The sequence below is a fragment of the Neodiprion pinetum genome, chromosome 4 (assembly GCF_021155775.2).
Source record: "Neodiprion pinetum isolate iyNeoPine1 chromosome 4, iyNeoPine1.2, whole genome shotgun sequence".
Taxonomy (NCBI): Eukaryota; Metazoa; Arthropoda; class Insecta; order Hymenoptera; family Diprionidae; genus Neodiprion; species Neodiprion pinetum.
Window position 1 is genome coordinate 8,001,096 of NC_060235.2, and position 288,358 is coordinate 8,289,453.

Consider the following 288,358-nt stretch of genomic DNA (forward strand, 5'->3'; position numbering starts at 1 on the left):
CTTTGATTATAGATACTACATAATTTTTAATCATTCGCAACTCTCACCATTAAAGAAACGAATAATTTTGCGTAGAAAATGAAAATGAGCTTAGTAGCTCAGAAGAGAAAAATTAGTATTGTACTTTCTTGTAACTGTTCGGTTAATGTGATGTTGGTGTAGCAATAAATTGATGTTAAGCCCCTATTAAACCGACAGAATGCCGTAAACTAAACAAACAAATTCGATGTTGTTACAACCAAGAAATACAGTATTGACAATTATAATCACTAAATAGTTGTACGGTTAACATTTCTTTGCACAATAATTTCAGTGATATTTGAATCGTTTTCATAACTATATATACGTTTAATTAAAACGTTCTGGTAATTATAATAAATAAAAAATTTCTCTCAGTATGGCCGCGATCGAGGCAATTTTTAATAGTTTACACCCTGTGTGCATATAAAGCTACTCGCATCTGCGTGTTCAGCAGATTTGGTCTGTGTTATCCATACAACAGACATGGGTATCGGGTGATTGGGTTTCGCTTGGCGAGAAAACAAAAATAGCCATAAAAATCGCTTGGACGAGTGACGAGGAGAGTTTGCGAGAGACGAAGCGAGAGAGAGGGAGAGAGAGAGCGAGAGAGAGGGAGAGGAGGATATGAAAGTTCAGTCAAATTTATTAAACATCACGATTCACCGTTATTGAAAAGCACTGCTACTGCCGTTGCATGGGTTTGCACATAATGTTATGGAACACCATCGTTAAAAATAGTATTTTTACGTTCCTATTCACCACTACACAAACTAATTCAATTACCGCACATACCATCAAGTATAATCATAAAAATCTTCTATCGTTAAGAACTCTGCTGTTTTTTTTTTCAACTTCCTAAAATGGGTAATTTATTTTCCATAAAATGGTTTTTTTATTGCAATATTTTCTCCGTTTTATTGGGATTTCTGTAAAGTTTTCTGTAACTGTCGTACGAATTGTATCGGAGTCATTTAGGTTTAAGGGATTTTCCTTGATGAAAATATACGGTAAAAGAAAACGAGATATGGCGATTATTTGAATTTTAATCCGAAGAATAATTGGAATTAAAGAAACTTTTTTCCGATCGAAACTTTTACTTTTCACGTATCACCGTAACTGATGAGAAGTGAAAAAAGAAAATTTATTAATTAACGAATCTGACGTCTAGATCTCGTGTCCGGTGAAAACCACAGGAAGTCTTTTATCATCATTATTCTACGCGGAGGTTTCCTTGAAAGTATTGCAAACTCGACGGGAAATTGTGAAGAATTTTATTGTTTTTTTATACCGAGTAGTTTCCCTGTTTATCGTATGTTATACCAGATTTTGACATTTATCTAGAATCTTTCGGAAATATGAACACGAGCGGGATACGAGCAACAGAAATCTTGGCGACAATTTACTTTGAGCAATACATTTGTGACAATGAATTGAATTGAATGTTGATGTAAACGAGAACAGCAGCGAGATTGCTGCTAAACAGCTTTCCAATGATTCGCGTTGTTGGAAAAAATTTTGAAAGCAAAAAAGAGACGTTAGTTAAAATACGATTGATTGTAATAAATCTTTCATAATATTATAATAAAATATTCGTATGCAATATTAGTTTTGATTTTGAGTACTTACAGAATTTTTGGGTAAGATATTTTTTGTAGCCATGTTAACGATTCGATTAGAATATGTAGTTGTTATAGATTGTGGATAATATCGCAGATGATGTAGTAAAGAAAACTACGCTTATGCGAAATAGGAATGATCGTTATTGTAAAGAAGACCAAATGCAATTCTGATATCACTTCGTGGAATTTTCAAAAATAATTCCAACTAAACCGTGTCATTATTGTGATTACGAAACTCAGTATAATAGAGTCAAGCTTTAATATTGTCGAGAATTGATTATGCTTATAATTCCTTCGTACATTCAGCAACATTTAGCCAAATCATATTATTAATGGATAAAAAAAGGATTGTGGAATGCAGAAACAAGCCGAAAAAAATTTTTGTTTACCGAAAAACGAAAAAAATTATACATTTTTTTTTTTAAATAAACATAATCGTTTAATTAGAAAAAGTAGGAAGGAGGATGAAGTATACATATGTTTGTCGGTAAAATATTGAAAATCGATTTATTTCGTGTAGTGCGTTTTCAAGTTTCAAAGGAAGTTCAAATTGAACGGGACACGGAAACTTTTCATGACCATGATTTGATTGCGAAATTCTGTAAGTTTCAAATATTTTCACCCAGCCATTTCCGCACTGAGAGAAATTTTTAGTTCCGGTTACCGTTCGGTCCTTAACTATTTTAATTTTTTACCGCAATCGAAAAATACAGTTCTAGGTAGAAAATGAAAATTAGATTTGTAGGTGTTACCAGAAAGTCTAGTATCCGTTACTATTCTTTCTCATTACAATCACTGTTACCATATTTTCTTGCAACTGTAGCGAAAATTTAATGCTTGTGCAACGATAAATTGATTTTAAAGCCTTGTTTAACTAAAAAAGTAGAGTAAACCTCACAAACTGATTTTGCGTTGCAATTACCAAAAAAGGATCGACAATAGCGCAAAATGATTAAGCGTACCTCGTTTTTCGAAATTCCAACAATATTCAAACAGTTTTTACTAACGATACCTGTTTTACTCAATTCTTCTAGTTACTATAACAAATGATACATTTTTCAATGCGAGATCATCGCGGGATTTTATCGTACAAACCGACAGACCGACATTTTTCTAAAAACCTGTGTTTCGGATTCTCAATCTTCGAAAACGTAAAAACTTCGACGATTGAAATTAGAAAAATTGACTTTCGACCAAAACCAATATTTTTCTCAAATCACCGTAGGTGATGAAAAGTAAAAATATATGAAATGTGTCTGATCAAAAATCCGCAGAAGTCAAGGAAAGAAAAAAAAAAAAACAATAATACAATTATAGAAGAAGAGCAAGGAAGCTGAATCGTTGACGCTGATAGATATAAGTATACTGGACATAAACATTATTAAATATATTCTTCTACCGTTCAGGTATGTAATCTAGAATACTGTGATTTTTATTCCTTGATCGGCGAATGAATCCATTCCAGAACCGTTGATTTTGCTATCCGCATGACGGATGCTCATTCATGTAACATACATACATATTCGTGTCATATATATATTATACATATATATATATATATCCTTTGGCGCCCGAGGCACGTCTCGGAATTTTTCACCCCATCTCGATACGGCGAAGCGCACAGAGCGTGCGAAGTGCAAAAGATTTTCTACGAAGCGCTCTCTGCACTGGGTTGGATTTTCTTGCAGCGCTGGGGTAGGCATGTATAACCCAGGCACATGTATAAACGTACATATGTGTAAGTACATACCACCTAACCGAGGCGAGCGCCAACTGCAGCCGAGTTTCGTACATAAGATTCGCTAGCTAGACGGTACAATAGCATCGTTAACACGAAGTCTAAGGGTAGCGAGGGCTGCGAGCAGCAGTGATGAACGATTCTTGAAATAGGAATATATCTCTTAGGTTCCTTTTCTTTTTCATTTTCATTTTCTTTTCTTTTTTTTTTTTTTATACCATCTTTCACCTTCTCTGCTCGAAAATCTTTCCACTGCATCTTGAGTGGATATTAATATTATACTTCCCGATGGCTTCAGTCTGTACGTCGGCTGAATTGATCGCGAGGTTGCAGGTTGATCGGTAATCGATACGTCTCGTTAACTCGACCCTAGAACGGCAAGGTTATTTTTTTATATTTATTCCGGAAACGCCGGGTGAAAAAACGCTCCAATTTTGTAAATTCCGTGTCTCGGGTACCTTCATCGCGTCGTTAAGGGTCGTATAGGGTCTAATTTTCTTCGTTTTTAATAAAGAATCACGTGGATAAGAAAAATGTTTGCGTAATTACCGAAAAAGTGGTCAAAAATTAGTAAAAGAAACACGAAAACGCAAGCTGTTCTCTTGCGGCGGGAAACTTAAATTCGTGAGGGATATTTTTTCACCCCCACCACCCGTTGCCGTTCCAGGGTTAATTACGAGATATATTAAGTTGTACACTAAGTATTCTTACTCCCGACTCAACCGTAAAGTTAACTTTTCTGACCTCAAAAGCGGAACGAAAGTGGCGTATTTTTCCCTAAAACGCATTTGCAGGAAATATGACCCGAATTTAAAAGTCCCAATTTTCAATTAAATATTGCGGCCAGAGTTTAGTCGGAAATAAAGTTCTATGTATAACACAGGAATAAAAGTTGACTATTTCCTGGTGTAAAACCCACCCGCGGGAATAATCTTCCACTTTATTCCCTTGGTACATAATGTAAGTACTATTCCAATTATTATATTCGCTAGCTACGAAAATGTGTATCTATTGAAAAATCCAAATATAGTAAATACTGAATTTACAATGAACATTTACAATCAGATATTGATATTTCATTTTGAATCGCTTTAAAAACGATTTAAAATCTAAATAGATTCGTTAGATTTCGCTCTACGATAGTTCATTTCGTTCAGAAGCTTATGCTTTGTAAAATTTTCAACTGAAGTCAATTCAATATTACAATTTATTGATCATAATCGGTATCGGTGCAGTTTTGTACAATATAATATTTGTCGACGACGAGATGGTAAAAATAAGTTTTACCTTTACTAGGTTTCGTTATAATTCAACGTGACGATGAAAATTTAAGGCCACTTTCGTTGGGTCAATAAATGGCGGACGTTTTATCACAAATTTCAATCGATATTTTCTAATTATTAGCAATTTTTTTTACTTTTACCTTCAATGTACACTGCTTGAATAATTTTCATTAATTAAAGCTCATTAGGTTGGCGAATTTATTCTGTGCACATCGTCTCTCAACATTCTTCCTAAGCTCGCATACAAAGGGTCGTTAAGTTATAAAAATTCGACAAACGATATTCTTTTGCCGTTAAATAACTATTCAGTAATTTAATATATTCAAAAATGTTTGAAAATTGCGGTTAACAGCCAAACGTACTCTTTTCTTTTTTGCAATACACGCACGCAAGCTGGATTTTAATTTTCTGGGACTAAATTTGGGGCGACGAAAAGGTACAATTAAGCAAATAATTAATACAAAAATAATATTATTTCTTAAAAAAAAAAAAAAAAAATTATATCATTAAATAACCATCGTCAATTCACACATTGTTGATAACGAGGGAGAAAACAATATTCTTCGCGATATTCGTACCTAAAACGAATTCGAACTTTTGTAGAAAATCAACAAGGCCGATGTTAGCCGCACTTGTGATTTTATTTCGGTTTTGCATTGACTTTAGTAAATTCGTTACATATAAAATGTTGTTTCACGTTAACTAAATATCCTAATAGTCGAGATTGTATTAGCCTGTGCAAATTACTCACACGTTCTCATCGAATTATTTCAAAGAGAAACCACTGTTGTCGGCTTTAAATAAATTGAATAAATTGAAATCAGCGTTTTCGGACTTACGACGATTTTAACCGAGCTAAGCTCGTCAAACTTCACTCAAAACATTCTCCCACAGGATATGCAAAGGGATATATTTGCTCGGTTTCGATACTCGTTTCTATTCGTTCCTAGAAGCAGCAGCTCTTAGCGAGTGCCGCGAACCGCGCGCTTCTCTCGAATGCCTTTGTCTACCAGAAGCAGTAGCTGAAAGCGTGCAAAGTAGACCGAAAGAATTGGTGTAGAGTTATGAGCGTAGAGGGTGAAGAAGAAGAAGGGGTGGAAGAAGAAAAGCAGTGCAAAAAAAGAAAAAAAAAGAAAAAAAAAAAAACTACCACGTTGTAGGCGTGTATACACGCAGGCGTATTACAACCGTGCACCCTTCATACACAGACGCGCAAGCTCTCGAGAGGAAACGAAGGGCTTCGCGTTAACGCTTTGAAGGTTCGGGGCGGAATTTTATTGTCGAGGTAATTGGAAGACAGCGGTGTGCATCCGGCTGTCAAAGTTCGCTTTCTTAGTCGACGTATCGACTATTTTGAAGGGTCCCGTAACAGTTTCGAGTCAACACCGCGTAGCCCACATTTAAAATTATTCTATCACGATCTGTCGATGCATCGAATTTTACGACATGCATTTTCTTTTTACTAAACAAAGTCTGGTCACATTTTTTTTTTTACAACTATGAATCAAAATTTAACATGTTCGGCAAGTTTATAATAATGAAAAGTGGAAGGCCATCTACGGGAACGAGATCTGTGTGAGGAAAATTGCGGAATCGTCTTCGACAACAATAGGGAAAAGTAAAGGCTGGGTAAATAAGAAATACAAAAATACTTATTGTTTGAAGAAAAGACTAGACACGGAAGAATTATAACACAAAATCATTTGACAATGCAATGAGCATCATATATATTATAAAAGGCGTATTTTAATCTTGTGACTGAATGGATGGACGAATGAATGATTAAAAATGATTAGTATTTACAATTTTACCTGAACCATACTACATTATGTTGAACAAAAAAAAAAAAGGCAACCCTATACAGTTTTCATAAAAAGAGGATAATTCACTTGAAATTTCTATAATAAAACAATATTGATTAATTTTACATCTACGAATACTGGTTCGAACGATTTTCTTTTTAGTTCACATCTTTTGTCTTAATTAATAAATATTTTGCCTTTTTTTTTTTTTGGTGTGTTTGTTTTCTTTCATTAACGAAACATATTTCTTCAAATCAACAATAACCGTCAAAGTTCTTTGATCCTTTTTGTCTACGGTATCTCAACCGCTTCGGCTCATCGTCACTTCCAAAGATATCCATACACTGGATACTTTCACCCCTGAGAATCGCCCGAATTATTTTACGTACCGTGCTAAAGAATCGATTTTACAAGCTCACTTTTACCCTGAAGGTTTATAGGCGTACCGGTGGATGGGGGGATTATCTGCACCCTTGAAAATTGTTGGGAATATTTCTTTCGGTGGGTCGCTTAGTCGCACCCCTCAAAAGGAAGAAGAGAAGGTTGTTACCGGTTGTTTTCGGTAAAGTTTGATTATCCGTCGGTACTCGACGGACTAATTGAGGGGTTGTAAGAAAAAGAGGGCTCTAGATCATCTTATCTGCACTTTTGGGTAGATCTATTTTTAAGTTGCCGTGTACTTCGATCAGTTTTTATCCAATTTGAGTCGTATTGTGCGGGGTTGCGAAGCTTGTAAAAACGCACTCGTCACTCTGCTTCCCCGTAAAAAAAAACCGTAATTTTCAAATAACCGTAATTTCCAACTCGTGGCTTGGTGTATACACTGTGCAGATGATATTTAACCGAATTACACGAAATGGCAAAAACGTGCTTTGAGGAGAAAGCAGTTGCCACAATTGAAATTTAAAAACCCTTGGAATGAAGAGGGAATCGCAAGATGTACAAGGAAAGAAAACTCGCTTACTCTGCTTCAGCTTTTGAATTTCATTGTACCTTTCAAGAAGATGAATAATATGAAAAAATTGATGGGAAACAAACGAGATGGAAGTGGAATACAATCCTAACGAGACTCAGGATTATCATGGATATGTGAAAAACCTAGTTAAAAAAAAAAGAGTTCAACGTTTCAATACCTCAACGAGTAAGGCTTCCTAGGTAAAAAAAACCTGCGGTAGGAATCTATTCTGAAAACGAATCAGAACTGTCACTACACATGTACAATCCTACGTGTGCTGCAGTACAACTATTAACTACTCCAGGTGAATAATCTGTGAATTACATTAAACGTATATACGTTACGCTCTGGCAGCGGTGCAAATGACGCAACAACGTTTCGCGCAATTAAACTCGACCCAAATCGAATCCGGATTTTCAGTCACTCTTCGCTGCTTTTTTTTTTTTTTTGTTTCGTTTTGGCATCACTGCTGCAGGTCCACACGTGCCCACATGTACGCATATACGGGGTGGTAAAAACATAACCTGCCAATTACTCGCCTGGTGTAGATAATCTCGTTATATTCTTCAGTGTGTGCCCGATGAACGCTTGAGGAAGTGTCATTATTCAAAATGATTGGAATTATTAACCCTTTGAGTAATAGTGGTAAGTATTTTTACCACCTATTATTATACCCATTTTTTTTTGTACACATAGAAAACTTTTCGACATATTTCATTTCGGTTTCTTGCTATTTCTGATAGTGTAATGATAGGTTTTTAATACTCGAGAGTAATTATTGCGATATAATGTAAGTTATTATTGTTGGAAATAAGTTGAAGGAATAATTCATATACGAGAAACTTATCCCTTTATACGTATTCATCTTTCACATGAATCATAAGCTTTTGGAGTCACTTTGTACAAATTTGAAATCGGATTAAAATAACTCAAGATGGCGGATCCAATATGGCCGACAAAAATTTCAAATTCGATCGAACGAGGACGAAAAACTCTGTCCAGGGGTTTTAGGGGTCACCGATTATGAATCTGATATTAAATTTTGAAAATTCAGTCCAGCAAATTCGATTTTCATCCACCATATTGCATCCAGCATCTTGTATTTTCAAAATCTGGTTTCAGATTCGTAATCTCCAAAATCACAGAATACTATCTAATACTTGTAAAAGTCAACTCGGATACAACATCGCGTGACTCAAGGGATTCCGTACGTCGAATTTATTAGTACAATTTCATGGTACAAATGGAATTACACAAGTTTGAAATAACTGGGAGACCCGACTATAGAGGAAAATCGAATGCAAACTTATTTTTACTCGTTATCACGGAGTCTACGTTATATTTGGGATTAATTAACACCATTGCTGATTCTACGAAGAGTTACGTGCAGCGTAGAATCCGAGGGAGCACCATCTCCCATGAGAAATTTTCGTTAGCCGTCATTTCGCACCTCATCATCGAGGAGAACCAGCTCGGCTCGTTCTCTAAGGGTCGTCAGGTTGCGAATCTTTTGAGGACGTGTATAATAAGGTTGGTAGGTGGTTACCGAATAATCCGAATTAAAATAACGAGCGAACGACTTTCATTCGGATTTACGCTACCGAGTTTCCCAGATAATTAAGTCTGCAAATGAGAAATCGATCTTCCGCAACCTCATTTCTGTTCCATGCGAGCGATAATGAGGCGACGGATTCCTTCTTCTATTATTTTTTTTCTTAAGGGTATTTTTCTCGACCTTGTAGGGTGTATTTAGAAATTTTCATCGGTGTCATCAGGTCAAAAAGAAGATAAACTAAATGTGAATTGACCTCCTCAGAAATTCGGATATGTAAAACCGGCATCGGTGGTGAAAATTAAGAAAAATTACATCAAAGAACAGAGAAAGGTCAAAATAAGCGCGTCAATTTTATTTGTTCTGTTCTTTAGGTACCATTTTATTTGAGTGTAATTAGTCAAAAATATTAATAATCAAGACGGAAAAATCCGTTGGTGACCTGTTGCAAATCAAAATGGTGATAAAAGAAAAATAATCAATATTTTTTTTCGCCACTTTGATTTACAACAGGTCGCCAATCGTTTTTTTCCACTTGATTATTCCAATGTTTGATTAATTACGCTTGAATAAAATGGCACCTAAAGAACCAGACAAATGAAAATTTTCTCGCTCAACAACCTGAAAAATTTCTACTTCTTCTATTATCGTTACATTTTGAAGATAACTGTGGATAATAAGCCAAAAACCGCAATCAAAATATTAACAATTTTTTTCGATAATCGACATCTGGCGTATTTATATTTTGTTTTTCTTAGAAATTTCTCACCAAGAACTTAATTTCCAATTCACGAATTACTTACTGCAATTTTAGCATGCATAAATTTTATTATCCTCAACTTCTGCTGTAATGTACTCCAGGCCTTACGAATAAAGTATGTTGACCACGTGCAACGACTTCTTCAACCATTCCATTCTTCCTCAATAATTCGACTTCAACGAATGCCAATGGTTCCAAGAGTTTGGAGACCTTAGCCTCGATCAGTATCAAATCGCCGACGGAAGCTCGTTGACTTAGTCTGCAAATTATAATTAATTTGAAAATATCATAACCCATTTACTGTACGGGAGGCAAAATTGCATTTGAATGTAACATAATTTACGAGACATGAATGTTCGTCGATACTCCCGAAAATCCGTCTCCATGAACCAACAGTGCGTGGCTGGATAAAACGTCGATTAACGTTGTCGTCAGCCCTGGATGTAAGTGTCCTTCAGTATTGATGTGATCTTCGGTTACGGTGAATTTTACTTTGGCCTGTCCGTTTTCCAAAGAAAGATAATTCAGCTGGACGAAAAAGCAGATCTTATTGTCGATGAATCATCTTTGTTTCATAATACCAGTTTATAATATATAACTCACCATTTTGACATTGCGATCGAATTTTTTCGTCTTACTTATATATTCCGCTATTAGTTTGAGGAATTCTGCACCGCGAGTCATGGTTACCGACTATACAAGTCTCGGAGATGACGACTTGTGGCAATCGATTTCTAAATCATCACCGATGAAGTCGTATGGCTGTACAAATCTACGCATATACGAGTACATGAATATTTACGTACGTAGACATACAACACACTTTGCGTTATCTTATCCTCGTTCACAATCATATCAATGGAATATAACATTGGCTACACCAACCGTCATTAGGCAAGTAGTCAGAAGTCATTCGTAATACAAACTCTGTCTACTTGTTCATTCCTCTTTACACTAAGGTGGGTCAGTCGAAACAAAGTATTTCAAGAGCTCTGAGGATTAGAAGAGCTTCTAAGTTATACGAGTATAACATGGAAGTGGAAACTCTCAATGGTTCAATTCTATATGACTATTATAGTCACGGTATTAGAAATCTGTTCAAGGTCAACTTCAAGCCTGGTTTGAGTGAACCAATACTATTAATGCAGCTCGCCAGTATCTTTGCTGATAAGGGGAAGAAACCACGTGACATAGCGGTTGAGTCGTGAGACAAGATAAAAAATTTGATTTGAGGACAAGGTGAAATAGTAATACAAGATCTTGAACTGAAGATACGATGCAGAAGGCTTGTTGTTTTAGCTAGTCGCAAGTGGAGTACCTACGTTGGGTAGGGAGGCATAATTGTTTTTCGAAAAGTGTTTGTATGGAGAAAAATTCAGAGTAACTGTAATACATCACGGATGCGCTAATTTTGATCGAGATGAAATGAATGTTCCGTGTATAAGACAGTATTTAACGCAGTGTCCTGATTTAAAGACCTAAAAAGGTCATTGATGGCGTTTGTTTTTTTTTTTTTTTTTTTTTTAAAGGAAGAGATAGAACGAAGCTTCTTATGACTTCGATTGTATTTTAACACACATTCAAAGGTACGAGTAAAGATTTATATCATCCAACAGTCGCTGAACGGCAGCGTTAGTAGCTGACCCGTTAACTGAATAACATATATTTAGTCAACGGCTAACCATCGAAGGGCCGAGCTGCTTAAGACTGGATCCGACAGGAAAGATAAAGTGCCTATTTCTTGTCCCCAATGTGAAAACTGAAATCATTGTAAATCATATATCATCATACATCATACATCATACATAGTATTAAAGTTAAGAACCAAAGTTACATAAATTTAAAGGTACGAGTGAAGATTTGTATCATCCAACTGTCGCAGAACGGCAGCTTTATTAGCTGACCCGTTAACTGGAAATATATCTTTAGTCAACGGCTAACCATCGAAGGGCCTAACCGCTTGAGTCTGGAATCGGCAGGAAAGATGATGTGCGTATTTCTTGTCTGAAATGAAATAACTGAAATTATTATTCATCTTATGATCATACATCATAGATCATAGATCATACATGGTATTTCAGTTGAAAACCAAAGTTTGGATGGTCATATGATCGGATGTTCAGAAAGTGATGTCACCCAAATTTTTTTTTCTCTTGACGTCATCGATCTACAGTGATCGTCGAAAATCGGTTAGCCGAATTCCTCAGTTTGGAAACAACTGCGTAGTAGAGAGGACGTAAGAGAATCGCGATCTGCAGATTTCGAGTACTTGGTTCTCTACCTCCTGGATCCTGTGCTCCGGGTCCGCTACCTGGTGAAACTCGACATCCAGGACAAGCGCTCCGTGGTATCTGCGCTTCAGGTTCACTATCTAGTGAAACTCGACTTCCAGGAGTAGCGCTCCATGGTTCCTGCGCTCGAGGTCCACTAACTGGTGAAACTCGACTTCCAGGAGTAGCGCTCCATAGTGTCTGCGCTCAAGGTCCATTGCCTGGTAAAACTTCACTTCCAGGACTAGTTAGAACTAAAATTGCTGTGCGTCGTGTTTCAAATCTGTAAGCACTTGTCTGATTGTACTGTGGTATTTTTTGACGAAATTTGTTGTCATTGAATCACAATACGTTATACTTACATGCATGTGTAAAGTTCTAACTGAACGAGATTATTGTCTTGGATTCCTAGGTATACTATGCGAACTACTTACCAATTGCAATTTGTTGATCCTGGTAGTTTGGTTTTTTGTTCGGATTCAAAGTGTTATCTGAATCATGCATATTGGTTTGATAGTACGAAACATGATGTGAATCAAACTCGTAAACTTGAAAATTAGTCCTGAAAGTCAAACGTCACCAGGTCAAGGAACTGGGCAGCCAGCATAACGGAGCGCTGGTCCTGGAAGTGAAGTTTTACCAGGCAGTGGACCTTGAGCGCAGAAAATATGGAGTGCTACTCCTGGAAGTCGAGTTTCACCAGGTAGTGGACCTCGAGCGCAGGAACCTACGTAACGCTGGTCCCTGATGTTGAGTTTCACCAGGTAGTGGACCTGGAGCGCAGATACCACGGAGCGCTTGTCGTGGAAGTCGAGTTTCACCAGGTAGTGGAACTGAAGCGCAGGAACCATGGAACGCTACTCCTGGAAGTCGAGTTTCACCAGGTAGTGGAACTGAAGCGCAGGAACCATGGAACGCTACTCCTGGAAGTCGAGTTTCACCAGGTAGCGGATATGGAGCGTAGGAACTATGGAGCGCTTGTCCTGGAAGTCAAGTTTCACCAAATAGTGGACCTGAAGCGCAGGAACCACGGAGCGCTTGTTCTGGAAGTCGAGTTTCACCAGGAAATGGACCCGGAGCGCAGGATCCAGGTGGTAGAGAACTCGGTCCTCGAAATCTGCGGAGCGCGGTTCTCACACGTCTTCTCTACCACGCGGTTGTTTCCAGACTGAGTAATTCGGCTCGCTGATTTTCGTAGTCGATGATTACTGTCGATCGATGACGTCAAGAGAAAAAAAATTTTCGACCACGTCACTTTCTGAAGATCCAAACATCCGAACATTCAAACTTTGGTTCCTAACTTCAATACTATGTATGATGTATGATGTATGATGTATGATGTATGATGATATATGATTAATAATGATTTCAGTTTTCACATTGGGGACAAGAAATACGCGCTTTATCTTTCCTGTCGGATCCAGTCTTAAGCAGCTAGGCCCTTCGATGGTCAGCCGTTGACTGAAGATATATTTTCCAGTTAACGGGTCAGCTAATAAAGCTGCCGTTCTGCGACAGTTGGATGATACAAATCTTCACTCGTACCTTTAAATGTGTGTCAAAATACACCTGAAGTTATGAGAAGCTTCGTTCTATCTCTCCCTTTCAAAAAAAAAAAAAAATCGCCGTCAATGACCTTTTGAGGTCTTTAAATCAGGATACTGCGTTAAATACTGTCTCACATACGGAGCATCCATTTCCTCCCGGTCAAAATTAGCGCATCCGTGACGTATTATAATTACTCTGAATTTCATTCCATACGAACACTTTCTGAAAAAGAATTCTGCTTATCCTTCCAACGTAGATATTTTACTTGCGACTAGGTTAAACAGCGTTTAAATTCTATGCCCAGAAAAATTCAAGATCGCGAGAGCAAATGAAAAGTTTTTGGAATAGTCATAAATGTTAATGTTATGAGATTTCGAATAATTGAGATAGTGACTCAGAAAGGTTTGGAAATCATTTGTTATTGAGTCGGAAAGTTAATTCTTCAAAGAACGGTGGGAATTTGATGCTTATGCCGTTGAATGAAGAACATGAAGACGGATACCCGTGGGTAAATTTTTGTTGACCAGTTTTCGGCGGGCAAGTGGGCCCAGCTGGGCCTGGGAGCGTAGAAGGGTTCTGCTCTATCGACTCGATCTAACGAGCTCACACCGACATTCGTAGCGGCCAAAGTAGTGTCGGTATGAAATCTTGAGATTGAGTCGCCACAAAGTGAATACATAAGACTACTTGTCGAATGCGACTTAGAAATGTCGATCTACTCGATCAATCCCGTGAGAGAAAGCGTAACCGCGTTCACCGCCAACACCCCCAACTACCTTCAAGCACCTCTTGTCAACTACATCGCCACCAGAAATAGTTTGACAGCTGAAACTTGGGATGGCCAGCCTGCGCGAATAGCCGATAAAACTTGCGCATGCGCAGTTGATTTTCAAGAGATTGTCCCGTTATGTGGAACCACTTACAGCCTGGATACAGACTGGGTAAATTGTGTTGTCATTGGGTACATGAGCTGTGTAATGATACAGAATATGGTTGTTTCGTACGAGCCAATTGTAAAATGTAAGGTTATCTTATACATTTCATTTTTCCCGTAGGTTGAGAGCAAGATGAAATTTTTCATGTTTTTGCTTCATGAATCGTAACACATTTTACACTCAATATTAATTACTATTCATTATATTACTATATAGGCGTGTAACATCTCTGTCAAGACTGATTCAAATAAAAGATAAATATTATATTGTTTTATTTTTATTTTTTCATATCATAAGTTGAAACTCACTTCAAGAAAAGGTGCTTACGATTAGCGTTTCACAGATCTGCCCGTCTCCAGATGAGATTGGTCGAATATTCTGACTTCTGGTGTCTCTGTAAATGAGGTGCAAATTTTGAATAGATGCAATCTTCCTGTTTAATCGAATTATCCAAATGTTCAATCAAACTCTACCTACTTTCAAAATCAAACGTGATGACAAAATAACGTATAAAGAATGAAATTTTTCTAGCGTGTATATTTATCTGTGGGTTGTATTAAATCGGGTTGCCAACTTCTTGTTCAGTAATGATAGACGCCGAGTTGACGTGAAGATTATCTGCACTAATCCGTGTATAAGAATGAAACCGACAGTGACGTAAATAATTGTTTTTCCGTCAAACTTTCCATGGCGTGATTGAAAACTTCAAACTCCCGTCAGTACGGATGAATTTTTTGCCGTGAGAACGTTCCTCAATTTTTTGCAATTATTCTTTCCGACTGCATTAACGGACGAAAGTCTCGAAGCGATCCTCGAAATTCATTCCCGTCCCATCACATCTCCAAAAGTTAGGACAGGCAAGAGGATTAATCTGATTTAAGGGGATATGATCTTCTCAGGCTTTTGACCGCTGCTAAATGGCTACAAACTTATAGGAAAGACAGTTCCAAGATGGATTGGAGCTTTACGACCGGATACTTCCGAAACTAGGGATCGTAAAGCTCGGTAATTATGGGAGATCAGTTCACGCAGTTCCATACGAACGACAAATTATCCGAATCATAGTGAAACTCATCACCCGTTAGGCGGTGGAATTAGATGAACCAAAAATTCTTAGTCACTGGTCAAGAACAATTAGAAATCATTGTCGGATGAATCGACCTGCACTGAGAAAATTTTTATTTGTTACAGTAACTAGAAAAATTCAGTAAAACAGGTATCGTTGAAGAAACTGTTTGAATATTGTTGGAATTACAGAGAACGAGGTACCTACGAGTAACCATTTTGCTCTAATGTTGATCCTTTTTTGGTAATTGCAACGCAAAATCAGTTTGTTCGGTTTAATTTACTTTTTTAGTTAAATAAAGCTTTAACATCAATTTATTGTTGCACAAGCGTTAAATTTTCGCAACAGTTACAAGAAAATATAGTAACGGATATTAGACTTTCTGGTAACGGCTACAAAACTGATTTTCACTTTGTACCTAGAACTATGTTTTTCGATTGTGGTAAAAAATTGAAATAGTCAAGCACTGAGCGGTAACCGGAACTAAAAATTTCTCTCAGTGTGTTTTCTTCGCTTGGCTTTCACGCCATGACAAAAATTGAGGCGAGATATGAAAAAAATTAGGTGCAAAAATGCAGCCGAGGGCATTTTTTTTTTCTACAATCACTATTTCGGTGGACAATTGTCCTCGTCCCCCATGCCCAGCCAGAATCGGTCCCATCAAACATTTCCTTTGAAGGCACGAGGATCAAACGAATACATCGACGGTGGAGGAGACGAAGCATTCTGAGGGGGAGGCGTCCGCTCCTCGAACGCAAACGCTAACGAGTTAATGGGTTTCCCTGCGTATTTCCCCATTCCCATTTCCCGTTCCCCCATAAGCCTTGGCTAAATTGCATCGGCGTGAATCTTTGAGGAACTTGGGAGAAATTTTGAGAGAAATTTCAAACGAGCTGACTCCCGTATAACCAGTCAACGGCATGTTTTGTGCAACAAAAGTTAACTGCGTCAGGCGTAACGCGCGAATTTTGATAACCAATGATACACGAAATCACTACAGGCGATATCTCTGCCAAAAATAATCATGTGTCAAATTATAAAACGTTATGAATGAAATTCACGCGTAACTTATTGCATTATTTATTTTGGAAATTCGATAAAATATATAAAAAATTACAAGAGCACAAATCATCACATATATTAGATCAATAATCATATAATCAACTATATAGTGAACTGTACGAATTTCGATTCGAGTTTTCGGAAGGCGAATCAGCACGCTCTGCCGGAAAATGTCTCAATTTCTGGACTCTTGGCGAGGTTATCGGATCAGATGAAATGCAGAGTAAAATCAATTTCCCAGATTTTCTGAAAAATATTTATTTGCTGGCAAAACTTTCAGTGTCCTTGCTCAGTATGATTCCTTTTTTTCATTCCGAAGTCTATATTTCAGCTGAAACTTCGACTCAGCATTACTGGGTTCTATAATTTATAATTTTTTTTGTGAACTTCGAAGAATCTACTAATAATAAATGCAATGAATTAATAAATTATGAAGCGTGTAAATATTTAAAGTTATTACAAGTTTTGATAACAAGATGAAATCGCAGAGCCTTTTTACCTATTTCTGTGCTGTAATGGATTACAAGTGAAAAAATGACCACTAAACCGGGTGAATTTGGAGAATTTGGAGAAAAAAATGTGTTCATGAACAGACTCGCGGGTTATTTCCGCATAAAATAAAGCGACGTCCCATATTGTGAATATCGATAAATAAATCTTATACTTACGGTGGAAATGTAAACCGCAGCGAATAGGTCGTGGGCTTAGGCTGTAGCATATGTAACGTATCTTCGAGTAAATATTGCGCTCATTCTTTACGTTTTACATATGTCTACTATATACAACGCGATTCGTATATCGGGGTGTTGCAGGAAAAAATAATTTGCGGATTTCCATCGTGGCAGCATCTGAAAAGTTTGTTAAGGTTCAAAAAAAAAAATAAATAAATAAATAAATAAAAATTCACTGAAAAAACGATCGTTGTATGTTACGTCTAAGATGGGCGTTCATTAAATCTTTTACTTTTTTTCTGTTGCTGAGAGAAAGCTGAGATTTTTTCAGCGGGGAATTCGAATTTTCAGAGTGGGACATCGGTTATTTATCAAATTGTTATAATCGTATATTACTAAGATCTTTCTATAAATACAATACTATAAAATACTATAAATACAAACACAATCAGTTAACAAGCCTTCGTAGACGTATTCATAGTTCTTCTCACCAATTTTTATGCTTCGATAAATTTACGTAAGTGCCGACGTCGTACTTAGTGGACTAACGACGTCACTCCGTCTTCCAGGAGTCATATAAACACCAAGAATTTCCGAGCTCAGCGTGGGTAATTGTCTCAACTCCCATAAGGAATAAAAGAAAAGCAGAGAGACCGAAAGAGTCAGATAGCGAAAAGGAAATAAAGATCCGCCTGAAAGGTAAGATACTTTCCTAGGAAAGAAGCAACGTTTGCTCAACGAGGTGTCAGATTCAAAACCAGAATTCCTCGTGTTTTTGTCCAATACGAATAATGGACGGCGAACCTTCTGGGGGAAGAAATATTCAGTCGGAAAATTTTGAAGAATGATGGAAAGGTCACGCATAAGTTAAAATGCACACACCTTTTATTTGAACGAAAAGAACTTTCCACTAAAGTGTTTTCAACAATTCTGTAAATTGCTAAAATTTTACGCGACACTTTACAAACTCTCACGACCGTTTTGTCTCTCACCAGTAATCAATATACAATGAGCTCAATGTTTTTCCACTTTACAAAAGCACGCGAAACAGTTCAAGCGATATTGTTATGTACAGAATCGGATTGCCGATAAGTACACAGAGAAGTGTAATATTCAATGAGATCGAATATTTACTCGAATATAAACTTTGATTGATTCATTGAACAGAGTTTGTTCAGCAGATATTGTAATAATACGCGTTGAGCTCCGAATCGAAATCGAATTGCCAATCGGTTGATTACGCTTGTCGAACGTGGGTCCGAGTTGTCTACTGCAGGGTGTGCATCGTAAAATGTGTGGAAAAGAAAAAGATGGAAGAAGCTGCGGAAAGTGAGAGTGAAATTGTTAAAAACCCCCGCCATCGGTTCGAACTTATCTCACGGTCGAAAAATCAGATCCAGTCGTTGAACCTCGTTATCGAATACTGATTCCGCCCTCGCGAATACATTTCAGGGACCGCTCGTGGAGGCGGTTAGATATCCTCCAGGAGTTGGAATAAATATGCAAGTGAACCATCTGGCGCGAGTCCAATTTGAAGGTGAGCCAGGCGCGAAGGGACGAGAAGAGTAGGTGAGCGAAGGGAAGAGAAGGGAAGGGCTGTGGAAGTGGATGGAAACCAGGAGAGTGGTCAGTGGGATGGGGCGGCGGATCGACGAGGAGAGGAAAAGGAAGAGGAAAAGGAAAAGGAAAAGGAAAAGGGAGGAGGGTCACGTTCCACTGAGGGTCACACAGCATCAATAACGCAGGAGGCCTGAAGCTGGTGCGATTCGAGGGCCGAACTCCTCGAGCCAATCTCACCTATAGGAGAGAGCTTGGCGCCTATCTTCTCGCCCATGGACGAGGGCCTTTTACCTATCACCTGCGTATCCCTTAGAGTGCTTTATTTATACTTATGTATAAATCCTCCATTAGAGGTATACATCGGCTATTCTCTGCTCTGATTTCGAAAGTGGGCGGGGTTGAGGTTTGTAACGATTTTAATTTCTTCTAAAATTTACGCAATAGAAATGCAGAAAAAGATACAAACACGTGAAATCAGACACCAAGAGAAATTGAGTCTTTGGGATGATTTTTGGAACTTTGATTTTTTTCTTTTATCTCTACACCCTTTTTTACTTTCGTTATTTTATGGTCACAGTATAAAAGGGACACTACTTGTCGCTGGTCTAACAAACTTAGCTTCGTAGTTTGAAAAAAATACACACACGTAATCAATAACAAATAACACACATATGTATAAATGAAAAGATAAAACGATGGGTGAGGAGAAAATTGTCCGTAAAATAAAATTGAGACGAGAGAGGTTTTTCGAGTCAGATGTAGAGATACGTGTATAAAAGACGGCGACGGTGTTAAAAATTAATAAAAAATATTGAAATTGAAGTCTTTGTAATCCTCGGTCCCGTAGTCAGTTAAAATTTTTACCTGGCCAGAATTAACGCTTCAACTCACTCTTATGACACGTCTTGTATTCTTGAACTACGTAGATCTATTAATTCCCTCTCTCTTTCTCTCTCTGTCACTTCTCCTATTTCCACTACGAATCGTCACAAGTTCCGCATTTGAAAAGTTCCGAAAGCATTTATTTCCGAATTATTTCGTGGCGAAACTTGAAGTGAAGAAATCAAACTCTGAAGAAATCATAAAGTTTCGAATGATCGAAAACCCGACGGCTCGAAATTTTGATGTAACGGAATCCCCGTTTTCTGTTACAATGATTTCTATTAAATATTGAATAATTTCGTCGATCAAATTTTCTTCGTCACCATTTTAATATGACAGACGACAAGGTATAAGAATATTATCAAATCTTTTAAATTATTTTGTGTATAAATATGCGCGTTATGTGTATAAATAAAATATACATATGGATAAAAAATTGATCATGAGCATACAACTTACGATTAGAATTTCGCCTCGTTTCTTCATTCGGTTTTCATGTATCACCTTTCGCAATTTTGACAAATTAGTTTATACGTTTTCATAGCTTTGATCTTGTTTGATTGTACACTACTTGCTGTTTTAACAATTAAAACGAACATTTAGATTTTATTATAAAGCGTATATTTCATAAACTTTTAGTTGAGTTTAAAAATATGAATATGAAATTTAGTTTCAAGTACCTACTGCGGATGTTGGAGGGAAAGGAAACGAATCGTTACTATTATATGAAAATAATAAACTTGATGCTCGTTTGGTTTTTTGTCGATTTTCTCTGTAACACGTTTTCAATTAATTGTAGTACATTCTTTTCTCTTTGAACGAAAACTTCTATGTGTACGTTTGTTTAGTTATTTAATTGTGTTTCACGTCTCTTCCTTCAGATCAACTAATTGTAAGTAGATATTTAAAGCTTGTTACGGCACCGACGCTGCAGCAGTTCAAACAATTAGTAGGTACAAAATTTATGAAGTGGAAGCGAGTAGCGTTCATGTAACGAAATACCGTGACTATTAAAACCATTAGCTTGCAATTTTAGGCGCGCTTTGAAGGAGTAGAGTTTGTTACATTCGCGTTACAAACTTCAACCTCGTCAAACAATAATTTGATTGCCTCTTTATCTGTGCAGTCCTTATACGCGTTTGAAACGAAATTTATTCTCTTTTCGACATGAAATATGCAACAAGAAACAGTTATTAAAAACACTGTTTTTAACAACAACATTTTACAAACGGTCATATTGCTCCGAAAATTGCAATAATTATGGAAATATACGATTAAAAAAATAGATTAATAATTTCTACTAGCATTGTGGTGAAAATTGTTACGGAAAAAATACGAAACCTCACTGTTTCCATGAAAATTTTCCGTATTACTTTATTGAAAAAAGATATGCTGTTCTTAAGTTAAAGGAGAAATGTCGAGCTAGATGTGCAATTCGGAGTGTGAAGGAAGGCAGAAGCAAGAATACAAGATTATAGTTCCGAGACTATTTATATTTCTTGTAAAATCAGAAATGGATTGGTTAGTTCTTTCACCCTGGGCCATTCGCATTTTGCCACTCCATTGTAAAAGGAGATAATTGTCAATTGGTAAATTTTGCGATATTTCATTAATTACAAATTTTTGGAAAAAAAAAAAAATGTTGCCATAAACACAAATTGTCTGATTTGACTTTACTTATGGATAATTTCCTTCAGAATAGTAATCCTTATCATGTCGATACGAGGTATTCGAAAAAAGAATCGTCCAAAATTATTTCCAAATGGGTGATTTTTTTTAGATTGAAAATTTGGAAACACGATCATAACTACCCGCAAAACTTTTATTATTTTATCTGTGAAAGGTGAGAAAAGATTCACCGAAAGATTCGTCGAAAGGACGAATAGGACCAGGACTAACTCTGTGTAAAGTTTTTGATAGCTAAAGAAATTTTTGTCTAATAATTTTTTCATTTCAATTGAACTTCAATTAAGAAATGAATCGATCTTTGAATACGTTAATTTTTTGAAGGTCGTTGGTCCTTTTAAGAAATCCGCACCGTGTTTTTCTCACAGTGATGAATGAAACGCGATTCAACCTGTTGGATAGAACTCTGAACACATTTAACAAAGGTCTTTAAAAACAGTACTCAGGATGTGAACATCACGTGCTTGATTTGTGCAATCGGTAATATTTTGTCAAAGATTGTCATACCGTTGTTAATGATAATACACTCGTAACTTGACTGGCCGGGTTTTAACGTGTCGTAAATACGAATTTGTATATCACAAAAGGTGTCAGCGAGAAGCGGAATCGTATTCGGTTTTAGATACCGTGAAAGCTGTGCTTTTACACTTTCTCGAGGTCTTCCACGGCGCTTTACGAGTGAAAAGCTGTCCGAAGGTAGCTGCGTGAATGAATACAAGGCTTAACCGGTGGGTGCCCATAAAAAACCTGCAGAGAATTCAATAAAAACTGTTCACTTTTATAGCCAGTTTCTTCACGCGGTGACGAGTGTAGGTACGCGCATGTGTGTATCACGTCACTAAAGCACATGCGTGTGCATGTGTGCGTGGAGGGACCGACGGGTCGACGGATCCAAGTGAAAAGCGGGAGGATTCGTAGTGGCTGATAATTTTAGAAAGAGGGAAAAAGAAATTTTAAAAAGGTGCCCTTTTCTCTCGCCTTTTCTTCATCCCCCTTTTTTTTCCCCCCCTAAGTATGCTTTCTATCCGCAGTAATACCTATACACGGAATTCGATCGAGGATTTATTGCATCAGTGAAACGCGTGAGATAGAGTAAAGTGAACATTGTTTTTTTTTTTTTTTTTTTTACTTTTTTACTTCATTTTTTTTCCTTCTCTTTCGACGACGTGCAAAATTCAGGGAAATAGAGAACGTTTCTCACCCATACTGACGGTAATTCTAGATGATTTCGAAATTTTTTCCGACATCTCATTTGTACTTCAGGGGCTTGAACGTGCGCGAAAGATGTGAATTTTTTTTTTGGAAAACTCGCGAATACGCGTAAGCTGTATTTTGGCAACTCGCGAAATTTCAAGTCAGTTTTACTCTTCGTTCTATAAAACATGGGGATAAAGAATTACGTTATTTTCATTGCACGCTTTATGTTGGAATCTAGTGAAATTTTCAGAAAGTTATAATATTAATCAGTCGACACATCGATCGCAGCTTGAAAATTGTGGCTATTGATCCTTTTGCCGCAAATGTGTCCTCTAACAATCGATTTAAATGTCTTGACTAGTAATACGGAAAATCGAAAAAACATAATTTAATCAGTATTACTCGTACAGTGTTGTTATTAAACATTACTTATGTTGGTCGAAAATATATTACGAAGACTTCAAACCATTAGATACAATTTTTCACCTTTATTTTTGTAGGCGTTTACAGAGAAAAGTTAAAAAAAGAAAAAAAAGAAAGAAAAGAAAACGGAAAGACGGCAAAGTAATTAATTGCTTTTTCAAACTTTTTTCAAATCCAAACAAAGTTTATTTTCACAGCTTCGTCATTTCCGCAGTTGCGGTTAGGCTGAAATAAGAAAACGGTTCGACACGGAAGTTGTTAAAAACTTAGTAAACGCATGCGCACGTCTAACATTCAGCGTTAAACGAATAACGGAGTCAAATTTTATTTAATACGAAAATTATTATAGGAATCCTGCAGGTTCAACGAAGGGTCGTCCAACCATGACCGGAAGGAACGAACTTTCCTTCAGTTTGCGGAAGCTTCTTCTCGCGTTAAAAAGGGTCGGCGAGCACCGGCGAGTCAGGAATTCTCAGCTGCGTATCTAGGTGCAGCCTGTAGGAGAAGGAGGAGGAGGAGGCGGGGGAGGGGCGTGGTGGGGTGAACGTGAAGAGGTGGTCCTCGAGGATAAGGTCCTGCATGTTTTGCCCAGCGGACATCGCCTGGGAACGATTTGTCTTTGTAATCTGTGACGCGGCCGCAGGAGAAACTGCACTGCGGATGAAAGGGGCTGCAGGCGCCGCACGGACCTCCGGAGGAAATGCGAAGGCGGATCAGGAGAAGAAGAAAGAGAAGGAGAAGCAGAAGGAGACGGAACGATCAGCAGTACAGCCGTCACACCGTATCCCAGAAAATATCCGATCCTGGAAAATATCAAGTCCGATCAATCGCCGTCATTGAACGCCGAGTTATCACGGGAAGTTTGAAATGTACTTGACAACAAAACACTTCATGTTTCTAGCGTAAATGCAAAAACTGAGAGAAAAAAATAAATACTCAAATTAAAACAAAATGTACTAACTTTTATTTTTCACACCTGCCGAAGTAGCATACCTGTACCATTGGTGAAAGTAATTTTTTTTTTCATTCCATGTATAAGGATGATGAGCATTTCTCTACGGGATTGTGTGATCGATTTGAAAGTTTTCGTAAGATAATTAAAACGATTTTTTATTTAGTTTTATTGTAAGAGATCGATTTAACTTGAATTTTTTTTTCTAGTATTATCGTTCCGATGTTAGAAAGTAAGGTTTCGTCAGCCAGAACCGATGAATTATTACACGAATTAATAACAGAATAATTTGCAGAACATAACCTAAAAGCTCATCTCGCAGCGAAATAAATTGATGTAAGATCTGTACGATATTTATTAGGTCCTAACTGTCCAGAACGCATTGCCTGACAATAGCACGATTCTTTTACGAAAAGTTTCAAATCGATTCAAAGTTGGAATAAAAAGTTATCCCGATTATTTCAAGTACTCTTGAATCGGTCACACGACAACGCGCAGTCCGCTTCTCAATTTCAACTTTTTCGAACGTAATTTCATACATTTCACGGATAAAGAAGGACGAAAATTTGTTCGACCTTTCATAATTCCTTGTACGTGCTGGAAGATCGTATATCGGCGTGTACGAGTCCTTATACCACTCTAGACACACGGTCTGTGTTAGTCTGCGCCCGGCGTGGGTTGGTACATAAGAGCTGACCTGCGGAGACCTTATTAATGACTGAAACGAGCCGCGTTTATAGCAACCGTGTCTTGAATTTCGAACAAGCGAATTCTGCCGACTTTTCGCTCTGTAGACTGTAGTAATTCGCGTGTGTCATGTGTAAGTACCGTTTAATGGCATGTCTGCACAGCGGGAGTCATTGTATAATCCCGGGTGAACCGAAGGAGCTGAGTTGCTTTACGGCGGCTTGTTCGTTGCTAACTGATGAATTAGTCCTACGGTTGATACTTGATGGCGAAGCCTTTAATTTACTTGACGTTCTTGTGAATCATTTGTGATGTTTGAAGAAAGTGGAACTGGATGATTGTATTTTTATATCTGTGCAAATATTTCAGACCGATTCGTTGACTGAATAATAATGAAGAGCAAAATCACCGGTTTGGACCGTCTTTCCGATCTAGTATTCGTCATAGATAAAACACGGCGTAAAAGCTTTTATGTGTTAAAAGAAGAGTGGGGCATCTGCGTCGACCAACATTGTTGTGATAACAGTCCAATTTTTAACTGCAATATAGCAACGCGTATTAATAATAAAACGTTTTATACCCCATATTTCATTCCGTAATGCAAGATCGTTACAATACGAAAAAAGAATTTTGAAATTGAAATTTCAACGCAGGACCCAATGCAGTGAATAGACGAACAAGTCTTGGTTGAATTATGTCGAATAACGGGAAAGATTTTTGACAATAGGTATCGCCAAAAACAAGGTTCACATTGTGTGTTTTACAAGGATTCCAAATTTTTTAGAAAACCATCAGAGCGTGGTTGGTACAAAAAGATATTTAATTTCCACGCTAAAAAGTGAGATCAAGTTGCGTGATTTGTGTAAAAATCGTATGGTTTGAGTTTCAAACGAGTTTTCTTTATAGAAAAAGCGAGTAACTAAATTATTAAGTACCTACTATTCAACTTTCTTCGACGTTTAAATCGGTTCAAATGATACTTCAGTTCCACTGTGATGCTCGCAGAATTCGCCCCTTCGTGATGGTTCCGCCTTAATTTAAGTAGCTTTAAGTCACTAGAGGTCTCAAAGTCAAAATGACTCAAAGTCACTTCATTGTCAGACTAGCTAAAGCGAGCTAAAGTCATGTTGATTTCCCGGAGGTCACTTGAAGCACACGCAAGGTCAGTTGAGGTCGTATGAATTGATTTCAAGGGAGACGAGATGACTTGAAGTAACCCAAAATTTTTTGGATTCGTGCGCACTCTGTCGACAATCGATTGGACAAGACCTTGCTTCTATAAACTGACATAATGAAAGAGAAAATAATTTTTCTACACCTCGACTACAATGTCAAATTAGGCTTGGTTTAAAAAAAAATGGTATCCTTCGATTTTGATTTGTATCACAGATGTGTTTATATAATATGTCATTTACTAAAAAGTTAAATTTTGATTGATGAATAGTTCAAAATAATGTTTAAATCTCCAGAGAAAACCTTGCAGATCGCATAAAATTTCACGAAAGCTTTGAAATGTGACAAAATTATTGTTCGAGGAGCTTGAAATATTTAGAAATTTTTCGAAGTCTTACGAAGACCTCGAATTTTGGAGGAAAACTCGAGAATCCATACTTTTAGAGGAGTAAACTTCACTCAGAATGAGAGTATCAGACTTCCGGATCAAGGATTCTGCTGAAAATTTTAGGAGTGTTTCATTGCCCCAAAATATAAAGATTTTACTGTGTAGTTTCATGCTTCAAGCCAGTTTTCATCGTAATTGAAATCAATTGTATTGTAGTTTATTGAGTGAAATGCCCTACTAAACAAAACCTCTTGTGTATTTTTGCCTGAGTTATTAATTTTCTTTGTTGTCTATTTAGTAATGAAACTCTCTGTCTTAAAAAGACTGTCAACAAATACATTATTATTTCAGACTCATAGTAAAGTGTAAACTGCAAATTTTCTACAATCTGATTGTATTTTAAATTGATTGTTAAAAGGTCAAATTGAAGGACATCAACATCAGAAGCTCCGCACTCATAAAACTTTCAGTAGGATCCTTACTCCGGAAGTCTGACCGTTTCCTTGCAAGTTTCAATTGTGGTATTTCGATATGATTACAATTTACTAAATGTCCAGTTTAATAGCTAACTTTTTGATACAAGCAAGAGTCATCGATTGTAAAAATGCTATCTCTGTGCCCATTTTCGATTGTATAGAAGAAACTGCCAGTGGGAATGGATCTTCAACCGCCGAAGATCTAACTGACAATTAGAATCCTCACTATGTACGTTGCTGCAAACAAAACCTGAGATGTTAAGTTTGGCTTCTGACAATTAGTCGGTGCAGAAGACACAACAATCCTTAAATGGCTTACTCCGTACTAAAGTAGGACTCTAACTGGTATACATATGTACAGTAAACTGGAGTCGCTCAGGGAGAATGTGACACTACAAACTACGTGCCACATGTACCTTAATTACACGCGGTTACCCGTAAAGCAAATGGATAATAATTATTCTTGAATATTCGGGGCTTGCTTTATTGTCCCGGTAGCAGAGAAGCCACAATCCTTGGAGCCGTCCACAAGCCCCGAGCAGTCGTAGTGATTCATAGGTGAAAATGAATTAAAAAAAACCTGCACTGTGCTTTTGTTAAATCTCACTTTGCTCGGCTGGATCTCCGTATCGACCTACCAAATTAATATGGCTGCTGTGTGACGCTAAGGGATATATCATGGAGACTTGAGTAAAAGAGTCCAACCTCTGTCAGGGAGCAGATGGAAAATTCGTCCTCGAAAATTTATCATTTATGAGTTTTGGATTTCATCCAAAGCAGCGCTGTGATCGTAAAGTTCCAAAGTAAAGTTGGTAAGAATGGTATAATTCTTTTGTGCATCTGTTAGTTACCGAGTAACTTTTGCGGGACTTAGCCGATTGAGGTTGTGTTATAAATATATAAAATATAACACTTTTGAATTGCGGATCCTTATTAAAAAAATATATTCAGGTTGAAAATTAACATAACCTCACAAGCCTGTTATAAATTTTCCACGAATCCTGACAAGAATGCGCATATCCGTCTCTCTCTAGTTTCCCCACCACTCGTTGGATCTTTGCGATATCAGCGCCGTTCAGCGTCAACCAGGGCAAGTCTTATTGTAACGGATTTTTTATGTCGGATCAAAAGTACCAAAATTGTACTCCTGAATTCTAGTCTCCATGGGATATATGCCCCAGTCTCTGTAACGACTAAAATAAACGACTTTCATTGGATCTTCCACCAGTTTCCGAGTTGTTTTATTTACATAACTCGACAGTTTTGATCTCGCTTAGCACTCACCGAAAGCTAATAAAATTACTGCCAGATAGGCGGATGTGGGCGGGTTTATACCGCCGCGAACGAGCTGTGGATCCAAATCGGCCCGAATTGGATGTAACTTTAGTGCAAACGAAAACAGCTCCCGAAGTTTCCGATCGGCGATAGCGGAAGTGTCTCTTCTCGTCTGGCTTTGGCAATCTCGGTAAACAGAAATCGGAAACAAACGCGTGGCTCGAGGTTCATTCGATTCGCTCGACGACCCGCAGACTACTCAATTTTCCCGAGGATCCTTCAGATAAGGGAGTAGATTGCTCTGACCAGTCGCGTCCGGTTTTCTGTCGTTCGTTGGCGCCGTCCGCGCCCCCAGCCCACTTCCACAACTTTTAAAACTTCATTTTAGGGGGGTTTATATTGTTAATCCTCAAGCCTTCGAGGCACCATCACCTGGGCTATAACGATCCTTCCACGAGTTGTGCAGCTCGCGGTGATTGCCGAAGGAACTTATAAATTGTAACGAATTTTTGTAGAATCGGAGGCGGTGTTAAAAGTTGGAGTTTAGATAGGGCTCAGAAATTGAGGGGGTAATTAGACAGGCGTTGGAAACAGGTATATATAGTATGAACTTTGCGATGCCCACTTTCACAGACTGTAATTTGGTGTCAATCTAACACTTTTCTCCAATCCAAAATTGTTCTACGATAGTTCGCACTGTTCAATTTTAGTCAATTTTGACACCAAGACCTTTAACTTCTCGTTTCTCTGTTTTCAGAGAATAAAGGTAGTTTTTGTAATCACCCCGATAATGAGAAGTTGAGTTTTTCGTAGAACTTCACGTTTTAAAGTTTAGAGAATCACCTCCAAACATTTTCAGATGTACCCCTGTGTGTATGTATTTGACCAATTTTTCGTCCGAAGATATCTCGAGAACGACTTACCGGATTTTAATGATTTTGGTCTCAATCAACGCGGGTTTCCCAAGCTTAGAATAGATTAGATTTTGTCTTTAATCGTTTCAGTACTTTTTGAATTATGTGAATGACAACGTCCAAAAAATAAAATACAAATGATATCTTAAGAATGAATGGATGGATTCGAATGAAAATTGGTACCGTTCGGTTTTTTGCGTCACTGATAACGAATCCAATGTCTGACTTCCAAAATTTGTAATTATGGATCCATTATAGTGGTTCAAAATAAAAAAAATAAAATATGGAAATATTTAATGCATTATGCTTCTTGAGGGTTTTTAAATCGTCAATCGCTAATCTGAGTTTATAATTTGAAAATCGAATTGGATATTGATATTTTTTCCTGTGAACTTGGAATCTGTAGTGTGAAAATGGGAAGTTCTAGGACTTTTTCACGGCCAGCCTAAAGCAGCTGGTTTAAAGTCTACTCACATCAAATGATACAGTCGAAGTCGCACACTTATACACTTTACGGGGACATGTTGATGAATCTTCAAATTTATGCAAACAATTGGCACCAGAGTATATGAACATAGATTTGTGTAAGTATGGTCGAACAGATGTTTGGTATCAATCATATTTTGGATCAAATGCGTCCAAAGCATTAGAATCGATTAAAAATATAACAGATTTTTCGCATCTTGAACGTTATAATTATAAAATCGTTTCTCAGATCGTTGATATTTTGACTTGTGTTAGGCAAATTTATTCAGATTCATTTCTACTATACATCAGAAATATTGTTTTATTTATGTTCACTATTAGTAGAGATTGTTCAAACACTTCTGTCATTTTTCCAAATTTTTCATTCAGAGAGTCCGATCGATTTAACTCAGATCGAATTGATAATAACGTTTCACAAGTTTCTAAGAATACAAGCTATAGGTTCAAATAATGTTGAACGACGGTATTCTTCAGAAACCCCCTTAGGTCGCAATTTTTCTCATCAAAACTTTTAAATGATTCTGTAGCTCCCTTTGAAGAACAAAGAGCAGCAATTTGAAGTTTGACCATTAATTATATCGCCGAATACGACACATATTCGTTTACAAACATGGCTTGAAAAATAGTTTCGATAGTGAGGTTCAAAATACTACTATTATTCATCATTACTGTTATATTTTCACGAAGGCTTCTTTTATGGCATTTCCAAAATTTAGTAGTGCAAAAATTCACTGTGAAATTGAGGCTTCGCAAAAATACAAAACTGAATAACTCCGTTCTCGAGAACTATGCCACGCAGAGTTTTTATATTTGGTAATATATAATTCCCAGTCTTCCACACCCTGCAACATGTTATTACGTCGCAGACGAATGAAAATTTGTAGCCTCCGGAAAATCTGACGTAGTCCTTTAGACAGTCAACTGACCGATATCCATCCTTCTATCCTTCCATCCGTCGCGTCGCCGCGATACAAGGGAACTTCTAGGAAAGGGATGTAGGGACACACAGGATTTGAAGGACTCTGTCCTTACCACTCCTGCGTTTTATCGCCGATTCACTCGAGAGTTATGCCATTCGCAGTGGCTCCTGTCTCCTCGTTTCTAATATTGAGCCAGCCCTCATGTCAGCCAAAGACAATATTTTCCACTATACCGTGCGGAGAAGAAAAGTAATCTGGTTCTGTCGTTTAACGACCCGTATAACCTGTATAGCTATGCACATACACAGATATACGTAGGTGTATACACCAAGCCGCTGTCCCTTGGTCGTTTCGTTAAGACGTGAAATCATCCCCCCGCGGATAATGGCGCCTACCTTCAACGCATACCGATTTCACCCCAACAACGGGATGAATTTCGACCCATTCTCATCCCCCAGGGTATTCTATACTTACACTTTTTGGTACGCACGCCGTGTGGAATGGTGAAAGTTTTTTTGTTATTTCTTGTTATTGTTTTCAAACGCGTTACTTGAGCTCAATTTTCGAGTTAAAAAACAGAGGGATCCTATTCCGGTCACGTTATTGAAATCGTCTGAATTTTCCTGACAAACGGAAAGTTGCTGAGGTTTATTCGATGTCGCAGCAATTGATGTGAAATTAAAATCGTGGACGGGAATCTAAATAAAATTTTGAAATATATTTGACGATACAAAGATTTGAAACAGACTAATCGCAATGGTTACAGCAAAGCTTGGATGATAGAAGACTAATTTGCTTCCGGAGAAAGAGACGATGACAACTTGGAAGCCGTATAATCGATGATGAAAAGCCTGCATTGCAGTTGTATGTATACAAAAGAGCGATGGTCGTTTATGTGATTTCTTTTGGTTAGTTCAATTAATTATCCTCAGTTCTGAGAACAAGGAAGAAATTCCTTGTTCGTGGGAAGTCGTTGATAAAAAGAACGAATCGGCCAAGATAAGGTAAGGGAGCGAGGGAAGGGAGGAGAGCGGTTGAGAAATAAGAAAAAAAGAGAAAGAGAAAGAAAGATAAAGAGAGAGAAGCCTTGGCGAGAGAGTCGCGAGGGGTGAGGGGTGCTGGTAGAAAAGTGAGGCGGGAGAACGAAGGTAATAACCGTCAATGGCTAATAGAAAAAGGAAAATATTTGGCAACATTTGTAGTATGGGTCTAGAAAATGGGGTAGTCCGGTGCTTCCGAACGTATAAGCTAGGGAGTAGCAGATTTCTTCCTCTTTCTTCCCTCTCCTTTCTTTTATTTTACGAAAATCGAGGCGTACGCGTGTTATCAGAGACGTAAAAAACTACGCAGGGTAAGAAATAAAGAAAAAGATAAAAAAAAAAAAAACAGAAAGAAGAATTCGCCGGAGAATTTTCACTCACGGAAAATCGTTGCGCTGTAGCGGATTAGTATTCGGAACGTTTCCGTCTCCGTCGTATGGGATTCGATGGGATGGGGGGTATAATTTTTGTTTTTTTTTTTACATTTATTTCGGCAATCGTCGTACATTTCCTGTTAACGGTATGCCACATTTTTTCTACAAGAAATAAGAATTCTTCTCCGAATTACGGATCAGCGGAACGATATTCGTTCAAATTTTTATACTGCATCATAATTTTCTTGTTTTTCCAAGTTCGTCAAGATAATCAATTAGTGAATATAACTTGAAGTAGATTTATGACATTTATTTTTTAATTTTTGCTCTTAGACATTCGAAATGTTTTCTTTGTATATCTATACATTAGGCTTACTCGCAAATGGTCAGATATCAGTTTTTAAAATAATTTTGAAAGCATATTGATGCTGTAAAAATTTTTGTAAACGTGAAAACACGATCTTTGATTATTTATGAAAATTATCTCAAGTCAATATTCTTGTCTACGATCCAATTAACTGTAGTTTTACGTCCACGAAAATAAATCTCTGATAACATTCCCTCGTTAAGTTTTAATATTTTCATTTAGAGGGAAGGCTTGAAAAGTGTGAAAGTACGTACCAGAAATTTTTGTGTAAGTATTCGGTGAAGAATTTGATCTACATTTACTTCCGACGAAAAGTTTCATTCTTTTTATTTCTAATTATAGAGATTCTCTTCGAAATTCAAAACAGGTCAATGTTCCCTGCAAGCGTTTTATTCACATGTCGAAAAATACGTGTTGTTTAACTACTGTGTAACAAGTCGATTCCCGGAAGAAAGGGGCTCAATTACTACATTGTGTAGGAGGAAGCGTTTGCGCTCTGAAATTGTTCGACATGCCGTATCCAATGAAACCGATACTTGTAGCGATTTGATGCATTCAGCTGTACATCATTCCATTTATCGCAACTACAATCGTGCGGGCGGCGCTATTTATCGCTCTGTTAAATCCCAGATATTTGAATGATACGCTTCGTTAGATTATCGCGTTTGCTGCTTGCAGCTCCCTCTATAACTATGCAGTATACACCTTAATTGGTTTTACCAAGAAATCTCATAATTACTACCATTCTACTTTACCGGAACTCAACCTCTCATGATTATGTTTGCTCTTGTAATTCAGTGAATTGCAATCTAGTAAGACGAACACTTGTTTCTTGAAAACACGCGAATATATTATGGCTAACGAAAAATATAAATAATTAGGCATCCGTAAGAAGGTATTCAATTGTTGAAATATCGAACCATCACAGAAAGCTGTCATTTTAAAATCGCTTGAAAGCACTAGAAATCGCCTGAAATCCCTTAAAATCGCGTGAAATCGCACATATATTCATTTGGTGGAGTCACAAACCACTTCGGAAAGCAGTCACTTTGAAATCGCTGAAAATCAGTCGAAATCCCTTATAATCGCACGAAATCCAACGAGATCCCTTGAAATCGCACGTGGATTCACTTGTTGAAATCACAAACGACATTGAAATGCAGTCACTTTAATATCGCTTGTAATCACTAGAAATCAGTTGAAATCCCTCAAAATTACTTGAAATCCCGTGAAATCGCAAACCACTTTAAAATGCAGTCACTTAAAAATCACTTGTAATCAATAGAAATCAGTTGAAATCACTAAAAATTACTTGAAATCCCGTGAAACCGCAAACCACTTTAAAATGCAGTCACTTTAAAATCACCTGTAATCAATAGAAATCAGTTGAAATCACTAAAAATTACTTGAAATCCCGTGAAATCGCAAACCACTTTGAAATGCAGTCACTTTAAAATCGCTTGTAATTACTATAAATCACTATAAATTATTTGAAATCGCTTGTAAACACTAATGTCCGCTGAAATTATGCTAGTGCGTCTCGTAAAACAACGGAACTAGATCTCCTCAAAAATCCAATTTCAATAATTCCACAGAATATCGTTGCGTTGGGAACTCCGAGAATCCCGTCCAGGACTAATTTGTCGGTTCAAACCTTCGGAGAGCTTTACGGTCGAATAATTTCACGACTTGTCCTGCACCGCTTTTTCACACTTTTATGCTCAACAAAAAGCCGCGACATTCTTACTTCGAACACTCTAACTGAATTCATGAACACCGCAAAGTGCAGCAATTCTCCGAGATATTCGACGCTCCATCACAGACACATCATGAATCTTTCAAAGCTGCATACGATAATACTTGCACAGTTTAAAGACGGTTTCGCGATGCAAATTCTTTGAAGATGTAGCGATGCAAAAACTCGCTTTGTACCTCTTTAAAACAGTGAAAGAAGGCGATGAATTTTGACGTTTATCAAATTTCGTGCCTTTCTAGATTTTAAGAGCTTTTATTCAAGCTCTATACCGATACGATCGATGCACGGAGAGCAGAAATATACCAGCTGTAATATTTCCAACATAGTCGAAATCGTCTTGATCGCGCGGCAAATTTTGTCAATAAAAACGACAATTTCACCGTATCCGTAACACACGAAGTGAAAGCGAGCAGGCGAGCAATTTTTTATATCATTTATACATTTTAGTACATCATGTTGGTGTAAATTTTTGAGATTTGGTCAAAAAGTCGTGGCTTCTCTCTTATCTGATCTCTTTTAGAATCCCTCAGACTCATTCCAAGAAATACTCTAGGCCAGGTAACAAAGGTTACCACAAGGTCAGTGCCTTGTATGGCAATTAATTTCCTTTTGCCCGGTTATAATAGATCCGACAAGAAATATGGGACATTAGACTGTACCTTTCGAGTCATGAGTTCTCGGGGTTCTCATTCATACGAAATAATTATAATAACGTGAATGATGGTATACATCATAATGGTGTTAACAGAGACAGCTTTTCTCGAAAGCGAATCAATGTTGGACTATCAAATGTTGAAAATAATAGTATAAATTTAATTTATTCAGAAGTAAATCTCGCATACAATTCAAAGATGATATTGAATAACGAAAATTTGAGAAAAGAAGCTCATTCTACTTAAAATATTAGTTTCCACGTATTTTGTCTGAGAACTAGCATTAAATTGTGTAGCGAGTTGGTTCTTTCTAAAACGAGAAATATAAAAAGCCAAATCGTCAGAATAAATAAACGAAGAAATAACTCAGATATTAGATGGTGTGCCATTTTAATTGAAATAAACAAATATTTCGGGAAAATGAGACTATACACAAAAATGATTGCTGTAAAAGTTTCATAGTATTGAAGGGGGATACTTCACGGTAATGCTACGAAATTTTTCTACCAATTGCTCTGGCGAGATTTCGTACGAATAACTTGTGATAGTTTGAATACAAACGTACCGCTTTTACCTCGTACAAAGATAGCTGATTTTGAGTGGAATTTAACTCAGCCAAGAACAGCGCTGTTATGCATATTATAACGTGACGAGCATTTAGAGTATGCGCGCGAATCTGTTGAGGCTGGAAAAAGAGGATCGAGACTGATCAGCGGTGTTACTCACAAGCAGAGATGCGGGAAATCGGACGAGACTAAACACGCTTACTGTTAGCGAGAAGACGTTTTGACGTATCAGTGATTCAATTTCATTTATAAAGGAATCTGCTGTAACGGAATTCCTATTCTTATTACAAGGATTAAAATTGAATATTGAATAATTTCATCGATGAAAAAGTTTCTTTTATAACCCTTTCCCCTTCATTATTTGATTGACGTTTATAGTTTATAGTTTTTCGAAAGGCACACTCCATATTTGCTCTGGTCAGATACGTGTTTACGGTTCGTTCCCCGTCAAAGGAGTGAAAGTGAGAAATTGTGAAGTCGGAAATCGTCAAAGTAACCACAAAGGCCAAGGTTTCACCTACGGGCTTACCTACTAAATTAGTCAAGTTGTACTTTGAGTTAGGCGGGCGTATTCAAGTTGTTACACTATGTGTCTCAGTAAACTAACCCACGTTGATAATACCATATGTTAAAAAGAAAAATATGTGAATCTTTTGTTAATTTATTCACAGTTAATATTCCTTAAATAATACAACGGTATTAAACGGTAGATTTGAAGCTAAGTATTTTGAGCTTGCGTGCTCTTGCCATAAAAAAAGGGGATGGTGTACTTGCAATATTTAAAAAATTTCGAAGTGCCATGACTTTCGTGTACTTTCAAGGTGGACAGATTTTCTTCTTTTTCGATGGATTCTTTTGAGAATCAGATATCTTTACATAAGATAAAAACGGTAAGTTTGTACTCATGTACAATATCATAATAATGAATATTGAAAAGTAGATATCCATCCAAAATTAAAATTCATCTAGCTTGATAAAATATTTTGATTTTGCATACGGGTCTTAGACTTTGATGAGCAACATCTTTCAAATCGTTGATTAAAAAAATATCAGTGCAGCGGAATTCTGACGCTCTGTTTACTCTTCGACGTGTCGAAATTTTTGCAGTAACGATGCATGTTCGGAAAAAATGGTTATCTCGCAAGTTTAGAAACGTCTGAAATTCGGTGAACCGCAACAAAAACTCCTTCAAAGTCATTAAAAAAATGAAAAATAGTCGGTTTTCCCCATGTTTTGATATGATAACGTTAACAACTTCAACTTCTATTATATTCTCTTAACGGATCTGAAATTGTAAGTGCAAACGTTCGTCGATACTGCACCAGAATGAATACAAACAATTCATTTTCCCGTATTATTAAGTGCTGCAATTAATCTACTCAAAATTATCTCCGCTGCGTGCTGTTTTACCGACGCAATGCGCAAAACACAACGCAGATATTTCTTACCGAAGAACGCAACGTTGAGTAAGATTCATCGTCTGCTGATTGTCAAAGTAGGAAAGAAACGGAGTCGCAGAGACGTTAAGTTTCATTTCATTCAAATATTTTAAGTTACTGTGAGACCGGTAGATTTTGGAGTATTGTGACTAATATTTTGATCCCTGGATAGCGAGAGTTGGCAAATAATTAAAATAATTTCAAAAAATAATTGTTACTTTGAATTTTATCTACACTATCGAATGTGCGCCATTCCTCGTACCGAGAATTAAATATTATAGCGTTGGATAATGTATCAATAAATATTAATCATGATATCTCCATTGTTTTATACTTCGAATGTTACAACAGAGTGACATCCGTTCCTTGAAAAAAAAGAAACCTAGTTGTTAGACATACATTATCATTAAACTCGCGTTTCGTTAGTTGCGAATTCTATTGAATCGTGTCCACTGCGCAATTTATAAATCCACCAAGTTTTTTTACAATTCTTTTTCTCGATCCTCCTGTGTACTAAAATGTTTAATGCATTATCACCTTCATGCGGAAAATTAGGTTTCTTTTTGTTCTAGTTTTATACGTTACAAAGGACCTGAACAGCCAAAACTACGGAGCACTTGTCCTGGAGGTCGAGATCCACCAGGTGGACGACCTGGAGCGCAGAAACTACGGAGCGCTTGTCCTGGAGGTCGAGTTTCACCAGGTAGTGGACCTGGAGCGCAAGATCCAGAAGGTAGGAGAACCTGGCACTCAAAATTCGCGGAGCGCGATTCTCTTACGTCCGCTCTACTGCGCGGTTGTTTCCAGACTGAGGAATTCGGCTAGCTGATTACGATAGATCGATGACGTCAAGAGAAAAAAAAATTTGTGTGACGTCACTTTCTGAACATCCGAACATCCAAACTTTGGTTTCGAACTTCAATACTATGTATGATGTACGATGATATCATTTAGCATTGAAGACACGATTGTAAAGGTAATTCAATGAAACCAATTATAAGGATCAGACTCAAACCTTCTGAACATTTTTCTTATTACAATGAATTTGCTTTTTTCACAAATTGTTTAACCTATTTAGTCTCTTATGTGGATTTTATCATTCCAGAAGATTACAATTCTTGAATTGTTGGCTGTGAAATAATAGTTTGAATCAACATGATTAGTAAAATTAAGAACTGGCCAAGCGATTGTTCGACTGGATTAAGGAATATTCAACGAAAGATCAGAAATTCAAATAGAGTTAAACTTGATTCCGTCATTAATTCGTAGTTATGGAATAGCTTTATTATTTCCTCCAGTTTCTCATGCGTACGATTGATAAATATCTATAAATGGACAGAAAATCCAGAACAATTTTTTCGAAATTTGCAAATAAATTACGTTCAGAGAACATGTTTAAGAAATTCAATGAACAGTTTTGTTTTCTGCGGAAAAAGTTTCGTAACATTCTGAGTTAGTTATCAAATTCGCCCAAAATTATTTCCACTTTGCTGTACAGAATTCAACTCTTGCTTCACTTTTGTGTAAAAAATTTCTAGGGTATTGACAAACATTTTGAAAAATATACGTGTAGTAGTAGTTATAACTAACGCTAACCTGTAATACTTGTAACGCAAATTCTTTAACTCAAACCCCCCACAGAAAATCGGATTAATCGGATTATTCGCATAATTTGAATAGCCGAATAAATCAAGTGCTCCATCTTTTCGAATAGTTCGGATAGTTTGGATACCCAGGTAATCGAGTACTCGAACTATTCCAATAGTCCAGATACCCGAATTTGAAGCATTGGATCCGAGCTGTTCGGATAATCTGGATTTGGGAAAAACTGATAGTTCTAATAAAAAACTACGAAATAGATTAACACAGTTTGATGAATTGCATACTGAATTTTTGTATCCTACCGCCGAAAACAAACGAACTATTACGAATGACTTCATATATGAATAAAATTGAGTTAATCATGATCATCATTGAAAGGGATAAATTAATTTATTTAAAGTATATATTTACAATTACTGTCAGTGCTATAACGCTTGAAATAAAACAATATTACAGAATTTGAATTGTTACGTAATCTTTAAGTATTCTGATTCAACCTTCGGCTTCGGCCAAAAACTGACCCTGGATCGGACACTAATTGCGACACTAGTCACCACCAGCTAACGTCAAGTCTCTTTAAGAATTGAAACAGAAAAAACTGTCGCTGGTTTCTCATCATCCTAAGAATAATATAAAATCCAGTGAACATTCGACTGAAAGGAGTACTTATTAAGATCCACTTATCGCTAGAGACGACGCTTTGCATTGGTTAAGTCAGCTCAAGCTTGATATTAGCATGGCCGCTGTCTTCTCGTACGAAGTGTGTTTTGATTTGGAACGTGAGGTTTTGGAGATCTTATCGGTGGTTGATTCAATACGTCTAGTTCTAGCACTGGGATTCAATATGTACCATAACAAAGAAGACCACTTTACCATTTTCTTATGTAGCACAGAGATCATGAGAGGCTTTGGTATGATACCGTCTTCCACCGCCTATCGTAACGAAGGAAACCGCCTTTATGTTCAATATGAACGAATCTCACCTATCTCGTTAATCTACGTCGAAAGAAAATGAGTAACAGGCCGATGTTTGATAAACTGATAATAAACGCGTATGGTACATTCCACGCGGAAAGAAATTACATGGCCACGATAACAGTTGGCTGGTTCCATTTCAAACCGCCCAGCAAGGTAAGGACGAAAAATTCAAACGACTTGTAAATAAGTTATATGATTCTTTGGGTAATTTAAGGGGACTCATATTTGGTCATCTTGCACTAAAAAAATTTCATCTCTCTGCACGGCTAATACCATTATTTGTCAAAAACTCGTTTTTACAGATTCCGTAAATTTACTGTTTTTTTTTTAAGTGCTATAACTTTTGAAAAAATTAACGGATCTGAGTGACTTTTTTTCCAAAATGTGCGTATTTTTATCTTCCTTCAGAAAATTCTAAGTTCAGGAAGATCAACACAAAATCGCCGGAGTTATTCAACGTAATGTAAAATAATTCGAAAAAATTCAACCCCGATTTTCGGGAATTACATATTTTTTTTTTCTCTCACAAATTTTTTCTCGAATAGTTCTTTGAAGGTACTAACTCTTCGCATAAGTTTTGTTAACGGGTTAGTTCCGTAAAAAGAGTTATGAATTTTTCAATATCACGAATTTTTGATGTTTTCAGGTAGCTTGTATTTTGTATTGTAAATTGATTTCTTTATGTCGCTACATTGTTTCTTTCTGTTTAATACATATATGCTCCATTTCCTATCTATGCGCCAGTCTAGTGTTTCGAACCCACAAAGATGGATGGTAATTTTGGTTAATGTGATTGCAATAGTTGGAAAGTTTTAGCTATAGGATAAATGAATGATCGAAAACACTGTAAATAGTGTTAAGTGTAGTAAAAAATGTCGGTAAATTTTGAACAAAATTCCATCCACACTTCACCCACATTAAGCACGTTGATTATCTTCATTTGGTTCCTGATTCTATTGCCTTTGGTGTTAATTTATTATTTTTGCGAAGAAGTTGCGTATTTGGTAGTAAGAATTTTGATTTCAATACATTCCATTTTTTTTTTTTTGTGGGAAGAGTATTGTTGCTGATACTCATGTGAACGTGCATTGTTATTTTGGTGGTTTCCAATTTGGAAAGTGAATTTTTGTCGGTAGTTTCCACTTTAATCTACTTGTCGCAAGGTTCTTGCATCAGAGGTGCTTTTGGGAGATTCTAAGCGACTGCTGCTAAACCAAATTTGAGAATCCTTCACGATATTATCATTCAACCAGCAGCCTCGTGTTCTTTGCCATTCCTAAGTCGGTTTCCGAATCAGCCTAAATTGTTTGCCACCCGTTCCGTTATCCGTTATCTCAACTTGAACGTTTTCAAATTCAAGGCTCGCTTGTAAACGTTTACACTGGGCGTCCCTTCGGCGCGTAATCAGCTCAAGACACTCGCCAGGATTCTCAACCTTGTATGAGGCATCCCATACAAAGATGACCGAAGGGGTTATAAACACGATGTTCCATTTAGGGATTCTGTATACACAATGGATCCTTCGACCGTGACGACAACGATATTCCTGTACACACGTTCGCATGGATCGTTTATTGTGCTGATGCTTGTGCACCACGAAATGGACCTTCACTGGCGTTATTCTACCGCTAAGCATGCCGCAGTGAATTTTCATAATCGCGTAAAGCCGCTCCAAGTAAAATCACTTCCGGTAATAAGTCGAACCACCGACTCTATTTTTCCGAGAAAATTATAACTTTCCGTTGAAATTTTGAAGGTAACAAGCTGCTCATTTCTAGATTCGTTAAACTGAAAGTTGTGTCTTAAGACGAATCAACTAATGCGGCTAAGAAGTCCTCGAGAACTTGAACAGCAGTTGATACTGATTCACGAGGAGAATCGATCAGCCTTTGACCGTTGGAAATTCCGCTAGAGCTTTTTACAAAGTTAACCGCAATCGTAACGAGTCATTACAAATTACGTCCCGATGTGCACGAACTTGGTTAAACTCACGATGCGTTTAGGCGGTGAGAAAAAGCTCGATGGTCGAGGAAAGATGCAGTGTGTAAATAAGATTTCCGGGTCTTCCAATGTTTCTTAAATTCTGGCTCGAAGCCCGAGACTCCGAGTTTCTTGGGAAAAAGCGTTAGATGCGCGGGTGCAGATTAAGCCAACGAGGACGCGCGGCGATATCGCAAACTTCCGTTTATTAGACGTTTTTCCATTCCGCAGATACCTCGCCAATTTTTATAGATCCGCATGGCAACCGAGAAAACTCCATCCGCGGTTTTAAAAGATATTCCGGAGCCTCTCTGCGGCGACAAATCCGTTCCGACGTTCTCTGCGAATATCAAATATTCGTTTTGTTGCCAAAGCTTTTTTCGCGAATTTGTATATGTAATAAGACGCGCAAAGTGTATTATACCACTTTTATATATATCACTTTTCAGATTTTTATCAAACAGGCATTCACGCGTCAAATATCCCGTGCTTATTTATCGCTGAAAAAATGTTTCGCAGGTGAATAAAGAGAGCGAATGCAAACCGAGCAAACACGCGAATATTGCATATGAATAATATTGCACTCCGCTCCGTTCTCGACAATTCTGGTCTACGTACCATGCAGTCGTTATCGATTTGTATGAATTATTAAACGGCGTTATAGTGCAATCTTGGCTCTAAATTTTGGCCCATCGAGTTTCGTAATGAAATTTCGTTTTCGCATTGCCGTCAATAATAACCCGAGCTCCCTGCAGCGACCCGGTTACAGGTGTTAGCTTAATTGCAAAATATCACTAGATATTTTGTCTCGTTCAACGGGGCTGTTTCACGATAATAACGACTGCACACTGTAGACGATTGTTATTCCGTCAATCGTCGAGAGTACCCTCAAAATTGCCGGAAAGTTTCAAAAATATTATTCAATATTCAATATTATTATAGATATACTGCTTTATGTATGGGTGATTCCCGCACGCAATCATTATCGAAATATTAATCGGGTCACAGATATTTCGTTTCATTGAACGGTTTATCTAATTCCCAGAAATTTGATGAGTCATTTGGGGATGAAAGCGAAGAATACTCGAGTGTATCAAAATCAATTATATGATAGTCCCAAATTTGCGTACCACGTGGTAGCTCGAAAAAATGCTGATAATGGAAAATATCGTTTTACAGAAAAATCGAATTTGCCGAGGCGAACGGATTTAGGTAATTTTTCCTCGTGTGGAATATTCCATTGGTATTATAATATGGATAAATCTACACAATCGTTGTACTGGCCGTCACTCTTTTTAATCCAATTTGTTTATTATTATTTTTCCGCCCTTTGTTTCTAGGCATTTCATTATACTTTGAATGCGGAACTCTGCTGAATGAATGTGATATCAAATTCTATTCATTGTCCCCGGTTATAATTGAAATTTTTTTTAATGCGGCTCAAGAACTCGCTGCTGACGTTATTTATGGAAAGTTTTACTTTATCTTGCTATGCAGGTATGAATGCGCCAAAGTTTTCAGTGCAAATCTACCAGTCCCGTATTTCATTATTTTGAGTTTCTAGCTGTTGTAAGTGAAGAAAAGTGTATTTGTTTAAATTTATGAAAAAGCATTGATTTTCTGTAAGGCAATATCAACTGCTACGAAAAACACGTTATTTCTCTTCAAAATCAGATAACAATTATGCTATTCCCTTCGGTTCAGTTCAAACAAATTCAAAATGCCGACGGAAGAATGCAAATTCACATAATTTCGCATCTTACTGAAAATGATACTGGCCTTTGCAAATTTTTTCAGAGTACTTACGCCTTTGCCGTTTTCTGCACCTGACGAACGATCCGAGTTTGTTCGAACATCTAAGATAATCTCGCTGATCCCGCAGGACCGAAAACTTTTACCAATCAGGCCTTGACGCTCCCCGCATCCAATTTAGGCCTGCAAGTCCTTTTAGAATTAACAAAGCCCGAAATATCGCGTGGAAGTGCTTTAAAGCGGTTTAGCACGCAAACTCGAATCCCCCAAAATTGTTGGACGGCTTCGGTTCAGAACCGAACTAATCCCCCGTGTTACATTTTACGGCTTAAGCCCAACTAAAACAAATTCAAGGGTTCGAAGCGAGGCCGATACGCCGTCAACCTTTTATTTTCAATCTGGAAATTACTTCCAATTACGCCGCCCATCGTCTCTTAACGATATCATTCTGGCATTTCAGTCACGAAATATAATCCATACCTTTCAATTTTCTCGGAGAGTGTTTGTCTGTTCAAATGAAAATAAAATATGGCTGACTTTTGGGACAATTTGATGCTTCTGCAAAATGCTTGCGGATTTTAAGGGTGTTTGTGACTACAAAAATTTTTGAGAAAATCGTTCTCTTTTCTTGCACAATCAATTTAATCTTCTGAAAATATTTTAAACTCACGACAGTTTCAAGTTCGTCCAGTTTTTATGAGTACAATAATAGCTAATTATATTCGTGATTATGTGCTTCATCAATCAGGATTCTGATACGAACAATGTTTTTTGTTTTTTACCAATAACATACAATTTTCATTGATTGATTAAATATTTTTCAACTCTCAGCCGAGGACTTTGTTCGGACAAAATTCACCCCAATTAATTTTGACTGCATCTTCGAGTCTTTGTTATCCATTTTTTCACGTTGAAACTTTTTTTTGTTTAGACTTATATTTTTTAGGTCACAGTGCTTATCGCCTCATCGATGAGTTTTTTTTTCGTTATTTTTGAAACTTGTTACGAGTCTTGTTCGCATTTGTTTTCGATTCTTTTTTTTTTTTTTTTTGTAGAAATACAATCATGGCTTCCGTGTTATCGATCAAAGAGAACAATGCAGCCTCGAGTTGTGCGAGCATTATATATATATACATATATATATATGTATATATATAAGCTTGGTCGTAACAATGACGGAATGTTTCAGCTCTTTTTAAATCCGTTCTCCAGATCTCACAAATGCGGGGCTTCTTCCATGGGTTCAGAGTCGATTTCTGCCTCGATATTTTTAATTCTGATCCCGGAATACGGCTACAATACCCTTTAAGAGAAATTATTCACGCGGATTTTTCAATTTGCATTATTATTACATTCTTGCAAATCATCTACAACTTTCTATACAAATCCGAGATTTTCCCTGACGGAAAAACTTGCAATACATCGATGATGAAATGATGCGGTGTCTGTTAAATTCACTAGATCGACACCAAATTATTTTAAAGAATTTACTGTATTTGTAGATTGAGTTCCTTGATTTGTTGGTGGGCAGAATCGTGGGAGATTGATAATGGTCAAACTTTTAAAATATTTAAAAAACATCGATTTCATAACTTTGAAATGGCGTCAAGTTTAAATAATAGTAATATGTTTGTCTTTACGTTATAATAACGAATTTCAGCCTCCTAGAATGGTAAAGTTTTAAAGTGAGAGCGCTGAAATTGTGTTGAATGAATAAATCGCAGACGTTAGCAAAAAATAATTAATTTTAATGTCATTTTCACGACAGGCACGACAAACTGATTAGGGAGCTATTTTTTGTCTCTGACGAGGGTCGCAAAAAGTACGACAGCAACAATTTTTTTGCTATTTTCCACCTCAATTAAACCATTTTGCGATATCATAACTGCGGGAAAAATGAAAACACAGAAATCCTTGTCATCCCGTAACTTTTTTGGGGAAATATTTGCATGGTAGAATATTGAGAAATATTGCTTAATGCTGGAAATTTGATATCGGTCAGGCGTGGTTAAGCAGCATGGGAAAACTTGAAAATTTTGCTTTGTCCCCGGTGTTTGGTGTAGGTACATTAAGCCTGTTAAAAGTTACAACAACGAACCAGTAAAGCAGCTCTCTCTAAAGAATAATAACAGCCATCCTGTTTTGTGCACAATTTTTAGCGGTAATTGATTGTATAATTAACCTGGACATGAAAAAATAATTAATCGATGAACACCCTCTGTAAAAACACGAATTTCCACTGTGCAGTAATAAAAAAATATAACGGATCACGATTAATAATCAATACTTACCGTCATTGAAAAATAACGTGACATGAATTCAGTCGTGAATCATTGGAGCTTTGGCCCCATTTTTATAATATTTTAAAATATTCGTAGTAACAGAATTAGATCACTGTCATTATCAGGTGGTCGGTTATTAAGTATTTATGAGATTTTCGAAATTACAGAAGGATTAACGGGGTTCAGAAAAAAATTTGAGCTCCCTAAACGCACCTTTGGAACTTCATTCTACCGTCACTGTAATTCTTCATCTGCACTTGAAACAAAGTTTCCATTTTCCCAAGCTCGTCCTTGAAATATAGGTATTTTTGATTACGCACATAAAAAGCTTCTCAACTATTCTAACGACTGTAAAACAGTTGAATAGTCTAAAAACTATAAAAAGTTTCATAAACTTTGATTATAAGTGAAACTGTTCTGAAATGATTCTTGAAATTCGAACGAATTATGAGCATCGTTATCTAGAAATTGTTTGAAAAATGTTCACCTGTTTCGAAAGCTTTATACTGAGATTCAGAAGAAAACGTTTATTTTCAGATTCTTAGAAGTTTGGCAATTTTGTAGAGAAGAATAATGAAAATTATGGAACAAATTTTGATCAAAATTGTTCCAATGTATCTAACAATAAATTCCTGGCGTTGAGTCGTTTGAAAAAATAGCCATAAAATTTTCAAACAAAACTCTTAAACAGTGAATAGAATTGTTCTTTGCAATTTCATATAAAAAGTTTACACAAATCATTTGAATTTCGATAATGTTTTAGAACAGGCTTGGATATAATCAGTGTCTTGGGACTTTAAATAGGCTTTTCACAGTCCTTTACTGCAGCTGTAAAAATCGTTAAAAAAAACGATGGTAAATTACGTTCGTAATTCCATCCAGGGTATATGATTAAAACTAAAACTTGGACAATTATCGCGTGCCTAGATGCAAAGCTTGGAAGTTTTCTTACCGAAGTACATTCGCTCTCTCTCTCTCTCTCTCTCTCTCTCACACTCTCTCTTTATTTCTGTCTTGGTTTGCCATCCAACAGCACGTAGGTGCTGGGATAATGTCTTCCTTGTTGGACCCGAGCAGGTAAACGATGTCTGCCCGTAATAAGCGAAGCGTTAAACCAAGTTAAGCCGCGTTGCGAAGCGACACCTCGCATAGCATGCAAATTGAATATGTCCTACGATGTTTGGGATCACCGTGCGCTGCATTCTCCAAAGTATGCGTGAATACACGCGCGCACTTACGACATACGTGTGCATTTATATAGGTATATACAAGTAGTCGTAATCGGGTGGAAGTAGGAAGTGCTGATCCCTCCAACGTCGCAGATATACTTTGTACAATATACATATACCTGCACCTATCCTGGATGGGAAAACAACTGTGCTTCGGTGGAGATAGTTGGCCTTAGAACCAACTCGCTAACTAACCAACTTCTCAGCCGTTAACTAACTGTCCCCAAGAACTACTTATATACAAACCTGAATTGCGCGTACCTGCACCTATAGACGGGAAGGCCACGTACCTTTGGATTCGTGAGTTAATTGGACTGCTGCAGGCCCTACTGATTTTCTTTTTATCCATTCCTCAGATTTCGTTGCGTGGTTCAATCAAGAGATACTTACTTCGTCATTTCTTATTGCTAGCTTCCCCCTTACCGACACTCTGTATGATTCGGTGAAAATAGAAGTTGTTGTAATAATTTCCAAAGAGGAAAAGTTGAGCTTTTTACTTGGTACTGTAAAAAAAAAAAAAATTCCTTTCCAATAGTTGTTAGAAAATTTTTATAAAATGGGTATCGTTACAACAACAGGTTACATACCGATAGATTCACAAAAAATTATAATGGGCCAGGGTACACATTTTCTGGACATTGCAACGTTAAATATGTTGCTTTAGATTTTACTACATTTTCGAAGTTGTATTAGACTTGAACTTCTAATTACCGTAACGATTTCAAGTAAATATAGGAAGTATAACATCTTCCCGCATGAATTTACTTCGCGTATGGTGAGAAAACAAATTGTGGTCAAAACCGTTTACTCTTGCTCCTAAAATAAGAGAAAAAAGTCTGATCCAGGTCCGTCAACTTTTTCTCCTAATTTAGTTTCAAGAAAAAACGTTTCGAGGTCTGGAAAATCACCTTTGACTATTTTCATATTGACGTATGGGTTTGTGACCAATTTTTGTGGGACAAATTTTTGTGATTTTCATTTTAATACATGCAATCCCTCCTATAAGCTTAGAACTGATTACATTTTTTTAGGACTTTGTCTAGCATTTTCTTTCATTGCTAAAGAATTTTTATATCCCGGTTATTGATTTGTTGCTTGTACATTTCTACTGCTATTTTGAGCCAGAATTACAGAGTAATTTTTTTTCTGCTTGACCGGTTCTTTAAATCTTACTTTTTACCATGAATTTTAATCTAGACATTGGCAATTGCAGATATTGTAGACTTATTGTCAGTCAAGAATTAACAAACCATCATGAATTTTCAACGATTCCATTTATCAGTTGGAGTTGAACCTGTCGTTCTTGTCATTTCTTTGGGCAGATTTAAAAGTTAAACGCGGAACGGTCTTTTTGGTTTCTGAACTATTTTTTCTAAATTGATTCCATCAGGATTCGGATTACATTTGTTCATTGTTGTTGTTGTTAATTGATAGAGTCCAGATTGGAAACGGCAATTCAAAGTTAATTGAGTTCGATTTAATTGAAACTATCTCTCGATTCTGATATGGAAAACAAGTTAGAAATCACACATGTAAGTAATAGGAGGAGAGTTCCGTTTTTAATAACTGTAGATAATGTTATTGGAAAATAGTGATGCAAAGCACGAATTCGAGTCATACGATTCATTGTTGTTTCTGCGACAAATTGCGTTCGACTGACTTCATCCTTCCACCTATTGTCATCCTATTTTGTTCACACATTCCTTCGTGTACTACCAATAAACGGAATTATACTCTTCCATTATTACCGAGGGAGCAGAGTTCCTGATACAACAAAAGTTCGTAATAATCGTTTTATTGTTGCACGCTGGTAGGATCAGAAACATTTTACTTGTCAGATTTCAATGTATCCGAGCTAATTTTGTTTCTAAATGGATTCTCATCAAGGAATTTGTTTCGTAATTTTTACACGGTCTCTAATAAAGTACATAAATAATTTACAATCCACACTATCTGTAATAACTTGTCGTCACAAATGTTGTCTGGTTAATTGACCGTGAATAACGAAAAAGAAAATAAAGGGAACTTTATTAAGATTCAACGTCCTTAGACGTTTTATGAATCAAAGAAGAGCTTATACGGTATCTAAAACGATCGGGCTTTTCTATTTGTAATTCATAAACTTAAATACATTTCCCATCTATTACCGAGGTGTATAAATAATTTCATCCGTATTCAAGCTAAATGAGTTATATTCAGAGCAGTTGACTCGTCTGATATAATTTTTTTGAATCCGATACAATTTGACCACAATTTCTAATTTCAATGCTTTTTCGCCCGGTACCTATACGCCAGGTAAATAGACACGGAAGCCAGTCTGCAAGTGAAATGTTCTAATCAGTTTGATGCAGACCGCGTAACGTGTACGTGGTTGGCTCTTCACTTACGGTTGACTAATCGCCGATAGGTGGATGCCCGAGGGCCGACAATAGCGATGTATAAACGCAGGCGTGCGCGATTTCAGGTAAGCAAATTGACGCTGCAATCCTTTGATGCTGCAAGGATGCAAGGATATTAGCTGGAAGGCTTTGTGCCGTCATGGCGTACCGCGTTGCGGATGAATTTCATTCAATTCAACGACACACCGTCGTATTGTATCGACCAGCGGGGTTCAACTCGTGTTTGATTTGATCGTGCGTAGACGCCCCTCAATATTTCGTTGGCAGGCATAACGCCTAATCGCACCATAGTCAGCCTTTACCGACGGAGTAAAACATCACTTATTTTCGATATTACCTAATCGCGTAATTGCGGTGTCAGTCTACTACATAATATAGTCTATACTATAGATTATAGTAGAAGCCTATATAGTCCAATACTATAGACTATAGTGTAGTATAGTATGGTATAGTAGGTTATATAGTTTACTACTATAGACTGCAGTCGGTCTTTACCGACGGAGTGAAATATCACTTATTTTCACTATTACCTAATCACTAATCGTACTATAGTCAGTCTTTACCGATGGAGTAAAACATCACTTATTTTCACTATTACCTAATCGCCTAATCGCACTAGTCAGTCTATACTATAGATTATGGTAGAAGTCTATATAGTCCTATACTATAGACTACAGTCTAGTATAGTATGGTATAGTAGGTTATATAGTTTACTACTATATACTACAGTCAGTCTTTACCGACGGAGTGAAATATCACCTATTTTCACTATTATCTAATCACTAATCGTGCTAGTCGGTCTACTACTATAGTTTATACTATAGACAGTAGTAGTGGTCTATATAGTCGACTAATGTAGACTATAGTCTAGTATTGTATAGTCCAGTATAGTCTTGTATAATATTGTATAGTATACTATACAATTTACTACTATGAACTGTGGTCTGTCTTTACCGACGGAGTGAAACATCACTTATTTTTAGCGTTACCTACGCTTGCGCATCACTAATGCAAAAAAGTTACTTTTAGCACCATTCTACATACAATACCGAAAACGAATATCTGAGGAAAGTTTTGCTTTACGCAGTAATAATGCCAGAAAATGTATAACTCAATTATCACTTGTTGCAGGTATGCATTTCGTGGCGTTATTCTCACTTGAAACAAAAATGTTTTCGGATGTTCCTGTTCGGAACTGCATGTAGAATGGCGCTATTGGTAGCTTTTATGCAATGTGATGCGTAAGTGTAGGTAATAGTCGAAATAGGCGATATTTCACTCGGTCGGTAAAGACTGACTATAACATCATCTTAAGACTCGGGAGAATCACCTGACCAACGGAGTGTGCAGAAGAATTGATTGGATCCATGCTGACCAAATACTTTCCGGGGCTCGCTGATGTTGTGGAAACAGAAAGTAACAAAGAAAATGTTGAAGGAAATCGCAGGAGGAATTAGTCTCAATTTTTATCCTGTCTTTTTCAATTTCGATAAGGGAAACGACGCACTCTTCAGATTTACGGAAAGGGTTTCGGGTATTTCTAGCATCAATCTTTTTAAGCATGTATAACACTTTGTATTCATATGCGATATGAGTTAATATTTGTTTGTCGGAGTTTTTTGGAAATTCTTGAAAATAAAAATGATCGATCAAATATTCACCAATTTCTGTGCAAGATTTAAATCCTTTTTGTAGTTTTTTTTACTGCAAACTACATTTTTCCTTTGGACTTCAAGAATTTCTGAAAAATAAACCCGGAAAGCAATATCTTCATACAAATATCTGACAACTATTCCTACATCTTATTTCACGAATTTAAAATTTCAATAAGTCAACTTGATTTGAAGTAATCGTTCCGAAAATCTTGAAGAATGATGCGTAAAAATACGGATGTTTTCTCATATTTGTGATTCAAAATTAGCTACCCTACTTAATTACGTGTATTAATGGTAGTGTTGATATTTAAATATTCATCTATCCTCACTAGTCGTTGTTTATGGTGATTTGAAGCATATTTAGAGGTGCGTAAGTAAAACAGAAACTCAATTGAACAGGAGTTTTAAAAAAAGTAGAAAAAGACATCGTAAGTCTTTTTTTTTAGAACTAAACGTTTACTTTTATATTCTTTATATTTTGTTTTTTTCGCAAAAATTGTTCCAAAACCTGTAAATATGCATATCTCGAATAAAAATAAATCTTGATGTGCTGTAAAAAACACTAGTGTTACATTTTAATTCAACATACCTAAATACCTAATAGAATCATTATTATTTTAAGGGGAAATTAAAAATTACATTTCGCTGTCCTGTGTAATTTTTTTCATTCATTTTGTCAATTTTACCTTCTAGACACCGGATCAATTATAAAAAATACTAAAATCTGCAAGGCGCGTGTCTTGCTGATGGTAGCCAAGTCGATCTAGTTTTGAATACGTCATACACTGATTTTCCAAAGTGGTACTTACGACTTCAAATTCGATAAGATAATCCGTCTTTACAGGAATTGGCAGTTAACTAGGGTCCAATTACCTGAATTTAACTAAGTCTGCTAATCATCAAGGAACATTGTCCATTGAAGGTGGTAGCTAGCTACGAGCTCACCCTTGGATTGATTCTGACACATTCAAGGGCACTGGTGTAGTCTGCTACCAGTCGACCAACCTGTTAGCAGACGACGCGGGTGATGCTAAACGTATCAGAATCAATCTAATTTTAAGGGATCGTACGGAGACCCTCCAGGATTCTCAAAGACATCTGCCGAACAGGCCACAAGCGTTTCTCCGTGGAAGATGTTGAGGTCGAAAATTGGCTCACAACACAAGAAATCTTTGAAACGTGTTTTCTAAGACTTTCGGTTTTGTCTCTTATCGGTAAACGTTCATCCTTGTCAGAACTCGCTTGCCTCGAAATATTAATCATCTGAAAATGCGAAAGACAGGATTGGTAAATAAAAAGTAATTTCGGAAGGTCTCGAACATGGCTGGGAGGTGGTTTCAGTCGCAGAATGGCGACCGCTGATCACCCGCAAGGTTCACATTCGGTAATCATGGTCCATTGTTCGTCGACTGCGTTGGTTGTGACGTGTTTCCAGCATCGATCGGAAGCCTGCGGTTTACGGCTTCTGTTTTTTTTTTTTTTTTTCGCTTTCTCTTATTTCCGCCTCACCTCCAACGTGTCGCTACATCGTCACGTCCGGTGAAAATCATACCGCGGTAAAAGAATCTAACACTTGTAACGTTACGCCAGTTGTTCCAACGTCGAAGTACAAAGAGGTCCGACTCTTGGTGAAAATGATTTGACTGAAAAATTGACCGTTACATGGACACTGACATCCAATGAGCTGCGACATCCAGTCAAGTTTGGGGAAAAACCTGCAAGAACCTGCCTCGTTCAATGGATCGTAACTCGGAAAAAGCTCTACGTGGCGTTATGTGAAGACTTTGCTCGTTGGCTAGGTCAAACAACTCGCATGCACGGTACGATGTACTGAAAGTACTGGTGCACAAATGTGCTGTTCAAGATTAACTTAGAAAATGTTAAGAGGTGGTTGATTGTACCATTGACATGAATAATTCCGATACTTGAAACGACGAGGACTCGTTACGTGACATTCGGAGCCTCGAGCAGAATTCCACTTTTCAAAATTTCATTTTTCGTAACACCGATAGTATCGTCACAACCTGGCTAGTATCCTAGCGTCTACTCATCATTCTGCGGTAATGTTGCAGCCACACAGCCACGCCATAGAAGAGATTCTGTTTCCGCCGAGGGATAATTAGACCGAGTTGGTTGCTGTCGGCGGTGAAGAGGACCTTTGTGTGTCTTTGTAGAGCGGAGTTTCGCGTATAGCTCAGAGAATTAATTGAAACCCCACCACTTCGGGCGAATGAAAATCAAGGGATTATCTAACCCTCGGGCATGGCTGGAAGCACCACTGTACTTTCCAAATACCATTCGCCTTCTTTTTATAATCTTGGCGAGACCGTTTGCGTTTTGAAATTGGAAAATACTCGACCGAATTACGTCATTTGAATACGCGAAACTAATTATCGCGTCTTCGTCAATTGATCAAAGACACTTTAGATTGTACCGAGGTAATTCGACTTGAGATGTTTCTCAAATTTCTATTTTCGATATTCAGTTTTCAAGTATACGCTTCTTCGTCCGTTCATTTACGAATCTTAAACTCTAAGTGAAATTAGTAATAAAAACGAGTTCAGAGGAACGAATTTATTTTGATATTCAATTAACTCGCTCGTCGATATATATATATACATCGCTTGGCGACGAGCGAGTTAATTGAATATCAAAATAAATAAATATATAATATATATATATATATATATATATATATATATATATATATATATATATATATATATATATATATATATATATATATTGTGCTATATATATATATATATATAGCACATCACACCACTCAGAAGTTTTCCGAGTTTACTTTCCTTGGAAAACTCTGGGAGAGCAATCAACGATTTTATATTAATTTTGGTAATTTTGTTGCACGAATTTAACGAGCTATGTATAAATATATTCATACATCGGAGATTAAAATTAATTTATCCCAGGTTAGAAATGAATCGAATGTTATATCTATACCTAAATACCTACCGCGAACCGTGATGTGATCGCCAGAACCGTGCTGGGAATAATCCTGCAGGCTTATATCGTTCACGTTTCCGAGTTTCTGTCAGGATGAGCAGGAGGAGAACCGAGTTCGAGGATCCGAGCAAGGGGATAAATGGGACCAGAGATATTTTATCCTGACTGTTTTACAGGATGAAATTGTTTCGTGTTGCAGCTTCTTCACGCTCGCGGTAATCTGAAAGTAATCCAGATGAAGTTCTTCGTTTTTTGAATTTTTTTTTTTGTTGCGCAGAAGAGGGCTACAGTTTTATTTCACCAATAAAATCAGATCAAAAACACCGGAGTTTAATCATTTTGCACATTTTGATTATAAAACCTTCTTTTAGATTTTTCATATTTTAGCTTATGTCAGCCGAATTTACTGAGATTCATTTCTATCACACAGCAGAGATATTGTTTCATTCATTTTCGGTATATCGTTGGTGTAAATAAAAACTTGCAGTTTTACAAACTTCTGTTACAGACGGTGAGGCCCATTTATCCTCCATGACGTGAAATCGGGCGTATTCACCAAAAATCTTTCGGTGACATCGAAGGTAAAAAATTCGCAGATCTTTACTAACCATTGAAAATCAATAAATCCCTCTGGGTTCCTATGTGGCCAGCTGATGCAAGTTCCGTATCTTCCTCGATGAAATTAGTTTCCGAAATTCCGAAAGTGCAAAAATGAGAAAATTTAAAAATCTGCAACAACGAAATTCGGAATGATTTAAGATTTTCAGTTCCGTGAATTTCTTGCTTGATAAGATTTCATCACTTTGAACTTTCTTTGTTTTGGATTTTCGATATTCTTACGTTCGGAATCCTGGTCACAATGATTTTCCGTCTTTCTGATTCTTTACACCCACTCGTTGAGTAAACTACGCTGTGCGAGTATATTTTAATTTTCGGAATATCACTCTATCGAAACTTTATTTTCCGATATTTTTCTCCACGGGAACTTTACTTTTCGGAACATTGCTCTACAGAAACTTGAATGTCCGGAATCCAGCATTTCGGAACTTTGAGCCGTCGGCTGTCCAACCATTCGAAACTTTGTTGTTTCTTCAAATTTCGATATCTTTACCTCAAGTTTCACCACCAAATAATTCGGAAACAGGCGCTTTCGTAAATTTTAGAATTTGGAACTTCAATCCAGCCCCGTGCATTTGTTCACACGCCGCTTGCGGAATCACGTTGAACGTGTGCACACATGACGAACGATGTACCGTGTTGTGCAGGTTTGTCGATGCAGCATAAAGTGTTCCGCACGTGCAAACAAGACCCTCGGGGGATGCAGAGCCGATCGTTGATTGTATGCTGTAAACCGGTTAAATTTAACGTTCTAAATTCCATATATTGTAATACGAAAATTTCTATCGCTATCGCGCCTGTACGACATTTACGTTCGAGGTACGAATTGGCACGAAATTCGTTAATCGGTCAAATTTCCCAACAGACATATTTGGGTTCGAATCAGGTCACACGTCGCGTTCTGCGTGCGAAACGAATTGTAAAAAAGAAGAAATCAAATTTCAAACCGAGCGGAGTCTATGTTCCTGTGAGACTCTTCGTAGGAGTGAATGCCAAAAAAAAAAAAAGAAAAAAAAAAAGAAAGAAAGAAAAAAAAGGGAAACGAAACAAAACGAAACTTTTTTTTACCCTCGGTCGCTAACGAATCCGGCAATGCGCAGAGCCGCGAGAAACACGATTATGCAAAGATTAAATTTCCAAGTCAAATTTCGAAGTAAGTTTAATTGTCAAGCATATACCTATCCTCGGGCGAATGCTTTATTAGTGCCGCCCCGGATTCTCTCCACCTACCCATACACACACATAATATACTGTCTGCGCGTATATAGGTGTATAAATTTTAATTCATATAGAATCTTGGGAAATTCATGAAGGGCATTCAAGTGACCTCTAAGTATTCCAGACCGTCTCATGCGATATGTACATAATATTCTGCAGCATCTCGCTTTTCACTTATTAATTAAACCTAAGCTGCTGTCTCAGCTGCTTTTGTCCAAGATTCATGAATTAATCACTATTAATTTCAAATCCAGTTATTCCAGGCGTTAGAGTTAACGTGGTGGAATTTTTTTAACACCCGCGGATAAGCATCGTGATCGAAGTAACGGTCGTTTGTTTTCGGAAGGTTGTGTCAATGTGCAAGCGGCGATACGGTCGACTCGGATTCGTTGTTTTTATAAATAATGAAGCCGTAAACGTTAAACAATCAGCTATGTACGAAGGTAAGGGTGGGAAACAACATTTGCAGCTACGATAATTTCAACGATCCGAATAAACACCTATACCTACCGATTTTATTTGCATATATCAACGGATGAAAGATCTCTGTCGTAAAACCGTTTTCCCGCAGTATAATTAGAAGAGCTTTCATTATACTTCGCACCCGGTGTAGCGAGGCGAAAATTGCTTCAAATATTCTCGCTTTGACGAGACGATAACAACTTGTATAATTGTTTCTCGTAATTCAGTCAAATCTCTTCGATTTTTGACTAATTGACGAGTTACGACAATTAACGTCTGGATAACTAGGCGTTGTGGACGGAAAATTGAAATGGTTTCTTTTTTTTTTTTCCATGAATAAATTAACGACTAGACGAATTTTACAGGCATGTCGAATGCCGAACAGTTGGTCATTTCGTTATCAACGGAACGAGATAAACGGTGTCTCAACAGATCGCGACATAAGACTGAAAATCAGAAATAATAATTACCTACGTCGATGAAAAATTATAAAATCGACAAATGTGTGTTTGCGACGGTGACTCAGGCAACAATTGTAAAACGTGAAGTTTTGGGAAAGCGTAGATACTCGAAAATCTCAGGCACAAACTACATTCGTTAACTTCATTTTTTTACATTGGTATAAATGAGCAATAGTAAAAAGAATCCGGTAATGAAAAAGATGAATTAACGTAAAAGACATGAAGAACAATATTATTTCAATCGGAACGCTGCACGCTTATTATGAATAGCAAAAATTTTGAATGATACAGCCTGGAAATCTGAATGTTAAAAAATTGTTTATAAATTTGACTTCCCAGAACTGATGAAAATATGACCACAAGTCTTGAGAAGTTCGAGAATATTACTATAGACTCGCGGAAAAATTTTTGCTTTAGAAATAAAAAAAACAATTAGTCGATGCATTTTGTGAAACATTTTATCGTGTGAACATAATATTTTGTTTTATGTATAAAAATTGATGAAATAATTATTCAAAATTGCGTACAAATACAGTTGAATAAAATATATTCAAAAATATGAAATCTTCATTTTAATTTAGTCAATTTAACAAAACAATACTTCTTTCATGGTATTATTGGAATATTGAAAACCCGCTGATATATTAAACTAAATCGCTTCGTATTGTTAGCCAAATCTATTGGTGAATAAAGATTGGTGGAATTTACGAAATCATAAAAGCCACTAATTGATTACCGCTGTCAAGTGATACGTTACATCGTAAGTCTACAAAATTGTTTGTTGAAGTGATAAAAACTGTCTGTGACGCGTCAAAAATCCTCTCTCGCAAGAGAAGTAAGATGAGCAGTTATTAGAACGAGCTCGAGGTATCATTCTAGTGTAACCACCAAAATTAAATCATTCACTACAAAAATCAATTAAACTTTTGGTTTGCGTGGGTATTGTAACAGTAAAGCTCGCGAGTGTTTGTTCGGATTATCTGAAAAGTTTGATCCCTTTCACCGAGAAATTTCTCGAAATTTTCCGAGCATAACGACCAGACTTTTTGTGGATCAGACTATTTCGGAGTTTACGAAGTCCAGGACATCAATCCAGCAATGTTATTATTATTATAATTGCTATCGGTACTTTCATCACAAATTCGGTTCTGATTGCGATATGAAATAGTCGCTGTTGCTTCGTAGTATATTCTCTGCGATGGGAATAACGGGCAAGAAATATTTGGGTATGATATTGATCTACAAGATCCACCAAATACTGGCCGAAATCATAATTACCTTCGACAAATACCGACATTATCGAAAAATTTGAAAATAATCCTGTAGACTATTTGGATGTTCGTTCTGGTAAAGTCAGATTCAGAAACTTTTAATCGAATCTATGAATTTATTAACGCCGAACGGTCTTTCACCGCATAAAGTAAAGTTGACAATAGAAAGTCTTCAGATATTCCGCTTTGTAAATTAAATTTATCCGGATGATTATGCAATGGTAAAAAATTGAAAATTGCACCGAAAGAAGAGTATCTTATCAATTTTATGTAGAATCATTCAGAGTAAATTCGAAACAAAATTTGAAGGTATCGTTGCCGGGAAAATCTGTCTGCACAAACGATGAAAATTGAAGTCATAAAGAGTGTGCAACAAATAGGCTATACACACAAGAAAGACCAAGGTGTCTCTATTCATAATTGAAATCGTGTCAATATGCAGGTTCCAGGGAAAATATGCTTAATTCATGTTGTGGAATTCACTGCTGTATAAAGCTTGCCTCGTATAACTTTGATAAAATGTGTGGAGTCAGCTAAAATAACTCGGGTGTGCTGCACATTTTCGCATAAAAAAAATAAAGTCGAATTTGCTAAAAGTAGGCTGAATAAGAGTACTTTCCACATTTTTACCTGCAGATAATCCGTTGAGAAATAAAAAACTTCTCGATCAAGAATTTCAATGAATACTTACTACGATTATAAAGCAAATAAAAGTATTGTACTTCTGAGTTTTAAGCAAGTCGATAAGTCGAATGAAAAAGAAAATGTTTGTACTCTCATAATTTCCTTTACCAAATTGGATAACGCGAATGGCCAAATTACTTTTTCCTCTTTCAAACCATTTTACATTTTCCGCGTTTTCTTTATACTTCCCCTCTCTCTCAATTTATTTCCTCTGGTTCCTCTCCTCTTTAAATATATTTTTTCCAGCCCGTGCACATTGTTGGCGCTACAATATCTCTCTTTCTCTCTCTCTTTCTCTCTCACCCTCACTCTCTTTCTTTGCTTATCGCACCTTTATATCCGGTCGTCGGTTTTTCCATCGACTTTTTTTTTTTTTGTAACTCGAATTAGCACGTGCCTAACGTACATACATACATACATACATAAATACACCCTCTTGTATACGTCTTATATTTGCATGTAGTAGATATATGGGATATACCGATCCATAATACATGTAGAATGCGTGTGTTTATATATATACACACACATATCCAGACGTGTAGAGGAAACTAAGAAGAGATATCGTTCTAATTCGTCTGATCGCCAATTAGCCAATTAAGGGTCTGAAAGCATAAAAATTATCAATTTTAAATTCAATCGGCACTTGCCCATTATTGACAAATTATACCCAGAAAAACGCAGGAAAGATATGAAAAAAACGTGGGACCGACTGCGCAGAAATGATAAAAAGAAGTCTTTCATTTTTTGACCGTAACTCTTGATCCGTTGCACGCAATCGATACCTCTTGCAAAATTAGGTCGATTAGGATCTTCTAACACGGTCGAAGCCTTCGCCAAAAATTGAACGGGGCTAGCGTCGTTGGTTCTTTGACAACAAATCTTTAGTCTCCGAATCGATTTGTATGAACCTTTCTAAATCAATTGAACCCTCAGGAATATGAAGAAGACATCCATCGCGGCAAAAGACCGACAGCTGAAGAAATATAAAAAAAAAAAAAATACAGAGAAAATTAATTTTTAATTCATTTTAATCCAAGTTACATGAAATATTGATAATACAATATCATGCATCGTATAACGCAGGGATGAGTAGCTTGATCAGAGCTGAGATCTACTGTTTACTGTCCAGAGTGTCTGCGATCTACCAATTTCAAACATTTACCGTAGAAATGAATGAAATATTTTCCGACACAATCATGTATTTTTTTTTTTTTTTGCCCCGAAGCTATTAACTATATAGGCCTATATAATAATCGTGATCGACCGATTGGCCATCCCTGATATATAGATCTTCTTAAATTGATTCCCAGCAACAATAGTCCTTTTCTGAAAAAAAGGGACGGCTATGTGCAAGAAATTCTGAACATCAAAGATAGCTCCGTTTCTTTATTAATGGTGTCTGGTAGTTATTTATCAACATATATGTTATGCAGAGAGTGAATTCCCAACGATTGCCTGCTTCGTCGTCTGCTAAAATTCGATGCGCACGCGGTACAATTAAAGATAGCTATTTGCCAGGGTGACCAACTGTCTCTAACCTCAAACATTTTGCCAGTTGATAATCGAGCACAACTGCTAACGAAAAATGTCAAAATTTTCTTGAGGTTATCTTTACGACGACTTGTCACCCTGGCAAAGAGCTGCTCTCGGATTCTAGCGCATGCGCATTAAAATTTATCAGACGACGGATTATGCAGTCGTTAGAAATTCACTCTGTATATACCTACGAGAGAATCGGAGACTGGGCAGATTCGATTCGAGTAAGTCAAGCTCAGCATGTAGAAGAAAAATTGACATCATAAAGAAGGAGGATGCGAAGAAGATCCGCCGGAAATATAAGCCAGACAAAATACACTCTGGGAATAAAAGCGAGGATCCTTATCCTGCGCGGAAATACACACGAAGGAGAAAACGTCCTCCGGCATCTGGGTATCATCGCCTCCAAGGCCTGTCAGCACTGACGACTAGGTGAAAAGTTTTTGACTGATTGTTCTCCTCGAACCGAAGACCAGAACTAACCTTTCTTTCGCCCTCCAAGTTGTCCGTCCATTAGACAAACTGCACTAAAAATCGCATCCGCCGCAACAGCGTTTATTCCCTCCTCGATTTCTCTTCTCCTTTCTCTCTCTCTCTCTCTCTCTCTCTCTGCCTTTCGTTTATTGCTTCGCCAAAGCAGAAAATTATCCGTATATAGAAGATATTTGCCCGAGCCATCTCACACGTCGGTCCCTGAGGAGGATGTAAGAGACGGTGACCGGGGAGTAGCCAGGAAATGGTCTCCAGGATGCAGTGTCTCGCCTCTTACGGGTTCCCAGACTTCTTCGAACCATTTTATCGGACTCGGTAGAATATAGCACGAGAGTAGAACCACCCCGTTATTTCTTTCTCCGTTTCGACTCTCGTCGTGGTCGCGGTTTTGTTCTTTCAGGATTTCTGGTGTCCCAGAAAGTATATATCTATACATATTGCTTTTTGTTCATTAGCTGTTAAGGGGGCTTCGAATGTTTGCTTGTTTGAAAATAAGCTGCAGCTTTGTTATTCTGGAAAATATTCCCATTGTTGCAACGCTTCCAAAGCGTGAATAACTAATGCAAAGTAAAATTTCCCTGGACTTCTCATCGTTTAGCCAACGGGGAATTATTTGTCGCAGTCAGAGAATTACTTCCGTCGTGTACAAATTCTTAGGCTTCAACCTTGCCTAGTAACCGAATATGCCTTGTGAATTTGAAGTTTATACCTGTCATATACGATCGTTCCACAGATAATCAAGTCTGATTTAAAAAACAGTGCGTCAAACCGACAGACGGACATTTTATGGAAACCCGATTTTCTTGTTTCCAGAGGTTACAAACAACATGATTTCGTTAAAATTAGTAGAAGTTATTTCTCGACCGAACCCATTTATACTTTTTCTTTGCACTAAAGTGATCGGAAAAAAAAAAAAAAAAAAAAAAACGTCGAACGTCGAAAAAAAGTATTTTGACAAAGATAGTAATTGAGTTAATTATATGCAAGAATAAACTACAAAAATCAATAATATTATTTGTTGAAACAAATTCGATGTTCTACATAATTGTTAAAAATTAACTCTCGATCACTCGAAAATAAAGTTAAAATAAAGAAAAGTAAGAAAAACGATTGGTTTTGTTACATCTTCTTTTATTCAACTTCAATTGGCAGAAAACTTATGTTGACGAAACCGATGAATCGTGCGATCAAATATTTATCAGGATGCTTCGCGATTGTTTCATCAAGCTGAATTGTTCAATTTTGGTTGTTTCACCCAAAGTTGTTTTATAACGGCTGAAGAATGTTGTTGTTAATTAGTTTGAAACGAAAACCTTACTCTCAGTGTTACTTGAGTACACCGTGTGATAGAGTTGATTTTTTACAACTTCTCGTCGTCGAGAAGGTATTGGAATAATTTGCATTTTACTGTAGAAGCCGGTAAACAACGAACAATGCCTTCGTTTTTTTTTTTTTTTGTATCGTTAGGAAAAATAAAAGTATGTTAAAATACTGCGTAAAATGAGAATCTTGGTGCATGTTACGCCTTCCAAGCATATATACATATCAGTTTTATTTTGATTCGCAAATAAAATTTGAAATGGTCTACAGATGACACGTTAGCTTTTTTTTTTTCTTCTAATTTCACTTCCACTTTGTAGCTGACACACCGTGTGATAAAAGTATTCACATTTCGGCAACATAATAGCGTTATTACAGACCAGAAACGACAGATTTGTCTCTTTTTCGATGTATGTTTTTTTTTTCTTCAATTTTTTGACGTCATTTATCTCTTCAACGAAAATTGCACAACCCTTTCTATTTGGTCTTTTTAAGTAGGTTAAAGTGAATTTCGTATAATTGGACAGAGTGCTTTTAAGAGTAGACTAAATTTGGAAAAATGTATGAACAGGTAACTGCTGATGGTTCCGTCGTTAGCAGGTTTATGTAATTATTCCACAGCTCTCGTTGTCGGATTTCAAAACGTTCGGTAAAATGTGTTGTGCGAAAACACGAGGAGAGTGGATCGTAACCTCGCGTCGTCGTTAAATTCCATAAGTAATGCGAGTCGGAGCTTCGTGGGACGCACAACGCTTGCCAACTTACATGTTTGTTTGTTAAATAACCTCCGAGCCTCAAGCGATCATGAACCAAGCGCCATGTTTGCACATTACATTTCGCGTTACGTGAACTTGGAAATTTGAAAAGTGAGGCAACGGAAAACGGAATGAAAGAAAGAAACAAGTCAATGAAGTTAAGAAATGTGGTCAAAATTTCTACTGCTACGAATTTTTCACAGAAATTTGACCGCTTCGTGTCATATCGTACAAAATTGTAAATATATATTGCTTTTCATGAACATTTGTTTATTCATTGTTTTTAAATCGTTGCGTCTTGTATACTTTCTACTAAAACAACATAAATTTTTATTAAAATCTACACGTTTGTACGAAAACGATTTTTTTTTTTTTTTGTACAAAATTGTACGAAATGTTCCCATTTCTCTAAAAATTAGTAGAAAATCTTAGATATTATTTTCAACACGGTAAAGTCGTACAATTTTCTTGAAGGAAACGGCAAAAGAAAAAGAAAAAAAATCAGAAATAGTAGATCGGTATCGTAAATTATTATTTTTTTCTATTTCTAGGTTTCTTTTTCTCCAAACTTACAAATCACCGTATAATTTTGCAAATGAAACGAATTTCGTCAATGATTTTCGTTTCTATAATTCTCTGCAATTGTTCTACATGATTGAATAATTAATTTGCTGCGTAGACGATCCGTATACTAGCTGTACCTTCCACCTAGATCAGTTTCAAGCCCTATATCTTTCTTAGGCTTAGAGTTGCTAAGTGTATTACACGGGTTCTGTGATCAAAATCATAGTCCACGATGCCGGTAACAGAGGGCGAGAATGAACATTGCATTACATGGTATATTCCCGTGATTATCAGCACGAATTTTGGGCATAAACAAATTCATTTTGCCATTTTTATGGTTGTTTTTGCGTGGCCAGTTCGTAATGGTTGGTGAATGGCTTAGCCGTTGGTCAAGTTTTGCAAATTCACTCTAAAAACTCCGTTCGATTAACTGGTTTGAAAGAACTACAATAAGTGTAAGAAGGATAAACGCAGAAACATTTGTTGATCGTACCTTTACTCGTATTTAGAGTGTTTGATCATTTATACAGGAGGGATGAATGCTAACGTGAAATTTAGATAGCTAAGACAGATACGATCGATCGTATAGACAAGCTTCTCGAAAGTCAAAAATTTATCTTGTCAATGAAACTTGACAAGGTGATAGATTCTGATAAATCCACAAGGAAGCTTGTCGGGGAACCCGGACAAGGTGATAAACAATGCCAGCCTTGGGATGTTGATTGCCTCTCATGTAAAACGTGTAAAAGTTGATTTTCTCAAGGTGATAAAGTTCCAGAAAATCCACAAGGAAGCTTGCCGGGTGACCCGGACAAGGTGATGGATAAAACGAGCCTTGTGGAAGTTAATTTTCTCAAAGCAGATGCGCTCACTTCGAAAATTCAGAGAATTTACTTCCAACGATAACGTCAACAAAAATGCAGCACTTTATTTGATAGAAATACAGATTTTGAATTATTTGATAACTCTGATGAGTGTGACTCGATTTGTTTGCAAACCTCGATCAATGACAACTCGACGCAACGCTACTAATAATCGCACTTGATCGCTCGTCAGATGTGGTCTCGTCGGGAGACAATTTTGAATTGAACTCTAGCGTAGATATCTGGCTTTTATATGGCAAGGCAGCGTTCCGGAACTGGACTGCGTAGTTAGAAATTTCGAGCAAACGTAAGTAGATAGTTTTGTTCTCGTGGCTCCGATCGATCCGGTCCTCGTGGTCCAAACCCCCACCACTTACTGTTCCCCCAAACGCTTCCATTAATATTTAACAAACTCTAAAAAGATTCCTCAAAATATCAGTCACCGCAGAGTCATAAATAATTGTTGGAATTTCTGAAATCGAGGAGCTTGAAAACTTGATGAATAGACAAAGCATTCACTGACCACCGTAAGTTGTTAAAACATGTGAGTTTACTAGCCTGTGCAGCCAATGATTTTGAAGGCATCAACTCGTCTAGTTCTCCTTTAGTTCTTCGAATTGATTTCTCTAGTTGAATTTTTTGCAACGTTTTTATTAGCGGAAGGTTTTCAGAAATAAAACATTCTGTCATAATAAAAGTTTCACTCTACCCGATGAGAATTCAACTTTTTTATTTCAGATAAATGAAAATCCTGGGATATAAGTTAAGTAAACATTCACCTTGTCGATGTTCCGTAGTAAGATTTTTTTACCGAACATCATTATTCAGACCGATGAGATCAGATTTTGAATTATCCCTGCAGTTAAAAATAACTGAACGGACTTTAATTGTTGCGGTAGTATATGCATAGGTACAGATTTGTGTCTTCACCCAAGATGAGAGAAATCAAAGCCAATATTGATGGTATTAGTTATCTGATTATTAGTTCGTGTTTAATAAGTTCAATGCTCGATTCAGAATTTAATCTACTACAACGGTGAAAAAGACACATTATTCATCTACGCAGCTAAGTAACGATAGTTTGAGAACCAAGAGATAAATCCACTCTCTCTAATTCTATACTCTTGATACAGAAAACATTACGATTTATTGACAAATAATGTATCTTCGAAAACAAATTTTCCAGCTTACTTACTTGCCCCAAATCATCAATTTTTATTCAAAAGTTCAGAGCTCTTTTTCCAAGATTCCTCTCCTATTATCAAGTCTCGCGAAAAATATGATTTGACGAGTAATTTGGAGGTATGAAAAAAATTTGTGGCCAGCAAAATATGGGGTGAAAATTTTAACCGGAAATGGTTCGATGATTTCACTAATCGTATAAATTGACGGGGGATTTTTCATCTCCTGTTGTTTTCCTATCGAAAACTTGCTCGCAAATTTTCTTGGAAACTGTTAAACAAAATTTGGAAACATCAAAGATTCATCTATATATATATAGACAGTATTCAGAAGAAGACAAAATCGAACTATGGTACGAAAAAATTGCCTCATCACCCGGACGAGCTCCGATGATGAATGGAAAACCCTGACAAGGTTATCTGAAACTCTTTTCTAGGGCCACCCTTCTCACGGTTTCGAAAATGGAGGAAAAATTATAAACGACCCGCAGAAAATTATACAGTCTGTACATGATACTTTTCGGTCAAGTCATACTTACAGATTTAACTACGCTTTTCATTCATTTTACATCAAATTTGAACAGCGAAGCCGAGATATTAAAACGAATGTGTCAATATATTCTACTTCCAATATATTGCGATCATAAAATCAAGTTACGATTATATTTGGATTCATTTTTCCGATGTGAACTTGGATTGTCGTGTAGCTTCGCATGGATTTATACACTTCAAATCGTTGTAATGAGTGATTGTCCATTGAAAAGTCTTAACAAAGTCAAAAGATGATATAAAATAAGATTGTAATCAAAATGATATTTGTTAAAAATGTCGCGTATCTAATTCTGCTTATGCAAAGTGCAAAATCTTTGTTAACTAGGAACAAGGGTATCGATACGTGTGAATCATTTGACATCATCTCATATTCATGAAAATCTGTTTCTAATTCCAGTCTAATTTTCACACTTTAAAGTAAGCAGACGATAACACAAGTATAGCTATAAATATAACGAGCTTCGCGGATTTGACTCACAATCAATTGAACAGAATTAACCCGTATTAAACGTAATCTACACACCAGTCCAAATTTGCATCACCTAAAATTTTCAGTTTGTGGTTCTTTTTAACGGCTTTATGTAATCGTCTTCTCCCATCACGAAAAATATGTCATCACCCTAGATTACGATTTACGCAATGTTAAAAAAAAATCAGGCTTTTAATATTTTTTTAAAAACAAATATGTTTTGTCATCATAAATCAACCATGCACTGATATTTTTCCCGAGAGCAAAACATTTCAACTTTGATAAATGTTTATATAAAATGTATTTCCCTTGAATTGGAAAAATGGCGATTTTTGAAAACCTTTGTTCTGATTTCAACGTATTTTGACCATTACAGTATCATTTTTTGCAATCGAGATTATTACTGATCGATTCTTGTAAAACTTTATCCCAAGAAACATTGGCCATAAATACTTTTTGGTTGGTTATACAAGAGTTATGGTATTTGGAAAATGCAAAATTCCAAATCACCATAGTGTAGTTAGTATATGTGCTTAACAGGGGGGAGGGGGTGTGGTTACTATGGGAGTGTAACAGATGTATATTTGCACGAGATTTTAGAGAACGTGTAGCTTTCGGTTTTAGAAATAGCATTGGTCGGTATAACCGCGACAAGCTTATAATATAGGAAGCTTGCGATACCACAGACAATGTAGACTTATGATACTGACCCTGAGGGACTGTAATCAGACCGTGTCGAAATCCCACAGATATCTACAGTTGGACCGCAGGAAATATAATTGTTGTCGACAGACCGTATAATGCACGAAAACGTATTCAAGTGTACATGGGGGGTTCCATGGGGTTTCAGCCAAAGTCTGACGGTCATCGTTTATAATTTTATTGTAGCCTCGGTATGCGATAGTGCTCTCAAATACAACGGCTTCTATTTCTCTCTTTCTCAGCAATGCACTCGCCGTTCCGAAGTTTCTAGAAATCATCAAACTTCGAATATTCCGGCCAATATCGAGGATCTGAACGAAACTGCGAAAATCTGCTCTGCGGAATTACGAAAATTTTAAGATCTTCCAGAGAGCGACGTCATTATTCATTTCGATGTTGTGAATTATTTCCTACCGTTATAACTCCATTTGTTATTTCTGATTTTTCGGCATACTCTGAAAATCTGAAAAGAGTTACAGGAAATTTTAGACGAACAAGTGTCATCAGCGTATCAAATGATTTAGACAAACAACCGAAAAATTTTATCGCATTCCGTTTATCGGTTAGTCCTATCTGTGATTTGGTTGTGTTACTTGAGACCTTGGGTCTTGTGAACCGTAAAACGATTCTGAGGAATAAGTTTTAAGACAAAGAGAATCTGGTTTTTGAAAATCTCAAAAATTTTCTCCTTTTAAATCTCGTAATTCACGGCACGTTATTTATCTAAAAAATGCGCATCGAGCTATTAAAGGTGCCAAAAGCTTCTCAGAGATTTGTTTCAAGTTCACACTTGAGCTTTCCGATCGATAAAAACTTGAACAAATTTGCATGGGACTGTAATACCTTTTTCGCTGATTCTAGTTTTTTAGTCCAACATTGTGCAAATATTACGCTAATATGAGCCGCTGAAAAATTGAGAGAACGTGCAAAATTGGGGAATTGTAACTGGGCCCTTATTATGCTTTAAAGGTATGTGGTACGCCTACTCTTATCGACCGAGTAAACTCACTATTTTTATTCTTACATTAAATGAACAAACGAACCGAAACGGTTGAAATTCCGATGGCGGATCGCTTTTTACTAACGCACACAAGAATCGTCAAAAAATGTGTTGTTTTTTGACACATCTTACTATTCCTACATTTTCCGCATTTCAGGAGCCAAAAACGTGCATAATTGAGATACTTTGCGCAATTCCGGAAAGTACGAGGAGTAAAATGAGCCATCGTAAGCCTGTTCCAACGCAATATTGAAGTCGTTAGACGAGAACTTTGCAGAGAACCTTAAAAATACAGACAGTAAGTAATGCCTGAAATGTAATTCGAGGCCCGTTCTGTGGCGAGGCTTTTCCTGCTGAATAATAATTCCTAAACGTGGTACCAGATAAAAAAAAAAAAAAAAAATACAAAAACACAACAAGAAAAAAAACCCGACAAGAAAGAAAAAAGAAAACGATGAAAATTAAAGCGAAGGGTAGAAGTTTAACGAGTTCCTAACGGACAGTCCATAAAATATTAAAAGCGTGAACCCCGCAGCAATTCAGGCTCGCAATAAAAGGGTAAAACAGGTAAACACCTCGAGCGAGTTGACGGTTTCAATTTACAACATGGAATGTGTGTTGCTGGCTGTTTATTTTTTAACTTGCATATACATGGGACATGACATTGAAGTTAGGTCGTGCCAACACACACGCGAACTTGTATGTGTGTGCGTGTGTGTGTGTGTGTGTGTGGGGGGGGGGGGGGGACCTTAGCGTAAGACATAGGAACAACCGCGCGCGACAATTTGCGAAGTAATTAAACCCTGCCTACGGACAAGAAAACTTGGAGCGTAATTTTAAAACAATTATAAGTCGTAATTAATTCGTGGAATTCGTGTTACTAATTAGAGAATTTCCAAGGAGTGAGGGGGGAGGGGGGGAGTGATACCAGAATCGAGACCTCTGCACAGCGTCTCGCGTCTCCCCCCCCCCACCTCACCCTTCCCCTCCCTTGCCTTTGGTGCAGTTTCCGCGGAGCAACACCGAGGCTTTGGAGTACCCTGTTATTTAGTAATTAAACAGTTGACTTTGTTAATTAAAGTTAGCGGTTAAGAACCGAATTGAATGTCTCGCGACCATCAACTCAGGCCGGGGCAGAGTGAACAAGAACGTCACCGTGAAACGTTGTTTACTATACATTTTACATCCAAGTTTTGTTCGTTGATGAAAAGTTAACAATGTTGCTGTATGCGGATTAAACTGAAGAAAAATACATCCGGAAATGTTGCTGAACGCGTTTTTTTTTTTTATTGGTTCAAGCGAGTTATTCGGCGTTCGCGACGTTAGCAGTTAATGATATCTGGAACTCACGGACTTTTTTTTATACACTTTTTATACATGGAACACAAATTCTTTTACTCAGTATTTGAGAAAAAAAAAAAATTATCAACATGTTAATGTGAGATTCGAATTGAGAATTTCAATTTTCGATATTACTGATCAGTTTCTTTTTTCCATAACTCTCAACGTGCCCTATGATATTATGTTAATTTTACATACCCTCTGCAGAGTTATCATGTAGATGGCTGTACCTTTATTTATGTTCTGCTAATTTGCGCCAGGCATAAACTCGAACTAACTTTCCTTACATTTCCCTAACTACTCACACGAAATGTCCCCTGACACTTCCAAGCTTTATACAATTATGGTTTCCGGATGCCGGATTTCACTCTGAATTATTTTCAAAAAATTTCAGACAATTTGGTTAATTCAAATGAAAATACAAGGCTACTGTTTTCTATAGCGTATTGAAAAACATTTTTTTAATTCATTTGTTGTTCGAATTTTTTGTAGTAAATTGAACAAATTTCCAATTGATTCAAAGTAGAGATTAGTCAATTGTTTTGCATCCTCACCACAACACGAGACATAAATTTTTAGTGATACAATTCGGTTTTGACTTTCGAATTGTTGACTGCGATTTTAAAAATGCCTACCGACACAGACGCGTGTCTTTGGAAATCACCTGATCTGGAAAAACTGAGTTTTTATCAAAAATTGTTATTCATAGTGAAAGTATTGCGAAAAAAATGTGAGGATAAGTCGTGAAAAATTTTGTTAAAAAAATTCTAAAATTCTACAGTCACGCGATGAATGAAAAAAAATTAGACGGTACACGGAATTCACCTCCGGCCTGTTTAGAATTGATTGTCTTTTTACAGAAGTACGAAGTGATGCTTGCGACTAATTATAAGGTGAAAATTTTCTCGAGTGCTGGTGAATATTCGAACAAATTCGCACGTATAAAGATGAAAATAATTTTTCCGTGTAAGAATTAACGATACACACATGCAACAAGGGTAAGTGTTTTTGAAAGTTCAACAACGCGACGGAGCGCATGCATGCCACATCCGTTCAGGGGGCAGGTTTAACTAATTAATTAATTATAACGGGAGCCACGAAGGGCGGACGGATTTGCCAGCTTAAAGCGGGCTTCGCGGCTGACGGTGGTTACGTAATTAGTCAAGGGTCGCTAAAGTCGAGCTAAGGACGTCAATCACTATGGATATAGTGCAGCGAAAACTTCTTCGGTAATACCCATATATTGGCAGGGCGCGATTCACAGCTGTGGAATATCCGTTATAATCTAACCCGAAGGGGGTTCCGAGATTTGATCGAATGATGAACAAATCGCATCATAATTACTGTTTTCACAAGCATCGTCATCACGAGCACCGTCTTGCCAAAGACTTGCAACTCTTGTTACATTTAACTAGGAAAACATTGTATCTTGCAATATAAATTGACACTCGAAAAAGAGCTCTTACCTTTGCGTCGTCCAAAAAAATCCACGATGTAGATTCTTGCTCAATTCAGGTTTCCCTGTCAGTTTGGATATTCAATAGTTCAAAAGATTGAAAAAGGAATTATTGCGATTTATAAAACTTTCGAGGATTTCACACGATTTATTTAAGATAGGTTTGTAGATTTCAATGAAATATAGTAGATTTTTGATGAATTCGTACGTTCCACGTGATGGCAAATATTTTTACGTGATTTCCAAAAAGTCCAGCTAATGTCAGGGATTTGCTTCAATGAGATTCTGTAAATGGTTAGATTTTTATTTTCAAGATTAATAATTTTGATAACTCCATTTCTCTGGCACTCGTTTATCTCCACTTATTGTTACATAGATAAGATCTTATCTTTGCTGAACAATGTAACGTATGCAAATGGTCCAATATCCAATGAGTCATTTGACTTGTGTCAAATTGACCTGCATCATAAATCTATCACTAAGTTGACTAAATCAGCTTTACTTGATTCCAAAGTAAACTCTTTTCCAGCATAAGGCTCAAATTATGCAATGAAATCGTTATATCGTCAATTGTTGTACCGTCAGATCAGGAATAATTTTACGGGGTGGAAAAAGCGAATGAAAATGGTACGAAATGAGAAAAGCACTGTCATTTCACCATAGATTTTATTATCCGAAAACCTATACTGTGATATAGAACGCTATTAAGTATCACCTATCTATATACATAATTAATAATTTGATTCTTGTTTTTCGTTCGTTCAAATTTTCTTCGCTTCAAATCTATGTTTAAAATAATTGATAATATCTGTTACAATATTACGCTTGGCAATTCGAAGTTTTACATTTTGGCAGGAATCACACGTGGTTTTTTTTAATTTAATTGTTTTATTATTCGTAAGTCCTTAATTTAACAAATCGCGAATCAGCGATTTGTTTTGCCATGTCCTCCGTCCGTGAGCTCTCATCAGATCAAGGACACCCCAGGCTTCTGGGCTGCCGGTAATTATCTTGGGATTAGGGGTCGTTGAGGGGTGCGTTTACCGAAACCATTGTCGTTGTACCTACAGTAATTTACCGCCGAGGGGAGGAATCGCTTCGGATTGGTCTCGTTCCGGGACTGTTATAAGTTCGGGATGGAATTAGTCGGCCTAGGGAGCCGGTGATGGCCGATCACGACCTCCTTCTTGGTCGAGCGTCTTTGCTGGACTCTATTAACCGTAACTAGCTGAATGTCGGAAATGTAAGCAAGTCTCCCAACTACCCGAATCCCGATTTCTGTAAGCCTTGAGAATCCGGGGTAATCTGATAGTCTTGTTTAAAGGGTTAGCCACGCATGTTTCAAGGGAAGATTTCGCCGGCTGAGATCTTAGTTTTCAAGCTCCAGCTGAACCTTAAATCACTAGCAAGCTGTATTCTTGCCACAATTTCACATCGCCTGAAGCACAGATAAATAACAAGTGAATATTGGAAACGATTCTGTGACCAAAATAAAACTTCAGGTGAGACGTTGGCGGCCATGTTAGTTTGGTGACAAGATGGCTTTCGCGTTTTTGAGTTTCCGTTGAGTTGTAGTTCAATGGTTGAACCTTGAGCGTCGCAAACGGAGGACAAAACTAGATGTCGGTATACTTTGTTACTGGACTGCTAAATGTTACGTATGTATAATACATATATATTTAAATATACATATATTCATATTCATATACCTATATTTATATTTATTTCTTCTATGTGTGTGTATAACATAATACGTATGTACGATTATTGAGTTTCTTTTTCATCCTCTGGCTACAGCACTTTAGATGCGTTTGGTATGTTTGAACTAGGTATTCTTCGTGAAATCTGACAACTTGTTGCTTGTCTTTACACTATAATTTATGTACAAACATTCCCTATTACACACCGACATGTCAAATTCGACTACGTCCAAAAAAAATTTTAAAAATCAGTCTTCGTATGAAAGTCAAAAATTAAAGTGTTTCATTATATATCATCATTACACATGCATAATTTCAACGTCATAAATACACTCCGAATCAATATGAACATGGAATTTACTAAATTCATTTTTTGCCTTTTTGGCATACTCGTAACACTTGTTCAAATTGATGGTAATTTTAAATTTGTTTCCTTCTTTACTCACAATTTATTACTATTCATAATATATTAAATTGAAAGTTTGATGCACTTTTTTTTACGTTGAATTTGACTTTCGCAAATCAATTTTGGATTTTTAAAGTCCTCGATGATTACGCTTTTTTGAAAACAATTTGCACTTATATTTTAGAAAATGTTTATATCTGACGATTCCTGTAGTTAAATACGTAATTTAACCTACTTTACATTTATTGTTTTTAATGTTACTCAATTTAACACAAAATTGTCACTTCACGTGATAAGCGTCGTAATATCGACGTATATTTAAACAGTCTCAGAACTTTTAGGTTTTCACCGAACTGAGTCACGACTTTGTGACCCATGGTGGGGTAATTAAAGCATGGAAACGTTCTTGCAATATCATCACAGTTCACGTTACAGTATGACGATTATCGATAAGTATTTTGAAAAGGAGCCTCCAATCTCACAGACCAATTACCAAGGTTGTATCACCTACACGAGCACGATTATCTACTAATTCCTTTCCAGACATCAGTCAACGGAATATCTGACTGCAGTTAGAGATGTTGCTCATCTCTATCTCGTGCTCACTTGGGCTTCGGTGAGACTTGGAGGCCTTTGGCTACGAGTTCAGGGGCGTGGTACCAATGTTGCTGATGAAACTTGGGCAGGAGTTTTCACTGCGATCAGCACCTTGGAGAGAGAAGTGCCGATAGGACATATACTCTGGTGGATTGGTCGGGAGAGGCTGCTCTCGCTTTATGGCGGCTCTTTGCTTTTTCATTTTCATATAACCCAGCACTGATACCAGTACGACAAATACGACGAAGCCCATGCAGCTGCCGACTATCAGGCCCAGTCTCCGGGTCAGAATACTGGCCAGTCCCCCACGGTCCCCGACTGCCCCATCTCCGACGATCGAGTCCGGAGCATCCAGGGTCCTTACCTCGGTGCAACGGCTCATAGGAGAGTCGACCATAACCGGAAGCGCAGAACCCTCGATGACGTCGTCGTGAGAGGCGTTCAACTGCCAGGATGACATTCCTTCCGGTATCGGGTTCCCCCAGCTTCCAAGACCAAGGACGCAAATGAGGTACCTGGTGTCCGAAGCGAGTTTCGATAGTTTCACCGAGCGCGCCTTCGGATCGAGTAGCTTGCCCCGAACCTGTGGATGAAGAGGTCACCTTGGTTAATTCGTCTCCGATTTAACAGAGCGATCGCTGGCTGTGTTACCTCGTCGACGTTGTCCAGGGCGTGATAAGCCACTTGGTATCCGTGGAGACCCGAGTGGTTGCGGCTCTGCCAGGAGACGAGGACCGAGAAAGGCTGGATGTCCTGGATCGCCAGCTTGAGCACCAAAGGCGCCGAGCAGAAAGCGTGCGGGTCAAGGTCGAGGAAGACCAAACCACGGAGCTCCGGGGGCTGCTCGCATCGCAGTAATCCTCCTTCGACGTCACCGACTCCAACTCCACCCCTGCCTCGACCTCTCCCTCGACCCACACCACCAACCAGCTTCTGATGATCCCGCAACCACTCCCACAACTCCTGGGACTCGCAGCCACAGTGAAGAGGGTTTTCTGCAAAACCAGAAGTCGTTCGAGCGGAGAAATTTTTTACAAACACCTCTTTCGGCACGCTCGTTACATGGCGTCAGATTCCAACGATACCTTATTTAGGAAAGGTCGCAGGTTTTTTGAAGGTCCGTACGGATCTTAAATGCTTCGTAAATTAACCAAAGTACAAAATCGCTTAGAGAGAAAGAAAATAAGTCATAAAAACTGCAAAGAATCCAAACGTTGATGCATGTCGATAGTGTGGGAAATTGTTGAGGAAGTTTGTGCGCGGTCAAGCTTGACCTGGCTTGGGATGGAAAAGGAAGGGTCAAATGGATCTTGGGGCTAAGGAGAGCGGAGATTGAACCCAATTCTAGTGAGCGAGGCAGGGCATCTAGGTTTGCGAGTTTGACAGGGAGAGAGCAAATATTATGGGGTAGAAAATCTACTTGCCTTCGGCTCTTAGGCTTCGTATCTGCGTCTCTAGGGGCCTGAAGGCGTTCAACGGCAAATTTTCCAAGTAATTTCTACTCAAGTCCAGCAACCGAAGCTTCTTCAAAGGTCTGAACGCCTCGCTGGCGATTGCGTTTATCCAGTTTCCGTACAAGTGTAACTCTACAAGGCTGATTAAATTCTTGAATGTCACTTTTCCGACGTTTCCAATCTGATTGTAAGAGAGATCGAGCACTTGGAGCGACTTAAGATCGGATGGAAATTCCTCTAGTTCTTTTAATCTGTTGTGCGTTAGATTGAGTATCCGGAGATGCTCGAGACCCTGCAGTCTTTCTTGGGGTACGATTTCCATGCTATTCATTCCCATGTGCAGTGTGAGCAGATTTGGTAAGCTTCGAAAGGCTCCGGGCGAAATTCTCGATATGCAATTCTGACTTAGATAGAGGTGCTGTAGAGCGGGAAAGGCTTCAAAGTCCTGGGACGTGACAATGCTTAAGTTAGTCCCAGATATGTGGATCTCTTGAAGAAGCGGATACATCGCCTCCGAGGGTAAATCGTGAATTCTGTTCAGTGGATTCCTGGTCAGATTTAGCCAAACCAGACTGGGCAGATTCTGACCAGACAGCGCGACCGCTGGAATTTGTCGGAACTTGTTCTCAGCGAGATCGACCCGTCGCAGCATCAACGAGTGAACGAAAAAGTTTGCCGGAAGAGCATTCAGGTGGTTGTGGCTCAGGTCTACCGACAAAAGTCGGGATAGATTTGCAGTCGCGAATCCGGACATCGTTACGATACGATTTTTGCTCAGGTCCAATTCTCTCAGATATTTCAGCCCGGCGAAACTTGCCACATCAACAGTTACCAGGAGGTTCTGTGAAAGTGAAAGTATCTCGAGGTTCAGAGCGCTGGAGAGTGCGGAGTATGGGATTTCAAGGAATCGATTATCGTCGAGCCTTATCTCCCTGAGCGACAAAAGTCCGTCGAATATTCCCGGCGGTAGTAATCTCAGCAAATTTTTGCAAGCGTGTAGCCTCGCCAGGTTTCGATTTATTGCAAAAATGTTCTCCGGCAATTGGACCAGCTGCGCGTCGTCCATAAATAGATTTTGAAGAGCGGGCAGGCCGTTGAAACTGTGCTCTGTGAGCTCGGTGAAATTATTCCCAGAGATGGCGAGTATGCGAAGGCCAGGAATATCGAGTCGACGAAGCGCAGTTGCCGTCAAGGCGTTGTTCTCCATGTTGAGATCGGTCAGGTTGCCCAAACCCCGAAATGCGCCGTGTTCCACGTTAATAATCGAGCAATTTTTCAGATTCAGAATCTTGATTGGAAGCCCTTCCTGAAAAATTGCGTCGTGCAGGATCGACAAGTGGTTGTCGGACAGATCGAGAATGCTAAGCTTCTTCAGAGCCGTCAACGCGTACGGGTCCAGTCGTCTGAGCCCGTTGTCTCGTAGGTACAACTCTTCGAGCTCGTGAAGTTCCGAAAACGTTCTTGCTGTCACGTGGCTTAGGCGGTTCATGCTCAGTTCTAGAAATTTGAGAGCTTGCATTGGCTGAAAGGCTGCGTCTTCGATACGAGATATGGAATTGTTGGTCAGGTACAGGCGTTCGACGAGGAGGAGATCTCGAAAAAGAGGTGCCTGAAGGTGGGTTAATTTATTATGTCCAAGCCACATTATGCGGACCGAAGCTTGTCCGCGCAGTGAGTCGTTATGCAAAACACCGAGACCATTACTGTCCAGCTGGATAGATACCAAGGAACTTCCACCGGCTCCGTTGGTAGTGGAATCTCCGGAGGAAAGCTGGAAGACATCACCCAGAACGGTAAGAAGATTTCCTTGCAAATTGACGTGTTGAAGACTGTGCAAGGTTCGAAGAGCACCAGTTTCTATATCCGTTATGGCATTGCTTTGCAAGTGTAGTTCGAGAAGGACCGGAAGTGGTGAAAATACCCCCCTCTTAACCTCTTTTATTTGGTTATCCTGAAGTCGGAGTTCACGCAGTTGTCGCAGCTTTGAAAAGGTGCCAACGTCCAGCTCGCGGATTTTATTACCGTCCAACGACAACGAGGACAAATTTTCCGAGTGTTCTAAAAATTCTTTGGGAACTTTCTCGATGTAATTATTACTCAGATGTAGTTGGGCCAGCTGGCTCAAAGTCACTAACCCTCTAGGGTCTATCCTCCGAATTGCATTCTGCTGCAAGTAAACAACAGCCAAACTGATACTTCCTGCAAATGCATCGCTTGGTATATCCAGAATGTTATTTTCTGCCAGATACAACTCCCGGAGTTCTGGGAGGTTGGCAAATACTCCACCGATGTAATGAACATGGTTGTGGCTCAACTCTATAGTGCGCAGGCGGTCGTTTGCTTTGAAGGTCGCTACGTCAAGGAAGACGATTTTGTTGTGGCTAAGGTCAATGGACTCCAAGTCCTTCAGGGAGACAAAGGCATCCTTGTGTATCGTCTCGATGGAATTATAGTAGAGGGAAAGCGTGTGGAGTATCGGGCACGGCCGAAAGCAGTCCTCGGAAAGCTTATCAAAATTATTACTGCTCAGATCCAGCATGAGCAGCGAACTGAGGGTCGAATACCCATCGTTAGGCAGCTCGGATATTTCGTTCCATGCCAATCTGAGGGAGGCAAGATTCTCAAGTCTCCTTAGTGGTGCCATGGGAAAAATCTTAAGCTTGTTTTCCGCCAAGTCAAGGTTGCTCAGGTTTTCCTCCAAACCGGCAAACGCGTACTCCGATATCTTTGATATTTGGTTACCCTTCACGCTGAGCTTCATCAACTTTAGACCGTAGAAGCAAAAGGAGGGCAGGTCGTGTATCAGGTTTGCCTCGAGATCCAGTGCCGCTAGCTTATGGAGATCAGTCAAAGCTTTTTGGGGGACTTGCGGCAGTCGTCCGGACACCAAAGCCAAAGATTCCAGGCTCTGTCTCAGATTTTTGAAAGCTGTTTCACTCACTTCCCGTATTGCTGAGTGGGATATCTGTAAATACCGGATTTGTGAACCTGGCGGAAACGCGATTTCCTTCAGCTCCTCGACCGTCCTGTCAAGCTCATAGACGCTCAGCGACTGCACCAGCGTATCCGTTCCTAGAAAGAGTTCACCCCTGCCATTACACAGTGGATCAAGTTAAAAATACATCTTGTCAATGGTTGATAATCACTTGAATTGCGCAAAAATCGGCGTTTGTTTTCCAGGCTGCCATGATAACTTTGAACCTTAAAAGATATATGGAAATGGAATTTCATGAGCAGAGGATCGTTGTTATACGTGGCTAGCGATTTGTAAGTATAAATGTTATTTTGGAAATTAACAAACTGGAAAAATTTTAATGAAAATCGAGGCACATTCTGCATCTCTTACGCCAGTGACAACGGCACTCACCATTACCAGCTTTCGAGTACTTGTGATTATGAGAAACAGTGAATGATAAATTCACAAGTTTTCGAACTTGATCATTACGTTCGCTTTTCTAATCATTGTAAATTTTCTCAGTTTTCACTCGCTCTTAGCAATTAAATCTTTTTACACTTCTATATAAACACTAAATAATGCAAGTGCAAGTGCCAATATGAAATCTGTAATGCTTTTAGAACAACCTTCTTTCCTATTGGAAGTGGGTACATTGTAAGTGAGAGTATGATGATACAGTGGCTGTCTGCATGTACTGAAATTTCTGTTTCAATGCAGAGTTGCGTTTTTGTAGTAAAGTGTAATGAAAATGGGGTAGCATCCGTATTCTTAGGATTACCGTAACTACGACAAGAATCCACTCAGTGAAGAGACTGACAAATATTGACTTTGGATTGTTGCGAGGACAAGTGTTCTAGCATGTAGGAAAAAGAACTAGGTAGGTTTTAAGATACTCGCAGTGCTTCTGAAGTGACTGATATCGGTGAATATGTTGTACAGCTTACCTCCAGCGTTGAGAACACCTTGTAGCGTGGAACTCAGCATCTCTTCGGTAGCGCCAGCGCACTCTAGGAACAAACCATCCTCGAAATTGTAGCACGGGCATCCGGGGATCGTTTCCGTTGGCGGACATTCTACGGCTTGAGCCTGAACCTGTAGGACTATTGCCAGGGCGACCAGCGCCAAGCAATGACCACGCCTAGCCGAGTTCAACCAACTGCACATCCACGGATGAAAGCTTTGCATCATCGTAACATCACTTCTGGTTCTCAATGAGGACCGATATGTCAGTTGATGGTGATCTGAAATGTAATTAAATACGTCGAGATTATTTTTCGGTACACCGGAGTTTCATTGTCTGGATCATCAATATCAAAATTCCCTTAAGATTGTGTGCTTACTTCTGAAAACTTATCAGGTTCATCCTGAGAACTCCAAATTCTATCATTTTTATACATGGGTTTAAGTTGGACTGAGGTTAATCTAAAAATTTTTGAAATTTGCGACAGATTGTGGGAAAGTTAAACTACATGGAATTATATTCGAAACCTTCAAGACTGCATTAGTAGATTTAGAAGCATTAGATTTGAAAGTACTCTTTTGATTTTCAGAATTCAAGATTGACCATTTAAATTCGGTCCATTCTGCTTTATTTTCCAATTAATAGCATAATTGCTTTTTCCTCTAATCACTTTCCTACGATGACTTCCGAGAGATGTATTTTAAATTATTATAGGTCTTGAGTTTAGATATCTCATTATTTAAATTAATCCGATTCATTTTCTGTGAGAAATTACACGTGTTTCTCGAATTCGAAAAATCTGTAACTGAAAAAATGTAGCTTTTTGAAAAGTTCTTGTTGAGCCTATAAGCTTCTAAGAAATGTTAAACTTCATGGAGTGGGTTAGTGAAAAGGTTAAACAGAAATGAAATCTCTTTTGCGAGCGAGTCTCGTATTGTAAGTAATATTTACTGTCATTTATTATTTTCAATACATATTTTGATATTTATATTATCAGCTACAAATTTTACTCTCTTCCGCTCGACATATGGTATTAACCGCGTTTAAATTCCAACCGTGATGCGTATGGCGTATTACTGTAACACCGAGGATGAACGTGAAACGAAACAATGTTTAACACGCAGATGTGGAAATAATTGTTCGAAATTGTTTCTCACCGAGTGTATGGAATACGGAATGGGAGATGAAATAGTTGTGCGACTGTTTTAAAATTCAGCACTTCCCGTCAGCGCAATGAAATTATGATTCAGACGTCAAATGGTTGGAATCCAGGTTCGTATTATCGCTGATTAAATTCCAGCTTGAATTCTCCGTACTGACTTCACTGACGTCGAAAGAGAAAAGTCCGCGATCATGAGGATCGTGGTAAATTCGGAACGTCCAACTTTACCACATCCAATCAATTTTCGTTTATCTAAATAGATCGCTCGGGCATCGTGTAAGGTGGAACGGGACATGATCGAACGACCCTTCTCTGTTGCTCATTCGTTGTCAACGAGTAATTAATTACTATCAAGAAGTAGAACGATGTCAAACTTCCGCATTACTTTTCCGCGTCAATTTTTTGTGTTATCAGCCACAGGTGTCGACTGTGCAGAAGGTTATTGACTGGATCATAGCTACACGATGTTCCCTGAAAGCTCGGTTAAGTCTTCAGCAACGCTTGTTTGTCGATTAAAATATGCACAAATAACCGGGCTTTTAAGAGCGTGGTGAAAAATCGTACGAAACAATAAAGAGATTTAATATCCGACTATTAGAGGCGAAATCCCCGTTTCACCGGGCTGTCGAGTACTTCGATTGCAGCAATGCCGCAGCTGCACCACGAGCGGAATCCATTGATTAATCTGACGGTGATATCGCCGGCGGGCAAAACGGTAACTCAATATTGAACCGACCATCACCCGTTGCGCATCGTACGAGGCCAATTGTTGCCGTTAACAGGTTCCCCGCTGCCGTCTGTTCAACGTCCGGTTCCGATAACGCAGGAAACGGGCGAATCGTGGCAGATTTTTCCCGCCCATGTAACTTCCCCTTCGCCAAGGGAAAATAATTTCCACGCTTTCACCTGCCGCAGCCGCCTATAAATTACCTCGTATAAGTTATCTACCTACACGTGGCCTCAAGTGGTCCTGGAACATCCGGGAAGCGAGGGGATGATCGGGAATTTCGTCGTGTAAGGATGCCTACTGTTCCCGCTCGTAAATTATCGTGACGAATCGAAAATCTTTCAGATAAATTTATGAGCGATGTTTTGGGAAAGTTTTGATGGATATCCTCCTCCAGCTTTCTCTACCCCCAACATCGCAGCGACTTCTTCTTCTTTGCAGGCGACGGAAAGGGGCCGACGATTTATATCCTCCATGACGCTTTTTAAAATGGTTTGGGTCGCGTTAAATCCTACATTTCGTTTGCCGCCTAGAGTCACGGGGTTATTCCCTCCCGAAGACGTGACAACGTGGCGATAGTAACACTCCGATCGTTCGTGTTTAACGATAAGAGACTCCGCCGGCCTGCCCTCGTTCGAACGTGATAAAACGGTCGGTAGGCACCACGTAAGTCGAAAAGGGGTGATATTCTTCCCCTCTCGCGTCGCCTCTGCATTCCGCGGAGTGAGTATAATGGAGAAGATTAATCTCCCTGACCGCTAAAACCTCTAAACCACATACCGTTCACTTTGAGTTTTTTTTTTTTTTTTGTATTCGTCGAAAGGGGTGAGGAGGGTAAAGTCCAATATTTTTCTTCTTTTTCGGCTTTAACCATTTTTTTTTTTTATCCACTACCTCGTAACAGTCCCGGGTTTTTGTCTTCCTATCGCGATCCCAGGAAACTCGAGAAAGCTCCACCCACTCTAAAACGGAAGCGAATCGATCACTACAATTCCGGTGTGGGAAATATGTGTGCACGTTATTCGCAATCCTGGATCACCCGGGGAGTGTGGCTCCCATTTATAAGTGTGGGTACAGACCTGTGATGGTATGTATAAACACCGTGAGCGTGTATAAGTTTTTTTCTTCTCTTCGCCAAAAGACAGGAAATTGGAAGATAACATGAATCGCATCCATTTGCACGTTTTAAGCACCTCGCGAACAGTTATTTATTTCTGAGAATCACAAAAAATTGAGAAATAAAATTAACTTCGTATCATCACACAAGTTTCGGACTTTGATCTACAATTATGACCATGTGCAGGGATATGTTGGAACCTATTTACTTATTTTGAATTACTTTTTTTTTCACTCGCCACAGGTTTTAAATTCTGTTATTCGAACAATTTTATAGATCCACCTGCTTCAAAGTTCTGTAAAAATTAGCGCAAATCTCTGTTTTTTATCCGACCGTTATAAGATCGGTTCCATCCTAATTTTTCCATTTTTTACAGCACTTTGAACGTTTTCAATTACAAAAGTTAATATTTGATCGTTTCAAGAAGTTTGAATAAGTCCAGAACAGTTTTCCACTTCATGATATGCATCTTACAATAACGAAGTTGATAAAATCGATATTGATAAAAAATTTTCCAAACCACCATGAAAAATGATGACAATATCATTTCGTTCTCGTCATTTTATTATCAAGGCTCGCATTCTCCGGCAGATGCGAGACTCCCTGCAGTCTTTCGATCAGTTTCGAGCGATCAGAGTCGTTTGCGAAGGCATGTTACATGAATGCGGAGAAGGGTTAGTAGGCAAGGTAGCAATCTGGGGCCGAGACATTTGCATCTCTCTCTTATCCGATAATCCCGATCTCGCATCTGAGGATTCCCGTCTGCCGGCTTTATTTCATCGTCAATTTCAATCTCTGCCGACATTCGTTGATACATGTCGCACGACTATTACCTCCAATTTCCTCCATTCCTAGACTTGATCGTAACGTATCCCATCTCGGAATACATCAAACCGTCTAACGAATGCACGCGTAAAATGTACGCGATACAGCCGTCAGTCTGGTTCGTAAGTTCCAATCGATTCACGCTTCGCCATTTATCCCCTATACAGGGTGTCTCCCAGTGAGCGGTGTAGTATGTTAGTTGCCTACTACCGAGGGGAACAAATATCGGTAAAACAGACCTAATCACTTTGGTCAAGTCAAGTCATATGATCACTTCAACGTGTCTCCGGAATGCGACCAGTGAACGTTTCGGCATAGGTGACAAAAAACGGAATAACTTTTTGGACAAATGAACACAACATGGAAATCGGAGCAGTTCCAGCTTACTTGCAAAGACTTTAAACGCGCTAACTACCGATGACTCGGTAGGTCTGTATTGCCGATATTTGTTCCCTTCAATGGTAGGCAATCCAACATACCGTGGTGTTTACTCGAAAACACCCTATATACACGAAGGGGGTTGCGAATAATATTATCTGCAGCGAAGATTTGGACTGCAAAGCTCGCATCAAACATTTGCATACGGGAGAAATGAATCTTATGCATTGGTTGGGGTTCACTTCATAGTTTTTAATCATAAGTGCGTGGAAAATGTCAATTTGTCTGAAGGCGGAAACGAGGATGTCCATTCCTTGAGGTAGAAGCGTAACGAATAAGAAATACAAATCGAAAAAAAAAATGTCTTAAGATGTCATAGTCGTGAGTTTTAAAGCGGATCAGAGAGGCTCGTAATCTGGAAAGGGCGTGGCTGAGGTCCTTCCGTTTTTACCGTCCGGTCATTGAACAACCGTCGACTCCGCTATCTTAGGTGCCATTAGAGATAGTGACCTTGGTGTTAAATAGATTATTGGCCGGAGAAAAAGACGAAGGAAAAACCAGAATTCCTCGTGTAAAAAGTGTCTCAATCCATTTTTTCGGCTACTTTGCCACTTTCTTTCCTCTTAACCTCGAGGATATCGTGGCGAAACAAGATCGCGCGAATGTGAATAATTTGATCAGAACAAAGTTTTTTCTTCTCACGTGTGCCAGCTTTTCCTAACTTCTGTATATTTGCGTAATACGTCATTATCATACCATAGCTTAGAGAATTTAATATCGGTAACAAATAATATACCTGACAAGTAAAAGTCATGATATTCCGGTTTTGACGGTGCTACAATCATGGCAAACTGCATTAACTGGTACCACTTACTGTATACATATGACATAGTTATAAGAATAGTGCTAATTATTGATTTTCTACTAGTAACATTGTCCTCATAAAATCGAAATATAAGAACCTTCAGTGCGTACCCAAAGAGACATATGAGGTGCTGTTTCACAGACCCTTTCCGGCATTTTATGGGCACATATTTTCCTCCATTTCACTGGTCAACGATCCATCTGCATTCCGTGGACATTCTCATTCCAAATTTCAATTCCTGAACGATGCATACGCGTCTTGTTCGTAGGCCCTAAACTCCAGTTATCTACCGAAGACTGGCTTTCCCTCTTCATCTCTTGCCGTGTCGTCTTTCTCTCTCAGCGAAAGGGTCTTCGAACGAAATCCGTAGCACGACCGTCATAAATGCGTTACGCTCGTCATTAATAACCCCATTTCCGACTCCGCACTCCGTCCTTCGACTACCGATAGGGACGTCTCTTCGTCTTGTCGAGGGTCATTCACGCATCGTACTGCTGTAGTGTAGCCAAATGCAACCTGCAGTAGTGCAAGTACTGCATGCGTTCACACCTGGGGTGCTCCCAGCAGATAACGCGGTTCGCCTCCCTCAGCTCCTCATGTATAAAGATGAATGTGTCCCCAAAGCGCGCATCCATCTTCCCGGCTTCGGGTCCTTTCACGGCCTCCGTTCTCCTCCTCTCCAACTCTATCGGCAAAACCTACATTGGGATGTTATGCAAGTGTAACGATATGTATCCTGCCCACCCCTCCTGGCTGCTTTCGAGAATGCAACATGCGGCTTATCCTTGAATGGTATATTTGTTGGGGATTTGCATCGGTAAAATTCCCGTTTACGTCGGCTTGTCCTTTTTATCTAGGAACGGGCTGATCGCTACCGTCCCCTCGACATCCTCAGCATCCAACCCCTCTAGATGAGATCCCCCTCTTTCAAGTGACGCTGCACATCGTTCAGTTTCGGGGAAAAAATTTTTAATCAGGTCAGTCGTGTATTCCGCGTACTTGAGGTCTCCTGTTTTTTATTTTTTTTTTTTATCTCGGTAATATTGTTAAATTGTCAGTGTGACTTTTCTTATTTTTTTACCCTCCTTTGTTATCTTCAAATTCTGAAATTAAATTTGCATAACAGTATTATTAAGGTACGTTCGCTTGGGGCTTTTACTTTGGGTCGCAGTCTTTTTCTGCATTGCAATTTTCATTGTTGCTCACTTTTTACTGCCCAGTCATTTGAATGCGTTCCTCGTGTGTCGGAAATGAAGCGCACACTATAATCCCGTTGAGAGCCTTCGGAAAGATATTATTATTCATACCATTTTTCAAATGATAAAGATTTTTTCTCTATGTTTTGACTCTTATTTCTATGAAAATGATCGTGATTTTATTAAAAAGTGAACTGTTTCATACAAAAGCGTCCTTTTTTCTATTTAGGGTGACTTTACGTGACAGGACCGTTGAATATATTTAAATACAGGGCATTTTCGAGGGTAAAACAAGTCCCCTAATAACGTACCTACAGTAAATTTCAATACCCAAGCTAATTACACAGATTAATTACGCGTGGTATTTTTCAGGCCCTCATCCTCATTGATTAGCTTGTTTTACCTGTGCACTGTACCTGAATTAAAAATATGAGTATTTCGATAGCAATACGAATGCTGGTGAGAGATGAATATGTTCAGCTATCTTGTCAATGGTAAAATTATTGTCGTTATGATGGTATTCGTAATTTCCTCAGCGCTCCGTTTGTTCTTGGATGAAGAAACGAGAATTCAACCTCTTTAACGTCCATCTTCGGCATAAATTCTCTTTCCGAGTCAAATTAAGTCCCGTAAAATTCATCTACGGATATTAAAAATTCTGCCCACGTTTGCCTCGTTTCTTGACCCCCAAAATTGTGGTTACATTAATTTCCTGTAACAAGAAAAAACGAGAACTTGGAGGTACGGAGCGTAATAGGCGAATCGTCTTGTAATTTATTCTCCTTCCGAGAATCGCGTCATCTAAGTATCAAAATTGATAGGTTGCCCGAACATTTGTCCTACCGAAACTCGATTTGCTAACTATCAGAAATTCCCTACAAGCATCGGGCAGAAATCGAACGATTGGCTTCGGCTCAAGGCGATCCTTTTCTTGAGCCGATTCGCTAAACTGTATCGAATTCGAAGCGACGCGAGGAGACTTGAAATCTCACCAGACGGGAGCTAAGTGTGCGCACTGCGATCACTGACAAGGGTATCTTCGGCTTTTCCGACCCGTTGCGGATAGTAATTCTAGTCGTTATACAAGACACCGCCCGGACCAATTAAGGAAGCACAGAGACCCAGAATTTCCGAGGACAGGTAAGGAAGAAGATACACCAACGGAAGACGGTAAGATGTCTACATTGGCTACGAAACCTACCATCGCTGTCGCGAATAAGAATGGCAATGTTCTTAATCTAGTAATCGTTGCGATCGTATGTCAAACTTCATCCATCTATTTACTTCCGACTGAATATCCATTCGATTGTACGTTGCATGAATTTTGAAGGAACAATTTGATATCGTGTAGGTATGAATGGAATTAAAAATTGATGTCCAATTGTATATTGAACGAGAATGGTAACAATAAGCGTAAATAATTATCGTTTTAGTATTTTATTGCACGTTTCAATTAAGTGAGTTGCGCCTTGACGTAATATAAAAAAATAGTGACAGCGGTGGGATCAGCTATGAAAAAAATATTTTTATTCAAAAAACTAAAGATTCGAAGAGAAAAAATTTACAGATTTACTTCGGACTAGCTGACATACTCTGTAAGATGACATGAAAAAGATGATTCATTTGTTTATTCATGTCGTATGCTACTGCAAAGTTCTTTCACCTACTTGTTTAGTTATACCTCTCTGGGATGATTCAAATCCTCGGGATGAAACAAAGTCACCTTTGGCCTGGATTTATTCATGAGTTCCATTTACTTCAGAATTTTGCCCGGGGTCTGATGAAAAATGACGAGAAGATCAAAGAAAATTCCATCTTTTGCTCGGAACGGACAAATTTCTCGTTTTAATGGCTTGAATCTCTAGTTAAAAGAGAATTACTCTGCACGTCCAATGTTCTCCTGTCATAAAGCAAAACATTAAGAACCATTGAGAGGTATTTCTTTGCTTGTTACATAGATTAAGAATGAATAAAAAAAAATTTTTACAAGTTTCTTATAATGGTTGGAAGTATTTCAAAACCTCAGACTACAATGGATGTAAAAAATCAATACCAAGAGTTCTTTTGCAACCTACACTGACACCTACACTAAAATGTGATAAGAACTTCTCATCCTCTTTTCGATCCGTTATAAAATCAAAAGCCCAATTTCTCTCTCCTGACCTCTTTTAGCGAGAAAGTTATATCGCCACTCTTGGCATATAAATATGAGCATTCAATAACCGGGAGTAATGTTCGGTCTAGACTAAAATTTCGACTTGTCTACTCTGCAAAGTGAGAAAGCGACAAATCAGTTATTGCAAGTAACGCGTGATCGCGATCCGCAGGTCACCGCAGACTCCCTTAGAATTTTCCCCTCAAGTTTCCTCTAGAACTTCTTGATTCCGTTTCGAGGAAAATCGGCAAGCAAGTCACGAGCGTCGTAAAGCTTTCACCCGCCGCTATAGCGCTTATAATCTTATAAGATTACTCTTACCTCGCTGCAGTAACATGACGTTAAACAAGAAGATCGTATTTCTAGTTCTGAATTTTTTCCAATATTGGAAATTGGTCCAATTCCTTATGAAAAATGACACTGATGAGGGATCTGAAAGATTTGCAATCGCCTCCTAATTACGAAGCTCAATTAAAAGCTATCGAGTTTCTTGTTTGAGAGAGTGGAGTTTTTGGTTAAAGGACGTTGAATTCGGAATCGAATATCAGGAAACTTTTTATGTTCAATCCTTCGGTTCCATACGTACCCATTGCGGTGCAAACTTTTTGAAATGCCTTTCGGAGCTGCGGTCTAGACTGTAAAAGGTCACTGTAGCTGCGTCATGAACGGTTATGCAGTACTTGTATAAAGTAGTTAATCCTTTTAGCTGCTACATTTTATAGTTGAAATATGGGAGTTCTGACAGTACGAAGTTATTCCGCTCGGTGTACGTGCGCAACCTGACCCGGTGAACCTTTATAATCCGATCCGAAACTTTGTTTCCAGTGTTTTGCAAGAGGCCGTTCCGGCGCGTCCGTTCGACTGCTTACGTAACAGTGGAAAAAGCGATCGGTGGATATATCTGGAGGGTTAGAAGGGCTTCTGGTCCTTGCATCCTCCCCTTGGAGTTCATAACGCGTTGAATATTCCGAGAAGGGTACCGGTGAGGATTTCATACGCGTAGAAAATATATTGCCACTTTGCGTCGAACGCACTGCAGATTTTCTCTCTTTCTCTCCGCCACTTTCGCCGTTCTTCTCGCCTTCTCTCTCCGTCCATACTTCTCTTTTCTACTCCCAATAACGACTGATGTATACATACATGTGTGTCGCACGCTGCATGAATTTCGCATTTCGCTGACGAGGAGTTTTTGAATCTTTCAACGACTGGGCGACTCCCAGGGGACTGGAAGGAATGGGGAGCAAGCACGCGCGAAGAGAGAAGAGCAAAGAAAAAAAAGACCGTGCATCTTTACGGTTCTCTAGCACGAGGCCCGGAAACGAAAAATGATTACCTTTTCGAAATCTATGCGGGATTATTAGGGGATCGGAATATGTGCGAGCGGCAGGTGGAGGCCGAACTGAACTCGTAGAGACAAGTTTCGACGCTGCGATAACTGGGCTCCATGTGTCGGTCATAGTCAGGCGACCCCACCTTCGGTATAAATTTTCCCTATGCTGGTCCTAATTCAGGACAACGCGGACAAATCCTATGTGTTTGGATGAACCGCGCGTGACCGAAATACCCGATGGAATAACCCGAGGAATTCTTGGTGGGCGGTAGGAAGACGCCGTAGGGAGGATTACCGATCCTCACGGCATTTTGTATCGCTTTATTGAGCTCAAGAAGTTCCCTCCACGAAACGTGACGTGACGTGCCACTGAGCTTCACATAATTTTCACCCTGGATAACAGAATACTTTTCCGAGACATTTCGGCTCGACGTCTTACCCATGGCAGATGCAGACCGTACTTCCACAGAATTTTTATCAATGGGGTGCTCGGCGGAAAGGTATGCGTAGGTAGTCACGTTCATTTCCATTGATTCATTAAAAAGCGTCCGTAAGCTTCGATTTAAGCTGAGTCTCAATTGGGATTGAGTGCTTAATCACTCCTTACAAAATTGATGTCTTAATAATAATTGAATGTCGGTATTAAACTGAACAACCTCCTGCGTCCGTTTAAAATCGTTATGGAATGACGTTAAACCCCATTTTTCAATCTTTAAATTGGCTCGAAAACAGGGTACCAGTGATTGATCAGTCAAATAGAATAAACAATTTAATTTGAACCGTCAAGGCAAGAATTTAATGGCATAAACTCTGAGGTAATTTATATTTCATGGACAATATCTGCCAGTTTTAAATGACCAAATTTCACAAATTAAATAAATTACAATCAATTATGAAAATTCGTACTTTCATGTGTAATCATCATGATTATTACAAATATCAATCGACAATACTTGAAAATTATATGACTGTTTCGACGACGTTGCACACACTGAATATCAGCATAAAATACTTGAACTACTACCAAGACTGAAGTTCCTTATGGCAATTGTTGTAAAGGTTGTTACATGTCACTCTACTAATTGAAATTCTAACTAATAAATATACGGTTGCACGTACGAAATCGTAACTTAAGATTAAGACATTGAAATGTCTAATGATGGCAAGTACTTGCGCAGTAAGATATTCAGGTCTTGAGTTGTTAGTCTCTGGAATTAAATACGAGGCGTAAGGCGAGGCTTATGCGGTGGTATCTCGACTTGAGACTTTTTTAGGTGGATTTTCTCTCGTTTCGCCTTGCTCGGATGTATGTCGGGCGGTGTAGGGATTAGTATTTCAACTCAAACTTAGGACGCAGCAGCCTTCCAAGTGTTCGTTACTCGGAAAAGGTCTGCCTGTCTCTAGGAAATTTCATTAATTAACACTAATGGTACCCCATCTGCCTCCAACAAACTTAACGCTCCTCAGCCGTATGTTGAATCATCACGTGATAATTTTAACGCTGACAGGAGTGCGATCTAAACAAAATCCGTTTTGGTTTTTATCGTCAAGTCCAGCGTTTGCTGGCTTTGCGTAAACCTGAAAACGCGTCTTAAAAGTTTCAACGACATCTTAGTTGCATCCACTACTTGTCGCAATCAGGATTCGGGCAGAAGCCACTCCTCGCAATTCAACTTCACTCAGAAACAATAAGTAAGACAAATTGTTTTTCAAGTGTCTGGAGCGTTTCGAAGTGGACGTTTGATTAGATCTTGAATCGGCCGAGGACAAACGTCCGATGCCAAGGTGAAGATGCGCCTCTGCGATCACGTCTCGAAGCCAATTGGCCGTTTCGAGAGATAAATGCCGGTGCATCGGAATCGAGGAGTATATGGAGGTTTTCAATCACCGTAAGGACTGGCTGGATCTAGGAGTTTCATTTCCACTGCCAACCAGGAAATGACCGTGCGGGTTTCTCGAATATTGGCACCGAGACTGGAAGCAGCGGGTGTTGCTGCCCGAGTTCGAAGCCCCGTGAAAATGGAGAATCACTCGGATCTCGGGGAGAAACCTGATCCAAGATAAACATCGGGGATGGAGTTCAGCTGGCGCAGGGCAAGGCCTGTCTGCAGGATTTCGTCAACATCGCATTTAGACATCGACATACATAATTCAGTAATCCAATTCCTCGACGAATAGATTCTGGCGAGATTGGCACGACACACAGCTGTTACCATGGATCTGGTATACCTGCCGGCGCATATTACTTCTCTTGACAATATTGAATCCCAATCCTGGATTCTCATCCGGCCTCAAAGGCCGCAATGGATGTGAATATTATTACGAGTGTTTGGCACCTGTAAAGTTACTTTGGAGAGTCGCGAATCTCATTCGTTCAGGACTCATCCACTGACGAAAATTCTTGTGACTAATCCAAAAAGAATGCGTCCTCTTCAGAACCACTGTCATCACCACTGGCGCCTCGTGCGGCTGGATCACGATCATCCAATTTGCATCGAGTTTCTTATATTCTCTGATTGAATAGCTTTGCGGAACAAGCTTGGAATTCGAAAAATTCACGGCAAGTTCTCGCCGTCGGGGAATGAAATCCGGTTAAGGATCTACAGTTAGTCTCTTGGATTAGACCCAGGATTCAATTAACCGAGTTCAATTAGTTACGGTGGACAAAGAACGCACTCAATCAGCGCGACAACAAACCTTGTTTGCAAAAGATCCTTTCTACCGTAAAATCCAGACGGTGTTGTTTCCTCGATGCAACTATGTAGACATCGCAATGGGAATTGTTTTTCCGTTTCAGTCACGTCGCTCTTCGCATTTTCAGCGGTGATGATGCATTTTTCCTCTTTTCGTTTACCGGGAATTAACAATTTATCAATAGCTCCATAATATGTTATTATATAAAGAAAGACATTCTGTAGGAATTATTTGAAAAATTGTAAAAACTGTGTAAGTAAGTCCTCTGAAATGAATTATAATTATCATTACTTAGAAGTTTTATCGGCAAATTGCGCAAACAAATTTTGTACGTATATGCATTTAATAAACGCGTACCATGCAAAAAGATGCAATGCAATTAATGGAATTTTAAAAATCAAACTCAACTATATCTGAATAAGCTTGGATCGTTCTCAGAATCAAACTTTTGCTTATAATTCCGGATTAAAGTGGAGAAATCCGTGTGAAAACTAAAGTAAAGGAAAGATTTCCATTTCGAAAGAACAGCGCTATCCACAATTGGATAGATTACAATGATACATAATTCAACAAATTCCGCTACAAAAATTCGCGAAGAAAATCGAAAGATCTGAAAAGTTTCATGAGAATACGAAAAGAATTTGACTTGAAAAAAACTGACGTTGTGCGATGTTTAAAACTGGACCATATTGATGCATAATTTACTTGTAATTCATACAGTTAGAAATGATCTCCAAAAAGTCTATTTTGCTTGAAAATCACGATCACGGATGCATTTGAATATGAACATTTCTACTAAATGCATGTTTTAGATCACTTTTTAACGCTCTTAAATTACACGTATCCAAGAGTAAATAAATACAAATTTAACGTAAATTTCTTGGTCATATATGCGAAACGAATTTTCATTTTGTACCCAGAACAATATTTTTCCATTGTGATAAAAATTGAAAATATTGAAAGACAATAACGCCAACCATGCAACAAAAAACTTCTCTCGTGAGTGAACTTCTTACGAATCTCTCGAAAAAAAATCTTAAAAGTATATGCATTAGCTTCGATATGAGTTTTTCATTCCAAAGTGTTTTACAATTAAGAAAAATCGATCAGATTCGATCGATTCCACTCAACCTTGGTCTATTTTGTTTAGCTAACTACTTTATACAATTTCAACGTAACAATTAATTTTTTTTTCCAACGCCAATTGAATACAGTTACTTCCTGATGCAAGCTAATGTCGGTGTAATCTTAAAAAATTGAATATTATACAGTAAAACATTATAAAAAAAAATTGTGTCCCGGAGAAGTTGTGTAAAATAATTGACTGCACAATATGACTTTTCTCAATTTTAAAACACTTTCAAATCAAAATTGCATATTTAAACTATTACTTATAAATTTGAGATTTTTTGTCGGGATCTTTAAAGGAGTATTCTAATTATCTTAGGACTGTGGGTTTTCTAATCGTCAAGAGCTTTGTCGGTTTTTGCAGAATTTTAGGAAGGCGTGAAGTTCAGTCATCGTTCGATATTTCGAAGGATTTAAGACTTCGCGGACAATGTCATTGAGTAATGTACCTCATACTTTGCCGAGAGTCTTATCGACTCCGTTCCTCCTCCTCCCCCCTGCGAAATAGTGTGGTTTAAAATACATCAATCGCGAGTTACTGGCTCGTTTACGGTGAACGTCTCTCATTTATCCAGAAATATGACGCGATCAATTTTAACCGCTCCACTCTCCTTGGCTTCGAGCGCACTCCGAACCTCCTGATCTTGAGGTATTCAAAATCTCCGAGGATCCTGCGAGGAGTCCCGACTCGCACAATGAACCGAACGATATTTCTCCGCATTGGCTCAATTTAGCATTTTTAAGCGGATCTTGGATCGCTCCGCGTGTTCCCATCGCGTACTCGTATATGGGTCATTCTATGTCAAATTAGCAGCCCATGTACCTCACCTTCTTCGTTTCTGATCATTTATTAGTATTATGATCTTACCGACCCAAAAGGATCTCGGAAATTATTTCAGATTTTTTTCAGCACACTGTTCAGATTTAAACCAATTACGAGAGCTCTATTTTTAAAAATCTTGAAAAATTCACCCTTATTTTATAATTCTAAATTTAATTTCTGAACAACACGTGATAATGGGATTTCAATATTTACTATTTGTTTCGCAAGGTTTTAGTTTGTTCATCTCGGAATTGTTTTCGCTATTTAATTTTTTATATGCCTTGATGTAAACAGGTTGTAGAATCACATTGTTTTCATAATTCCGTCATATATTTAGATCGAAGAATAGAGAAAGAAACGAAAAAGTCTGAACCCCGACATAGATGAACTAAAAACTTACGAAAAAAATAGTAAATGCAGAGATCCCATTATCATGTCTCGCTTATAAATCACATTTGAAATCATAGAATATGTGTGAATTTTGTCAGATTTTGAAAAATGGCATTTGCATAATTGTTTTTCCGTTTTTTTTTCAAATTTCACTGGTGGCTAAAATAATCTGAAAAAAATTCCGAGACCTTTTTGGGTCAGTATAAACATTATACTCAAAAATTATTAAAATCGAAGAGGGTCAGATACATGGCCTGCTGATTCGACGTGGAATACCCTATATGCATTCAAGCTCGATGTACGTAGGAAATTGGAGCGGCGTTAAGCTTCGCGTTTTACTAAATTCATGCTTCACTGCTGCCGAATTTCAGGACCCCCTGCAGTCATTCCGACCTGGTTGAGCATCATGCTCACGCATTTTCATCCCCCACCTACCGCCACGCATTTCAAAATTAGGTAAATAAGGGATGAATATCCGTATACTCTAAACGGAGCTTCGGCCCATTTTTCACGTTCGAGAATCAATCTCTCCGGCAAAATATTGAATCTATATCTACTGCAAATTCAATGTTTGAACACGGAATCGATCGATGTTGAAAATGTGAAGCGGAAGCTACGACGTTTATTTCCAAATGTAAATACATATACATACGTTCGTGTTACACGCTAGGAAATTGCTCAATGAAATGTCAGGATTTCAGAATTTGTTCACCGATCCGCAGTTTTCGATTTAAAAATATCTCGATACCTTATCATATTTTTAATGTCAGGCCGTAATTACTGTTTCGCCAATTTCAATTACAACTCATTTAATTTAGACTCATATGTTTAGTTTTGTATGAAACGTCCAGTGTAACTGGATCCTGAATTTCAGTCTCTCGAAAAGTGCTGATATTTGCGTATCGGAATTTCGCCATTTTTTTCGAGAAAAAAAACATTTATTATTACAAAGTCGAAAGCACTTATTGAACATAAGTTGTATAATTGAAAAGTGACAGAGACCTTGCTTTCCTTTTACCGAAACGACTTTGCTGATCGAAGCAACGAAACAGCGAAAGCATTGTTCGAGCATTGTTAAAGTAAACATGTAGCACAATTTTCAACGAACAATCAATCATGCGTAATACGATCAAGGCCAGGAAATTGTAACGTCGAATCCAATTCTTACGCAGCCATTGAGCCTACTTGGCGCGTGGCGATAGCCACAAATAATACGCATAATTTTCATATGACAAATTTGGCTCCCGCTGATCCTAAAAAGCCAATTTACTAACGTCTTCCACCGTGAAATATAATTCATGGAGCTACTGGGAGGTTCGATAATCGGCGGAAAGATTCATTCGCTTTTCCTTTTCGCTTGGTAAATTCTTCTTTATCACGTCACATTATATTTACAGATGCTAATGTATTACACAAATTACTCGGATAGTGTTGTTATGACGATAACAGCCGCAAGAAATTTTGGGGGTTCATATTTTCATGAGATTCCAACGAAAAAAAATTCTCAGAGAGAATGATTACCGTAAAAAAATAATTCACTTTTGATGTAATACGCTGCGTGTCTGTAAAACATCGAACACTCGTTGTCAAATCAATAAACTTCTGACCTTAGCCACCCGTAATTTTTTCGCTGACACTTCGATACGGTTCTATTTGCAGGGATCGAATTTACAACCATCACTATTCTCTTCATATTTTTATTGTAAATAATTTTCGTGACATCATTTTTTCGAGTCTAGTTTCAATTGGTTTTAATCTCCGATCACCGAATCCCACTATAAAATGAATACTAAAATTGGTAACCCAGAGTGTACTTACGGAAATAAAAAAAAGGGTTCGTTTGCATGGCTTCATAAAATTCAAATACGAAGCTTTTCGAAAAAATGTACTGCAACACAGTGAAAAATAAAAAGAAATGTCTTCAACGGAATTTGGCTAATTAACGTTGAAGGGTTGAGTTATTGGAAAAATGTTTGAAAAATTCTCCGCATGGAAACGATTTATTTTAAGCCAATCACTGAAGCATTTATGTAATTTTGTCTATTTCTTCACGAAGTATGATTTTTCTGACCAGGGTGGTCACAAATTTCTGGGAAAAAAATTCCATGACATTTCTAGGTCTTCTAGGACCTAAATTCTAGTTTTCCTTGACGATTTCCCACTTCTGGTGAATTACAAAAACCCAAATCGTTCAGCTTATTAACTCTATATTCGGTTCAAATTTAATTCGAATTTTAGAAAAACGCAATGTACAAAAATGTCAATTTAAACCTTAAACATGTTACTTCAAAAAATTATTTCTAACTTCTATGACAGAAAATTGATATTTTCAGTCTTTTTCATGATGAAATTCAAAATTCCCCGATAATTCGAGTTTGTCCAGATGTGTGGCCACCCTGTCTTACATTTCCTTTGACTCATCGCTTTTCGATTTAGAAATTCTACCACAGCAGCTCAAATATACTGTAACGATTCAACCATGCTCGCCTGAAATTAAAACAATACTGAGATGAAATTTAACTCTCAGTGTCAATCTTCTGGACTGTTTCAGTCCGTCTTAGCATAATTCGACCAGTTTCTCTCTCTCGACCAAACTATCTACGGAGCACGACGGGCCAATTTTCTTTTATCAATAATGCATTTCTAAGAAATTTAATAATAATTGTATCGATCTCATGTAAACTCGAAAATAATACGTCTTCACCAAGATTCTATGAGTAAATTGATTAGTGTAAAGAAAGAACATCAAATTACTGCGAAAATCCATTGATCTATCTACGAGACTGAAGCAACGTGTATCCTCACTTCGAAGTGAACAAGTCGCTATCATTTTAACGCCATCAGCCAAAGATCTTCACAAAGTAATTTGTTGGAAGTTACGGTATTATGAAGAAAACTTTAGTTCAAAAGGAAAATCAAGAAGGGCAGTTTTGCAATTAATGTAATATAAAAGAAACACAGAGCGATAATGTAAAGTGGTAAAAAAAAAAAATGATAAGAAAGGCAATTCACACTTTACAATTTAAACGTTGTATACTTTTAAAAACAGTTAATAAATTATAGGTATGAATAATCGAATGGACGAATGAATGATTTCTTTTTTCAAGTATACAGTTTTAAGTACCATTTTTATGTTTACAACGAAAAGAAAAAGGGAGAATCTACGAAACAAAAATAAAATATAGTCACTAGTTCTTTATTTAATACTGATGAAAGAAAACTGTTTCTTGATGTTATTTCTGTGCGAGAAAACCTGTCCTTAAATTGAAGTGTTCTTTTTTTGAAAGTATTAGGATAGTTTTCATCTGCTCGTATTTTAAATAAATATTTGCCATTACATTACCGGGTTTAAAAAATTATAGCATAATAAATGAAATAAAATGGGTTTAAGCGCCAAAGGTGGGTCGTTTTTGGTTGGAATGCCGACTGGTGTGCGCGCCTGTGTATATTTCCGTCCCTCCGGAGGAAAACTTGTTTGAAATGTTAGTTTTGTATTTGAAACGAGGCGACTACTATGTACCCTCGGAGGTGTATCGCTGGGCAGAAGTAAAGTCGCCGAGTTAACGAGCTTAACTTTGAATAATTAGAAAAGTCGCAATAACCTCATTACCCGCGGAGCAGCTACGCCTCCTGGAGAGCCTCTCGCCTCTTCGTTTGAAATCGCAAGAGAACCGAGGAATTACGTGCGCTTACAATTAGCGCGGAGAGTGAACGAAAGGCGTCTATTCATTCGCACGAACCTACAACCGCGACTCCCTTCACCCAACGAACACAAACATGCACCTTGCGAGTGGTTGCAGGTGATTGAAAGAATATTCTTCATATAAACCTCTCGCCTTTGCCAATTGCACAGCTCACCGAGAAACTTTCATTTTTTTTAAGAAAATCGATTTTCAGACTCATTTTATAACAAACTTTACCGATGAGACACTATTTTTACTCCCGAAAATACAAAAATGAATTAAAAATTACTTGGAAATGGAAAAATGAGACGTAATAGTAACAATCGATCCAATAAAATAAACTTTTTAATATGAAGTAGTGATTGTCGTTTGATAATTTTTGTGAAATAACACTGATTTCTTCATCGTATTATTGAAATGAAACAGATTCTAGTGGATTCAAGAAAATTGTTTCATACAGTTTGCTGAATCTCTTTGGTGGATAAAATATAGTGAAATTTACTAAATCATGAGAGTCAGGTACTTACTAATTGGTTACCGTAAACAAATAATATCTTGAATCCGCAATGCCACATTATGTAACAAGGGAATAAAGTCGATGACCTCATATTTCCCGCAAATGCGTTAAGAGGGAATAATATGCTACTGTCGTCCCGCTTTTCAAATCAAGAAAGTTAACATTATGGTCGAGTTGCGAATAGAATACCATTTTGAAGTGGCAACATATTTTCTGCGAGGCGCCAAAAATCCTTTCTTGCAAGAGAATTAGGATGAGTTTCTATACATTTATCTAGAAGAATTAGCACAACTCAATCAATCGCGATGAAACACCATCAAATGAGCCGATCGTCAACAACGGTATCTTTCTTTTTTGTTGTCTGATGCCGCAACTGATTTGTGTGGCACGCATTAATTATGCCGAAATGATAAATTTTTGAATTACCATAATTAATCAATCATTTAGTAATCTTGGAAAAATAATTTTACCTTAGAGACCTGATATTGGAATTAAATTTCCGTTACAGGCTGAAATAACTAATCGATAATTAATCCAGCTTAAAACAACGAGGGTTAATTTAATTTCGTCTGCAATATTTTCTTCGTATAACGAATAAAATATAATCAACGTTTTATCCCAAGCAAGCAAATTCACCGTGAAACAATTATTTTTATTTTTTTTTTCACCATCGAACTTTCATTAGCAAAAATACGTTCCACTTTTGCATTCTTCCTTCTCTATTTTTTAATAAATTTGGAGACACAGAATTCATTTCCAGGAATTTTTGTTTCATCCAGTCTAGAAACTGTCTACACGACCTGTGCACAGAGTTGAAAATCAAACGTGTCTGTTGGTTAATACATTTTGAGCTTTCTATGGAGTTCACAGCATCTTCATTTCTCAATTTGTGGTCTATTAATTCAGGATGCTAAAAAAAATTGCGTTTTCGTTATTACGTTTGAAAATAATTAACAAACATATTCCGTTCACTTGTAGCAGTTTTTGAGAGACTACAATTCGGGCATAGAGTTCGGAACCAAATTTGAAGTTCAGTAAATCGAGTCTCCTGTGCATGCCCCGAATTACGCTCTGTCAAAAAAATTTCTGCAATCCGTTTTTGTACTTCGTATTCAAGATTCAACGTACAAGACAACGGAGCAATTTAATTGTTTTATTTGTATAAGCCGAGTGTCAGAATCATGCAGTAAAAAGGTTTCTGTGCGTAACTTCAGACACTCGAGGCGAGTGTTTAATAATAGTTCGGAGGCGCATCGCAAAACTTCAAGTTGGCGTTTTTTAATGACTTCTTATTATGTCCCAAGAGGTTAATCGACGAGAGTTATGGTTCGCGCCATTTACGAGTGCCAGGCTCTAAGGCCACTTTGGGTATCTGAAGTGGTTGGGTGTCGTGACTCCACTTACATCAGTCCTCCACTTACAGCGTAGCCGCAGCTTCTGATGGATTATAAGTCAACAACTAACTACTTCAAATCAATATCAGATAAACTCTCCGAACCAGGCTTGACGATTCCCATCACAAACGTATCGCAGCAAAGTGAATGTAAACTTTGTTTTGTCCTGCCAAATGTAAATTTCCCCTTTCCGGGAAAATAATGGCGACGATTTGACAAGCTTGCGCATCCTAAATTGTAATTCACAAAGCGATTAGAAGTGGAATTGTTTCGTTTCAAATTTATCGAGTACATAGAATCTTATCCAAAACTTATTTGCAGATTTCAATATTCTTCCTAAGGCCAAACGTATCTCGACTCTATATACCTAGTTATGAAAGAAATCCTTCATATAATCGACTTGTGGAAATTTTTGAAAAGTACCAGATACTAAACAAGTGGTATAAATATAATTGGTATCAGAACTAATGGTAAAGAGGTGAAAGTTACACATATTCAATGATAATATTTAGCAGAAATATTATATTTAATGTTGTTTCATTGTTTTCAGTTTCTTCATTTCCATATAATATATTAAGCAAAGTACTTGATCGCAATTCCCGACTTTCTGCTTCGTAGTTACAATAAAATCCAAAGAAATTGAACTCCGTGTTTCGTGTTTACTTTATTTTCATGCATTGATTAAAGTTTATGAGTAATTAACCTCCAACTATCAAGATTATTTTACTTTATTATGCGTCGAGTGAAATTGGAAAATATAATTAAATTTCTCTTGCGTTTAGTCGAACTGAAATCGTTCAATTTTTTACGTATCGACTCACAATCATACTTGTTCGTAATTTTTTTCAATCATTCGAAATGAATCCCATGTAGAAATTGAACATTTTTTTTTGTCCATTCGGAATGACAGAGTAAAAATTTTCAATTACATTCAAGATTGTATTGGGGTATCTAATTCACTCAATAGCGAATTTTCTTAGCAAGAAAAACGTTATTTTCACTTTTTTTTTTTTCTCGTATCGACACGTGGAGTGATCAACGCATGCGTATAAGTTACAACCCTCCGGTATTTCTTGAAAATAATTTGAAGCGTCGGGGTAAAGTGGATGTTGATTCTCTCGGAAGGGCATTGTTTATTATTAATTTGATCTCGAGGATCCCATTCGAGCTCTGTCAGAGGCGGTCTATTTTCGAATACACACGGGGTGGTCGGACAGGGTGGATAAGTGCCTTCGCTGAGGTTATCCAGAGTCAACAAAACACTCGACGCGCTGGATTAAGTCTAGTAAACACCTTCGGGCGAGGGCAGAAGTGATATAGGTCGACCCCAACGTGCCGCTGATTCTCGTCCCTTCCGCGAGCAAGCAGAACCTGTTTACGCCTAGGATCTGGGTGGCATGCCAGTTTCGAAAACCTGAGTGATACGCCGATCGAATCTCGCCCCCACGACGCTATTTTATTTATCAATCGGAGGAGAAGAAAAAACGGAGGAAACATACCCCGGATGTCTACTCCGAACACGTAACTTGACCTCCCTGCCTTTCGCGAAATGTTTCAGAGGCTGTTACAACGACTCGCCAACTCAAGAATCAATTTACGGGACGTGAAGTGAGATGATAGAAGTGTTGAAATGAAAACGTGATGAAACATAGATTCAAAACGTTAAAATGTCAGACTGACGATGAAGCTAATCTAGTTAGACTTAATTGACAGATGAGGTGATCTGCACGATAATGAAACGTAGAGAGAACAAAAAATTACATCGATAGACATTTGACAGTCCTTAAGTATTTTTAGTTCCTACTATAATCGAAAAATGTAGTTCTGGTTATAAAATGAAAATGAGTTTTCTGACCATAACGATAACGTTTAGTTAGCGTTTAATACTATTTTGACCGATTATGGTGATTGATGCTATATTTTCTTGTAACTGTCGCAAAAGTTTGACGTTGGTGCCAAAAAATGATTGATATTAAGACCTTATTCAACCGACAAATGTAGAAAATTGAGTGGATGGATTTAATCTTGTAATAACCAGAAAGTGTAGTATTAATAACACAGTAAGATATTGTACGAAATAGTTAGTAATTGTACCGTACATTCTCTTATAATTCCAAAAACAACTGCGTGCAAACCGTTTTGGAGCGACATTCATTCTACTACAATTTTGTAGTGAATTTAGAAAATTAAATTTTGTCAGTCAGTCGTCATCGTATAAAAATATGGAACTACATAGGAAGCGTTAGTTATGGAAAAGAAGTTTAAAAAAACCCAAATTTAGAATAAGCTCTAAGAGTCTATATTTTAAACACTCGCGAATGAATAAAAATTAAAACAATCCCCAAATTTCCTTAATTTTGCAATGTATTGAGCCTCTGGTGTACACAGGTTAATGTATTCTTTGTAATCTTGTGTATTCCGTGTTATTATTGTGTTATCTCTATGTAATCTGCTGTAATCTTTGTGATCTTTTTAATTTCTGTATGCTTCTCGTCATCCCGTCATTTTTGAAATTTTCGTATCACTTGTAATCTTGCTGTAATATTTTTAATCTCCCTGCAATTCCTGCAATCTATTGTAATCGTCACAATTTTTGTAATTTCTCGTAATCATTTGTAATCTTTTTTAATCCTGTTATAACCTTTGTAATACCGCTGCAGTTTTTGCAATATTTCTGTAATCCTTGTAATCGTTGTAATCAATTTATGATCTTTGTAATTGTAATCAGTGTATGCCTTTTCGCATAGCGAAATTACTCGTATCAAATAGTCAGTAAAATTTGCACGACTGTGAAAACGATCGATTCACGAGATGTCCACAGAGTTAGAAGAGCGAATAGAGAGAGAATATTTCACTCGTTGATCGTTTATTTTTCCTGCACGACCATTCAAACCGTTTGACCAAAGTGCCGCAATAAAAATGAACAAATAAATATAGACTCTAAAAAGCTTGTTAGCATAAACTAAACGTCAGGATTAATTTCCCATAAATGAGCTCAACTTTCGTCGCATATACCAACGTACAAACAGTTCGAAACCACCTAGATCAGAGTTTTCTGCACACAGCTGAAATGCCTATAACTATGGGTATTAAAATTCGTTCATAAACAATTTAGTCGTTATCCTCGTAACGCTCGAATCGTCATACGGTCTAAACTTTTTAACGTGCAGTTCTCCCAACTGAAATGATATTGCGAGTAATTACCCGGTGCACGCTGATCGTTAATGATGAGACATAAAATCTAGGTATAAAGAGAAGCTCTCGAAATCGGTATACCACATCAGTTTTTATTCATTTCTTTCTCTCTAGAAATAAAACGGACGAAACAAACGAGGCCGTCGAAATCAGTTTCAGAATGCTTGAACCCCTTCGGCTCGATCCTCACGTGCAACGGCGAGCAAAATTTTTTCAAATACCTTTTTGAACTCGCGTAGCATTACCATCATGCATGCATCGAACGGGTGTTCGGTGAATCAAAGGTAACGTGTATATATACGTGCTGTACCTACTCTATAATTGCCTATTTGCAGGATTGGAGTGAAATTTCACGTACCTATGTAGGGACAGATATACGGGATCTGAAGCATAATTTAAGAAGTGGTAACGAAAGTCGGCGAAGATGCGTGAATATTTAATAACGTCGTCTTGTAGCACATATTGCGCTATGAAATTTGCTGACGAAGTTGACTCAATGAGAATTCAGGATGGAATCTAACTCGTGTATGATAAACAATAGTACAGAAAGTCAATTCGCGATAAAATCTCACTATCGACTCCGTGTCCTGAAAAAGAGGTCCTTCTATCTTATTTTAGGTAGACATGTGCAAGTATTCTGAAATTGTTAATAAACTTGAATAGTAGAAAGTAAAAAATATGTAATACCGGCTGCTTTCACAGTTATATTTGATTCAGTTAAGTAGGTACAGTTTATTGTTAGTTGATTCTATTAACGTGTCTGGTTAGATGTAACTGAATTCTTTTCTTAACCCATACCGTAAAACAGTTAATGGATCATTCTGAGAATAAACGGTACATATTAAAATGTAGTCTATTATTTTTCTGTCGGCATTAAAATCAACTAAATTTTGGACAATATGGATAAATACTGGACTGTATTCACATTTTGGTTGTAGAGAAAACCGGGGCTGGTTGAGACACATTTCAGAAACGAAATTCTGACTGAGTTAAAATAATAGATAACTTTAAACCGTGCATTTTGCCACAAAGTATAATCTTTCAGAAGTATTGCTGAATTTTTTCTGAATTTTCAAAATTATTCTTTTTATTTAAAACTAAGCATATTTGCAGGTACTGTTAATGTGCAAACTTACTTATCCTAATCATTGGACAACTTGGCACTGGTTTTAAAAATTATTTTTTCCATCACATTGATTTATTCATTTATTGTTATTCATTTAGTCATTGGAGATACTATCAGAAATAAAATTCATAGATTTTTCAGGTAAATGATGTTATAAATTCTGCTCACCCCATTGTTGGTTCAAGAAAAAATCTCATCGATTCTGTAACTAATTACAAATTTGACTAATTTCGATTAATACACGAAGAAAAATTACCGTGACATTAACTATTTTAGAGACTAGCACGTTTTTATTCTTGTCGTTCGTAAAATTTTTTTCCATTCCAAATTGGATTGTCGTTCAAGTAACTAACGGAAATCATCAGTGTACTTTATTCTTCGTGAAAAAATATCTTTATCGAATTAAAAACATTATAAATTCGATTATTTAAACAAAACACATCGTCCAAATTCCGGCCTGTTATTTTCCGGGTCGGGAAATCTTCCTTTATTTTTAGTTCAGGTGCCTTGAAGCCAGCTGGAATTGTCAAGCTGACGAAGTAGCAGCCCTTCTGGATGTTGGAGTCGAGCCCAGAGACTTGGTAACTGGTATACAACAAAGCGGTGGAGGAAACGATAATTACGCCAACCCGTCGGGATAATTTTGAGGCCTGTAGTCTGAGGGAGGGCAGACGGACAGACAGATGCACGTATACGTACACCCAGCTCAACCGTAAATTCCTGTTATGGGACAACGTTGAAGCTCCGTGGCAGATGTGCGAAGGAAGAAAGGAAGGGAGGGAGAACAAGCCGGAAGAAAAAACGAAAAGTATGCATTCGGGGTGGAACGGAAGATAACCAGCAGTAAGATACACAGCTAGAGAGGAAGACTCTACGGTGGTGATAACTAATCGCCGTAACTCACTGCAACTCCGCAACCGCGTGTCGCGGTTTACGACGCTGATGTTGCAGCGTCGTTGTATCTAACGATAGAAATTGTACCCATGGGTCGAATTTCCGGATACAGGTATTCCTGCCCGCGTTATATTATATAGAAGTACCTTACGTCTTCCGGCTGCAGTTTAATGCACAAACAACGCGACAGTTGCTAGCTGTATACAAGCGTACCGAGGTACCTTAACAGAAACAGTCCTGGCGGTATTTTGTGGCCGATTCAACGTACTCTCGGGGATAATTCAGGATTGTTTACTACTCTCTAATGTATCGGAACGCATTCGTCGGCTATGATATCGTAGAAAATAAAGGAAATAAGGAAAAGGATGAGAAAAAAGAAAAAAAACAGGAACGAGCTCTGTTCAAGTAAGGCAATCTCGTTGAATCGTAATCTGTCTTATCGACAGGGCGTTATAGGTGGCGCTCGTTAGGCGCGCTCTTTGAATCATCTTTTAAGATGATTTAATGTAAAACCCACCGCATGAAATATGCCGGTATTGTATTGAATGAAACTGTTCTTTATATATTACTAATGAATATATAATACGAAGATCTATGCTTCACATGAACGCGAACTGAAATTACCGTCACTTTGGATTGAAATATTGAATAACTCGTACTATTTTCATATACGTTACGAGTATTAGAAGTAAGAGATTATCGCACTCCTAATAACGGACCAAGTTGAACATGCAAGCATATTTCATGTTGTACGTTCAAGCTTATGCCGATTGGTTAGCATTGTTTAGCCATCAGAGACCGCTATTAGTTGTCGGCTGCATAACGCTTATCGAAGAGAGTCTAGTTCAATATTCACGACTAGCCACTTTAAGTAGTTTTCAGGTTCACGTTCTCTTTCGCCGTCTACTTTCGTTTCGCTTTCTGTGTAATGTTCCTTGTGTGCAAAAAATTTGCACTTTGTAAATAAAATTTTTTTGTATACCTCAAGCTCGACTCAACTTCGTTTAACAAATTCGATTCAACTTTTTTTTTTGATTGTCAGAAAGCCCACAGAGCAGAAAAAAATTATTTACCCAGCTTTGCCTTCAGTTTTCGGAAGAGTGTGCAAAGAAATTTCCATTATTGTGACCTGTATCCCATATCGTATAAGTAATGATATCGACCACCCCGTAAGTATTAACGTTTTGCAGTCGCTTACACAATGCCGTTTCACTGTCTTTTTGAAGTTTTGTGTCAAGTTTCATATCGCTCTACCAGAAGACTGAGGAACACAAAGGAAAAAGTTAGTCTGATTATTTACTGAATTCTTTAGGAAATTGAAATACCTTTGGAGATTCTCGTACGAAAAGTTTTAAAGGATTTGATTAAGCGTGGTTGAAAAAAAATTCAGTGTACAAAAAAGCTTGATTGTAGCTATAAAATATTAGTTTTTTTCTGTTGGAAAATTTTCACGTCACACGTTTTCACGAAATATCACCAAACTTTCCGGATAGGTGTTTGTAATTTTTGCCATAGATGATGCCATAGGTGATAGAACCGAACGACATTGGCGGGTCGAGAAATCCCTAGATAAGTGCGATATTGAAGTGCGCTTATTGAAGGAATAGCTTCGACTAGATTTCGCCGGGGTCCCTGAGCTTCGCTCGAAGTTACTGTTCGGTTTGGATGTGGGATAAATTTCGATCGGCTGCAAGTGGGATAGGTGGGTATAGCCTAGCTGCAAGTCCAACTCCCAAGGCTTTCCCATACAGTTTACGAAATCCCACAGACTACGTTCTAGGCTTGGCTCGATTACCATCGTATTAGTTTTTCGATTAGGTTTCTCTCCATTCGCCCGTCCTTCCACTCACCGAGAACGGATCGGGGGAGGAGAAACTCACCGGAAAATCCACCAGCCAACTGCCGCTGAGCTTGCGGATACCGCGGATCTGTCTCCGTGCTTCTCTCTCCTTTCTTTTCTTCCTCCAAATTTCTCTCTCTCACTCTCTCTCTCTCTCTCTCTCTCTCTTTGGGTTCTGAGAGTGAAAATATCGCATACACAGGCACCCATCTTACTCGGTATGTTTTTATATGATCCAACCTTTCCTGCGCGCTTCGAAATTGCAATCCTCCCTGCAGAGTGTATCGATCTTAACGGATGGTTAGAGAGGATTTGGTAACGCGGCACGATATTTCTTCACCGCATTACCTACTTACTCGGTACGCTGTAGTTTGAGCTTCTTACCGTACACTTCCGAGATCAGGCGATGAAAAAAAAATGTACAACTTATCGCGAATGATGTAATGCGATAAACTGTAGTTACGCATCAAGTGTTCGGTAGAGACGTCGTGTTACGAAGCTTTTAAACTCTACAGCTTCACAGATCTTACACTACTTCCGGTTATGTATATTTCGAATCCCCCCACCCAAAAAAAAAGAAAAAAACAGCTGGATCGATTGGATTGAAATTTTTTTGAATTTTGTACGTGACCTTTTGTTTATAATGTATTACAACTCGCTGTTACTTATTTGGATTCAAGTAATTCCAAAACGTTCAACTTGATTGTTGAAATCGTTTTCTTTTATGCGTTATTGCTTGAACGTGAAACGTTAGACACCTAACTTTTGCATGTGATTATAACTGTAGATGAAAAATCCTACAGTAATTGAAATATTCTGTAATATTATCTCGGTGTTGTACTTAAACCGTTCAATTAATTCTCAAGTTCATTACTACCTTGAGTGCAGTAGAGAGATATATATAGAGAGAGAGAGAGAGAGAGAGAGAGAGAGAGAGAGAGAGAGAGAGAGAGAGAGAGAGTGGAAATACAAGTAGGTCGCTTGAAAAGTTTCCATCCCTTTATAATCATGAATATCCAGTCATCCGTGCATATTTCTTGCAGGGTGAAAATATTTCCTGAATATCTTGTGTATTCAAGAAGCGTGAGGAGTCTGTCGGATTTCTAGGGGCGCAAGGAAAATAGGTCCCACACGTCTTCAGTCTCCCAATATTCAATCACCCATCGGAAGAGAGAAGCTAGGCGATAAAGTTGTCGCGGGAAAAGCACGTGTTGCAAGAAGCGGGGCGATGTTTTCCAGCAGCACCCCTGGCAAGAACACCTACGTATTTTCTTGGCTCTATCCCGATATTATTCCCTCCCTCAGAGACGCTCAGCCCTTGGATAAATATGAAATGCGAAAAGAAAACATCCCGAATCCAGAATTATTCCGCGTCGAAGTGTACAAGCAATCCCTGGCTTCTTTTGATGCAAATCCTCGGATTCCTTCTCGCGAAATAACATGAACCGCTTCTACTAGCTTCGTCATTTTTGATCAAAAGACCTTCTCGTCGCTTAGCGCTCCACCCATACACGAGTGGCTTTTCGAAAAAAAGCACCATATCTCAAGTTATCGTGGAAGACTGTAGAAAATATAATTCGATACTAAAGTTTCAGATTCACTGCAAAGTTGAAGATTTTCGACTACTTTATGTACATGCCGAAAATGCACTCTTCCTAAGGGAATTAATGAAGAACATACGGATACCACTAAAAAAAATTCATTCTGCACAATGTTTATTAATGGTTTGAACGGTATGAAATAAGTTGTTTCAATCGCATAAAATTAATAATATCGACGGGATGTGGGGTCAAAAGTAGGATAATTTTTTTTACATACGCTTAATTTTGCAGCGATGTTTCGAGTTCTACTGGAACGATTTCGGTCAAGTATTACGAGAGTGCTCCGAAGATTTACAGTTTTCGGCCCATACTGGGATAAAAAAATAAATAAAATTCGACCATTTTCCTGAAAATATCGATTCTCTACCACAGTTCGAAGCTTCGTTAATTAATAATTAAGAAACTAAAGTTTTCTCGACAACTTCCGAGCATAGCCTGAAAATGACGCACGTAATGAACCTTCTGTTTAAATTTCAAATCGATCCAAAGCTCCGTTCTCGATAAATCGTGCAAAAATACTAAAAAAAAAAAAAAAAAAATTAAATGGGAGAAAAACGCTCTTAAACTTTTGGTACCTTTTCGTAACGATTAACAGCGCTGATGACGATCAAAGGTTCCCTGCTTTGTAAAACGAAGTTTTTATTGCAGCATCCTCTTCAATCCTCTGTTGCTCTATGATTTTTTATTTTTTTTTTGACCAATTCGGCTCTCTTTTTATTGTTTTTCCATATCAATGCAATGATTCACGTTTTCAGTTGGCGAATCTACAATTTTCCAATTTTTTCAAAAATTGAAAAGCCAAACTACTCTGAAAGGATGTCACTTTCGAAAAAAAAAAAAAAAAAATGAAAGATTTTCCGACGTTCTAGTCCCCTTGAAAGACTTACACGAATCTTCGCATAGAGTTAACAGAAATTTTCTCATTCCAATGAAAATTTGTTTGCATGTAAATTTTGACGAGCTCAGAAGCTTGCGTCCGTGAAATACACGGACTGTGGGTTTTGTCGATATTAACAAAAAAATGTTCAACTGTCTGGAAGCTTTGGTAACTCCCCAACCTTGGCCACCTGCGACGTAGATAAAAATGATGAGACCTCGTGAAGCGGCACGCTGCACCGATAGCTTTTATACGCGGTAAACCTTGAAGATAAGCTCATACATCGATGTATAGGATCGGCTAAGTGAACTGTTCAATTTGAACCCAAAAGCCGGAGAAGCGTGTCCAACGTGCGGGTTTGTGTATTCTGGGATGGTGCTCAAGCTCTACCGGTAGGTAAAGAACATAAACAAATAAAAAGAAAAAGGGGGAAGAAACAACAGGAAATAAAAAAAAAAAAAATAGAAATAAAAAATAAAAAATGGTCCAACAAATATTGGGAGACGAATATATAGCGGAGAGGTTTTCTATGCCGATCGATGTACTTGTTGGGTATAAAGGGAACGACTGTGTATAAGCTGAGAGGAAAGTTCCAGCTCCCTCGTTCCAGAGGCGAAGGGAATTGATATGAAAAAATAATCCGGCAGCTCGGTGTTCGCGTTTTTTGATACGCACCTATCTACACACGTATACATATATGTATATATACCTGTATAAGTCATTGAACGAACTGCAAGTAATTTCAAAATATTTTTATTTACGAGCAAGCTTCATTGGATGGTGCTGCGATTTTTTATAGTTAGGACCTGCGAGGTTGTGTGGGTATCAGCTCGTCCTGCAGCTGCCATAAAGGCTGCGAGTATCGTAAAGTACATGGAGAAAAACGCTACGATACTAGGTGAAAAATTGCCATGCGGTATCTCGTTATGTACCTACTTCACGGAATGCACTTATTTTCTGCATAGGATTATACATATATTTATACAGGTATGAAATTTCAACAGATTAATAGACCCTCGCAATATCCCGGCTTATATTCTCCTGCCGACCGTAAAATTTCCTATCGAGTTAATTTCCTCGGCCGATGTCCAACCTAATTCCATAACGTTGTATATAATATAGCCGTAAAAGTTTGCGCAAGTGAATTTCTGAACCGTGATACACACGGTCGCATGACCGATTGTAAGTTGAATAAATTTTTACTCCATCGCCTTTGAAAAATTTCAGTAACAATTTCATCGTGTTAATCTGTCGTACTTCGATACTACTCAACGACTTGATTAAATTTCACAGAGACTTCGTGATAATTTACTGGATTTTACAGTAATATTCTATTTCACTCGATAATTCAATTAATTCATGGGATCTTATCGGGTATCATATGGTTACAAAAGTTGAAATTTGTTAGTATACCTATTTGGATGTAGAAAGAAGTCAGGACTTGATCGAAATTGATAAAACATCCTGGGAGTTCAAGGATTCCAATAGGATACGCGAGAATTTACAGTATATACGGTGCATAATTCCTAGATGCAGCATCAGGTGAGAATAGGAATTTCGACATTGCAATGTCAACCTGATGCATTGAGATGCATTTGGCTCAGAATGCAGTTAAATGTTTTCACCAAAAACGATGGTCGCCAGCCTCCTGGCGCGCTTCTGGATAAGGTCTAGGCATGAATCTCTGCAAAATAAGACGCTCAGGTGTTGCAGAAAGATAAGCGCTGCAGAACTGACGAACATCTTGGCGCAAAACTTTGACTTTTAGTAACGTAACGTCGATCCTAAGGCTAGTGTCAACGTCAACAATCTACCATACCTGAGCCAGGCTCACCTGCTTTCAGACCTCTGTTACACACATTACTTTATCTTAAAACGTTTCTGACATTTACTGAAATCATATATAACACGTTTTCCTTGTATGCGTGTGCGTGTTCATGTGTCGTACACGTACACGAGCTTGACGCAGGTCATAACTGAACATGACGTGAACAGTGTCTTTGTTACGATCCGTCGTCATGCCGGCACTCAGCAATGATAGTGACGTTAGACATGCCCGTTGCTTGAGGCAGCAAATATGAACGTCTGATGTGTTCTCTGCATGCTGTAAATGATTCAACGATGCTTTCGAATGTCATTTTGTTTCGAAAGATTAAAATTAGCCATAAAAAAAAAGAATAAAAAAAAAAAAAAATTTGGAAATTCAACTTTTCTTTGTTTAAAGTTACTTTTACGCTAATGATTAGAATTTGTCCTCTTCTTCCACTGGCAAGGGGCAGAGCTTTTTTACTGCTCTCTTGAACAGACCGGTTGACGTTCGAACCGTAGCTACTCGGACGATGTTGTCTGCTCCCACATGTACTTCGACGACTCGACCAAGAAGCCATTGGAGTGGTGGAAGGTTCTCTTCTTTGAGCAGAACCAGAGTTCCCACCTTTAAGTTGCTGTGGTTGAAATGCCATTTCTGGCGTTTTTGCAATTCCGAAAGATACTCCTGGTACCATCGGTTCCAAAAGTGCTGCCTCACTTTTTGCAAGTGTTGCCAACGAGACAATCTATTATCGGGTCAATGCTGTTGTGTCGTTAGGATTGCTCGAAAGAGGTGTGAGTGGACGGGAATTGAGGATTGATTCGATTTCAACAAGAAGTGTGTAATACTCCTCAAACGTAAAGACTAGACCTTTCGTGACCGTATTTAAGTGTTTTTTGGTGCACTTCACGGCCGCCTCCCATAATCCGCCGAAGTGTGGAGATCGGGCTGGAATGAATTTCCAGTCGATACGTTGCTGAGCTAGGTGATCCGATATAGTTTGCTTTTCGCTCTCCAAGAATGCGTATAATTCTTTCAACTCCCTTGCTGCTCCCACGAAGTTTGTTCCATTATCGGATATCATAGTCGAACAAATTCCTCTTCGGGCCACGAATCTACGTAGTGTTGATAGGAATGCTTCTGTTGTCATCTCCGTCACGAGTTCTAAGTGCACAGCCCTTGTTGCGAGACATGTGAAAACCGCGATCCAAGCTTTTGTTGTAGGGACTCTACCTCGTCTCCGACTTTCTCGAACTTGCAACGGTCCCGCGTAATCCACGCCTGCATTAGTGAATGGCTTCAGAGAACCTCGAACACGTTCAGTCGGCAGATCGCCCATCATAACATCCGGTACCTTCGGTCTACTTCGATAACACTGGATACAATTGCTTGTGACCTTTCGAGCTTCTCGCCGTCCAGATAGAGCCCAGTATCTTTGTCGAATAGAATGTAATAGTTGCTCCGGTCCGCAATGGTGTAAACGTAGATGCTCCTTTCTCATGATTACCTTTGTTACGTGATGACGATCTGGTAAAATAATCGGATATTTTTGTGTTTCGGGAATGTTAGCGCTTGACAGTCTGCCTCCCACTCGAATAATTCCCTCTTGTCTAAGAAAGGGCTGAGAACGGCAAGTTTACTGCCCTTTGGGACTTGCTCACCCTGCTTCAATGCATTGTATTCCGGAAAGAATGATTCTCTCTGAGTCATTTTCACTATCGCCTTTTCGGCGCGCTCGAGCTCCTCCACTGTCAAAGATCCACTCTGTTTTGGGCCCAAGGCGTTGAATCTGAATCTAATGCAGTAAACTAACACTCTCTCAAGCTTTCCGTATGTTGAAAATTTCCTCAGCACGTCACTCGTGCTTTTTGATGAGATGAGTACAACCGATGGTTTCATCTCGGATGTATCGATGTTGATGGTTTTTTGTTCGGGCCACTCTCCGGTTTTTAGCCAAGGAGACCCGTGCCACCACAAGTCTCTTGTCTCCCAATCTTCGACCGTCATGCCTCTCGATATTAAGTCTGCGGGATTATGCTCCGACGGGACATGAAGCCATACCGCATTGCGTGTTAAATTTTGAATTTTTGTCACTCTGTTAGCCACGTATATTTTCCGAAGATTCGGTGATGAAGCTATCCAACTTAGTGTGACCGTCGAGTCGCTCCACAGATAAATGCCTTGTATTTTTTGTGAGACTGCTTGCGTCGCTGCATGACACAGTTTTGCAAGTACGAGCGCTGCGTTAAGTTCGAGTTTCGGTAGCGAAATTATCTTCAACGGGGCTACTCTACCTTTTGAGCATATCAAATGTGAATTCGTTTCACCCTTTGAATTCCTTGACACTGCATAGAGGCAAGCTCCATACGCCTTTTCAGAAGCGTCTCCGAATCCAATCAGATCGAATTTTCCGCTGTCGTTTCCCGGATTTATATTTCTCGGTATGCGTATCTCGTTTATTTTAGGTAACGAGTTGTAGTATTCATCCCGGGTGTTTTGAAGCTGCGGCGGTAAATTCTCATCCCAACCGGTTTGCAATTGCCAGATCTGCTGCATTATACACTTAGCGTTAATTAGTATAGGACCCAATAAACCCAAAGGGTCAAATATTTGAGCAATCTTGGACAGCACGAGTCTCTTTGATATTTTTGTCGATTCATCAATTGTCACGCTATATTGCATGATGTCCGTTTTCGCGTCCCACAGAAGGCCCAAAGTTTTTAGAGCTCCTTCCTTGTCGAGTTTGAACAGACTGTCTGCCTCAGAATCGTGTGATAAATTTACTAACGCTCGATCGTCGTTCGAGCGCCATTTTCGGAGCTGGAACTGTCCTCGTTGAAGGATTGTGGAGACTTGTTGCTGCAAAGAGACCGCTTTTTCGATTGTTTCCGCACCGGTCAACACATCATCCATGTAAAAGTCTTCCTCGATCGTTTTTGCTGCTTGAGGATATTTAGAGTCCTCCGCTGCGAGCTGCCGCAAGCATCGCATCGCTAGAAAGGGTGCTGGAGCTGTGCCGTACGTTACGGTGTTCAACTGATACGTTTGAATTGGTTGTGATACGTCCGATCTCCACAAGATTGTTTGTAATCCGCGATCTTCCTCTCGAACGCGAATCTGTCGAAACATGGCTGTTATGTCTGCTGTTAGCACGACTTTATGCGATCTAAACCGCAGAATAATTTCGAACAAATCCTTTTGAAGATTCGGTCCTATTAAAAGCTTGTCATTCAGCGATTTTCCGAGGGAGGTTTTCGCTGACGCATCAAAAACGACACGTAGTTTCGTCGTGATACTTTCCGGGCGTATCACTGGCTGATGCGGCAAGACAAATGTGTCTTCCGTCCTTGCCGATGTTACATCTGGTGCGAGTGACATGTGACCTTGTTGTTCGTAATCTTGCAGGAATTGAGCGTATTCTGCTTTGATTTGTGGATTAGACTTGAGCCGTCTTTCAAGAGTGGCCAGTCGACGTTTTGCTTGGCTCACAGATTCACCGAGTTTGACATCAGATTTCTGCGGCAACGCTGCTATAAACTTTCCATCGCTATCCCGTTTTAATGTATTCATGAATTGTCGTTCGCACTCTGCTTCTTCTCTTGTGTATTTTCTTGTTTCTCGAGATTCTTCCTGATTCCAGAATCTTTCCAACTGTGCTTGAAGGGCCGTGTTAGTTATTAATCCACAGAATCGCGAAGGTTTCTTTGAAGCCGCGTCGATGAGCTCTCCTCCAACAATCCAACCCAGAAGAGTGTTTTGAAGCCTCGGTACCCCTTTCTGTTGTTTGATTGAATCTGCACACAGTAGTTGCCAAAATAATCCTGCTCCCACGAGGAGATCGATTGTCCCTGGCTCGTGAAACGAAGGATCGGCAAGTTTCAGTCCTTCCGGTAAGGATATTAACCCTTTGTCTAGTTTTAGCTGCGGCAATCTCTCTGTGATATTTGGCAAAACCAGACATACGATCTTTGCTGTATAATCGGTGTGCATCGACGTAATTTTTACATCGACGATCTTTGCAATGTGTGTTTGTACCTGATTTATTCCTGTAACGAATTCGTTTTGTTTCCGGCATCGAAGTTTGAGCCTACGCACGAGATCATCGGTGATGATGTTCGATTTCGAGCCTGGATCCAGCAAGAGACGACAACTCTGTGGAATACCGTCTTCGTCGTCTATATGAACTTGAGCTGTTGATAAGATAATCTGCTTGCTTGGCTTTCGAACGACATTCACGACTGCTGATGTCGGTAAATTTGGTTGTTCTTCTTTTGCGCACAGCGTTACGACTGAATTATTAGGAGCTTCGTTACCTTTCTGACTCGTCGTCGTGCTTTCATGCTGCTCAATATGTAAAAGTGTGTTGTGTTTTTTCTGGCACCTTTCACAACCCGAAGATCTGCAATTTGCAGAAAAATGCCCTTTACTCAAACAATTCAGACAGATTTTCTTCTTTTCTGCTCCTTGTATTCTATCCGAGATCGACATTTGCAAAAAGTCAGAACACTTGAATACTCCATGCGCGTTACTGCATACTGGACAAGATTGTTGTGTTGCAGTTGCTACCGATACCGAGTTCGCTGGCTTTCTTGGTGCCGGCGGTCTTGTTGTCTCGGTTTTGTTCTTTCCTCGGTCAATCATTTCGATAGCGCGACTTCTATCGGTCAAAAACGTTAGGAATTCTTCTAAACTTTTTTTCACCGTCTATTTCTATTGGCTTCCTGTTCCCAGTCCCTTTGAGCATTGTAGTCGAGCTTGGATTTGACCATGTGTATTAGCAAATCGTCCCAATGCTCCACCGGAAGTAGTAGTGTCCTCAGAGCCTTTAAGTGTGTGCGAATATGAACTATTAGTTGCCTCATCGTCGCCGGCTTATCTTTCGCGACCGCGGGAAAATCGAGCAATTTATTTAAATGCGTATTCACGAGCAGCTTTGTATTTTCATAGTTATTTTTTAATAATTCCCATGCGTTTACATAGTTTTCTGCTGATGTATCTAATCCGCCGATAACCTGTAACGCTTCCTCTTTCAGCGCGCTTCTCAAATACTGAAATTTTTGTATTGCTGAGAGACTAACATTGTCATGAATCATGGACTGAAAGGCGTCTTTGAAAAGAAGCCATTCGTTAAAATCGCCTTTAAACTCTGGTAAGGCTAAAACCGGAAGTTTTATATCAATCCGTTGCTGTTCAGCTCGTTGAATACCGGCACCGTCTGGATTTTGCGGCGGTTGTTGTGCGATTACTTGCTGAACGAGCTGCTGCTCGTATTGTTGTTGAGCGTTTGTTACACTCTGAAGTCTTGTCGCTATCGCATAATAATCTGTCTCGAAAATCATGCACTCTGAATCAGAATCTTTTTGAATCTGCTCCACTTTTCCCTCTCTTTCCTCCTCTTCACCGGAATTAATGTTCAATAACTTTTGCTCGATTATTTCTTCTTGAATTTCCCCAAATTTGCGCCAAATTTCCTCAAGTCGCTGCTGTCTGAAACGCGCCTCTGCTACTGTTATGTCCTTAGTAACAGCGTTGCCTAAGCGAGTCAGATGGCCTTTTATTGTGGCTCTGGCCATCGTCAACTTTTTCAATTTTGACATCTTTCTTCCCCGTTTTTGAAAATCGAATCAAGAAAAGGGAAAAGGAAAATAGAGAACTCACTAACCTTATACCGTGTTGCTTGACGTTTCTCTGCTCGAATTCCTGGATTGCTGGGCTGTTGTTGTAGTGCTCGATCTTCTTTGCGCGAACCTTCGATGTCGCTGAGTGACGCACGGCTGCGTCTCGTTGTCAACATTTACGACTCGTTGTCCGATGGTCGTTGTTACAATCCCTGCTTGAGTATGGGCTGTTCCGCGTCAATCGGATCAGTCATCTCTCAGATATTTTTTTAATTTGGCATGTGGATTGTGTAGGGGGAGTTAGATTTTTGTGCCAAAGCGCGAATCTCATAATGCAAAATTCGATTTTTTATTAACAATAACAGATTAGACTCCCATTTTTTTCAAAAATTCATAACTTTGGCAAAAAATTAGATACAATATATTTTTTTTTTCAAATTACGCGGAAAGCTCCATAGAATTTAAAAAAAAATACGAAATGGTAAAAACAAGTTGTTATCAATTGTTTATTTAATAATTAATTTTTCAAAGATTTTTAAAACAGTGACTGACACGATCAAAAAATTTTTTTAAAATTCTGACATGTTCCTTGAACTGTATTACAACCTGTGAATTAATTCCAGAGAGGTGTTTTTTTTTGTTTCTGAGTAAAAAATCATTAAAGGTGTCGATGCGCATGAAATTGCGGCGCGCCGAGTCTCTACGTAATGGCGGGCAGCCGATTGCCGTCCACCGCTACCCCGCGGTGGCGTCGCAGCGTTATTTTAGAGTCATTTTCACGATGTAGGACATGATTGAAGAATCTGAAAAAAATACTGTACCTTCACAAGGCCTGCTCAAAGCGATAAGTGAAGTTTCAGGAATGTGTTTTTCACCGTTTTTTTATTACAGAGATTCAAAATAACGGTCACACACCATGACAGTGCACATAAATGATAATAATTACATAACTTGCTACTTATTTTAAAATAAAAACACATTCTTGAAACTTCACTTATCGCTTTGAGCAGGCCTTGTGAAGGTACAGTATTTTTTTCGTACGTCGTCGACGTTCGTTTGTTTTTTACACACTTGCTTGTATTTCGTCTCATCCGAAATAATTCGTTTTTCGTCCCAATTTCATTGGTACTGTCTTTATCTATTGTGCGAAAATTCGCACCCGCAATGTTTCTTCATTGTTTTATTGACTCGATGCTGATTAAGAACTGTTCACTTCCACGATTAACAGACATGACGTTTTCGCGACGTTTCCGTGGCTCGATCTTCGCGTGGCAGGTCGATGCTGGTCGACAATGCCTGTCATGGCTGCCGCCTTGTACGCCTCGAATACTTTGCAAGTTTTGCTTTATTCACGCGACGCTCAGTCGATTGATAACAATCACTTTACCCCACATGAGTTCGCTAGCTGTTGGGCGCCAATTATGTTTTGGAATGATGCACACAGTTATTTTTTTTCACTTTCTTTTTAACAAAGAGCTTTATTAACATACAGTATTGAAGCAGACGAATAGTTTGCACGTTTGACACGTAATCTGTTCAGAAGGTATAGTGGTACGGTCACTTGTGAGCCAACTGTTACTTCGGTTCTACAAACGGTGACAGATCTGTAATCTGCCCAAACGTATAGCAAGCATGATGAATGTCGAAAATAAATATTTACTATAAAATTATGTGACGGACTGGCAATAATGGAAGGAATAGAGGTGGCCCTAGCGCAGTGGTTAGCGCTCCGGACTCCGACTCCGCGGGTCCCGGGACCGAGTCCCACTGGGATCACCTTTTTATTCGCACATTGTTGCTGGACCGTGCCTCGTCACATTTACGTAATAAAATTACGTAATACATTTTCTATAAAATACATTGCCACATCCACAGTCACGTAACTCATGCTTTTAAAAGTAGCGCTCGGAAATTTTTATCTGTAAAATAAATTCTCGCAAATTGTACTCGTACTCGTACTCGCATGCGCGCGCAACCGCGCCATGAAACTCTCTCGTCGCTGCCACGCGCGCCCGTGAAAACGGTGCTTGAGCGGCGGTGCTCAGTCTTTGCTTTGTCGTGACCCGAGTAGGAGGCACGCAAAGAGATATTCAATAAACAACATAGGACTTTTTTCACTAACATTAAAACACGTGTGCAAACTTATTCTACCCCGAATCCTTTTTCCTTTTCCGATCAAGCAATCTCAGGCTAACTTCCTGAACATATATCAATACGTAATTTGAGCCCGCCAGGGCCAAAAAGAGCACGCGATCACGCATTCCATAATCCTTATTAGCTTATATAAAAACACGTGTAGCGATAACAAAATATATATATAACTGCGCGCGCTCGTCTACGACTCGTACTGAAAACATCGCGCCCGGCGTAAAAAGACCCACTTTGCCTCCTCGATACACAATGTACTATTATATAACGCAACCACGTCTTCCTCGCTTTTTCGAGCGTGTCTGCGGTACCTAAAGTAGGCGTTTCGGCGACTCTCGAAGCGAATTAGTGGTGGGGGGTATGAGGAGCACCATTTTTAGCTCCTAGGAGTAACTTTTTTGTACTCTGCGCATGCGCTTTTCTTACACGGTCCGATTATTTCGTTCCCGATCACGGCGCTGTGAAGCAGAGCTGCTGCCATCGGTTGCCTATTCGGAGAACTATTCGCGTATGGGAAATGTTTTCAGGGAAGACGGGCACATAACCTCACTTTTTTACGCAAACAATTCAAAGATCGTGTCGACAAATCGAGAAAAGTGATTTCACGAAAATGAGTGATCAAGAAAAACACAGCAGTGACGAGTGGCTGCAATGCACGCCACCAGAACTGAGAGAAGCTGCGGAGAATACGAGGGACGAATTATTGCCGACAAAATCTCAAAAAATGTACGAATCCACGTACGACGCATTCGTGAAATGGAAGCGGGCACACAAAACAAAAGTAACGTCGGAATCGATTGTGATGGCATACCTCAAAGAACTCAGTGAAAAATATAAATCATCGACTCTATGGTCAATTTTTTCGATGCTGAAAGCCACCATAAAAATTAAAGAAAATACAGACATCGATCAATATCATTCCCTCAAGGCTTTCATGAAGAAAACGTCATCGGGATTCGTGAGCAAAAAATCGAAAGTGCTTTCGTCGGAAAATGTTGAGAAATTTTTAACAGAAGCTCCCGACCGTGAATATTTGGCAACAAAAGTAAGTTAACAATCAGACAAAATATTTTTACTACAAGGTTGCAATTATTTTCATATAACTAAATATGATACGTCCCAAACAGGTTGCTCTAATTTTCGGAATATCCGGGGCTTGTCGCAGCAACGAGTTGGTGAATATCAGACTCAGAGACGTGAAGAAAGAAGGGAACCTGCTCGTCGTAAATCTCCCGGACACAAAAACGAAAAGACCTCGAACTTTCGTAATTTCAGAAGAATTCGTCAAAATCGTACAACAGTACACGGATTTGCGTCCTCAAAATGCAATGACCGATCGTTTTTTTGTCAATTATCAAAAGGGAAAATGTACTTGTCAAGTTATCGGGATACATAAATTTTCGAAAATGCCGAAAGAAATTGCCGAGTATTTGAAGTTAGAGGACTCGGCGAGTTTCACCGGACACGCGTTCCGCCGAACCTCTGCAACATTGCTTGCAGACAGCGGGGCCAACATCACCACGTTGAAGCGCCACGGTGGATGGAAATCGAGCAACGTTGCAGAAGGCTATATCGAGGAGTCCGTTAAAAATAAATCCAAAATCGGGCACATTATATCAACGGCGGTCAATTTTGCCCCAGCTGGACCTTCGGAACGGAATAACGATGATCCACCGTCAAAGCGTGAAAAAATTGAGACGATTACGTCCGAGAAAGAAAATTTAAAAACGCAAACGACCGTGGTCCATGACGAAAATTCGCCATCGAAAAAAAAATTTGTATTCAACAATTGCACAAATTGCACTTTCGTAATCCATGACAAGTAAATATTAAAATAAAAAAAACTTGACTCGTGTAAATGTATCGTGTTCTTATTATTTCAACAACTTTCAAAAACTACTATCGCTTTCCGGGGGGGCTTCGCCCCCCCAACCCCCCAGGGGGGGCTTCGCCCCCTCCACCCCTTCACCCCGCCGGGGGGCTACGCCCCCCTGGACCCCCCCTCGGTCCGCCAAATAACAATATCATTTGTCCGAACACTATAAGCTCGGAAACGTGGTTTTATTATATAAATAGTCGTGTGTACCTCGGAGGCAAGGGCCTTTTTACACCGAGCGCGATGTTTTCAGTACGCGCTGCTCGTCTACGACTCGTACTGAAAACATCGCGCCCGGCGTAAAAAGACCCACTTTGCCTCCTCGACACACAATGTACTATATTTTTACGCTTGTCATAACAACTCCACCTCTGTACTTTCCCGCCATCACGTTATCCACTTTGAACTCTTAAACTGTCGCTATCAGCTATTAATGAATCAACAAGCGTCATCATCGTAAGCTGTTTTCGGTAGAACGATGTGTTAATATTCAGAGCAGTCTCCAGCGGAATGCCATGGCTACCGCTTCGATGGACAGCTCTAACATTCGTGCCGAGTGCTCACAAAGACTGAATGCATGGGGAAGCGATATTACACGCGCGGGAGGGCTTGCGCGTAAGTTAAAGATGATGATTATTACCATTATTAGTATTTGTTTGTTTGGCCTTATTGTGTATTGCTATTTGTTCTGGATACATGGAATAAGCTGACGCGACACTGCGTCCAGTAGGCATCCCAACTCACGTATATACCTGTATGATCTTAGGTCTCGATCGGTCCGCTAGCAGGCTACATGTGCATTGAATGTGCACCGGACCGACGTGCAAATATAGGCGTTACGCTGCAACTCGTGCAGCAGCTACTGCACTCTGATGGGTCGAGCGTGACGGCTTAGGAGTTGACATCGATGCACGATAGAGTTGTGTCTCCTGATATCAAAAATACCACCCCCCGCTACCCCCGGGCTCTAATTCTGAAGTTATAGCTCGTACGTTGTGATGCAACTGACTGTATATACGTATCATAAGATATTCTATGAGGCGCGAACTTTCATGAAAACTTGCTAATATTTTACACATTTCTCTGAATCAGTATTCATAAAACTTCATGGTGTCTTATGGAATGGTCATTGAATTCCTTGGAAATCTTGTAATGCTTCATATAATTGCATAAAACTTTACGGAACTCGACAAGATATTTTGAAAAATTTTATAAGGATCAGTTTAAGACCGATTAACGGTACATCAGCTGTGAAAAATTGCTTGCATAGTAACGTGTTCAATTCCTGACAACATAAGGTAACGTTCCAAGTTATAGAAAATCAAAGAGACGTCATTAGGGTTTTTCATTTTTTACTTCTCAGATTATTTGCCGTAAAATTAACGTATCACTTGCAGAGTATAATGGGAAATGAATTAGGCACCTACATTCAGAAAAAAATTTGCTCCTGGCAACAACATTTCAGGGTTAATATAAGCCTAACGAAAAATTATTTCCACACAATTGAAAGGTTTAGTTGAAAAAAGTATTATTTTACCAAATTGACTAAATTAAAATCGAGATTTTCTGTTTACAAGTATATTTTATGAAATTAAATGTTTTTTTTACAACTTTGAAACAACCATTTCATTAATTTCGGTATCTACAACAAAATATTATGTTCCGGTAAGAAAATTTTGTACAAAGCGTGTCTACAAATTGATTTTCCTAAAGAAGCAAAGTGTTCTCTGCGTTTACTGTCAAGAAAAACTGCAAGTACAAGTTTTATCGAAGTGTTCGAAAACACGCGTAATTATTCTCTTGAGTAAAAATCACAGTTGAAAAGGATTTACAGAGGTAAGGATTTTAATTCAGTGTATAAAAATGTCAACGAACTACGTTCTCGAAAAAAGTTGAACTCTTGTTACGGATGGGTTAAGACATGTTCGTTAATGAAAAAACAAATTTTCGTAGGTACGGTTTCAAGCTAGGCTCCCTCTCTGTCTCTCTCTCTCTCTCTCTCGTCTGCAACGAAGAGGAATATTTTTATAACGGTGGTGTAAACACGCTCTGTTTTCCAAGGGGGTGAAAATTCTGCATTTGCGCACCTTCGACAGACGTTCCGAAGTAAAGCGTACGTATATTCGTGTATTGCGGGAGAAAGTGCAGAGCAACGATGACGACGACTGCATAGCCGAGGCTCTTTCTTACGCACGGCTGCATGTCGGAGTGGAGTGAAGTTAGCGTTGAAATATGGCGACCCTTCGAAGCCTGCTTACAAACTACTTTGTAGTCAACGGGTTTGCACGGCGAAACTGGAAGGGTTGCCACCGACCGTCGACTCAACGAGCAGGTACACCGTCTATACGTGTCTCGGAATTTATTTGCGTCTCAAACCGACGAGTATCCAGCGTCAAGCTGACGACGGCGCGCGGCTGCCCTTTTAATTAAGTAAAAACGAGCTAATTACCCGACAGCCGAATAATTACATTGACCATATTTTTTTCCATTGCATTGCCGAAGGATTTTTAGGAGTAAAGTAAGTGCAACGGTTATTGAACTTTTTTGGTTATAAAGTTTTAGTGTATCATCCTCAACACTGAGAAAAATTTCATTTGTCATAGTAACTAGTGAAAATTCAGTGAAACATGTATCGTTAGAAAAACTTTTTGAATATTGTTGGAATTACGAGGTACACGTAACCATTTGCGTTATTGTCCATCCTTTTTTGGTAATTGCAACGCAAAATCAGTTTCTGAGGTTTACTCTAATTTTTTAGTTAAATAAGGCCTTAACGTCAATTTATTTTTACACAAGCGTTAAATTTTCGCAACAGTTGCAAGAAAATATGGCAACAGTGATCGTAATGAGAAAGAATAGTAACGGATACTAGACTTTCCGGCAACAGGTAGAAAACTAATTTTCATTTTCTACCTAGAACTATATTTTTCAATTGTGGTGAAAAATGAAAATAGTTGAGGACTGAGCGGTAACCGGAACTAAAAATTTCTCTCACAATCAGTGAAGCAATTGATTTTAGTCATCGAGGGATTTACAATTTGTGCCGTCAATTTATAATTTTGGAAAATAAACGGGTCATGATTGGGTCTAAACGTGTTAATAAGTGGTATACTTACCTTAACTAATTTTCAGATAGTTTGGTAATTGAATAATTAACCCTAGAACGTTTAACGTCACTTTTTTTTACCTATTCCGGCAAGGGGGGTTAAAAAAACGCCCCAATCTTGTAAGCTCCATCCCTCAGGTACATCATATCGTTAAGGGTTCCGCAGGGTCTCGTTACCTTCATTTTTTAACCCTTTCACTTCAAAATGAAAACATTGACTCGGAATGCCTTTATTTGTGTAAAGAAACGCTTTTTAAACGATTTTGAGATGTTTTACAGGCGTTTCACAAATTGAGTTTTTTTTCGAATTTCGTATTCTTTTCGCTATGTGCTAATAATTCTACAAAATAATTACCGGCAATTGATTGGCCAGAAAAATAAACCCCTATTTCATATACTTGACAATTATTCGATGTGCAGTTCATCTCGAGAAAATTGTAAAAAACGAAAAGGAAGATTTTACCCTACAGCGTGCAAAAAATCGAATGGGTCAATAAAGAATCACGTAGGTGAAAAAAACTTTTTTTTACCGTCCGATAGTGAGATAGAATTATGGTCGATGTCTACAGTTCAAAATGTCAGCTGTTTTATTGCCGCGGAAAATTTAAATTCGCGTTAGGGTTAGAAAATATGTAATATCATAGGTAGAAAATCAAAACTTTTTTGTTAATTTCAATCAGAGATGGTTGCGTCTTGAGTATATCATCATCTTTCAACATTCGCAACTTATAATGAGTTTTTTATTATATTTATCATAAGGTGGGAAAAAGACAAAAAATTTCATATCGATGAACAAGAGCCTAGATATCGATTTTCAACCTCGAATTTCTTTCGACCCAGTTAAAAAGTTAGCATGCACAATCGCTCTTACTTTTCCATCAAGCTTTCTAATAAAAAACAATTCTTCACAATCATACTGAAATACTCATTTTCACATTGTACAGGTTTTACATTTGACTAATTTTTAAGTTTGAATTGACCTTCGAAGAATAAATCTGTTACGGAAAATTTATAAGAATTTAGAAAAAAAAAAAAAAAACGAAAACTGCAATTGTGGAGTAAAAGAACGGAACCTGCTAAATTTTTTAAAAAATCTTCTCCAATCAATTTCAAATATAAGTACTCAATATCTAAGTTCTTGTTTATGAGCTTAGTGTATTCCTCTTTACACAATCTGGAAAATTTACTAAAGCTTATGGATGTGTTAATTTGATAAACAAACAATGCAAAAATGCGTGGCTATCTCGTAATCAAATTAATACATTTGTATTAAATATCTTCTTAACGCCAAAAAGTTGTATTCTCCGCAAAACGTCTGAATGCATTTTTGTTTAATTCTCTTTTTTTCCTTCTACTTCCGATACCTTTCCTCTACTTCGTGGCAGACAATATCTACAAAGATCTCTTGGAAAAACGTGACTACAAATTTCGAACTGATGATGGAGCGGAAAAAAAATTTGTGGGTAACTGTGTGCAGCAAATTTTCAACACAGTTCATTTCAATCAATTTTCATCAGGATAAAAAATTTATTTTAATCGGAACTTCGCAAAATTTCGAGACCGAAATAACTGATGCTGTTCCAGAATAAAACTATGTGAAAATAAACTTGACTAATTGTGAAATTATTTCTGCAGTTTAATCAACAAATGCTTTCTATTTCGTTAAAAAAGAAAACAACTCTTTTCAACTAATTTTCAAGACTTGCTGATTGGCACATTTTGTGTCTTTCATTTTCAAAATTGACGCACATATACTCGTTCCCTCGAGGACACAAGAAAAGAACCCGCATACTAGGCGGGGCTGAAGACGAGAGGGTTTTTTGAGCGAGATATCCTCACGAAATGACGACGGATATTCGTCTCTAGATTGCTTACTTTACTTCGGTGTTAATTAGGGAATATATAAGCAGGCTGCAGGGAAGAAGCTTTTCGGGGCTCGCTTTCATTTTATATTTATCAAAGGCACGCCGCGTTGCGGCGCGAGGAATAACCCGGATTTGCGTGAAGAAAAAAAAAAAAAAAAAAAAAAAAAACGGAAAGGACGTTCATTTTTGTCTTCTACGTCTTCTCTCCTGCTCACCCTGGTTTCGCGAGTTGATAATCGGAAATATTAGTTGCAGTTAGATTTAGAGAGATTTGAAAACTTCAGTAGCCTAATTATGTACCCAGAACTAAAAATACGACCCAGTATACAGCAATATTTGACAATTAAATACCTGATAGAAAAAAAAAAAAAAAAAAAAAATACAAATCTCAGCACAAACCAAACTCTTGCACACTAATCGTTTTAGAATAGTATTCGACGCAACAATGTATAATTTGAGTAAGATTAACTCATACTGCCACTACTACGAAAAGGAAAACGATTTCCTCCATGTGATACCAGAGTGTAAGAAATTTTCTGAAGAAAGACGCCAACTTGTAATTCCATTCTACAACAACCCCAATATAGAAGATTCTAGCAAGTTAATTGTTTTTATATAATACATTTTGAGCAGATTTGAAAATACGTAAAACGTTTTATCATACGTCTAAAAATTTGAGCATTCCAAGCAGCAACTCCTATTGCAATACTTTATGCAATACATAAATCATATTCGCAATATCAGCGATAGATCATTACCATTCCTATCTGATATTCGTTCGATTCGATATTGCGAAATTGGAAGAATTACGTGGCTTGCGGCCTCGAAGATAACAATATTAATTCATCCGGTTGAATAGGTGTTTATACATTCAGCGTTTATTGAGTTTACAGATTTTAATTCGCGGTAGTTACGCGTTTCAGACGCACCTGCGTTACGACCGCACACATAGAGATGCTTCGCTTTGTGTTTCGTGATTAATTGCAAGACCTGACTAATCAAAAGTCCCCCAAGTTATTTGCATGATGAAATCCCGAGATCGGATAACGACCTGCCACGCTATCCGTTATTCAACGTTTATTTCAGGAATAACTCGGCGCATAGATAATGCATTGAGGATGTAGGAATATTCTATTCGATAAACCGAAGCTTTATTCTTAAAATATTTATATCTATATTATATAAATTTCAGCTGGCGTAAAAAGTTATTTTCGAAATAATGGGAAATGAGAAAACGACTTTAGACGTAGTTAACGGTACAGAAAAAACAGAACGCGGGTCAGAAATGATAGTGAAAAAATTTTGCAATCGTTTGCCAAATTGATATTAAAATTGCGAGTTATAAACCTAGTGAAATGATTTGAAATTTTACGATATTCTTCTAAATGGATTGGATTTCGTAAACTTCTGCGAGATCTTTTGGAATCCATTCAGAGTGTTGAATTTTATAAGATCTGTTGGAATTTCTGAAATTTTTAACTAACACTAGTTTATGCGAATCTTATACGTGGGATTTGCGTACGTGATTATTACTGGTTTCCTGATGAATTTATGATTTTCATCGGCTGAATAATTAATATTACAGATTTTCTCAAATTTTGAAACATCATTCTCTTGGCTGCAAAATAAAACTTTTTCCGACAAGTAATAATTTTCCTCTGTTCCGTATCACTCAACCTATAATAATGTAAATGTATAAAAAAAGACATCCTGAGCAGAGATCTTTCGTTATCTGAGCAGCCGCTAAGAAGGTATTTTTTGATATTCCACTTCCAAGGGGATAAAAAGGAGTAAAATGTGTTTTACGCGGATTTTCCGATACCTCTCTAGCCTCGTGAGATATCGATTTGGTTTCTCCTTATGACCGTTACTCATTTAAATATCTAAAAACTTTTTCGAATTTGATTACTAAAAGGATAATAATCGGTGAAACCTGTCTCCGCAGATTTCTCGGTATTTTCAAAGCCTGATGCGATATCCATTCGCCTTTGGCTCAAGCTTATCATAGAAAACACCTATAAACGCACATCAGTATATCGTGTATAATTCATCAATCCCTAGTGAGGCTGATGTGTTGGAACATTTTTATGGGTTCTTCGCCTACCCCTCGTATGGATAAAAATGGGGGTTATTGGAAATGACCAGTGAAATAAAATGATTCGCGAGGTGTTAAATCTGCGCAGATTTGTGCTGTAAAAACTGTAAAATCGTCATTATTTCTAGCAAGACTTAAAAGCAAACTTTGACGGGGATGTAGATATTTTTCCATTGTCTCGATGCACGATAAATGAAAAATAATAAACTGAACCCAGCCGAGAAAAACATGTGTGCAATAATCGGGTTGACGACCGACTATTTTTTCGGACATTTAGGGTTGCCATTATTAGGTACAAGGTATTGTCAGAACTACGCGTGATGATCTATAGCTAGGTGTTCCACCTAACGTTTGTTATCGCGAGGCATTTACTTTACGATCCTCACGGTCCGTGCAAGGGTGGTGATATCTCATGGTGAATCATAGATCGTTGTACATACTGGTATGAACCGAAAATAAACCTGCTGCCATTGTGTTTTGAGATACTGGCTTATCGAAATGGAATTGATACACGCGTTAGGTATGTTTTCTTGTGTGTGAAGCGCCCCGTTTAGAAGTGATTCGCTTACCGAAAACCAACACTTTATTTTCACTTCTAACGGAATTCATATTCTTATTACAAGGATTAAAATTGAATATTGAATAATTTCATCGATGAAAAAGTTTCTTTTATAACCCTTTCCCCTTCACAGAAAATAAGGTAGAACAATGCTGTAAAATCCTTAAAATTACCTGGGTGTAAATGTATATATTAGATTTATGAATAAAAACGGAAAGGTATAAAAACTTGTCATGAACATCCCGTTTAGGATTTCGCCTCGTTTAGGCCTTCGTTTACTCATTTGATTTCCATAGATCCCCTTTGCAGTTTAAATAAAAACTATAAGTTACACGTTTTCTTTACTTCCACCGTGTTTCTTTGTGAACTATGTATCTTTGTTTTATCACGATGAATACTGAAATTTAATGACAAACGTGGATTTGATTGACGTTTATAGTTTTTCGAAAAGCACGCTCCATATTTGCTCTCGTCAGATACGTGTTTATGGTTCGTTCCCCGTCAAAAGGAGTGAGAGTGAGAAATTGTGAAGTCGGAAATCGTCAAAGTAACAACAAAGCTCATGGCTTCACCTACGGGCTTACCTACTAAACTAGTCAAGTTGTACTTTGAGTAAGGCGGGCGTATTAAAACTGTTACACACTGTAGAGCGAGACAGTATTTATTGAATATTTGCGAATGTAGAAATAGAAAATATTAGAATCACGAATGGACTTTTATAATGTATGGATGCTTCGTTTCAAAACACTAAAAAATTGTTTGGTAGGCAAAATCTCGTAGATTCGTTCGACCGACTTTGTCGAAAAAAACATTTCACTTGGTTTTAACTCCGTACCCTCAACTCATATGTAATGTTAAATTACTGTAAAAAAAGTTGAGGTTAAGAATTTATATCCAAGTTAAGGGTTTTTTCCTTGACTTCTCCCTTCGCGACGGCTCATTTTATTACAAGGTCATGGAAACAGATTTTTTTTTTGTCATATAGCTATTTGTTGATTACAGTCAGTAAATTGATGCAGTGTTGTAAAAAAAAATATTTAACGATGCTAACATAATGAAAGAAAAGTGTTCTACTGACTTTGTGGAAATGAATCTTTTGCAATAAATGGAGCATTTCAGAATGGAAATGCACCAATTTACTGGATTCTTAACTACTTTAAATCGGTTTGAAATGAAGCATCGATAAATAAAGCTCGTTTTATGATTCCATTATGTCATATTTTTGTATTGCTAAAGAAATGTTTGCGCCCCATGAATAAAATAATTTGATGAATAATCAATATATATCACTGTCTCGGATCGTAACAAAATTGATGAAAAACATAATTTTTGACGTTCTCAATTTCGGTTATCAATCTACTGTAATATTTCGAAAAGCATTGAGGATATTGAAAAATATTTCAGGAAAGGGTTATCCAATATTCGCGGAGTTACGTTTTTTACGTGACGTAACTTGACAATTTCAATCACGCTGAGTACTGTTTGTTATTTTTTATTTGAAATAGAGTCTCTAGTTAGTACGTTTTGTAACGAATTCCAAACAGATTTCAAACGCTTAACTTTTCCATGTCTTCAAAGTTTCAAATTGCATTTCATTGCAGAGTTATCGGAACATTTTTCTCTTTCTATTCAGTTTCGTAGGTGAAAAACCGAACAAATAGACGTTGCAACTTCTGACAAATATTAACCAAGAGTTCAACGAATTCCAAACAGAACCCAGCTGAAAACGAAGCAAAATTAGTAGTATACCAAGGCCGGTTCTGGATACAAACACCTTCTTTACCGACCGAGCTGCTCCGCGCAGCCCAGACTCAAACCCTTTTCCGCGATGACGTCACAGTCTGCCGTACCGAAGGTCAATTACCGACAGTTGTATCGATCGAGGGTCAAAATCGTGCTGTTTTACCTACAATCTTACCGACAGTTGTATCGATCGAGGGTCAAAATCGTGCTGTTTTACCAACAATCTTACCGACCGAAGGTCTGTAGTGCTCGCCTGTCCCACGATAGGACTGCTGATGTGTAACATGAACCACTCCGAATTCCTTTCCCACGGTAGGACTGCTGACGTGTAACGTCAACCACCTCACATTCCTTTCCCACGTCATCAACCACGTGACATTCCAAAATTAATGGTTCCGAGAATTGTTTGTCTCAACGTCGCACCGAAATCCTTTGACCGCATACCGCTCACCGTCGAAACTTGTCGATCGCATTGTTTTGTCTAACCACCTTATCAACCACGTGACATTCCAAAATTAATGGTTCCGAGAATTTGCTGATGTGTAACATGAACCACCTCACATTCCTTTCCCACGTTATCAACCACGTGACATTCCAAAATTAATGGTTCCGAGAATCGTGTTTCACTTATTCGGTTTGATATCCAAGGTCGACCGATAGTCGCGGTACAGAGCCTGCGGTGTCGGGTTACTATCGCTCTTGGAATGCCAAAAGGTGCGCGCGCATCCGTACAGCTGCCCTATAAAAAGACGTCTATCGTGATCGTCACTCTGTTCTCATCGTATTCTCATTGTGAACTGTTCTCACTCGTGAAATAACCTCGAAACGCGATGGATCTAGCAAAAGTTAACCACGTCAGCCGCCTGGAGAATCTGCCAACCAAGAAGATGTCGGAACTCGAAATTGGGGGAGTGTACGACGTCAACGGGTTACGACTGGTCAAAACAAAATTCGGGGTACGTGTTCTGGCGACAATCGATGGAGAATACAACGTCTTCTTACCACCGAGAATCGCAAGAGTTCTACAAGAAGATTCCAGTCAGCTGACTGAAATGTGTAGCATGGCCGGGGAAAATCGTCTGCAAATGAAATACCTTGGTGGAGAATTCAACAAGTTCGAATTTTCATGCAGTTATGCGCCTTAAATGAACTATGCGATCCCCCTCTACTTCCACAAAATTCATCCACGGTTCAAACAATGTTCTGTGTGTAAGTCTTACGTATAATAAACAAAAAAAGATAGAAATTATGAATATTTTTTCATTTATCCATCCTGTATACCTTTAATCCTACGTTTTGTATCTAGAATTAGGTCTCAAAATCTAAGAAAATGTCCGAACACCACTAAGCAACGACGGAGGGTTTCGAGCTGCAACTCTACGATGAGTATTTGGACGGGTTCAGACCGGAGTGCAAGGTCGGCCGATAGCCGCGGTCAGAGCCTGCGGTGTTGGGTTACTATCGCTCTAGGAATGCAAAACTCGGTTTGAGTACAGCTCGGTCAAGGATGGAGAGCAAGGTCGAATCTAACATAAGCTTCTGAAAAAAATTCTCTCTTAAGAGCTAAGGTGAAGGTATAAAATTATTTCATGAATATTCTTTAAAAGTTTTATTGAGTACAATTTTTAGAGTACGGTTGACAATTACTTCACAAAAAATAGTACAATAATTCTATTCAACAGTGTCATGACCAGGGTGATATATTCGCCAGGAATGCGGGACCGTTCTTGTAGACGCTTCTGCGCAGTAACACAAATCGTACAGCCTCGCCATCCGGACAGTACGATGATTTTGTAGCCAATTCTGGAGTATGCAAACGTTTCGTGCTGCACAGATTGCGTTGGGTATTGTGTGAAGGTCGCATCTCAGAGACACAGCTGAAGTTTTTTGCAGGGTTTCAAGCGACGGGCAGTCAAAGTCCAACATATCGATAATTTCAACTTTCGGAACGATTTTGAGCAACCAATCTCGTTTTTCTTCTCCTTTTACGTACACGGTTTGAGCTTTGCACAGCCTGTCTTGAATGGTCCGCTCAACTTCTTCAAAAGGTACGGTTCCACAGCTCCAACGTAAGCCGTGAAAATCGCGTTCTAACCAAGAATTTTGGCTTTTGTATTTGACGTCCAGTAAATTCCATTTGTAAGGTGGTTTGAAGAAAAACACTGAAGGAGATGCTTCCGAGTAGATTGAAATTACAGCCAATTCTTTTAACGTGAAGGTGTTGTTGAGAGGTCTACGAAAGCCTTGTACGTCAACGATGAGCTCCATCTTTGAACTGTGCGAGATGGTGGAAACGGGTCAGCTTTTATACCAACTTTTTCACCCCACCACTGAGCGGGTTGTATTCGACAATACGATCGTGAACGATCAAGCAGTACGCCGATGTTTCAGCGGGAAAGTTGGCTTTAGCTTCAAATTCAAGACGGATGTCGACAGGTCCGTACTTCAAAGATTCGTTTTGTTTCGAACAGTCGATAACGAACAAGGGGACGTCTCGAAGGAATTCACTCTTTGTCAGCAACGGCTCGGGGTTCTTGTCGTAGTAGGTAGCTTGGAAGTTTGCGTACATCTCGTACAGGAGCGCGTAGAGATTACGACTCATGTTGAGGTTCAGGTTACCGTACGGATAAGATTGAGAGTTTAAGAATAGCTTGACGTCCGTGATATTGCAATGATCGAAATGACTTGCGTTCTTGCCGGTCTTGTTCTTTCTACTTGTTTGGAAACTTAAAATGACGTACCGAGGTTTTTCAAGCTGAGTGGAAGTTTTCACAGTCCAAACGTGTTTCGATGTCGTAGGAAGTAAGGGATATTCGTACAATTCCCAACTGCGGAAGCTCATCGAAACAGGCGGATCTCTCTGAATGAAATTTAGTAGGTCAACTTTTTTCTGATCCGCGAGTTTCAAATACGGTATTAGCCATTCCACTGCATTGATCGTGATTTTAAATTCCTCCTCCTGAGTCTGCATGATTGCGTTGACGTCAGTTTTTGATCTCGTCAAAATTAACTCATGTTTAGCGTTGACAACGATCTTGCGGTAGTCTTCGGCGAAACCCAATATCATGCTGAGCGGTATCAGTACGTCAAAGTTACCATCGGTATCGGTTAATTTTTTCTTCTCTTCTACATCGAGCCATCCAGCGTTCTCCATCAGCCAAGTCTGACCAGGGTGCAGGGAAGCGTAACCCTTCATGAGACTTGTCAAGCCAACGTTCTTGCTTCTATCAACCTCAACTGCGTTAATTTCGTAGCGAATTTCTTCAAACAGATGACAGATGGCGTTGTTCACGAGCTGTGTGTTCACAGTAGCTGTACCATCAGGTTTGAGGAGTCGTCCGTGGATATGTACCGAACTTTTGCTGGGTAATATGCATAAATCCTGATGCTGAACGGTGATTCGAATTTCATCGCTGTTGTTGAAAGTTGACGAGGCGTAAGGTTTGTGAGCGTGAATCTCGTAATGCGCAACGGATTCGTCAAAGACGACTGGTGTTTGAATGCTCAAGATTTCCTCCTCCATGGCACGTAGCAGATGATAAAAAAGCAAAATCGGATTTTTATTTGTCGGAAATTCCTCTTCCAAAAGGTGTCAGTTTCAGACCCAGAGCTATCAGGAACTCCACGTTTCGAGGTGTTAGCGGTTCGGGAATCGAACGACGACTGACTTGATCGGGACATGTCGACTTACTGATATACCTACTCTTTGACAGTCTGTTATATACGATTCCCATCGTTTATCGCGATTTGATGTGTAGTCTCACAGTGATAACTTCTCCACGAAAATTAACCAGGTCTCCGTCTTGATCCACTAACCGGAGCTGAACGTGATCTATGGTCTTGACGGTGATCGGAAGGTAAATGACGTGCGACGGTACTTCCACGATTTTATATCCTGGTGGGACGGTCGGGAAAAACTCGTGAATAGTGTGTACTTTGTGTCCATTGACGTAGGCGCCCGTTGTAATGCTACACTCGACTCGCAACGCGTTGACCTTGAGTATAGTTACAGGCACGTCCGATTCGTGAGTTTTGTCAACCTCCAGTACACGTGGTGTAAATCCCAAAAGTTGAGCAATGGAATCATTCGGCTCAAAGTTAATCGTGTGGTTGCATGTGATTTCGCTGCGTAATGTATTATTGTTGGGTTTGATGGCGAGCCTGATGTCTGTATTTCTTAGCACGTTTTGAAGATACTTCTCTATGTCCTCGATCTCGTAGCTGCCGGTAGGTATGGTGATCACTTTGTCAGCTACGTAAATTTTATTGTGACCGACATCAACGTTGGGAATCGAATTAAAGGTTAACAGCTCTACCAAGCCAAGAGCATAACTTTTATCACGAGCAAGTTCGATCGGTGGGAAATATTGTGCCTCGAGTATCGAAGAGGTTCCCGAAATCGTTAACGTTAACGAATCATCCATGACTGCGAGTGGTAGACTGACTTTGACGAATCACGCACCATGTTTATATAGCTCGCCACTCAGAAATTTCAGACACAAGTGTCCGCATTCAAATGTATCGTAATCCTGGTACCTCTCATGATTGTATTTGACGCTACCAACGCCGAGGTATTTTATGAGGTCCGAGGGTGGTTGAAGGTTGCCGAAACTGTCAAAGTAATCGATATTGTTGTCGCGTTTCTTGTACGCAACCCAGTGTGTTCCCGGACCGTCTTTGTCGTCAAGGTTGATTATAGCTGACTCGTTTTTTCGTGGACCGTTTTCGGGCATTTCGTTTCGCATGAAAACACCGCGGAAATGCGGAACCCTCAAGATTTTTGCATATTTCAACAAGTCCCAATCAGTCAACGCTCGACGTGGTAGCGTCGCATCTAGTTTTTTGAAAGATGGAGACCAAGACCTGTTTTGTACGGTTTCATGTGAAGCCCTTTGCCCAACGCGATAGCTTCCATAGTTTTGTTGTGTCGTTTGCTTTCCTCCAATTCTCGTTTAGCCGCGCTCGCATCGTTCACAGCTTTTGCTATACCTGCCGCACCGCCGGCTAACGCACCCGTAGCGCTGAGACCGGCAAAAATAGGAATCAGAAACGGTAGAAAACCACCGACTTTCGAAGGTACCGGTAGGACGCGAGGTGTTCGCACTTTACATTTACCACCCGCTTTTTTAACGGCGTTCTCAGCTCCCTTCAGCGCAGATTCGATAGCTACTTTTGCATCGTTGCTTGGAACCATGGAACGTTTTGCAGCATTTACAATTTTTCTCAAGGTCACATTTTTTGACTTTCGCATTCCCATTCCGAGTTTTGATTTTACTTTCATTGTATTAGCTACTGCCCAAGCGGCTGCCTTCTCACCCAAATTTGCATCCTTTGCGAGAACCCGTTTCCAAGCTTTCTCAGCCAACACCCTATCAGCCTCGTTTCTAACCTCAAGGTTCTCACGATTTTTCGAATACGCTATATCGTGTTCCTTACACGCTGCATCGAGAGGATTGATACCGGAATCGCCTCTCGCGAGTCTTTTCGTCAACTTCGTACCGGGACCGCAGTATTGGTAACCGGGAACATGCAACTCGATCGGAAGTTTGTTGATGATTCCATTCACCAGACCCTTGCCACGATGTTGCCGCCTGCTGCTGCTTCGTTTACCTCTGTACGCGATCATGTTCGTGCGTTGACTGAAGAAAAGTGCTTTAAAACGGGGTATTTATAGCAAATCCGATCAGTCATGTCCGAGATGCGGTTTGAGAAACAACCTACCAAGCTTCCCGTGATGAATTTTGACAAACTTTCGGAGCAAAATGTCGTAAAGCACAAACGCCACGGTGAATTACTCCCGAACAGTGTACGTGCGATATTCTGTGGACCGTCGAATTGTGGTAAAACTAACGCGTTGCTCACACTTATAACCCATCCCAACGGACTCAGATTTGAAAATATCTACATCTACTCGAAATCTCTCAACCAACCTAAATACCGATTGTTGAAGCAATTGCTGGACCATGTTGAGAGTACGGAGTATTTTGCGTTTACCGAGCGTGAGCAAGTGATTCCACCGGAAGAAGCACGGCCCAACTCAATAATCATATTTGACGATGTAGCGTGCGAGAAGCAGGACAATATTAGAGCCTACTTTTGCATGGGTAGACATCACGACGTTGACTGTTTCTATCTCTGTCAGACGTACGCGCGTATTCCCAAACATCTCGTGCGCGACAACGTAAACTTACTCGTGTTATTCAAACAAGACGATATGAACCTGAGACACGTATACAACGATCATGTGAACACCGATATGTCTTACACAGAGTTTAAAAGTGTGTGCTCTGCATGCTGGAACGGTGAGAAGTACGGGTTTCTGGTGATCGACAAAGACAGTGAGCTCAACGAAGGACGATACAGGAGGGGATTCGATTCTTTTGTTAGCCTGGAAAAGGAATAAAATCTAGCGTTTTCGAGCGAGAGACGCAGTAGCGCTGCAGACTCAGTTGCGTCAACATGCAGAGCTCTGAAATTTCCAAGCAAAAAGATGTCCTACATCAGATCGCTCAAGCAAGTGCTGCGATCCGTCGAAAACACAGATTGCTCAAGTCGGGCAGGGAATCTACGACTCAGAAATTGAGTGACGTTTTCAAACCAGTAGTGACTCCGTTGCAAGAACTGGTGAATGTTACAAAAGACACCAAACCTGTCAAACAAGAGGTGGAAGAAATTAAAGAAGAAATAAAGGAGATGAAAAATGAAACGAAAAATGAAACTGTCTCGGAAATGGACGATTCCTTTGCTTCGGCGGGGGATGAAACAGTCGTAGAAACACCGGTCGAGGACGAGTATTTTGCACTGATGAGAGATGCGAAGACAAAAGGCGAATTGGACAACGTGTACGGTGTACGCAACCTCTCAAACGGACTGATGATCGGTGATTCGTTGATATCTTTTGAGAGTGACTACGTTCGTATTGGCGACACGCGTTACCCGAAAACGAAGGGTTTGCTGGAACTTTTGTTCAAAAAGAAGCCCGACGGTTCTTCTGTGAGCGCCGGAGATCGGGAAAATTTTAAAAACATAATCCTCGCAACGAACGCGCATAAGAAGTATTACTCATCCGACGGGGCTGTTCGAAACGATAACAGTTACAAATTTAGAAATGTCATTGCCGAATTAATGGATTATTCTCCGTCACCTCGCCGAAAGGGTAAAGGTCTACTTCCGGAAGCTATGATCACTCGACAAGGTGTTGAAACGGAATACGTCTTCTGGGATGATCCAAACGAGTTGGTGGAGCGTCTTCGTTTACTCCTGGCATCTCAGGCAGCGGGAAATCCGAGTCACAATAACGAAATAATCTCCATTATCGAAGAGCTACGCGAAGCAGGAATCATTTATTAAGCAGCTCCCGTCATTTTTGCATTCATTACCGAGATGAGCGTCGACGTGTTTGGACGTCAGCTGAATAAAAACACGACCGCGAGCACTCGCGGTCCTCCGGGTGTCGGGTTTCAAATAACAGCGGACGGGCATTACGATATACGGAACAAGAGACTGTGCAACGTCGCGGATCCCGCAGAGCCGAACAATGCTGTAACTTTAAAAACCTTGAGACGAAAATTCAGCGTGCTGCAAAAACGAATCGACAACCTCGATCAAATGATCAAAGCTTTGGAGATCACCACGGAGAAAGCCTTGGATACCTTCTACACAGACTTTAAAACAGGCAGAGACTTGTCGATTCGAAACGCGGAAATCATTTCCAAATTGGACACCAGACTAATAGCGTTGGAATATGAACGAGGAAAAGCAAGCACTGGTGACGGAACTGCATAAGCCTGCACGCCGGAATTACCCGCGTCGACGTGTAGACGTGCGCGGCATCGACGAGACCTGGCAGGCGGATCTTGTTGATATGACGTCATACGCTGGACAAAACAAAGGCTACAAGTACATGCTCACAGTCATTGATATCTTTTCAAAGTATGCGTGGGCTGTACCGATAAAGAGCAAGTCTGGAGATGATGTTACGAAGGCAATGGAATCTGTGCTTGTTCAAGGACGGGTACCGAAAAATTTACACGTTGACAGAGGAACGGAATTTTACAACTCGAAATTCGAATCGCTTATGACACGCTACGGAATCAAACTTTACTCCACGTACAGTAATTTGAAGGCTTCGATCTGTGAACGTTTCAATCGCACGCTGAAAGGTAAAATGTGGACACGGTTCAGCATGCAAGGAAGCTACAAGTGGCTCGATATCTTATCCGATTTGGTTTCGGCTTACAACAACGTCAAACACCGAACCATAAGAATGAAACCGTCGGATGTCACCGTTGCAAACGAGAGGCTGTTGTTACGTCAGGCGTACGGAGGGCTTCGAGCGATACCTACCGTATCGGCAAAGTTCAAATCCGGCGACAAAGTTCGAATCAGCAAATTCAAAAATGTCTTCGAGAAAGGTTACACTCCCAATTGGACGACCGAAATATTCACGATAAGTCGAGTGGAAAATACTCATCCTGTGACGTACAAGCTCAAAGACTACCGAGATCAACCCATCGCTGGTGGTTTCTACGAACAAGAGCTCCTCAAGGTTAAGCATCCGGATATCTATCTGGTGGAGAAGGTGCTCAAGAAGCGTGGAAGAAAAATATACGTTAAATGGTTAGGTTTTGACAATACACACAACAGTTGGATAAACGAATCGGACATGTAACATTTTAATAAATTTTTTGTAAAAACGTATGTCCCTCTTTATTTTGTATCCGACACACAACAAGTATGCGTCTTTTTAGACAATCGACAGACATGGTAAAGTTATAAATTACAAAGCTTAGGCTTGTAGCCCCACGGAAGCGTGTCGGTTGTATTTTGAAACACGATCCGCTTGTCGTCATTCCAGCTCAGTGCTACTTTCTGCTGTTCTACGGTGTATACCTCGTGATTTCGACTCATGATCAAATGCTGATTTGAGGATAGATTTTCACGTTTCAACGCACAGTCCAAATGATCGTTAAAGGTTATTTTTCTTAACGCTGATCCTCTGACACCTTTGGCACGTTTAGTGTCTGTCTCATCTCCCATGACTCGGAACGCGTACAGTTTAGCTCGTAACCCTACAAATTCGAGCATGATTTTGCCGTTGTTCTCGTCTTTCATCAAACCGAGAACTTTTTTGTTCGCTAGAGGCATTCCGTAAGCGTTGTCAAGAGGATAATCCGACGTGTCAAATTTATGTAAGTCCTCCTTCATGTGTTCGTAAATGTCGGGGACGGTAAAATTGTAAATTAAACTGTCTGTATCTGTATACATTAATTTTGCTAAGTTGCCGAATTTCTGTTTGATATAATCGTAATGAAAATCATAGATATATGTTTTGGCTAGATCCATGATGGAGAAACCTGCGTACAATGGTTTGTTCAACTTGACTTTCATCTTACTCATTTCAACGATAATCATATCTTTGTCGAAAACGGTGCAGCTGTGAAAATTAGGCTTGGCTATGGTAGCTCTCGCACCGTACCGTCCATCCCATTCGGTGATCAATCGAACATCTCTGTACTTTCGCACGTTTTCCATAGTTTTGCCAAAAACTGCGTTGTTCATTAGCTTGTAAAAATTTTTCTCAAATTCGTTGTCAGATTTTTTTCGCAAATCGGTATTTAAATCTATATATTTTTTCAGCCACGGAGTTTGCTTGAACTTGAGAACTCTATGAATTTTGAGTAATTTTAAACCTAATTGTAAACATTGTTTCAAAACGCGGTAGTGAACAACGTAGTTTTTCTTGGAAAATAGCGTGGGCGTCAATTTTGGTTGTTTATTGGTCGAGATCGGAGGTACATAGTGCTCCGGACACAATGGTAAATCCTTATGAGTTTCATGCAGTTCCGCAGGATATTCCAAATCTACCTCCAGCACGTAACCAAACTCCGCATCGTCCGAGATGGTAAGAACGTCGCATTGTCCGAAGTCTGATAACCATTCGAAGGAACTGTATGGCAGAGCAAAGCTCATAGCAGCACCGTACAAATTATTAACGTCAAAGTACATGAGATAAGATTCTTCGACCTCAGGATCGAATTCCTCTCCCATATATCTATTGTTGGCCTTTGCGTATCTGTTCGAACACTGTGATACACCACCACGAATACCCTTTTCGATAAACATAACCATGTCTATGTCGGTGAGAAGCTCGAGTTCGATGCCTGTACATTTTAACATTGCATCAAACGACAGACCGGGCGCTGTGTAGTAATGTAACGGGTCCAGTTTGTACGTCGTCCAACAGCTCTGTCGAAAGTTTTGAAAAACGTCGGCCAGTAAAAACACGTCCGTCTGTAAATACAAGTCCGAATACTCTCCCAAAGTTTGAACGTTAAAAGTTTGCCAAACTTTACATGCATGTGCGTAGTCGTCGTCTGATATATCCCGATCATTTAATTTTGAGTAAAATTGATGTTTGGATGGTAGCCGTGTGTCCTCGAGCTTCTCCCAACTGTCTATGTATTCGTACGGGAACACTCCTTTTCTGGTCAATAACTGAAATTTGTCTGACCTATGATAAAATTTTCGTGTGATTGATTTCTGATCATCACCGAGATACGTTGCTAATTTCTCAAGACTACTGGGCATGAAGCGGTACGAATCTACGAATCTAAACTTTATATCTGTCCCCTCGACGTATTTTGTAAATGAAATGTACTTTTCTTTGTTTACGGGTAGAAGCTCAGTTGTGCCCTCGAACGATGTAGCCAGTGCTTTGATCAGGAAATGTGAATCGTAACCCGACAGATTGTGGAATATCACTGGGATGGTGTGCGAATTTTGGTAATTTAGATTACAGCTGCGGTGAGCAGCACCACGGTACTTTCCTGTGAAATGACAGTGATCCCGATGTTTCACGTCTGTGAGCGTAAACGGTTTTTCACAAATATGACAGACCGCCGACAAATCAAATTCGTTGATCTGATTGAAATTTAGTGGTTCCATCGGTACAACAGTCTTGTAATATCCATCTAACGAAAGTGCCAATTCCTTTAACTCGTTCACAAACCATTGGATGCAAGTTTCTCCACGATTAATTTTGAATTTTGAAAGCGAATCGTCAAACGCGCAATGCAGATAGTAAGCTACACTATACGGAAGATGCTTCTGATAAATTGTTCTATTTTCCCCAAAACTTTCACGCGTGGGTTGCAGTAAACATTCGAGATCCGCGTAAATGCAGAATGGAACGGTTTCTTTGTGCTTGAAATTTTTGAATTTTAGTATTTTTTCCTCATCTGTAGGTAGAATAACTTTGGTTTTGTTTAAATTCATGCAATCAGCTCGGTGCTTCAACAAACATCTTTCGAAATTGAAATGAGACAGACACCTATCGCACAACCACGTCTGATGTGCGCGTTTGGAAATTTGGGAACTTGTTAATCGAGACAGATTTCGAATCCATGTAAAATGAAAGATTCTATTTTTTTCATAATTTACCATTTCATCATCATCGTCATCGTCAGTGGTTTCAGTTTCTATCGCCAAAAGATGAATTGTAGGTTTATCAGACTTATTCTGACTCAGGTGAATCGGTACTATTTCACTTTTTTTCCGATCACCTTGGTCTATACCATAAACGTTAATTGAAAGGCCGTTAAGCTTCTCAAATTTTGAAATGGTGTTTTTGTCTAGAGACATAGGAAACGTTATACCATCATACCGTAGCACTGAGCTGAAATGTGGATACGAAGTAATTTTGCTGGGATTGTTGTCGGCTGGGAACAGGGCTGCGGTGACCGACCAGAGTAAGCAATACGAGTCGCTGTTACGGATGTTGACGACAGCCTTCTTATCTTGAATATCTTTGGGTAGTGGTGTGTATGTGAAGACACCGCCTCGTAGTGGCACGTACTTGTTGATATTCACAGTCAAATTGATTATTTCGGTCAGCGACCAGCCTGAATCCTTTTCCTGGAAATCTTCCACCTTTTTCAACAAACGCTCCGTCGCGTTTTCGATGAACCATTCGCTGATATCCGTTGTCTGGAGGATGATTTCATTTCTCGTATTAAAAAATTTGATCTCTTCCACCGTGCGATCATCTCTTCTAACTTCAAATTTACAAGCCAGGATAACGTTGGCTTTCAAGCTCCCGTCTTTCTTCAGAGCGTTTTTCAGTCTCGTCACAGCTAGTACCTTTGCGTCTTCTAGAAATCTCTCCACATCTTTATGCTTCAAATTGACGATGGATCCAGTTCGAATTCTCCTCTCGAAAGCTGATTCCAAATCTTCCCACCGTACTCGATCGCTTCTTCGCCGGCTTCGTAATCCGTCACCCACTTTCTGCAATTGTTGAAATTTGACTGTCAACGATTTCAGAATTCCAATTGTAGTCAAAATTCTTGTCTTCTCCCCGATCGTTGAGGCGTTGTTGCGTAAGATTTTATTCAAAAGCCTGATATTTTGGGTTCCGAGTCGAATCCATTTTGCAATTTCTGCCGGCGACGATTTTTCCGATAAAATCTTGAACGCCGATTCCATAACATCGATCAATCTCAAACACTTCGCGGATTCCATCTTGAGCTCTTTCCTCACGTATGCTTGACAGCTTGTGACGTAATGATCGTTTGCAGTGATGAGCGTCCTTTTTTATAGGGCAGCTGTACGGATGCGCGCGCACCTTTTGGCATTCCAAGAGCGATAGTAACCCGACACCGCAGGCTCTGTACCGCGACTATCGGTCGACCTTGGATATCAAACCGAATAAGTGAAACACGATTCTCGGAACCATTAATTTTGGAATGTCACGTGGTTGATAACGTGGGAAAGGAATGTGAGGTGGTTCATGTTACACATCAGCAAATTCTCGGAACCATTAATTTTGGAATGTCACGTGGTTGATAAGGTGGTTAGACAAAACAATGCGATCGACAAGTTTCGACGGTGAGCGGTATGCGGTCAAAGGATTTCGGTGCGACGTTGGGACAAACAATTCTCGGAACCATTAATTTTGGAATGTCACGTGGTTGATAAGGTGGGAAAGGAATGTGAGGTGGTTGACGTTACACGTCAGCAGTCCTACCGTGGGAAAGGAATTCGGAGTGGTTCATGTTACACATCAGCAGTCCTATCGTGGGACAGGCGAGCACTACAGACCTTCGGTCGGTAAGATTGTTGGTAAAACAGCACGATTTTGACCCTCGATCGATACAACTGTCGGTAAGATTGTAGGTAAAACAGCACGATTTTGACCCTCGATCGATACAACTGTCGGTAATTGACCTTCGGTACGGCAGACTGTGACGTCATCGCGGAAAAGGGTTTGAGTCTGGGCTGCGCGGAGCAGCTCGGTCGGTAAAGAAGGTGTTTGTATCCAGAACCGGCCTTGGTATACTACTAAAATTACGTTCAAAAATTCATCTTTGTACAATTTTTTGCGACGACATCGCAACGGCTTGAATGAAATGAAATATCCTGTTGGTATATCCGTGAGTCCAAGAAGGGAAAGTAGTTGTTTTCCTCTTTTGAAATGTGTGCCGAGGGTATGATTGATGCGCAACCTAGTGTATGGGCCAGGGTTTAATAACACTGACCAAAGTGTAGGCCCGGTTGAAACAGAGTGAGAAATTATGTGATTGTGACGGATGACGGTGGGACTGTGGACGTTGAATTGAAGACAAGAAAAAACAGTTTGGCTCGCAGGGTGAATGCGAAAGCGGCGATGCTATTCCAGGGTCCTCAATTCAATGGGATCGATGTCTAAGGGACGCCTATTTGTTTGCCCTGTAGGTTCGGCCCGCGTAGCAAATAACACTCTTCACGCGCTGAACCGGAAAAGTCAATCTCACAGAGAGAACGAGCTGAAATCAAAAATCTTGTTTACAGAATGGTTATAAAGGTTCGAAAAACAAGTTCCGACCAATTTCTGAAGTTACGGACAGTGAAACATTTTGGTCGTTTCAAGTCACAGATGTGTCACTAAAATTTGCGTGAGGCATATTCTCTTTTATTCGTTACATTTACTTTGAAATTTTATGTTTTCTGGAGGACTGTGCATGCATTATTTGCCCCTATTCTCTCATACGGATGTCTCTAAGCCTGGACTGACCAGATCATCTTTTCTAAATGAGACCAAAACCCCAATTTTGGTGCTCCAACCCTTTCCGAGATGTGTGTGGTCAACCTAGGTTTACGAATGTCACCAAATTACAGTTTTGGTTTCATTTCGAAAAAAATGATGTGGTCGGTCCAGATTTGTAGATACCTCACGCCGGGCTCTATAACGGTGGACCGCATATTTCAACAGTATGGAAGATGCATCGATCACAACAATTACACGATTACGAGGACAGCAGGGGGCTCTGCACTGAGGAACCGTAATTCCCTGTTTGAAGGACAGGCCTGTGCAGGGATCGGCTCTCTGACCATGGTGGAGACAACGCATCAGCTCCCGGGGCTCGCGGTGAAGAGGGCCAACCGCAGCATTGCTCAAAAGCGATGCGTGAGGGGAGCCAGAGCGGCGGGTGAAACCGCTCCGGATAGGGCACATCCACCGACTCCTTTGGCCTTCTCAAGTACGAGCGCGCAGGGATTTCAGCCGGTGGTAGCGAGGGGATCTGAAGACGGCAAACGACCAAGGGCTCCAACATCACTCCAACGATAGAGGAAAGGGCTGCAAAGAGACCAAAGACACCTGGGGTCTTTACCTTGCGCAGATGGTGCTTCTCATTCTGATGCCGGACATCATGGAGGGGGACTACCCCGTCGCCCAGCTGACTGCTGCGAGGCTGGAGGCCCTTTAGGCCTAAACGTCCCAGTAGATCGATGGTGTGTAGAAGGGGGAGTTCATGGTTTCCTTGATCAAGAATAGGGAGAAATGGTTGGACAGACCCGAGTCTCAGAGATGGCTTGTGAGTCGAGTTCCCAGCTCAACCCCTCGGAGGAGGTTTGCATATGGGCCAGGGGTCTGGAGCTAATACAGAAGCTACATCGAGTTATTGCGTCAGTACCTGGGCCATTCGTTAAGGACGCTGACTCGCCTGCGGCTGCAGAATCTTCGGATAATACCGCGGCAAGGCGGACTTGGCGTTTGAGACAATTATGTGAGGTAGAAGAAGAAATCCGCTTCAACGGAGTGACACTGTACGAAAAGATGCCCGACTGTTAATATCAATAACCATCGTAGTGGTCCAAAGTTTGACCTTTTTGTTGTATTTTCTTTCTGAATTTAAATGGTTATTTCACGTATACAAACTCGCCAGTTTAATCATACAAGCATTGTTGTTGAAGTGGGAAAGTTGGATTAATCACTATGCACCTTCTCATAAATTAACGAGTGAAAAATCCTCACACATGAACATTGAATAATGGCGACAGTCTTATAAGATCTGCACATCACCGTGAGAATTGGAAAACTATCCGACACGATTATACCATAAATTAGTGGAACCTGTTGGGTCAAATTTAATACAAGATGAGTCAAAAAAAAAAAAAATAGATCAAATAAAGAAATCTATTGTAAGATTATTTTGTAAATTAAAAATTAGGTGAAATCAATATTAAAAATCTTTTATAAAGTATGAATAGTTGAGTGAAATTTTAATTCATTTAGAAGTATATCAAAACATGAGTCGTCATTAGGTTTAAAATTCATTCATTCATCCATTCCACAATTCATTCATTCCATGTGTATATTGTTAAAACTGGTGGATATTGTTGAAATTATAAATAATTGTCAATAACTGTCTTTCGTCGAGGCACTATATTTTTTGATTTCACTTTTATTGTTTCTTCGTTTTATATCGTCTCTCTTTAAAATTTGGCTTGGCTTTTGGAGTGTTTAATTATTAATTTAATTATTATTTAAATGTTTGTCCTCGTAGTTTAGATTTACTCTATTATTCTCAGTTCGTCGATTTTCGATCAGTTACGATTTCGTTTCAGAGAGGGGAACCTCCGCACCTCCTTCCTCCTGGAGAGACGTAGACCAAGCAACCTTCCGTCTCAAATTTGTGACCAGGTGCCCCACTCCCTGGGTCTAACCTAATCCGCTCGTGCCGTGTTCATTGCGCGGTTATATTTAAATCATCACACTATGGTCACGGAGAGGTTAATCGAAAGAGGCGTATTTTAATGTGTTACAAGAATTTCAAATCTGTATGAATGAATTATTGAATGAACGTAGATTTATATAAACCCGGTTTGTAATAAATTGTTATGCCCATCTTGGATCTTATAATGAATCAAACGACACATTTTTGGATGAATGTTGGATAAAACGATTTCTCGATTTAGCAGAAAATACTTGAATCAAATCCTTCCGTATAATTTATTTGTTCACGCCATGTTTAGGGTAAGTTATATTTTCAGGCATATATTCAAAAATCGTCACAATCTGATCCTCAAGACGGGGCGGTAGCGAGTTTATTCTGGACCGAAGGGGGACTCTGAGCAGACAGCTGCGGAGAGGACTCTGACCGTCGGGATGAAGGAGGAGCAAGTCCGAGCTCTCAGGAATCTGGACCTTAACCCTATTTGGTGCTCAGCGAGCTCACCTTCAAAGTGACTGGCTTGCGGTAGGGAAACTAGGGTATCGATGCCCAGGGCTATCGTAATTGCGATATCAGGGATATCTCTTACCAAATTAATCTGCATCGCTGCAAGTGTGTTTTGGTTGTTAGTTAGGTACGTGGATGAAATGCACATAGGGTACTCAGAGCGAGTGGCACTCTGTATGTGTGCCAGGAAGAGTGTGCATCAAGCCATTCTTACGAAGAGCCTGCGAAAGCATCGCTGGGATAAGATTTTATGTTCCAGGAACCTTATCGCCATTCGATAAACTGGTGAATTCGAAAAATTAACGACGGAGCCAGGAATCGAACCTGGTATCTAGAGATGCTTGACCGGAGCCTTACTCCACTAGACCACCTAGCCGCCCTGACTCTGTTGTCGTTAATTCCTCTCATCACCAGTTTAGTTCAAATTTGTTTTCTTGTGCTTTGTATGTGTGAATAGAAAGTTTTCGTCTCTTAAGCACCCGATGTAAGAATGTATGTAAGGAATGTTTACATGTTGGAATCTTACGCTTCTGATGGGAAGCACGTAAGACAGTCAAAGACCGTCTAATAATTGAAATGCGGATATGCATTATCATTAGTTACGAGACAATTCATTGTTGAAGATATAAATTTGATAAACTGGTGAATTCGAAAAATTAACGACGGAGCCAGGAATCGAACCTGGTATCTAGAGATGCTAATTTTTCGTTAATTTTTCGAATTTACCAGTTTATCAAATTTATATCTTCAACAATGAATTGTCTCGTAACGAATGATAATGCATATCCGCATCTCAATTATTAAACGGTCTTTGACCTCTTACGTGCTTCTCATCAGAAGCGTAAGATTCCAACATGTAAACATTCCTTACATACATTGTTACATCGGGTGCTTAAGAGACGAAAACTTTCTATTCACTTATCGCCATTCGGCTGAAGCTTCAGGACAGGATTAAGAGCTACGGTAAGAGTTGGAGGTAGTGGTTGCATCAGCCTAGTTCCCTCACGATCCGGGAGAACGGTGGAGTTCTGCATTAAATACCTGACAGAATTCTGGTCCTGGAGTGGGATGCCAAATAGCATTATACAGTGTGCAGCAACACAGACAGCAACCACCAAGGTGAGCATTGCTGGGATATCTGGAGACCACCGATTCGGAAAAATTAAATTTGGAAGCTATACCCTACCTTCCAGATGGTGAAACAAATGGGGGTGTTGACTGTTACACTGTGCTCAAGAAAGCTGCTGGACGACTGGTGAGCGTGAAGGTTTCCCATGAACCCTCACTTTCAGAGTAAAAACAGATTGTTTTCTGCTCCGGGTGGGTTGGTTCACCGTCGTTCGTAGAATGAGCAGGAACCCGAGCAAAACCTCGTGAGACTCGTTTCGGAGCGATCTTAAGAGAAAAATTCAGAACTCCTCGACTAGGTATGGCAACGGGGAGGAGACAGAATTTGCGGTGGATTCACTCTACCTCGTTTCTACAAAAATATTTTTCCAGAGAGCGCCTCACGGGTTGGAGGAGGAGCTCCGTAGTGGAAAGAAAACACCCTACAGGAGCTCCGCTCTAGGACTTGGAGGCTCTGCAACGGAGCTTATAAGACCAAATCCAGAAAAAGGGAAAGTTAAAGAGCTTCTGCGCTAGGACAAAAACTGTGGCGGATGTAGCAGGACTCCACAGGATACTTGCAAGAACCCCAACTAACTGGTACTAAGCTGGACATCAGCCATCCGCCATCTACGGAATATGCTTCTTCGTCGGAGGAGGAAAGCATTTCATATTCAGTGAAAGTGGACTTTCCGGGCTTCGAAGGACCAGGGAAGAACCATCAGGTGTTGGGATCAGATCCGGCACTGCGAGACGTTTGGAGGCTGGCCTTCTGAATTGTCACGAAGCCAAGACTTAAATAATCGACCAGGACCTTTGATCTGTAAAAATCTATAGTGACCGTCGAAATTTTCGCAGCGCTCCTGATTGAAAGGCTTGAGCTTATCTGCAGGCTTCTTACATAGATATACACGGCAAGTATTGCTCTTGGCCATACACCAAGGGCATGGAGAACAGCCAAAGTGGTTTTTATCAAGTATTCGCGATGGGCACCCTCATCAGCATCAAAGGGGCATTAATTCAACTGCACCCCCTACTAGGTGGCCTGCTGAGAGGCAAAGAGGTATGGAGTTCCAGAGTCGCTGGTGAGGTGGATCAAGTGCATGCTAATTGATCTTGATGACATCCTGACTCTGGTGCGAGGATCCTACGTGAAACCTCTGATCAAGCTCACTGAACAGGCTGTCAGAGGGGTCAAACGGTTGCCTGGTGTGGCCAGATGAGCCTGGTCACCTTGTCACCCCAACACAAAATCTGGAGAATACGTAGGTCATGGTTTCGATCAGGAAGTACAAAGTAGAGGCCAGGCACGGCCCGATAGTGTTTGGGGAACATCTTGGGTATTCGAAATCAGTTAAGTATTTGGCAGTTATCCTGGACAGCCAACGCAGCTGGCAGAGGCACCTACAGAGACGATATAGGGGGGACTACACGGATTTATGGACGTACAAGAGGGCCTTTGAACCAACGAGGGGAGTGGGTTGAAAACAGTTTCGTGGATCTCTATGGCTATTTTGATGCCCAGGCTGGTCTACACCACGATGGTCTAGCAGAGGATGAGGTTAATAACCGCTTAGAGGCAGCTACACTAACATATAACAGTAGGCAAGGGAGCTGCTGGGTCCTGCAGGGCTGATGAGGACCACGCCATGCGCCAGTGGCGACGATGAGGGTTATGGTCAACCGCAAGTCTCTACACATAACACTAATGTACATGGCAGCTCTGGCACCCTTCAGGATCAGGTTTTCTAAGCTCTAGAAACGGGGACCGGAGAAAATTCGATTACCAAGGGCAATCTTGGAGATGCCTCTAAAGAAGATATTGTAGGACAAAATGTCAGTACAGTACACCCCCGACAACCACTACAAGGTATTGTTATCCAAATGGAGTGACTGGCCGGACGCACCAGATCTGCTTTCAGCAAATGGGGGCATCTGGTACACGGATGGCTCCACGGTTGGAGGCAGGTCGTACGCTGGGGGCTACGGATGCAGAAGTGGCAGGAAGATCTCAAACTCTCTGATCAAGTGTGCCGAGGTTTTCCCGATGGAGGTGTACATAATCATGGCGAGTGCAAGGTTGCACATCAGGATCCGCTCGGACAGCTGGACAGCCCAGGCTCGCTCAACTCCAAGAACTATACATTTTACCCAGTCCGGACCTGTAGAACTGCTCTATAGGAAGTGGCGGAAAACAACGATGCTGCACTATGTGGGTGGCGGAACATTCCGGTATCTGTCAATGAGCTAACGAAAAAGCCGACACCCCGTCCCTGTAAGACGCTCACGCCCAGTTTGTGGGCCATGAGCCAGTGGTGGGGATGTCACCCCGCCTCATGAAATCGGAGCTCATATGGCGGGGCCTTGAGCTTAAAGTGGATAGGGCTGAAATGCTAGTTTTTAAGAGCAAGGGGGATGTCCGAGTGGCTGTGCAGATGCCGAACAGGCATTGTCGCCCAAATTACCACAGGCACGATCACGGTCTTATTGACTCCCAACTGTGCTGTAGGAGCGGAGAGGATAACAAAACCTCGATTCTTTGCATTTTCTCAGCAATTGTCATACTTGGGAAAAAACAAGGCAGGTGACACTAGGCTCATCGTTCTTGGAGCCTATGGACCTAAGGATCTTACCTCTCGATCCCGCACTGGCCTTCTGGCGGAGGACTGTGCGCAATATTGAGTCGTAGGGTGGGTCACTAAATATGGTGTAGTTCAATGGGCCTTGCCTGAGTATCAACAGGCAGTAGGTAATACGTGATCAGAAAGTTATGAGAGCGTGTGGGTGATAGGTCAGAAATAACAACAGGATATGCTTGGAGTAGTTTTTTCCTAAATGTTCGGATGATTTTTCAGACCAAAGAAAAGTTATTTTGATGCATTATGGTCATTCATTTGAGAAATTTTATTTTTTGTCATAAAATTCACTCATTGATTCACATGTTAATTTATTGAGTTATTTAGTAAGTTTGTGCACTTTTTTGAATCAAAGACATAAATGAATTTTCTTTCAAAGCCTTTTTCTCAATAATTCTTGTGTGAACTGCTGTTATGGGATTCTTCGTATGAAATAATGACACAAACACAGAAAAGTCGACAAACTTTGCAAAAGTGTTACAAACTCGAAGAATTTTTAAAGAGCACATATTTTCTCGGAAAAACAAAAAGAATGCTGAAGTATAAAAATCCTGCTCATAAGAAATCGAACACACATGCAGTCCAGTGAGAATGAGCAAAATTCAGCAAAATTTCAAAGACATGAATATGCAGATCAAAATTTCATAAGGGTCAAAAAGGTAATCTGATGATCTGAATGGATGTTTTGTGGAACGGTCTCTCGAACCCCGCTCATCAGATGCCTTCTCATCTCTTAATCCGAGCACTGCACAGTGCTTAGGTTTAATTTGTTTAATAATAATCGGGTGTCCCGGAACCCCCCGTGAATCTCATTATTTAAATTAATGTAAATTGCTATTCACCCTTCCTGCGTGTAAGGGGGGGGGGGGGGGGGGTGACCAACGGTGGCGTCGCGACGTCCCGCTCTCGGCGAAGAGGCGCCACTTGGACTCCGGCAGAAGCCGCCTCGGCTCGCGCACAAAGCAGATTTTAATTCCACGGCAAAGATACGTGGAAACCCGCACAATTCCACGGCTTTCTAGTTCGTTAGTATTCAACCGGCACGAAATCACCAATTGAGACCTTTACCGTTATACCACGTTTCCCGAAAAAGTTCCAGTCTCCACCGTGCTCTGCGGACTGAGCCGAGTCCCGATGGAATTACTAGCGCGAATTGCCTCTTGGGGAGTTTTATCCCCTCCTCCTGAAGTTTACCTCCAGACAGATATCTGCCGCTTGAAACGTGCAGCTGGAGAGATGAATTATTAGCCTGCCCCTTGCGAGATGTTTCTAGACACTGATCGCCCTACCTACTGATTTCATTTTCACTCCAAAAATACTTGCGGTTCTCTTTATCTCTTGACGTTCATTTTATTTTCTCTTTTTCGAAACGCAGGATAAATATACGTGGTCGTTACTAGATTACGTCGTTGGCGAAAAATTGAATTTTTATTTTTAAACGTTCATGTATTGGAATAGTTTAGGTGGGAATCAGACTGTATTATGATACGGCGTCTTTACTGCTTCACTGATAATCATCGACCAGATATTATTGGTTCTACTTACAGACCATAATTGTAAAACGGAGATAATTGACTCCGAATCGATGAAAAATATTTAAAGAATTTTATTTTCCACACTCGCGACCTGAATTATCGTCATTTGACGTTCACTGAAACTGTCTTATACGGCCAATCAAAAATCGTATGATTTCCATTTCAAATTCTCTCAACTTGGTGATCAATGAAATTATTGAAGTAGACATATGGAATACTTTTTCCTGAATGTGTCCAGTTTTAGTAAATTACATTAAATGTAGGTCATAATTTATATCCTGCGTTACATATATTAATTTCGATGAAATACATCTTTTCTCAGACAAGTTACACGTAATTTCAATGCCAAATGTTGTTTACGATGTTGGTTTAATAAATCGATCATAGGCCAGATTATCCTAGAAAAATAAACGTAGGTGCGTAAATTTTTTCCGGAAAATGACCCGTCAATGTATTTGTATAAGACTCTGGGTTGGATGGTAGTTAGATTTAAAATTCCTCTTTGATTGTACCTGTTGGGAAACAGCCTTTCATCGAGTAAGAAAATTGTTACCTCACACGTGCTTGAAATTATCGCACCTACAGACTCGGCATCTTCGACATGCGGCTTTGTTACTATTTGTCAATGAAGATTAATTCTTTCAAACACAGTTTACCTTTGTACACGCATACTGTTAAAAATGCAGTCTCAATCTTAAAATTTTGCCGAAGGCAGGATCTTGCGGTAAAGCAAAGCCCAAAGTCCGATACCAGACAAGCCGAGAACCCTTAGAAGCTAAATTGACCAAAGACGGTGTTAGATTTTGCACCGAAGAGTATATACGGACTTTCTTACAAACAGCGAAAGGATGTAAAATTCTTATTTCAACAATGAAAGCGAAAAAAAAACTCGAGCCAAATCGTCGGCTTCCCGTAATCATGACCTGAGATACACCATAAACGCATTAAAGCTGCGTGAACAAAGAGAGATGGATAAGAAGCAAAAACTCGAAGCTAAAAACAGCGCGGAGAGATAACCGAGCGGAATAACTAATTTCGGTCTGAGCTTACTATCGTTGGGTTGCTAAACTTTTTGAATCAAGGAGGCAACGCGGTAAGAAGAAAGTTAAGACTTTTTTATAAGCATTAACGGGTTCACCTGCAGTTTGGGCAGGTACTTTTTTTGTCATTCGGATAGGGTGGGATTCGGCCGAATGGAAGTGTAATGGTGCTTGCTGCGAAAGGGGGGATGAGGTGTGGAGGGGATTATTTCAGGTTAGAGAATTCCAAAACTTTAGGAAATGAGCGGAACGTGTTACGTGACACTCAGTCCGACAATCGGACCGCGAAAGTTTGGCTGATAAAATTAGTCCTAAAGTGTCGTTGCTGCTCACGCTGCTCACGCATCACTAGGCCAGCCCAGGTTGCAGCACAATAAAGTATACTTGTAAACTTGGTTTAACTGAGTTATGGGTGCAATATGGCGTGCGCGAAGGGGGAGGGAGGGGGGATCTCAGCTTCTTGTTAAACGGCACCTCTGGGAACACTTTAAAAGCGAAGCCTGTGGTTGAAAGATCTCCAAAACTCTTATAGAAACTTTGGCAACTCTAACGGGTGTACGCTTATATATACAGTGCCACGCCACCTTCGACTACATATACCTATATATATATGTACATATATATTATATATAAACATATATATGTATCATATATATGTATAAATTCCCGGCTGCAGTGGCCCTCGTAATATTTTAACTCTCACGTTTTACTGACAGAACGGTATACGACAATAAGTTATCGCCCTGAAACCTTTCCTCCCGTCAAAATATATCGCTTAGCCCCTCGATTTGCCACGGGATTTTCAAAGCTTTACCTTTATACTGCTCCCCCAGACTCTTGCGGGATAGGGCTTAGTATAGAGCTTCGATATTCAGATATTTACTGCATTACCTACCAAATCAATGAATACTCTTTCATGGAATAGTATATGAAGCGGATGAATGAAAAAGGATCATCAGCGTATCGACACTGTCGAAACGAAGTGGTGTGCGTAACGAATTAAGGGTCGTTTTTTCCCGAGCGGTAAGTAATGGAGTGAGACTGGGTTCAACGTCGCTTTTGCGTTTAAGAGCAACGCGAAGTTGAGTATTAGGGTTGAATAATATTTATTGATTGGTTTTAGAAAGTGGAGACGCAGTCTGAAGTTTAAAAGGTAGATGAGAAGTGCTTGGGCCGAGTAGTAGAGATGATGTGACAAAGGATGAGCAAAACGAAGCGTTAGTGAGTGCAGAAAGCAGAGTGCATGATCAGGGTTCTAAGAATGAGATAAGATAGTCAGATGTGCACAGGATGGACGAGAAATGGTTTAGTTCTTCATGGAACCAAGCGGCTTCTAAATAAGAGAGATGAAGAATGAGTTGTGATTGCGAAGAGGGACTGAACACGTAACATGTGCTCAGCTTGATAGCGAACCACGATTCTTCACGTTATGTTCAACATAGTTCAATCATAATTAGCAGATAACTAGAGGGCATTTATTGAGCGCAATAGTTGAATTCGAGTAGTAGGTGTGTAATAAGCAAAATTTATAAAACCTCGTTAAGTTGCCACGCTAGTATTCCGATAGGCGTTCATGGAATGAACTAAAGTGTGCCTAATGTATACTTGTTTTGAAAATGAAATAATTCAAAAAGATCTTGTAACTGACTGCTAGTGAATTTATACGGCTCCAAAAAACTGATTGACCGCAGGTGGCTTGATGTGATTTCAAGTGAATTCAGCTAGCTCAGAATGAACTCAACCATGGTCAACCCCTCATCCAATCAAATCTTTAGAGTAGTACCTTAGAATTTGTGAAGAGATCTCAGTTATTCGTCCCACCAGGGTCCAAGTTGGGACTCCGAGGAGTTAAGCAGTACGTAGTGAAAGATCCTTTCGTTCCGTTCCGTGGTACATAAACCTTCCTCTAGTTTCTTCAATAAAAACATCATTCTTTGTGGGAGTCTAAGGATGTCCGGAAAGGAGATTGGCCCGGTCAATTAGTACCTTTACTCCTGAAATTCGGGAAACCGGTAGGATAGGTGCGAGCACGTCGTGTACCGCAGTGACGGGGTTATACCTATAAGGGAGAGCCAATCTAGGCGAAGTCAAGCAGGAACTCCCAGGGCAGAGTTCACCGTTGTTAACAGTGATTGCGTGGTGCACACTTAGACCCCGGGCTGTGGTCAAGGAGGTCAAGATATCGTCCGGTGTTAGAGTGATAGAGGAGGCCCAGTTATTGCCGGTTCGGTGTAGCCCCGAGTTTCGAAATCGATTTTTATTGCTCGCGGCGGCGTAACGTCGACGCCTCTACTCGCCCCTGAAGGACGACGAAACCGTAATTTTTGAGGTCAGAAAGCGGATGAAACCCTCCAGGTTCCACGGCCCAGGCGTTTAAGCTTGGCCAAGATTTACTACGAGAAAATCGTTTTCATCTAGCGAACGGCAAGATCCTCGACCGCTTGGCAACCTCGCGAAAAACTTACAGTCTATTCGAGGTATTAGATATATATATATATATATATATGATGCTGACCTAAAATGAAATGGAATTTCACGGAGGAGGGATTTAAGTATCAAAATAGTTACTTGTGGTATTGTTATATTGAAGTTATTATTCACTTCATCACGATCTATGATCACAGCGACCAATTATATTTTTTCTAAGAGCCTAGAACAAGATGTTACAGAGTTTTGAAGATGCATGGGTCCCGCACAATCGGATTGAAAAATTTGTTGAAACAAAAATGTGATAAAACAAAAGCTTGGAAAGTCTCGCTTCAGCTGGTCTGCACTCACATACTACTAAGAAGCCCGCAAGATACGGGATTTAGTTTTGAATCGTTAAATTTTACGTGACAAGACCTTATCATGTTAACCATTTCAGAGAAGCAGTCCTGTTCCATTATTTTTTACCGTAAGATCTATACATTACTTGATGGATTCTGATTACTGATAGCTCATTTGATCCGCGAATGAATTCTCCGCAGACCGTCTGATTGGTATTTTCAATAACTGTAACGTGGTTATTTCTGAATCACAAGATTGTCTCTGTACATTTTCATAATTTTTCACATTGATTATTTTTATTTGGCAGCTGACGAGTTGATGAACAAATTCTGTCTCAAACAATTTGTATTGTGTTCGGTTAAGGACAAAATAAGCTACTGTCTATAAAAATTGGATGAGCTGTACGAATTTTTGACTGATATCATAGTAGAATAATGTGATAATCTAATACTGTAAACAATAGGGTTTTTTCATTTGAAACGCAGTGATTGAAGGTTTTTTTTTCCAATTTAGAGGTACGTTTTCAATCGTATCTAACTTGATGAAGTTTTAGTTGCACGTTTTAAACCTTTTCAACCTATTCAGCATCTTTTCTAGTTAACCGCAGAACGTACCATACATTTTTAAATGCCAAGGGCGTGGAATTCTGCAAAAACGTAATTACGAAACATAATTGAGTGTACCTTGATCAAAACAACTTTTGTTTTTGCAACATAGAAATCGGATTCTGCGAATTCACACCGAAAAATTCCAGTTTCTTCAACACCAGAAAAAAAAAGTTCCTGAATGTATGACTATTGTATGAAATATTGGTAAAACATCGGTAAAATTCTGATTTATTATGGAACTATGTAATAACTAGTAAATGTAACAACCAATTTTTTTTAGCAATTTATAATAAAACTGAATTAATCCGAAATATTAAAAAATCGTGGTCAATTAATTTTTTTCTCGGTAAAGTTTTTTGACAAATGTATAGTGTCTATATGACGATTACATTAATACAAAAAAAAAAATACGGTCATCGGTGAAGTGGATAATGATGTTTCCGATAAGATTGCCAAGGCAGGCAATTCAACTGCAGCATAAGGACTTGGTTCAAAAAAACATATCGATTTTCAATATTTTTTTACGCGGGTATTGGCAGGACAAGGTTGGATCTTTACGCACATTCAGTACAAGATTTGAAATTTAGAAAGGTCTTCTATTGTAACATTTTCTTCAGAACGACCAGACGGATTTAAGAAAACGTTGGTTCGTTTTTCAATAACACGCTATTAAGGTAGTTTTTTCCTTTTTTCACCGGCTCGAGATTTTTTTCGAAAAAAGTATCCAATCATTTTATAGGAAACGTTATAATCAAAGACCTGTCCAAATCACCAGCACTGCTTCTACCACGAATGAAAAGCGCCGCTTGTAGGGTGGCTTTTCCATTTTCTCCGAGGCTTGGGAAACGAGACGATAAAAATGACCGGCGTCATGGCTACTTTGGCGCGTGGTGTTGGGAATAGAATCCTTTCACGTGAAGCCTGCACGTCGTAGGTGAACGGATATTATATACCATGGGTGATACGGCAGGTTTAAAAGCGAAACCGGAACGAGAATTTTTCTTTTCCCCTTGTAAATTTTTACTGTTATGTTTCAAAGTGGCCTGGATTTTGTCAACTATCTTGTAGATCGGGGTTAACGGGGCTCTGTATCACCTAAAAGAAAATAAAAAAAAAAAAAAAAAGAAACGTCTTCCGCATTCAAATAATACCCGTGTATAAAAAGGTTGAACGCCGTTTGCGTAGCGGCAGTTTTTCGACCACTTTTGACCCGGACTTTTTGCCGCGAAAAGCGCGACTCGATCTTCTTTACCTTCAGGAAAGAGAAAAACATTCTTGAAAATAGATGCGCATCAACAATATCGGGCTACTCTTTTTCATTCAGAATTACTCTGGCGTGACGAAAGCACTTCGCCCTTGGAATAATTTGTCCCTGGTAAGGGAACAGGGCTTCTCCCCCCTGAACAAAGTTATATTTCTATGCAAATTTGGTGCAACGTTGAATAATGATAAAGAGATTTGACATCGGCTTTAGATTGACGAAGTTATAACGACGGGAAGCAAGTCGCTTCCTTTATCATGCCGTGGAGGAGGAGGAGGAGGAGGAGGAGGAGGAGGAGGAATTGCTCGCCGACGCACACGGAATTAAATCACTTTGAACGAGTCTCTCGCACGTGTCGATCAACATTCACGCCTGCAGTGAAGAAACGCGCGTGGGTCGGAAATCAAATCGGCTAAGCTTGCAGGACACACCTACGCGGCCGAAAAGCTTTTCATCGCTGGCTGCAAGTTCGATCAATAACACACGTCCCGAGTAGAAATTTCGGCCCTAATACAATCAATCCTGCAAGGTCCTGTGTTCGGTAGGGGATGAATAGAACCTACCAAGGACTATTTTGTATCAAGAGGAGAGAATCCTATTCTAGGCCCTAAACTTGGCAGGATTTTCTATTCCTTCCGTGGTTCGGTTCAAAGTAGGACGTCTCTTGGTGGAATGTAGGATTATTCGGTACAAAATTATTGCGTGCAGTTAATATCGATGTTACACGAAGCATCAGAGGACAGTACTTGCAATAATTAGCATCACGTTATGATATTATAAGTCTGTTTATTGATTTTTTTCTCTTTGTAATTAAATTCATACTCCTGGTTTATAATTTTTGTTTTTGAACTATGGAATCCATTTTGAGCTTAAGGGGTTATCATACTGTAACCAGCGTGTAGACAAACTCATTTTTCGCTAAATAATCAATACAAGGGCACGTTACGTATTTCCTCGCCAGTTTCACCTATCTTCGTAAGAAGCTGCTCTCTCTCTACCAACAGCTTTATTGCAAATACAACGTGCGAAAGTTCTAGTCTTTCAGTTATTGATTTTCGATAATGAAAAAAAGAGAAATTTAGCATTCGAACGAACATTTCTCCAGGGTTAACATCATCCACCTTGTTGGTTAATAAAACTTGTTGATTAAATACTTTGCAATAGGTGAGGACCTCAAAGCCGTAAATAGACTTTCACGTAGGAGGGTGTCGAAGATCATGATAGGTGTAAATATCGTGCAAGTAATTTTGACCGTCGGCTCTGCAGTGAAAGGTCAACCATAAACGAGAACTTAATTGATCCGAGTTCCTGCTGCGTTGATTGCGGGTCAACTGATCCCCGTGGATGTTTAAAAAAATTGAACTTATCAACTCAATTAAGGGTTAGGCGCGTTAAATTGGTACCGCGCAAAACCGCCGATTTACATCCGTCAAATTTTAGGGGGAAATAATGGCAGCATCGTTACGCAGTGTTGCAGAGGTGCGTAGAAAATGAAAATTTGAAATCGAGGACTGAACTTTCATGAGTTCAAATCGATTCGTTAAAAATAATTTTCCCTGGGTATGGCAAAAATTGAAAAGTTAATATTTGTGCATTGGTTGAAAGTATCCGATACTTCGTAGATTCCGGTTTGAAAATTGAAACCTCATACTTTTCAAATGCGGATCGTTTTCACAGTGGTTTTTCTGGCGGTAAAACAGCGAAGCTCTTTTCCATTTCCTATTTTTCCAATCGGTATCTATGTACAATAAAATTTTGCAGACTGATCAGCTGCTTCCATTTTTACTTTTTCATCAATTTCTAGAATAGACTGGCAGAAATCTAATTGTTATCTTTTTTCACAGTTCTTAATTTCTCACAACAGTAACTTTCAATTCATCTCTCAATGTCGCATTTGTATTTGGCATTTGATTAGATTTTTTTAAACATAACGATAAGGTATTCTAAAATTGGTTGCAACGGGAATAGTGTATAATATTTACTCATTAATTTTTACCCAGCCTTCGCTCGAGTCGTCATTAATTTTATTTTACTGCCGTTCAAATATTTTCTGCAATTAAAATCTGGACACCAGTTTGAAAAGGTAACGAGAAAAAAATTTGCATCATAAGTTGGAAATAACTTGAGCTGCAGTTCCTTTGTCGATATATGTATATATATAATAAATATACAGTCTATGCTAAGTAAATATATATGCAGAGCGTTACAGTTATGATCACCAAACGGCGATCACTGTTATTTGTACACGTGCAACCAATTTGCATTCATTATTCCGCATCATTACGCTCTGATATACGTATGAGTCGTATCATGCACGTGATTATGTATTTGAAAATTAATGGTATAATGAGCGAATCGGACGAGTTACCAGCCAGGTCAATTTGCGTTCAAAATGTCCTCGTCCTCGTTTGTTCAATCGTCAAATTCAATTTTAATTAATCCACAAGCGATATTTGATATCGTTTTGGCCCTGTTGTGACAGAAAATTATATACGCGTATATATAAAACCTCATACAGCGAAAGCATTGTACGTTCGTTCTCGAATAACATTACAGCAGTTTCAAACACTTGTGTTTAATTTAGAACACAGTAGAGTAAGACAATTTATGGCATTCTTCAATCATACGAACGAGTTTAAAAATATCTGGCTACGTCATTTCAGATGAAATTTGTGCAACTGAGAGAATCTGGATAAGTGGAAAAACAAGAAAGAAACTGAAAGATAACATCGTTATCAGTGTTTGTAGTCTAAAATATTGTTAAATTTGAACCACAATATGCAATTCTTGACAACACGGTTCACGGTTATCTGCATTATTGAATTCAGAAAGACTAGCTGACTATTATATTCTTAAGTTACAATATTTGAAGCCGGGTAAATTAGGACAAACATTCAGGATATCCATGACTATTCTCCACGTGCCTGAAATCACAATCCCTTGTTCTGCATACGCAAATCATACAGACTCCTCGTAACTTCCTGCGCTGGGGGTTTTGTGGGCTGAGTTGTCCAAAGAATCGCAAAGTTAATTAGATACACACAGCATATCGTGAATCGAGAGGGCGCGTGAAATGATCACGCGAGAAGTTACAAGAGAATCCATTGTACAATCGATCGCAACTGTGAAACGGAAATTCAAAGATAAAAAATGAAGTCTAACCGTGCCGCGAAAGAACGTTTGTGAAAATATCTACGGCGCGGACGCATCGGAGACGCAATGCACCTAATCACTCACTCGCAATCATGGCTGTCGGGATGAAAAAAGGTTCAACCGGTCGACTCAAGAGCCTCGGAACGAGATATCCATCGGATCATCAAGGCACAGAGCTTGCCTCAGTATTCACAAGTGGCAGCAGCAGCAGAAGTAACGGAAGGCAATACAGCCGAGAGAAAACCGCTGTTGAGATTTCTGCCGAAGGAGGATCTGGTGGAGCAATAAGAAGTTAACGCACCGGGCTTCCGGTTCGCCCTTTACGATTGCCGATCCGTTTTTAGCGCCGCCTTCGACGAGCCGAGTCCGGCATGAACGAGAACGGTGAATGGAGTAGGTATATCCGTTTCCCAGCAGCAGCTTTGCGAGATGAGCGAGGTCAACGAGCGCAAAACGGCTCGTAAATCGCTCAGGAACGCGTCGTAAAAACGATCTGGATGTAGGTACGTGCGTGCGGACTCTCTCCGAAGCGTAACCTCGACTCGACACAAATTACGTGCTGGTTATAATTATTTACCGAGTACAATGGACCTGGAAATGTCCTGGAATTTTGATTGTCCTTAAAGTTTTGGAAACCGTCTTTCTATTTTTCTTTTATCCTAGAAATATTCTGTTTTCAATGTCCTAGAAATGCCCTTGACTTTCGATTGTCCTTAAAAAGTCCTGGAAACTGTCCTTCAATTCCTTTTCTGTCCTGTGAATATTCTATTTTCAATGTCCTGGAAACGTCGTTTAATTTATTGCGGATTTTATACTGGACACCACGGGGCAGTGAATGAACGGATGATCAGACTGGACGGACTTTGGCCAGTTATTAAATCGCTACGTGCCGTGGTCCCGATAAAACACCCTTTTCGCGGAGCTTATCCTGCTAATCCATTCATCATAATCGTGCCTATGTGCTGGCTGCGCCCATCGATGTTGGCTATACGTGATGCAGATGGGGAGGCTGGTTGTTAGTTTGACGTTGACTAATGTGCCGTTCGGTCTATCGATGCTGAAAACAATTTTCTCGTCATTATTATTTACCTCGGTATATTCTCTCTGATGTTGGATGCGGGAAGCTTCGCCGATGCTGTTTCACACTGCCATTTAGCCCAGGTGATGGTACAGCAAGCCTGGAAAAAATGTCGGGTTCAAATAACTCTACTTTCCACTATCTAACATTGTGTTTAATTTTTTTCACAACAAAATCATAATTAAGACGAAATAAGAGTTGACTCATGGAGTTAATATTCTCGGTAATGAGCTAAACGGTCTGATATAAGATCAAAACCGTCGAAAGTAACAAAGACCTTCGCTGTTTATAAGCAGTAGAATCCGGAAACAACCCTGGACAACGAAAATCGATCCATGATATTCGAAACCTGCTGAAGGAGTTCATCATTTTGCGACGAATATGTCGACACCATTTCAAAACCGTCCACAGACGATATTCGCCACAAACACATAAAATCTAAGTCAAAATATTAAGAAATCTTAAGTGAACAAATGAAAAAGTGCTACAATTTCAACCAAAAAATGACAATTTAAATTGACAGTCTTAAAGTTTTACACCTCTTTGATAACTGATCTGTACATTGAATAAGTGGTAATTACCGAATGGACAAAGTAATGATTCTGATCACATACCTCATTTAGTATGCCAAATTTTGTTTATGTCTTGTTGAACCTTAAATAAACAAAAAATTTCTCGCACCGTTACGGTTTACGTAAGAATAGAAGATTGTTTTTTACATATCTTGTGTTATTTACTAACCGGTATCAGAATAGTCGAATCAACTATTCGTCGATAATAACTCTAATTATGTGCGCATAACACAAGACCTCTACTGTAGAATATAGCCAATTTGATTAAATTAATTCCAAAATGGTCGAATAGACTTCATGAATGAACAGATCAAATATTTGCATGGTTATCATTTCTATCAAGTTTAAGCTCCTTGAAAGGATAGTTCTGAATTTTCATTATTGTTCAGGAACTATTTTTTCCAACTGATAAATCGCTCTTTTCGTGTTGCCACGTTCTTTCGTAATTTGCAATACGTAAATTAAACATATAATTGAGTATGGAGAGTGGGAAAAATACATTCGAATACGAGACTTTACACTGATCTTAATAGTAAGAAATTGTAATGATGAATACGATTCAACTAAATACATACGAAATGATTTCATTGATAATCAGAACTTCTGTCAAAGGTCATATCAAATTTAAAAGTTGTGGGCAATTCGTTATCACGTATATTGAACAAAGCACGGATTGGAATCTGTTCAAATCGATGCTTCTTTAGCCCAAGGGTATAGACTTGTTCCCACGGTGAAGGTGCGGCTCATTGAGCAATGCATTAACCAATGAACCGTAACTTCAATGCAAGAACAAGCCAACACCCGTGGGTTGAAAAAGATTCGATTCGTGGACTTTACTCGGTGTAGTTGTTGAATGAAGCGGAAAACTAATTTTCTTTCATCTTTAATTAAATTTGACGTGAGGTTTGATTGAAATTGAAATCCACGATATAAGCTTGTGCGATAAGAGTAGCCTAACAATAAACTCTTGGATGTATTTTATACGGTCATACTTATTGTTATGGTATTAAATTGTTGAGTTCAATATAGTGTCTTATTGCACGGCATGTAAGAACATAACTGCACAAAGAGAATAATTTATAGTAGAAATTATGAAGAGCTGCAGCTGGATGATGTCGAAAATTCGTGATATTAGAAAATCCATAACTACTTTGAAAGACGTTAACCGCCAATGAAACTTGCACCAAAACTTAGGGCTTTTTAAACAGATAGGTTTAAAACAAAAGATACACAAGCAATCTTATTGTTAACCTCATTTTACATTGCGTTGAATAATTTCTACAATTTTAGAGCAGCCTGTATAAAATTGGAATGTCCCGAAAGTCGATAAAAATGTAAATAAAAGTTTTTAGAAAAGTGTGTTTCCGAAATCTGTGCAAACGGGGTTTTGTGAGTGATTTAAATGAATTCTTGTTGCGATTTTTCTGGGTAATTTGAGGTGTACTTAACCTGCGACGTAAAATTATTTGGGGTGGGGCTGAAGTTCCGAATTTGGAATGATCCAAAAGCGCCTAATTCCGAATTATTGAGTGGCGAAACTTGAAGTAAAAAATCTGACGTTTCAAAGTTCCGAAATGCAAGATTCCGAAAATTTAAAATACGATAGAGCAAAGTTCCAAAAAGAAATGTTCCGGTATATCAAAATTCCGAAAAATAAATTTTTGCTAGAGTAAAATTACGAAAGTTGAAATATAGGCTCACACAGCGTAGTTTACTCAACGATTGGGTTCCAAACGTGAAAATATCAAAAATCCAAAACAAAAAAGGATTAAAGTGGTGAAATTTCACTTCTTAAATTCAAAAATTCACTTAACTAAAAATCTTGGATTATTCGAAATTTCGATGTTTCAGATTTTTAAATTTTCATATTTTCGCACTTTTATAACTTTGACCTGTCGGATTTATGCCCTTTCGACATTTTGTCCTTTCACAATTTCGCGGAACTTTTCAAATTCGAAATCTCAGGGCTGCCCCAATCATTGGACGCTTCCAAATCATCTGTAGGATTTTCTTGCTAATTCACCTGCATTCACCAGGTCATTTCTGAACTCAAATTATCTATCTTTTCCTAGAACTATCCAGGTAATGTGTAAAATCTCTTGATTTTTTCGCGTTATCTTTACAAATGTTTTACATTTCGTATCTTTTTTTTTTTCAGACCGTCCACAAAGTTGTCAGATTCTTCCTGGTCATCTGGATGATCTTTGTCATTGCCCAGACTTTTTCATATCGTTCAAAAGATTCCCGGCCTATTTCCTGATTTTTCCAGGTTGTCGATAACATTTTTTAACTAACGTAGGTTTATCAGGTCACATAAAATCCTCCAAATAACTATACCAAACGTGAGCGTGTTACTCCAGTATCGACCGTTGCTAGATATAGATACGATAAATCCAGTGAAGGGTCTTTGACTTTTTCTACTTCAGATTAAAAAAGTTGAAACGAGTTTCTAATCTTCTCGCCCAGCCAAGATACCTTCATACACACGCGGCCGTCAATCAAGAAGTTAAAAACTAAAACCATTTCATCGAGTAGACTTTTTACCCCTCAAATTCTAAAGTATTATATCCTGCACACATTGTATTCCACAAACACTCTCGAATATCGATAAAAACACCCAAAGTCAGGGTATTCCGAAACGTTGGCTACATTTCTTTCCATACTCTCTGACGCTGCAGTGAGATTTTATAAAACAAATCTTCATCCATCCGCGATTCACTATTTACTATTCGAGTGCCGTCGACCCGAAGCTTGTCTTTGAGTTAAGCTTCCATCGGCGTATTTGTAAACGGCCAGTGGCCCAATGACGCAGACGGATGTCTCTCACCGCTTCAGGCACTCGTCTACTTCGATTTCAACGTGTTCCTTTCCCGCAACAAGCCACCTCTCACGATACAGGGTGGGCAAAAATTACCACTCCAAGTTTCACATTCGGTCCGGATCATTGGACTCGACGGTGCAAGTGTACCCCGATTCCGTATACACAAAATCACAAATGCGAGAGAAAGGCTCGAAGAGACATCGCGGAACGACAAAGAACCAATCAATCTGCTTTGCTTCGTTACACACATGACACAAACAGTCTCCGCTGGTTCGGAGACGAGTTTCGTTTGAGAAAGATTCTTTTTTACCAACTGCGTACGCATGTGCAGGCTGACAAGATTGGAGCTCCAACGCACAAATTTGTGCATAATTGTGGGACTTGATCTGACAGCCGGTGTATTGGATTAACAAGTATTCTAAGGTTAGATTCGACGGTCGTGGGTTATGTTACGTTTATTGAGATTGGGTTTGTTTCGCGCTCGGCCGACTGTGGCGCTGCAGGTTTCTCTGTGTTGCCAACATAACTGTCTGGTGTAAAAAATTAGTCGTCTCAGATTGATTGTCTCCAAGTGTACATGTAACCCCTCAATGAATTATTACCAACAAGTAAACTTGGGCTTCAAATCTAACGTTAACGAGATGACATTCGTCTCAATACACTGCTTCGTAGACGAAGCAGAGCTCATTAATGGGGCGGAGTGGCCGTTATGGAGAAGCAGTCGAGGTTCACCGTGCGCCCCTGGAGGAGAGAGTCCCTTCAGGAAATTTACTGCGCCCCAACGCAGCCAGCCAGTTTGTTAGCCACGTGCCACCCTTCCGAGTCCATCAAATCTTGGCCATAGCGAAACACTCCGTAAGGTTACTTATTACTCTTGTTAACCCTCGCATTTGTGCGACTACAACACCGTGATCGTGGCTGTCGGTCTCTGTTGGTCTCAACGAAAATCATGGAGTCGGATGGCCGCCCGACTGGCAGGGCTGTCGAAGGGCTAGGCGGAATTAGGGGCGGCTAATGCGCCGCCACTTTGTTTCATAAGCGTCCCCAGTGTCCCCATTAGGCTGGTACCATTATCTCGCCGCGTCCTTCCTCGGTTGACCAAGCACTGCCGCTTGTATCACCGATACCATGACCGTGGAGGGTCAAAGCAAAGGGCCTACTGGCATCCGCTTATCTCTGCGAAAAGATACGACCAGGAAAACTGATTGTCTTCATCGGGTTCGACTTTGTTTCATCAATTCGAGTCGTCCTACGTCGCATGCAAAGAACTTTACGGAGACAAATATTCCTGCGTATGGTACTGTTACGTTCCAGCCGATAATTATGGCTGCACCCTCTCTGTATCGTAACCTACCGACACGTGTAATTATCATAAGAGAGCACACATGCTCATACCATAGCCTTTAAGAACCATATAGATATAGATTTAGTTATCATCTTGGTGTGGAATGGTCTCGCACCGACAATTGTTCATGTATCATTTTCATTTCTTTGTTTTATATCTTCAACTTCAACTCAGGCTCGCGAACTCTCACTGACCAAACTTAAGGAACGTGAGAGGAGACAAGACGAGCAGTTCACAAAGTATCATTCTTAGAATTCAAATCTGCATTCTTGCAACTAACTATGCTGTCAGCATTGCACCGATTGGCCTCTTCAATACAAATCGTCTTGCACTGGCGTAGCCAAAAACGAATCAGGAGTCTCCTCCAGACTTCCCACTATTCAAGATCCTTTTGGAACTGGACAGTTGCAAATTGGAATCACGTCAGACATCGAAAGTAACAGAACCAATTTAGACGTCAGACCATTGCACACCTCGAAATCAAAAACGTCAATTATCATTCAGTCATAGAGCACTCATCTTCAGAAGCTTCGAACTTTAGAACAGCTAACCAAGTGAATGACACTAATAACCCATATCTCGAAAACCAGTTAACGAACATATTATATTTAATAAACGTGTATTTTGAATTGAAGCGTGTGTAGAGCGAGTTATTTCAATCACGCATAGTGATAGTTGGCACGACCCACAACAAAATTCCAAACCAAGACAGGCTGCACGAGAAATTGTAAAGGATTTCTCGTGATGTTCTTTCCAGAACGTAACAGTACCTACGGTAACGGATGGATTTGTCGCAGCAGTATGAGGATTGGAATTATTGAGTATGGAGTATTTTGCTATTAGACTTATGTTACGTTACACTGAGAAAAATTTCATTTTTTATAGTAACTAGAAAAATTCGGTAAAACAGATATCGTTAAGAAAAAAAAACTGTTCGTATATTGTTGGAGTTACGAAAAACGTGGTATACGTAACCATTTTGCGCTATTGTCGATCCTTTTTTGGTAATTGGAACGCAAAATCAGTTTGTGAGGTTTACTCTACTTTTTTAGTTAAATAAGGCTTTAATATCAATTTGTCGTTGCACAAGCGTTACAATTTTGCAACAGTTACAAGAAAATATAATAACAGTGATCGTAATGAGAAAGAATAGTAACGGATACTAGACTTTCTGGTAACAGCTACAAAACTAATTTTCACTTTGTACTTAGAAATATATTTTTCGATTGTGGTAAAAAATGAAAATAGTTAAGGACTGAGCGGTAACCGGAATTAAAACTTTCTCTCAGTTTGGTCTTCTCTCATCCTTTAATCGCGTTTTTCATCCTAACTCTAATTCTGACGCTAAATGCTAGAAGATGTCTCATATTTGAATGCTCGTAAACAAATTGGCTGTTGAGTCTCTTATCTATGGTGCATAACCCATAACCGTCATAATTTTAATGTCTATCTTTTGTAAGCTTTAATATTCTTGACAATTTCTACAACCGCTCACGCTCTTAAATTTTTCTCCCCAGCACAGTGTGCACCGTACGGATGTATTATTTTACTTACAATAAAATTTGGACGTATTTTAAAGGGTTATTTTGAATACTCTTCAGCTTGCCTCTTTGATTCCGGAGTTGAAGTCTGACTACAGATTCTAAAAATGACGAAAGAAACATTTATATTAGGAATGAAAGTCGCTCAGAAAATGCTTTGCTTACCATCTTTTTTAGCTTAAATATTTTTTCAGTCTTCACCCGGAAACTTGTTTTGCATTCCACATCGAAGTGTTACGCTTATTTATAGTGACTCTGCGATTCGTACAAACTGCTGTCCAGTTGAGTCAAATTGCCGTATTTTAATTAACAAAGTGTAATTATAAACATGAATTCCAATACATAATCAGCAATTCGTTTCAATTCGAACTACATGAAGTTGGATTTACATTTCATTTACCATACATAAGTGATTTTTCTGATCACAGCTATAGCTAATAAGTAAAAAGTTGTTTGGACTACGTTGGTTTATTTGATACCTCATGCTAAAAGTTTATCACTTTAAAAACAATTTTATCTCTGTGCATATAAAAACAAGGAACGTTATTGTATAAAAAACATTGAAGAAATAAAGTCTTTGTTATAACTACACCTTATTTGTATTTTGCGTTTGCTCTTCCCAAAACCTAAACTGTGCGGAAAAAAAAAGGCACAAGATAAACCAATTGAGGGAAAAAGAAAAGTTTCCCAAACACGTAGTTTTACTTTCACCAAATCGGATTGATTCCATTGATGGTTAATTGATGGAATGTCGCGGTTCGGGGAGTCGACATCAGATTTCAATTATCTCTCGAATTGCTTGGAGCTTTAAATGAGCTACTCGACTGCTTGTCGCTTCTCTGAATATATTTATCACATGGAATCAAAAAGCGCTAGTCATTGCAATAATAATTACCCAATTACGTTCACAATACTGAAATGACAATTGGCCGGAAAATGTTATTTTCCTAAGCGCAAAGACATTCTCGAAGCATGAAGCTCTCGTCACGTTTGATAAAATATCGCAGACATCCAATAAGTGCAAGAATCGATTCAAGGTAATATTCAACGGTGTATGCTATCACGCGAGTGAATGAAAAGGAACAAAAATGTGGGACGAATAAAAAAAAAAACACGACAAAAATCGCACTGTCCAAATCGAAGGAATCGCGTTCAATCTCCTCCCCTTTATCGATGCCGTGTCGGTGTGTGTGAAAAAAAAAAAAAAAAAAACAAAAGTAATAAACAAACAAAAATTCCCCACCTAGAAAGGGTAGCGAATGTAAAAAGGAGCCAATTTGAGTGAAATTAAAAAATTAAACGCCCTCGTATAAATAGCTAATCTTCAATTACTGTCGGCGGTATCAGGGTGGGGGGAGGGCGTTTAAAACGAGCGATAAACTGAAGCGAGACCATCCGGTTCAGCCGTTCACCAGAACCAAAACCCGCAAGGTCCAAGTATCGCGAGTATCACATCCCGCCCACTATCTTCCCGCAATATCTTAGCAGCACGTGCGTTTAAACGTCGGCTTTATTCGGCTATAAGGGGTTCGGTACGAAGAGCCGAGCAAATACCGCCGACAATATCGTCCAATTTATTGACCCTTTTTTTTCGAGAGGGGTATGGACGCAACGCACGGATGCGAACGGCGCTGCACAAAACGGCCGAGATACGAGCCGATTCAATGTTTTGAGGTTTAACAAGAATATACATACATGCTGCAAGCACCCGCAGCTGGGGAAATGAAAATAACGGGTGAAATAAGAGAGAGACAGAGAAAGAAACGGGAAAAACAACGCGGAATGATGTGGAATACTGCAGGGGTGAAGAGATAGGGGGAAATGGTAATAAAATTGAAGAAACAAGAAGCTTCGCTTTTTCCTCTTTTTCTTTAACTCGCTTTCGACATTTTCTTTCCGAGTTTTTTTTTCTCTCTCTCTCTCTCTCTCTCTCTCTTTTTCCATCTCCTCTTTACTTCTTCTTTCTTCCTTTTTCTTTTTACTTCTCTCCTTCTCTGTACTACCGGAAAGCTCATGCTCTCAGGGGTGCACAAGGGGTTGCTGTTCGGTTATGACCCCTTACCAGGCTCTGTTGTTTTTTTTTTTTTTATTTTTTATTTTTTTTCTCTTTCGCGTTTCTCTATCTTATTTTCTTACTGTTATTTTCATTGTTATTATAACCAGTCTTGCTCTACACGTCTTACTTCGTAATGGCGATACTATGCATCCGCGGTTATATCGTGATATTACCCTCACCTTCTTTGTTATTATCGTAAAATGAAAACCAGTTAGCAATCACAATTTTCTCTAATTCTGGGTACGAAAATATGCAATTTTGTTTACGGAAAAATTTTAGTCTACATCGAAACATAAATTTTTGCCGTTTTAACGATAACGCGTTTTTAATTAAAGGTTTACAGCTTCAGGATATTTCCCTCGCGTCAATCTTCATTCAGCTGTTCTTATTGATTGAATGTGTGATGCAATATTTGACTCATTGGCTGAACATCCCGAGTCAAATAGAAAGATCTGTTGAAAATATGAAAATACATTAAAGTGAAAGAAACACGTAGGTACTTATTTGAAAAAGTTAAAGTATACTTGCTGTACCAATGGATTGTTAAAAAAAATTAATGCGCTTCAATTGTTTTCATTCTTAATAGACTTTTTAAATTAAAAATTAATTTGTGATGCTGATATCGGACAACGCGAATTACAGACAATCTTATGAATGAAACGCCTTAATGCGGGGTAAAAATTGAACGCAGATATTGATTTTATTTTATGTTTGATGATAAAGTCTCGCAAAAATATCCTCTCAGAAACATTTTTCAAACTCTTGAAAGTACTTCAATTCTAATTCACCATTCATTCTCGTATTTGTTTCAATTTTTCCGTCAAAGAGAAAATTTTACGTCCAATTAACGTTAATAATTGTAACGTTCAAATCTGTCATTGAAAGTTATTTTATTCTCATCAAACTCTTCTGCATAAATGAACTGCATTTCCGTTAATAAATTTCAATCAATCTGCTGAGTATATGTAATGAAATTCCAATTTCGAACTGAAATGCGTCAATGTGTTACACTTCCCTCATTAATTTACGAATAATTATTGTAACAGATTAACAATAAAAGGAAGACAAGAAAAATAAATACGATTTAATCACGTAATTTATTTTTCATTCACAGTACAAAATAAAATAGTGATTTTCGGGTATAAATAAAAATGTACAAAAACTTGTCATTAAAACCCAGTGAAGAACTTTGCCTTTCTTTCGTCTGAATTTTTGATTTCTCGCTTTTCGTTATTTCACCAAATTAGATTTTTCGTGTTTCTTTGTTCGTAAAGTAACTTTTAATACATTAAAATGAACGTTTCAAATTTCATTATAAATCAAATATCCGATGAAGCTTTACTTTTCATGTCCTCACTAAACAATTAATATTCTCAGACACGTCTTGGTAGTTTCGTCGTTATCGTAGAAGTGAGTGATAAACTTATATTGAACTAGTTAAATTACGTTTAGAGCTAGGCGGGCTTGTTCAAACGGTAACCTCCTTTTTTTTTAATTCGAGTATTAGACACGCTATGTAAACTGTTACATTATGAATATAAGTTTGTCCTGCAGGTGTTCAAAAACATTCTGAACCTTACAATTCGACACACACGATGGAACTTATGAAACGTCTCTCCTTGTAAATCCTAATTCATGTACTTACAAGGAGACTTTGCGATCCGTCACTCACCCATTTCAATGAAACTTACGTCGCGTTAGGCCATGACTCGAACTTAAATTGCCCAAAACGGAAACTCCAAATGGAGAGCCGTTTCCAAGAAAATCGAGTTCAAGTCTCGCTAAGGCTACTATTTTTTTTTCTTTCAATTTTTCAATCCATTCCAAATTCCTGTATTGTTTAGGTACATTATGGATTTATGAAAATTATATAAATAATCAAGCGTTCGATCAGTAGGTATTTACTTCCCAAAAACACGCTTTTTACAATTATTTTTTTGTTCGTTTGTATGAAATTGAACTAGAATTATCCTCAATATCGTTCATTTGATTTGTAATAGAGTACAGAGTAAAATTTAATCATCAGAAGCATCCCTGTCAGAAGCAGTCCAGCAAAATTCAGGGTGATGACGCGTCCTAAAAACATCGAAAACAATAACAACAATTAACTAAAATAACTCTATGCTCGATGAAAAGCACGTATTTCAAACGATAGATCGGAAAAAACAAAGAAATGATAAAAAGCGTGTTTGTGGGAAGAAAATGTTAATTAAATACTTACTCATTCGTATAATTTTCATAAATATGTAATGCTAGTAATGAAGGAATTTAGGATGGATTAAAAAAAATAAATAAAACGTAGTTCCGGCAAGCACTTAAGCTTGATTTTCTCGGAAACGGCTTGTCATTTGAAGTTTCTACTTTTGGGCAATCGTAGTTCGAATCACGGCTTACACGCGACACAAATTTCCTTGAAATCGGTGAGTGACGGATCGTAAAGTCTCCTTGTAATTAGATGAATTAGGATTTACAAGAAGGAGCGGTTCAGAAGTTCCATAGTCCGTGTCGAATTGTAACGTTACGAAATATTTTTTAACACCTGCAGGACAAACTTATATTCATAATGCAACAGTTTACATAGCGTGTCTAATAATTGAATTAAAAAAAGGAAAGGAAAGAAATATTAATTGTGTAGCGAGGACAAAAAACGTAAAGTTTCATCGAATATTTGATTTACAATAAAATTAGAACGTTCATTTTAATTTATCAAAAGTATAATTTACGAACAAAGAAAAACAAAACTACATCGTAAGTTCTTTTTGTCAGATGCATATTTTTTTTCTTAACAATCTCTTCGCAAAGGTCCAATATTCCGATTACAATTTCCCGAGACGATAGTCAAGAATTACCGTTCTATTCGCTTCTCTTCGTTCTGATCGAGGAATTAAACGTGACACCTGGTCTGAGGCTTCTCGGTTTTGCCGTGGAGCGGGTGTGGGTAAAAAATGAAAAAAACCAAAAATCAGAATGGTCAGAATTCCGAATATAAATATATCGAAAACTCACAATCACGAAAGAACAAAGTGGCGAATCTTCATTAAGACAGAAATAATGGAAATAGAATATAAAACTATCGAAATTTGACGTTATAGAAATTAGAGTACACAGCTGGTGAAAATTCCGAAAGGCGATTAGCAGAACGAGGAAAATACAATTTTTCGCAAACACAAATGAATAACCTTCGGATGGATCACAAAGTAGAATTTTCGTCTATTCGAATTCATAAATGCCAAGGATCAAGAATCAAAACGGTTAGAACTCCGAGTAGTTGTCTCGTAGAAGGCTCGGAATATAGAATTGCAGTATATCAGAATCGTCGGAATGAAGAATCGCAATATATCTGAATAGTCGGGCACATCGTTGGCCACACTCTGAAGGCCTAACCCAACAGCTTTAACAACTCAAAGTTGTCTATTTGCATTGCGTTCTTTCTTCTTTATTAAGTACCGAGTAAAGAATTTGTTTGATTCCGTATATGAATCATGTTACAAGTCAAAATAGATTAGTTGGATAGACTCGGAATGTGAAATTCTGGTGGTGAGCCATCTATACGGTTACTTTCGGAATACTGATCTTTCCGAATAATGACCCTTCTACATTCTGGATATCTGTTTTCCGCCGTTACTAGACGATGAGTTTCTAACTTTTATTTTTATAATATTTGGAAATTTGAGAATATGAAACTTTCTACAAATTCATTCTCCGGAATATTGACTCTATACATTATTAAATTCTGCATCTCTGAATTCTTGGATTAACGTTCTCCGAAGTAAGTGGATTCGGATAATAGAGCCCTCTCCTGAATATATTTCAGGTAAACTGCAGCTTTTTCTTGGGCACTATTCGGGACTTAAAATTTCTGATAGTATCTGTTCTCGCATATTCGTTATTCGAGTTCATTAAATTCGGAATTCTGGCCGTTCTGATTTTCGGTTTTTCTCATTTCTTACGCCCACTCTCGCAGAGCTTTGTCGGGGAATGATGCGTAAAGCTTGCGTCAATGAGAGGTGATAAAGAGGCGTGATTGCAAGCGTGCGACTTGTTCATTACCGCTGCTTAAGCATCCCGCCGACTCGTGATACCGTCAACTTTGCGTAATCTTCAACTCTAACCACCACTCGCAGTCCGCTCTCTCCCTTTCGGGCAATTAGAACCTCTATCTGGGCCTCCCGCAATTATTTCCTTGTGGGAAAATATCTCTCGAAAGAACGTAACGCGCAACAGCAGCAACGGGCTTCTTTGATTAATCTGCGCCGATCTTTACTGCAAGCACTTGAGAAGTACTTTTTCCGCTTCAAGTTCTCCGTATCGGCGAATATTTTTCCCCACTTGAGAATTGAATCTAACCTCATCACCGCTGGAGTGCAGCAATCGCGATTCGACGAGTCACGCGAACCGGCGATGCGTTCGATCTGCATTTTTATTTTCAACAATATAAAAAAGCGTGGTATTTGGTGGCTGAGATCAACGATTTGTATGCAGTATTATTTTTCTTACTGCAATATTCCGCAACTTGATATTTTTCTTTTGGGGTAAAACGGTTCGGGCGAAACGGAGTTCTGATCTTTTCAAGACGACAGCTTGGTCTAAGTTTCGATGCTCGAGGCATTGGGAGAATCAATATTTTCTTTTTATTTGCAATTCCTTTCACGCTTAGACACTTGAAAAAAATATTCCTGAGCGGAGTTTTTAAAACTAGATCACGTTATAAAAATTTTTAAAAACCCCAAACGGAGAGCATGCTTTATGATGATGAAACAGCTTGCGAACTTCAAAACTCGTTATTTACAGATTTTTATGCAAATTATATTCATTCACGTTATCTTGTTTTACTTTGTTTATTTGATTATTCAGCTGAATCTGTGAAATGAATAATTTTGAACAAATAAAAATAACGTTTACGCTATTCGTTTGCTAGAAGTATCAAGACTCACGTAATGATTTTATTTCTTTAGACATCATCCGAAATGAATTATCAGAATTCGTACTATTGGCATCCTTGAAATTTTTTTCCTACTGCCCTTGTTGTGTATTCACACCTATAAAAATCAGGATTAACTTTTTGCTACCTCTGTACTTAAATGGAATAATGTAAACTCTTGGAAATCTGAACAAAAACGCTAAATTTTAAAATATTTCGAACAATGGAATTTCTTTTAAAAACATCGTACAACCCCTCATTATTTGTTCATTCTTGCTTCATTGTTCTGATTTTCATGGAACCTGGTGAGATATACAGCAGCGCTCAAAAGTATTATATTTTGATATGAAATTCGCAATTACTTTGATCAACCGTTTTGCTTACTTTTCTTTATATTCACTTTATTTTCGAGCAGTCGATAGTTCATTTTTAACAATTATGTAGAACATCGAATTTCCTCCAACAAATTATTGATTTTTGTAGTTTATACTAGCATGCAATTAACTCAATTACTATCTTTGTCAAAATACTTTTGAGCGAAAATAATTCTAACGCGAAGAAACCTATTTCTATATATAATTTCATGCCACCAATTCGTCTCATCCACCTTAAGATTCTACAACGAATTAAAATACTTTTCGCTTTGTCTCGAGGGTCGCAGTATAATAACCCAAATATTAATACATTAATATCATAAAGTACAAACTTTTTAAGAGTCCCCCTTTATTCGTCCCCATCCACTCTGACAAATTCTGCACCAGCTGCAGCACCGGCTTGCAGAGTACCTGGACGTTTATGTTGAAAAGAGATTAATTTCATCCCGCATTGCGTTCCGTGTGCCGAAGATCCGCCTATCGCGACTTTTTTCCGCATGAAAATGATTCCTCAACCGTGTGCGAACTAAAGAGGTTCAGAACAAATAGCAGCTCTGGAAAGAAGAAGCGAGCGTTTCTCTTGAAATTAATTAGTTAATTAATTGCTTAATTAATTAATTAATAACGCCGTTCGGTATCGACGTGCGTGCGTGTGTATGTGTGTGTGTGTGTGTGTGCGCGTGTATGTGTGTGTGGCGTACTTTGAAAACACTTGAAAAGCGAGTAAAAAGAATAAACTAAGGGGTTATATTAATTTGGTAAACCGCGGAGCAATTCGCTCGGTTAAAGTGTGCAATTCTGAACCCTGCGGTGGCCGATCTGTAAACGAAACGTATCCTTCTCTTTCGCTTATTTATCTTTCTCGCCTTTGATTCCATTAGCTAAATTAAATCGCATTCCCACTTTGATGTCAGCATCGAGATGGATACGCAGTTATTTATCAATCTCTGGCAATACGTATATTTATACAGAAATACAGAGCAGAAACTGAAAACGCTTCGGCACAAAAGCTCCGGATAAAGTACGTAATCGAGTTACTCGTGATCGAGAAATCCCTGAAAATCTAATCACCGATAATTGGTGATTCGTTAAGTTTTATCTGACGTTTTTGATTCTACCTCTTACCGAAATTCCGCTCTTCGTTACACAAAAAAATTCCAAATATTCGAAGCTAAACCTGGCGAAAAATAAGGGGTAGAGAAATAGATCGAGAGAGAAAAGAAGGGTGGTAAAATAACCGGCGAGTGGTTGAAGAGGTATGGAAAATTTTAAACTTTTTGATAAATCCGACAACTCATTTAACCGACAAGCTTGAGTAAAACTTTTTTCCTCTTTTCCCCCGTGTGGCATCGCGACTTTAAAAAGTTTGTGAAACTTTTTACATTTTTTAAACAGTGTTAAATAATTTCTTGTGACGTGTTGGAAAAAAAAAAAATAAAAAAACAAAGATCGTTTCTTATGAAACGGAAATTTTTATTTCCGTCAGTCTCACGTATCGGATAGGCAACATTGATCCGCTGTTTTATTTTTCATCCCAATAATTTACTAAGAATATCGTCCTTCGCTCTAACTGAAAACATTAATCCCGTCACAATACACAGCAAGCAATATCTTCAATCATAGAAGTGGATCATATCTGCGACAATTAATATGAACAATCATTTTTTTAAAAAAATTTGTAACTAATTACACTGTGCAACAAATTAAATACTTTTTTTTTTCACTGGGTTTACAGTAAGCAATTATGATTCCTAACTTCAAAGTCAATTGACGTTTATAAATAAAATTGTCACATTACGTCAGGATTCATGGTGAAAAGCGTTTATTGATCTTTTTTAAATTACATAAATAAGTGACGCAAAAATTTATTATTCGTCAAAAAAAATCTTATATTCTATCGAACGATTTGTCTTGATTTCAAATTACAATCTTCAAATAAGCTGAATAACACTTCGCAAGCAACGAAGAAATTAGCTTTTTTCACTTTTAAGAGTAAATTGACCATAAACATAACAAAACATGTTAGGTGAATTAACACAAACGCGTGGCATTTCGTACATTTATGAGTAATCTAAATGTTTTGATGACTTTTACGCACAGCAGAGTTATATTTTTATGACTGCCCTAAAAAAAAACAAACCGTCGCGAAGAATGAACAAAGTAAAATCTTACTTTTCTATGTTTTGTGCACATTTTGAGGCGTGATATCTGAATGTAAATTCATTTTCTTTTGTTCACCAGGTATACCTAAAGCGAATAGCTATTCGAGATATTGGTGAATTTTTTATTGTTGCATAATGTTTAACGGGCTACAAAATTTATACTTTTCGTTTCTGAATTAATCATCTTAAAACGCAATGAATTTTTGTTTTTACGATTACTGTCATACGAAACTAATTTTCATTTTGTATCTGGAACTATATTTTTCGATTGTGGTAAAAAAATGAAAATAATTAAGTACTGAGCGGTAACCGGAAGTAAAAATTTCTTTCAGTGCAGCAAGTAAAAAATCTCCGAATTACAATGATTGCAATTTGCAGAAATTGTTTCGCATTTCGTTTGACACTCGGATATAATTCCTTGGGGAAAAAAAGGATAAAAGAAAAAAAAAAAAATATGTACCGATGCTAGTGCACCAGACCTGACAATTAGGCGCAGACACCGAAGCAGAAACGTTGGGCTGGTTGTGAGACAGGTTTAATTCTCGCGTTGGTTTCCAAAGGTAGAGGGTCCGATGTCTCGGGAGAAGGGGAAGATATTCATAGAAACGGAGGGTTTCGGAGAACCAACACGTACGATCTATTCGTGGTTTCCCATAACGCCGACTGCCGACTGTAGCGAGAAAAGGAGGGAGAAAAACGGAGCGGAAGAGAGAGATTCTAGCATCCCAGAATGCACGCGTGTGCACCTCCTGCGCCATGGACGTGAAGGTAGGAAGCAATGTTTATTTTTAACCCCATGAAGTCGCAAAAAGTTTTCCTTATTTATAGAGCGACTCGGGTGCCTGCTGACTATAGCGTTCAAAGCTAAACCAGAGCTGGCTGTGCTCAACGAGTCCGATCCGAGCGTTCATCTTTGTCTCTCGGTTTCCCCTATTTCAAATTAAAACCCCTTAATCCCGATCGTCGACGTGTATTTATCACGCGGTTCGGATAAGGAGGAAAAAAATTTCGTCTCTTGTCTTCCTCGAAGAAATGATTTTGCACTGAGAGAAATTTTCAGTTCAGGGTACCGCTCGGTCCTTAACCATTTTCATTTTTTATCACAATCGAAAAATATAGTTCCAGGTAGAAAATGAAAATTAGTTTTCTAGCTGTTGCCGAAAAGTCTAGTATCCGTTACTATTCTTTCTCATCAAAATCACTGTTGCTATATTTTCTTGTAAGTGTTGAGAAAATTTAACGCTCGTGCAACGATAAATTGACGTTAAAGCCTTGTTTGAATAAAAAAGTAGAGTAAACCTCATAAACTGATTTTGCGTTGCAATTGCCAGAAAAGGATAGACAATAGCGCAAAATGGTTACGTGAAGCTCGTTTTTCGTAATTCCAACGATATTCAAACAGTTTTTTTTTATAGATACTTGTTTTACTGAATTTTTCTAGTTACAAATGAAATTTTTCTCCGTGTGGCTCCCAGTCGTCAAATGCTTAAGTCTCCAATGTGATACAATGTAACTTAAGGACTGACAGAGAGGTTCGGAGCAGAAAAAAGAATCACACTTATACTTTTAACGTAGATTATTGCACACCAAGAAAACCATGGACTATACAACGTGCAACATACAAGGCATGGGTTACAGTAGTATCTCTATGTCTAACTATTGTGGCTATCTGTTTGGAAGATTACACTGTCGGTAACGGCATTTCCGACAAAGATGAACAGGACCTTACTCAATGACGAAACCTTGCTCAATGAATGGAACCTACAGTCTGAATCTAATGTAAAGATGGGAAGAGATAAATGAAACCGTTCGATTAAAACTCTGGTAACCTAATTTGCGCCAATGATAGTGAACATCAGTGAAACTTGTGTTTTATAATAAAACTGTTCCAGAGCAAATCCGATTAATATAAGCTAATCGTAAGACAATAATAATTTGATAAACCGTTTTAAAATTAGATCACAATTAAGAATTATTGAAATCTGATGTTTCTTATTCGATTTTAATGTTTTTAGGCTTATTTATTCTTTGTACCACAGAGATTTCCAGAGACTGCCTGAATTTTGTTTCTCCACTAATTGTTATATCCAGAGTGGATAAAAATGGATTTCTTTACGAACAGCGTAACAGGCAATAGACTAGAGACAAGGAAATTTAAACTTGGCGCTATTAATCCAAAATTGTGCAACGCTCATCCGCTAGGTGAGATTGAGAAGCAAACAAGTGAAAACAGTGCCAAACACTCGGCAAACAGCTTCTGATCGATGAATACAAAAATTCATAGATCTCTCTTTCCGTACTCGCTGAAGTTTTGTAAATCGATAGTTTTCTTCCATAGATGCAATATTCAGTATCAATAAAAGATTTAAGCTACGTAGTCTGTGATGAAAATCAAATTGTTAAACAAAAATTTACAAACCCTGCAGTTATTCAAAATGATTAAAAAAATTTCTCGTGGACGGACTGAACGAGAGACAATTCTATATATTGATGTGAGCTGAGTTGCCGCTATTAAACTTATATTTAGATACACTTCTAGCCAAGAATATTTAGGCTTTGGTTTTTAATCATAAAAATTTATACCTTCGATACTTATTTTATTGTTGAATGATTGATGACGGATTAGAGTGATTGTGATAAAAAATGGGCTAGAAATCTAGTTTGTAAATCATCCAACGAATTTTATTAACTTACTTGTCTATATTTGAAATAAAATCTTAGTCCTTAAGAATAAAATCCGTTACAACGGTGGAACAAATGTTTGTTGACAATTGTATTCACGCGTTATATAACTGTTCTATAATTTAAGGTTTTCAATTGTTTTTCAGACATTTAATGAAATTTAACGTTCAAACTATGAAACCTTTGAATTGTTGACATTTGAATTTGTGTTAATCGAGTTTTCTCAGAAACATTTCAATTGCACAGCATACACGCTGCTTCATTCTGCACTGTCATTTGCAAAAACAACATAACCACAGTAATTTCTTTTTTCCTATTTTTTGACTCGGCCTGTGCGACTTCACTTATCCTAAATAAAACTATCGGGAGGATTCAAGGACTACCATATCGTGCATTATCCACCAATAAAACATATTCGTTCGCACAGTACTGCAAAAGAATCGTGAATTATTCGCTTACGGTTTTGCTGACGTAATTTAACAGTCTTGTTTCCTAGATTCTAGACAACGTAAGAGGAACGAACGGTTTTGCTGAACTTGCGAAAGGCATTGTGACGCGGCAAAAGGATTCTCTCGTTGAAGTAAGAAATCTTTTTACCCATTTTATCTTCGCGACGTTTTGTAGAGTCTTGTATAAATCAACCGGATGCAACACCTCGAGCCTTGAAAATGGCGGATATGTCAAAGGGTGAGAAGGAGATCAGGAACCCTCGGCAAAAGCCGAACATGGTTTTTACGAGGATACGTGCGACCGTCCTGCAGCGTGGGATGTAGTTTTTTACTCCCTAATAAAACCCGTGTCACAGCCGTTTTTGAAGTAATGGTGTAACCCGCAGACTATCTCAAGATTTCACCTGTCCTCCTCCTCCCCCCCCCCCCCCCCCCCCCTCCCTGACTTTCGGCGATATTTCCTTCCGCGTTTATTTTTTATTACGCCTTGGCATATGCGGATGGCCTGCATATCGGATATTCGATATATTCGGCGTTCAACGATGTCGAGGGAAAAATTTACCGCCTTTTTCAACCTGGGTGAAAATTCCGAGAATGAAATAGACGGTCACGGGAAAAAAACGGATCCTTTTTTTTTCCTGTCAAATCTCGAGGAAATCATTCAGATTTTGATTACTTAAAAATTTGAATGTCGAACGGTTTTACAATTCTCAAACATTGGGTACAACATATAAAATTTGTGTTGCACGATTTCGATCTCACGGTTCTTTTCTTTATCCTTCTTCTTTTCCCGCGAACATAAAAGTTAGATCTACCGCATTGGGTGAATTGTTCTTAGATAATTCTACTTTTTAGTACGATCACTCACAAATCCCGGAAGGCTTGTTTATGCATTTTTTGAAAAACTGTCGTAGTTTGCGATTGAATGTGAATTGGATAATTAATCGTGAGGATGAAGTTAGTAAAGTAACCGTATCGATGTATGTTTAGAAAAAATCGTTACTTTGCACATTGAGGATTTTTAATACATAATTTCTGCCCTGATGTTTCGTTACGTTAACATAACTAACTTCAGCCTCTTAATTAATCAACAAATGCAACTTTCTCGAGGTAAGATAAACTTTCCTCAACAGGCAACAGAGTATAATTGGTCAGAGTAATTTGCCTAATCAAATTATATTAAAATTATATACAATGTAATGCAACATGGATAAGACGAACAGAGTGATTTCGGGATGGCAAATCCCTGATTTAGATCGGCTGACGAGTAATTTTGTGCTGATGAATGAGCTGCTACGAGAGCGTGTCGGTTACACGAACACAAACGCATACGTATGTGCTGTGTACGTATATATACGAAAATACCTTATAACCACCCCCGCATTCTAAAATCTCGGCTCCTAAATTTCAGGCCCCTAACCGATATCCTCCAGCGAAATTATGACCTCATTCTCGTTTACTTTCGATTTAAATGGAAATCAGTGTCGGTGTGAAAAATGTCTAAGTAAACATCCGCAGGCTGGAATCACGCGAAGTCTATACGTTTTCATAAATTTTCACTTCCCTCAATTTTACAGTCCGTATCTGACTAATAATAAGTTATGCGGTTTTTAGATACTTATCAACGAACTCGTGATGCGAATTTTCATTTTAATTGGACAGAAAAATTGCAGACTCGATGTAACCGTGAATTGACAATGGCGATCAAAAAGCTCATCATTGTGATTTTTACGAGCCGAATATCTCGATCAATCGATAAATCGTCGCTTTAAGCAATGGTCACTGGGGTGAAAATAATCGTGGCATCGATTAATCGAGTCCGAGAATATAATCGGATACAACTCGATTGAATCGGTGAAAATTAATCGATCGATCGAATATTACGTATTTTTTTTGAAACCGTGCATATGAAACCAAAATTTCCTAAATTACAATATGTAGTCTCAATAACAGAAAAGTTTTTTGACGATTTATTGTTTCATTCAAAACGTTTTTCAATTTCAGTTGAAAATATTCATTTATCTTTCACTTACTGTATCAAATAGTTACTTAGTAAGTGAGACAATAATAATAATTGATATTTTACACATACACTGATATTATATGGCATCGTTACACTGAGAAAAATTTTATTTGTTATAGTAACTGGAAAAATTCCGTAAAACAAGTATCGTTGAAAAGACTGTTCGATTATTGTTGGAATTATGAAAAACGAGGTACGCGTAAACATTTTACGCTACTGTCGATCGTTTTTTGGTAATTGCAACGCAAAATCAGTTTTTTCGGTTTACTCTACTTTTTTAGTTAAACAAGGCTCTAACTCAATTTATTGTTGCACGAGCATTAAATTTTCGCATCAATTATAAGAAAATATAGCAACGGTGATCGTAATGAGAAAGAATAGCAACGGATACCAGACTTTCTGGTAACAGCTACAAAACTAATTTTCATTTTGTAGCTAGAATTATGTTTTTCGATTGCTGTTACTTTCGAAAAATGAAACTAGTTAAGGACTGAGCGGTAACCGTAACTAAAAATTTCTCTCAGCGTAAAAAAAAAAAAAACAAGAGCAGATTCTCTGGAGAGTAATTGATTTAATCGAAAATCGATTATTTTCTAACATTCTTAAATTCGCTTATTGCAAAAATCGCGCGGTCAGTGATGCGAATCAACGGTTCAAACCCGGCAAGGTACGCGTGTAAATTTAACTTCTCAAGTGTTTTTGACCAAAGCGCAATAGCGACCAGTGATCACTGACTGAAACGAGTACACGAGTTAAATCGATTGTTCAATTATGCTCATAAACTCCGCGGTAGGCGACTTTGAATTCGACGGACAAATCACTGGTTAGAGTTTCATTGAGACGAGTCTCCGTTTTATCGGTCTGTTGAATTTCACAAGTTGTATTCCGTTCATTAAATTGTATCGCGTAATATGACTGTCAATTTTCAGAGGTTACTTCTTCCATCAGTTTACAAATTTGCAAGTACCGCAATTTCGACCGATTCATTTTACCGGAATTTGGGAGCCAGATTTTTTGAGATAAAACAAAGCTCTAAACGAACTGTGTGAATGTTTTTGCCAATATATGATATCACGAATTGTATTTTTATTAATCCTTTCAGAAGCGCCGTTGCATATATTTAACAGCAGATTATTTTTAATTTTTCCAGCACACGAGTACGTTTTAGTATCCTTACTTTTGTAATGTAATATGTGTTTCGACTTCAGAGTCTCACAATAATTTGTTAATAAACAATCAATGCGGTAAAAATACTATATCTTAAGAAGAAAATCGGGTTTGAAGACAGTTTTCATTGGACTGAAACCACATTTTATGTACTCAGGTTTTTAAGATCGTTGATCACGAATCGGATATGAAAGTGAGTAAAAGTGCATTCCCCTTGAAATTTCGACAGGGTGGCAACAATTTTGTTCAAATAAAATTCCATGACTTATACCGTAAAAAAATTCAGAATTCGCTGACGTTTTCCCACGAAACTTAGGTAATATTGGCAAGCTTTTATGACAAAAAGCTCCAGTTGTTGTGCACCTTGAATATGTAAATTTAATCTAAAAAGCACGTACTATTGATTCGTTACACACAAATAATCAGAAATTGAATAATACCATTTCCGAAAGTTAGTTTAACTGAATCTATGAAGCATAGCTGAAGTTTGACTACGATTTATGAAAAAAAGATAATTCCCCGACTTTTCGCGATAGACGAAATTCCCTGACCAATAGAGACTTGAGTTTTGTAGTCAAGGCTTCTTTTGTATTCGCCATGCTTCTAAGATATCGGATATTGGAATGGTAAGAAAATACCCTTGTACATCATTTTTGAGGTTAATTGAATCCATCTCTATGACAGACAAGGGATTCCGAATGGAATAATTGAAACAGGTAAAGACAAATGTTTCTTCCGTGTATTTTATCGCCAGTCAAAATTTTATGTCAATCAAATAAGTTTGAAGTTTGAGAAAAATGTCATTTCAATTTAAGAAATTCCAATCGTTGAACGGTTTTTCATAAAAAAAAAAAAATGATCGTAAACAGAGTCATTTGAAGATGCTCCAGAATTTTTTAGCTGATCATCGCCTAGCTCGAATGTCTTTGTACATTGTACATGACATTCATGGGCATCTCTGAACGCAAGAGGCAGAACCGAGTCTTTTGGCTTGCCCAGAGTATACATATATCGTAGTTGCAAAATTTACTCCAGCACTGGAGGCTGGTAGGGATAATTGAGTTTTTGTACCTCGAGCGTGAACCGGCAAAGTTAACCGCAAATTTGGTCTATTGTAGGAGACAACTGCCTGCAGTCACTGCCGCTCTTGGTAATATAGGACTCCGGGAAAAAGACACAAGGCTGCAAAACGCAGCAATTAGACTCGCAATTACGACAGAATCGTCGAGCAATCATGGTAATTACTCGGTAGTATGTAAATTGCACCGTGTCCTTTACCTACCCCAGGAACATCGAGGTTCCACCCTTCGCCCAACCCCTAATCGTGCTTTCGGATACTCTATATTAGATTCCTCGAATCAAAATCTGCAAGAACCCTCGAGATACGCCAGCTGCTGTCGCCTTGTCAGGAGGCAACTATACGTCTATGCTAATTATACTATTGGGGCAATAACGTGTATCGAGTGTACAGTCGGATCAAAGATTCATTGAATCTTTAACACGCTCGCACGAATGTTGTAGAAAAAAAGAGGATCAAGTTTGTAACGTTGGATTAACAAAGTATTGACGGAAATAATCACTATTTTGCAATTTTGTTGTAACTCTGAAGTCGCTAAGTTTTTGAAATATCATTTTTTTTTTTCTTTCGCCTTGTTATAATTTACCAGATTTCAGATATTCCGAAAACTGCAGAATAAGGATTTTTCCAGAACGCAAAACGTCACTAACTTTAGCTACATTCAAAAGAAAAGGAACTGAATATGTCAAAGTAAAGACTGATTTTGAAAAATATCATCCAATTTCATTTGACAATAACCTGCAGTTTCATTATACTAAACTAAGTGACGTTCGAAATTTTTGTAACATCTAACATCCACGCTATTCTTCGTTGCAAGAACACATGAATTTTGTCAATAATATTAACTTTGTCAGAAGATACGTGAAACATTAGTTTTCAATCGAAATGAGCTGCGTATAATGAAAATGGAATGAAAATAAATCGTCTAAAATTGTAAAAATTTAAATTAAATCGTCAAACTTTAGTAGCTACTTCGAATCCATTATTACATTACGAGTCTTTGATCTTCGAAAATTTTTCGACAGACTGTACACGCGATACACACTTAATCTACTCGATGTCAATCACAGCCAAGGAATGATGTAGGTGGGTGTAGGTACACGAGATAATTCGCAAACGTGGTAAATGAAGCTGGCCGAAGAATAGAGACAGAGGATGAAAAGGGGGGGGCATTATAAGCTGGAGTAGAGTACGAGAACAAAGGACGTGGTACCGTTTTCCATCGACACCGATGAATATTCATAACGTGCTCTCACCGATCTCCATATCGTGTATGCTATATTTTTCCTCCCTTCTGCCGGTGTGTCGTTACCCACTCTATTTTTTACCCCATTCCCCATAGGGATCTTCGGTTAACAGGTTGTCCTTTCAAGAAACACTAACTGGAAAGACCTGAACCAGTCAAATCCAGGAAACACTTAACGTCCCTGTTGGAGGGTTGAGGAAATTTGGATCCCTAACTGGCTAATTCAAACGAATAGACGTCGATGTTTAAATTACGTTTCAAGATGTTACACCTATTTTTTTAACCCATAGAGATAGGCGAGATTTGTACGGGGCGGCGGATCGAATATTTCAACGTCAAGAAGTTCTCGGCTAAGTTATTAGGAATCTGAGGATCCTTGATACCAGCCGTCACATTTGCACTTTGAACGTATCTATAACTGTGCGAGATAACTTCTCACAGGTCCCGGCTTTCATGTGATTATACCTCAAAAGGCGTGCAATCATCCGAATTAATAAGACTTGGACATTGGAGGATGTCTTTAATCAATAGCTGCACCCATCGCTTAAATCGAAATTGCACATCGAACATGTTTTCGGAATTCCAAATTAGTGCCGATGAATTCAGGACCAAATTGACAATGTATATAACTTGCATACATTTCAACACTTTCATAAACCGTGATAAGAAAAAGTAACGAAAGCATAATTTTTCATCAAGTTTTTACCCTCTGTGTTCGCTTAAAATCTAATCTGCAAAGAGTATCGTTGGAAATTACATCCCACCATTACCAAGAATTCCTTTATTTATACTTTCGTGTTCATTCCTTTTTTGCAGATCTTTTTTTTTTGTTTTTTCTTCAGACCCTGTACGGTCAGTTTGTGTAAAAATTCTGTATTGTACTTGGCATTCGGGTCGCCTTTTTGACTTGATTACAGTTTGATATTTTATCCGCGATTCGCTCCGGCCAGAGCAAAATATCCTCAAAAGTGAGATAGTGCAACTTTTTGTAAAATTGCATCCTCTTAAAAATGTATCTTATATTTGTTTCTCTTGATTTTCAATTATATTTCCACATTCGTTAAACGATCGCGACAAGATCTTTTTAGGAAAACGTTATCACCTGAATCTCACGTGAATCTCATCGAGAAGTGACAGAGATGCTTCATCGTAAAAAGCCACAATGGTTTCTTGATCAGGATTTCAATATTTTCCAAGACTCTCTTACCAAATGTTGACGTGCAAGGTGCAATTTTTTAGTTATGCTTCATTCGTGCGTCTTGATTCACGTCCGCTGTATACAAAGAATGGCTATAAAGTATGAGGTATACCCTATGATCGGGTCACTTTTTTGATTAACCGGTTGACTGGTGATGAATCACGTAGGTACAATGTACAGAAAGAATAAGTGCCAATTGGTAATAGATGATACACGTACATTTTTTAACAACTCTCATATTTCTCGTTGAATTTGGACGAAAATTGGTACACTACCGTTTTGGGAGTCACTGTATCTAAATTTGAAAGCAGAATTAAAAAATTCAATACCGAGGATTCAAAATGGTGGCTTCAAATGCTGGTAATTAAGACTAGGCCTCAGCACCATTGCATCAAAAAGTCAAGAAGTGCAACAAGTCTTTCAATAATCTTTGCTCGGGGGTTTTTGGAAAACTTGAAAAACGAGGGATCCAAAATGGTGACGACAATACTTGGAACCCCTACATATATCTACACCAAATTTCGAATTTGAAAATAACAAGAAAATTCATAACAAAACCGAAAATCTACCCCGACTCACCCCTGCTTGTACCCTCACGGAGTAGCGCATTCAAAAAATAAGTTCTGAGGTGAAATCAGGTACCAAAGATACCGTATACTAATTTTGGTTTAATTTAATTGGTTGTATGTGGCTACCAATTTTGATACGAACTGGAAAAGCTGGTACCAGTCAAACGTTCCAGTTGATCAGGATTTATGACCGGCTGGCTGGGAATTTGAAAATATTCATCACCGAGCATATCGGACGTTATGAATGTGTGTGAAAAAAAAAATGGGAAATACCAAAGGTTAGAGGGTCTACCTAAGCTCTAGAGCTGGGCCGAAGATCTCAACGAATTCGAATAAAGGCAGCGGATCAATGTGCCCGATGTTCCTGAGTGGTGAACGGTCGATGTTTACGTACACTAAAGTGGGCAGGCAGACAGACGCATAGAGACTACGCCCACGCGTCTCGTCTATATTCAAAATTACAGTAGGGTAGGAGTGGGGGGGGGGGGGGGGGGGAGGGGGAGAGAAGTAAGCCAGGAGTGTGGAGAGGAGGGTAATTGATGATAGGCTCATACCGTCACGCGCACCGCGTCCGCACTGAACCTGTTAATCAAACGGTTTACGTGCCCCAAGTCTACCTCACATACCATACGCAGATACACGCATGATGGCGGAGTACAGGACGCATCCGAGACCTCGCAGGGGGCATATACCCTATGGTAATGCATGGCGAGGAGTAGGAAGCTGTCTGAAATCATTGTCATACGCCATCGGATCCTGTGATCGAACATCCGACATTCCCGATGCAACCCCCCGACCCTCGACCCAGGGCTTCAATATCACATGCGCACGACTCCGGGTACATACCTGCATATTCACGTCACTCTCGCGATTAGCGATAGAGCCGTGAGGAGCACTCTGCAGTCTTGAAATTTTCAATAACATCTCACCCGGCAACCCGATTCGCTAACCTAACCAAACCTAACGTAACCCAACCTAACCTTAAAAATTTTCAACAATATCTCATCCGTCAACCCGGTTTGCCGAACTAACCTAACACAACCAAACCTATCATAACCTAACCAAATCTAACATAAGTCAAACCCAACCTTGAAATTTTCAATAATATCTCAGCCGGAAAACCTGTTCGCTTACCTAACCTAACCTAACATTTGGAAGGAAATCAGAAAAAATTCTCGAAAACTAACCTAACCTAACCCAAAATTTGGAAGGAAATCAGGAAAAATGCTCGAAACCTAACCTAACCCAATCCAAAATTTGAAAGGAAATCAGGAAAAATGCTCGAAACCTAACGTAACCCAACCGAACCTTGATATTTGCAATAATCTCGTACCCGACAACCCGGTTCGCTAACCTAACCCTACCTAACCCAACATTTGGAAGGAAATCAGAAAAAATTCTTGAAACCCAACCTAACCGAACCCAAAATTTGAAAGGAAATCAGAAAAAATGCTCGAAACCTAACCTAACGTAACCCAACATTTGACACGATAACAGGAAAAATGCTTGCAACCTAACGTAACCCAACCGAACCTTGATATTTGCAACAATCTCGCACCCGACAACCCGGTTCGCTAACCTAACCTAACCTAACCCAACATTTGGAAGGAAATCTGGAAAAATGCTGATTACCCAACCTAACACAACCGAACCTTGTAATTTTTTAATAATATCGCACCTCCTTTGAATGGATTGTCAGTCTACGGGATTGAGAGGGTGGTCAGAACGTCATTGGACCAATAAAGCTATCACTTAGCTTTTTTCTCTTCAGTCCTCCATCAATTGAACAAAGGAAATTTTCAATCCTGCCAGAATCTCAGACGTTTCAAGCATTCACTTTGGATCAAGCGACACTTATTGGTCCGATTTCGACAGCGTTTATCGTGTTTCACCTCCTCGTAAGGGGTCCAATTTTTTCAAGTTATCCAAATTTGAAACGGCAAAGGTTAAGAAGAATCCCAGATGCAGCTGAACGTTAATAAATCAGAACCAAGGCACTTCTAATATAACGAACGCCGGCTTTGATATTACTTTCTATTAACTTGTACACATCGTGCGATAATTAAAGTGCCAGAGGAGAGGGTGAAATTCCCCGATCCCTTGATCCACGTTAAATTGCTTGCTTATTTCTGGTTTCATCTTCAATCCAAACAAAATCTCACAACAATAATACCAGAACACAAAATGAATAAAGAATGACGAAACGTAAAACGAGGTAAAAGACTCCGAGCGTTGAATGCGATTAATTATTCAGCCCATGCGGAGTTTTTATTCAAACGACATCGTTGATTACGTTTAGAAAACGTGTCCTCCGAAACTTGACACCCAACGATAAATCAGTCACATCAAGAGATGTTTCGTTTCATGAAACGTGTAATTTTTTTTACCCGATACTGGTATTTCAAAAAAAAAACTTGTTGTCTTCCGCACAGTTGCAGTTGGTTCAACTTTCTGACATGTAAGTTTCACCGCATTCGTTCGTATAGAATTCCGAACTTTCAATCCTGTCCAATTCGTGCTGCTTTCTCTTCAATCGCGAAAAGTCCAAGCTCCGCTGAAAATACCGCAGGCAAGAAAAAACGTTGGTGTCAAAAATGACAAACGCAATTGTCACGATAACTTAAATTAAAAAAAACGTAATTTTCAGTGCGACCAAGCTGCAGGAATAGCCAAACAGGTGAATCGGAAAACGATCGATTTCGGCGATGTGAATATACGTGATGTTGATACTTTGAAATTGAGGACGTGTAAAACCCAGGCATTTTCCACCGAATTAAACGTCGACGAGATGCAAAGTACCCGCAGCGACACGAGGGTGCTAATTATTAGGAATATTGAATAACGTCGAGCTTTTCATCTCTCGCCGTTGAAAGTTTACCGAGTAAACGTATATACGTAATATCACACCTGATTCTACGATGTGCTAAAACCGTACGCGTTAGTCGGTAGGAAAAAGGAAAAATCGGAAATAAAACAACCCCGTGAAACTGTGGACGCTTTTTACCGTACACCGAGTAAGTTTAAATATACCGGCGCGTGACGACGAATCGTACTCGAACCTGTACATGAATTATGTCTGTCAGATTGTGAAACACTCTTTGCGCCTCGGCTTAAAGTATCAGTGTTAAGTGTCATTTTTACCTTGTCCGCATTACTCTGACTCCCGAATTGAAAACTTTTATTGCGGGCAAGTTGACGGAGGGAGAATAATTCGTAGGAAAAAAACAAACAAACTGAAAAGAAAAAGAGTTCGACAGAGAAAGAGAGAGAGAGAGAAACGGAACGGTCAATTCGTTGTCAGACAGATGTTTTACTCTTATGTAATCTTGACACGGAGATAAAAATTCAATTACCTCAAAAATTCTCGACTCAACAGAGGAAGTTGAAATGAAGCACTTTATCTCAAAGCTGGCGACAGAAGTAAATACAAAATATAATAACGGCGTGTAATAAAATTTTTCCATGTCAGAACAAGTTTCGTTTATCCAACATCCTGGCCATATTTCATTCGGAGGCTGACGCAAATGGAACAGTCGAGTCAAATTGAACAGTCAGTCATACCATCGGTTTAACAATTCTACCGGGTCAAATAACTAGATCTTCTTTTTATACCCGCGAATAAAAGGCTCTTGATTCAGTGCAAACATGGAATAATTTTTGTCAAGTGTATCTACTGCGTTACACCTTTGTAATAAATTACTCTTCTTCACCTTTGGTGATATAAGACGAGTATTGTTTTCGGTCGGAATTCACTTTTTCTTATTTCGATGAATCTTTGTGTTTTCGAAGAACATTTTTCTTTTTTTTTTTGAATGTTGGTCTGTCGGTTTGTGCGATAAACTACCGCAATGATCTAGGAAATGACTGGATGAAAACAAAATTTGAAACATGCAAGATTTAGCAACGAAATGATGGGCATGAAATACTGTGATTGTGTCCGCTTTAATTTGAACTTCCGATTCTACCGGAAATAAATCGATTTTCAATGTTTTACCGATAAGCGTGTTATACTTTGTCCTCCTTATTACTTGTTACAAATAAACTATATTGTACCTGACACGCGAAAGAAAAGTAAAACGGAGTTTTGTGTACACGTGTTACGTCATAGTCAGAAAGAAGTGGCCAAAAAAGCACTCGACTCTTCTTCATCGGATTTTGAAACCTGCTAAAGCCCGACTAATTTCTACAAAGAGAATTCGAAATTCGCCCTCGAGTTGCCAAAGGAATTTGATCTCACTGGGAGTAATTTAAAACGACTACCTTTGAATGTCACGATTTGAATTTGGGAGATCTTAGCCTGAACTCTCGTGATTTTGAAGATACATATCTCAGAACGCAAAACTGGTTCATATTTTTTTTTTACACTTTACTAATGCATGGGTCTTTTACGGAGTGCCCGAGAGCAGAAAAAACACATCACTCTAAGATTCGAGTTTGTGAGCACAATATCTTTAAGTTACGTACATTAAAAGTTCGGTAGAGTTAAAAGTTTTATTTCTCAAATTGCCCAGTTATTTGGTTAGATTGGTTCATATGAACATGATCATTTTCTTTTTTCGACCGATGAAATTTATGTACGATCAAAGGATCGAGGTACAAGAATATCATCGGCATAAACTGTACATGGGATTCTAGCATTTCCGGAGCGTCCGTTTTTCCAAATCTGTAATAGTGTAGAAAAACATAACGAAATACATAACAACATTTTTGAGCTCTTATAGAAAATTCAGTTTCCGTTACAGTATTTTCGACAAAGGCACGAAGTTTTGACTATTCGGTATTTTCACAATTCAATATTTTGCCCCTCGTAATCTAGGCCAATCTCACGATAAAAAAAAAAAAAAATGTCCGTATAAAATTATTTGTATATTTTTGCCTTCTCAATTTTTTTTTTCTATATTCATCTCGCCGTATTTATGTTATTTCTACGTTTTCAACTGTCGGTAGTTTAACCGTCGGGATTTTTTCCCGTCGACTTTTTTGTTTTTTCACATTTTTGTACCCCACCTAAATTCTTTGTCGTTATGAAAACTCCATTTTCAACAAGGGCTAAACAATATTCCTGGATTTCGCTACCTTATTCGACATTTTTTTCAGATTTCAACAAACAACTGCTTTGAAAATAGCAAATCAAATGATAAATATCTGAGATAGAGAATGCCGAAAAAGATTGAGAAATAAATCGCCCTGTATTTTTTGATTAGTACTTTTATGCAAAATATTCCGTGGAAAATCTCAAATCTGAACTTCCGATCTTGATCGATCCCTTGAGGAATGCCTCATATACGCAATACCGAGACACAGTATAACTACTGTCGTAAATTTATAAACGATACCAAAAATCCTGGGGCTTGCTAGCTCACGCTTATACCAAAAAATTCTGGTTAAAATTTCGTAGGAATATCTCGAGTTTCTGTCTTTTATCTAATAACCGCGACTCCATGTACAATAAATCAAGTTTCAACGAAACGCGTTGTGAAATTAAGTATGCACATTATTTCAGTATGTCGTACATGCACAATAATAAAGTATAGTTTATCTCGACACTAGGTATATTCTAATTGTGGAAATAAGTATAATTTACGTCCCCCGCAGAACGAAATGAATACAATGTTGTATAATTTTTCAGAGCAAAAGCATCGTTGTATACATATAATTCAGGCTCGAGAAATGAACGCTATGGTTTTTCACGTGACGCAATTATTTCAGATAGTCTGCGAAACTAGGATGTTAGCATAGTGTATACCGGAACAATCTCTTGAAACTTGAAAATCAACTGCGCATGAGCGAGTTTTATCGGCTGTTCATCGCAGGCTGGCCATCCCGAGTTCCAGCTGTCAAACTATTTCGAGCCGCGATGTAGTTGACACGAATTTTCGAGGTTAGAATCGCAAATAATCAAGGCAGTGACTCGGAAAGGTTTGGGAAGCATTTGTCATCGGGTCGGCAAGTCGATTCTTCAAAGTACGATCGGAATTTAATGCTTATGCTCATTGAAAATTCAAACGTACAAATTTTGCGTACGTTGGCTCGCCTGCATCGCAGTCAAGAACATAGCTGCGAGAAGATTTCGCCGACCAATGATATTGAATTATTTGGCGCATGCGCGGTTGATTTTTACAAGCTTCGAGAGATTCCGGCATATAATATTATATCTATAAAAAATGGCAAACAATCGTTGCATGGTTTTATTACTCATGTTCCTACTCGTGCAGCAGAACCGTATCGAAAAGCAGAGTTCGGTGATGTTTTCCAGCGTAACGAGAGACGAAGCGAACCAATATCAAGTAAATGATAAAAAATAAAAAAATAAAAAAATAAAACAAACCAAAATAATTGATCGAAGAAACCAAGTACAAAAATTACATCCAACAAAGTTCGTCCAGCTGCGACTTAGCGAAAGGCGTCTGTGTGCGTACATCGATTTTACCGAAAAGAGGAACGACGCGGCTTCGGAAATACCGTCAATTACACCATTTCCCCCTTCATTAGTCAAGCATTCGAAAGAGCACTTCGACGAATCAGCTGAGGCACGCCGTGGGGAACGGATGGCAATATATCATTTCGGCTAAGCTTCGACCCTCGGTGCCAATCGGGAGTTCAATGCAATTACCTACCTTCCTTCACCCCGTTCCGTTTCTTCTCTTTCGGGTTCTGCTTGTTCGGTTGTTGTTTATCCTGTATTTTTATTTTCCGAAATCGCACCTCGCGAGTCAACTTTCATCTGAATTTTATATATATATATATGTGTGTATATATATGTGTGTGAATACTCAACGAAGCGGCGCGGCCATCAAGCAATACGACACCGGATAATGAAAATCGTGCGAAGATATAAACGCTTCCTGCTTTGAATTTCGGTAAATATGACACACGGGTCGTAATGACGGAGTTTCCGGTTGTTAAAGCACGTCGCGTCAATCCCGTGACCAATTTAGTTTGAAAATATAATTTCATGTGACTGCAGACGTGAAATGGGGTGATGAACTTGAAAGTATCTGTAGGACGTTAAATTAGATAAACAATCAGGAAAATGCAGATAAAGACTTTGATTGTTTTTCTTTCTAAAAATTCTTAACATTCGATGAAAAAAGTCAAACATTAACATTTGGTCATTTGTTTTTAGTAAAATTTTTTCATTCCATCTTATACCGCAGCTTCTCGCTCTCTCCGCTCGAACATTAATTTTTGCATTATGAGTACTTTTTCTTTTTCACTCATCCTTTAATCCGATAACCTGGCATCAGGGATTGTTTTGCATATGAATATTTTAATCATATCTGACCACAGGTGTCAGGCAAATTATTGCAAACGTCACTCTGCCGTGAGCTTGAGTCGGACAGACGGATGATTGAATATATCTGATTTACCTTTTGCAGGCGTTGGAAACTGATCTCTCGGCGATGAGAGAGACGGTAAAGTTCTTACGGATGACAATAAAAAGAAAACACAGAAAACACGCGGCTTTAGGTTGGCCGTGAGCCAGCCGTCGAACTTCCCGTTTTTACACTGCAGGATCCAAGTTCACAGCAAAAAAAAAATATCGACATCGAATCGAACTTCGAACGAAAAATTCAGATTTGTGATTAATGATTTGAAAGCCTTGAGGTATAATATTACATAAAGAGATGACGATTTGTTTTTTATTTTAAACCACTATAATAAATCTTCCATTGCAAATTCTAGAAGTCTTCCCTCAGATTTGTCATCAGCCACCCAAAAAACTTTCGAGTATCAATTTTTAGTAAAATCCATATGCTTTTAGTTTATTTTTCAGCATATTGAATATGCCAAATTTAAGTTGTGCAAATTAGACTTTAGATTTGTGATAAGCGACCTGAAAAAGCTTATGGTATCAATTTTCATTTAAATACATTCATCCATTATCAAGATATCATCCTTTTCATTTTATCTTCCAGAATTTTGGTATTTAAATAACTCGAAAACTACTGAACCGATCAAAGTCAAAATCTAAAAAGTTTTAATTTTGGAAAAGCCACGTCGATTGAGACCGAATTCATTGAAATCCGGTAACTTTTTCTCGATATATCGTTGAACAAAAAAATTGATCGCACCCACGAAAACGTTGATCCGAAAATGGTCGGAGATGATTCTCTAGATCTTGAAACGTCAAGATCTAGTGAAAACTCAGCCTTTAAGGAGTTTGGTAAGCGCTTCTCAAGGGCTAATAAAATAACGAACTAGCTTCTCAATTAATAAAATTAACAAAATAATTTCGAAGTAAAGATTTTCGACAAATTACTAATGTAATATGCATCGTTTGTCTTCTAATCACTTTTTCCAAATGAACTGTATTTGGCTATTACGCAATTCCGAAAAAGTATTCTACGAGCATTAGCTCAAGGATAATGCGTAAAACCTCGTGCAAAAATTTTTCACTATTTTTCAGAAACAATACAGAGAAAGATCTTCATATTTCACGAACATCTTCTTAAGAATATCATAAACCATTTAGATAGTTTTTCATTGAGTTGTCTACATTTTTTGTGAATGATTTTTGAATAACTTGAGACGCTTGATTACATTCCAAGTTTCTTCTCCAACCTCCTTAATTTTCGGAGTGATTACAATAACTTCCTTTTTTCTCTGACGATAGCGAAACGTAGTTAAAAATTTGAATATCTTGTCTGTATGAATTCCGACAAGGACTTAAAAGAGAAAAATTCTGCCATGCAGTCAGTGGTTTTTATAAGAGTAGCTTAAAATGTTGCAGAAATCAAAACGCCATCCGTATTTCAGTTTTTATACTCATTCACTCTAACGATGCATCTGTACCACGTGATTGCGGTGTCACCTCTGTGAAGGAAACTTTTTTCACGGCAGGACAGTAATGGATAGGCAGTTTCTGCAGTTAATACCGCAATGTATCGTACATATATGTGACTATTCGTGTCTGAGTTGCGATCAATTTTTGTAATTAAATTGCGGTTGAATGCATTACGGATACTCTCTTCGTACGGTGCGGTTTATAGGTGAAACGTTTTATACAGAGTAGAGCGAACGGAAAAAGTGAGCTTGAAAGGATTAACGAATAAAAGCTCGACCATGACGGGATTGAAGAATTTTGATATTTAATTATTCTCCATTTTTTCCAATTATTCGACCTGCTGACGCAGATTTTTTGTCAGGGAAATCAGAGAAACGGTTAAAATGAATTATCTATGATGATTTGAGATCTCATTCCAGTTCGCACAGCTGCAAGTGTGATTTTAAAAATAAAAATACAGTTGACGGGTCGGTAAAGAATCGTACGGTTTCGGGCAGGTCCGGAAACCATCGGAAAGGGTCGGAAAAAATTCGGAAAGGTTCGGTCGGGTCCGAAAACGATCGAAACGGGACGGAAAAAAAATCGGACGGGTTCGGGTGGGTTCGGAAACGGTCGAAACGGATCGGAAGAGGCTCTTTTATAACGTTTAACTTTTTGACAGAGCCGGAAAGGTTTCCGAAGGTCAATTCAATCTTCAGATTCAACGTGCTTTAGACTTTCCGTACACTTGTCACACTTTCCATGCGACCTTTCGAAGTTTTAAACATAACGAATCATGACGAATTTGAAGAAAAAAATTGTAATATTAGTCAAGGTTTATTTTCCATTCGTCAAAGGGTGAAACCCGAGACTTCGTTTGACTACGTTCGTCAAATTTTGTACATACAATCGGTAATAAGATTCTAAGAATGATGATAATAGCTTCAAATTACTTCCCGTTACTGCAGTGTCGCCTGAGTGATTCAAGTAACTACATTACTTTGCGAAATTGAAATAAATAAAGAACGAATTGATGGATATTGACTGATTTTACTGAAATTAAACTGAATTCATGAGACTCTGTTAAATGAATCGGACTAATCAATAGTATACTACAACGATCAACAGTGGTTTTGTTGCTCTTGACATTCGAGTGGTTTTAGTAAAATTTGATACCAATGACCTTAGGAATAAGCGTAGTTTCTCGAAATTGGCACTAGTTATTTATTTTATCGACATTTTCATATATGACTCAAGAAAGAAATACTTATATGAAAAAATCAATTTCTTTTTAATATCTAAAGTTTACCAATAATGTAAAACACAAAAAAAAAAATTGGTCCGTGTACTTATGTACGCGCGTGAGAAGTTATACTTCTTTGGCATCATTAAACAAGCCTTGCCGAATTCTTACACATTTCCGCATTTGTTTTACCCATCTTGAAAACTGGAATGGAAATTGAATAAATAATTTATAAATAATAATACATGCGGACAGTTAACCTCAATTATATTGGAGCACTCGAAAAAGTATATAAGCACAATTTTTTTCACCAACATTTACGAATAATAAACAATATTAATCAAAATATTCAAATTACATCACTACTGAATATAATTTATTAGCACATGTATAATTCGCACTTGTATGAAACTAAAACACGTGTTGTAAATATAGAAACTAGAAACATGTGGATAAATATTATAAATATGAAAAAAGTGATCGGAGCCGACGAGCGTGCCAACATGCGCGACGAATAGAGGTTCTATTTCTATTTTGTTGGTAGCTATGAGCGGTTTAGCGGGCAGCTTTAACCTGTTACTTTTGTGTTACAGTGATTCGCGCGTATCTTAAAATTTCACTCTCAACCCGCCTAAAGAAGTATAATTTGAAAAATGATTATTTGTCACCCTGATTTTTTCCGTGAATTTTCATGTTCAAGAACGTGAAATTTGGAAATAACATCGTGATTATATTATAAACCATCCCCCTCTTCACAAAACTACAATAACATAAAAATTACAGCCAATTCAGTATAACGATAATTTTATTCGTAAATTCTACGTTCTCAAACAGTAAAAGTTCACGTAAAATATCAGGACAACGAGAAATTTTTTTTTTTTGTTCAGCTGTGCTTCCTAATCGTAAAAGAATTCGACTGTAATTCAAATAGGCTTTAAAAATCGATCGTATACCTGATTTCCAAGAACGTTCACGAAGTAAAAAGTCAATTTAACGGTGCTTGCTTCACGTTCGCATCTAGAATTGTTTATAGCATAGTTCTATTTGGAAGCCGTGCATTTCCCGGACACGATCAAACCTGAATACAAGAGGTCCGGATATTCATTGTAGCGAACTTTAACAGGGGGTCAAAAATTTTCTCCAAATTCTACGTCACGTCCCAGGACTCAATTCCAACGGTTGCCTGAGGGAGCCACACGTCCTGCGATCAAATTCAACCGTGTCGTTATAAGAGGAGGTAATACTCGTAGCAGTCCTACGTGTGTAATAGGGCTTCGATACTTCGAGTCGCGCGTCGGTGGGAAAGGAATGAACCAATGGGCAATCCCTTCGCTTAACTTCGTCCCCGCCCTTATGGCTGCAGGGTAAAACCGGGAGCGAAAAGGGCCACATTGAACATCAATTTCTTCCTAGCTGCAAATACACGCCCGGGGACTTTCACGTACATCCACCTTGTTTCCTTCTTGACGATTTTACCTCCAAGGGCTTAACGCACTTCCACCAACGACGATCGCCGATCCTTTTCTTCCGTAATCCAAATAACCTCTCTCTCTCTCTCTCTCTAGAATCTACCCTAACGCCTTTTCAAGTCAACCTTTTTTCACGTGCCTATTGTTCTTAATCGTCGAGATGCGCAATTTTCGTTCCGATTATCCGAAGATGCTGTCGTCATTTTTTTATCTCAGCTCCACGAATGACTTCCCAGTGAACACAATTATGTCAAACTGATGTCAGAATGACGTCATGTCACGTCATGATTTACGTAAGATGTGAGTCATATATGAGTCACATATGACTCATAATTTCCCACTTCCTGACGTAAGATTCTTACGTAAGATAAATGACGTAAATATGACCTCCAATTGACATCATTATGACTTAACTGACGTCAAAATGACATAACTCTGATGTCATAGAGAAGTAAAGTCGGTACCGGAAGCTTACAAAAATATGACGTCCAGCTGACGTACTTGTTATTTAGCTGACGTCAAGATGACTTAAATTTGAGGTAAAATAGTGATGTAAAGTTGCTTACAAAATTGTGACGTCTGGCTGACATGATTATAACTTACCTGACGTCTCGATGACATAACTCTGATGTCATAGTGATAAAAAGTATTTAAGAATGCTTATAATAATATAACTGTTACAACAGAACTTGTAAAGTCAAAATGTTTATATTTTTCATTTATAAATAGTGATTATTTTGTTACTGTACCTCTATTACAATATAATAATTAATTTTGAAATTAGTTTATATATTTTATTTATGACAATATCCTAATATTTTCAATGTTAAAAATATATTTAATGTTTGCATTTAAAGAGAATTTGCGGTAAGTTAAATTTGGACACTAAATATAAAAGTAAAAATTAAGAAATGTCATATGAAATTCCACTTATGAATTATTAAATCAATACATGATACAACATAGAACATAAATAGAAAAGTATCGTTGATCGTTTTTTTTATACCGTCGTGACATTAGTATTATGTCACTCGTATGTAAAAGAATGACCGGAAGCTGATGCTTAAGTATGACGTTCATCGTACATCAATTTTACGTAAAAGTATGAGTTGTTTCTTACGTAAGAATATGACGGTATTATGATATCCTTTTGACGTCAGAATATGACTTGTAATTTATGTAATTGTATGATTTATTTCTTACGTAAATAATATATAAATTTATGACTTTGATGTGACGTCACACATATGATAGGGATAAGACATAATATTTACGTAATATTTAAGTCACAATCATGACGTCATATAAAAGTCAAATTTTATGTCAGCACTATGTCATAATGATGTCATACTACATGACATCATATCAGAGTCATCAATAAAGTCATTTTTATGTCATATCTATGTAAAAATTCGATGATCTCTATGTGACCTATATATGACGTCATATGGAGGTCATGTGTTCACTGGGTTATGAATTTTATAATAATGGCATCTTCACGATTGCCGCTAAAATGTAGTTTTCTGTTTTTTTCCTTTTTTTACCACTTTGAAATATACTCCCGTAAAATTTCAAATCAAATACCGTTCATCCCAGAAACAGAAAAAAGTTATCTCATCCGTGATTATTTATAACTGAAACGACAATCAATATTTTTAATACTTTCAATTACTTGTTTCAAAGTTGAATCATGGGCCAATATCTAAATACAAAACAATGCGATTGTGTTGGATCGGTATAAGTTTTCCAGTAAATATGTTGGAACGTTGTGAGTAAAGTGTGAAGAAAAAATGTTCAATTGTTGCCAAACTTTTGAAATCGTTTAGGATATAACCGTCTCGACGAATATGATTGGCACTTCTTTCGCTATGTTGTAATAAACGAGACGAGTCATTAGGCTTGGGAAAGTTTTGTGTATTTCCAGTTCTCTTTTAAAACGGTACGACAGTGAAAAGAGGGTAGAAATGGTGTTTTCCTTGGGGTCGCTAATTATCGCCTTGCCCTTCGTTCAAGAACTCGCGCCGAGGAATAATCAACCGTGAAGTGACTTGCACCTTCATTGACTCAACGAGCGGCGCTGAGCTTCGACTAACATTCGGCCTTAGGAGAGGATTAGAAGCAATTAACTCCAGCTAAGAATGTAATCGGACCGTCGACCAAGCAAACATGAATTCCTACCGAGGGATGCAGGAATTTTGAAGCCCAGTGATATCGCTTCGTTCGTTAGAGGTGAGCAAGCGATGCAGTTGCGAAGAGAAAAATAATGAAGAAGAGGCTAACAATAATACAGACTTAGAACCGAGGCAATTAGGGAGGCATGCCGGAGTAAATCACTATTTTTTCAACGCGTTTTTGAGTTGCTGCTGCTGGTGAGAAATTTCTTCATCGATCTCTTCGTTTTTCCATTTCACTTTCGATCTCGTTAGCTCGATGTTGTTAGAGCCAACATTGGACAAATTAGATTGAGACTGTTTACAAATCTTCAGAATTATACGTTGCAGCTGTAACGAACAATTACCGGTCGCTTTCTTAGTTCATCGCTATTCTTGACAAGGTATATCCCTCAAAGACGGAGGAACAGTTTTCAAAGGTAGAAGAATAAACAAACAACTAAGAAACGAACAAATAGATCGCGTACTGTCCGGTGTTTTAGTTATAGAATTTATATTTTAGCTAATATTTCTCTTTTGGCAAGTTTCTTCCCCTTTATAAAGTAGGTATAATGTAAAGAATAAAGAGACAAGCCCGAGGAAATAAAAGATGAGCTTGTTTCCTTCCACAATTGTGTGAATTAAAATTTACCCAACCAAGATACATCTTCGATCGTTTTAATAACTTCGCGAAAATCAGGAAGGTGAAGCTTGCTCTCATTATTCTTGCTTTATAAAACCGCGAGGAGTGTTTCACCAACTTTGGAATGTTGAAACGCTGGGAATAACGTCAAGAAATAAAGTTGGGATAATATAACAAATTATTATGAGAAACAGGAAAATTGAAAACAAATTTTGAATTAAGATTATTCGGACATTGGAGCAATGTAAACATAAAAAGCAAAATTCTTAATATGTTATTAATCGTTAATAAATACGTGAAAAATAATTTTTTGAGGAAAATCTGACGTGTAGTTTCTGCGTAATTAATAATTAAAAATTGGATATTTAGCATGCAGTCAATAGGAAATATTGTGTAAAACGCACATTTTTGATACTATTTAACCACAACTGCCAAACATGAAAATACGAAACACTGTAATTCATATCAATTTAAATTCACGTAGATTGCACAAAAATGATGAAAAATGTATTCTGACGCGTAGTTTTGTAAATATATTAATTTAAATGATGAGAAATCACAAAAATATCAGTCAGCCATACTCAAAAATGAAAGACATATCTGACTTGTGAAAAAATCGTGTTTTTTTTCCATTTTATAATTATTTTTCTTTGCAAAACGGGTCAAAATTGAGCTGCTTCATTACTCATTTTATGAATTTATAAACGAAATTCAACGAAACACTGGCAACAACGATATACAGTTGTTACATGCACTGTAGCCAGATCTATTTTATGCGGAAAAATACTCGAGTCAAGACTTTTATTTATTATTTTTACCGAATAAACAAATAAAATAATCCGATCAGAAGTGATCTTAGGTAACACCTAAAATTAAGTTATTATATTGGACGCTCACATATTTTTTTTTTTTCTTCTAATTAAACAAATGCAGATTATATTATGACTTAGGGGAGGGGGCAGTAGTCCGTATTGCATTAAAATTGAAACATTGCTTTCGATTTATACACTACGCTACAAATAGATTCAAAAAATTGTAACTTTAACGTTGACACTATACACTTCCCCGATAAATGATCGCTCAATCCTTGTCTGGTACTGACTGTTTTGATATCAATTCTCGTTTGGTTCTGAAGGGTTTGTAAATCTCGGAGGGTCGAAAAGGATTGCCGCAAGCCCGCGCGGAAAAACTCGAAGCGAATTTGAATAATTGTCTTTCCCTTTCTCATCTGGCTCCTGTTAATGCGGGGTTCGTTTTATTATTCTCATCTCTGAAGATGTAAAAAAGAAAACAAAAAAAAAAAAAATTCCAGAGCAGAAGGAAAACTGTTGGTAGTAGATTTTTCTGTTTCCGGCATTTTTCGTCATCCTTGTCACTCCATGAATCATGGAAGCTCGAAATTACCATCAGCTGACAGAATATATCACTCGCATTCGGTAACTGTATTTAAAGATTTTGTGGAATATCGTTCGTATGTAGATTAACGTCTTCTTTTTTAATTCAAAACAACGAAGTTGAATCTACGCTAACGTGAACCGAACCCGAAATATTGGGAAAAAATTCAATATGATTTTACTTATGAGTTACCTTTGAAGAAGTTGAGTTTTTTAAATATTACATGGCTGAAGTTAGCAACGTTAACGTAACGAAACGTGGCAGGGAAAAAAATCATTATTATGCAATTTTTGAACGACTTTCAAGGAGTTGACTTTTCGAAATATATAAGTATGTTTGGTTGACCGTGGCTTAGACAATTCTAAACGTGTGAAATAACGATTTTTCATAAAAATGCATCGTTACTGTAACGTCAATAACTTTATGTTCATAAAATATTAGCCTACTCTGCTTTATCACGGCTTAACGAATTTCAGATTATCCTTCAGCTGCAAAATAACGAATTTGCCTAACATGCATTGTTGGAATAACGTAAGTCACTTTCACCCCGTTTCAAATTCGAAGCTCATCTCCGAAGCTGAAACTAAATGACAATCCAAATCACGCGATACCTTTGTTTCGATATGAAAGAATGGAAGACGTGCGAGATAACATCGTTAATTGTACTTCAAATCTTATTCAGCAAACATAAGTAAATAGATCCAAAAGAGCCTAACGCAATCCGCTGTATTGAATTTTGTCTTTGAAAATGTGAAGAATTGTCCGTTGCAATAATTTGACGTTACATAAGTGAGGTTCATGCGATAGAAAACGACTCGCAAGTAAACTCTGAACCATCAATTTCCCATTAAGCGAATGCTGTTTTATCAAAAGTCTGAAGTTAGTAACGTTGACGTAACGAAACATTATGGAAAAAACAGTTGTTTTACAATTTCGGAACGGCTTTCAAGAAGTTGACTTTTCAAAATATTAACATGTTTTCTTTGTTTTTATTTAGTAGCTATCCGGAAATCCTAAGTAATGATTTTTTCTGAGCATTCATTGTTAAAGTAACGTTGCTAACTTCAACCTCATGTTTCATCGATGACAGAGTTATTTCATTGAGAAACTTCCGGGCGTCTATCCTAACCACGAGTTTACCAACAACGCAATTGGATTATCGAATACCCAGAATTATGTTTCTTCAAGATCATGGGTACAAAAACAAATCGATGCGGAGAATGCCGGAGAGGCAATATAAACATAAACAGTAATTTTATATCAAGAAAGGACGGAGAGAGCGCTCTTTGAGATTTGGTGATCAGCTTTTTACTCTCTTGGCGACATTAGAAAAGTTATATTATTCATCTTTCGATGCTCAATGAACGGTAAGTAAAAATACGATCTTGATACTCATCAATCCAAAAAAGATGCATGCGAATGTCCGATCTCCCGTTATCCTTTCATCTACAAAAATTTCAAACTCTTTCGACCTCCAAGTATTGAAGTACCTGAAGATTCGAAGCTCTTTACCAGCTTCTTCCACATGAATTACTCCTGGATCTTTGCCTGCTCTCTCTCTCTCTCTTTTTTTATTAAAAACTCGACAGCAGCCTCAAAAAAGTGAGGCACACTCACGAGCACGCTTAACGATAGTCGTTTTTCAATCCACTCACCTACGGCGGTTAAAGTCGACGACAAAGGGCGAGCATTCTGGTGTTCGTGACCTTAATCCTAACTGATCACTTTATTCCGGTGGACGGCGTCACTGCACACGGATGTATCGCGCTCACGTTTTAACCATCACTGTTTTCATGTGGGTATAAACGTTCCCGTGTCACGTTTTGTCGTCCGGAGTTACAAGGAGACGGACAGACTAGAGAGCTTAACAGTGATCAACGCTCTCAATTTACCGTAATTTAATCAATTTGTTGTGTATAGTCGAGCACTATTGATTAAAAACAAACTCAATTATCCTCCACGTGCGCGTGTAATTGTCAGTTTTCCACTTTCTCGATGGTGTTGGTGCGCGTGGATATCCAAGTTCTATGAAACTGGTTAATCGGGTCCCATTTAACATATGATCTCGTATCTCGTGCCAGTAACCGTTGCTCTTTTTACCACAACAATTGAAAAGGTCATAATTGAGCTCAAGCCGAAGCACCAAATGCCAGAGCGTGAAGTAGATCAAACAGTTTCCAACTTCCTTTTCCAAATTTTCTCCACGGTTTTTCCACTTTTCATCACCCGACAATGTACCAGTCAATAACCGCAGTCTAACACAAAAATGGAATTAATATCAAAACCGTCCCGTTCTATAGTATTATAATAACTTCTCTCACGATTTCCGGTTACATCAAAGCTTTCGTTCGAGCATCGGAGTAACAGCTACTAAACGATCCACGATTCTCGTACTTTACGTCACCACAAGCAGCGAGATTTCTAATTGCTTCAGGACGACGATCCCTCATCGAACGTCCGACCGGTCATGACGATAGGAAATAAAAAATTTAAAAAAAATAAAAAAAAAAAGTCGCGATGTAATTACCGCGGAGCATTCGTCTGGCAGTTGGCGTGTTCACGATCGTTACGCGTCACGTATTAATTGATAACGGGTTACATCTCGGACCGCGAGTTAACGAGGCGCGATAACACGTCGGACTAATCGCGCACCGGGTGCGTTCCTACGGGGTGCAGAGTGCGCGATGGCGTCCACGCAAGAGTTGCCGGCAGACTGCGAGAGAGAGCTTGTGCAGAGCCGAGGGAGCGCCGTCAGAGAGAGCAAAATAAGAGGGAGACGGCATCCCGTCCGTGGATGAGAGGGGATGGGGGGGAGGGGAAGGGGTGGTAGAGAGCAAAGGGAGAGGGGGAGAGAGAGAGGGAGAGAGTGAGAGAGAGAGAGAGAGAGAGCAAAGGCACCGGTAGCTCGCCGGCGTGGATCAGAGCGAGGTTCAGCGCAGCATCCCTCTCACATTTTGGTCTGGGCACAAGTTCTGCCTTGCCGTTGTACCTACCGTGTGCCTGCTTATATTCTATTACCTCTGTATAGGCGAACTATATGCAATCACCCACGACCCAGCTAGAGATCTATTTGGACGAAACTGTCATAGCTGAATTTTCATCGTCCGTAGCCTCGATTGATGGTACGCGCTCTCTTTCTCTCTCTCTCTCTCTCTCTCGCTCTCTGTTACGTACACTTTGGGACAATGAATCTGAGACGGGTAATTTTTCATACTAGACAGTTGTGTTGGCAATACAGAGAAACCTGCAGCGCCACAGTTGGCCGAGCGCGAAACTAAGTCAATCTCGATAAACGTAACATAACCCATGACCGTCGAATCTAACCTTAGAATTGACGTGTCAATCCAACAAGTCATTATCCCTGCGGTATTCTGAGATTAGATTCGACGGTCATGGGTTATGTTACGTTTATTGAGATTGAGTTAGTTTCGCGCTCGGTCGATTATGGCGCTGTAGGTTTCTCTGTGTTGCCAACATGACTGTCTGGTGTAAAAAATGGGCCGTCTCAGATTCGTTGTCCCCAAGTGTACAGTCAGAATTGGAGAATCGACTATTAAATCGATTCTGCCCGGGCTCTATGCAGAGTAATTTTATTTGTAAAATTGAACGGGGGGTTGGATTTACAATAATTATAAGTAATTCTCATCCGTTTGAGGTGTCGTGTGTTAAAAATAAATGTTAATCCAGGTAACTTGGAGTCCTCATATTCAGTACATGTACGATCGTTCAATGTTATAATTGGTGTAAGGATATGCAATTAATTTTCCCGACAGGGTTCGATTACTTACTAATTTTGAGTCAGCACTCACTGTAAATTGTGTTGTTTGCTAGACGGATACTGAACGACTGACCAACGTCACACGTATATGTGTGAATACATGTATATGACGTCCAGATTCTTACACATAGCCGTGTATTTTATTCTGTCTAATGTAAATTATAATGTCCCTGAGAAATTTACAAAGTGAGATTTATTAGCCCGGGGAACACATGACCTCCATATGACGTCATATATAGGTCACATAGAGATCATCGAATTTTTACATAGATATGACATAAAAATGACTTTATTGATGACTCTGATATGATGTCATGTAGTATGACATCATTATGACAAAGTACTGACCTAAAATTTGACTTTTATATGACGCCATGATTGTGACTTAAATATTACGTAAATATTATGTCTTATCCCTATCATATGTGTGACGTCACATCAAAGTCATAAATTTATATATTATTTACGTAAGAAATAAATCATACATTTACATAAATTAAATACCGTCATATGCTTACGTAAGAAACAACTCATATTTTTAAGTAAAATTGATGTACGATGAACGTCATACTTAAGCATCAGCTTCCGGTCATTCTTTTACATACGAGTGACATAATACTAATATCACTACGGTATAAAAAAAAACGATCAACGATACTTTTCTATTTATGTTCTATGTTGTATCATGTATTGATTTAATAATTCGTAAGTGGAATTTCATATGACATTTCTTAATTTTTACTTTTATATTTAGTGTCCAAATTTAACTTATCGCATATTCTCTTTAAATGCAAACATCAAATATATTTTCAACATTGAAAATATTAGGATATTGTCGTAAATAAAATATATAAATCAATTTCAAAATCAATTATTATATTGTAATAGAGGTACAGTAACAAAATAATCACTATTTATAAATGAAAAATATGAACATTTTGACTTTACAAGGTCTGTTGTAACAGTTATATTATTGTAAGCATTCTTAAATACTTTTTATCGCTATGACATCAGAGTTATGTCGTCGAGACGTCAGGTAAGTTATAATCATGTCAGCCAGACGTCACAATTTCGTAAGCATTGGACGCAACTTTATATCACTATTTTACCTCAAATTTAAGTCATCTTGACGTCAGCTAAATATCAAGTACGTCAGCTGGATGTCATATTTTTGTAAGCTTCCGGTGCCGACTTTACTTCTCTATGACATCAGAGTTATGTCATTTTGACGCCAGTCAAGTCATAATGATGTCAATTGTAGGTCATATTTACGTCATTTATCTTACGTAAGAATCTTACGCCAGGAAGTGGGAAATTATGAGTCATATGTGACTCATATGTGACTCACATCTTACGTAAATCATGACGTGACATGACGTCATTCTGACATCAGTTTGACATAATTGTGTTCACTGGTTGTACACGTTCATGGTACGTCATGTCTAGTATCGTTTAAGTTTTACTGTATAATTGTATTATTTTGTTTACCTCAAGATATAATGAAGGGTTGAATATGTGTATAAATCAATATCAATATATCTCTTTATTTAATAGTTTCGGCTGAATAAATCCGGGTCAGCAGTAAGACTTTCGTTACTGTCTACTACGTTTGATAGTGATATCACGAAATAGCTGTGCTCTTGTACTTGTTACAACTTATTGTAATCAATTTTGCATAGTGCTTTGCCGTTTATCCGGCACCTTGGGATCGTTCGTTACCTGAGGGTTTTCAATCGAGATTTTCGTAACATGAAAGTTTCTGCCTTTTAAAAAGTTTTTTACCACCTCAAAATTAACAATTATTATCGCGACCTTGTTTTGCCTTGTAAAAGACACTTGATTGAATACCCGCGAAAAGAAAATTCAAGTGAAAGTACAACATTTTTTCTAATTTTTTCTATCCGAAGTCTATTCAATCAAGTAATTTTATATCCGAAAATTATTCGAACTCTTACAAGTTTCAGGTTATAGCAATGTGATAATTTATTATGTCGGTTTGTTATTACTATTGTCACTAATCATTGTCTATTGCTACTTTATTATTACCATTATCAATAATTTTCTATATTATTGCTTCTAATGCATATTTTGTAGCACTGTGTTCAGGTAAAGTACTGGATTTTGACAGAGCTAATTTCAGCTCGCCTCAAAGTGTACTTGGGCATGAAATATATATCATATCATATCTCACCTTGTTCATGTGTCTATATAACGTACGTAGATACACATGCCACTACTCTCTCAGTATTGCTGGGATATTCAATCTTTTCGAAGATCTCCCTTTACTTTATTAATTCGCACTTCGTGTAGGGATGAAGACGGATCAGCTTTGCTCACTTCCACGGAGCCTCCGTCATTTTGATACCATTGTTTGTCAATTTCATTCCGTTTTTGAATTTTTTTTTCTCCAACAGTCACCGATTATTTGCAGGATAAAAAAAAAAAGAATCCCTGTTATCGTTAGTTAATCGTAGAATCTCAACACAGTTTATACATCGAGTTATTGACTATTTCAAAGTTCAGATAAGATCTGAGCAATCTTATGTGACAGAACTTTCATAAACGCGTGACTTTTCGACTCGTAAAATACGATTAGAATCCATTACGTTATTTCTTTGCAATTGTGATGCAAATTGTATTGCAAAATTGAGAAAATCTTTTCTCGAATGTCGATACAAGCTGCTTATGGTACGTTTAAAATTTGTTACTCTTACTGAAATATCTATACGGTATCGTCATTAGGTTTCGGTTTTACTATAATATCGAATTTTCAGTTGAAAGTTTTCGAGCGAAGTAACTTCCTCTTTCGTATTTACTTCCGCATTTTTTTCCGTCTTGTTTCTTCTATCCGAGCGAATTCTTTGTCTTGGAATGAAGTACTCAGAGACAATGGTGTATCATTGCCTTATTTCAGTGAAAAGAGGTAGCCATTATCGTACAAAGAAATGACGAGGGCGCGGAGTCGCGTGGAATTCCTTTCAATATTCCAACCTTTGACTCACAACAATAGCGAGTCCCCTTCAAATTTCAACCGCTAGAGTTGGAAGTCGATTAGATCACCGCAAGCGAGTGCGAAATTTGTTCTAACGTTGACGGTTCTTCCATTGCTTCTCAACATAATTGACGAAGAAGCTGCGCAATATTTATATATATATATATATATATATATTTATATATATATAAATACATATAGTATAATTGCAGAAGTTGAGGATGAGAATTCTCGGTGAAATTGTAAAATTTCGTTATTCCACCAGAAAATAACGCAGCGCATTTTTAACCGGCTTGCGATGCGCGACGGTCTAATGAGATACAAAATTACGCCCTCAGCGCTGCCTTATACCATCCATCAACCACTCAAAATTTCCCGAGGATGTTAATTGCTCGGTTGAAGTTCAGCCGTTAAAATTACACGAGGGCATCCGGCAAAGTCCCTTTTCGACAAACTAGGTAATCAGGTAAATTGCCAATTTCAGAAAACTGTCACTAACGCACTCCAGACGTTATCGGACGATTTTTAACACCTAAGGTCGAGAATTTAACACACTTAACGCGAAGGATACCTCAACGAGATGTCTTTTGACGTTGATTGCTGTGAGTCGAAAAAGCCATCTGATAATCGCATAAAAGTACTGAAAGTCTTTTGATGATCACACGAAGTTAATCAAGGTCACTTCATGTTCCTTGTCAACTCTTTTACAGTCATTTTCAGACGTTGGAGCCTTCTGGTCAGTAAATGTCACCGAAATTCACTTCAAGTCGTTGACCAATGTAGAAGTATTTAAACATCATGATCGATTCTTAGCATTTTTACGGTCAGATTGGTATAGACATGTTAAAAAAACCGCCTCAAGGGAAATTAAACATTCCTAGTCCAAATAATTCAACATTGGATTCGATCACTTGCTGTTTCATCAAAAAACTATTTGCATCCTGTCTGCTTCATTTTATCGGTTGTAATGATGTTTACTGTGCTTTGAAAAGCTTGCTTGGGTCTACATATATTTTATTGCTCTAAATGCTTTCACATCGACAGTCGATTTCGAATTTTTTTTTTTTTTTCATATCCATCCATAATTTCGAAAATTAGCTCAAATTGCATGTCATTATATCGTATATACCAAAAAACGAAGAAAGGGTAGAAAATAATTATCTAAGTAAAATATATACACGAACTGCCAAGAATTCGGGGAATAGTTACGAGACTTGTATGAAAATACGGTGATTGCAGTCCCATTTTTTTTTTTCATCATTTATTTTCATACAACGGTTTAAAATTATCATCAATGACGTATGGCTGAATCTCATGTCCAATTGAGTTCTAAGAAAGATTAAGGTTAAAGCGTTTTGAAGTAGCCGCTGTGGTTATGACTCGATGGAATTACGCTTGAAATCGACCGATGATTGGCCTCTTCCTGCCACCGCGGTATTGTGTGACTGCACGAGAGATACGCAGCTCGATTCACTTCGTGTTGCATACATTCGTTAATAATACTTTGGCTTGAAATCTTGTCGACATAGCTATATCATCCAAATAGCTGATATTAAGTTGCTTCGTTAATTTGTAAGACCCAATACGTGCATATCAGCGTCGTCGCTTAATCAAGAATGATATTTCTCGTTTAGACAACTTATCGATACATGGGGAAATTCAGGGGTCTGTAAAGTAAGAAAGATAGATGGAGATTTGAACAAGTTTATTTTACTTACACCGTACCACTTAAGAGGTTGATCATAAATGATAAATCATAAATGAAATGTAATTTACAGGAATCGAGGCAGGCTTGAAAATACAAACTAGAGACTAAAAGAAAACCGACAGGCTCATTCTCGGTAATCGAATGAGTCAGGCAATCTCAATTTCAAGTATATAAATTGCCTTTCTACCTTGCGATAAAGGGATGAATTTTTCTGAGTCGAGAAACTTTTTTTCTGCTTGTGGACATTGTTCAAATAAAATTAAGGTACCCCTTGTTTAAATAGATTTGACTATCGCTTCCAGTTAATAGAAACAGTTTCTCTCATCGGTTACGTTAGAATCGTCTTATCTCGTCAGTGTTTCTGGTAGTTTTGCACAGAGTCCAAAATAAGATTTCTTCAATGACTATAAATCAAGTAATGTAATATAATTCATACGCAACAGATTGTGTGAAACCATTTTCTGTATGTGAGACGCTTGCTTGCGTGGAGTGCAAAAATGCAAAACTTTCTTTTTCGGAGGATTATGAGGCGTATAATAGTGAATTTAATATTTGAGAGACTACAAGTATCAATCTTTACATCATATTAAGAATTCAATAATGTATTTTGATCATAAAAAATTATAAATTTGGTAGATAAATTAGTAATTTCTGAAGTATTACTCCGAATTTAGGATGTTGAAAGTAAACTTACCAGAATAGAAATGCATAATGAATACACGTGAATATTTATTGTAGAAGATTCACAAACCGATTACTTCATGTGGAAATTATAATACGAAGCTTGGACTTGCACATTAATGTAAATCACTACAAAAAGTAACATTAAGTTGTTTACGCAGAATACGCTTCGAAGCGCTGAAGATACGATTTCTTTCACTGGAACATTGAGATGGAGTTTTTTATTACAGAACGAACTCGCAGTTCTGAGATCCGCAGTTGGTTTTTCAACTTTCATTCAATCAACATCCATTTGCGGATGTTGAGAATTTCACGGACTGTGTCAGAAAGTGCGATAAATATATTAAGTTACTTACATCAAAATGCGGAAAATTGCTACTTAAGAGTCTAACTGAACCGCTACGATATAATGTCTCTAACATAACCAATGCGGTATGATGTTTCTATCATGATCGCTGAGATAAGCTATTTTACTAGCAGATATCGTTATGTTAAATAACACAGTCAAAGTGCACGAACAGAGTTTGAAAAAAAAGGATGATCAACAACTGCTGGGTCGTTCCACCCTTATTCTCATGGGTGAACGGGAATGGAATTGCGCTTTATTTTCCAGTCATGTAGTAGTTTTCAAGGCTTAAGACGTCACCCCATCTCGATCATCATACGGTCCAGATCGAAAGGGTAACTACTCCCAAAGTTAAGTGTTCACCTTGAAAAAATATCCTGTGGAGTGACTCGAAGTCACGAAGTCACGAAATTGCTCAAAGGCATTAGAAATCACTTCAAATCACTTGGAAGTCAACCGATTTCGTAAAGTAATTCGAGATCGCTTGAAGTCAGTCGAAGTGATCGAGTCTTTCGAACACTGCACCTGCCAGATGTACACCCAACTTCGGGAGTGGTTAACCCCTCGGCATGCAGATGGAGTATAATCCAAGACGGGAGAATCTGGATCGATAAAGCAATACTTGGATTATCAGAAGTTTCAGTGCAATATATCGTGTTCCCGCCGGATGGTTACATTCGACGGAGTGCAATACAGCGTCAAACACCGGATAGGTACACCTCACCCGGCAAGTTCCTTCGCTATGGACTTGTACCGTACCCATCCATACCTATACGGCCCAGGTTATGTCTTGTTAGTTGACTTTGTCTGGCTGTTCAATCGGCAGTGCGATGATGTCACACGGTTGTAGACAGTGCAATTGGGAACTGCCGAGAGACTGTTCATCCAGTGTACACCCTGATCCGTATTGACCTTTTCTGATTTCCAATATCGGAATACCCAAGCGGCTGCGGCGGATGTCGGGAGAACCGAGCTTCCACACGCGATACGTAAAACAAGAGAAACAGCCAGCGATTTCACGCGGATGCTGGGTAAGAGGGCAGGTACCAGGTGTGGGCACCGAGTTAATTCGGTTACACGGCTCGTCGGGTCGACGCTTTCGTTCCTGCCAGTGGCGTTGGCGGTGGATGTCGACCGTCTGCAGCACCGCAGCTTTTCCGCCGATGCTTTGTACGGAATTTTGTGCCCACCTTCCCGCGAGCTGCCCTCTTAAATTAACTTCGTAAAAATAGATGATGGAAGGTCGGTGACCCCGGCTTAACAGGTAGCCGGGCACAGCTGCACACCTTAACAATTGCACCGGGGATTTCACGAATATCGAGATGCATGTACACGGATCGAATCAAGCATTCTTTGCCGCCAACTGGAATCCCCTTTCCTTGGTGGTATATTGCGAGGAAATATGAATTTCGAAGAAAGGAGCACAACGAGATGGATACCATGTAATCGTATATTTATGTAAACACTATCTTTTCTTCGATATGACCTGGTTCTCTTATTCACAAAAACGGTACAGTCGGCTACAAAAAAGCACCGTCTTTTTCCTTGCAGCTTGAAAGCTCATGGGCGACAATAAGGAACACATCGAGATAGAAGCAGGTAAAAACTCTTTCAACCTCCTCGTTTCACGAGACACTTTCGGAAAGCTACATATTCAAGTGTGACTGGAACAATCCGAGACTCTTCTATTCGCAATCGTGCTTTAATCCACCACCACCATAATAAGAAATGTTGAAAAAATATTCCCCACCGAGTGACCATCAAGATGCACTGAACACAAAAAATCGATAGAACTGTGCCGGTTAATGTTTCATAACGGATTTTTTTTAAATTGTCACATTTTCGTAGGCCTGTGATGATAATATTAGCGAGACGGGTTCCAGTCAGTCGGAAAAATGCGATTAAACCGTGACTAAGATAGGGTGGACGGAGTGTTTTCAGGATAAAGGAAATTCGTCATTGTCGCCGAGGAAAGGGAAAGGCTGGCACGTTGGCGTTGGGCAGAGTCAAGACTCGGTGAGCGTATCTTCTATGGCTTCAAACGTCGTGATTTATCCAGCCACCATGATGGTAACAGTGCTGTATCTAAAAATCTCGGAGGCCTAAATCCGAACGAATCGTAGATTCGCGTAGGTACGTACGGGAGATGGACTTGATGGATGAATCCTGCACCGGGCGGAATTGATAATCGAGTAATAATTCATGGAATATATAGATGAATTTTCACTCTCCATCAATCCTAGAATTCTATTGTTACGGAGGGGGGGCTTGCGAATATTTTCCCGACGATGGATGCACGATGAGAACAATATTCGGAATGAATTCACCCGCTCCCACAGTACCATCCCCATTATACCGTAGTATTTACTGCGGTATCGGCGGCATTGTTGCGGCGTAGGAAATACCCGGGCTTACTCCGATCGCTGGATTGTCGGAATCAAAACCAGTTGCTCGTTCTGATGTGTTACGCGATGCGATTATCCAAGCCACAAGGCGATGTTTCATTATTAAATTGATCTCGAAATTTCCACGCTGCTGTATCGGCATCACATCAAGGGATTAATCATTCTCTACGGAGTCCGGGAAAGCGAAACAACTTCCGAAGCACTGACTGGCGTTAATTGAAATACCACGGAAATTTCTAACGGATACGCAGAAGCATTGTAGTAGGTAAGTCCCGCACCTTTAATGATCAACTATTACGTACAAGTACCGGTAGTTATGGGGTAACACCACTGTAGAGACAAAAAAAAATAATCAAGGAAGTTGTTAGGCATATATTTAAGTATAACAGAAAAAATTATTGTCGCCATTTTTGAATATTTGTTGATAGTAAGTTTTTTTTTATTATACTTAAACGTATGGCCAATAATTTCCTTAAATATTATTATCTAATTACCTTTTCTTCCATCGATGAAAAAAAGAAAAAAATCGTCAAATTTTTTCGTTTTTACATTGGTGTTACCCCTTAAGTAGCATTAATCAGACGACTCCGGGGCAATCCATAAGCCGTTGTCAACCTTGAGTATATCTGATTGAACCGAAAATCACGGCGTAATTGGATTGATAATGAGATTTCTGCGTCACTACGTCAGTACCAGACCAAGGGACTATTCGTGCTTCTATTTCCAGCCGAGTAAAACAACTCCCAAAGGACTAGCCAGCCGTAATTGCGATTTCAAAACCCACCGACCGACTTTGACGAGACTCACAATAAAAATACGCCGATTCCTATTCAGGGTACACAAACACTAATAGCTCGAACCCCCGTTACTGCCACCTCAAGGAGTCAAACAGTCACGCAGCAAGAATCAAGGAAGACCACGGTGGTCTGGTATTGTGTAATCGCAATTACCGTCAAAGGCAAGAATACGAAGAGGAAGAAGATTAACCACTTGTGTTGCCTGCACGTGCACCTGATACTCAGACCGCAATTGGTTCGTGTCGATCGGACCAAGGCTCAGGTTCTCCGTTTGACTTCGTTAGTGAGGTAATTGACCGTTTTATTTTCCAAAATTATAAATTGACATAATAAATTATGAATTTTTCGATGACTCAAACCAATTGCTTGAGAGTCAGACGATACAAATTTATTTCTTGGTAATTTTAGAACCAACGATCGAACGGATACAACCAAAGAAGGTCAACGATGGGGACAGGGTCAATAACTGGTACGCTTACTTTGGCTTACTTAACTTCATGTTGACTTGAACGTAAATCTTCCAGGGTCTGGCTACAGTGATTGTAATTGAAGCAGCAGGAAAGGGATGGTCATAAGTCTCGACTGGTTTCACAGAGCTCAGAGACCCCTTTCAGGCGATCAATGAACGGCCGAAACTCCATCCCCTCGAGGGGATTATGACGCGTACTCAAAGGGTCATGCTCCTCACCACGCATATTGAATACCCAGGGACAACAGAGATTGAACTAATTGAAGGGCTGATGACTAATTTGCGGAGAAAGTGGCTGGCGGGATCCGACCTGAGGCGGGCGTCGTTAGGTTCGTTTGGAATCGCGTTAGGAAAGTTTGGAAAGGAGAGAGAAACGATCGGGCGACTCAAAGCGAGGGTTAAGCCGATCAGACTTGCCTTCGTCTCATCGTGATTCCACAGCAAGCAACAATTAGGGTCGAGTCAAGGATGCCGTACGCCGATCACGTCGGCGAATGCTTCATAAAGTGCTGCACTTCCACCGAACTGAGAGATACCCGGGACCGACGGAGGAATGGAGAAGGATGGGGGGAACCGGGTGCGAGAGAGGAGCCGGAAGCTGGGAGTAAAGAGCAGCCGACTCACACATGCGACGAGGATATCCGCACACGCGGCCATCGGCCCGTTGGAACTACGTGCCGGCCTCTTCTTAAGCGCTAACTGACTTATGCTCTGCCAAGACCCGAGAAATAACACGGAAATAATTACGGGAAAACGTGTTAAGATTTTACGTGCCCTCAGGACCCGCTGACTCACACCCTCATGCATCGTTATTCTGAGAGCGTCACTTGTTACTGGCTACAAGCTACTGTCTGAGTCAGGTTCGCAAACTGCAGCTTCGTGAGCAGCTCTCTTCTCCGGCAATTAAGACGTACCTAAGTATGTACGTCGATGATGTCCTTTTCGCCAAAACCTCAAGGCTGCGTGGCTCTATCGAGTGGACAAAGCATTGTGCACCTGATTCGGGATACATTCTGTACTGCTTTTTTAAACCATTACCATTGGTGACGACATGGTGCGATGTCTGGGAGGCATTCCACTCGAAACCGACCTGCGTTTGAACTTCACCATCGACGATTTTATTTATTTTCAAGTATGGTGTAGATGTATAAAAAAAAATCCTTTTTCACTGTGTTTATGACTCTTTCGAGCACGGGTTTGATTTTTATTGTTTCCAAAAACAAGAAAACTCAATTGTCGAATGAATGTACAGACCCGATCGATTAGCTTCATATTTGTCTCATGAATTCTGCTTGTGAGAAAAAGAAAACGTTGAGACCAAGATGGAAGTGGGCAAGCTTTTGGTTAAGAAGCTACAGGCGATGCAAGTAATTGAAAAATGGATGACATATAAATTATTATACTTCAAATTTTTGTTCAATGCGATTCATCTCAATTTTTTAATACTTATTTCGCTTGCAGATTTTAAACCAACAGCTTATTCATTTTCATCCCGGTCTCAACATTTTCTTTTTCTTCTATTGGGGCTATTCATTCGAAGACTGGGTTCTCGTGTTTTCGGGAGCAGTGAAAATCAAACCCATGGTCCAAAATTCTAAAACTCAGTACAGGATGATGTTTTTGTAGTTGTGGTTTCATGCGTCCTCAAGAAAACTATAATTACGTTTGGGTGATTTAGAAAAACTCGTCTCATCCTCAAGGAATTAATAATAATTTTGGGTTACGATTACGATCTTCATACTACTTTGTTACTCTTCTTCTTTGCCGTCATCGTATCAAGTTCGTCGAGTACATATTTCAGCATTGTTTTTTGATTGAATTATGCTGAGCTACTCTGGTCATCGTTACAGTGTCCAAGAATTACTTTTTCTCACTAACTCCTTTTCCAATCACCGTTCGAACTTTAGAGGAAAGTTTTGCGTCCCTTCGCCTCGGGTACCAACCCCGAATTTCTCCGACCTGCGGAGGTTCCCGGGTTAAGTACTGCCCTGCAGCTGCATACCACATGGTGCTGGTCATTGTCGATCAGAATGGTCCAGCTTGATGTCCACCAGATGCTTTCATCACCGGGACGTGCTCACCGTCGCAGAGACCCAACAAGAAGTCAAGGCAGGGATTTCCTCTTCTCTACCAGGAGTAGGAAACTCCTCGGAAACTAACTGATCGTTAATTTTCACCAACGATCCATACATCTGACATGACTGCGGGAAGTGCTTACTTCAAGAGGAGCGATGATACGATGATTACTTTTTCAATTTCTGGACAAAATTCAAGCCTCTGACCGGAGGTGCAAGAATCGATGCAAAGTATACAATTTCGAAAATAGAAATATTCCAACAAAATTATATCAAACGTTCACTTTTAATCTATTTTTTGCGTATTTATACCGGCGTTCTTGAACTTAGATAACTTTGTCTTCGTCATCAATGCTGCTTCAAGTATTTTATTAAAATCTCAATATAACGCTTAGTGTAATGAGAATATAGACTAAATTGAAGGAGATTGTGAAGGTAATATTATTATATCGACGGCTTAATTTGAAAGTGGAACGGTTTACTTGATTATGAAAGGATACAGCACAGACAGATTATAGCTTGATTTTCATTAATGCGTACGCAAATAATCCGCTAAACTGTCATAAAAACAACGATGTCTTTTTCAACAATTATTTGAAAATATTCACCTTCCTTGTTTATCTTTGTTACACTTTTAAGGGCTGAATTGAATAAATGATCCACCACACCTTAATTGGTTTCTCTTATTTCATCATCATTCTACAATTACTTCATATAACTTAGTGATTTTTTACGGAGCGATAAACAAATTTTTTGTAAAACCCCAACCTATGGATTTTCTCTACAAAGAAACATATATTTTAGAAGTTCATTTCCAATCCTGATGAAGTGACTGTAAATTCACTAGTGATAATGTGAAAATTTCTAGTTAATATTTTGATTTGTTTTGGAGGCCATTTTTTCATTATCCACTGATAATTCTAACTATCAGGAAAGCACGGTAAATATAAGTTTTTATTAGTGAACATTAGTACCTATTGCGCTAATTCCGGCCATTTACAAAGAACAGTTCGTAACGATTTTGAGTTTTATCATGATACATTTTTTGGTTTATGCAGCATTCATAATTTTCCGTCAGTAACAGGCGAAACGAGTACATCCACGTCGATAAAGTTCTTGGGTTACATGGGGGTCATAGGATTGGAGTCAAAATACTTGCTTTGGCAATTTTCGAGAGAAACTTTTTAATGAATGGAGTAATTCCTTTTCTCCTTACGAATATCGTTACTTAACTCTGGTATTTCGATTTTGAAATGGAAGAACCAGCCCTGTCTTTGGCATAAAGGAATTCCGAAATCCGGACGCGTATCGGGAGCGTCTCGTCGGTGAGGATGGCGAAAGAAAACAGGCAGAGAGGCAAAAAAAAAAATTCAGGGGTTAAAGGGAATATTCCGAAACTTGAAAGGAAACTGAATAATGTCAGAAACGCACCAGCTCTCTTTGGGATTTCCATCTTTGAACCTCCAGCTACACGTGCGGCACACAATTCATTCGGAGCAATTCAGAGATTCCAGGTCGAAAATTTGTTGTGAAAGGTCAAAGTGCTGTACTACAAGGCTAGAGTAAAAAAGGTAAGCTTTCGTGCCCTCGAAAATTACAAGAAGAGGCATTCGAAAAAAATAGTTTGCAACACCTGCTTCGAAGGATTGATTTTTTAATCCTGGCGAAGATGCGTAAAGTGCGCCATTTCCGAACAGTTTTGAACATTAGCCTTTCGGACAACTTTCTGCGCTAAGGAGTTTTTTCAGATAACCCTCCACATTGCCATTGACGTTACTAAATGCGACTAAGACTTCGACTTCCAACAAACCGTGTTGTTCCATTCGTCTGGTTATGAAATAAAACTTTCCCCTGCAGTTAGTTATTGGAAAAAATAGCTTGCGTTATAGGTGCAGATAAACAATATCCTACTCGTGCGATTGGTGCATTTGTCTCCGGTTCACAACGTATACTTCACAGTTATCGGAACTGGACTACTTTTCGCACTAGTAACATAATATACTATGTTGCACCTCTTACTTGGGGATTTTGATTTTTTGAGCCCGTAGAGCTTGCGTAAAGTATCTATTTTACGCATGTGATCCGGTAATAGTAAACTTTACAACAAGGGAATGAAATTGAAGATTATTTCCGTGTTGCATATAGGACTTTGTTTCCGACTCAACTTTAGTCACATCATTGACTCGGAACAAAAATAAGAGAAAATGCAAGATATGCATACAAGTAGTGTTTGGAAATGAAGAGTGGTGAAAGAAAATGTGTCAATGAATATTGCACGTATTCGTGTGACATCTTCATCCCTTTTTATGAGTAAGTTCTTGTTCAATCCAAGTTTAGAGAATCTAATAAATTTGAAATTGAAAACTTTGTTTTGAAACTTCATTCATCAAAATTTTATGAATTTGTTGAGTACTTCAAAGAGTTTAAATTATATTCGTTCACGTCATCATTATTCGAGTACAAAGACTTGCTACAAATCTAATTATAATTATTTTACATACAAATTAGATATTAAACGTTATGTATAAGGCATCAAATATTTCAAATAAGCGATTAAAAAGTTTATACTAACAGAGAGAGAGAGAAGTAGTCCAAAATCGAAAAACAAGAGAGAAGACTATAAAAACTGAAAGACGTATTAGCAGATCAGGGAAAAATTATATATCATATAATTGGAAATCATACGCTACTTCTCTCCCGCTTATCAGGTCAAAAAAGCAAACATTATCGCTGAGTCGGGAATAAAAAGTATTGTTAAAGTCGGGCCATTTTTATGCCTGAAGCCTAAGATTCATGAATTAGACATGTTTCGCCTGATTTTACTGTAATTTCACTTCCGTTTCGAGTCTGGTAATCCTTTACATGAAAATAAGGTATTCACAAATTTCGGACGCAAGCTGTATCCTTTTTTCAAAAATACCGAAGGTCAACGGTAGAAATGTTTTTACAATCGTAGCGTGCATGATGGAATCACAAAAAATTATTTGATACGATAATTCACGTACCAAAATATTGCACCTGAGTTTTGATCGGATTTTTATTTAGCTCGACGAGTTATGTTATACGCACAGGAATTCGAAAATGAAGGGAAATGAAAAAGCGAAAATCTGGTTATACCTAACTATATCATTTTTATGAACAAATCATAATGATTCATGAAAAAATACAGGGTTTGTCCGCAAAATAGATTTATTTCATTTCTAATCCAACTGTAAGTTTTTGAGTGATAGTAGTTCCATATTCCAGGTTTACTTTGAACCCAAAAGTTGCCGTAAGTCAGTCACATTACGTGTGATTCGGACATATTTTTTTTATGAGTGTGGAAATGAATAGATGACGCATGTGCACATTCGAAATATTCTACTTTCCACACCCGTTCTTTGTTATTTTTCACTACTTTTCATAAGTACGCTTATTTTACGAACGCTGACAATATGCGACCTTATGGCAGAACTAAATAATTAAGTTTGCTTTCCCTTGCAGTACGAAAAATTTTCCATCAGCCAGCTTGGCTGTTTGGGAATAAATATCAACAAAATCTATTGACGTGATGAATTATGCTGAACATAGAATATTTGGCAGGCAATATTAAATACCGTATTTGTCACCCGATATACCGTTTTTCGTTCCCAGCGGGATGGTATTAGTTTAAACATTGTTATTGCAAACAACGTTATTTTCAATAAAATCTGGTACACAGCTTTTTGTTTTCAATTTTCTTCCATTCGAAGTGTAATATTTGTCATCTGCAGTATTTTGATACGATAAAATCTTTAATCTGATTTGGTTTGATGTCCAAAAATGAATCAAATAATGTATTGGATTAATCAAAAGTATCATAAAATTTTCAAACCTCTATTGTTACTTCCGATTTTAAAATTTCCATAACTCTTGTGATTTACGATTGTGCCATGCACCCTTCTAAAGAGCTCTTCATTTTCTCGATGTCTTTCATAAGCTTCCTACTTTTCATTTGATACATAATATACGTATATATACATATTTAATTAGAAAATAGATTGATCTGGCTTATTTGTTAGAATCAATCCGTGGCTAGGCAAAATACTGAAACAATTACATCTCCGACAATAAAAAAAAAAAAAAAAAAATGCATTTTCATCCGAAATCAATAACGTAATAAGAATTTATAGTAAAAGCAGAGCTAAATATTTCAAATTCCCATTTCATCCAAGGAAATAGTGATTATTTTGCAACGCAATGATCCGAACGACAGGATCAGCCACGACTTATTTGCTTGAGCACTGAATTGGATGGTCGTTGATCACGTAGCTGCTCGTGAGCCAGGCACCGTGTCTAATTAACGGAATTGGCAAACTGTTAAACAAATCTGAGCCCAAACACGCCCCGTTCAGCGGGTGTTGGCTGGGCGTAATTGCCTAATTGGTGTAAATCCCTGATACTGTCAACGACTGAAATACCGAACGATTCTTACGCGGTAATCACGATTGTTTACTGCTTAACCGCTCAGCAGGAATATATTTTCAGATTGGAGCACTCAGCCGCTGAGTCGGAGTGGGCAAAGCGTAGATTGAGAGAATCATACTTCGGACGATTCTACCACAAAACTGTTGAGTACTCCGACAGGATATTTTATACGCGCTACTTACGTATCCTCTCAGCCACCGTTTCCACAGCTTCTCGCGTGAGCTCGCATAACGAAGGGATATGAATTACAATCACTTAGGTTCGTTATGAGAAAGCAACGGTGGTTCGTAATCTATCCGCTATTCGAAATCACCGCCACTTCTCAGCCAAGCATCGCTCGTTCTGCTTTTTCTCCTTTTCTTACGATTAAAATACAAACGGAGAAGAAGCCACTGCAGTAGCACCCTTTTTTTCTTTATGTTTTTCTTTTATTTTTTTTTTATTTTTTTTTTTTATACATTTCTTGCGAGATCCTGAATTTTTCTTGTATTTACAGGTAAAAAATACTCAAACTTTGGAATGATTAGGATTTTTTGTGAATCCGTAATTGTTTATAATAATTATAAATATACGTATGCAAAGAAAAAAAAAATAAAAAAAAAAAATGTATTTTCGTGAATGCGATTCGTCAGCGGAGAAATTTGATAATAAAAGTAATATTAAAAACGCTTCGAATTTATTGGTTGACGAATAGAGATCTCAGAATGTCAATTTGATTTACAAAATCTAATTTTAAGGGTAGTTTTTACCCACCTTTGGGGTGCATTGGAGGTTGCACGTATTCTCGGTCTAAATAAAATCGTACTGTCTTAAAATAAATCCTCCTACAAATCTCATTCAAGACTGTGTCTAAAACAATGTTGGTAATTTACCCTGTTTTCACCTTGTTTAGGGATTGTCTTTAATTTTATTAAATTTTTTTAACATCGGAAAAAATAGATAGGGAACGTATAATTGCAAATCCATGTTGAAAAAAACAAAAAAAAAAAAAAAACCACCCATTTGCGTGACTGAAAAGAATAATCGAGTACTGAATACAGATACATCGGATTGTATTTCGGAAAGCAATTCTTCAAACAAATAAAAAAATCAACCCCCTATTGACACGATTGCACTAAAAAATATCAAAAGGGAAAGGGAAATAGAACCAAGAACGAAGTAAATTTTCACGATATTCTGTAAGTAATAAGTGCTTTCCCTTTGACATTGATTACTGCAGGGCAAGAAGTATTCGGACCAGTTACAGTTTCTCGGGTGTTGCAAATTTATGATGGCATTTTCGAATGAAAAAAAAGAGAAAAAAGAAAGAAAAAATAAACAGTCGCCGTAATGGTTGAGCGAGTGTTAAATCACCTGTCGTTTTTTTTTCAGAATTTCATTCAACGAAACGCGTGACCCTCCGGCATAATTGTGCCGTTTCAACCGTTGTTCTTGTCTGGAAGTGAAGTAAAGAAAATTGAAATAAATTTAAGATAACGAAAAAAAGTATACATATTAAAGAGTTGACGGTTGGCGAATTTTATCACTCGGCGTGTAACCGCGGTGGTTAAAACTTGGGTTAAAATTTTGCTTATCTTCTTTCGCAAATCTCACAGACCGTTGGAATTCGTTTTTATATGTACAACTTTTTGTGGCTCGCAAACAAGTAGAATTATCCGCATCCAACCAATTAGTGAACAACGTGGAATTCGCCCTGATGGCGGGGAAATTCTAGACGGGAATTACCGTGCAGTGCAACCGAAACTAGACGCAATGTACAGTAAGTTTCGTCAGGATAGATAGCACGTGAGGAATGTCCGACCATAATCATACCATCTGCTCGAGGTTGTTAATTCAAACTCCATTCTTCAGCATTACGGAGAGTAATTCACGAGTTACGTTATCTTATTCTTAAGACCAGCCGACGTTTGTTCGTAATAAAATTGAAGTAATTCGCGGCTTTTTAAGCTCGACACACATCTTTCCGCATTCTTTTTTCAGGAAGATCACAATGAGTTTTTAATGAACCTGGACCGAGAATATATCGTCACGATGCATTGATTAGTTGCGAGAAATATTGTTCAAACTGCAGTTGACAATGATCAACGATACTTTCGGTGAACGCGAGATTTGAAATTTTTGATTTCTTCTACGTGACTATTGAATGATGAAATAATTTTAAGAGATGGTTTGTTTTTATACAAACTACAACGATATTCCGGAATTTAAAGGAAATTGTCCATTTTTTCAAACATTAATTTTAAATAACAACTAATCAAACTTCAGTTTTGCATTTAAATTGCTTTTATTAGAGAATAATAATTAATTATAAGCTACTAAATGTAAAAGAATTGATAAACAAAGTTAAAAAATCAATATTTTTCGCACTTGTTGTATTTTGAAAAAGACAAAAACAAATTTTACGAGCGATAAATAAAGTTTTTGGTTATTATTCGATCTATGGAATCGAAATTCAATATTTTTCTCCATTATTACAATTATTTTTTTTTTAAATTCAACACATCTCAATAGAAACTCGATAAAAAAATGTTTGCGCTATTCGTCGTACAAACAATTTAGCGTCTCGGTCATTGTTTGTACTTTTTTTTTTATCTAAAAAGTGTAATATCGCAATCATCGAACGTGATGTTTGGGTTATATCAAGACCAGTGATATCTAATCGCGGACGAAAGTCTAGAAAGGTTTCAGAGGGTAGGAAAAAAACCTCTGTTACGTGATGAATTCACAGTCTATATGCATAGGTAAAAAGCCTCTTGTAACCATTAAAGGAATCATTCACAGTACTGTATTATGCATGGGCACACACGATGTTATACAGCATTATACAGGGGTATACATGCCGCGTTTAAGTGCGCTCTGAAGAGTTACTTCAAACCGCGTTTCAAGAGAACCTTAGTAAATCTACATAAAAATTTACTGCACCTTATACGCATCTACACTCGCTCGGTTGCGGGATGCTATATTCGCGTTGTTATATGCATCATAATATATGTCTACAGACCTGAACATCCAACCCTCGTAAAGTAACGCAACCGCCCTTTGCTATCCTGATGTTAAAATTTCTTTCCTGTTTCAAGCTTCCTGCTTTTTCCATGGAATTCATTTCAGGTTTCACAATTTTTTTGACAATCAATCTCACACAGCCAAGCTGTAGTAACGAATTTCTATAATTTTCTAACACGTGACAAGGTATAATAGCCACTGCACCGTTATTGAGATTTCAGTAATAATTTCAATCACCCTTTATCTTTTTCCATGATTAAAAAGAAAAAAAAAAAAAAAAATCCTGAAACTAGGAGACTCCTCTGATGTGATCAATGAATTCGCGTTGCTGAGACAAACAGACTCGTTGTTCCTTTCATGTACCTTGGATGTATACGATATTGCGATGGGTAATAAATTTATTGAAAAGTTATCGCCGATAGCGAGGTGGGGAATATCTTATACGTCAATAATATAAGGTGTTTTGTCGATGTTTGAAAATCTCTTCTCGACGGTTGCAAGTTGCCCGATACTGCAGAGGCAAAGTTAGCGCCTGCAAAACGAGTAACGGTTAAGTGAAAAGTAGTCGTTCCTTACTCGCCTATACAAAACTTTCCACCAGATCCTTACCCGCTGGTATAGATATGCCGTAAATTTCATAAGTACTAGCTACCCTCACGCTGCTGCTGCTCTTGGTGCTGCTCTTGCTGCTGCCCCTACCGTAAATCTGCCCACAGGAGACTTCACTTTACTGGCTGGTGCAGGAATGGGTGCGAGTCTTGGAATGGGTATACTTACCGGGGTTTTTTATACCATTAAATCTTCTCTGCCTCACATCGGGCCCATAAGAATTCCCTGCCTTCGATTAATGCAATTCGTGACACGGCGAGTTAAATTCCTTTTTAGGGTTCCGTACCTTGAAAGGAAAAAACTGAACCCTTATAGGATCACATCGTTGTTCGTCTGTCTGTCCGTCTGTCGAGACCCTTTTTCTCAGGTATCGAGCTGAAATTAGTATCAAATACTAAGGTCTACGGTCCCTTGGAGATGTGAAGAAATGAAGTTTCCAAGTCAACGCAATCAAAAGATACGGCTATTTATGACACGTACTTCGGTAATCGCAAACTCACTCGTTAAAACCTATATAGGGTACTTTCCATTGACCGATACAAGGTTTGAAAATAGTTAATTTGTGATTACATGATATAAAAAAAAAATATTTGTACAGTACCCTCAGGGCGCGAGTTCTACTCGCACTTGTTCGGTTTTTTTTTTTTTTCTTTTGTTCTGATTCTTTTGGCAAATTAAGATATTTTCCGATGTACGGATCGATCGTTCTTATAAACAATTTTCTCACGAAAGTTGAAGGAGTTCGGTTTTCACAAAACCGTTTCAGGCAGTTTTACTTGACTAACAAATCCACACGTTGAATAATCATCAAGATCAAAGAAGTAGAAGAAAATCGCCGCTTAATACGCCCAGGACTTTAACGAGTAAATTTTTTCTATAATACAGTATATATATATAGTGTGAATTGCTAACGACAGAGTAGTCCGTAGTTTGCGATAGTTTAATGCGCATGCGCTACGACCCGAAATCAGTAGTTCGGCAGGGTGACCAACCGTCATAAATTTAGGGGACAGTTAAGCGCGATGTATCTAACCTCAAAAGTTTTGACAGCTGTCGGTGTTGATCACAAATCCCAGCGACGACTGTCAAAATCTTGGAGGTTACGTTCACGACGGTTGGTCACCCTGGCAAACAACTGTTCTCGGATTTTAGCGCATGCGCATTAAACTGTAACAGAGGACGTACCATTCTATCGTTAGCAATTCATACTACGTATATACGTTTAAACATATAAACGAGAGAATATCAGCTCATCAGCACACCGGAATTAATTTCGCCATAATTTGTACTCTTAACTTGGTTGATGAGTCTCCGTCAAAACTATTACATCGATAGTTATTAGTTGTCATCTAGTTGAAGATATTTCTAACGTGCCTTCTAAGCAAAATGGTGTCAAGACAGATGCCAAGATCAATGAAGTTAAATTCATGTAATCAAAACTAAATCTCTTTGTTTGATACCGAGGAAAATTTGACACCTATGAAGGTCAATCCGGGATTCACAATAATCAAAAAATTTTAATAATTTTACAATCATTGTTAATCATAGATCATTTCGTCTCGCTCTTATTTATCCGCTTCCAAGGCAATATTTTATCAATTTCACTTGTTGATTCGAGATTCAATTGTATTTCATCACTTGACAATTTACTCGGTTTATGTTCCTACAAATTTTTCTGACCAAACTGGTGATCCGACCAATCACCGCTTGAAAAATAGCCTCAGAAAGACATCACTGCTAAGTAATCGTTCCATTTCTAGTTGAACGCATGGAGAAGAAGCAGAACTTATAATCAACCGAATCCAAGTCTGGAGAAACAATTTATAACTTACGTTGCAAGCCAAGGTGTAAAAGTGTTTACCAACACATCTGGCGTGCCATCTCGAAGACGCGACGACGAGCATTGATAAGAAACCACTCCGAAGAATGGCGAGCCAAGGCGCTGTTGGTGTTGTCTTCACGCAGCTATAGCAGCCCATGTGTTGAACCGATAAGCAAAAAGTTTGGCCGGTTGAAATTTAGTTTAAGCCAGGCATACGTCGCTCTATTCGTAAGTGCCAAGAACCTCTTTTGGCCATGGAATTGCGCCCGGGTTTAACTGCTCAAGAGTCAACAGCGGCTTCTGAGGAACAAAAAATTCCAGTGAATCAAGTCCAGTGTTTTCGTCCAATTCAATATTGTTTTACACTCTCTTCGGAGATTGAAAGTAGGCGCGATTGGATGAGACTTACGGGTTTGTTTTGACGAATTGAATTAATCTCGAAGGCTATTGAACGCGTTCACTGAAATATTTTGAGGTCTCTGAAATCATACGGATGAAAGAGAGAACCGAAGCATTTAAAGGCTTGCCTTACAGGCTTAGACTTCAATCAAATATCTCGCAAAATAATTGCACGCTCGGATGTTCGGAAACTCGTAAAAGCATTTTCAAATTCACCACGGTTTCCAGAAATTACAAAGTATCTACAAATTTTTTGAACCATCCTACAACTCGTCGAAAATTTTTTCTTGAACCCTAGTTGAGTTAAATAAAAATTGTATAAAATCAAATGAAACTATTCGAAATATTTTGTACTCCTGTTGAATTTTTTCAATAAACATTAGCATCCCTGAGATATTCGGGCAACTTTTGAGATCTTTAAATTTGGTAAAATTATACAGACGTAATGCTTCCTTTCATACTGAAATTGAATGAATAAATAAATAATTTTCCGGTTATCTTTGAACCTGTAAGCTACCTTTCCCTTCATTCGTGTTTCTCTCGACTCATTAAAATGATGTTCATGATTTGCATGTTTCTGTTTCATCATTCACTCGTTTCATTATTTTTCCGAGAAATATTCTCTTCGTTGATATCAGCAATGAGCTTTTGACAAGGAAATTTTCAATTATGGAGCTGCATTCAACTTAAACACTGCATGCATTATAGTTCTCGAAAGGAGAACAAGCCCAAGAAGTATATATTTTATAAAACTTAATTACTTTTTTTCAAGTACGGATCTTTGACAAAGAGATCAAATTTAGTGTGATTTGTAAAACGGACATGCCTCACATCGTCTGTTTCTTTAAAGTGTACCGCATCCCTTACGGAAAAAAATCCTCAAAGCCCTCAACTTGGGGGTGAATTCGTACCCTCAACTTTTTTTCTCATGGGAATTTAGGATTATCTATAAGTTAGAGGTACGAATTCTCCCCCAATATGAGTTTTTTTCCCGTAAGGGATAACCCACAAGAGTGAATATCTTCTGCACGTGGACTCTGCCTTTTTGTACCAAACTATAATCAGCATCTGCGATATTGACGTTACGCATTGCGACGCAAGCTCATAGTTCATCTTCGGTGCGTAAGTAAGCTTTTGACTCCGAAGGTATGAGAGACTAATTTGACTAGTGTAAAGTAGAGTACACATAGCAGAAACGATGACTCGATCACTCTCGGAAAGACGATCATGGAGAAAACATGTGTATCGACTCTTCTGCAATAAACAGTTTAACTTGACTGAATTATGTAAAATCTCTTGAAAAAAAGTAACATAACTTGACTGCTGTGAATTTTAAGTTGACTTAACTTCGATTAATTTCCATGCAAACAATGGATAATCAACCTGTGTATATTTTAAATTTTGACGAAATTGAAGACATTCGTTGATGTTTGATTCTACGCTGACGATCTCGTGACCAAATTTAATCGACAAACATCAGTCGCCACGAGGGATACATCGAGGACCATCTTCGATCATCATGTATCATCGTCATTTTACCCTGTATTGAATCTACGGTATTAGATAAAAGTTAATTTGATTTATTCGCCACGAAAGCAAGATTAATCAAAGATTCACGTTCTAGTATTACCATAATTTGTGAATGAAACGTTTGATGGTTTCCAAGATGCATCGATTTTAATCTGTACGAGTGAATGTACGAATGAATATTTAGGTAATCTAACATAAAAAGACAAAAAACACCAATATTGTACAAAACTGACAAAAAATTAATGTTATACATTTTTCATATCTATGAACATGTCCAATAACTGACAGTTCACGATAGTTGAAAATAAATTATCATTGAAAAATTTTCTTATAAAAATGAATACTGCGGAAGTTATTTAAAACTACCTTTTTCCACATTGGCAAACAAAAGCAATAAATAATTGGTATAACAGAATAGATAATAGAATGTCACAGGATTATAAATTTTTAATAAAAAGTCTTGATTTAGCGTGTCCCTTTCTCTCCGATTGTTTGAAATGTGATTTGTGCCTGAGCTTGCGCTGGTAACCGTGGTGAGCAGGGCAAAAATTTCGATTCAAATTAATGCAGGAAGTCCCGGCGTGGGTAGTTACGAGACTTCGAACTGGGGGGAGCACAAACGGATTGACATGGCGGCGGGGAGCGGCATGCAAACACTCCGTAAATAGAATATAATTTACTAGAAGCACGGGTGCGCTAAAAACACCGTATTTACACCGAATCACCCCTTTCGTACCCATCAATCTTTTCGCTGGACTCCCGTGACCCTCCGTTCCCCTGCCAGCTGGTCATTTCAATCCAAATGATTCAAGGCCTGTCCTTGCTGCACGGATTTGTTTTCAACGTTCGGCTCCGCTTGCGTGGATTACGCGGGAAGCAGGATGATGGAACAATACTACTGTAAGAAAGATATATCGGCGCTGTTACCGTCGCTGCGTGAAAGAATTCAGGGGTCGTTATGGAAACCGTGGGGAAAACCCAAAACACCAACGATTCCGAAGAAATTTGATAGAGCTTCGTGGAAATTTACAGGATGTTTTTTTTTTTTTTTTAATCCAATGGAAATAACTAAACTCGAAGGAAAATCTGGCTAGCCATTCTTGGAATTTCGTAGAAGTCAAAAAAAAAAACCATGCATGTCCCGTAGAGATATCCGGTACGAAAAGACATGGAATCCTAAACAAATACCAAAACTCCGCTGAATTTTCATTGAAGTTACCAAAACCCCGTGGATACTCCACGTTATAAATTTAAATTGGTGAACATTCACTGATTCGCAATTACCTGGATACTTCTGGAAAAAACCAGTGCGTATAATAAACCGACGATTCAGTGACTTTTCACTATTATTTTACCGGTGACCAGTGCTTATACACTAGATTTTTTCCATGACGAATACTTAAAACTGATTCGTATTTGTAAAGCATAGAAGTATCATATGAAAATTCACGTGAAAAACTGCGTAAAATAATCTCAAAACATCACTGAATCCCTACAGAAAATTCTAATCCTAATCCGTCACTGAATTTCCCAAGAAAATGTTATACTAAATACTTCTGTAGAAATAAAGTTAAACAAGAAGTTGTCACGCAAAATGAACACGGATTAAAAGCTTGGTACATAACTAGTCTTAAAACGCCTGATCTTGCCAATCGAATGTCGTAAATATTATTATTTATTTTTGTCCTGGCTAGTTGACTGCGAGTTTTTTATATGCATCTAATCTACAGAAATAATCTTCGTGTCATACAATGATTGAAAATTTTCAGCAACTGGAGAAAGGCCAGGATTAAATTCACAGCAACATGTTGCAACTTGCTGAAATGCGCTATTACGTTATTTATACGGAGGGAAAGGATTATTTTAGTCAAGTAATATTTGTTTGATTCAACGAACATATACTTACTTATTTTAACAAAATACTTTTGTCGGATGAAATACTTGTGACAGCTTAATATAGAATTGAATCGAGCCTTTGAACGATTATGCTGATTATCAATTTATTCCAGACAACACGATGCGAATTCCTTGCGATAATGTGAATTTTGCATCAAGAAAATGCGTGATTAAAATGACTGTAAATTTGATTGAACGCACCTCAATCGTTTTGTTTTACAAATGTGATGATGTTGTATCGAAACAAATTCCAGCTTGTTTCAATTCATGTTTAGTTGAGTGAAAAATTCAATCGTTGAAACAGGTAATGAATTTTGTTGTTATAAAAATCGTTTGCATTAACTGAACATTAGAGTTATTCAGGCGCACAAAACGTATTCTTCGAATGACATCATTTATAATTCTGTTGACTGATAATTTGCGCAATTCAATCAGATATCTACTGTGTACAACGCGATAACTTATTGTTGTAGGTGTAGCAGTATAAATTGAAATGTGTCAATACTTATTATTTATTTGTAGTCAATATCAATTTTGATAACTCGATACTTGATATTGTAGTATCTACGTTTGTTAGAGATCCAAACGACAAATTTAACTCGCGCTTTCCGTATTTCAATATCTAGCCGACTGCCCGGCTTTATAACTATCTTTGAAGCTACTTTCATAATGAGAAAGTTCCCCACCTAGTGGCTGTTTGTAGTACTAGTATACCGATGTTCACGATGAATATATTTTCTACTTCTTTTAAAACAGGAGGTGTTTCTTTTATCTCGTCAACAAATTGGTACGATTGCTTCAACCAGTTACACCAAACAAACTCCGATTAGATCAACAAGGTATGGCATTCGATCGATGTTATTTTTTTGTTGGCTAGATACATCTTATTTAAAGTACCCGATTGTTTCTTTCGAAAAACATGCAACTTGGAGGAACGATACGTAAACTTCAAATGAAATGATATTTGGTTAACTCAATTTCGGAAACACATCACAAGGTTCACTCGAATCAATACTTCATTCTTCATACTTTTGCTGAGTCAAGAAATTCGCTTGACCAAACCGTTTTGAGCAACTCACTTAATCGAAATTTTTCAATCGAAGTCATCGTATTTGGAACAAACAAGGGATACTAGATCTAAGTGAAGCGACTTCAACAAAATCTGTCTTCCTCCTTCGAGAATTCCTTCCCCTCCGTGTAGCCGTTAGTCCGACATTTTCGAGAGAGAAATTGGAATGTGCCATTCCTCATCAGTCAGCGAGTCATTCGGAGTATAGCGCAATGTGCAGGCAGGTATTAATCAAGCATGTTTTGGTGAGCGAGCATACCCGACAGATATAGTTTCTTTTTTCAACTAATGGCCTCTTCCAGCTGTACCGCAATATCGCGTTACCTGTACAGCTCGACGCCGTTATATTTTAGCTACTGCCTCATGGGCTACACGTTTCCGGAAATTCCGGCGTGTTTATATCGGCCGGGATCCCAGCATTTTTAACCCCTCAACCGAACGGATGAATTTTTTAATGCCTGGGGCTGGAAGCGGCTCAGTTTGAAATTCGAGGCTGAATATAATACCATCCTGTACATTGTTGCTCCCTCATATAATTAACGCTACGCAGCGCATGTAGTTATATCGAGCCAAGTTGTGAGCTCGTGTACATCGTACCCCGTATTCACTTAGGCCATCAGGTAATGAAATTTTTCCGCTCAACTCCGGATAGCGATCTATATTTTTATTTTATGCAATTTAAACTTAATTGCCACTCTTTATCGTTGAAAAATTAGTTTATGAAAGACATAACGTGTATTTGTACTGTGCAAAGTTGCAGGTCAACAAACAATTTTCCGAACCTTCATTTCAATTTCTAGTTTATCCGTTTCCCTGGTCAGAAACAAGCAGAAGTACGATGTCTAGGTGTGATCGTGCAAAATTAGAAGAAAATTAACAATGTCGACGAGTATTTCAAGTGATTCGGAAAATTTTTTGACAGTGCTGGGCAAGTAGGATTGAAGTTGAAATTTGGAAGTATTCCTCTTGATAATCCTCTATGATTGACGTTGATCCAGATTGGAGTTAGATTACGTAATAACTCGGATCAAATTCAATTCGAAGGTAGCTTAGGAAAATTCAGATCACAAATTGAGCAATGATAGTGGATAAGCTCCAAATCCGTCAGTTGAAAATTGTAACTCGGCAAAACAGAATTCTACAAACTTGAAACAAAAAAAAAGTGATTCAAACTCTTGATCATTTAATTTAGTAATTGAAAGCACCGACAGCAGCGCTTGCAGTACTTGGACTAAATTATTTATACATTTCCGTATTTTATACGATACATTTTTTTCTCAAATCATTTTTCCACTTTAACAACGCCTTCCAGAATGAAGCCGCGAAAAAAGAGAATCAGATTCACCATCAAAGTGTCTTTTATGCGAAAATGTATTTTTAAATTACGGTTAATAATATTCAACATAAACTCCACGATCACTCTTACCCGAAGTTAGAAGATTTTAAAAAATATGGTAACGTTTTGGGATCCATTTCACGTTCTTCTCTCCACGATCAAATGAACCGCACGCAGTCAAGTGCACACACACGTGTGTTCCGAGGTGCTTACTGAAAGCTGTGTGGGTTATGGTTCCATATCCGGGAGTTTCTACATCACACTCTGAGTTTTTTCCGTCAACGTAGCGTACTTTTTGCGCCTCTGAAAAGCAGCCGAGTGTGGGATCCGGGGTTTACAAGACAAGGCTGGCCCACAGAGGCGGTGTAGGACATGTTCGAGTATAATGACCCTCTAACCTCATTATCCGGAAGCGTTGAACGAAACGCTACCAAGAGATCCACACATACCCAATTCTTCCGTCACTCTTCATATACTGTACATACAGAAAAACTGCTTCAGTGACTAGAATCATGTATGCTCTAACGCAAGGCATTATAAATCGCAATGATAGAATCAAAGATGCTCGATGATGATCGTCATATTATTCTTACCTTTATAGAGAGCGTCCATAAATTATGTCGTCAGTTTTAAGAGGGTGTCTGTAAGCCTGACAGAAAATGACAAAAGGGGAAAAGGGTTAAAAACCCTCAAAATTCAATGACGTAAGTTATGAACGTTCCCTGTAAAGCAGTGGAGAGTACTTGATGTTCTAGGTCATCAACGAAGTGAACAAGTGTCTGTTGATAATTTATAAGCTTTGGTACGACTTTAGTTACTCTAATAATAAGCCACTGTCAGTACCTGAGTATAAGTATTGATACTCGCGATTTCGAAAGTAATATAAAACCATTTCATGATATGAAAACCAAATAAAAACTTATGGAATGTGGGGATCGATTCTGTAATTTCACTTTTCACAATTTCCACCATCCAAGCATTTTGATTAGTTAACTAAACTTTGCAAACCAATCAGAATGCTTGAACGGTGGAAAAATGTGAAAAGTGAATTTACAGAATCGATCCTCGGTTGTAACGTGCCTAATAAACATGTTGAATACTTCAGCTGAAGATTCTCCGTGGCAAGATCTCATAAATACGTAACCGGCCGTTAAGTTGCGATGAATTTTTCATCAAGGAGCAACAAGTATTTCTTACGCTGTAGTAAATTTTTCTCATATTGCGAGAATGGCTTCTTGAAACCTGAAGTGCCAATTTCGTACCGTTGGATGATCAAATTGAAAAGTACATGCTGAAAAGCTCAGTTAATTGGAATGGGAAATGCCGGCATACGTGAGAAACGTATGGAAATGAATAAATATACCGATTCGAAATTAGACTGCTCGATTTTTCACACGCATAAATTGGTGATTGAGAAATGAGAAAAGTAAATGCTTGAATCGAATCTTTACTGAAGATTATTACTACAATTTTCGGTCTTTCGTTGTCGCTACAGCCGAGTTACTCAAAGAAACAACTAGCCTGGTCATAAGAAATAGTCAGTTTCTAACATTGAAAATTATATTGCTTAATTTTTGTAAGAAAATATTTCCACTTTGTCTGTAATACTTTTAATTTGCGTTCGATTCCGTCAAAGTGAGCCAATATATTTTGCGTACGAAGAGAAAAATAATAACGAGTTGTAAAATTGCGGAGCATGGTTTTCGTTTAATTGTTGCGAGTGAAATTCGATGAGACGAACTTTTTCGACGATATACGCAAATTGAATTTTCAGGTCATCCAATTACATGTAAATCATAAAGTGTGTTTTCAAAAGAGTTGTCGGTGTCAAAGCAATTACCTGCACCATTCAACCAGAGAAATATTCCGAACATTCACCATTTCGTTGAATCAACTCGAGTCACAAGAATCATTGCCTTGAATTTCCCCCACCAAACCTACCGATATAACGACATAGAGGGCCTGCACTGTACTTCCGGGTTGAAAGGGCACGAAGGCGTCGGTCAATAGGATCAATAGTTAGCCGTGAGATTCGAGAGAGCCGTGCCTCGTCTTGAGGGGGTGATTCCGGATGAAAATGGTGGATGAAAACTTTTTGAAACCTTGAACTTTTCGAGGCTTTGAATGTTATTGAAATATTAAACAGCTCGCGGGTATCGGCACAAGGGCATAAAGTGCGAGGAGAGGGTTGATGGCATATGAAAAAGGTGAGCTAAAACCGGGGGCGTGTCACATATCGCGTTGCTCAAGTGTCCACCGGCGCCTATCGCATATGGAAAAGTTGGCGTGTTTCCTCCCCCTGTCACACGCGTATATCAATATACAATTCGGTGACGGATTGAGCCGCGACGTGACGGAACGTCGAGCTTCGACGTTCGGATTACCAGACTCGCATCCTTCTCACGTTGGCCAGGCTAACCCGGAGCCCCATTACCAACGATGGGCTCAGCCGCACCCCCCGGCTTCTTTCCAAGCTTTTAAGAACTTTTATACCGCCAGGGCTAGACCGTTGGGACTTGGGAAGGTGAGATCAAAGATAGCAGGCCACCATTGCGCTCGTGTTCCTCCTGCATCCGTACTTCGGAGGCAATCTACTATCCATTTCATAACTCGTCTCTTCCTTACATTTTGAACTCTGATATCAAGTAACTGGAAACTATCTTAAAAGCTGACGTTCTTCATGCACAGTCGATGTTCCAAGTTCTCCCATTTCTCACCCCTGTGAAAATATGAACCGAAATACGGCGAGTGGTGATCGTGATGAGAATGTGGCTGCAGATTCCCATACCTTGGTATTGCCTTCGAAAGGGTCTCTATTGGCTCAAGAATTTCAATAGCGGATGGCTACTTTATCCGGAATGTCTGATGGGTTGGGTGCATGATTGCATTTCAATCCGATTTGTGTCAGAATTGTTGACGGAATCAATTTTCCGATCTGATGTTACAGAGAATCAAATCAACCACTCCTGACTGCTTTATCATACATTGTTGTGCAATGTTTTTTAATAGGTTTCCAGTGGATCACTATTTTTTTGGTATCGAATCTCAAACAAGCCTTATTTCTACGGAAATTTTATGTGGCTGTGATCAATGTATGGCTTCTTTCTCCTGTCACTTGCGACTCTAGTCATTGACACATAAAATTTACTAAGAAAGGAAACTCGTTCTAGTTTTGATTTCGAAAAAATAGTGAGCCATTGAGAACCCATTAATTAACGACTGTACCCGTATCAATTTCTGATGTAGAAAATCGAATAAAAAATGTAAGCAGAAAAAAAAAGTAGGTAGAAAGTTTTGTAAGAATTGCATTTATACCTCTTTCTCTAATCGATGCGAATTAATTTCGTTGATAGAGGACAGAGTGGAAAAACACACGCTCGTACTTTTTCATATTTCATATTGGATCGATACCTTACATCATAAATATACAGCATGCAACGCAGACTAGATAAGAAAGTGTAATTACGGTATGGACTGGTTATAAAGAGGAAGTTTGAATCAGATATCTTTATATGTTAGCGATAATCGATTAGCATCATAATTTATCGAAACGAATAATAAGGAAAAAATGACTCAGGGAGAGTATAAAGTAAAAGCGCGAAAGCAATCGCCGTTTCTGATAGTCGGCTGACCGCGGAAAAACCGCGTAAATATTTTAATTACCTCTATTTTCTATCAGCTGATTCTCATTTTAATTCAGCTCTGAATAAAGAAAGAATATTCACAGCTGACAAACACTTGTTCATCTAGGCTTGCGTTCATCATGTCAGTTTATGTGAAATATTAGAGAAGCCTGCAGGGAAACCACCTGCGACGAGGGATTTCATTTCGTCTTACACTCAGAAACAAATTTCGTCGCAATGACCGAAATTTCATCCTGGCAACGAAATTTTAGGGCTAATATACATCCAACCAAACACTATTTTAACACAAATACAAAGTTTAGTTGATCTTATAGTGCGCATAAAAAAAAAATGTTTCAGTAGTGTCTGAGAAAAGGTCCGGCACCACAATTCCATAGATTCTGTTGCGGTTGCGAAATCAGATCTGTACAATAAAATCATTTTGTAAAGATTGAAAAATGATTGTTTAGTTGTTGTAACTAAAAAAATCATTGTTTTATTGTAATCAATGCTACATGAATTAGGTGGCAGATCAAACAACGACAAAGAAATTTGCCATCGTAATTTGGCGTGTTGATTTAATGGTATTAGACCACGAATGATTTAGTTCTGCTGATTATACTAGACAGATGCTTGGAGCCCATGTAATGTGACGTTTTGATTATTCTTGCTTTCGTTATGATGAAAGAAATATGAGAACAGAATAGGCGATCAATTTAACTTTTATCTAATATTGTTGATTCGATGCGAAGTTACATGAAAATTATTCACGATGATCAAAGATGGTTGTCGATGCCTTCCTCGTGGTGACTGACGCTCGTCAATTAAACGTTGGTCTTACATCTTCTGTGTAGTATCAAACGTCAACGAGCTTCTTCAATTTCATTTTCGTAGTTAATTGTTTATTATTGTTGAACTGGACCGGATGTTACGATGGAATTTTTAAGAGTTGATATAAATACTTCGTTCGGTTTGGACTGTTTTCTCGAAATTTAGAATTTAAACAGGTTTAAATGTCTGCTGTCACGTGCAGATCAACTGAAGTTAATTTGGTTTGAAATTCACAACAGTTAAGTTATATCATAGGTTTTTCAACAGATTACATATAATTTGGTTAGGTTAAAGTGTTTAATGTAGAATAATCTAGACGAATTTTATCTTCATGCTCGTCTTCTCAAGAGTATTCAAGTCATCGTTTCCGCTAATTGTATTCTACCTTTGGCTGCGTACACTTACTAGTCCAATTAGTCTTACAATTAGTCTTACTTACCCGCCTTATTTGAACTATAACTTCTCGTCACAGAATTCAATATTTTCTCTGATTGCAAATATCTTGACACGCCAGTCAATTCCTTGTTCATCCCGTAATCAATTCAATTGGCATCGTGTAGTTACAGCGGAGCTTTAACATTGCATGGACTGAGGTTAGCTGTGAAGTAGATACAAACCAAGTACTGACCTGGGTTGCGTCGCGTTGTCGAACTGTGACAAGGGCACAGCGAGAAGAGTGACGGGGTATATGGGTATCGATTTCACGTTAAACGAAACATTTGCGGGTTGCCTGAGCTAGGGAAATGGAAAAGAGGAAATAAAGAAACACTTAATCAGAGAGGTTAGATGAAAATGAAGACTTGAAGAGAGTACTTCGAGCGGCCATTTCGGAATAGATCCCAAGTCCCGAGATCTGGTTTCGCTCCTCGCTTCTTCATCTTTCTTATTCTCTTTATCTCCGGCTCGTCCTCGGTTCCTTGCCACCCTCCTCCGGACTCGGGAATTCGAAAAGCAATCGACAGTAAAGGCATTCTAATGGGGTCGTACGATAAAATAACTCGGGCTCACCTACTCGACTTCTTTTTCATCCTATTGCGATGGTCACTGTTCAACGTGGCGAACCGTATATTGAGGTCGCAAAATATCACGAGTGATCAAACGATCACGAGTCATCGCTGAAAACGGCCGGAGATGAAATGATCATGCGAATTCTCTGCACCGAGTAAGTGTACCTGAGAGCACCGTTTAAGAAGAGAAGTCTTGAAGCAAATTTGAAACATAAATTGTATACTGGGTCTAATTTAAGAACAATATAACAAAGCTGACGAAGTGCGTTTGGATTTGTTTCGGGCGTCTTGTGCAGGATTGTGGTTACTGGAGTAGGGTCACTGGAATAATGGGTTCACCCTTGTTTCTGCGGTGTGTTACAGATATTTGGGTAGGTACATAGTTCGTCTACCCGCGTGAGATGGGATAAGCCTGGTACACGTAGACTCTAGTTTGTTGGTTTATGTCCCGCTATAGTTTTGCAGGGTAGATCATGCTGGGATGGGACCTCTTTGCACGGGTTTCTGAACTCCCCGATACCCAGTTGCTGAAATCACGGAGTGAACGGTGCACCATGACGAGAGCTACACAGTGGGAAGAGCTCAGAAGTTATATGCCGCAGAAGCCTTGGAAGTGCCATGAAACCACTTTTCTGAAAGTTAAAGCGCTCTGCACTTATGCGTAATTTACTTTCCAGTCGAATTTTAACAAAATCGATTCAGCGATCCGTCTGTTATTCTACCTACGAAGAAATTTAGGACCGATACTGTATGAAACTGAATGATCCATTCATTCATCGTTCCATAATTAGAGATGGGAATGGGCTGGAAAGCTTATTGGAAGGACGAGAACGGTATATGGCTTTGAATTTATATCCAAATAATTGGATTAATGTCTCAGCTAGAATTTTGTCTAAAAAAACTGGTGCGTATCTTATGATATGATTGAAAAATATGTATGAAAAACACTGAAATGGTATTCAAAGAGCAGAAATTTGTATTCCAAGGTTCAAAGAACTTTTGGAGAATGTGGTAGTTACGAATTATCGAAATTTTGAACCTTAGCCGTTTTGAACCCGGATATTTAAGACGTTGGACGGACTTACTGGACGACGGTCGAAAGGTGTGTCATCTGTGACATCGCAAGTAGAGGATTTGTTGTTGCAGGTACGGAATGAAATTTCTTCAGATCGCTTTGACCGATGACCGAATAGCTGTTCGACAAAGAACAAGCGTTCCTTTTGAAGATTGCAAAAAATGCCTCCTTTCATTCTCTCGTTTGTTTTCTTTTTCTTTTTCTTTTTTCGTCTTTTGAGAAAGCAGCGTGAGGTTGTATTCTCTTGCGCCAGCGGAAGCGTCGCCTTGACGGCCCTCCACCTTTGTAGCGGTCAACGGAGTCGACTCGGAAATCGATCATTCGCATGGCTGCTCATTTAAATAAATTTCGTTTTTCCTTTACCGCATCGGAGATGCGATCCCTCGGCTACGATCCGCGGAGTTTGAGGCGCCGGAGTTCCTCCCGTACGAGATACACATACACACACACACTGTTCACCGACAAAAGTCAACGAAAAGAAGCGACGAAGCCGGAGGTGAATGTGGAGATGTGGATGTGGCCGTCGATATGGACGGCCGCTGGGACCATTCGACAGTATGAGAGATAGCCGGCTCTGCTTTATGCGCCGTTCGTGAAGGGAATGCAGTGTTCTCGTATATCCGAACACTAGCTGCACTCTTTGGCAGCTACGCGGTGTTCAAATTACAAGCATAGCTCGATCCCACGGTGCTCGGTTAAGAAGACTAGCAACAATTTGCCTCGCGCGAATGACAGTGATTAATCTTGTTGGAAAATTCCCGAAGCGAGATCGAGTTCACCCTCTCAGGGAAGATCGAATATTTGCCGTAGTTTGAAGACATGCCACGATGTATGATGGCGAAACTTCCGAGAGCCGATGGAACCATCGAACGTGAATATAACATGCGGGTGTGGAAAGGTGGTGGTTAGACAAGCACGAAGTTGTTCCTACACCAGGTGACATCCTGAATTTCTTATACGTACCCGGAAACGAAAATCACGTACGTATATGTATAAGGAAAATTGTAGTGCTAAATTGGTGTTTGACTTGCTGATGGCGCAAAGCCGCTGGACCATGAAGAAACGCCGGGATCAATTTACTACCGGAATGTTATATCAGTCAAGGAATTGGAAATCTTTCCGAGCAAACACTCGACTCGGTAAAGTTGTTCGAATTACTTCTAAATTCAAATGAAAAATCCAGACTTGGTATTGACTCGGTACCGCCACGACTACACCTGCACCATTTCTGAGAGACGAACGGTTCGTGTAATATCACGGTTGGCCTCTTCAATCCGAAGGGCGTCGGTATATCCCGCAAAGGAAAACGCAGTGAGCTTTATGTGGTGCAATTTCGGGCTACCCGAACAACCCGGTGGCCACTGGGTAGATAGAATGCGCATTCAGAAAAGCTCGCGGAGACGGTGCGGAGCGAAGAAACAAAAGTGCATGCATGTTGGCTGCAGAGGGGCTCCCGTTACACAGATGGAATGCCAATTCGCCGTGGCGACGCGGCTGCGGGTTCCGTCGCGGTTTGCAAGTGCCGACAAAAGATACTCCTTTGTTTTGCGATTGAATCGGCGATTCGATCTCTCCGCCAAGCGATATCGCACCCCGGCATGGCGACCCGTTCCGCATGCCGAAGACTAACGGCCGTCGGCATTCCCTTATCGACGAAACGTACGATCGCAGCTGAATGCGCTTTTAGTTACTCGGATAGCTTGGTCCGAGGGAGGGGAAAATTCGGATTAAAAATATCTCAGCAGGCCCTGATCAGGTTGAAATTAGATGTGCCTTGTTAACCTTTGAAGAAAACACAAAGCTTGTCAGACCCTGTCATCAAGTTTCGACTTTACCACGATTTTACCCAAATTTTTTTACGTTTCTACCCAAAATATGAGAAATTTGAAAGATAAAAACTTTTTAACGAAATTTTTTTTTTTTATTGAAAATAATTTGTTTTTTTAGGTATATTTTTCAATGATTATATATTTCTGAAGAAGCATTTGAGCTACGGGAATATACTCAATTATCGAAAACTTATGAGTATATTAAGTGGTGATTCTTGACCTCAGGATGATGATCGGAGGATAATTTTTGGACATGAAGGTCAAAGATTAAGCAAAGTGAATTTTATTATACTTGTGAGAATATTTCGAAAGTTAAGATACTTCTGCCGTGGCCCTGGTCAGGTGGGCCGCAGGTAAACCTTGCCAAGGCGTACCTGTTGGGCTCCTGGTCAGGTTGTCATCAGACATCCCTTACTGACACGCGCGTTATGTGGCCCTGATCAGGTTAATATCAGGCATGTCTAGGTAGGGCATGCCTGATCTGGCCCTGAGCAGGCTCAGGTCAGGCAAAGTCCATTAGGGTGCACCTGATCTGACCGTGACTATACCTGACACATTGAAAGTACCGTGAGTAGCCGCCAGGCGTCATGGAAGTCCCTGGCGTCCTCATAATCAGCGTATCAGATGACTTGTAATAAAGTGTGGCCATCCACCTGTAAAATGGTACGAAATATCATTTCGTAATTTATTATTATCGTAACATACTTATCTACGGATAGATATCAGTTACTCACTGTTGGTAGCCTCTCCTTTGCATCTATATAAAATTGAGTAGATTGTTACTTTATTTAAAAAATCATCAAATCTGGACGATCGTTATCGGAGTCTGATCAGGTACTGCCCCTACCTGCCCTGATAAATGCTTGATGAGGCTCCGATCCAGTTCTGATCAACGTTTGATCAGGGTCTGACCATCGTACCTAAGCTCAGCCTGATCAGGACATGCTGTAACGTCACGTTACATTTCTGGTCAGGTAGCCTGATGTGAATCTGATCAGGCGGTAAGGTAGCCTGATAATGGCCTTATCTGAGACTGATGAAAATTTCTACCTGGAATTATGCACCGAAACTTGCGACAAACGTCGTGACAAAATATTTCTCCATCCTGAAACTGATCAGCGTCGGATCGCGATCGTGGCTTTGAGGTGGATCGCAGGGTTCGATTTATTGAGGTCGGTCTCGTTTGGATTACGGAGCGACCCGTGAAACCGGCGTGTGTCAGAAATCATGTGGTTCACTGAAGTGACTTTCCCCATCATTAATCCCTCCCGTCGATCCCGATGGAACTTGACGTGATCCGAAACACGGGTGCACGCGGGAAGGGTGAAGGGCGATGGGTGTAAGGGTCGCGATGGCCGGGAGGGGTGACCGGACTCGATATAATTGAACGGTCATTGAATCGGACAGGTGACAGTGTGAATTGATGTGTTCACCGGTCTGGCGCAGGTGCAGCCCGGCTTGAAAGGCGCCTGTCTCATCTGCTATTCACCCCTAGCTGACGATCCTGATGGAAAATTGATCGCTTTTAATTTCGTAACTATAAACGAATTTGGACGTGAATACAATCGGTAGGAGCATAGAGCCGGAGCTTGAATGCTATTTGATTAAACTTTGAATCACAATATGGTTTGGATTTGCTGAGAATTGAAAATTCGGGTATCTATAGTGCAGGAAAATTAGGTGATTATGAACACCAAAAGAATCCAGCATTCTCCGTCTCACTTAAATGAACATTGAAGTAGTTGTGCTAATACTGAGGTTGTGTAAAGTTTATATGAATTTACTCTGAGCAATATGTGACGAATGTTGTTTACGTCAAGTATAATTCGAAAACCTTACGTTGTTACTCGTCACCAGATGGAACTTAGTCATCCAATGTCAAGAGGATATTCGAGTTTAAGAGGATAAAGCTTTTGTTAGAGGAACTGCCAGTTATTTAAAAAAGGAATATGATTCAGTGTTGAAATCATTGCTCACATCGCTTGCACAAATTCTAGGCATCCAAAACGGAGTTCGTCAGACTTCGTGAATTGTATGGTTTGCATTTTTTGTGCTGCCGGAGGCGATTATCTTGATTGGATGGAAATCATTCGGTTTCATGGAATAAAGCGTCAAATTTTTTGTTTCATCGTGATTTTGGATTCAGATTAGATGTTCCAGGATTCAAAAAAGGCTTAATTCGGGAAATCATGAAGGTCGTGATGAAAATCATCACCATTAACTTTTCACAAGTATTACAATCATGACAGGGAAGTAGGTAATGTGAAACATTCTGCATCGAATGTTGAGAACCTCCACTGAGTAAGAAGAACGAAGTGGAAGGAGCCTGCGAAAACAGCAATTAAACCCAAGAGTCTGGTTGGTTGGAGTTGAAAAAACAAACCTCGAATTTGTCCAAACTCTGTCACAACAACGCCATTAGCCAATCTTCCCATCATACGACGTAATCGTGTTCCTTTAGTTCTTCTATTTGGGTGGAAAAAATGGGACAAACGAGTTAGCCGAATTGGAAGTGGTAGGGGGCAGAGATATACTCGGTTTCTTTCGGCTCACTTCGGGTAGTCCAGACCCCCGGGGTCACGGCCCTTACGAATGTAAGATCGATTTCGCCACGGTTCACCCCGTGAAAATGAACACGTGATAGGAGTATCAGGTGTGAAGCAAGTTTGCATGCATATTTCACGTCTAACCTATCTCATAAATTATCGCAACATTGATGTGCGACACGTGGTGTGGTATGCGTTTGGTGCAGGATTTCGCACATCGACTGGCACATTCGTTGCATCCAATTCATGGAGAGTATCAAGACTGAGGGAGAAACGGAAAGATATGCTACCTTTTGAACAATTGCGTAAATTAACTGACCTTCAGATTTATTGTATTAAAATTTGGAAACCGAGAAAAATGTGGTTACATGCGGTGTCTAAACTATGTTATGATTAACAAAATTAAAAAGTCATATTTAACAATTAAGGTTGACTCGGGTGACTCCCACAGTGGATGAACATTGATCTAAGAATTATCTGCAAACGATTTAGGGTCGACATATTGATTTTTCTGTAGTTTTGGAACCCTGTAGTAAGTACTGAGGTGCAAAGATATTGATAATTTCAAACCATTAACTCTGAACGTTCCAAAGAAACGGAATGATCATTTTTTTTTTTTTTAAACTTTGTATAGATGTATTTTCACTTTCAAATTTTCCACGAATCCGTGAATTCCATGAATAAATATGATCTGAGATGTTTTCAACGAAGAAAAGTCTAACCTTTTCAGTTATCGAATCCGCTTTGGGTCGAGCTTTCGTAAACCGGAAAACATTTCTTTCGCGATAAAGGCTTTGATCTCTCATCATGAAAGAATTTTATGACACAGAGAATTGACTTAACAATGTAGCCTTCAATACTATGATGACTTTAGCACAGGTAAGTGTCAAATATCGCTAGTATAACTTGGGTTCTCAATGAAACATTCTAAAACCCGTATGTACACAGATAAATTCCAGCAGATGTCTGATCTGAAACAATTGATAATATACTTTTTTGTGACACTATTGGATATATTAAAGTAGCCACAGCCTCTAATGGCTACGAAATGAACAAAACAAAAAATAACGAAACAACATTCACAAAGGAAAACCTTCTGTCAGGTACCTTGAATACGTATAAAATACATGAATAGTTGTTTTTGATCGTCAAAAGATCACCGTATGTTTATCACTTCGACTCCCAACATCTCGTGAAATCAAATCTGCCCAATCAAAGCTGGTTCGCGATATTTTCACTTGGAATCAAATTTTCTGGCAAATGATTTTCCTCAGACACCACGATATTGTTTCAGATATGGGATACGAAGTCTGTGCAGTTGGTTGTACTGTTAATAAATCGAGAAACAAGCCTGGTGAAGAGAATTTCCGCATCAGTTTACGTCGCTTTCAATTCAGCCCGATATTTATCCGTATTAAACTGCGTAGAGTCTGCAGAGGTGCGTTACCTGAAACGCTCCGAGGTAACATAATTGAGGTGAAATTGCACGCTAGAATTGTTTGTCGAAATAATCACCCTTCTCTCTCCCGGTTGCTGCAGGCTGCTGTATTTGTTCAGTCTGCAACGCCACGCCAGTTGAAATTTCGCAATAGATACCGCAGCTGTATAACAATAGTCGTCCCACTGTAATAACGTTCGGTACTTTTTTCACCGAATTTAGAGCTTTCGCCACTGCGGGTTTAAAGCATTGCAAAACTGGCCTACACAGGCAGCTTGCATTTGACACAAACGGAATGCGAACGCATGTTGAGCCCATGGTGCACTGCAGTATTGGAATCGGGGCGTGTACAGGAAACGTGCAAGAGCGATACGTTTTTTTTTTTTTTTCTTTCTTTTTACAAATATTCACACTTCTCACCGTGTTGGTACTCTGTTTTCGGAGTGCAATACTGAAATATTCAACTTCATATCATGCACATGCTGCCGAATTCGTGCAAGCCGGCGACAGAATGAAGCTTTTTCAGCTTCGGAGTATCGTGATTTTCTTTTCACTGTATTTTATTTTTTTTTTTGGTTTTCTCGCGTTTTGCATTTCAAAGGATGATATTTACCTCTCATCAAGAAAATGTTGTTCTTTCAACGTTTTACGTGTCCAATGGCGTAAGGTCGTAACCGCCAAAACTACGGTTTTAGTGACAAAATGGCCAAGAACTTTTTATTCCTGTTTTTTTCTTTACTATGCGCTCGGAAAATGATGAAAATGTATAATCCAATCGAAATCAAGCGTTTGAAAGTATATAGGCGAAAGATCGTTTGTTAGGCAGGTACGACCGTTGTTCATTATTACATAAGTATGTGAACAAAAAGATCAAAACAGAAGGTTGTAACAACCATTTTGCTTCTGCAGACCTTTTAGAAACCGTTGACCGCATAAATAAATTGTGGTTAAAAATTTTTAAAGACAGAAGAGAGAGCGTAACCACCAATTTTTATTTTGCATACGCTCTCGAGACTACAGAAACGTATAAACAATTGAAACTAACAAAGTTCTACAATGACGCGGATTTTCCACGCGCTTACGCAATTACCGTGGTTGATAATTTTGTTAATTAGCATCAGGACCGAAAGGTCGTATCTACCATCACATGCGATGTTTTGCTTTCAGTTGATGAATTTATACTCAAACTCAAAAAAGCAACAAAAAAAGAAAAAAATATTTATAGGCAGATACGACCTTATAGAATTAATCGAAATAGGTTTTTATGGTTGAATCAGTAGCAGAAGGTCGTATTTACCAGTACATACGACCTTTTGTTCTACACTGAATTATTAGTCAATTTCAACATTTCCGACAATATTTTCATGTTTTAAGCTTAAATACAATAAAAGAAAATACACGCCCGTTTCCCTTTTTCAAAAACAAAAGGTCGTAATATGGCGCTTACGACTTTTGCCATCAGACACGCGAGGTACATTTTGTAACTTCCGGTTACTAATAATTGGTCATTAAAATCTCAGATACACGGTTAACTCTTACAGTTTTTAACGATCCTTCGTTGAATATAATGCAAGAGCTTCTGTGCTTAATAATTATATTTCATGAACTGCAGTGTTTGGAACTTCGATAACTTCAAGTTGACGCATATGTATGTTGGTTCAGAAATCGTTTGTAAGATAATGAGAAAAAAATAAAAGTAAGAACGTAAATACAACACATCGCTCTTTGACTTATAAAAAGGATACTTTGTCAAAATAATCACGTGTACTGCAGGAAAGTCCAGCTTTTTTCATCTCGTAAATTCACTAAGAAAAGTAATAAATTTCGGATGTTTTCCAACGAAACTTGAGTGAAAATTTCCCCATTCTAAAGAGAAGGAAACAAAAGGACACCCTAATGGAAAAGTATATTTAAATCTTCCGTGATCCTCGTGATTATTATACCCCTGAAGGCGAGAGAGGCGTTGGGCGGTGTTTAAAACGTGGATAAATTGGAGTGATTGTCGATTTTATTTATCACGTTTCCTCCGCCGTTTCCTTGACTTTCGTCACGTTTTTCGTCGCCAGAGTTAGTGAAACGTAAACTCTGGGGGGAGTTGAATCATCCTACGAAACGATTATTGCGCTCCGTGCGAGCTGTGAAGCCTCTTCCCTTCCTATTCCTTTCTCATTCTCTCGCTCTCGCTCGCTCACAATCAGCCGACACCTCGTAAGGCAGCTGGGAATTCAACAAAGTTCGATAAACAAGGGGAGTTCAATATCCCCTCGATTATTCATGCGGTTCCCACTTACAATCAGCAACGTTATCACGGTTCGTAATTACCCAATTATTGAACTGCCAAACGCTAATTTAACTCCTGACAGGCCTAATATAATTCATTGCATTTACACGGTAAGAAAACTCACGGTGTTGAAATTCACCAAAAGTGGCCGGTGTGGATTATTACAGAAAAATTTTCGTGCCCGATTCGGAATTTGCAAACCAGTGTTGGATTGACACCAAAAGATATTCCATACAAGTCCAAGCTGCAATTTTTTACAGTGTACGCTCCTGCAGATATGCCGATGCCTGCTTAGATGTTACAATTCTTCTAATATACTCAAAAATGTGTTTTTTCAACAGATGTTCGGATAAATCAAGTCACGGTTCGGATAGTCGAGGTTCTACTGTACTTATCCGTACCGATTTTCCTCTCAGCAAGCGCATTTTGCCTTCGCTTATACCGCCGAGCTCAAGGCATGTATAATACTGTGGATACAATAGTTCCAATCAGTAACTGAGACATTAATCAGCGTTGTGTACTCAGAAACAGTGAACGGTTCAGCCGCTGGCAGAGTACCGTTGTATGTATGTATTAACGTGAGGGAGCGACGCCGAGGCAATATTGGCCCGTATCATCTATAGAAGATTATAAGGGTAACCGGGTGCTGTGATATTACCTGTGAGATCCGTTTACCCGAACCGTGTAAGGTGCTAGGTGTGATTTTGCGGTGAATTTTTTTTAATCAAAAAATTCAGCACGTACGGCAGGGAAAAGTCCATCGGCTTTGTACGAGGTGTGTAAGAAAAATAACGGGAATTTTCGTTTTTTGGAAAGAATTTTTATTCATTTGTCTACAAATTCCCCATTAGATATTACACACTTGTGCCAGCGCTTTGTCCGATCCCTGAAACATTTGTGGAAGTCGTTTTTGGGATAGCTTTTAGCTCTTTTAGCAATGGGTTTTTAATTTCAAATATGCCTGCAAAACGACGGCTGTTTAAGGTTCTCTTTATTTTTGGGAACAGAACAAAGTCACACGGAACCATATCTGGCGAATACATGGAGGCTGGGGAATCTGTCACTGTTCACTGTTTTTTTTTTGGCCAAAAAATTCAGAACAAGCAATGAAATTCTCGTAGCAAAATTTAGTACGAATTCTTTGATCCATTTTTCAAAATCGATGATCTTAACAAAAGATATTTAACCCTTTTTACGGCTGACAATTAACTAAATACCCTGTATGGCTAACACAGTACAGCAACTTTTGAGTCAAGTTTACCAACGCAACAACGAAAAAATCGCGTGAATCAGACTAATACAACGCGCAAAATCACAAAATTCCTGTTATTTTTTGAATATGCCTCGTACACTGAATGATAAAAACGAATTCTACACTTTTCATTCGACAGGTTCAATGAGCAACACTTCGACAGTAACGTTATCTTTGATCTCTGATGCTTCAGAAACTTTGCAGCTATACATGTCCAGAAATCTTCGAAGAAATGCGTAGAATGTGAAGGAGATTTTGACTCCGAAATTCATCTTTGGTCCAAATCGCAAAAAAACACCAGAAAATCTCACGTTCCCGTAGAAGGCCAGTAAAAATGCATAAAGTAATAACGATTTTTCAAAAATATTTCGTAACAAAGCTTTTGGAGTGGCGAAAAATTATTCAAACTCCTTGGAGATGAAAAAAAAAAAAAATAAGTAAAAAATAATCGGTGATATACATGATCGAAATATTTTCAACCGTAATGATTTCAGCCGAACACTTATAATATATTCTAAATGAGGGAAATTGAACTTGTTATTCAAGTATTGATAGAAGATACTCTATTTGAAAAAAAAAAAAACTTTTCCGATATTTACCGACTGTATAGGATCTCGAATCCGAAGAATAACGAACTTCAGCGCTGAATTTAATGATATCCGGTAATAATGGGCTGTCTGCAGTATTCTGACTATTGATTGTTGGCCTCCTCGACTTCGATATTTTACGTTCCTCCACTGCTATGGTCTGTAACCAATAACCAAGAGCCCGCGTAGTTATTGAAATATGCCCCGAGGATTCCTGGCATATTTCGTAAATCGGAATTGTCTTCGACCTTCCTCCGTGCTATCTCCTCGGCAAATGGACCGACTAACCACAGTGGATTTTTCTCTAATCAAGAACGTGACGCAACATTCGACCATACACGCGATGTTTCGCTTTACATCCGTGCTTTGGCTCTTTTGAAACAATCTTCGTGTCTAGGAAATTGGACACGCCTTGTTCCAAATACATTCAGCAAGTTTCAGATTTTTGCGTTCATCTACTCACCTTACCTACCCGACTATAATTGAATCGTGCATACGGGGCATTCCACGTAAATTAAAAACGACTAGGGTCTGACACTCATCCTCTTGGATTTGATCGACGATTTTTTGTATTGTTGCTTCCACTCTAAAAATCATTCCAAAACCAAAAATACTTTAATCAAAATTTAAGTAAGCAGGTAAAACTTTGTCAGGATTCTTTCTTTCAACGTAAAAAAAACTTTTTAGGCGGCGACACTTTGAAAAATGGCGGATTGATTTTGTTTTTTTCTTTCTTAACACTCAAATAAACACATGCGTACCGACACGAATACTGCCGGAGTTTGAGGCAAAACTGCAGCAGTGCTTCAGATCGGGAGGGTCAAAAATCCTCTCGGAAACTTATATCTAACCCTCGATTACTCAATGACCTCAGGGGAGGATTGCTGTAACCCATCGTGTGGGGTGCGTTCGAATAAGAAAAAGTTTTCGCAAGAATGCACAGGCTTGTAAAAGCAATCGCTGAATTTTGCGATAAGAAACGATGACGTTCGACGACGCGTGAAAACCAACATGATCGGATCTATCCGACATGATGGCAAAGCGATTTTCGAAGACTTTCCCTTCGTCATTGTAATTTTTGTCATGCGAATGAAGAACTTAGGATTTATGATTAAGGCGGGTGCAAGTTGGACAAAAAATGTATACTTTTTATCGACGTTATCACGGGATAGCCGTGCGTTGAGTATTTATTGATCAAAATTTTATTTGCGAGGTACAAAAATCTTTTGAAAATTACGAAAATATGAAATACCAGAGTTATAAATGAAGAGATAAAAATCTCGTCAAAGTTGTTATATTACATCATTGTCAGTATCAATATTGGTAAAATGTTTCAAAATTGAATATGTATCGATGCTTGTGATTACATATGATAAAAAAAAATAAATGTTGAATTTGTACAGTGAATTTGTAGAAATTAGTCTTCTGAGTAAAACGATCCATCGTAAAGTGAAATTGAGCGAATCTACTAGGATTTCGATCATTTCAAAGTGATTTCAAATGTAGAATCGATATCGTTGATGAATACATTATATTCTATTTTCCCATTTTCGAAAAGATCTTCGCGTAACACGTAGTCCGAGAATTACTAATTTGACAAGTACTGAAAGCTCAACGTAAATATCGTAATAAAATTAACGAATCGTATCGATTTTTGGGCGAACAATATTTTTCAAACCAAATCAAGTTATTATTTGAGTTTGTTTGTTTTATTTTTTTTTATTTTTTTATTTTTTTTGTCCAAGTGTTTTTACACGAAACGTGTATTTGTTCAATTTAAAAAATTGAAATAAAATAAAAATTAAACAACGAAGAATATATATATCCTGGAAAAAGATCGTCGCGCCGTCAGGCGTAACGGTGGCAATATTTTGACGGGTGAGCAAATTGATCGGGAGGTTGAAGTTTACGATAATCTTTCCGGGTGATGTTGAAAGCTAGAGAGACGTGCTCGTCGAAATAGATATACCCACGTACCGTGGACGAGGATCATGCGAATTGGCGGACGGGTCAGGCAAAGACATCCTCCCCCCCCCCCCCCCCCCCCCAATGTGAAGGGAGTCGAGAAAGCGTAATGGTGGAGGTTGGAACGGGGGATGGAAAAAGGGTGGAGGCATTTTTCAATCAGTATTTTGCGGGGATAAGCATATTTCCCCTTCAAGTTTAGAGATATTGCTGAACTTTTTACGGCCCAATTCTGCAAGGGGATTGAGTCGTAATATAAACAACAGAATTACTCCAGCATGAATTGTCCTTTCGATATTTGGGAAGAACTTGCCTCGTAAGAGTCACCCGAGGAACGAACGCAACGCCTCGCTTGAAAGACGGTTTAGGGGAGCAGGTTATTGTTCGAAAGGCGGCTGAATATGAATATTAACTTGGCTCCGCGAGACGGCTACGAACGGATGGGTTGTTTATTCGAGTGGTGGGAAAGACGCCCGGAGACGAAATCGGACTCGATGAATTTTTCTCGCTCCATCTCTTTTTATCACAAATTGACTTTTTATCGTTCTAACCAATGTTCACGGTGAGTTTGGAAGATCTTTCGCTCAATCATTGTTCTGTAATCAAAGCACAGCTGATTCTGAACGTATATGCATTTCATCCTCTGAATTAAGCGATACCTTCGTTGTTTGGAAGTTTGTACTCTTACACCATCATCATCATCATCGTCGTCTTGGAATATGGTTAACGATGCATTAGTTTCGCAGAAATCACATTTTTTTAAATAAACATTCAAGTTCTCATTATTAATCAATTTCGGTTTAATTCCTTATTTCAACAATGCGAAAACTATAAACAAGTCTTTCGTATCCTAACTTAAAGGGTTGCCCTCGTCGATTTCATCTTCGAATATCAAAGTCCACGTATCTCAAACACTAAAAAGGGCTTAACAGCCTCATTAAATACACAATTACGAACAAAAACATTCCACCAAACTTTTATTTCATGCAAAAATAAAGAAATGGCACTGTTTCTACGAAATATCAATAGTAAATTTTGGACCAGTTGTGCGTGGCCGGGAAAAATATTTTTCCCATTTCGCAAAAAAGGCATCCCTTGCCATTTGTAGAGTTGTTATTTTTAGGTCGAACGCGGCATTCTTGCAGCAAGAGAATAAAGTCGGTGTTCCGACCCTTTTCTTGTTCGCACAGCTTGAGCAAGACACAATAAAGCGTCGATGACTCAAAGTAAATGAATAATTTCCTATACTCGGACAGTTTTCCGTGATACGCGTTCGAGCAATGATAGCAATCACTTACTTTCATTCCAATCTCGTGATTTTTGAACTGTAAGAGGAATTTTCACCGTGTTTGGAAAGGGAGAAATTTTTTTTTTCCGAACTTGCGGAACGAGAAGGATGAATGAACCGGATTTTTTCAGGTTTATTGCAGAGTTTACTCTACACGGTAACACAGCTGAATTTGCAGGAACAATTTGACCGAGGGTGAAAAGCGAATCAGAGGTAGACTAACAGACCTCGCGTCAAAGAGACTGCGAGCAGCGACCCCGGGTACCAAAAATAAAGAAGAAGAAAAAAAAACGACCAGCATGTCGTGAGCGTTAAATGCGAAAGGTAAAGAGCACGAGGGTCGAGGCTGAGCACGCGAGTCGAGAGTGAAGAGCGAAGAGTGAAAAGTGGTAAGGAATGAAAAGCAAAGAGTACGAAGAGTCGAGTGTTGAGACTGGCTTGGCGTGGGTAATGAGTGAAAAGCGTGGCTTAGCTTCGCTGGAGTCAAAGCGAAGAATTACACATTAGCGTGATTTTGCTGGGGTCTGATTATTGAGGGGGCATTTTTAATTTCATCAAAAATTTCATCGCAGAAGATTGACATTTTCTCGTCAGGACACAAACACTACCACAATATAAATTTCGCTGGAAGGAATTTTTCTGAACATTTTATTTAGTCATTTCAAAAACGAAAAAATCTATATTATCGATGTCGTTAAAAAAGTACTATTACTTTCGGTTACGATTTAATTTGGATTAGGTCATTAAATCAATGGAACGATGATTGTATTTTCGAACATTATATGCGAGACTTCTAATTAGGGGAAAATGGGTTCCATCGTCTGATTAAAGAGTTCGGAAAGGAATAAAAAATGTTTAAAAAATACTCAGTAATGTTATTTGGGCTAATGATATTGAACGGGAATAGAACACTAAGCCTACTACGCAATAGAAACGAACTCGAGGAAATTCGAACAACAAAAGTTGCACTATCAGTAAGATGCGAAAGGTTTTTATCATTAGAACGATGAAGATGATCAAACTTCCGTGTTTTTCACACGATGATCATGTTCTTGGATTCAAATTATGGATACCTTGCCTGTGTTATTCGACTTTGCTCACAATCAGATTCATTTCTATCAAGTATAAGCAAGCCGACATTTTTTCCTGTAAAATATCGTAGATGGTTCACGTCCTCAAATGCCGGACGTCAATGCTTACAATATACGACACGAGTAATTAAAATTTGGATGTAATGGATGTGTCCTGCAGTTATGCATGGAAACGTCGCGTTACGAAAGTCGAGTAATTTCCGCCGCTCGGTTTTTGCGAACATCAGAGATGCGAGTGGTGGCCAATCAAGGTGGTGGACCACCAGGCCCAGCGTGACATCAAACGTGTCCTACGCACTTTGCATTTTCATTTGAATTTCACCTTATCCACGGTATATTGTACAAATTGCCTCACCATCCTATGTACGTGTAATACGTACCGACAGCCGTGAGGGTTGCTCTTGTGTTTGTTCAGCTAACCACCTCCAGCTCTTCGAGCGCTACGCGATTGGTGCTAATATCGAAGATCAAACTCCGGGACTGATTATTTCCGCGACGACAATTCTGTTGCTGGTATTATACCCAACGGCATTCGTTGAACAAAGAACGATTCGCGGGAAGCGTGAGTTCTGCGAACAAGTTGATGTAGACTTTATTTGTTACATATATGTTTGTAAATCTGAGAGTAGATAGCAACTGTGTCACTACACGGAGGAAAAGGATTATTTGAGTAAAGTAATATTTGTTTGATTCAACGAACATAATACTTACTTAATTCAACAAAATACTTGTGACAACTTAATATATAGAATTGAATCAAGCCTTTGAATGATCATGCTGACTATCAATTTATTCCCGACAACACGACGCGAGTTCTTTGCGATAATGTGAATTTCGTGGCAAGAAAATGTGTGATTAAAATGATTGAAAATTTGATTGAACGTACCTCAATCCTTTTGTTTTAAAACTGCGATATTGCTGTATCGAAACAAATTCAGCTGGTTTTAATTCATGGTTTTGTTGAGTCAAAAGTTCAATGGTTGAAACAGGTAATAAATTTTCTTGTTACAAAAATTTTTTGCATTATCTGAACATTAGAGTTATTCAAGCGCACAAAACGAATTCTTCGGATGATATCATTTACAATTCTGTTGACTCAAAATTTTGTGGGTTTTACCCGATATTCAACGGGTAAGACTTGCAAACTTATTGTGGCATGTGTAGAAGTATAAATTGAACATGTATCAATAGTTTTTGTTCACTTGTCAATATTAATTTCGATGCTTCGAAACTTGGTATTATGCTTTCTTTGTTTCTAGTTGGTCTAATGACAAAGATATCTTTCGTTTTCGGTGTCTGACTTCCTAGCCGACTACTCGGTTTTATAACCATCCCTGAAGCGACTTCCGTAGCGAGAATTTTCACCGCCTAGTGGCCGTTTATAGTACTAGTATACTGATATTCACGATGAATATATCATCCACTTGTTTCAAGGCATGTGGTGTTTCTTTCACCTCGTAAACAAATTAGTTCAACTGCTTTAATCAGTTACGCCAAACAAGCTCCGGATAAATCATCAAAGTATGGCATTTAATCGAAGTTGATATTTTGTTGGCTGGATTCGTGTACTTATTCTAATTGAAGTGCCCAATCGTTTCTGTCAACAAACATGCGACTTCGAGGAACAACACATAAACTTGAAATGAAATGATATTTAGGTGACTCAATTTCGGAATCGCGTCAAAGGGTTCACTCAAATCAATACTTCACTGGATCGCGACAGGAAAAGCTTTCGTTGAATCAAGGAATTCCCTAGACTAAATCATTTTGATAAACTAACTGAATCGAAATTCTTGAATTGAAGTCATCGTGTTTTGAAATAAATATGGGATATTAGATTGAAGTGAACGGACTCCAACGGAATCTATTTTGTTGCTTCAAGAAGTCCTCTCCCTCCATGTACGTTCGGTACAACAAGAGTGGATTGAGTTTGGAAAACTCGCGTCAAATTACCCCACAATCGCACTAATTATTCCTTAAATTTCCGGGTCAAGGATGAACATCCGAATGAGAGCAAAACGAAAGTTAATGAATAAGTTGACATGGGTATAAGGCGTACATGTTTAACGAACCGTTCGATTAATCTCTTTCAATCCCTTTACCGCCGGGCCAAGCTGGCTTTATCGGTGTAAATTGTTTAAGCGGTATTGATTTAAAATTAAAGTCGAATCGTCAGTATATGTGTGCGTCTAACGAACTCCTCGATTCAAACGCGAATAGCGTCCCTTCTGTCAATAAATAAATCCGTGCCGGGTGAAATTATTTACATTGTAACGAGATTTCGTTACATGTGGGAGGTGTGTAAAAACTGCGCTTTAACAGTTGGCGCTAATTTTGTTCTCAAACTCTTTGAGTATTTCGGATTGGCTTGTACGTAAAACGGAGAGAATATTATTTAATCTTCTGGCTTTTTGAGCGTGTGGTGATTTAATTTACGGTTGGACGCGCTGGTGAATCGGGGTATGATTATTATACTAACTATTTTTCAATCGGATTAACAATTGTGCAGCGCACGGTGATAGAATTCTAGGAGATTTGGGCACATGTGTATCATTTAAAATAAATGCATCGTCATGCGTGTGCATTGATGTACTGATTCATTATTACGAATATATCGGATTTAACGTAATAACCGATATATTTAAAAAACGATTTCAGTTGATCATATAAAATGGGCGTAGCAGCTTTGAAGGATTAGTTAAAAGCACGATTGTGACTTCGAATAATCACTATCTAAAAAAATAGCTGATAGACTCAATCTATACTTTCAATGCCTACGTTTTGAATTCTGCTAATGAATTAAAAAAATTAACAGAAAAAGCCGTACAATTCTTTTCGCAATCTGCACGTTTTATAATTCTGTCCAAACGATTATTCTATTTATAGAATATTCTAGATATTGGAACTGTGAAAGCATTTTCATCGCGTGCGTCGACTTCAAAAAGCACTCTCTTTGAACTTTTTGAAGTGATTTCCATTGCGTGTGATCAATCAGAGCTGCCCGATTAAATGTAGCGATTCGTGACCTCAGAGATTTCATGTAAAATTTTTAACATTACTTATCTATGCAATCCAAGAGAACGTATCAAGTCAATATATCCAATGTTCTGTAAAACAGATTGTAAATGAGCTTTATTTTCATTTGATTATTCGACGAGATAATGCAAGTTTCATGTCGATTTGCGTACATAATTTAAGATGTCGACAAAATAGCAACTTACACCATATTTTTCGAATTGATGCATTGCATCAAAGTTTTCTCGATTGGTACATACAAGTGCAGTACATATTTTCACTATCCATAAACATCGATTTATCACGTCCCATTCTCGCAGCCGCATGCAAATTATGCAGCTATCAGATTTGAGTGAGATTTCACAACTTCTTCGGTTCCTTTAACAAAAAATGGTAGCCATACAAAATCGTCAACAGGACATAAAAGACTCTCATTTCTCACGTATAACTAAAAATAAATCTACCGGGTTTCTGTTCTGCAATTAATTCGTTTGACAGAAAAACAGAAAACACTACATTAGATTCGGACATAATGTTTCTTTGGCATTTCTTATCTTTTCCGACTGCACTTCCTATTGATAAATTTCGCAATTCTTCTTCCCGCAGTTTCGTGCTTTGTCACCAGCTGTCACACCTGGAATGTCTACAATATTTGCACCGCAGGGTGTCCTACAGTACCTTTGCAATTTGTAGTACACCTATCCATTGGCAGGTCCCGCTGCGAAGTCGCGAGTTCATTATTGCACTTTGCACCACGTTACAGTGCAGCTATGCATCACCTGGCAGTGGCTGACGCCAAAGATTTCCACGGAGTATTTGCCATTGGAACAGTCTCAACAAGTTCAAAATTTTGATCCGACGTTTGTTTTAATTTTTCACGAAACTTGTTGACACTGTTTGGAACTTGTCCGTTTTTCTGAAAATATTTCTCAAACATGAATATCAATTTAATGAACGATACTTAAAAATTTTCGAGTTTGCTGACTTATGAATGATGTAGTCAACACTTTGAGAAGGAAACCATGAATTATTTTCTTATTTCTTGAAAGACCAGAACGTTTTGCAAAGGTTTACAAACAAAAGGTGTGAAAAACGAATGTTTACGCGAAGGATTAATTATGCATCGAGGTACGTTGCGACTGTACGATTGGTATTTTGGTTAAATATGCTTGATTTTTTGAAACATCAGGGCTGCGGAATATTGTTTCGTTCCTTGATGATCTTACTTGTAATCATTCAAGTGACGACGTGCATTTTTCTTTCCACGAACGAGCGCGAATCAACGCATCAATTCTGACTGTTCGAAGAAATAAAGCATTCGAGTAATTTGCGAAGTTCAAGGAATCACCTGTATGCACAGGTTTTGCGAAATTTTTCTCATATTCTCCGATTAGAATAACGCCTTCTGAATAATCAGAGACAGAGGGAAAATCCGTGATTAAAACTGCCGTGGTGAAAGTTATTTGATTTATTCAAGAAGTAAAACAATCCTGAGCGAGATTACACAAGTTTGTAAAAAAGCAAAATGTCCGAAAAAGAAAAAGCCAAAAATCTGTAAGGCAAGCTGGTACACAGCCTTGGATCAATCGTGGCAGCAGACGGTGGCACCTACGACACGGCATAAGCCGGTGTCTAGAATTTTCCAAATCGCTAGAGCCACTTGAAAAAGCCACTTCATTCAGCTGGCAGACTCCGGTACGTGGTTTGTTTCACAAATGTGTGTATGGTATACATATATATATATATATACACAGACGCCATCAGCTCGTCTGGAAACGTCTTCACATCGTCAAGGGGCGTTGAGACACGCCGGATAACAAGCTACATCTACCCACCCATACGCGATTTGTAAGAAATAGTTGCGTGCATTTTAATGCGGGTTCACGTCGTGCCAAAATGGACCGCAGTGCGGTAAGTCGGCCGGATCCGTGTATAAGGTTGGTTTAACTGTGCTCGAATTTTTTCCATCCCCTTCGTATTTCATTTTGTACCACTATTTTCACTTCGTGCAGGTTCTCGGGAATTCCGACAATTGTTTACACCGGTTCAATTTTACGCAGAGGAATCCTGAATTCAAATCGTTATTGTAGTTACGAAATTTCACGACGTAGATCTTTTCACTCGGGAAAAAGCACGACATTTATCGACGAATTAGTCTAAACAACGTGGGAAAATTCAATAGATATTTGAATTTGAGCGCACGTATGTTTTGCACGCCTTCTTCAATTGGCACTTTGGGAGTCTGGTTTGTGGATAATGTAAATGCGCGTTGGATAATGGTTTAAGAAATTTTCACCGGTCAACATGCGACTTAGAATTTATACACCTGACTTTAGTGGGTTTCAATTGTCTACTAGTCATTTTTAGCGAATTCTTGTGTCTTTGAATTATCCTACGTTACTTCAAAAAGTTTCAAAAAGTTTCATTAGACTGATATTTCAGAAGTTCAGAAGACCGTAAGTGTCATTTGACATCAATGCTTGGAGTGTCTTTACATGACTGATGTAATCTTAAGTAACTTCAAATAAGCAGATAACTCAAGATGAACGTTATTTACTTCGAGTCACTTCAAATAAGTTCAAATAACTCGCGATGAACGTCACTTACGTCACCTGACCTCAAATGAGTTCAGATAACACAAATTAACGTCACTAACTTGTCACTTCAAAGAAGTTCAGATAAATGGAGATGAACGTCACTGAATTCATCCAACTTCAAAAAACTTCAGCCAACTCAAGATAAACGTCACTGACTTTAGGTCACTTCATCGAAGTTCAGATAACTCAATATCAACGTCACTTACGTTACCTGACTTCAAGTAAGTTCAGGTAACTCAAAATAAATGTCACTTCAAAGAAGTTTAGGTAACTCGAGATCAACATTACGTCACTTCAACTGAGTTGCTTGACCTAAAAAGACCTAACCTCACTTTAGAACCTATTATAACCAAGTTTGAATGCTTTCTCGTCACTTTGAATGGAACGAGTAACTCCAAATGATATCAAATTACCTCACGGAATCTTGAGTGTTTCCATTGTTAAATGAGCTTCAAAAAGCTAAATTCATAACTAAATAAATTACTGAAAACAATTTCATATCACGCTAAAAAATTTTTAATACCTATGCAAGTGATCCAGAGAACTAAAATGACGCATCGATGACGTCGAAGAAATTTCCGTGATTTGGTTTGACTTCGATTAATGGTCATACGATTATAAGTGGCTTTATATGGATCGCAACAGCTCTTCATTACTTCACATGACTTGAATGACGTGTATATCAGCTGTTATTTATTTACTACTTCGTAAAAGTAAGTACTAAATCAGTAATTAAATTTCCAGTAAATGACCTATAATATCGTCAGGTACTTTTATTCCCTACTTATTGTGCGCTGAGCGATAATGTAAATTCTTCCAAACTGAAATTCCCTGAATTGAAATTATTGTAATCAACGTTTGCACGTAATATTTGTAGTCCTGTAACATATACTGATATACACGATTTCAAAAGTCGTCTACTCAACTTGACCCATAAGCGAAGTACCAAGCGATCCGGGGAGCAATGATGGGTTGATCAAATGTGAAAAAGAAATCTCTGGCTCGCCAGTTCCACATGGCAAAAACACGGTCACGCCTTCAGCTCATACTATACTTCAGGCATAGCGGTAACCCGTGAATTGTCTGACTTCGGGAAAAACGTGAGAGGAATTCTGCAAAGAAGATAGTGCCGCCCTATTCCTCGCAACATCTCTAGATTGAGGCAGTGACCCGACGACTCGACGGTGTTACAGTGTATTTCAGGGCTTTTAACACGACGCATAATCGTTGTAATCGAGGCACTGCCAGAGGGAGGCAGTAAATTTCTACCTAACAAATCCCCGAGCTTTTGTCGATGGGATGCAGCGACGGTTGGAATCCGTTGAAACTCCCCTCTAACTTCGTTATATTACAATCGCCGGTGTGTGTCCGCACAAAAGTATGCACTGTGTATTCGCAAGCCCCTCGTGCCGCAAATCATACTCTATTTCCATGCTAATACCTGATGGAATTGGCGGGCATCCAGACATCCAGCATTCAGCCACTCTCCTCCACCTTTCACCCCGCGAATTCTAGGGTACGACCACCAGCCACCCGCCCTTTCTCATGCGGGTTTTTTCATTTTTTTCCATATCTTTTTTCGAATCGCACCGTCTACCTCGGAGGGAATTCACCAACCTCGCACCTGTGTCACCGTGTTTGAATAATAATGCGAGCTGTAATTTATACGCGAACACTGACCGACCCTACAATACCAATTCTCTCGCGAGGGAAAAAACTGGCGCTCGTAATATTCGGACGAGCATGAATTCGAAGATTTCTTATTCTTATTCGGGGAATTGTCGTCCAGGGTTTTGAACCAACAAAATTACCTAGTACGGAATTTTTTTTTCTACTCCGACGGTTCTTAAGATAAAATTTTCTCCACATTCGCATGGACTCAGCCGTGGTTTACGGATTTTCGATAAAAAAAAAAAAAACTCAAGTTATTCGCAATTTAAAATGCTTTTCAAGACTAATAAGGACAAACCGACTCTACCGACTGGATTAAAAGATCACAAAAAAACCGTCTGAAGCCTAGAGTGATTAGTTTATGCCTATAATGGTGAACTCGATTGAAATAACATTCCTACTATAATCTAATAGAAATGAATCCGATCAAATTCGAATAACACGAGCCAAAATATCAGCAAGTTCAAAACGGGTTTGATGATTAGAACTTTCCAAACAATTCAGAGATGAGAAGATTAGAAATAAAAATGCAAAAAAGTTTCGAAGCAAACATTGGATCGTGTGTAAAATCCTTAAAAATATTTAGAATCGAAAGAAAAAAATTTGTCCCAAAATGTGGTCAATTGCATTCAAGCCGATTATAGACCTCTGTCAAAAAAAAAAGCAGCCAGCATTTAATCAATAGCAATTAATAATGCCGATTGCAAGAATTGTACGTTATAATTCTCGCACAGCTCTGTGTTTCTTCAAAGGAAGAATTGCCTTCCAGTTCATCCCTCTACGAAAGAAATATCAGGAAAGTAGGCTCCGTTAGTTAATCAGGCCAGCTGGAGGGGCAGTTTAAGAATACAATTTTGTAGTTCGAGTATATGGTGCGGAATGTAATTTAACGTTCACTCTCTCCACATGCGGGAGACGTATTCATGAGGTAATAGCGAAGGAGAGAATAAGTTTCGTAATAAATAACCGAGTAGAAGAGTCTGCAGACGTATGCAGACGGAATTTTCGTTCCTAGCTGAGAGGAAGAAAGAGGTAATTTATTTCACAAGGATCTATGTAAAGTCGTCGCTTACACATTTTAACACGCATATCTTTCACGATCAGTCAAATCGAATTATATTAGTCGCACAGAATTTATCTGTTGACAAATTTAATTCCATAGTCATATTTCAATTTAATCTTACCACTTTCTCGAATATTTATAGACCGTGCGAATATCCAACGGAGTGAAAGGATCGTGAAAACTCAACCCACAAGCCTCAAAGACTCGAACTATTTTCAAGCCAATTACGAGAATCACAATGTCGCACGAATGGAGTATAAATTTTTTGTTACCATTCACACCGGGCCGGAAAATCACTGTTTCAACAATTGTGTCGAGATCAGATTCTTGTACACAGTTTCACACATTCTCACCCAATGAAATTTTGATTCAAAACCGAAATAGTTCAACGTAGAATCACTGGGTAGATAACCAAAAAGCTCAACAGAAATTTTTTCAAAATTTACAGCCAAAGTAACGAGAGTTATAAGCTGTCACGAAAGCAGAGCATACGTTAAAAAGCTTTGAAAAACAACGAAAATCAGTAATTCTCGTACATTTGTCAGTACCAATAAGCTTTCCCAATTTGATCTTTATAGTTTCGAACATTCATCTTTCGTTCCAGTTGGATATTGTTTTTCATCAAATTCAGCCTCATCGAAATGCTTTACCTTTTTCTACTGTGCATTCCTAATTTATTTGTCCCGGAAATTCGTTGATCAAATAGTATCGGTTAAAAATTGATACGAACGGCAGTGAGTTGAGCAACCGATATTTCCGGCTCCGGATGCGAGGCATTGGAATCCGCACAAGAATGTTCCAAGATCAAAAATATCCAAAGATGAACGCTAATGCCGTGGATCGGAATAGACAAAATCTATTTCTGTTGGAGTTTGTGGGTGGCGGTGCGGTGCGTGCGTATAGTTTATGGGTTTCTGAATAAGAGAGTTAATGCGACGATCGTTAATCCGCACATAAACCCCAACACAAAGTAAAACAGCTAACATTTTTGAGATTTATTTTGTGGCTTTGGAAACTTACCCCCCCCCCTCCCTCCATCCTTGGCCGCTAACCGTTCCTTATCCCCTTCTTTATCTTCCTTTTTTCCCCTCTTTCATCCCCGCCGTTCGTTCCTTTATCGCTCTCTGTCTCGCGGGAAAAGCTATCTCATTAGGCTCACAATTCATCTGCTTTATTTTCCTTGACTTCTTTCTCAGATTTATTTCACCTCTTATTATTTTGTTAAAAAGCCCCTGCAGCTTTCGCGAGATCCTTACTTCGCGTAAATCATTATTTCTCTAGAATTTTACGGGGTTGGGTGCAGGGGGGGAGGAGGGTGGGGGCAGGTCTAAGGATAAGCGAAGCCAAAGGGGGGACGCGAGGGGGTCGTTTTATTCTGAAACGTTACTAACGAAACTTTGTGCGATATTCTCGAGGCATCATCTAATTGCGACATTGTTCTTCACAGCGAGACAAAATGTCGACGCTTCTTCAAGGGACAGACATTTGCGATAGCATTGTAGAAAAGCTGTGAGACAAGAGAGGATTTGCATTTGATATATTTCTGGTCTCCACCTTACGGATGCTCTTGCTGAATGAATCTAACATGAAATTACGAAGCGAGGATAACTTTACGTCAGCGTCCACGTGCCGTAGGATATTATAGCCATGGTTATATATATATACATATATGTATATTTATTTTGACGAGGAAAAAAAATTTATAATGATAATGAAGATCGTGAGGAACAGCATTTTTTTCGTTTAATTCATAACTATCGGATATCGATGAAAATTAGTTCATAACCGTGAGTTAATGAAATTCCTGGAAAGATGTTGTTCGTGTGTTGCGTGTGAAATGTAACTTGTCTTTACCAGTTTTTTATACGTTCGAACGCAGTTTCCTTCCAAGAGAGTATCGAGTATTTAGAACTAGTGAACGGCAATATCGTCGAGGCAGAATTGAGTTGTTTAATTTGAAAGAAATCCAATTAATATCGTCAGAGCTGGTCCGAACAAGAGTTTCACTGTAATCCGTCCATCGTAGTAGTAGAACGGAAGGTGAGGAGGAAAATTTCAAAGGATTAAACCGGGCGAAATTATCCTGCAGATGCCGTTCGCTGGACGGAGACAAATGATCGCCATTGCGTGCCGGTTTGGTTTGCTTGAAGAGAAAATACGAAGGTAAATCGAGGATAACGCGGAGTTGAGGAAGAAAGAGAGAGAGAGAGAGAGAGCGAGAGAGAAAGGCAGAGATTTCGTGCGAGAGAGTGAGAGCGGGACAGAGAAAGGGATCGGACCAAGACTAAAAAAGAAGAAGAAGCGGAGGTAAAAAAGAAACGAGAGAAAAAAAAAAAAGATGGAAAATTCAAGAGGGAGAGAAGACGGAAGTGACGAGCGAAAAAGCGGACCGAGCTCGGGCCGAGAGGGGGAATGATGAAGGGATGAAATAAAAGGAGAATAATCCTTAAAGCAGCGATCTAGCTCGGCTCAGTGCTGAAAGTGGGTAGGGACGGACTCCTGGACTGACAACTAACATCTGAGGAGTAAAATGAAGTTATTCAATTATCTCGATCCTCCAGCTCGAACGAGGCCTACTCGACGATGGTGGAAGGACTTTGAGTGTTCGCCGGGCGGCAGGCATCAAAGTGAAGTCGTCACCCTCCGAACCCAAAACCAAACCGAAAACTGAACTCGCTGTTGGTAGTATTCTGCTCGGCTCGTCCCTTTCGAGAGATGCGAGTTGGAAAACTTTGGCGACCGTCTCTCACAATAACTCTAATTGATCATCCGGACATTTGAATAGGAGGATTCGATAATAATCCAAAATAAATCTCCACAATGCCGTTAAAGCCGTTGAATTTGAGGACCGGTACGATACTTGAAATAGTTTTTTTTCCCCAATGTTCCTAGATCGAATTATTTCTATTTTTGGAGCATCGAAACGTCCTCATATTGGATTCTGTAAGTGTTTATTTTCTTAATTATTTGCGACTTGGAAAGCAATTTAGTACGAAATTAGTGGATTAGAATCAAGCAAATATTCTGACAATTCGGCTTGGACTGTAGATTCATACTGTTTGTTATTCGTGGTTATTGATTATTAAGAATATTTAGTAACGACGGATGATAAACAGTCGAGTTGAGTCAAGCTGTCAAGGTATATGGGATTACATGCATTGCGGCGATTTGTCATGTGTATAAAACTCAGATATTTGACGGTTGGCAACCCTGAAAAATTTACACATATTTGTTGATAATATGAACCAATCAGTAGCGATGCAACGCGAATTTCGATAATTTATAAACTTGGAAGAATATGTATCGCAATATCTTTAAAAATGTCTGACAATAATCGTTACAAATTTTTTTCCCAAGAAGTAAAATCCGGAACAAATTCATCGAGCTCAATAAAAAATCGGATGAAGTTACGAATACTTGGCTTGATGGGGTTACCTCAAGCATCGCAAGAAAAAGAGCAAATTATGTAGGTTCTGATTTTTTCTTCCAGATTCGAGACCAGAAAAGACTAATAGCAATTCTAGAAATTTTTCATATCGATGCTAAGAATTATAGAAAAAAAAATGTGAAAGCCTGGTATCTTGCCGAAAAGAAATAAGAGCGAGCAATCTGAAATCTATGGAAGACCAAACAATTTCAGTTTTGAGATAGTTGTTCGTCGTTTTTTAGGCCCGAAAATATGTAGTTTGATACGCGTGTAGTTTTGTTGAAAAATTCTGGACTTATTGTTAGCAACAGTGTTTCATACAAATGAGACACTTTTTATGAATCAGAATCGATGAAGACTCATATTCAATTTTTGAGATGGCCTTGTTACTTTATTTTTTTTTTTTTTTTGAACCGCTAAAAACGAATCAGACGTCAAAATTTTGTAATCAAAAATAGCGGATCCGATATGGTCGACTGAAAATATGAAACTTGATCCGATTTTCTTGAAATTTGTTATTCAGGGGTTTCCGGGGTCGCTGAAAACGAATCCAACGTCAGAATTTCGAAATTCCGGATGGCGGATCCAATATGGTGGACTAAAAATATAAAAATTGATTCTGTCCGCTCGTATTAGATTCACAATTTTGGAGTTTGAGAATTTCTCGGTTCTGACTCCATTTTTCAAATCAGTGACATCGAGAACCCTCAAAAGACCAATTTCAAGTATTTTACCACAAGTAAAAATGTATGCTTCAAAGGGTTAATCCGGCGAGTGCAGATTTCAGCTGGGCAAAGAGATTCAGATTGTGGTTAGCTCAGTGCTGAGTGTCAGTATCCTCGCGCCCTGCCAATGTGCTCAACAGAATCCGCCAACTTTAGTTGATAACTAAACTCCGTCTGAGCTAATGCAGTTGGACGACTCTCGCTGCGTCCAGAGCACGCCGAATCTATGGTCTCTCACCCGATAAAGCAGAGTGGCGGCCTTTGGAAATGGATGCTAACAGGTCACCCAAGTTCGCCCGCAACGCCAGCTTGATCGACTTGACTATACCGACTGAGTAACTCCCGTCTTCTTTTAAAGGAACTTTCCCCTTCTCTCAAGACGGCAGGACGTCTTATACCTAACCTGTTGGAAATATCTCTATAAAATTTTTCTGCTTGACTCACAGAAATCTCCGACTCGTGCCCTGGGTAGAAAGTTAGTACGGAATAGTTCGCAGAAAGACCGACACGTCCAAGGTGTGCTCATCTAGGATTAGCAGACAGCATCTTTTTCTTTATCGCTGAAATCCCAATAACGAAACATCGACTTCGACACTTGTGATCTGTTGAACAACTCTCGATGACGTTCAAATTCAGGATAACAGCTGCCTAGTTTGCAGTAAGAATGATTGTTGGAAAGTAGAAAATATGATCGAGCTCATTCTTTTCATATAATGTCAGAGTTCCAATGAATCCAAATAAAAGATGATATTATTTTTATTGAACTAATGAAAAGTATTAATTCAATTCGATGTTACTTTTATTTCCGTGTATTCACGAATGGCAAAGAATGAAGTATTGAATGAAAAATATATTAAATTACTTGCATTCCTTGGCGTGCAAGATTCGACCTCAGGGGCTTCACAATTGTTATTTGCCAATGAAATAATTTAAGTTAGTTAATGTCATTCCTAATAAATAAACATGAGTACGAGAATATTTTGCAAAATGTGTAAAAAATGACACGATTGACTATCGATAAGTGATTCGAAGCGTTTTCCAACAGCGGCACTTTACAGAGGTAATTGGCCAAGCACCCGTAAACAGAAGGTTGCGTGGGAAGCTCTCGAGCAAGGATTCGGAGAAGCGGCTCTACTCAGAGAGGCGCTCCATTCGGAGGTAAAACTGAACCTATATATCATTGAAAGGAAAAGTGATAAGCTTGTCGTAAATTATTCCTGGGTCTCTGAAATGCTTTCCACTGTCAAACATCCAGCTGCCGTTTGCGTTGCGGCGTTGCGAAACACCCATACACCGGAATACACAGCTGCTCGCGTCGAAAGTGAAGACCAGAAATAGGTTTCTGTCAGTAACAGAAACTTCATTTCGCTTAAGACGCTTAGCCCCGCGGGCAAACGTGCACAAACACCGTCATGGCCCGCAAAAAGCACACCCACGCGACGTACAGGACCATTCAAGACTCAGCTGCGGCTACTCAAAGCCCCAAAGGCCAGGAGAACATTGCGGGGCCGACAATTTGCAGCTTAGAATGGAGGGTCTGCGGGTCCGTGACTGCCTTTGGCATTTCCGTCACTCGCGTTCAAGGCACATATACCTTGACGTCGAACCGAGGCGTTCCTCAGATTCACTACTACATCGAAGGTGCTTGTTATTTGAGTTACTCTTAATTGTCCTGTGACGATGTCATCGCTGCAGATTAGATAATTCCATGTCAAATAGTGTGGGATGCGATTTAGTGAAATTGGGTACACGACATGGGTTTTTATCCGATAAATACAGAATAGTACGGTGCCTACGAATTCGTTCATAACTTTGTCATGCTCTTCCATATCGTGAAGAACTCGCTTTGACGTAACTCAATTTGATAAATTAAATCAGTTACACTTGGTCTGCAGTCTTCACTTCGAAACGTTATTGATATTGTTTGGACTGGACTGCAAACCTACAGATGCAGTTTTAAGAAGACCGCGGTACCTTTCTGAAGTACGAACAGTACGGTAAGATGAAATTTTTGTCACGTAATGTTAGTAAAATTATACTAACAAATACCTCTATCATGGGGAGGTTGTCATGTCACGTAAAAAGCTTGACGACAACCTGAAGCTCTAACCTTGTCGAAACCTAGACCATTCATTTTGCATATTCAATTAATGACCAACTAGGAATGACTACCATGGAAGTCGTAACTAGCAGTCCCGATTGGTACATCGTCATAAAAATTTCGACACAAGTTCGTCCGATGAATGTCGCAAGTTGTGACACAACTTGCAGTGCAAGCTTGTAACGATCGGAAATAATTAACGCGGCGTTCGATACCTCGTCGAAAGACCAAAGCGTTGTGGGTAATTAGTTTCTTCCCAGCAGTAAGCCCTGGCTTCGCATTTTCCTGCTGTACTCGGTACTGCGAAAGAGGGGTCGGGTGGTGTACCCGGTTTTAATTTGCAACAGCGGGTTTTAATCGTTAGGCGTAGGGAAACTTTTCCGTTCTGATCAGTGTTCTTCAAAAGGGTTGAGCAGCCCCCCCACGTTGACGGGAAAGTTAAGCCTTATTCGAAACTCCGTTGGGCTCAGCATCGACGTAGCAATCATGGACACCCGCGATACCCACGCTGTCTTTTGCCCGATAGTCCGCGATATGGTTTACATGGTTCGCATAAACCTTCTCCCAAGAATTATAAAAGTAAAATTTCTGTGATAACGAGGATGCCAAACTTTTCAAAAAAACATTTCACGCCATGGTGGGTATATCCATGTTTTTATGTACTTTACATGCCGATGGGAAACTGCGTATGGATACAGGAGATGGACGAGTATACTCTGAATTGGACGAAAAATCAGGATTAAAAACTTGACGCAATTCCTGCTGCATCAGCGATCTCGCTTCGCAATGCTTGCAGTCAGTGCAAAGTAAACTCGGTATTTTCAGAAGCCGGGAATTCATCTCGTCACTCGATTTTATGAGCAAGTTTTTCTCCCCATGCGAGATATCCCATGAGCTGATGCAGAATATCACGTGTATGTGACATCATCGGACTAATCGGTTGCACATATTTACACGGTTTTTCAAACTTCGATTAAAGGGCAACGCCTGATGCGTTTGGACGCAATGGCGCAAATTAACGCCGGATTTATTGAGCTATAACGATGGCTAAGTGAACACTGCTAAGGGGACTGTAGAGGTTAGAGGTTTTGGAACTTTGCGTGATTGATTCTTTACAACAATGGTACAAATAAATACGATATAACCGGCTCATACTTTCAGGGGTGTTTATTGGTATATTTGTGATTAATTATGTTGCATGGCGCGCTTGTCAAGCTAATAATATGGATGGTTCAACATCGTTAGTCTTGGACACATTGCTCCAACATTTTGTTTTCAGCGCACTTTAAAATCAAAAAGCTTTTTGCTTGTCAAGTCACAAGTAATTGCATCGCACCGAATTTCACTGACAACGAATGATCATTCCATTTATGAAATTTGCACTACATAACTTTGGCATTTTATTATTCCAGACAAAATTGGAAATAATCCTTTCAGGGTCAGATACTTGTCATCGAGAGATCGAAAATTTGTCGACACTCAATCTGTAAAAATCACCGTGTACCATGAAGATTCAAAATAACCTCATCGCGTATGCTTGTCACCGTTTTGGGTAATGTAGAGTTTCGAAAGGGCGTCGTATTTCAATCGCGACCGTTCCACTAAAGTTTCAACACCCCATCATTCTAAAATGCCTCCTAAAAATGTACCATGGGAATAGAGAAATGCCATGTTCCAGCTTCGTACGTTATTTTATTGTGGTGAGAAAGCGATGAAAAATTATAGATACGCGGTAAATTTTTAATGTTGATGGAAAAATTGTGGATAAGGTCAGCAAGCCACAAATATAGATAAAAATTGACTTCAATAGTTACATAATTGAGATAAAAAATATACGAGGTGTGTTTAAAAATAATCAGAATTTTGTAATCTTGCGTATTGTGTTGGTACTTAAAGGTACTTTCTGTGAATTTTTTCAGATTTTTTAGATTACTTGATACTACGGAAATGTTTTTGTTTTAAGCCCCGTATATTATGGAAGATTCAAATCGGGCAAAACAAATTTTAACATAAAAAAGTCGTGTTTTTCCATGAACTATTTAATGCGATGTATGTTACATTTAAAATTGCATTAAATAGTTCATGGAAAAACATAACTTTTTTACGTTCAAATTTTTTCTTGTCTGACTTCAATCAACCATGATATACGGATTAAGAAAAAAAAAACATTTCCGAAACGAGTAAATTAAAAAATCTGAAGAAATTCACAGCTAGTATCTTTAAGTAGTACTACTATATAACCAATTATGAAACGGATTCAAGAGAATATAAAAAAAAAAGTGGCTGAGTTGGTCGTGAACGCCTCGTATGCGAACGTGAAAATCAAATTACAAACGGTATTTGAAAGGAGAAGTTGGAGCTTTTGAATGAAATGGTCGGTGGCGACTGGATTATATGAAGTTAACCGATTTAACCGCTCGCTAGTTCGACACTGGTGATGACTACAGTTCCATTCCCCACTTGAGTTCCGCTTGTAGTTCCAGTTCGGATGCGTGCCATATATGATTGCAATTATTGCTGTATAGTAGCGGAGAAGTAGGGCTAAACTTCCAGCAGGCTTTGAATAACAAGGAGATTCCACTTTGCCGAGAAACTCGCGAAGCAGAGGTGCATAAACAGCCTGCCGGAGTAAGTGCAAGCAAATCGTTGTTGCGCGCTGCACTGACTCGAGGGAAACTTGCCTGTTTAGTTGATTAAGAATTACCCTACTAGTCTTCATTGGTGATGCTTATGCGCCAGAACGTGAAATGGTGGGGGTCGATAACCCGAAAGACCAAAAAGTCGACTGGTCGAAAAGTCGAAATTTTCGAGATACGAATGTCAAAATAACGAATGAATGATCAGTGTATCATCCAATAGAGTAACTGTTTTTCGAAATTTCATTCAGCCAAATGCTTTTTTATTAGAAAAAGTATTTTCAGAATAGTCTGCATTCCGAATGAACAAAGCGCCGAATGTGAAGATGTAGAAAAATTAAAGTTCCGAGATTAAAAATTGAGAGCGGCTAATAATTCGAATAGTCAAGAAACGGAAAACGTATTTGTCTAAAATCAAAGTTCAGAAGGATCCAAATTTCGAACGATTACTTCGAAGGACCAGAAGTATCGAATCTCCTGACGATTCGGAATTTGTGAAATTCGTTGACTTGATGCTAGTTTTATAGAGATTATCTCGTTGCACTAGACAATCGTCTGTGTCATCAAAGATAAAAAGGACGCAAAAGAATGGACAACATACTTTTAATAACATATAATTCGGGATTTGGAATTCTGACCTGTCGAGTCTTTGGTCGGTCGTTGTTGACAAATTCAAATTTGTAAGTTTTCGAAAACGGCCTCGGTCTGACATTTGAAAAGTCAACTTTTGGACTCTTCGGTATTTTCAAAATTCAATATATCGCGCTTCGTAATCTTGCCCTTATCGAAAAGAAAAAATTTCGGTATAAATTTATTCATACATTTTGCATTATCAATTTTTATTTTTCCACAAGACAACTTTTCTTCGTGTTTATAGTTTTTTTACGTTTTCGATTGTCGATTATTTGATTTTCCGGATTTCGGCCGGTAGACTTTTTCGTCTGTCACATTTTTCTAACTCATTTCCCAACCAGCGGGTGTAAAAATTAGAAAAACCGAAAATCAGAATGATCGAGATTCCGAACCTAAAAATATCGAAAATCTGAAACAAAGAAAGGTCAAAGTGGCGAAATTTCTTCAAGCCAGGAATTCACAGAACTGACAATGATGGATCATGCAGAATTTCGATGTTTCAAATTTTTAAATTTTCTCATTTCTGCACTTTCGAAACTTCAACTTCAACGAATTTACGACCTTTCGGATCCTTAAACTTCGCGTTTCGGACCATTCGAAACTTTAATAGTTCGTAAAAGCTTGATTTCTTTACTTCAAGTTTCATCAGAAAAAAATATAGAATTTCGCGCTATCGGAACTTTTCAAATTCGACATTTCAACCCCACCCCGATGCTCCAATTCTTGAGTCGTGGCGTGTTTCGTACTATCAAATTATTCACTGGTTACTATTTTTCCTTGATTTGAAACTGCGGAGGACCAAATGGAACAATATATATATGCTCACGTAAAAGATTGGCATTATAACCCTGGTCCAGTCTCCATCCTTGATTAAGAGTGAGTAGCCATAGTGTGAAATGCGATCGTAACATCCCTTCAAGGTTCGAGAAAAGGCGTGCCATTCGTATCACGTTCAGAGTCTGTTCATTTCAACGCACATTTCCAACCTCAACGGAAACATTTTCTTTACTAACCTCTCAGGTCGATAAATAAGCGAACACAGACGTAGAATGCGTATTTCTCCTAACGAAATGAATAAAAATTGAACTGAAAACTCGTTGATTATATTATTGAAGATTACGTTCTACAAAGGATTTCCATTAGCTGTTAATTTCATGCCAAACGTGGAATTTATCACTCCGCTAATTTGTAATGGCATGAAATCACAGCTAATGAAAATCCATTGCATATTGTATTTATCAATTCGCATGTAAATTGTTTCACATAAAAATTCCTTTGACCGAAGGTACGATGAATCATTTCTTCGTCGGTTATGTTGTACTGTCTACCTGTTCCGATTTTATTACTTCAATCGCAATAACAATTTTCTCCAACTATTTACGAATCAGTTTGCAAGCTTCTGAATTTAGAGAAAACTTTTTTTTTTGTAAAAATCAGTATACGGACGTATTTTGTGAAACATTTTATGGTGTAAGCACAATATTTTGCTGTAAATACCGAAATTAATGAAACAATTGTTTCAACATCGCAAGAAAATTTTGTTGAATAAAACGTATTTTTCAATACGAAATCTTGATTTTAATTCAGTCAATTTGACAAAACATTACTTTCTTCATAGTATTATCTATATATTACTAATAATACTCTCCGGTAGATTCAACTAAATCGCTTCATACAATTCACTAAATCTATCTGTCTAGTGTAATCATCAGAACTAAATCATTCGTGGTCTAATACCATTGAATCAGCCTGTCAATTCTCAGTGGCACATTTCTTTGCCATTGTTTGATGTGACTCTTTGTTTCACCTAGCATAAATCACAAACGAACGGTAGTCCTTTCAGTTACAACAATTGAACAATGATATTTTAATCCTAACAAAATTAATTCACTGTCCAGATCTGATTTAGCAACCGTAAATAAATTCTTATGCGTTATAAAATTAACTAAACATTTTTGGTGTGTGAAAATAATGTTTGATCGGATGTACATCAACCCTGAAATTTTATTGCCAGGACGAAATTTTGTTTATTATTAAAAAATTTTTTACTCAGCGGGCCTTCGTTACGGCCACTTATTTCGAAATATGCGCTGATTGGAAGCGAATCGAGAGGATACGCTTGCGATTCGAGATTAAATTCCGTTGTATCTGACATTACCAGAATTCCAATACCTAAATTCGATAAACCAACCCTCTCTAAATACCTCTTTCGTCATGTAGCAGCAATTGCTTAAGCGAACGATTTCCGAATAAATTGAAGTAGATTTACCGATTTACGACTCGGTGATGTGTCCGTTTTTTAATTCCCGTAATTCCTTTTTCACCTCTCGTCCCTTGCAGCATGATCCCTGGGCTCTTACATGCAATAAATTCCGAAGGCCTAAACTAGAAAGAAACTCATTTAACCGCGTGCATGGCTGAGTAGAAGTGAAACGGTTGAACGTTAATCCCGCCGCGTTCGATTCTATGCTCACCCTGAATAAATTTAAAACCACTCGAGAGTCTCCGCGGGTTTCTCTCGCGCCTGCGAATCCTGCCTCTCCTCCCTTTTATTACTTCACTCTCGGACAAGACGAACGACACGAGCGTTGGGGAATTATGCAGAATAAAATCCACCTGATGTTTACGCTGACCTACCTACATCACGATTCCTCTGCTGCAACTCTGAAAACTTATTGGTAAGGTTAGCGTCCGATGCCTGCTCATAAATCTAATTTTCCATACATCGTTTTTTTTAAAATCACGGCGTAGAAACGGCGATATCGATTCGAATAACTTGACAAAATTCTGGGACACCTTTTGAATATTATATTCCAAAGCAAATTAGTTATCCTTAGCAAGATAAAAGTTTGAATATGAGAAAAAAAATAAATAAAAAATTCATAGAATAACAAAATACCGAAAAATGGATGATTCTACTCAAAAAACGATAACTCAATAAATTTTCTATATTTTAAAATGAAAAATTACTGAGTAACTCTCGAAACACAGATGTTGAAGAAAAAACGTATGAAGATATTACGCGATGAATAAAGGTATTTATTTGAGTGAGTAAAGTCGAAATTTTGGCAAAAGAATTCATTAACGATTTTTGAGATATTTCAATATTTATCTTGGATCAAATCAGATTATTTTAGTTGTTTTTTATATGGAATTTACGGTAATGATACTGTGGGTCATTTTGACCCCAATTTGCAGTGTGAGGGTTAAAACATTGAAATGTTCTTGTGACTTTCAACTTGTTCAATGAAGATAAGATATTGAAAAAAAAAAAATGATAATAATAATTCTTCAAGTATTTCACCGAGTTATTTTTTTCACTCCGACTTTTCATGATGGTTCAATTTTCGTCCATTTTTGACAAATCAGCTTTAAACCTACTTTGTAAATCAATTATATTTTAATTTTTTACGCAAAACATACAGCAAAATTGAATTTATTGAAGCAATCTAATTTATTCAGTCATTATCATCGCCTGATAATTATTATCCAATCGTTGCAGATATAAAATTGATACTTCAGTCGAAGGTTGTTATTCAGTCACAAAAAAAAAAAATAATTCAATACATCAATACACATTTTCATCTTCGTTTTCCTTCACTTCACTACGAATATTATTAATATTCAGTCCACAAAGCAGACAGCAGTCCAATTCATTTTATCAGGTGGTCCAACATCAGATACCTTATTATTTATTGTAAAATTCATTGTAAAGAAGACTAAGAATTTTTTGCGCAAGCATAATGATTGTTTCTGAAAACCATTTGACGACGACATGACGCACGTGATTAAAAGTAACAAAGTCAATTTTCCACCCGTCAAATAATTCGCTACCCGTAAAAATAATTTTTTCTCTTTGTATTATCCATATAAATTCAAATTGATAAATATTTCACGTTTTCTGCCTCGTGTTGCATACATCTTGAGACGTATAACTTGTGACAAAATAATTCCATACGAACAATTAGACTAATTGTAATGAAAAGAATTCAATTTTCCGCCACGATAACGTATCTTGAAAAAATATAAAAAAATTGTGTCATATCATAATAATAATAATTCCGCGTGAAAAATGATCTCAAGCGCTCAATTTTCTTTTTCATCCCATCGTTCGAGTTCCTGTGAATTTTTCTCACCGATTAGTGGTGAGAATTTGGTGAGAAAACGTACGAATCGTAGAACGTAGCGGAAATTTGCGGGTAAACTCAACCGTGTTAATGGTGAATTATTTTCATAATCGCAGTATTTTCAAGTTTATAATGTCCGAGCTGGGATAAGAGTTCACGGTGCATCTACCTGGTGGACACCTACGCACACCTGCATACGTGCGATGCAGTTTCAAAGCCGTTTCAACCAAGAGCCAGTGGGTATTAAAATTCCCCCGAATGATGTTAGTTTAGCGTCTGTCGGTGTTATTTATGGGATGTATCCCAGAAGCGTTGTATGTTTTAAAACTTCAGCGATATGAATCACCGCAGAAGTCACACTTTTTATAGGCATTAAACGAGGTTCTGCCCGTACGCACTCTTTTTATTCGCTGCAGCGGGCTGCAAGAATCCCGGTTTCAATGTGACAAAAAGCAATTAATGTATGTGTTGGGTGACGGTGTTTTTTAATAGGGTTGTTTTTGAACTTTTATGATCCCAGGGGATTAAGCGCTTTCGAATTATTGGATAAAAAAAATTTCATGAAAATGTGACACCTCTAAAAGTTTTTTTGTTTTCTGAAATTTTGCGAATCGTTGACGAATGTACCGAAAATAATGGAAGATAGATATTTTTGTAGAAGATTGAACGCTTTACAAAAAAGCTTCGATGCATAAAATTCGTAAATGAAAGCTTTCATATGTTAACTAACGTTCAAAGTTTAATTTATACAAAATCATCATTTTCTCAAGTATAGCTACAAAATGAACAATCGCATTATAAAATACATAGCATATTTCTTTCAGGTTACTAAATATAAGACAGAATGGTGTAATTACATTATTCTAAAACCTCATTATATAATGGTAAAAATTATTTTCCACCAGCATAGATCGATGTAGGTGACTCTGAAAAATTTTTTCAAAATCTTACTCCCGGTTGATGTCGTGAGCCGGTCACAATTTTCCACAAAAATATGTATTCTCCATCATTATTTGGTATATTTGGCAACAACTTATAAGATTTTAAAGAGCAAAAAAAGTTTTTCCCACGTTTTCACATAAAATACTTGGATCACGAAGCGAACTATCTCAAAGTTGACATAGTGGGCTCAGATTCTCAGGGGTTTTTTTTCATCGATTTAAAAGCATTTAAGCCAATGGGGTCATAAAAATTCAAAAATAGCGCTATTAAGACCCATCCTGATGTTAGGTACAACTTCTGGGGCCCAATTTTCACGTCCTAACATATTGCATAAGTTGTTCTCGACGCGACATTTGGAATGAATATCAAAACTGTCTCGCCTGGATCAAAGAATGAAGAATATTTTGAATGTATCGTATTTTGTTAAGGTGTACCTCGTTTCTAGTGTCGACAAGTCTCGATCACCGCAGCCATCTTGATTTGCGTATTATCGTCGGAATCCTCGATCACCACGGTATCCCGTACGTCGTCGGATAATCAAAAACGCATCAGACATTCTTCTTCAGCCATTTCCACCGAGCGAGTTACTCTGACAGACACGGAGACTGAAGAGTTTCCAATATCTGATAACCAAGAGCTTTGGAAAAGCCAAATATCCAACAACAGGTCTTATTATATTCACTGATGCCCAATGACGTGAAGATGGAATATCAAATGTCTTGTTCGATGTTTATTTATGTGACAAAATTTTCTACATTTTATTTCTCAAATTTATTTACGCTCGATACTGATTTGAAACGGATTCCAATGTAAGTGCGAAAAATTTAACTAGCTCGTTGGTTTAACGTTATCGATTGAAATCTTTGAAATATAGTTACAAACTATCTCTTAACCTGCATGTTTGATACATAGGGATCAGTAACAAAATATGATGGAGGTCAGGATCTGTTTATCACTGGTGTCAATAACAATTGAAAAGATTTAACATCTGAAATGCCGATTCAAATCGTTTTTAATAACCCGCACAGCATTTTATATTGCCGCAATATTGAACAGATATTAAAATCTTGCATCATGTTTATAATATTGATGAAATTTTGTGCATATCTTTGATCGCAATATGACGTAACAATATCATCGTTGTAATGCTAGAAAATCACACTGCAATTCTGAATTACACATTTTTTTTTTTTTGTCACCTATAAGATATATTTTTTTAATATTCAGATGTTATAGTTGGATGAATTTTTTATTAGGATAATTTTTCATGAAACTCTCTAATTCTAAAGAAATTTAATATAAATCACCAGAATTTAACCTAATAACTCACCTCTGAATTTTTCTCCTAATTATAATTACTTTTCCTCAAATTTGAAACCACGGAAACGAGAAATTGAAGAGTAAAAAAAAAAAATACGCAATTGAATCTGAACGATTCAAATAAGCTATTCATATTTAAGCTTTCAGATGGAAACAAGACTGATGGAAACAGGTATTCAACATTTTAAATTATGGAATTCAATACCCAATAAAATAACCAATAAAAGCTATTATTACCCTTGCAATTATAATAAAAAACTATGAAGCCATTAGTAATTCTGACAGAATCTGCGCCTTGCTGTGGAAATTTCATATTTTTGGTCAGTAACTGTTCGTATCATACACTTGACATTAAAATATGAAAGTCTCGAGCTTCGTCACTCTTCCTTCGGTAAGTTAATACTTGTTTAGTTTTCATTCTACTTTGATCAAATATTCTTTCAGTAATTTTATCCCTAGTTTTCAAACATGACACAAACTAAAGTTTCCACAACAACGTTCAAACTTTGACGAATAACAGTCGTTCTAAAAAGGGAATATTTTTTCTTCCACTTTCAGATTGACATGCAGAGGAGAAAAGGAAACAGATTTGCTAGTTTTAACTTCTTATACAGCGAGATTCAGATTCTGAGTCCAATAATCTCTCAATCTTGACCAATGAATTCCGCTTAATAGGGTCACATGACACGGTTAATTATACTACGAGTCAATCCCTCAACAAATTTCGTAATTACCTTCACCGATTCTGGTCGCTACGAAATTGCTGTAACATGGTATTTCAAATTGTCCTAATGTAATACGTTAGTACCGGGAATACCAAGGGTTCCATTCCTCTCGAATAGCCTCCAGAAGTACCCCTGAGAATTTGTGGCCTCAGTGGAACACCTTTGACCACCGATTGATAGATTTCCACGAAACAGTCGTATCTCAGCCCATTTCCCAACTACGTAACGGTATCAACGTCGTTAGAGTTCGATAAACCATATTTTCATTCGTACCAACAACGTTAACGATATTTTCTACGGTTGAGAAAGAAAAATGAAAAATACAGAACGCTGATTTAAATTTACAAACTGGAACGACAAAGGGGTGGCGCAGAAATTGATACGGTTATACATATACATATATATATATATATATATATATATATATATATATATATATATAAATATACAAGAAGAGATGAGAGAAAGCGAAATCAATGAATAAATAAAAGATGAAGATGAAAAATAGGCGGAAAATCCGCTTCGAGTGACGTAATAAATATTCAGTATATTTGTAAAATTTATTCGGGTAGAATTTAAACGCTATAAAGGATCTACCCGGCCGTCGAAATTCTATTCTATATACGGGTTATCACCTACACCGGAATCGATCGACGTCCCGTAAATACAAGTCTGAATAAATGCATCAAATCCCAACCTGTTCGCGTTCTCCTGATCCATATTTTTCCATCCACCCTCCTCAGCGATCCGTCTGCCCGTCCATCTGTCCGTTTTTGTAAAACCCGGAGGAATTTATTCCGGAAAAAGGAAAGGATTTGGAATGGAAAAAGGACGGTGTTATCTTTGATAAATTTTTTCTTTTTTTTTTTACATTTTTCTTTTTTTATTTCGCGATCTTGGGAGAGCTTCGTCGAGATTTGCGAGTTAGTTTTAACTGCTGCAAGATTGAGTACAAGAAGAATAAGAACAAGAAGCGAAGGAAGGAAAATAAAATAAATATGTGGTAGAAAGGCGCGAGTAAGATGATAATGCGAAGTGTTATCGGTAGAAAGGGTTGACTACTTCAGCGCCTTTGATTTTTTGTTCACCTTTTATTTTCCCACTTTTTTTTACAGTATCGGATGATAATTTTATCCAAAGAACAGATGGCGGGCAAGAATATATTTTGTGAAACTTTAAGGCAACGGGTGGTGTCGAGTATTATAGCAGAGTATAAATTTCAATACTTATTCTTTGTATAATGGGTATAATAGCGATTCAGGACGATAACTTTCAACTTTCGATACGAGGCAGCAGCATGCAGTCTATTGGCAATAAATTGTTTCATACATTTTCACATGTTTCCCAAGACATTGGTGAGATTGCACAATCTTGCAAGTGATTAGTAGTCGCAACATTGTTAAAATATCAAATTTCAAACTTGGCAAGGAAAAATTTTTTTTTGTTTCAAGTTAATGTATTTAAATAAATAACTTCGATTCTGAACATCGAATGATAAAAAAAATCTTCGTTTATTACTTATCAAGTTTGATTTTGTCGTTTTTACATTGATAAAAAATCATCGGTCAACACGAATTTTGAGTATGGGTTCTAGATATCAAATTTTGATTTCTTTCGCGTAACTAATGAAAGAAAAAATGGGTTGAATAGACAAAGTTTGCTTTTGTAGCAACCAGAACGATATTTTTGATTTTCAGAAAAATTACCTATTTTCTCAAATACATATTGTAAATAACAATTACTAATTTCGTTTTCGCGTTTAAATCATTTCTATTTAAAAATTCAATTGCGGAACTAAAGTTGGTTTAATTCTTATCTACAATAAATGTTTGAGAAAATGGGCAATTTTCCTTAAAATCCAAAGTATCGTTAACTAACTTTATCTAATAAAACTATTTTTTCTTTCATTAATTACGTGGAGAAAATCAAAATTTGACATCCAGAACCCTGACTCAAAATTCATGTTAACCGGTCCAATCTATACAGTTCTGCTGTGTACCCATAAAAACATTTGGTAATGAATTTGTCTTGATTGCTGCTTTGCTAAGCGGCTTCTTTCACTCTACGTTAACGAAAGTTGGGAATAAACATAAGAAACCTTCGCCTCGCGATTATACCTACACTGTAAGAAATTTTTCGTTCCAATTACCGTTCAGTCCTTAACTAGTGTCATTTTTTACCATAATCGAAAACTATAGTTCCAGGTACAAAATGAAAATTAGTTCTGCAGCTTTCACCAGAAAGTCTAGTATCCGTCACTATTCTTTCTCATTACGATCACTGTTACTATATTTTTTCGTAACTGTTGCGAAAATTTAATGCTTGTGCAACAATAAATTGACGTTAAAGCCTTGTTTAACTAAAAAAGTAGAGTAAACCGAAAAAATTTGTAATTGCCAAAAAATGATCGACAATAGCGTAAAATAGTTACGCGTACCTCGTTTTTCGTAATTCCAACGATATTCAAACAGTGTTTTTTAACGATACCTGTATTACTGAATTTTTTCTAGATACTGTAACAGGTGAAATTTTTCTCAGTGTACATGAAGTTTACAACAAGATCAAAATGCTTCCGACTGTCCAAAAATCTTACTTACTTTCCTTATATTTTCAATGTCGAGGGTACTTTGCTGGGAATTCTAGTTAAAAAAATTTCCCCTCGTCACACATATTATATTGACCAAGTTCCAACCGCAACGAGGTTAAAAATGACATGAAAAAACGAGGCGCCGCGTCTCTCAGAGATGATAAAAAGAAGTGAAAAATGAACAAAAATCGGAAAAGATCGAGGAGCATGGGGATGAAGTTTGGCGAGGAAGTTTGGGGAGGAAACCGTGTTACAATAATGAGAAGCAAGTCGCGTCGGGAGTCCATTTCATTCCCGGAGTAGATCCAACTTTAAAACGGGCGAAGTTACGGCTTAATGGGAACGTAAAGGTAACAGAGTAAGGTGGGCAACCGGTGCTCGGTGCGACATCGAGTCCTTCCCCAAACCCGAACCGCGAGCGAGGAGGAAAAGCGAGTCGAAGTAAAAGAGAGGCCGCTTTTTTTCAAACTTGATTATCGGAATGAGCCTCGGAGAAACTTTCGAATGAAGCATCAGCGCCAACTCGAATTTCACAAAACTTTGAATGTGTGTTATTTCGGGTTGTTTGGAAGAAACGATTCGAATAAATGGAAGACATTACGTGGTCACAGAACGCGAGATTTTTGTTTTAAGTCTTCCGGTCACGCGTTTCGGTTTTCTTTTTTTTTTTTTTTTAGTACAGCAGTGAAGAAAAGAATTCCGGATTTTGCATGGAATATTAAGAAGATGAGAAAATAAAAAAAGAATCAAAAAGGGTGTCACTGTAGTGGCTTCTGTGATTGAAAGGGTTAATTCCAGTTCTTATTTCGTTTGTCATTTTTGTTCTCCATTTGGGTTTTGACTGTAGGATAAACTTCACCTGTCAACACGCGTGGAGAAAAGGGGCTGGAAGGTGAGCATATAAAAAATTATGAAACCGTTTTAATGGGGATTTTGAATAGACGATTATTATGCATCTATTTTTGAGGTATGGAATTTTGATATCACTGGTGTAATATGCAGATCAGGGACGTGTTAAAATAAAACTGTGAAACTGCCTAAAAATTGAATGACAGTGAAAAAATGAGATTGAAAATGATGAATTATACAGCAAGAATATACAGGGGAAAATATGAAGTGAAAATTATGTGGATTTTGGTTCCTTGTTGTAGACTTATAACGACTGCTGATGATACATGCAGCTGATGAAAGAAAGTTTGATTTTTGTTGAAAATTTCGATCTGCTTTAAAATATATGCCACAATTCAGAAATCATAGAAAATCAATTTTCACTAATTGTGGGTTCGATTATTATTTTATTTTTTTTTTTCAATTGTTTTCAACAGTGATCGCTGTTTCAAATTTTACGATTTCCTTATCAGACTCGTGGCTTCAGGATATATAAACAGATCAGAAATGTGTCGAATCAAAAACAAAACGAAAGTTAAACAGGGCAACTGAAGCTAGTTAAGTTGCACCTGATTTAAAAAAGCTTTTTCGTCTAGATAAACTGTTTCATCGATGAATTCAAATTGTAAACACTTAGTTTCGACGACTTCGGTAAAATCAGATTATTTCACTATTATTATTAATATTATTTTTTTCTGTACCGAAAAAACTGTCTAGTTTATTTAATTTCATTGAAAATTAGCTCATTCCATTCTTCAAAGAATTTTCAACAAATTGATTGAGATAGATTTTTTTCAAGTATCGTCAATTGACAAAAAAAATCCAATATTTACAATCGTAACAGCTTACAGATGATAAATTTATGATTCAAGTAAAGATACGTTATTACCAGTCAAAATTTGACTTGGACAATCTGTGGAGAATTTATTTACGAACGAAGTCAAATAATGCTCATTAGAATCAGACAGTATGGATTTTTCAGTTAAAAATAACGCAATAATGTGGTAATATCTATGATGTACTTAAAACGATGAGGTATTCACAGTTGAATTTTGGTGTTTTGACATTTTTTCCTCCATCGTGGGAACTTTTATACTTGAATGTTTCTACTCGGAAAAAAATGTAATGTAGAACTTACATCTGTTGTGGTGAACGTACGAACAAGTACTTTTTGGAATCAAATTTTCATCAATTGTCGTAGATCCACCTGAGCATATTGTAATTCTTACCATCCGATTTGCAAATCTTGTCACAATTGACGTAGATTTAACTCCAAAAAAGTGCTGTCCATACATTCACCACAGGATATGTAAAATCTACAATATTTTTTCTATCCGTGTAGATTAGCTACAGTAACACTGTTCAAGCTTAGTTCCATAACGTTTTTGTTTCAACAATTTTTTCAACCTGTGTGTATACCTTAAAGAGGCACATGAAGTTTATTGGAAAACCACAAACCATAAAATGAACCACGAAATGCCGATTTTGGCGTGGGTTTTGCGTAAGAATCTTATACAAATCTAAGAGGGTCTGGCCGCGATCCCCTTTGCGGAAACGACGGCAGATACCTTATCGGGTTTTTCGCGGTAACGACAAAATTTCCTCTTCCTGGTTCGTGCCTATACCTTCCATACCTTCCTCGCTCTTTTGCGTACTTTCGTATAATACAAGAGGACGTTAGCTTCTCCGAATTGGCCGATCTGCAGAGGAATTGGCCGCGAACTGGGCGAAGCGCCGACCCGATCGAGTGGAAAATCAAAAATTGAGGCGATTACGATCAGCGATTTGGGCTGGCTGTCTCGGGGCTCGGATGTGCTTTTGCAAAGTGCCGCGCTCCTTGAGGACCTCCTATTGCTGGAACTTGTGCTCATTGTCGGATCAAACTGTCTTGGCGGGGTTGAAATTCCGAATTTGAAAAGTTCCGAAAGCGCCGAATTCCAAATTTTTTCGTGGCGACGGTTGAAGTAAAGAAATCAAACTTTGCCGAAACATCAAAGTATTGGATGATTTTGAGAATCACGGGTTTCGCAGTTTCAAACTTGGATCACGTGATCGCTAACGTATCAGATTCCAATGGATTTGCACGGAATCATAGTTCAATGTCTGCTGAACATTTTGGATGCCTGAAATTACAGTTTAGGAGCGTGTGATAAGAAATATAGGCCGCTGCTAATTGAAAACTGCGAATAGCTGACAATGATGTATCGTATGTGACAACGCCGTAATGCGTAATGTAGGTTAGGACCTGCTGCTGTCTTTTTCTGAACACTTTTTCATTCGCTCTCCGGCGTTTCGGAAAAAATAATTTTTGTGTATCGTCACTGTTTGTGGACGTTACCTTCGGCATTTTGGGAAGCGAGTAACCGTTTGTGCTTTGCGTGCTGGTTGAATGTAGTGAAAACATCATGCGACGTTGCCACATCTAAATACCAACCCACGCAAATGAGAGCCAGAATTAACTAAACCAGCTATGTACCGACAGGACTACCTTAAATGGTCGAAAACCCGACGGGCCAAAGTTCCAAAATGCAAGATTCCGAAAATTCAAGTCAGGATAGAGCAAGGTTCTATCAAAGAAAATGATAATTTTTCTACTGCTCTTATCTAGGAAACATCATTAGAGCAAACTCAACCACTATACACTAGAAACAGTTAAAGTAGAATCTATGAAGTATGAAATAAATAACACCACACTGAGAAAAATTTCATTTGTTATAGTAAGTAGAAAAATTCAGTAAAACAGGTATCGTTAAAAAAAACTGTTTGAATATTGTTAAAATTACGAAAAACGAGGTTCACGCAACTATTTTGCGGTATTGTCGATCCTTCGTTGGTAATCGCAACGCAAAATCAGTTTATTCGGTTTACTCTACTCTTTTAGTTAAACAAGGCTTTAACGTCAATTTATTGTTGCACAAGCATTAAATTTTCGCAACGGTTGCAAGAAAATATAGTAACAGTAATCGTAATGAGAAAGAATAGTAACGGATACTAGACTTTCCGGTAACAGTTGGAAAACTAATTTTCATTTTGCACCTAAAACTATATTTTACGATAGTGGTAAAAAATTAAAATAGAAATAGGACTTGTAACCGGAACTAAAAATTTCTCTCAGTGCAATCGTGAAGTAACACACCAGGTTAATGTGGTATAATAAAAACGCAAGTGATAGAAACTGGCGTGAAGTTTTTCCTATTTTCGTCTAGTCAGAGCTCGCCGTTACAGTCGCAAGGTTACATATTCCTCTGGGAGATGGCATATAGCCGCAGCAGCAGCAGCGGTGGCAAACGACGACAAGGCTACTTGATCATGGACGCTGCGAGAAGGTGAAAATGCCGAGAGAAGAATCGCGAAAATTCAGCAGCGATATAAAATCGTATACCTATGCAACGACTCTACTCACACGTAATAACACATCGACAGTCCCGACGCAAAAGCTTGCAAGCTCAACGGCGAGGGAGAATCGGGGTCCTTCAACACGATCTATCTGAGCATCCCCGGCGTTAACGGATATTGCGGTGATAATCCCTCGGGAATGCGGCGGGCAGTCCAGTCGCCGTACAAGCACGGGAACAGGGTACGCGGAAGGTTAAAGGGCGTGAAGGTGGGAGTAGAAAGCGCTGGTTCCACGACTTCTTACGTGGCCCCGTCCGTCCAACAAGAAGGATGTCGAGCCTGGCACCATATTCCTCACGGCTTTCTTCCATCGCGTGGTTTGTATGGTTCCAACCTCTTCCAACCTCTTCAAACCTCATTCTCACCCGGCTTTTCAACTCTAAACCTTCTGACATCCGCTACTCTGTGAGGGACGGCACGCTGCCGGAGAATATGACATCCTCTCGAACAAATTTTATCCACGGGTTTCTTCTAGGCTTTTAGTTTACCTCGAGCGTTATAGGTGTTATTCTTCCACTATTCCGTGGTTGTCCTACTTGTCGATTTTATACGTTGCTACATGTTCACTTTTTAGTGTGTTTCGGGATTTTCAAGATTCGTCATTTGAATGTGAACATCCGGCTAAAAAGTTTCGTCGCATTGACCAAAATTTGGTCCTGGAAACGATATTTCAGGCTTGATATGCATTCGACTAAATATTATTTTTACGCAAACAGAAAACAAAATGTCTGAGAAAAGTTTTGACATCACAATACAATAGATTCTGTTGTAATTGAAAAATATTGACATAATTTTGTCAAGATTGTCAAGTGATTGTTTAACTATTGTAATTTGTGCTATATGACTTAAGTGCCACGTCCATACAACGACAAAGAAATATGCCATTGAAAATTGACATGCTAATACAATGGTATTAGACCTCGAATGATTTAATTCCGATGATCATACTGGACTGATGCCTGAAGCCATTCTCAATAACTGCTCGTCTTACTTCTCTTGCGAGAAAGGATTTCTGACGCGTCAAAGAAGAAATTTAGCCACTTGAATAAAAAATTTTGTAGACTTACGGTGTGAAATCTTATTTAACAGCGGTGATGAATTAATAGCTCTTGTGATTTCGTAAATTCGACTAATCTTTATCCACAGACAGTGGATTTAGTGGACTGTATGAAGCGATTTAGTTGAATCTACCGGAGGTTATTCAATATTTTGATTATACTATGAAAAAAGTATTGTTTCGTTAAATTGACTGAATTAAAATCGAGATATCGTATTTATAATTATATTTTATTCAATTCAATTGTTTTTACGAATGTGAAACAATTATTTTATTAGTTTTGGTATTTACAACAAAATATTGCGTCCACACGAGGAAATGTTTTACACAATGCGTATACAAATTCATTTTCTCAAAAAAGCAAAATGTTACGTTGCAGAATCCTTATTCTTCAATCATCAACTTGCGATAATTTGGTTTCTGATTTGCGATTACATCTTCAGCTTCTGTTGCGTTTAACGTGTAAACGAAATGCTGTGGGAAAATTCATTTTCCAAAACTGATATATAACTTCTTTGGCCGCATTAAAGCAACAAGTATTATCCAGCTACTCTGTGACCTAAAATATCGAGAGTCTTCAGCCCGTCAGTCTCGAATCAGTTCATCAGAGAATTC

The 288,358-nt window shown here is 38.5% G+C and overlaps 4 protein-coding genes across 7 annotated transcripts; all 4 read right to left on the reverse strand.

The window, feature by feature from the left end:
* Positions 1-8,613: 8,613 nt before the first annotated feature.
* LOC124216068 (acyl-coenzyme A thioesterase 13-like) lies at positions 8,614-10,641 on the reverse strand. Of its 2 annotated transcripts, XM_046620144.2 has the most exons (4): positions 10,616-10,641; positions 10,334-10,502; positions 10,074-10,258; positions 8,614-9,989 (listed from the first exon to the last, which is right to left on the reverse strand). In XM_046620144.2, the coding sequence occupies exons 2-4, from the start codon at positions 10,412-10,414 to the stop codon at positions 9,806-9,808; spliced, it is 450 nt and encodes a 149-aa protein (XP_046476100.1). In that variant the 5' UTR covers positions 10,415-10,502; positions 10,616-10,641; the 3' UTR covers positions 8,614-9,805. The 2 variants fall into 2 exon arrangements, with proteins under 2 accessions (XP_046476100.1, XP_046476102.1); XM_046620146.2 differs by lacking the exon at positions 10,616-10,641 and having other exon boundaries at positions 10,334-10,514.
* A 60,013-nt stretch (positions 10,642-70,654) lies between these two features.
* LOC124216344 (protein artichoke) lies at positions 70,655-205,384 on the reverse strand. 3 transcript variants are annotated; one of them, XM_046620754.2, is made up of 7 exons: positions 204,981-205,384; positions 204,315-204,914; positions 160,800-160,888; positions 78,346-78,642; positions 74,416-77,517; positions 73,643-73,986; positions 70,656-73,574 (listed from the first exon to the last, which is right to left on the reverse strand). In XM_046620754.2, exons 4-7 carry the CDS (start codon positions 78,587-78,589, stop codon positions 73,032-73,034), a joined length of 4,233 nt encoding a protein of 1,410 aa, XP_046476710.1. In that variant the 5' UTR covers positions 78,590-78,642; positions 160,800-160,888; positions 204,315-204,914; positions 204,981-205,384; the 3' UTR covers positions 70,656-73,031. The 3 variants fall into 3 exon arrangements, with proteins under 3 accessions (XP_046476709.1, XP_046476710.1, XP_046476711.1); XM_046620753.2 differs by lacking the exon at positions 204,981-205,384 and having other exon boundaries at positions 70,655-73,574; positions 204,315-204,360; XM_046620755.2 differs by having other exon boundaries at positions 74,416-77,534; positions 204,315-205,384.
* Positions 109,891-114,730, reverse strand: LOC124217212 (uncharacterized). The gene is made up of 6 exons (XM_046622607.2): positions 111,606-114,730; positions 110,947-111,522; positions 110,603-110,834; positions 110,234-110,383; positions 110,114-110,127; positions 109,891-109,963 (listed from the first exon to the last, which is right to left on the reverse strand). Exons 1-6 carry the CDS (start codon positions 114,728-114,730, stop codon positions 109,891-109,893), a joined length of 4,170 nt encoding a protein of 1,389 aa, XP_046478563.2.
* LOC124216345 (uncharacterized) lies at positions 114,787-115,686 on the reverse strand. Its single transcript, XM_046620757.2, has one exon. It carries the CDS (start codon positions 115,684-115,686, stop codon positions 114,787-114,789), a length of 900 nt encoding a protein of 299 aa, XP_046476713.2.
* Positions 205,385-288,358: the final 82,974 nt, after the last annotated feature.

Excerpts from the sequence above, each read along its gene's own strand:
- LOC124216068 (XM_046620144.2), bottom strand. The coding sequence starts at position 10,414 with ATGACTCGCGGTGCAGAATTCCTCAAACTAATAGCGGAATATATAAGT. Across the intron at positions 10,259-10,333 it reads TCGATCGCAATGTCAAAATG|CTGAATTATCTTTCTTTGGA; the intron begins GTGAGTTATATA and ends TTTTTCGTCCAG. Across the intron at positions 9,990-10,073 it reads TCGACGAACATTCATGTCTC|ACTAAGTCAACGAGCTTCCG; the intron begins GTAAATTATGTT and ends TATAATTTGCAG.
- LOC124217212 (XM_046622607.2), bottom strand. The coding sequence starts at position 114,730 with ATGATTGACCGAGGAAAGAACAAAACCGAGACAACAAGACCGCCGGCA. Across the intron at positions 110,835-110,946 it reads ACGAAAGGTCTAGTCTTTAC|ATTGTCTCGTTGGCAACACT; the intron begins GTTTGAGGAGTA and ends ACCCGATAATAG. Across the intron at positions 110,384-110,602 it reads ACATCGTCCGAGTAGCTACG|CATGCAGAGAACACATCAGA; the intron begins GTTCGAACGTCA and ends AATCATTTACAG.
- LOC124216344 (XM_046620753.2), bottom strand. The coding sequence starts at position 78,589 with ATGATGCAAAGCTTTCATCCGTGGATGTGCAGTTGGTTGAACTCGGCT. Across the intron at positions 73,987-74,415 it reads ACGAAGCCTAAGAGCCGAAG|AAAACCCTCTTCACTGTGGC; the intron begins GCAAGTAGATTT and ends CTGGTTTTGCAG. Across the intron at positions 73,575-73,642 it reads CCCTGGACAACGTCGACGAG|GTTCGGGGCAAGCTACTCGA; the intron begins GTAACACAGCCA and ends CTTCATCCACAG.
- LOC124216345 (XM_046620757.2), bottom strand. The coding sequence starts at position 115,686 with ATGTCAAAATTGAAAAAGTTGACGATGGCCAGAGCCACAATAAAAGGC.